General features: G+C 41.1%; 4 protein-coding genes and 1 long non-coding RNA gene across 9 annotated transcripts; 1 reads left to right on the forward strand and 4 right to left on the reverse strand.

The window, feature by feature from the left end:
* Positions 1-31418: 31418 nt before the first annotated feature.
* On the reverse strand, positions 31419-169587 carry SLC23A2 (solute carrier family 23 member 2). 2 transcript variants are annotated; one of them, XM_027976819.3, is made up of 16 exons: positions 169507-169587; positions 118605-118822; positions 103443-103541; positions 84934-85050; positions 81423-81580; positions 66461-66549; positions 65371-65441; positions 64208-64389; positions 52934-53054; positions 52107-52263; positions 48658-48805; positions 47618-47723; positions 41808-41937; positions 40597-40734; positions 37613-37708; positions 31419-35800 (listed from the first exon to the last, which is right to left on the reverse strand). In XM_027976819.3, the coding sequence occupies exons 2-16, from the start codon at positions 118710-118712 to the stop codon at positions 35568-35570; spliced, it is 1953 nt and encodes a 650-aa protein (XP_027832620.1). In that variant the 5' UTR covers positions 118713-118822; positions 169507-169587; the 3' UTR covers positions 31419-35567. The 2 variants fall into 2 exon arrangements, with proteins under 2 accessions (XP_027832620.1, XP_012044052.1); XM_012188662.5 differs by lacking the exon at positions 169507-169587 and adding an exon at positions 134112-147734.
* A 124-nt stretch (positions 169588-169711) lies between these two features.
* LOC105609938 (uncharacterized) lies at positions 169712-183564 on the forward strand. Its single transcript, XR_003591224.2, has 2 exons — positions 169712-169995; positions 183118-183564. It is a non-coding gene; the product is annotated as an uncharacterized LOC105609938 (long non-coding RNA).
* Positions 183565-212925: 29361 nt separating this feature from the next.
* On the reverse strand, positions 212926-226633 carry LOC121816174 (uncharacterized). 2 transcript variants are annotated; one of them, XM_060397606.1, is made up of 3 exons: positions 226153-226633; positions 220384-220459; positions 212926-218577 (listed from the first exon to the last, which is right to left on the reverse strand). In XM_060397606.1, the coding sequence occupies exon 3, from the start codon at positions 214712-214714 to the stop codon at positions 213389-213391; it is 1326 nt and encodes a 441-aa protein (XP_060253589.1). In that variant the 5' UTR covers positions 214715-218577; positions 220384-220459; positions 226153-226633; the 3' UTR covers positions 212926-213388. The 2 variants fall into 2 exon arrangements, 1 of the variants encoding a protein (XP_060253589.1); XR_009596090.1 differs by lacking the exon at positions 212926-218577 and adding an exon at positions 218584-218853 and having other exon boundaries at positions 226153-226559.
* A 28353-nt stretch (positions 226634-254986) lies between these two features.
* On the reverse strand, positions 254987-262813 carry TMEM230 (transmembrane protein 230). 3 transcript variants are annotated; one of them, XM_012188661.4, is made up of 4 exons: positions 262643-262813; positions 260691-260804; positions 259271-259393; positions 254987-256052 (listed from the first exon to the last, which is right to left on the reverse strand). In XM_012188661.4, the coding sequence occupies exons 2-4, from the start codon at positions 260787-260789 to the stop codon at positions 255912-255914; spliced, it is 363 nt and encodes a 120-aa protein (XP_012044051.1). In that variant the 5' UTR covers positions 260790-260804; positions 262643-262813; the 3' UTR covers positions 254987-255911. The 3 variants fall into 3 exon arrangements, with proteins under 3 accessions (XP_012044051.1, XP_004014388.1, XP_042085670.1); XM_004014339.6 differs by having other exon boundaries at positions 262687-262800; XM_042229736.2 differs by lacking the exon at positions 262643-262813 and adding an exon at positions 260267-260345 and having other exon boundaries at positions 260691-260806.
* Positions 262814-264268: 1455 nt separating this feature from the next.
* PCNA (proliferating cell nuclear antigen) lies at positions 264269-268786 on the reverse strand. Its single transcript, XM_004014340.5, has 6 exons — positions 268446-268786; positions 267261-267358; positions 267059-267126; positions 266136-266330; positions 264750-264873; positions 264269-264655 (listed from the first exon to the last, which is right to left on the reverse strand). Exons 1-6 carry the CDS (start codon positions 268664-268666, stop codon positions 264576-264578), a joined length of 786 nt encoding a protein of 261 aa, XP_004014389.1. The 5' UTR covers positions 268667-268786; the 3' UTR covers positions 264269-264575.
* Positions 268787-274144: the final 5358 nt, after the last annotated feature.

The raw sequence follows: 274144 nt of genomic DNA on the forward strand, positions 1-274144 counted from the left end.
CAAAGAGTGGCCGTCACTTCCATCACTGGGGCTTAACGCTCCTGTTGAAGAAAGCAGCCAGGTAGTTTTTCATGTTTTCTTGCAAACTTCTACCCCCAGGAGGCACATGACCTCAAAGAAGCAGCAGAAAAGTATTTCTAGAGCCATCCTCCAGTAGAAATACAATGCATGCCCACAGATGCAATTTAAAGCCTTCTAGTCACATTAAAAATAGTAAAAACAGAAAAAGTGAAATTAATTTTAATAATATATTTTATATAAACTAATATAACCAAAATGTTACTATTTCAATGTGTAGACAATATAAAGAAAGTTATCCATAAAATATTTTACATTCCATTTTTGTACTAAGGTTGAAATCAGGTGTGTATTTACACTTCAGTTCAGTTCAGTTCAGTCGCTCAGTCATATCCGACTCTTTGCGACCCCATGAACCGCAGCATGCCAGGCCTCCCTGTCCATCACCAACTCCCAGAGTCCACCCAAACCCATGTCCATTGAGTCGGTGATGCCATCCAACCATCTCATCCTCTGTCGTCCCCTTCTCCTCCTGCCCTCAATCTTTCCGAGCATCAGGGTCTTTTCAGAAACTCTCAATTTGAGCATTAAATTTTGAAATAAAAATTTTAAAATACTTGATCTGTATTAAGGTTTTATGAAACTTTCACTTGAAAAAAGTATATTCACATGTACCCAAGTTGTTCCACCATGCTTAAAATTTCCCAATAATTGAATTATCAGTTTTTAAATTTGTTTTAATAATTAAGCTTACATAAACTTAATATTCAGTTCCACTAGTCACATTTCAAGTGCATAATAGTGACATGTGGTTAGTAGCTACCATATTGGGACTGCACAATTTAAAGAGCAAGGAGGTCACTGAGGAGCTTGGAGTCTCAAAGCTGATTTCCCTTTTCTCTTTAGCGAAACAGCGACAGAAGTATCAAGCACGGTCAGAGAAAATGATTTTCAACATTGTTCTATGTTCCCCTGTAACATCTCAAGAGGCAGACTTTGTCTACCGAGATCAGAGTTCTACTTTGTGCCTGGGAAGAAAAGCAGGAGATGCAGAGATGTCGGGAGGCTCAAAGCCTACTCTTTAATTGCAGTGTTTTCTGGGGGAAGGGAAGAAGAAGTAGGGGATATAGACAATAGGAAATGCTACAACTTTTTTGTTTGTGATTTCAGCCAGAGTGAGAAGATATGTTGATGGACCAAAGGGAGTTCTGGGGATAAAATAGAGGAGATCACCTCACTGGCTGCCTCCCTCTTTCTCCAAGGTTCTCAGACACTGACCTGAGGGTGGAGGGGAGCCTCATTAAAGTCAACTCAGTGGATTGTTTATGTTATCCAAAGGGAGGGCCTGGGTTTAGCTTTCTGGGGTCACCCACACTTCCTGCATGGCATGGACCTGAGGTAGAGTTCTCACCTGCTCCCAAGGACCAGGGGCCTCAGAAGAAAGCTAAATGGTGAACCATGCCCTTCTGTAGCACCTAGGTTAGTTTGAGCTTCCTCAAGCAGAATGTGAGGAAAGAACTTGGGTGCAAGTCATGTACTTAGGAGTAGATCTCAGAAAGCAGTGATGTGAGACAAACAAGGAGAAAAAGTTAATACAGTATATACAACTGGTCCTCTATTCCTTTGGGGCCTCTAAGCAACTCTGTAAAATGCACCTCAGAATTGTTCTCTCTGAAGGTCAGGGAGCTGGAAATGTATCCACTGACTCTCATTCCACAAGATTATTGGATTATTGGATCTTGGATTATTCCCAAGACAGTTTACCTCTTCTTACTTCCTGGTTGGGTGAATATCTTTGACCTCAAGGAAACATCTGAGGTAGAAAAGCCGGAACCACTGCCGTTGACACTTGAGGTAGGACCAACTACTGTGTGTGGAGCTGCCCACCCCAGCTATGCTGGGAGTGAACAGTGGGCTGAGGGAAGGTGACACAAAACATCTGCTCTAAGACCCAACTTGGAGAGGGCAAGTTGACCCTGGAAGCTGATGGGGACTCAGAGGGACCATTGGTGAGGGCTGAGTTAAGGTTAGAGAAGACAGGGAGCACTGCAGAGCTCTGAAGGAGAATGGAGCTCCCAAACCATGAGGTATACAAGCTGCAGATATTAGCACTATCTGCCAACCAAACACTGATGAATGGGGACACCACCCCTCAGCATTCTGCTTTCGAAGGATGGTACAAAACAGTCCCTCTGCAGGGCAGTCAAGGGAGCTGAGGCATTAGCCTTGAGAAGGGAAGAGAATATCCCCTAAAGATCCATCTTGGAGAGAGCTGGAAAGAGAGGAATAACTCAGAATTTTTAACCTAAGGAGACCAACAGGACTGCTTATCACATGAGACTCCATTTTTTCCATCTGCTATGTAGGAGGTGAGAATCTGCAAAGAAAGATTCAGTGAGTTAATAGAGAAATAGGGAAGCCTAAGTGAGGTCTGCCCCTGGCACCTCAATACGTCAGGACATAGCATAGTGGGCTATCTAGATAGAAATCTGTTTGAGAGGTGAAAAAAAGGCCCTCTTGGGAGATAATTTTCATTCTAGAGAAAGAAGAAACCAAGTTTGGCCCAGTAACAAAACTTTAGTTGAAAGAAAGGAGGTGAGGTTGTCATTGAGCTTTGCCTCCAACCTGATTCCCTGGACAAATAGTAAGGGGAGGGGTTGAGAAGATTAAAGAGGCTCTAAGTCACAACTTAAAGGAAGAGATTGGTTCATAAACTTCAGGGACACTCTGGGGCTCAACCAGACATGCTTGGGGATCCTGCTGCTAAGTAATATTTAAGGGACCAACACTCTAACACTCAGCTTCTCAATTTCAAGGTCTTGGTATGTTGACAACATTACCCAGAAAGTGGTAGATGGGTTGCCAGAATGATAACAAGTATCCTCTTTCTGCATACACTTTGCAGCTCCTCTCACAAAGAGGTAGAGTCTCCTTATCCACTCTGAATCTGGGTTGACATTGCAGCTTGCTTTGGCCAATACATTAGAACGGGACAGAAGTCATACTGTACCTTTCCAGAACTTGGGCCTCAAGAAACCTTGCATCCTTCTGCTCTATTAGAACATTGTTTTGCCATGTGAATAAACCTGCATTAGCTGGCTGGAGAATGTCCCAGAGAAAAGACAGCCCAGCTAGTCATCCAAGGCCCCAGATATGTGGGAGAGTACAAACAAGATCAGTAAAGACCCTTACCCAACCCAGAACTGACCACTGATGGATGGGGGAGCCCAGCTGAGTCTAGTCCAAATAGCCAACCAATAAAAGCATAAGGTAAATAGATGGTTGTTATTCTAAGTCACTAAATTTGAGATAGTTTTGATCTTGGATGGCCTCAGCCTACAGCAACTCAAAGCAGAACTTTAGTTCCTGGCCAGGGATTGAGGTCAGGTCGCAGTGCTGAGAATGCTGAATCCTAGCCACTGGACCAGTGATCAGCCAAAAAAAAATTCCTACAAAAATGGAAAATAGTGAAACAAGGAGGAAAAAGAGTGCAGTATGTGTGAACAGACACACGGGCAGACTTGTGTCACTGAGTCACGCCCTAGTGGCAATTTGAATTACTTTTAGGGGGCGTTTCTTCCCATTTTCCTTTGGCCAGTCATTTTGATTTGCCTGGTTCTGAGGCCATAGTTGGTATGTTTCAAGAACCTCCCGTATGTGCATATTTATCTCTTAGTCAAGATAGATTCTAGCGAAGAGGCTTATGGGTGGTTGTCGTCACTTACAATGATGTGATGCTCCTTCCCTTTCTGACCTCCAAGGTGTCTTCCTGCACATGTGTTGTCAGGTCGCCTTAACTTGGAGAATGAAGAATCTTTCACTCTTATCTGAGCAGGGCCCAGCCTCCTCCATCATCCTGCTTTTCTGGAGCTTCTATACACAGGGTAGAAACTGTTCAGCCTGGGACCCATCTATCTCCTGCCTCAGTTTGTTACATGGCAGTAGCTAACTGTTAAAGACCTTAGCAGGATTTTTTTAAAAAAGTAACTGTGTGAGGTGATGGATTTGTTAACTAACTTTATTGGTGTAATTATTTTACAATAGATATGTACATCAAATCATCGCACTGTACCCCTTAAATCCGTGTGTCAATTATATCTCAATAAAGCTGGGGAAAAAGGAAACACAAAAAATGAAAGTCTTTAATACAAAGAAAAAAAAAAAAGAATAGGATAAAGTATCCATGGCTGAAATGACTGGGTTATTAGTGGACACAAGTCTGGAGTCCTCTGGATTATTTATGAGCCTGTGAGAGAGATGCACCTGGAGAACTCTCCTCCTACATACACCCCCTTCCAAAGCAATATAGAGGTATTTCCAGATGGCCAAAGCCTGAGTGAGCTGATAATATTTAGATTTATGACTATTAGTGTGATCCCATTTGTTCTCATAAATGGAGGAACTAAAGGACATTTTAATAACAAAGATTTTGTCACTGAACTCCACAAGTTTATCTTTCATGAGGAAGGATTATCTTAATTAAGAGTTTACTTTTTCCACTGATAAGAAGTTTTCGTAGCATCTAAAATACCTATATGCAGAGTACATCATGAGAAACGCTGGGCTGGAAGAAGCACAAGCTAGAATCAAGATTGCCGGGAGAAATATTAATAACCTCATATACACAGATAACACCACCCTTATGGCAGAAAGTGAAGAGGAACTAAAGAGCCTCTTGATGAAAGTGAAAGAGGAGAGTGAACAAGTTGGCTTAAAGCTCAACATTCAGAAAACGAAGATCATGGCATCTGGTCCCATCACTTCATGGGAAATAGATGGGGAAACAGTGGAAACAGTGTCAGACTTTATTTTGGGGGGCTCCAAAATCACTGCAGATGGTGACGGCAGCCATGAAATTAAAAGACACTTACTCCTTGGAAGAAAAGTTATGACCAACCTAGATAGCATATTCAAAAGCAGAGATATTACTTTGCCAACAAAGGTCCATCTAATCAAGGCTATGGTTTTTCCAGTGGTCATGTATGGATGTGAGAGTTGGACTATAAAGAAAGCTGAGTGCCGAAGAATTGATGCTTTTGCATTGTGGTGTTGGAGAAGACTCTTGAGAGTCCCTTGGACTGTGAGGAGATCCAACCAGTTCATTCTAAAGGAAATCAGTCCTGGGTGTTCATTGGAAGGACTGATGCTAAAGCTGAAACTCCAATACTTTGGCCACCTCATGCGAAGAGTTGACCCATTGGAAAAGACTCTGATGCTGGGAGGGATTGGGGGCAGGAGAAGAAGGGGACGACAGAGGATGAGATGGTTGGATGGCATCACCAACTCGATGGACAGGAGTTTGAGTGAACTCCGGGAGTTGGTGATGGACAGGGAGGCCTGGCATGCTGTGATTCATGGGGTCGCAAAGAGTCGGACACAATTGAGTGACTGAAATGAACTGAACTGAACTGAAAATACCTGTATGGATCTGGATTCATCCTCAGAGATAGGAGGGTGGATTAACATTTCTGTTTGCTTCGCATTTAAGTAAGCTTAGGAATATGCATCTCAAGCCCCAGACAGGAGCCATATCTTGTAAGATTTTCTCCCCTCCAGTGGAAGTGCAGACAGGGACTGGTAAGAGGGGAAAAGGATTCAAAGTACATGGACCTGGACTTCCCTGGTTAAGAGTCTGCTTTCTAACGCAGGGGATGCAGGTTCGATCTCTGACCAGGGAACTAAGATCCCACTTGCTGCTGGGTAACTACGCATGTGTGCACAACTGGAGAGCCTGTGCAGTGCAACCACTGAGCCTGCACCTGTGCTCCACAACAAGAGAAGCCACCACAATGAGAAGCCCATTCACAGCTTCTAGAGAAAGCCTGTGTACCACGATGAAGAACTTGTGTGTGGAAACAAAGACCCAGCACGGCCCAAAACAACAACAACAACAACAAAGGTACATGGACTTGACTAGTTTATTTCCAGGAGATGTGTCTCTTTTCACACAAAGTATTTAGTGAAGCACCCTAAGGCTAAACTCTCTGGGTAGGTATTCCTCTAAACAAAGTACTTATAAATAGACTTTGGTAATTGAACTATGTTTCAAATTAGATAGGAGATTACATATGATTTTTCCAGGAATCCATCTGAGTTTCCCTAACCCCAAGGTTACATTCCATCAAAGCTCCCTTCCCATTTTTGGTTGTATTGAAATACTAATTATTTGGTGTGAAAATGTTACCCTGTCATAAGACAAATTAAATACAGTTTCAAAATTATATTCATAGAAGAGATATTTGCTAGACATCAACTGTATGCAAGGTGCCATGCTAGGCATGGTAAGAAATAAGAATAATGGAGCCCAGAAAAATATTAGGCAGCATCTGCTTAAATAATGTTATTTGGCAAGCTCGGAAATTGAGACTTAGATAAATCAACTCACTACATCATTTGGTTACAAGAAAGAGAAGCTATTTGAACCAGCCTAGGAAAAGTGAGACTGATTTTTTTTATTAATTTATTTTAATTGGACACTAATTACAATATTGTAGTGATTTTTGCCATACATTGACATGAATCAGCCATGGGTGTACATGTGTTCCCCATCCTGAACCCCCGTCCCACCTCCTTCCCCATCCCATCCCTCAGGGTCATCTCAGTGCACCAGCCCTGAGTGCCCTGTCTCACGCATCGAACCTGGAGTTGTGATCCATTTCACATATGATAATATACATGTTTCGATGCTGTTCTCTCAAATCATCCCAGTCTCGCCTTCTTCCAGAGTCCAAAAGACTGTTCTTTACATCTGTGTCTCTTTTGCTGTCAGTGAGACTGATTTTAAAGAAACAAGAGTTTCTTCCAGAACTCATGGGAAGGAAGTGAGCCAGGCCCAGGATGAACTAGAATATGCCCTACAGGATTCAATCTGTGTGTGTGTGTGTGTGTGTGTGTGTGTGTGTGTGTGTGTTGCACGGGCGCCTGTCTCTCTGTCTCTGTGTCTTTCTACCTGCTCCTTCCCTCTCTTCCTCCTTGCTTCTTATATTGCCATCTCTCCACATCTGCCCAGATGAATATCTTCCAGTCTACAAGCACTTAGATCCTGCACCCAGCTTCAACACACTCAGTCTCTGTGGACAGCAGCAGGGTAGGGCCAGGACTTCTCAAAATGGGGACAGGTGCACAGAGGGCAAAAATATTTAGTCTCTACTGAGTAGTCACATCATCTGTTCATCTCACATCTGTTGGCCTTTACACCTCTGGCAGCCCAGGTTCATGTTTAGGTAGTGCCCCTCTCCATGAGGGCCCCACTTACCCCATGAATTCCTCAGTGTTCTCATAGCACTGTTTCAAAATGCATCTACAAGGACCACTTTCTTGGGTCAACCAGCCCAAGAACCAAGTTGGTGTCTTATTTATCAGTTCACCTCCTTCTCCATCTGCAGTGTACTTCCAGTACACTGTAAGTACTCAACACATATTTGACAAATGAGAAAATGAATCATATTTCCTTGTTTGCCAAGTTACAAGCATTAACTCATTTAATGCTCATACAACCTTAGGAGAAGGGGGTATTTTTATTTTCATTTTATAGATGAGGAAACGGAAGGACAGAGTGGCTAGGTACCTTTCTCACGACCACAGCCAGCAGGTGCTAGAACAGGAATATGAACCTGGGAAATGAATCTCAAGTCCCTCTCTGAACCCTTACGTTTTCTGTCTCCTCAGCCATGCACAGGGGAAATACCCACTAATCATCACTCAGACTGCTAGCCTTGATGGCGTCATAGCAGGTACAAGATTTTCTTCTCACTTTGAATGTTGCTGTGCTGAAGTTTGTAGCTAGCCTGATTTTAGGGGCAGCAAGGATAGGTTGACCTTTTTGCTAGGTAAGCAAGGAATCTTCATCTCTGAATTATAATGACATTAATAGGATGTTTGTATTAGCTGGTATATTTCTTTAGCAGTTAATTCAGTGAATGTTTATAGGCAGCTCCCAGGTACCACACATTATTTTAAACATTGGGGACATAGCAGTAAATAAAAAGGACAAAAATTCCTGTCTCTATACCTCATGGAATTTCCATTCTAGTGAAATACTTGTCAGGAGACCTGAGTTCTGCCCCCACAACATGTACCTCTTGATAAGGTTGCTTGAGAGCCCTCACAACACAGTGGCTAGCTTTTCCCAGAGAGAATGATCCAAGAAGAAGGTGGCAGTAGTTAAAGTCTTTCATGACCTAGCCTCAAAAACGCACATTGTCTTTGCTATTGCATTCTTTAGAAATAAGTTATAAAATTCACCCACACTCAAAGGAGAGAAATTAGGTCTACCTTTAAGGAAGGAGTGTTAAAGAATTCTGAAATCACTATACCCTGAGATAAGAATTTTGATGCAGTTGGATTCTTCGGGAGGTAATCCTAGAAAGCACCAGTGAGGGAGTGGATAAGTGGATCAAGGGGAAGAGTAAGGCCAATTAAAGTTGTGATAATAAGCAGGCTACCCCTGTGGGCAATGGGAGCTCAATTGTACAAGTTCTCTGAGAGACTGTGTGGAATGTGCCTTAGACTTACCTCATTGGAGGGTGGAACACTAGGGCATTTGCCAAGTGTACCAGTCCTTCATTGGTTGAGGTTAAACCCCTGAATTCACTTCTGTGTACAGCTACCATCAGTTGAGAAAATGCTCATGATTTCCAAGTTTTAAGCAGAGAAAAAGCAAGATACACAGATGCTTATGGTGGTAGGAAGCTATCAGTGTGCTGGAAACTATCTTCCTTTGCAGCTGTAGGTGAACTCAAGTGGGCTAGGGGACAGAGATGATATTGGGGCATCAACATTGTCTCTTAACAGCCTGAAAGGCTGCTCATTTATTAGTCCTTGCCCAAGGCTTCCCATGTGGCTCAATGGTAAAGAATCAGCCTGCCAATGCAGGAAGATGCAGGAGAAGCAAGTTCAATTTCTGGGTTGGGAAGATACCCTGGAGGAGGAAATAGGATCCTCTCCAATATTCTTGCTGGGAAGATCCCATGGACATTGGAGATTGGTAAGTTACAACCCATAGGGTTGCAAAGAGTCAGACAACAAAGGGATGGGCAAGAGAAACCAAGTAGACACAAATACCCCTTTTCTTCCTCCTACTGCTAATAAAGTGGTGATTTTTATATTGAACAACATGAAATTTAAAAGTCAAAGCACTAAGTAGAATAAAGGAGATTATCATGATAGAAGTCACACTTTCTAAAAAAGATATGTCTTCTTTAGAAAGCTATAAACATCTAAACACCAAATAACATGGAAACTAAAGATATAAAACAAAAATTACTAGAAATGTGAGGAGAATTCCACTTAAAATGAGTTTTAGAGGACTTCTGGTTCAAGATGATGGAGTAGAAAGACATGCACTCATCTCTTCCTATGAGAACAAAACCTACAACTAGCTATGGAACAACCATAAACAGGGGGATGCTGGAACCAACCAAAAAGAGATACCCCACATCTAAAGACAAACAAGAAGCCACAGAGAGATGGTATGGGGGGTGGGCAATCATGATAAAATCAAATCCCATACCCACTGGGGGGATGACCTACAAACTGGAAAACAATAACAGGAAAGAAGTTCTCCCACTGTTGTGAAGGTTCTGAGCCCCATGTCAGGCTTCCTAGCCTGGAGATCTAAGAAAGGGAGTGATAATCCCCAGGGAACCTGGCCTTGAAGGCCAGTGGGATTTGAATATAGGACTGCCACAGGACTGGGGAAAATGGAGACTCCCCCAGTCTTGGAGGGCACAAACAAAATCTTGCACACACCAAGACCCAGAAGAAAGGAGCAGTGACCCCACTGGCAACTGAACCAAAACTACCTGCTAGTACTGGAAAGTCTCCTGTGGAGTAATGTGTCAGCAGGGGCTTACCATAGGGATGGGAGGACTGGCAGCATCAGGTCAGGAAGACACCCCTTTGCAGAAACCCACATGGAGTTCACCATTAACCCTTCTAATAGAGACAGTTGACACCAGGGCCAGGTCACCTCAGGATAAATAATTGATTTATTACACTTTTCATACTTTTCACGGGGTTCTCAAGGCAAGAATACTCAAGTGCTTTGCCATTCCCTTCTCCAGTGGACCACGTTTTGTTAGAACTCTCCACCATGACCTGTCTGTCTTGGGTGGCCCTACACAGCATGGCTCATAGTTTCACTGAGTTAGACAAGGCTGTGGTCCATGTGATCAGATTGGTTAGTTTTCTGTGATTGTGGTTTTCAGTCTGTCTGCCTTCTGATGGAGAAGGATAAGAGGCTTATGGAAGCTTCCTGATGGGAGAGACTGACTGAGGGGGAAACTGGGTCTTGTTCTGATGGGTGGGGCCATGCTCAGTTCAGTTCAGTTCAGTTACTCAGTTGTGTCCGACTCTTTGCGAGCCCACGAATTGCAGCATGCCAGGCCTCCCTGTCCATCACCAACTCCCAGAGTTTACCCAAACTCATGTCCATCAAGTCGGTGATGTCATCCAGCTATCTCATCCTCTGTCATCCCCTTCTCCTCTGCCCCAAATCCTTCCCAGAATCAGAGTCTTTTCCAATGAGTTAACTCTTTGCATGAGGTGGCCAAAGTATTGGAGTTTCAGCTTCAGCATCAGTTCTTCCAATGAATATTCAGGACTGATTTCCTTTAGGATGGACTGGTTGGATCTCCTTGCAGTCCGAAGGACTCTCAAGAGTCTTCTCCAACACCACGGTTCAAAAGCATCAATTCTTTGGTGCTCAGCTTTAATCCAACTTTCTGTTGATGGGTGGGGCTGTGTTCCCTCCCTGTTGTTTGACCTGAGGCCAAACTTTGGTGGAGGTAATGAAGATAATGACGACATCCTTCAAAAGGTCCCATGCATGCACTGCTGCCCCCAACCTTGCAGCAGGCTACCACCAACCCACGCTTCTGCCGAAGACTTCTGGACACTCATGGGCAAGTCTGGGTCAGTCTCTCGTAGGGTCACTGCTTCTTTCTTCTGGGTCCTGGTGGGCACAAGGTTTTGTTTGTGCCCTCCAAGAGTCTGTTTCCCCAGTCCTGTGTAAGTTCTGGCAACTCTATGGTGGGGTTAATGGCGACCTCCTGCAAGACATGCTGTACCCAGGTCTACTGCACCCAGAGCCCCTGGCCCTGCAGCAGTCCACTGCTGATCCGCATCTCTGCAGGAGAAACCGAAACACAGTTCTACCTCAGTCTCTGTGGGGTCTCTGGGTGCTGGTGTGCACAAGGTTTCTTTGAGCCCTCTAAGCATCTCTGGTGGGTACAGGGTTTGATTCTAAATGCAGTTTCACCCCTGCTACCATCTTTCTGGGGCTTCTCCTTTGCCCTGGGATGTGGAGTATCTTTTTTTTGGCGGGATCCAACATTCTCCTGTTGACAGTTGTTCAGAAGTGAGTTGTCCAGATGTTTAAGTGAGTTTTGCATGGTATATTCTTTTCCTCTGATCAGGTACTCCTGTCCACTCTCAGCTGGTGTTCTGCATACACTTCTGTGTTGGGAGGTGTATTCCTGATGTATCCATGGAGAGAGATGTACTCTCCATCCACCTACTCTTCCACCATCTTATTTTCCCAATAGATAGGGAAACAAAGGAAACAGTGAGAGACTTTACTTTGGGGGGCTCCAAAATCACTGCAAATGGTGACTGCAGCTATGAAATTAAAAGATACTTGCTCGTTGGAAGAAAAGCTATGACCAACCTAGACAGCATATTAAAAAGCAGAGATATTACTTTATCAACAAAGGTCTGTCCAGACAAAGCTATGGTTTTTCCAGTAGTCATGTATCGATGTGAGAGTTGGACTATAAAGAAAGCTGAGCACCGAAGAATTGATGCTTCTGAACTGTGGTGTTGGAGAATACTCTTGAGAGTCCTTTGGACTGCAAGGAGATCCAACCAGTTCATCCTAAAGGAGATCAGTCCTGGGTGTTCATTGGAAGGACTGATGCTGGAAGCTGAAACTCCAATACTTTGGCCACCTAATGTGAAGAGCTGACTCATTTGAAAAGACCCTGAGACTAGGCAAGATTGAAGGCAGGAGGAAAAGGGGACAAAAAAGGATGAGATGGTTGGATGGTATCACTGACTCAATGGACATGAGTTTTAGCAAGCTCTGGGAGCTGGTGATGGACAGGGAGCCTGGAGCGCTGCAGTCTGTGGGGTCACAAAGACACAACTGAGAGACTGAACTGAACTGAACTGGAGTGCGACCCCACCCATCAAGAGATAATTAGATTAAAGTTTTACTGAGCAAGGCCCTGCCCAGAGAAAGACTGAGTTTTTTCCATCATCAGTCCCTCCCATCAAGAAGTTTATACAAGCCTCTTAGCCTCTCATCCAACAGAGAGCAGACAGAAGAAGCAAGAAGAAGCACAGTCCCACAGCTGTTAGTACAAAAACCATATTACAGAAAGTTAATCACAATGAAAAATCAGAAAGTTATGTCCCAGATGAAGGGACAAGACAAAAACCAAGAAAAACAACTAAATGAAGTAGAGATAGGCAAACTTCCAGAAAAATAATTCAGAATAATGATAGTAAAGATGATCCAGGCTCTAAGGAAAGGAATGGAGAAGATGCAAGAAATGTTTACCAAAGACCTACAAGAAGTCCAGCTGAGCTATTTCAAATCCTGATGATGCTGTTTAAGTGCTGCACTCAATATGCCAGCAAATTTGGAAAACTCAGAAGTGGCCATGGGACTGGACAAAATCAGTTTTCATTCCAATCACAAAGAAAGGCAATGAAAAGGACTGTTCAAACTATTACAATTGAGCTCTTTTCACATGCTAGCAAGGTAATGCTCAAAATCCTTCAAGCTAGGCTTCAATGGTACATGAACTGAGAATTTCCAGATGTACAGTTCAATTCAGTTCAGTCACTCAGTTGTGTCCAACTCTTTGTGACCTAATGGACTGTGGCACATCACGGTTCCCTGTCTGTCACCAACTCCTGGAGCTTGCTCACACTCATGAGCATCGAGTTGGTGATGCTATCCAATCATCTCAACCTCTGTCATCCCCTTCTTCTCCTGCCTTCAATCTTGCCCAGCCTCAGGATCTTTTTCAATGAGGCAGTACTTCCCATCAGGTGGCCAAAATATTGGAGTTTCAGCTTCAGCATCAGTTCTTCCAATGAATATTCAGGACTGATTTCCTTTAGGATGGACTGGTTGGATCTCCTTGCAGTCCAAAGGACTCTCAAGAGTATTCTCCAAATCACAGTTCAAAAGCATCAATTCTTTGGTGCTCAGCTTTCATCATGGTCCAGCTCTCACATCCATACCCGACTACTGGAAAAACCACAGCTTTGACTAGATGGACCTTTGCTGGCAAAGTAATGTCTCTGCCTTTTAATATGCTGTCTAAGTTGGTCGTAGCTTTCCTTCCAAGGAGCAAGTGTCTTTTAATTTCATGGCTGCAGTCACCATCTGCAGTGATTTTGGAGCCCCACAAAATAAAGTCTCTTACTATTTCTATTGTTTCCCCACCTATTTGCTACGAAGAGATGGGACCAGATGACATGATCTTAGTTTTTTGAATGTTAGTTTTAAGCCAGCTTTTTCACTCTCCTCCTTCACCTTCCTCAAGAAGCACTTTAACTTCTCTTTCTCTTTCTGCCATAAGGGTGGTATCATCTGAGGTTATTTACACTTCTCCAGGCAATCTTGACTTCAGCTTGTGCTTCATCCAGCCTGGCATTTTGCATGATGTACTCTGCACAGAAATTAAACAAGTAGGGTAAAAATATACAGCCTTGACATATATCTTTCCCAATTAGGAACCAGTCCATTGTTCCATGTCAGGTTCTAACTGTTGCTTCTTGTCCTGCATACAGATTTCTCAGGAGACAGATAAGATGGTACAGTATTCCCATCTCATTAAGAATTTCCCATAGTTTGTTGTGATCTACACAGTCAAGGCTTTAGCACAGTCAATGAAGCAAAAGTAGATGTTTTTCTGGAATTCTCTTACTTTTTCTACGATCCAATGGATGTTGGCAAATTGATCTCTGGTTCCTCTGCCTTTTCTAAATCCAGTTTGAATCTCAGTTCATGTACTGTTGAAGCCTAGCTTGGAGAATTTTCAGCATTACTTTGCTAGTGTGTGAGATGAGTGCAATTGTGTGATAGTTTGAACGTACTTTGGCATTGTTTTTCTTTGGGTTTGGAGTGAAAACTGACCTTTTCTAGTCCTGTGGCCACTGCTGAGTTTTCCAAATTTGCTGGCATATTGAGTGCAGCACTTTCACAGTATCGTCTTTTAGAATTTGAAATAGCTCAGCTGGAATTCTAGTACCTCCACTAGCTTTGTTCATGCTAGTGTTTCTTAAGGCCCACTTGACTTCGCACTCCAGGATGTCTGGCTCTAGGTGAATGATCACACCATCGTGGTCTATCTGTGTCATGAAGATCTTTTTTATATAGTTCTTTTGTGTATTCTTGCCTCCTCCTCTTAATATCTTCTCTTCTGGGTGCTAGGTCCATTCTGTTTCTATCCTTTATTTTGCCCATCTTTGCATGAAATGTTCCCTTGGTATCTCTAATTTTCTTGAAGAGATCTCTAGTCTTTTTCATTCTATTGTTTTCCTCTATTTCTTTGTATTGACCATGTGAGAAGGCTCTCTTATCTCTCCTTTGGAACTCTGCGTTCAGATGGATATATCTTTCATTTTCTCCATTGCCTTTCACTTCTCCTTTTCTCAGCTATTTGTAAGGCCTCCTCAGACAACCATTTTGGCTTTTTGAATTTCTTTTTCTTTGGGGATGGTTTTGCTCATAGCCTCCTGTACAATGTTACAAACTTCAGTCCATAGTTTTTCAGGCACTCTGTCTATCAGATCTAATCCTTTGAATCTATTTGTCACTTCCACTGCATAATTGTAAGGGATTTGATTTAGGTCATACCTGAATGGTCTAGTGGTTTTCCCTACTTTCTTCAATTTAAGTCTGAATTTGACAATAAGGAGTTCATGATCTGAGCCTGGTCTTGTTTATGCTGATTGTATAGAGGTTCTCCATCTTCAGTTGCAAAGAATATAATCAACCTGATTTCAGTATTGACTATCTGGTTGTGTCCATGTGTAGAGTTGTCTTTTGTGTTGTTGGAAGTGGGTGCTATACCAGTGCAATCTCTTGGCAAAACTCTGTTAGTCTTTGCCCTGCCTCATTTTGTACTCCAAGGCCAAATTTGCCTGTTACTCCAGATATCTCTTAGCTTCCTACTTTTCATTCCAGTCACTTATGATGAAAAGGACAACTTTTTTGGGTGCTAGTTCTTGAAGGTCTTGTAGGTCTTCTTAGAACCATTCAACTTCAGCTTCTTTGGCATTGGTGGTTGGGGCATAGACTTGGAGTATTGTGATACTGAATGGTTTGCCTTGGAAATGAACAGAGATCATTCTATCATTTTTGAGATTGCCCCCAAGTGCTGCATTTCAAACTCTTGTTGACTATGAGTGCTACACCATTTCTTCTAAGGGATTCTTGCCCTCAGTAGTAGATATAATGGTCATCTGAATTAAATTTGCCCATTCTGGTCCATTTTAGTTCACTGATTCCTAAAATGTCGATGTTCACTCTTGCCATCTCCTGTTTGATCACTTCCAATTTACCTTGATTCATGGACCTAACATTCCATGTTCCTATGCAATATTGTTCTTTACAGCATTGAACTTTACTTCTATCACCAGTCACATCCACAACTGGTGATTGTTTTTGCTTTGGCTCAGCCTCTTCATTCTTTCTGGAGCTATTTCTCCACTCTTGTCTAGTAGCATATTGGGCACCTACTGACCTGAAGAGTTCATCTTTCAGTGTCATATCTTTTGCCTTTTCATACTGTTCATGGGGTTCTAAAGGCAAGAACACTCAAGTGGTTTGCCATTCTCTTCTCCAGTGGGCCACATTTTGTCAGGACTCTCCACTGTGACCCATCTGTCTTGGGTGGCCCTAGGCGGCATGGCTCATAGTTAGAGGAACCAGAGATCAAAATGTAGAGGAACCAGAGATCAAATTGCCAACATCCGTTGAAACATAGAAAAAGCAAGGGAGTTCCTGAAAAAATCTACTTCTGCTTCATTAACTACACAAAAGCTTTTGACTGTGAATTACAACAGACTGTTGAAAATACTTCAAGAGATGGGAATATTAGACCACCTTACCCGCTTCCTGTGAAAACTGTATGTAGGTCAAGAAGCAACAGTTAGAACCGAATATAGAATGGACTAGTTCAAAATTGGGAAAGGACTACCATAAGGCTGTGTATTGTCACTCTGCGTATTTAACTTCAATGCAAAGTACATCATGAGAAATGCCAGGCTGGATAAAGCTCAAGCTGGAGTCAAGATTGCTAGGAGAAATATCAATAACCTCAGATATGCAGATGACATTATCCTAATGGCAGAAAGTGAAAAGGAACTAAAGAGCCTCCTGATAAAGGTTAAAGAGGAGAGTGAAAAATCTGGCTTAAAACTCAATATTCAAAAAACCAAGATCATGGCATCCCATCCTATCACTTCATGGCAAATAGATGGGGAAACAATAGAAACAGTGAGAGACTTTATTTTCTTGGGCTCCAAAATCACTGCAGATGGTGACCGCAGCCATGAAATGAAAGACACTTGATCCCTGGAAGAAAAGCCATGACAAACCTAGACAGCATGTGAAAAAGCAGACATCAGTTTACTGATAACGGTCCATATAGTCAAAGCAATTATTTTTCTAGTAGTCATGTATGGATGTGATGGTTGGAGCATAAGGAAGGCTGAGTGCCAAAGATTTGATGCTTTTGAATTGTGATTCTGGAGAAGACTCTTGAGACCCCCTTGGACCACAAGGAGATAAAACCAGTCAATCCTAAAGGAAATCAACCCTGAATTCTCATTGGAAGGATTGATGCTGAATCTCCAATACTTGGCCACCTGGTGTGAAGAACTGACACACTGGAAAAGACCCTAATGCTGGGAAAGAATGAGGGCAGAATGAGAAGGGGGTGACAGAGGATGAGACAGTTGGATGACATCATTGACTCAATGGACATGAGTTTGAGCAAACTTCAGGAGAGAGTGAAGGACAGGGAAGCCTGGCGTGCTGCAGTACATAGGGTCACAAAGAGTTGGACATGGCTGAGCCTCTGAACAACAACAAGTACTAAAGAACAGACAAACAGAGATGAATCATACTCTAAAAGGAATCAATAGCAGAAGAACGGATAAATGACCTGAAGCACAGAATGGTGGAAATCACTGCCACAGAACAGAACACAGAATAAAGAATGAAAAGAAATGAAGACAGCTGTAGATGGCTTAAGAGACCTCTGGGATGACACAACATTCACAACATAGGTGTCTCACAAGAAGAGAGAGAAAGGACCTCAGAAAATATTTGAAGAGATAATAGTTGAAAACTTCCCTTACATGGAAAGAAAACAGTCAACCCAAGTCCAGGAAGCACAGAGAGTCCCAGGCAGGATGAACCCAAGGAGGAACACACCAGTTTGATAATGGTAATCAAACTGAAAAAAATTAAAGACAAAGATAAAATATTAAAAGCAACAAGGGAAAAATCATAAATAACATACAAGGGAATTCCCATCAGTCTATCAGCTGATTTCTCAACAGAAACTCTACAAGTCAGAAGGGAATGGCACTATATATTTAAAGTGATGAAAGGGAAGAAGCTATAACCAAGAATACTCTACCCAGTAAGACTCTTATTCAGATATGATGGAGAAATCAAAAGCTTTCTAGACAAGCAAAAGTTAAGAGAATTCAGTACCACCCAAACAGCTTTACAAAAATGCTAAAACAACTTCTCTAGACAGGAAACACAAGAGAAGGAAAAGACCTAACAGAAAATAAACCTAAAACAAGAAAATGGTAGTAGGACCATACATAATTACCTTCAATGTAAATAAATTAAGTGCACCAACCAAAAGACATAGACTGAAAACTTGTGCATGTATGCACTTCCACTTACCACATCACTCTGCTTGACCCCCCAAATTGTATGCAGTTATTTTATATTGTTAAGTTAATCATGTTCCCATTATGGCTTGCAATTGTAATTATCTTTTATTTTTTGTCTGGCTATTGATTGTGAAAACTGATAAACATCTTTCACTATTGTGATTATGTAACTACTGCTCACTTAATACCGTTGTATCATGATTGGTTAACAAAAATAATAATAAAACTCTGTATCGCCAAAACTAGGATTTAATAGAAAAGCCTGTAATTACGTTTTAAAATCCAGTTGCATATCAGAATTATCTTGGAAATTTTTTTGAAAAATACAAATGCCCAGATATTGCTTTTCGTTTCTCCAGAGCTCCAGATATGTTTCTAATGAGCAATCATGTGTAAAAACAGCTGGACTATATGAGGTTCTTTTACTTTTATTTAGTTTGTTTCACTTTTTCTGTTTCATTATCAGTGCTTCTATTTCATTTAGTCTATGTTTTTCAATTTTCCATCTTTTCTTTAATGTTCTTTCTCAAGACTTTATCGAGCACAGTAGAAAAGCTTTTGCATACATATATATAAATAATATGTAAAATACATATATTTTAGAAAACGTATGAACTTTTGCCTAAAACTAAAAAATTTATGATATTTTGATTCTACTAGTTTGACTTAGTATGAATGGAATGCTAGGTTTCTAATTAAAATAAAATTGATATGCAACAAGCAACAAATGTTAACTGTATAGCACACGGAACTATAGTCAATATCTTGTAATAACCTGCAATGAAAATAATTTCAAAACTAATATATGTGTATAGGTAACTGAGTCACCTTGCGGTGTACCTGAAACACTGTGGGTGAACCTATTTCAGTAAAATATATATTAAGAAAAAAATAAAAGAGATTAGAGATTTAAATATAACTTTTTATTTTGACCTAACAAAAGTAAATTGAAGGTGACAGAGTAACTATGTAATACAATCAACATACCTAAATCTTTTGAATAAAGAATAGATTATATATTCATGGATCATTTGTAAAAACTGATCATGTATTTGACTACATTTTCTAATCATAATTCAATAAAACTGTAAATAATTAAGTAATCAAAATTTTACTACTTGGAAATTAAGGAATAGATTTTTAGATATCCAAGGATATTAACAGAGCAATTAGAAACTATCTAGAAATCAATAAAGAGGAGAATAATTCATATCAAAACCTATTAGTAGTAACAAACTATATCCAAAGGAAAATAGACTGTGTAGCCTTAAAATTTCATTAACTTAGAAAGATAAAGGAATATAGTGATCAGTTTTTAAAAATTAGAAAAGAGCAAAAAATTTGAAGCAAAAGAAAATAGGAAGAAGAAATTAGTAAAGAAAAGTTGATTAATGAAGGAAGGAGATACAGAAAAGTGTAAAATAAAAATTATCAAAGAATATTTACCCAATTCTACCTATTTGAAGTTAAGAGAAAACAGAATTTTCTAGCAAAATTGACCCCCAAAGAAGAAATTTGAAAAGACAAATTAATTATAATAAAAGACAAATTATTATAATAATTATAATTAGTAATTAAACCTCTACCACTTGGTGGGGGGGAAAGGCATCAGAACTAGATGGACTCACAGCCATGTTTATTTATATCTAAAGAAAGAAAATCTTTAATGTTATTTATTTTAGATTATGGACAAGTGATTTAAAGCTTCATAATTTCTTTTATTAGGAAGGGTATACTGTCACCCTGCTTATTTACCTCATATGCAGAGTACATCATGCAAAATGCCAGGCTGGATGAAGCACAAGCTGGAATCAAGATTGCCGGGAGAAATATATAACTTCAGATATGCAGACGATACCACCTTTGTGGTAGAAAATGAAGAACTAAAGAGCCTCTTGATGAAAGTGAAAGAGGAGAGTGAAAAAGTTGGCTTAAAACTCAACATTCAAAAAACTAAGATCATGGCATCTGATCCCATCACTTCATGGCAAATAGATGGGGAAAGAATGGAAACAGTGAGAGACTTTACATTTTGGGCTCCAAAATCACTGCAGATGGTGACTGAAGCCATAAAATTAAAAGATGCTTGCTCCTTGGAAGAAAAGCTATGACCAACCTAGTCAGCATATTAAAAAGCAGAGACATTACTTTGCCAACAAAGGTCTGTCTAGACAAAGCTATGGTTTTTCCAGTAGTCATGTATAGATGTGAGAGTTGGACTATAAAGAAAGCTGAGCACCAAAGAATTGATGCTTTTGAACTGTAGTGTTGGAGAAGGCTCTTCAGAGTCCCTTGGACTGCAAGGAGATCCAACCAGTCCATGCTAAAGGAAATCAGTCTTGAATATTCATTGGAAGGACTGATGCTGAAGCTGAAACTCTAATACTTTGGCCACTGATGTGAAGAGCTGACTCACTAGAAAAGACCCTAAGGCTGGGCAGGATTGAAGGCAGGAGGAGAAGGGGATGACAGAGGATGAGATGGTTAGATGGCATCTGGAATCAAGATTGCCTGGAGAAATATCAATGACATCAATAATAGAGGATGAGATGATTGGATGGCATCACTGACATGAGTGTGAGCAAGCTCCGGGAGTTGGTGATGGACAGGGAAGCATGGCGTGCTGTAGTCCATGGGGCCACAAAGAGTCGGATGTGACTGAGTGACTGAACTGAATCTCTTTTATGAAGCCACAATAACCTGAACATTTAATTCTGATATTTAAATACAAAAACTAAAAACTGTGATCAATTGCCCTTGTGAATATGGTAGTAAAAATCCTTAAAGACTGCTAGCAAATAGAACTCATCCATGTACCTGGAGTGTGACACTGTAACAATGTGTGATATATTTTAAGAATGCAAGGCCAGTTCAAAATCAGCAAATCTGGCAATTTAATTCATTACAATAAATTAAAGGACCAAGACCATATCATAAATAATTAAATGGTGAAAAGCCATTTGAAAAAAGTGAGCAGTCACTTAATTAAAATGCTAAATAAAATTATAAACTGTTTAAATATATAATAAAGACAATTTACCAAGATTCAGTGACAAATATTCTAAGGACAAACACTTAACCTAAGTCAGCAACTTCAGAGGATGCCCAACTTCATTACTCTTATGCAGTATCACCTTGGAACTCTAGTAATTGCAGTATGGTCAGAAAAAAAAGAAAATCTAACTGACTAATTAAAAAACACTAAAGTGATTAAGAAAAGAATTTAATCATATCTGACTAGATATAAGACAAACATATAAAAACAAGTATCAAATCTGTACAATACATGCAGAGAAATAGATATTGGACATATAGCCCATGTAAAATATCAAAAAAGACTATTAGAATGTTCTGGAAGACTTCATCCAACAAGCCATGTCATTTATTAGGTGATACCTTCCTACGCAGGACAAAAGGTGGTAAATATACATGCATTAGCTTTAGCACTTTCATTATTTTACTGAGATATATTTGACTAAGACTATTTTAATGCCACTGTTTCCACTGTTTCCCCCTCTATTTCCCATTAAGTGATGGGATCAGATGCCATGATCTTCATTTTCTGAATGTTGAGATTTAAACCTTTTTATGGGCTCCAAAATCACTGCAGATGGTGACTGCAGCCATAAAATTAAAAGACTCTTATTCCTTGGAAGAAAAGTTATGACCAACCTAGAAGTACAAGCTGGAATCAAGATTGCTGGGAGAGATATCAATAACCTCAGATATGCAGATGACACCACCCTTATGGCAGAAAGCAAAGAACTAAAGAGCCTCTTGATTAAAGTGAAAGAGGAGAGTGAAAAAGTTGGCTTAAAACTCAACATTGAGGAAACTAAGATCATGACATCTGGTCCCATCACTTCATGGCAAATAGATAGGGAAACAGTGGAAACAGTGTCAGACTTGAGGGCTCCAAAATCACTGCAGATGGTGATTGCAGCCATAAAATTAAGACTCTTATTCCTTGGAAGAAAAGTTATGACCAACCTAGACAGCATATTAAAAAGCAGAGACATTACTTTGCCAACAAAGGTCCGTCTAGTCAAACCTGTGGTTTTTCCAGTAGTCATGTATAGATGTGAGAGTTGGATTATAAAGAAAGCTGAGCACCAAAGAATTGATACTTTTGAACTGTGGTGTTGGATAATACTCTTGAGAGTCCCTTGGACTGCAAGGAACTCCAACCAGTCCATCCTAAAGGAAATCAGTCCTGAATGTTCACTGGAAGGACTGATGCTGAAGCTGAAACTCTAATACTTTGGCCACCTGATGCAACGAACTGACTCATTTGAAAAGACCCTGATGCTGGGTAAGATTGAAGGTGGAAAGAGAAGGGGACAACAGAGGATGAGATGGTTGGATGGTATCACTGACTCAATGGACATGAGTTTGAGTCAACTCTGGGAGTTGTTGATGGACAGGGAGGCCTAGCGTGCTGCAGTCCATGGGGTTGCAGAGTTGGACACGACTGAGCAACTGAACTGAACTGAACTGAATATTTTATATTAGCATTAGAGGAGTACAGGGACTTTCCAACTTCTTAAACTGAGATATTGCTGAATATAACTATATTTTTCACTGCTCATACATAAAAAAAAGAATGAAATTTTGCCATTTGGAACAACATGGATAGACTTGGAGAGTATTATCCTAAGCAAAATAAGTCAGACAGAAGGACAAATACTGTATAATTTATATGTGGAATCTGAAAACTACAACAAACTAGTGACTATAATAAAAAAAATATGATTCACAGAGAACAAACTAGCGGTTACTGGTAGACAGAGGGAAGGGGGGAGGGGCAAAATAGGAGTAAGGGGTTAAGAGGTACAAACTATTAGCTATAAACTAAGCTACAGGATATGTTGTATAAATCAGAGAATATAGGCAATATTTTATAATAACTATAAGTGGAGTATATCCTTTAAAAACTGTGATTCACTATATTGTATACCTGTAACATATAATATTGTACATGAATTATACTTCAGTAAGAAACAATGGTAAAACAATTTTCATCTCCTTTGGAAAAAGTATTTATATGAGTAATTAGTATTTCAAATAGAGAAAAATAAAAAGAAAACAAGTGAATAAATGTAACCTGTAATCCCATTTCCCAAAGATGATGATCAAAGGTTTTGGAGGACATTTTCATTACTTTAAGCACACATCTACATAAATATAAATGTATTTGTAACAAAACTTAATTGCGAGAATATCTAATGAGTATCTATTGCTGAATAAACAAGAATCTGGTAAATGGATGCAGGGGGAGCCAAACTTTGAAGAAAATCCAAGAAGAGGCCAATTCAAAACACATAAAGGATTTTAATTTCAACTTTAGGGGGGAAAGTAACCAAATCCTAAAGTAAATCCTATTGCTGAAAAAAACTCAAATTTCCTTTGAACAGTCAGAAAAAGAGAAAAACGAAAATCACCAAGTATACATGAAAAGATTCAATAGTCCAAAGAAGGGGTCTATTCTGAGGAACTGAAAGAAACATTTCACAATGAAACACTCATATGACATGGGAGAAAACTTTCATGCAAAGTCGCTAAGATACATTTTCAGGGGACTTCAGAGTTTACTGCATCTATGAAAAGACTGCATCTATGAAAAGACTGCATCATGGAAGACTGTGTTTTAATTTGAAATACAATTACAAAGCCAAACTTTAAAAGGCAATGCCCCTAATTAACTGCTGGATCTTGGAACTGAGATTTCCTGGCTATTAACATCAGGAAACAAGAGACCACATGTTACCTGATGGAAGCACACACAGTTACTTGTAAATTAGTCCTTCAGCTCAGTTCAGTCGCTCAGTTGTGTCTGACTCTTTGCAACCCCATGAACTGCAGCACACCAGGCCTCCCTGTCCATCACCAACTCCCGGAGTTCACTCAAACTCATGTCCATTGAGTCGGTGAAGCCATCTAGCCATCTCATCCACTGTCGTCCCCTTCTCTTCCTGCCCCCAATCCCTCCCAGCATCAGACTCTTTTCCAATGAGTTAACTCTTCACATGAGGTGGCCAAAGTATTGGAGTTTTAGCTTCAGCATCAGTCCTTCCAATGAACACCTAGGACTGATCTTCTTTGGATGGACTGGTTGGAGTTCCTTGCAGTCCAAGGGACTCTCAAGAGTCTTCCCCAACACCACAGTTCAAAAGCATCAGTTCTTCGGTGCTCAGCTTTCTTTATAGTTCAACTCTTACATCCATACATGACCACTGGAAAAACCATAATCTTGACTAGACAGACCTTTGTTGGCAAAGGAATATCTCTGCTTTTCAATATACTATCTAGGTTAGTCATAACTTGCCTTCCAAGGAGTAAGCGTCTTTTAATTTCATGGCTACAATCACCATCTGCAGTGATTTTGGAGCCCAAAAAAATAAAGTCTGACACTATTTCCACTGTTTCCCATCTATTTCCCATGAAGTGATGGGACCAGATGCCATGATCGTTTTCTGAATGTTGAGTTTTAAGCCAACTTTTTCACTCTCCTCTTTCACTTTCATCAAGAGGCTTTTAGTTCCTCTTCACTTTCTGCCATAAGGGTGGTGTCCCGGCAATCTTGATTCCAGCTTGTGCTTCATCCAGCCCAGCATTTCTCATGATGTACTCTGCATATAAGTTAAATAAGTAGGGTGACAATATGCAGCCTTGATGTAATCCTTTTCCTATTTGGAACCAGTCTGTTGTTCCATGTCCAGTTCTAACTGTTGCTTCCTGACCTGCATATAGGTTTCTTAAGGGACAGGTCAGGTGGTCTGGTATTCCGATCTCTTGAAGAATTTTCCACAGTTTATTGTGATCCACACAATCAAAGGCTTTGGCATAGTCAATAAAGCAGAAATAGATGTTTTTCTGGAACTCTCTTGCTTTTTCCATGATCCAACGGATGTTGGCAATTTGATCTCCAGTTTCGCTGCCTTTTCTAAAACCAGCTTGAACATCTGGAAGTTCACAGTTCACGTATTGCTGAAGCCTGGCTTGGAGAATTTTGAGCATTACTTTACTAGCGTGTGAGAAGAGTGCAATTGTGCAGCAGTTTGAGCATTCTTTGGCATTGGAATGAAAACTGACCTTTTCCAGTCCTGTGGCCACTGCTGAGTTTTCCAAATTTTGCTGGCATATTGAGTACAGCACTTTGACAGCATCATCTTTTAGGATTTGAAATAGCTCAACTGGAATTCCATCACCTCCACTAGCTTTGTTCATAGTGATGCTTTCTAAGGCCCACTTGACTTCACATTCCAGGATGTCTGGCTCTAGGTGAGTGATCACACCATTGTGATTATCTTGGTCGTGAAAATCTTTTTTTGTACAGTTCTTCTGTGTATTCTTGCCACCTCTTCTTAATATCTTCTGCTTCTGTTTGGTCCATACCATTTCTGTCCTTTACCAAGCCCATCTTTGCATGAAATGTTCCCTTGGTATCTCTTTCTTTTAGATATCTCTAGTCTTTCCCATTCTGTTGTTTTACTCTATTTCTTTGCATTGTTGGCTGAGGAAGGCTTTCTTATCTCTCCTTGCTATTCTTTGGAACTCTGCATTCAGATGCTTATATATTTCCTTTTCTCTTCTGCTTTTCACTTCTCTTTTCACAGCTATTTGTAAGGCTTCCTCAGACAGCCATTTTGTTTTTTTGCATTTCTTTTCCATGGGGATGGTCTTGATCCCTGTCTCCTACACAATGTCACGAACCTCCGTCCCTAGTTCATCAGGCACTCTATCTATCAGATCTAGTCCCTTAAATCTATTTCTCACTTCCAGTGTATAGTCATAAGGGATTTGATTTAGATCATATCTGAATGGTCTAGTGATTTTCCCCACTTTCCTCAATTTAAGTCTGAATTTGGTGATAAGGAGTTCATAATCTGAGCCACTGTCAGCTCCTGGTCTTGTTTTTGCTGAGTGTATAGAGCTTCTCCATCTTTGGCCGCAAAGAATATAATCAATCTGATTTCGGTGCTGACCATCTGGGCAAAGGAATATGCTTGAGGGGGATGCACTTAGCACCTCCTGTAGGAAACTACAGGACAAATAAATTGCTCAACAAGTAAACTTCAAGGAGGGACTTCTCTGATGATACAGTGGTTAAGAATCCATCTACCAAAGCAGGGGACATGGGTTCAATCTGCAGCTGAGGAAGATTCCATATGCTTTGGAACAACAAAGCCAGTGTCACAGTTACTGAGCGCATGCTCTAGAGTCCACATGCTGCAGCTAGTGAAGCCTCCGCTCCTACAGTCTGGGCTCTGAAACAAGGAAAGCCAGCACAATGAGAAGCCCATGCACTGCAACAAGGAGTAGCCCCCACTTGCCACAACTAGAGAAAGCCCACACAACCAAAACTTATGCAGTATAAATGCAACCAAAGACCCAGTGCAACAAAAAATAAATAAACATTTTTTTTTTAATAAAAAGAAAGAGAAAAAAAGTGAGAGAGCCTGAGAGGTGTATCAATCCACACCAGTGGCAATGTGTGGACATTCAGGACATGATGTGCGGCAGCCAGGACACGATGTGGCTCCTGTTTCTAATATTTATGAAAAAACTGGAAACTGGAACACTAAAAATGTATCCTATTAAACACTTAATTTTTAAGATAATTGTTTGTTTTTTAAAAAAATATCTTTTAGAGGTTAACTACTGAGTTGCTTATAGATCAAGTAAAACACCTAGGACTTGATCAAAACAATGGGGAACAGGAAATTGAGGGATGGACATAAAATTAGAGGGGCTAGCAGTTAATACCGTTACGCCAGATGATGGGCACATCAGGGGCTATTATGCAATTCTACTTTTGCGTATGTTTGAAAATTACTAAAAACAAATTGTTCCCAAATTGCACATGAGTAAGAGGTACGTTGAGTATTCCAGAAAATCCTGTCAGTGACTTAGATCATTGTTACAGGACATGGTCCCAGAACTTAGAGAAAATGGGAAAGGATAGTATAGTATGAATGAAACTATGAAACTTGAGAGAGACAAAGGAGATGCAGTGTGAGTACAACATCAGGATTCCAGAATGCAGGAAATAAGCTTCACTAAAGAACCTTTCCATTATTGGTTTCTTCTCTACCCACAAGTTATCAAGCAGTATTTTATACATCCAAATACATAGAAACTCTTAATTATTTTATTACTAACTTCTAATTGTGTATATAGTTAGGGAACATGTTTCCTATATTTATTTTTGAAAAAAAAAAAAATTGAGGCTTGCTTTAGGGCCTAGAACATAAACTGCTTTTAGAAACATCTCTGAGTGCTTGTGAGGAATGGCTACTCTCTGATTGTGTACTCTCTGAATCTAAACATGCTCTTTGATCACTTAACCTTGCTTAGTTTTTGTCTGCCTGACATATCAAAACAGAAGTACTGGACTCTCCCACTGGCTGGTAGACTTATCAATTTCTTCCTCTAGTTACATCCATTTATACTGCATAAATTTTGAGGTTATCTGGTTAGGTGAATATGTTTAAAATACTCCTCTGTCAACTGAACTTTCCTATCCTTTTTTTCGGTGGCACCACACAGCTTGTGGGATCTTATTTCTCCAACCAGGGATTGAACCCAGGCCCATGGCAGTGAAAGCTCTAGTCCTAACACTGGACCACCAAAGACCTCCCAGAACCTCCCTATCCTTAGCAACTTTTGTCTTAGGCTTTATTTTGTCTGCACATAATATAATAGATGGTTAGTATTTGCCCCATGAGATTCTTTCACCCATGCTTTTACTTTCAATTTTGTACACTCTTTTGTAAACCAGTCTGTAAATAGTACTTCTAGACACATCTGTGATGAAGGATAGTTTTTTTGCTTTTCCCAATCCATTATAGGTTATACCAAAAAATAAATTTCTAGAATTAAAGACATGCAAACTACAGGCCAGATACTTTAGTACTGGATTCAACACATATAAAAATGACTGTCAAATAGCTTTATCAACTTCTGGACATGAGTTGTTGCAGCCTTCAACAATCACAGCCACACTGATGAACTCAGTGTTGCGAACAGTATATGATCAGGATTTTATTCTGCTACCTGGTCTAACAATCTACATTTTAATTGACAAGTTTAGTCCATTTATTGTTATTGGTACACTGGGCTTGTTTTTCTCATCTATGTAAGTCTGTCTCCTTCCATCACCAAGTTGATATGGCCTGAAACTATAATTTGAGCATATTATTGGCATTTTTTTCTTTCCTTTGGTCTTTGCTACATTTTTTTTTTTTTTTTTTTTGGCCTTCACTACATTTTAACAACCAAGTGCTAAACTGCATCCACCCAAATTCATATATTGAAACCTAATCTCCAGTGTGTTGGTACTAAGAGGTAGGGCTTTTGAGGGGTAGTTAGGTCAGAAGGAGAGGGGATGACAGAGAATGATGGTTGGATGGCATTACCAACTCTATCGACATGAGTTTGAGTAAGCTCTGGGAGTTGGTGATGGACAGGGAAGCCTGGCGTGCTGCAGTCCACGGGGTCACAAGGGTCGGACACGACTGAGCGACTGAACTGATCCTAGGTCATGAGGCTGAAGGCCCCATGAATGGAAGCTGTGCCCTCATAAGAGCTCGATCTTTTGCCCTTTCCACCATGTAAAGACACAGTACGAAGATGGCTATTTCTGAACCAGGAAGCAGAAGATACCTCACCAGATACCAAATCTGCCATGCCATAATTTCTAGCCTCCAAAACTGTAAGAAATGTTTTTGTTTCTGAGCCACTCACTCTATGGTTTTCTCATAATCATAACGAACCAAGACACCGAGTTTACCCAGATCCTTACTGCTTACCTTTCTTTCAGTTATCTTCTACAGTATTTCCTAGATTTGTTTTCCCTTGTATTTAAGTACTTCACCCAAAGTATTTAAATGGGGGCTTTTGAGGGGCTAGACATAAAATTCCAAGTTCAGTGTTTTTTTATCTTCCAGTCCTTAAAAACGCAAGGAGATCACATTGCCAACATCCATTGGATCATCAAAAAAGCAAGAGTTCCAGAAAAACATACTTCTGCTTTACTGACTATGCCAAAGCCTTTGATTGTGTGAATCACAACAAATTGTGGAAAATTCTTAGAGATGGGAATATCAGACCACCTTTCCTGCCCTGAGAAATCTATATGTAGGTCAAGAAGCAACAGTTACAATCTGTTAGACATGGAACTACAGACTGGTTCCAAATTGGGAAAGGAGTATGTCAAGGCTGTATATTGTCACCCTGCTTATTTAACTTATATACAGAGTACATCATGCGAAATGCCAGGCTGGATGAAGCACAAGCTGGAACCAAGATTTCCAGGAGAAATATCAATAACCTCAGATACACAGATGACACCACCCTTATGGCAGAAAGAGAACTAAAGAGCCTCTTGATGAAAGTGAAAGAGGAGGGTGAAAAAGTTGGGTTAAAACTCAACATTTAAAAAACTAATATTATAGCATCCAGTCCCATCACTTCATGGCAAACAGATGGGGAAACAATGGAAAACAGTTAGGACTTTATCTTTTGGAGCTCCAAAATCACTGCAGATGGTGACTGCAGCCATTAAATTAAAAGACGCTTGCTCCTTGGAAGGAAAGCTATGACCAACTTAGACAGCATATTAAAAAGCAGAGACATTACTTGGCTGACAAAGTTCCATCTAGTCAAAGCTATGGTTTTTCCAGTAATCATGTATGGATGTGAGAGTTGAACTGTAAAGAAAGCTGAGTGCCGAAGAAGTAATGATTTTGAACTATGGTGTTAGCGAAGACTCTTTGAGATTCCCTTGGACTGCAAGGAAATGAAATCAGTTAATCCCAAAGGAAATCAGTCCTGAATACTCTTTGGAAGGACTGATGTTGAAGCTCAAACTCCAATACTTTTTACACCTGATGCAAAGAACTGACTCATTGGAAAAGACCCTGATGCTGGAAAGGATTGAAGGCAGAAGGGGATGACAGAGGATGAGATGGTTGGATGGCATCACTGACTTGATGGACATGAGTTTGAGCAAGCTCCGGGAGCTGGTGATGGACAGGGAAGCCTGGCAGGCTGCAGTCCATGGGGTTGCAGAGTAGGACATGACTGAGTGACTGAACTGAAAAATGTTAACTCCACTAACAGGGCTGATAGAAAATTTGGCATTCATGGGATGATCCTAGCTCTACAGGGCTTCATTTTTGCTCATTCTCTCTGGAAGCTTATGTACCAACCAACATGAAATAATCTCACAATAGTAAAATGTGATAGCACATACACCTTTTAAATGTCTGAAAACATGCAAAACTAAACAGTTAAGGGGCATAGAAATGTATATATAAGCAAAATTGTGAAGAAAAGCAAGGAAAGGGTAAACCCAAAATCCAGGGAGTGGGCCTCTCTTGGGGAGGAATGGGGGTGTACCAGGTGAGAGGTCCATGGGGTAGGGGGTGGGGCTTTAATACTGAAATGTGCTGTTGTCCCAACTGGGGGTGAGAACATGGGTATGAAATACCTCACATGTATTTTCCTCACGTATATAGTGGTGCAAGGTGCAACAGTTCATCTTGTAACTGGATGCTTATCCTGACTCATAGGTCAGGATACCGGACACTGGAAGCAGCAGGTTGAATTCCTATGGAAGTAGCTATGGTGTTCACTATGGCTCAAATGGCCAGACACAAACGAGGGATAAAGATGTGGATTTATTGTTGTTCAGTCACTGTGTCTGACTCTTTCAGAACCCATGGACTACAGAACACCAGGCCTCCCTGTCTTTCACTATCTCCTGGCATTTGCCCAAGTTTATGTCCACTGACCCAGTGATGCCATACAACCATCTCTTCCTCTGCCACCCTCTTCTCATTTTGCCTCATTGAAAAAGACCCCAATGCTAGGAAAGACTGAAGGCAGTTGGAGAAAAGATGGGGGTGGAGGAGCTCCAAGTCTGCTCTAAATTAACAAATACTCCCAAAAAGCACCTCTGGATTTGTCTTCATATTCCGCTGGGAACCATGCCTCTGACTGAATGAGCAGCTCTCAAGCTCGGCTTTGAGCTTTTTCTGGCACCCACACCTCAGCAATTCCTGTACCAGCCTCAACCCTAAAGGGGCCAAGATTACTCTGGGAACCTTAGATTTCACTGTGTAGACACGACAGTCTTTTTGGTCACCAATACCTAAAAGGTCTCCAGCCTCTAGATGCCACTAACTTACTAAGAGACTCATAATTTCACCCCAAAGCCCAGCATGAGTGCATCCTCCAACCAAGGTCTCCTTTTCCTGTTAGGCATTCTCCCAAGGAGACAAAGGTTCTCTAGCCATGGGGGCCAATGATACTTCAGCAACTGCTATCCTCCTTTGAGTTTTTAATGTATCGGAAACTGTTGAACCGAAATTTTTATTAGTTGATTTCCCTCCCCAGGTGATGACTTTTAATTAACGACAAGTTTCTTAAAGACCAGGCAAAGTACATGAACAGCAGAATCGAGTCCAGGAGAGCTTTTATTTGTACGCAACAGTTTTAAAAATACAGAATAAAATAGCTTTATCTCTACTATTATTCACAACATCTGGTCCAAATATTACATATTAAAATACTTAAACGTTTAATGAAGGTATGTTAGAAAAACAATATGAAAATTCTTTTTAAAAACGCCATAAAAGAATTAGACATAAAAAACAACCCCACCCCAAATACCCTCAATATGCAAAATAAAAATAAAAACCAAACAAAATCCCAGAAAGGTATATAGCCAAAGTCAGTCACAAAAACTTAAGGAAAATATAGGCATCCCTACTGTTTTAAGAACAGTCAGAAATTGGCTAACATCACAAAGGTTGCTATGAATGAACAAAAAGGGTTTTAACTTGACTGTCAGTAAGATGGCACCACTGGGGAGGGTGTCCTAAGTGCCAGGAAACACACAGAGCAATTCTAAGGAGGCTGGATGTCACCAGTGTAGGGCGAGGACAAGGAGGTCAAGAATAGCCTAAAAGGAAAGGAATGTGTGAGAGGCAGCTGAAAAGGGATCTTCAGCGTTAACATGCTTCAAGGGTCCAAGGGCAGAGGCTGAATGCTGGCAAAAATGGGCAACCATCTTGCACTACTCCACTTGTGACTACAGGAGGAATGGAGGGCAGAGGAGGTCCTATTCTCTGGGTCAAAACTGTAAGGGGACAGAGCACAACACAAGGAACATATGAGGCCCCAAGTGTTTCCCAAAGACCAAGTGGTGGCTCGCTGGAGAAGTGGGCCCTGTGAGAGCTCAGGCTGCCAGGGCATTCAGGGGGGCACAGCCGGGTGAGCAAACCAGGAGGCAGCAACAGCCATGCCAGGCATGCCGCCCGCAGCTGTGTGTCCACCCCAAGCTGTGGGGGTGAGTATGCAGGATGCTGCCTTTCTGTGCACCAGACAGGTTCTGGGATGAGGCTTCTGCCACAGTTCCTTATTCATCTCCTATCTGGCCTGACCATTCTTGTGGCATTGATTATTATGGAAGATTATAGTTGTCAACTTCAAGTCTAAGTTGCTAGTACTAATATTTCAGCAGGGACATGAATTAAAGAAATAACAACTTAGCTCATGGTCATAAAATATATGCGTGGGTAAATAAAGTATAAACACATACTAGAGATTCATCAATGGAGAAATTCTATCATCACATGACATTGTCATGAAAATTATCATTCCCTCCCTGGAAAACTGTGACTATTATCCTGGGTAGAAATATTATTTTACTATATGGAAATACTGCAATATTCATGCATAAACCAGGTTATCATCATGAAAGTCAGTATTCTACAGTATGAAGCAAATCCTGTGTATGAATTTGTTACCATGAAAACGGGAAACCATCAGGACCCTTGCCTTGATCAATCACAAGAAACTTACTACAGTCTAACACTGAAGCCCCCTTAAGAAAGATTCTGTATCAGTAAATCTATGTGAAATTCGCTAGTGAGAATAAGAATGACAATTGCCTACGAAGACTGGAGCCATTTCCCGTTTTTCTACGATCCATGTTAGATATTTTATCAAAACCAGTGTGGGTTCTCCCTTGCCCCCCCACCAGTGATACTGTAGTGTCTTTTGTCCTATTTGTAAGTTTCTACTTTTCACATCATGATCATCAATATAAATGTGAAAATGAGGGGGTAGGTGTACAAGTGGGAACTGGAGAATGAATGCTCTGTCCAAGGACATTCACATTCAAAACATCCTACAATGTCCAACTGGCCAAAGCACGGGGTGTATGTGGCCCCAGTAATGCACATAGCAGGTGCACAGGCACAGTATCCCCCAAAACCCCCTCTTCAGGTATGTGCTCAAACCAAGAAACAGATGAATATAGTTTTTTTTCAACTACAGACTCATTCTTCAGTGTATCTGCAAGCAAGAGGACACTTCCTAACCTCCTGTGCCTTCCCTGCCATGAACAGAGAATCTAAGTTGGTCCCAATGGAACGAGAAGGGGGAAAACCCTCTTTTTCCAATAGGAGGTATGGGCACAGGGCTTCTTTGCACATTTTGAAGACTTGCACACATCCTGAGTGTTACCCATTGGGAGAGAAGATGCCTGGGTCAAGTTAAGCTGAAGGGAACTTGTTCCTGAATTACCAATGGTTCAGAGGCTTTCATTTGGGTATTTGGTCATTCTGCTCATCTAGAGACCAAAAATGCTGTAAATCTCTGGGATGTTTAACAGTTTTCCCCACTATTCAGAGGAGAGAAACTGGAGATGCTAAGCAAAATATAAAGAATAAACTAGGCAATTAAGGTGACAACTAGGGCTGTCAGTCTTCAGGGCTTACCAAGTCAACAGGATGAAAATCATTAACCAGTGTGCTTCTAAATATGCTCCCCCCCCAAAAAAAAAACCCATACAAATTTAAATTTAGAGTCTTTCTTTACTTAATTTGCAATAAGGTTTTGGCAAAACAATGCAGTAGCTCTGGAGTGTTCTTGCCAGAATAGGCCTTAAAGCCCCAAACTTTACAGGAGTCAAGGAGGCCAGTTGTGGGGGCCAGAAATTCACCATGTGGATTCAAGGCTCCTAAGAGCCATGTGCCCACTGCCTGTAAACAATCAGGTAAATAAACACTTAAGAAGCACTATCTCATGAAACAAGGTCACTCAGACTTTTCCTTTGATTGAAAATTTCAAACCAAATTCAATAAGTCATTTTTGTCAGAAATAATGTTATTAATAAGAATTTAACAGAGGGGGACTGCTAGCTGCTTTTCTTATCCCTTCAACAAGAAAGGAAGCATTTGGTCAGGGGATCTAGTCTTCCCCTCTGGAAAATAAAAATCCAGCAGACATTCAACATGACAACCCACAGAAAGTCTCCTTAAGCCTTAACTGCCAGATGTGAATGGCAACTTAACTGCAGTGATTAATTTACCAGGATGCGGAACCATTCAGTACGGCAGCTGTTTTGTCACCTGCCCTGGCTTCCCTTCTTCACAAAACAAATCAATGTATAACTTAACTCATGGTTTCTGGGCTCTGGTCCAGCAGTCAGTTTGATGAACAGATTAAGCATTATGTATTTACACTTTCATGGTATCAAGCAATACAAAACACAACCACAATAATGGTTACTGGCCTTCTAGAGCCATGACAACAAACGTCCCTGTTGGTGTCCACAGCTTTCACAAATGCTGGTTCCTTTCTTAATGGGGGATAGGAGATAAGGGACAAGTAATAGGGATTTTAGGTAACAGGGTCACGTGGAAAAACACTGATTTTAAAAATCCATAATCAGTAACATTAAATAGGAATAGAATCTTGTAATTACAAATACACACAACAATAACTGACATCCACATGTCAGCAGAGCCAAGATCCTCATAAACATCTGCTTGGTGCCTTTGTGTGGCACTCTATACCCGTCACACCAGCCAGGAGTGATAAATACCAAATAGAGTGTCTCAGCTACTAGTAAAAAGGAGACCAATAAGAGATGGGTTGGCCTAGCTTGGGCCAGGATGGCACCAAGAAAGTGTAATTGAGAATCAGATACTGATTTCAAGGTACTTTCCCTTCCTGTCCAATCCCCCAATTTCCATTCTATCTGTACAGACTTTACCCATGCACAGATTTGGGCACAGTGTAAAGCATCTCATTGTTTTCAACTGGCCAGCAGCCACCTATACACAGCATCAGGCATCATAAAATCACACTTGACCAGTCAGTTGTGACAATGCAAGGATACTGGTACCCCCTGACCAGAGGAGGTCTCTGTAGGTGCAGGTCCTGGTGCTTTCAAGGACAGAAAGCCCCTGAACCCTGGAAGTGGCCTGTAAGTAAGCTAGCACAGGGTGTTAGAAGGGGACTGAAAACAAGAAGTCACTGCAGACTTCAAGCATCCGCTCCCACAGGAGAGCAGGAACTTCAAATTCAGTGACCATGACCATCAACAGATGTTCTCAAGGGCTTAAATAAAAAGATAGGTGAGACATCGTATCAGACATGATCACACCCACGAGAAAAAGCTACCTGTAATCTGTCTTAGCTCTGGGGTGGAGAATGTAAATGCAGATCTACAAACATATATGTTACTTCCTGTTACGCAGCAAGGAACTACAGGTTCATGCCTCACTGTGGCCAGGCCACAGGATGAGCTACGGCTATACTGTGGCCTGCGAGTCTTCATCTGAACTCCGGCTACTAGCGCTCTTCCCGAGGCCTTTCCATGTGTAGCCTGCAAAGGTTGGGCTGATGGGTAAGTAGCTGAAACATCTGTATTTTTTAATAATGTTCATGCCAAATGGTAAATCATAGGATTCCATGCCATCGAGAGACTTGCTCCCTTTGCCCACGCCCTTCTTCCATTTTCTGATTCCTCTTTCCTCTGGAGTACCTGTGGAACACACACAGCAAAACAAAAACAGAACAATGGAATATTTAGTTGAACAGTTCTACCAAGAATTGACATTCTCTGCTTCTGTTGTCCCGTAGATTGAATGGAATAGGATGATAGAAAAGAGCACTTGAGGAAGTAGTTGATGCTCAAGCCAGAAATCTAAGAATCACTAACCACTCAAAACAAATATTTCTAAAACACAGATCTGATCTTGCAAAATAGGTTCCGAATCCTTAGTATATCTCACAATGACTTCACTACTCGGTCACTGCACACCCACCACCCCCTCATCTAGACATCAGTTCAGTTCAGTTGCTCAGTCGTGTCCAACTCTTTGAAACCCCATGGACTGCAGCATGCCAGGCCTCCCTGTCCATCACCAACTCCTGGAGATGACTCAAACTCATGTCCATTGAGTCAGTGATGTCATCCAACCATCTTATCCTGTCATCCCCTTCTCCCACCTTCAATCTTTCCCAGCATCAGGGTCTTTACAAATGAGTCAGTTCTTCACATCAGGTGGCCAAAGTATTGGAGTTTCAGCTTCAGTATCAGTCCATCCAATGAACATTCAGGACTGATTCCCTTTAGGATGGACTGGTTGGATCTCCTTGATGTCCAAGGGACTCTCAAGAGTCTTCTCCAACACCACAGTTCAAAAGCATCAATTCTTTGGCGCTCAGCTTTCTTTATCTAGACATACCACTTTTTGTATTGCTTTGCTCCATTTTACTAGGGGGTGGGGTGCATTTGTCACAAATTACCCACTTGTGGTCCTATGAGGATGAACTTCCACTGGTGTAACACTCCTGGCAATTCTGCACCCTGAGAGATGAGTCAGCAAGAAAGACCTGGATTTTCATGGTTCAGCACTCCTGGATTCCTTTTCAAAAGTCTTTACAGTGCAGATAGCACTGGTACCTGCTTTTAGCTCCGTGGGAGCCCTAACAGTATATTTCTCTGCCTGAGCCTGGGTGATGAGGTCTATCCTATGGTGCAGGGCTTAAGAACTTCTCATTATTTTCACACGTATAAGCTATGCCCTCACATGGGCATTTCAGTAATGAAACTGACCATTTCCATCTGCCTGACTCCTTTGTCTCTCTCTCTATTAAGTGCTGAGTTAAGAAAGAAAGAGGATATTACTGACCTCCCACAAATCTAACACCTTCCACCTACTCATGTGTGTGATTCCTTCTGCCTGATGTGTTCATCTCTCATTTCCCCAGTGACCTCTTCTTGATTGAGGCTTTTGGAGGTAGATCAAGGGCAAAATCTCAACAGAACCTTTAAGCTCAAAAATTAACATCACCCTTCTTTGACAGGATGAATCCACCAGTCTGTCCATGGCGGCATTTTACAATATAAAGTAGCCTTCGCTAGGAAGCCACAAGGCAGGCCCTGCACTGCATCTTAAGTCTGTCACCCAGCACTTGGCATAGAAGGAGGAGGAGTGCTGTCCGCTGGTAGCAGCTGGCTCAGAAGTATGTGAACAGGTCAATGAAAGCCAAACTGCAGGGCTCCAGGCAAGGCTGAGCAGGAGGGCAGGTAGCTGGAGCATGCTTAAGGCATCCTGCTGCCATATCACCATATACAAAGAGTTCACCTGTTTTCTCTTAGAAATAATTCAGCAAGAAGGAAAAAAACTAAAGTGATTCATGAAAGGTGGCTCAAGGTATCATCTTAACCACTTTAGAAAAGTTTAATCAGTGATGGCTTTGAACTGATTCATGCTTCCTGCTTCCCATATTTATTTGGCAAAAAAGTTGGTCACATATGTAATAAGCATGTTTGATATATGCCACATACCTGGGATGGTGTTATCCAAAATAAAAGCCACACAGCCTCCTACAAACATAGCAGTTGTGAGAAGAACATTCAACACTTGATCGATTCCTGTTATCCCTAAAAACAACATAGCAACAGGTCACAGACAGAATAGACTTGTCCTTGACTTAGAAAGGAACACTGGGGTGGACCCTAATTGCCAGTCAATGCAGTGCATGAAAGTGTAAATTTCTATTGTGCGTGTATAAATTTTTGCCAGTAATGCCTTAAACTGCTATGACAATAATAGTAAATAAATTATTTAAACTACCTTCAACAATAATCAAGTTATCTCCATAAGGAAAATTTCTAACAATGATTCACAGAAAGTAAATCTAACAGAGGGGACTTCCTTGGTGGTCCAGTGGTTAAGAATTCCAATGCAGGGGACGAGGGTTCGGTCCGTGGTTAGGGAACCAAGACCCCACATGCTTCAAAGCAACTAAGCCTGTCTGCTCAATGAAAGAGCCTGTGCACCACAACCAAGACCCAGCACAGTCCCCACCCCAAATCTAACAGAGTGGAGTTTACTCTGTAATCAACTATGACGCCTTCAGGAGTGTGGGGGAGTGCTGCTTGCAGATTAAAAAAAAAATATCAATATAAAAGATGGCTACTGTAAGGCTGAAAAACTTACAAAGTGAATAACAAGATGACAAAAATATTCATGAGATCAGCAATCAAATGAAGGGCTTCAGAATTCTGGGTTACTAATTAGTGCTTAGCTGCTTTTAATTTAGAGCAAATTTATTTGCAAAGATGTCATTATATGAATGAGATACATTAAAATAGAAATTCACACACTTTTTATATTTAAAAATATAATGATCTCCAACAGAAAAATAACAAGTGTGGTGAGAATGTGGAGAAAGAGAAATCATTGTGTTCAACATACCTGATGGGAATGTTGTGAGCAATGTTCCATAGCTCACCTGCTATGGAAAACAGGTATTCCTCAAAAAGTTAAACAGAACAGCCCAACAATTCTATTCTTAGGCATATACCCCAAAGAATTAAAAACAGGTACTCAAATAGTCCTCATTACCAGGCAGATTCTGTTATTTGTGAATTGCCTACACACTAAAATTTATTTGTAAACCCAAAATGAATACTTGTGGTGCTTTTAGTCATTCATGGACATGTACAAAGCAGTGAAAATTTTGAGTCACCCGACACACGTGTTCCCAGCTGAGGTTAAACAAGGTAATGCTCTGTCTTCTGGTTTCAGCTCTCAGACTGTAAACAATATTCTTTTAGCAGTCTGTATAATAACACATTTTGGGGGGGCATTTTTGTGCTTCTTCATTGGTGATCTCGCTATTTAAAAAAGCCCCACTACAAGATGGTCATGATATGCCTAATAGAGAAAATATGGGAGATGAATGTCATTCAGGCATGAGATCTAGTGCTACTGACTGTGTTCTCCCAAGAGCAATGGTTCAGGGTTTGCTAACTCTATATTCATGGGGATTTTACAGAACATAACTACCATGAGAGAGAACTGCCTGTACTTGCACATCAATGTCCATAACAGTACTATTTACCCTAGTCAAAAAGTAGAAACAACTCAAATGTGCATCAGTGGAAAAATGGATAAACAGATTATGGTATCCACATACAATGGAATACTATCTAGCCATAAAAATAAATGAAATACTTATATATGGATAAATCTTGAAAACATTCTGACAAGTGAAAGAAGCCAGACATAAAAAGTCACATAATGTAGGATTCCATTTATGAAACATCCAGAATAGGTAAATTCATAGAAATAGAAAGCAGACTGGTGGTTGCCAGGCACTGAGAGGAAGGGAAATGATGGGGGTTAACTATTTAATGGATATGAAATTTTATTTTGGGCTGATGAGAATGTTTTGGAAGCCAGAGAGAGGTGATGATTAGATTATACAACATTGTAAATGTACTAAAATACCACTGAACTGTTCACTTTAACATGATTAATTTTATGTTATGTGAACATCAGCTAAAAAAAAAAATACATACACACATATATAAAATGATCCCCAATTCTGCATAAAATGTCAGCAGCAAAAGTTGTTTCTTAAGATGTTCTTCCTTCGCTCATTCTTTATGACATTTGGGTATTAACATAAAAAGGAATTAGGGACTTCCCTGGTGGTCCAGTGGTTAAGACTTTGTCTTCCAATGCAGGGGTTGCAGGTTGGTCAAGGAGCTAAGATCCGACATGCTTTGTGGCCAAAATGTCAAAACATAAAACAGAAGTAATGTTGTCACCAAGTTCAATAAAGACTTTAAAAATAGTCCACATCACGAAGAACTTTTTTAAAAAGGAATTAAACATACACACACTACTATATATAAAATAGGTAACTAATGAGCACCTACTGTATAGCACAAAGAATTCTATTCAGTGCTCTGTGGTGACCTAAATGGGAAGGAAATCCACAAAACAGGGGGGTATGTGTACTTGTATAATGATTCACTTTGCTGTACGATAAAAATGTATGCGATATTGTAAAGCAACTATATTCCAGTAAAAATTTTTTTAAGAAGGTTGATCTTGAACTCAAAATAGTTGTAATTCCAACAGAAAAACATGTATGCCAAAGTATATGAAGTTGAGTTTCAAGAAATTCTAAATTTTAATATAGCCTTAGTCTGAAAAATCAAAAGGTTTTACAGAAGCATTCTCCAAAAGGGTAGGGTGCTGATTTGTTTGGCTTAAAAAAAAAAAAAAAAAGAACAGATGGAAGCAGGGAAAGGAAAAAAGAAAAAAGGAAGAAGGGAGACTGTGCCATGCACATCAGTTATATGCATTTGCCAACTCAAGTGGGGAGTGCAAAGGGATTCAAGTTAAACTTCGGCCAAGTGGGACTACAATGAAATACACAGATGAACATTCATTAAAATGATTCCTTAAGTTTCATGAACTGGTGGTTGTGGTTCCAGTTTTGCCACAAGATTCAAGGCCTGTTTTCTCCTACCTGTGACAAGAGGGTTCTGTCTGAGGTAACTTGGAAGGACGAGCCCAAAGAAGATTGAAAATCCAAGCACAAAGAGGTTCCGGGAAGAATTTAAATCAATGAACTGCAAGTTAGAGAGTCCAACAGCTGTGATCATTCCTAGAGAGAAAACATCAGACCACAAGATCCATTATCTCACCTATGGCATGGATGACAAGTACGCTGTCCAGGGCAGACTCCCTACAATGGCCTTTCTCTGTCCCATCAGAAACAAGTTGGGAGACCTGTGTAGTGTCAGGATGGAACCAGAATGTGACCACTTGACCCAGGCACTATCTGGGTTTATTCAGGGGCATAAACATTACACTTTCTTTAGACCAGGCAGAAAACTAAAGACAATGGTTCCCCTTAAAAACTCAACTCAAACATTTTAATTACATTAGGATACGGGCTTGAATATCAGGTCCCTGATTACTAATGTGAATGGCACAGAGATAAAACTGACTCCCTTTATGTAAAAACTGACAGTTTTAAATGGCCCACAGGGAGAAGATATCTGAGCTTAAATCAATCAGAAATGGCAACTAGGGACTTCCTTGGTGGTCCAGTAGTTAAGACTGTGCTTACAATGCAGGGGGTGTGGGTTCGATTCCTGGTCAGAGAACTGGCAACTAAGATCCCACATGGTTGTCTATGGCCATACCATCCTGAACATTTCATCTGATCTCAGAAACTAAGTAGGGTTGGGCCTGGTTAGTACTCGCATGGGAGATCCCACATGCTGTACAGTACGGACAAACGAAAGAGAAAAGAAAAGAACATTGCTCCTGAAGGTCTTATCTGCAACTAAATCCGTAATGGAATCATTCAGATACAAGAAAAGAAACAGCTTCTATACCACATTAAAATATGTGATATCCAAAGATATCCGCAGAGGATATTCAAGGCAGCATGCTTTCAATAAAGCATGATAAGAACCTTAAAAAAATGGCAACTAGAGACTAAAATTTAATCTGATTTTTCTTAGCTCAGTTATTCTACCGTTAATATCAATTCAACTCAGAAAGTGATATGCATTTATATGTTTATATATGTTTATAAGGTATATCCTTTTGTATTTTAAAATAGAAATTTATCATTACCTTCAGTCTCACTGAAGGAATTCCTTAGCAATGTGAAGAAAGAAAAGGAGCTTGAGAAGAAAGCCAACTAACAAAGAAATGGAATTTTACCAAAGAGAGTACAGAAGAGGGCACCAAGCACAGGATCTGGAAGGGAGGCGAAGAGGGCACTGAACTTTCCGATCATGCCCAATGCGAGCATGAGGGCTGCGCCGTACTGTATCACCCGACGACTGCCAACCTGCAGGACACACAGAGGGCAGAGATAGGCATTCACCTTGAGGTCCTCCAAGAGCATGCAGAACTACTCAGGTCCCAGCAGGCAAATGTGACCAAAACCCACAGACAAAATCTACATTACTCTTAAAACTTTTAGTTAAGAGGGTCTAACTTTACAATGAGGATTGATATCAATACATAACTACTGAAAGCACATCGAGGGTAAAAAGATTCTCACCACCCTTCCTTCTTCCTATCCCATCTGGTTCCTGCTGGAAGCTGACTCCTCTGCTTCATTTGACTATGGGGACCCCAGGGCTTGACCTATGGGTCTCTGAGCCCTGGGCAATGTCACCCCACTCTGCACTCATTCCTGAGCTGTGGTCTTGGGTTTCTTAATGCCCACAGCCACCAGCCAGGATGATCTTGTAGTGTCTCAAATCCAAAATGCGAAAAGTACACCTGGCCCCTGCTTTTCTTCTGGGTTCTGGCAGATAAGACAAAACAGTTCTGGAACTTCTCCTTCTGGCACATTAACCATGAGAGGTGGCACAGCCTAGAGACCACAGCGTGCAGGATTCTAGAGCCGAGAGGCCTGACTCCTATGTCTGCTCCGTCTCTAACCACATGACGGCATTAGCCTCTCAGGGTGGCAGGATCCTCATCTCCGTAACAATGAACAGTGTGCTTCTGCTTTGAGGATTAAATAAGCTCCATGTAAAACAGTCTTAACAACACCTGGCAGGCATTAGGTTATTTGACAGCCTCCCACTTGAACTTGCTTCCTCTGGCCTTTCTTCTGCCCACCTGTCCTCTCCACTGTAATGGAGCAATCTCTTTAACATCATGATTTAGGAGATCAGGTCCCTGCCTAAGTCTTCTGGTGCTCATCCCCCTCCTGGCCAGTTCTCAGACACATATCAAAGTACTGATACTACCCTAAAGCTACCTGCTCTGCAAAGCCTTCTTTCATTCCAAGGCTCAACTCTCCCAACATTGGACTTCTGCAGCATCACACACAGCATTCCCATGTGGTCCCAGCTTTATTGGTTAAGTTTGATCTCTGCCTTCTTGAAGCTTCTATCTAGTCCACTGTCACCCAGGTAGCAAGAGACGGAGCTGGCACTGGGCTCAAGAATCCTGCACTATTGGTCTCTACTCTGTGCTGCTTCTCCCAAGAGAAGATCCTGAGGACATAAACTGAATAAAAGAGCTTCCAGAAATGGAATAGTGTCCACAATGCTTTATGTGTGAGTTACAATGAATAGGAATGGCTATTTAAATAATTAAAATGAAATGAAATGTAAAAACGGACTTAGTCGTACTAGCTACATTTCAAGTGTTCAGCAGGAATAAGCAGCTGGGGGGTCCCTCAGGGGATAGTGCAAGTACAGAACATTTCTACTACTGTGCCATTCTCCTGGATGATGCTGGGCTAGACCTTCCAAGAGCTTCTCAATGAGCCCAAGGGTCAAGTTCAGAGTAAGAAGCAAATCTTTTACTAAGATACCCAGCTAGAATCAGTCACAGCTGATGCTGGAGCCTAGCTTCCATTATTCCAATTTACAGCTCCATCCCATTATACCACCACTAAGTGCAGGGATGCAGCAAAAAGGGTCATGCAAACTGGCAATGGAGCAAAAATGACTTACGCTTGGCTGTATTACATGATAAGGAAGCCTTTCATTTACAAAAAGCAAGCATTTTCAGCAAACATTTTCAAGGACCAGCACTTCAGAGTGAGGGGGAGGTGATGGATACAAATATAAGTAAGTCATAAGCTTATGATCAAATAATGGTACTGCTGCAATTACTAGGTTGTGGGTTGTCCAGTGGGAAGAAAAAACTCTGAAAAGTTGGGGAGGATTCCCTAGAGACGGTCTTGAGGGATGAGTAAGACAAAGAGCAACCAGACAGAGGGATCCATCTCCCAGCAGAGTCAGTCCTGTTAGATGTGCAGTGGGGAGGACTGGGCTGGCCCTAAGGATGCCTGAAACGATAAATCTTGTATGAAAACCATGCATGGAGGGCTGATCTCCCTTAGACGCTGTCCAAAAAAAGCAGCAAGTTAGTCACTCTTTTGTTCAACAAACATTAACCAAGTGCCTGTTATACATTTCTATTCTAAATACCAGAGACACAGCCCTAAAATCCCTGCCCTCCTGGTGCTTATGTGAAGCCTTCACATCTTTCTCACTGCACACTCCCTGGAATTACTTCCTAGGCTCCCTTCTGATCTCCTTGAATTGCAGCTCTGTGTCCAGGGCCACTGAAAAATTGACACTGCATTTCTGACTTTCCAAAAGTGTTCAACAGGGTGGTATGCTGCAGAGAAGAAATGATCTCCTTTCGGATACCATCAAAAAAGATAGTATGGCCAAGAAGATGGTATTTATTCTTCCTAGAAATAAACTTAGGTCTAAATATTGTATAACAGTATCTCTAGTTTGCTTATCTAACCACATGCTAAATGCTTTACATGAAGTAATTCCAAAATTTTGCAAGCTATTGTTAATAGACAAGGGCATAGAAATTCAGAGAGGAGATGTAACTTGCCCATGGTCATGTTAGAAGAATATGATGGAGCCAGGGCTGAATCCAAAGCAACCGCCTCCCTACCATGTCACGCTGCCCTTTTCTGTGGAACAGACCGTGGAACACTCTCAACATAGCAGTCCTGCACATGGAACCCAACCCATCCAACCTGCAGAACTTCAGAACACACAGCAGGGTAGGCAGCCTCACCTCTAATCAAGTAGTCAGAATGTCCATGTCTGTACATGGAATGCCGTAACTGGATAAAGGATAGCAAATAGCAGAGTTGCCAGGAAATGAAGACAGATCCTCAGAAAGAGCCACAGATTGCCCTCTTTCTATATGTTCTGGAAGACGGATACAATGGTCCAGACTAAGGCTGTCTAAAAGAATTGCACACAATGATGGAAATGTTCTGTATCTGTGCTTTCCTTTGGCATCCACCAGCCACATGTGGCTACTGACTACCATACTGTACAACACAGATCTAGACCTAGAACTGCTAGATTTCACATATGAGTTCTTATCAGAAAAGCAACTGTTCCAAGCCCTTCAGCTGGATAAAAGGCAGGATACAGCCTTGAAACTTCTGCTTCCTTTTTCCTGAGCAGGGATCTTCCATTAGCCACATGGTTTAGGCCACAGAGAAGCTTCTGGTGCTAGTTCTACTTCCCAACCCCAAGGCATCCGTGTAGATGGCTCAATTATAGCCCCTTGTGAGTCAGGGTAACGTAGCTAACTCCAGGGCTGATAATGCCCCTCAAATCAATAAGGCCTCTGCTAGGGGAAGCAGCTCCAAAGGAATTCAGAGAGAAGATCAACTGGCTCAATTAAAAAATGCTGGCAGGGTGCCTTTTCAGAATAAGCCAGCACCATCTAAATTATAATAAAGGTAATTATTCCTCAAACCATCTCAGTAATGTTTTAGAAGGAACCCTGATGACAGCACTATTTACTCCCTATAGTGACTCGAGTTAAATGATCTGTGATGTATTTTAAAGAAGTGCAGAAAGAGAGCTGGCTTATTAAACTGTTTCCCCAAAGTCCCTCCATCTATAATAATTTTATCATTATGTTATTTTGGATTAGTTATAGGTCTACAGGTTCATGGCAGCAAACTTGCTAGAGAGTTAATGGCTTACACCCCATTTGGTGCCCATTTGACCCTCTCCTTAGCTCTGTGGTGCTCAGTATCTGCAGCAACAGGACCCAGGCATTCTGAAAGGAAATGCCCATCAGGCAGCCCTTACATGTCATGCCCTCACATGCGCAAGGAGAGACAGGCAGCAGGCGTGGCCACTGGCACACCTAAGGTTGAGCTCTGTGATGGCCTGGCCAATTTACAGAAAAACCAACCAGCAAGTCAGGCTGGTACGATGTATGCTCTACTCCCTCTCACCTGGATTTGCAGTTAAAATTAACCAAACTAAGTATATGGTTTCTTTTTCCTGGTTATAGAATCGTGCAAAGAGCTGGAGGAAGATTTCTAATTTTAAAGAGGTCAAACGATTCTAGAATGCTCCAGCTCACCCTCAAGTTAGTCCATCTTGGATGATGGTGAACCAGTTCTAACTGTGTCTAGCTGCTCAGCATACAATGGCCAGGGCCTGGCTGCATTCCTCAACACCCTGGGCAAACAGCAAGCATTGGCCCAAAGCAACTGGGATATAAAATTTATTTCCTAGTAAATCTGAAAGGCCGAGAAGCAGCCTCCTTGTTCCTGAAGCTAGACTGTGGTATGTATGCTTGGAGTGGGGTTAGGAGGAGAAATAAGCGGGGAGGACTTCAGACCAGGTACCACTTCAACCTGAGTGACTTGCTATGGCTTGTTCTGTTCACTAACTCCACAACAGATTTCATCTGAAAGAGAAGAATGATGCTGCTACACTTTGAAAACTGCATTAATTCTTTACTGTAAGAGTGATTATTTGTAATGAGTAAAGTAATTTCTGGGGCTTCCCTGGTAGCTCAGCTGGTAAAGAATCTGCCAGCAGTGCAGGAGACCCTGGTTCGATTCCTGGGTCGCGAAGTTCCCCTGGAGAAGGGACAGGCTACCCTCTCCAGTATTCTTGGGCTTCCCTGGTGGCTCAGACAGTAAAGAATCTGCCTGAAATCTGCCTGGGTTCGATCCCGAGGTTCAGAATATCCCCTGGAGGGGGATGGCATGGCAACCCACTCCAGTATTTTTGCCTAGAGTATTGCCATGGACAGAGGAGACTGGTGGGCTGCAGTCTAAGGGGTCGCAAAGAGTCAAACATGACTGAACAACTAAGCACACAGACAGAATGCAACTTCTAATCTAGAATTAGTGCCATCTCCTAACTGGTCTCCTGTTTCCACCCTCTTCCCAGACTCCAGTTGTCTACTTCCATCATAGCAGCCATAGTAATTCTTAAAAACAACAACAACAAAAAAAAAACTGGATGGACTCACACCCTGCAGGACTCTCTCCCTGACTACTTCCACTTGGACTTTGGCAGCCTTTAAAGCCTACATGACCTGGTCCTCAATTACCTCAAGAACCTCATCTGCTCTTACCCAACGACCCCCACTCCCATCTATGCTCCTGTTCCACTGGCCTCCTTGCTGACCTGCAGCATGCCAGGGTGGTTCTGTGATAGGGCTCTGCGCTGGCAGTGCCCCCTGCCTGAATGCCCCTTCCCTAGGTACCTGCACGGTTCTGTCCCTCAGCTCTGTCAGGCTTTGCTCAAGGTCACCTTCTCAAAGAGGCTTAGCCTGATCACCCTAAGCTATACCCCTGATCCCCCCATTTTGCCCCATATTTCTGTCATATTTATTATGCTTACTATTTATTGCTTGTCTTCCTCTGACAGAATGTAAACTCCATAAATGATGGAAATATTTTTCTTTTTCATTCACTGATGTATCCCAAGTGCCTAGAATAGTGGCCTGGCAAAGGGTCAGTGCTTAATAAAAAACTGTAGAATGCATGAAGGAATAGCACCTGAATGCCTGCCTACCCAGGCCAGTCAAGGGGAAAGAGACCTCTATCAGCATTCCAAAACTCCATCAATAAATCAAAATGAGATGGGGAAGACAATCTCAGCATTGGAGGCCATCCTTTTGGAACTCACAGTGGCCAGACCAATCAACAAAATGGATCAACATTTAGAGGCCCAACCATTTAATTATAAAAATATCTGTACCTTAGTAATTCCCAAAACTCCAATGTTGGGACTGGATGAAGTAGAGCCATTCCCAGTACCAAAAATGCCATCGAGAACACAGGAGAGACCCTCCACGAAAATCCCCCTAAAATGTAAAGGAATGGAGTAAAGAAAAACATTAATTCAATGGGAGAAACGCTCTGAAACAGTCTAAATGGTTATGACCCAAAGGCAGAGTCCACAGACCTGTAGCCTCTACGCTCCCCAGGAGGGGTTAGCAATGCAGAGTCTCAGGCCACACCCCAGATCTGAAGACGCACATTTTAACAGGGTTCTCCATGCTCATTCAACTTTCAGAAGCACATCTCTGAATCACACATTAGATACAAGTGTTATTTACTCATATGCAGTAGCTCCATTAGAGAAAAATGGAAAAACTAGGGCTCTAAACACCAACAGGAGCAATGCAAAAGATGCGGAGATATCAGCCCTTTCGTTCTCATGACACACAATTCCTTCTGGAAGGGTGGCAGCTGGCTGGGAAAGGCAGGATGATCGGGGCTACTTTATTTTCTTTACAGCTTCTATAGGGCCCAATTTAACCCCAGCATTGAGAAACTAAACACTATATCTACTGAGAATATAAGCTTCACAGCTCATAAACCTCTAGATTCTACAGACTTCATTTATTCCTGCTCTTGTCTCTCTCTATATGAATTGTAACTGTGAAATGAACAGTAGGGAAAACAAGAAATCAAAGAGGACAAAACATCCATGACCCCAAACCAAGCAAAGAACAATGGCAGTGTCTGGTACTTGTTTTGGTGAGTTTAAGGTCTGGAGAGATCTCACAGAGAATGTCTTATATGACTGTCACCATGGGAAAGAAGGGTGGGAATTCTGCTCTATATTATTTGGATGTGGAAAATGAGAGCAAAACGGGCAGTTACTTATTCGAAACAGCCAATAAAGAGCCCTGATGCTTGGCTACTTCATGTTGAAACTCTTGACTGTCCAAACCAAAGAGCAAAGTATGAGGCACTGGGCCCTGTGAAGAGTTCATTTTCTCAGGAACCCACCTGTTTATTGCATGGATGGGAGGTGACGGGGCACAAGACAACCTTGCACAGGCATAGTAGTCCCCAATAGACTCGATAATACTGGCAACAACCGCACTGAGCATGCCGATGACACCAGCTGCAGAGACGGTGGGCAGTCCCCACTGAACTAAGGAAGAAAAACAAGCATGAAAGCCTCATAAACTTTCTTAGAGGGGCAGGCAAAAGTTATCAGGATATTGAATCATTCAGTATGTCAGGACTGTACAAGAACCACTCAGATTTTTAAAGCTCATGGTAACTATTTTTACACATAAGTCATCAGTGCAAAATGCCTGGGAATAGTTCCCGAGTTGAATGAAAACAGTCATAATCAGGATTGGTCTGCTTTATTTAAAAGAAGAAATTGTTTGACTAGAAGAGGTGGGAGCTCCTCTTTCTTGCTTCAAAGCCACACTCAGTGTCTGCTAAATTAGAATTTAACACAGCCTGCTATGTTGGGATGGGTATTTGTATGCAGAGAATGCTTAGCCCTGCTGTGCAAAGCATGGTACGAAACAGTGCTCCTGTCCAGAGGGAGGCATCAAATGAAAAAGCAGTGAAAAGTCACCACGCAAATTTAAATTACAACAGTAGAGCATGGCACAAAGTGTAGCCAACCCTTTTCTAGTATAATACCAGCACTTTTTTTAAAAGTACACCATGTTACAGAAAATTTAAAAGTTCCCTTTAAGAAAGCAAAGCAAAGACCCCAGGTAGATTCATTTTGAGTATCCAGATTTAAAAGTATATCTATTTGGACACTGAAAACCATTGATCTTATTTAATAAAAACAGCATGAGGAACCTTCACTGTTAAACCGAATAGACTTCTTTATAAAGTACCTAGACTTTCTTTCCCTGAACTATTAGTTATTACAGAGCTACTAAGCAGAAAGTACATGAAGAGAAATGTATAAAATGTCTTGTGCAGGGGCCAACAATATACTGAGGGATCAGGACACTAAAAGATTTCGAACAGTGCAATGGCTGGATGCCGCAATCAGTACCAGTTAGGAAGTCAGGAAGTGCCACAGACCCTGTTGAAGAAGAGTCTGGAAAGCAGCACACTGAGTGGAGAAGGCATTCTGGATGGGCAATCAGTGGATGGACAGAGCAGGGGAGAAACAGGCTGCTGCTCACCAGAGGAGGCCTGGGGCAGGTAGGGTTGGAAGGCCTTGACCAACCCCTGGAGGGCCTTGGCCTCTGTCTACTGGGTCATGGGAGCAACCCCAAGTTTGGGAGGAGAAAGGTTAATACATAAAGTAAGGTATACAGAATATCCCTTGGGTGTGTGTATGGACAGAACTTTTCCTTCCTGGAGCTCACTTTACCCCATGGGAGCTGACCAGGGGATGTTGAGGCAGTCTGTATTCAGGGGTTCAAGGTGCAGAGCCACCAGCAACTAGTTTGGTCAACATCTTGTCCCTAGATTGGTTTGGAATAGATTCTTCGCATGCAGATGATTTCTTTACCAAGCAACATTTTGTGTTTTCTAAATAACCTTTGATACAGTTATCTTTACAGCAATATGGTTTCATTTATGTATCTAGATTTTGGGGTGGGAGTCTTATTTTATTTTGCCATTTATTATTTATCAGAAATTGCATTTTCTCAGACTTTTTACTTTAATTGCTTTCTTATCTCCCACACTTTGCCTGAAATCCTCAGCAAGATTTTTAAAATCTTTATCCCATTTACTTCAACATTTAAAATTTGTAATCTTAATTTTTGACTGCTTTTCCTTCAGATTATTTATTTAAAATGTAAACCTGTTGGCTTCCGGCCTTCTATTTAAGCCTGTTATTTCATCTTTCTTTTTATCTAGAACTTTTAGTTTGTTACTTGATAGCAGGGTTTCTCAGCCTGACACTTTTGACATTTTGGACAAGAAATCTATATTTTAACAACCAGTCCAGTAATTCCTAGCACACTAAAGACTAAGAACTACTGGTCTAGATATATAAAAACTTGTCTCTGGATTAAGATACATGAAAACTTATCTCTGGATTAGGAAGTATGTAAGACTACACCCTTCTGGCTCAGGGAACAGCTCCTTATCTAGGGAAGCTCTGGCAATAGAGGAGCTGGTAGCACTCAAGGGCTGTTGTGAAAAGAAACCAGACAGTACCCTCTGCAATCATAATGTTAAGGACCTGCCCACTTAGTTATGCCTCCCTGTGCACAGGCCCCATGGTCCCTGAGCAAAGTCTCATCTCTCAACACACGCACAGCTGCTTCTCCTGGACAGCCCGCTCTGTGTTTCTATTAATATTTCTGCTCATCTTGGGAGCCACATGTACAGGCAGAGAGGACCACCCATATGTGCTGTGGGGGCTTCCTCCTACCTCCCCTCCCATGCCTTCTCCTGACTCCCTCATCAACTGACTTTTAATCTCATTTTACCTCAGATTACATGTATGTTTACGAACCTTGTATGGAGGGGACAGGCATACATAAATACATACTTATACCATATAATCTGATGAGATTCAAAATGCTTTAGAAAGACTAAACTTTTTACAGTGTTTGTAAATGTGTTAAGACCAGGAGGAACAACTGCCAGAATCACTATCATTTAACATGCTTAGAACATTTATCCTTGACCCAAGCTTAATATTTTTGGCTTTTCCTCATTGTCAGACAATATGAAAATGTGACATCTGGACAGAGGTGTAAACTGGCACAATCTGACTAAGCTCAGGCTTTATTCTATTAAAAACCTTAAATGCTGGGAACAGAGTCTTCACATTACAACAAGCACGTAATAATCACTGGGTTCACACAAAACACTTCTGGGGCTGGGGTCCAGAAAATGCTACACATGAATCCAAGTGGTACCTCACAGCCGGGGCTCAAACACCCTTGCCACCTGGCCAAGAGTTACCCAACAATGAAATTATAACTTAAGATCAATTGTCTGTTTGTGAATATTAGTTCACCTGACAGCTGTGATGAAATTAAAAAAAAAAATGATTATGGCTACCTACTGAAAGATTATCAAATTCCACCAGGCTTGAGCAGTCTACTAATCTTCAGGCCCCTCCTACTCAAGTCTGTTCATTTTGGTAGTTTGGGTACTGTACAGCTCTATACTTGCCTTTCTAAGCTGCTGACCTCAAATCCTGGCCATTAGAGCTCAAATCTGGCAAGAGGCTCCTTGAGCCTGGGATTTTGTCCGAATGGAACCAAAACAATCAACTGGTACAACTGAGAAGAGAGCTGGTTAGTCTCTACAGTCTTCTGGAAACAGAGCCTCCTGCCTCCCTTCTCTGCTATCTGATCCTCTGAAGGCCAGAATGGTACGACTTTCAGGGCATGCTCTGCAACAAAGAAGGCCTTTGGTGTTGGCAGAGCTTTCTGCCAACTCCCAGCTCTTCTAGGTTGGACCCTTGTGGGCTCCTGACCACTCCTGGCCACCAGAATACTTACATGGGTATGGGACCTTAAACCACGGGGCTACCAGCAGCACACCCTGCCTGGCATCAGTTCGAGCATAGAAGCCATACTTCGTGCTGTCAGGAGGGAAGACATCTGTCACTGTGAAGATGAAGCAGAGTAGCCAGGACACAAGGATGGCCAGGATGATCTGAAGTGGTCAAAGGAAAAGGCTCTGTCAGGCCAACAGAAGTGGTGCTTGCTAGCAAAACATGCCTTCCTGCAGTAGGATTACTATATCTCAGAGCCCATCAGTACTTTGCATAAAAAAACAAATAAAGGATCTGCGTAGAACCTATTCCTTGAATGGAATCACATTTAGAGAGAGTAGTTTCATACAGTAAAGTTATTTAATTTGAAACTGGCCAGTAAAATGAGAACAATGGACAATGGGCCTGAAAGGGCCATGTGGAGTCTGACCTCCCTCAGTTCCAAGGAGAATCAATGTCCTCTCACGTACTGTTAAAAAGACTCCAAGGACTCTTGGGTGGCATCGCCAACTTGATGGACATGAGTCTGAGCAAACTCTGGGAGTTGGGAATGGACAGGGAAGCCTGGTGTGCTGCAGTCCATGGGGTTGCAAAGAGTCAGACACAACTCAGTGACTGAACTGAAAAGGGACTCTAGAACTGGAAACTTCTACCACTTCTAAAATTTAGGTCCATGATGATTTGGGTGGTCATTAGTACTCCGATATCATCACACAGACATGGTCCCTCAGGACCATCTGCTTAACCCCCTCTTCTCATTATAAACATTTTACATATGAACCAAATACAATACTGTCTCAAAAAAATTAAAAAAAAGAAGTAATTACTCACAGGGAACATTTTGAAAAGCTGTAACTTATATGCAGTCCATCCTTTCTTGGATTTGTAAATTGGGAGAGGAAATTTAACATTTCTGGCATATTGAGAAAACAGTAATACTAGGAAAATAGTCCTGAGGAGAAAAAGAAAATGAACTAGGTTAAAGGTTGTTACATCTATGTTAAAAATAATACTCAAAGTTTCAATGACAAAATTGACCACATGTGTTCAATTCATTTCTCTAGAGAGCTGCTAGTCCTCTATTATTTGGGAAATGTCTTTTGGAAATGCCATTTTTAGATCTTAACATTTCTAGATATGGAAATGAGATTGTCATGTAAATGCTTCAGCTAAATATTCTTTAACAGATGAAGAAAAAACAAAGCATGTACATACTGATAGGGAAAGTTCACGCTATGTGAAGAAAAGACAAGGTGCCAGATACAACGTACTGCATAGTAAAATTACAAGTACGAATTAACTAAAAAACAAGCAACTCCCACACAAGAGTGCATGTGTACACATATGCATGAATGCAAACAGGTAAGAAGGACATGATCCAAATGCTCACAAGGATTGGTTTATTCCTCATTTTTCTGTATGTTCTGATTTCCTTGGAAGGGACATGAATTACTTTTAAAAAGAAAAAACTAAACTTAAATATTTAAGAAAGCTATATATAATAGCATTCAATATTAATAATAATATTCCTGAGTTTCCCTAGCATGGCTCAGTGATAAAGACTCTGCCTGCCAATGCAGGAGATACGGGTTCGATCCCTGATCCAGGAAGACCCCACATGCAACAAAGCAACAAACCCATGTGCCACAATTATTGAGGCTGTGCTCTAGAACCCAGGAGCCTCAACTACTGAAGCCTGTGCTCTGCAACAAGAGAAACCACCTCAATAAGAAGCCCACACACTGCAACTGGAGCAGCCCCTGCTCACAGCAACGAGAGAAAAGCCCAAGCAGCAACAAAGACCTAGCCCGGCCACAGATAAATTTTTAAAAAGTATATATACACATATATGTTCACGTGTGCTCGGTCGCTCAGTTGTGTCTGACTCTTTGTGACCCCATGGACTGTAGTCTGCCATGTTCCTGTTCCTCCCTCCACAAGGATTCTCCAGGCACGAATACTGGAGTGGGTTGCCATGCCCTCCTCCAGGGGATCTTCCCAACCCAGGGATCGAACCCAGGTCTCCTGTAATGCAGGCAGATTCTTTACCATCTGAGCCACCGGGAAGCCCAAGAATACTGGAGTGGGTAGCTAGCTATCCCTTCTCCAGGTGAACTTCCTGACCCAGGAATTGAACTGGGGTCTCCTGCACTGCAGGTAGATTCTTTACCAGCTGAGCTACCCGGGAAGCCCATACAATACATTCATATATAAACAATATTCCTGAGAGATTCCTGTCTTGACATTATGTACTGGTCTTCCCGCCCATTAGCCTCCCCTTCCACAGTAGCTGCTATAATCACTCACTTTACAGAGAGAAAGCCAGCAGTCCAAGATCATGCAGCTAAGCTGGCCAGGGGTCTAGCTCTACAGCCTGGGCTCTGAACTATGCTGCCACATTGTGAGGGCAGGGATGTCTGGGCTAACTCAAAAGTTTCTCTGTAACAAGTCCTACACTCTTGATCCAGCTATGCTGAGTGCTGCAGGAAGCAGGTGGTCCGGTGACCTCCTGGAGCAGAACCCAACACATCCTCATGTGTCTGGTGCCCCATGTGTGGCAGGTGTGGGATAGCTTCCCATATTCAAGCAATGAAGGTATACCATAATATGTCTCATCATCTGTAGGGATTCATTCTTCCTCTTATAACCTAAGGTAGAGTTGACAGGAAGAGAGGATTCTCAAAGTTAAGCTTAATTGTTCCTGGGAACAGTTCTAATTGCTGAAAAGGAATTATCAGTTCCATTGACAGCCAGTCAAGTGCCGCTTCACAGCCACTCTCCAAATGAAGTGTGGACTGCAGCTGGCTGCCACTCTACCGTTTCCTCACCTATGCAGGCACTTCACTGACCTGGTGCCACCACAAAATCATCACATCAGTACCAGTTCAAGGTTGAAAACATACATGGTGCCCAAGTTATTCTAACTCCCCCGTGAATGGTGATGTTTAACAAAAACCAGTATGACAATGAAGGATACTAAAAGAGACCAAGAATGTCCATTTGCTAATGTGACCACCAAAGGCTTAATTTCCAAAATATACAAACAGCTCATATATCTCAACAACAACAAAACAACCCAATTGGAAAATGGGCCGAAGGCCTAAATAGACATTTCTCCAAAGAACATACACAGATGACCAACAGGCACATGAAAAGATACTCAACACCACTAGTTATTAGAGCAATGCAAATCAAAACTACAATGAGGTATTATCTCACACCGGTCAGAATGGCCATCATTAAGAAGTCCAGAAATAATATATCTGAAGATCAGACCAAAAAAGGTCTACAAATGCTGGAGAGGGTATGGAGAGCCCTCCACACTGTTGGTGAGAATGTAAACTGACACAGTCACTACGGAAAACAGTATACAGTATAGAGGTTCCCCAAAAAACTAAAAATAGAGTTGCTACATGATCCTGCAATCCCACTCACGAGCACACGTCTGGAGAAATTTAAAAAGATACATGTACCCCAATGTTCACTGCAGCACTATTTACAATAGCTAAGAAACGGAAACAACTTAAATGTCCATTAACAGGTGAATGGACAAAGAAGATGTGGTACAGAAACTAATCAGCTAGACTTCAATTACAACTAAAATCGAGTCAAAGTCGCTCAGTCGTGTTCGACTCTTTGCGACCCCATGGACTGTAGCCTGCCAGGCTCCTCTGTCCATGGGACTCTCCAGGCAATAATACTGGAGTGGTTTGCCATTTCCTTCTCCAGGGGATATTCCTGACCCAGGGATTGAACCCAAGTCTCCTGCATTGCAGGCAGACTCTTTACCAAGTAAGCTACACGGGAAGCCCAAAATTAAAATAACCTATACTAAGAAAAAAATGATGTGATACACACACACACACTGGAATACTACTCAGCCATAAAAAGAATGAAATGATGCCATTCACAGCAACGTGGATGGATCTAGAGATTATCATACTAAGTAAAATAAGTCAGGAGAAAGACAAATACCATTATCACTTACATCTGGAATCTAAAACATGACACAAATGAACTTATCTATAAAACAGCTTCACAGACATAGAGAATAGATTTGTAGTTGTCAAGGTGGTGTAAGGGTGGGATGGATTGGGATTTGGGGATTAGCAGATGCAAAATATTATATATAGAATGGATAAACAACAAGGTCCTGGGACTTCCTTAGCAGTCTAATGGTTAAGACTCCATGCTTCTACTGCAGGGGATATGTGTTCAATCCCTGGCTGGGGAACTAAGATCCCATACGCTGCGTGGCCTGGCCAGAAAAAACCAAAACCAAACGAGACAACAAGGTCCTACTGTATAGCACAGGAAACTATATTCAATATCCTGTGATAAATCATAATGAAAAAAATGTGTGTGTGTATATATACACACATATATATGTATAACTGAATCACTGCTATACATCAGAAATTAACACAAAACTGTAAATAAACTATACTTCTGTGAAATAAATTTTTTAAAATGTCCATTTCCTACTCACTGTAGCAGGGGGTTTTATACTTTTAAAAGTGAAAGTGAAAACTGCTCAGTCATGTCTGAATCTTTGCGACCCCATGGATTATACAGTCCATGGAATTCTCCAGGCCAGAATACTGAGTGGGTAGCCATTCCCTTCTCCAGGGGGTCTTCCCAACCCAGGAATCAAACCCAGGTCTCCTGCACTACAGGCAGATTCTTTACCACCTGAGCCACAGGGGAAGCCCAAGAATACTGGAGAGGGTAGCCTATCCCTTCTCCAGCGGATCTTCCCAACCCAGGAATCAAACTGGAGTCTCCTGCATTGCAGGTGGATTCTTTACCAACTTAGCTATCAGGGAAGGCCTTTATACTTGTAAATCCCTACCAATTTCATCAATTTAAAAACACTATCATTTATTTTAATATTCATTAACATGAAAATAGGTATTTCAGCATTGTCTGCAACAGAAAATATTTTAAATAACATGCTTGTGTATCAACTGGGAAATGGCTTGTGGGCGTGCGTGTGTGTGCGCGCGCTGTCATGTCTGACTCTTTGTGACCCCATGGACTACAGCCTGTCAGGTTCCTCTGTCCATGGGATTTCCCAGGCAGGAATACTGGAGTGGGTTGCCATTTCTTCCCCCAGGGGATCTTTCTGACCCAGGGCTCAGACCTGCATCTCCTACACTGGAGTGGATTCTTCACTGTTGCATCCCCTGGGAGTAGTTTAATAGACTTTTTGATGCTACTTACCATTGTGCAGTTGTACAAAGAATGAGATAGATTTAAACAGACTGTCTTGGGAAGGTGACCCCAACAAATTATTGAGGTGAAAAACTGTAAAATAATGATAAAGCTGTATATGTGCAATTTGTATTTCTGTACCAATAATGCAAAATATGGAAGGATAAACCCTATATTATTGTTAGTTATTCAAGAGAAGATTTTTTTGAGGGATGGGCTGTGTAGGAGGGTCTTATTTTACTTTAGATTTCTCTGTTTAATTATTATTAAACTCCAAATGCCAAGAATCTCAATGAATTTGGGGAAACAGGTAAAATGAGACTTTTCTGGAATGTTTGGTGATGGTACATGGCAATTTATTAAACTATTCATAAAGTTATCCCTAAGAAAAGTAAATGGAAAAATATTTTCAGGAAAAACACTGTTCCCACTCAGAATTTATGTACGGTTTTAGAAATGGCAGATACTAGTTCACCACACTGACTCTTCCTTTAGAGACAGTCTGTCTCTAAAGGCCACATCTATTGGTTGACTTAGGAGACCACAGTGACCCACCACCAATACTCCTACTGCTATAGAGCCCCCTTCCATGTGAATATGCATAACGACAACAAGTGAAGGTAGCCCTTTTTAAACACTGATCGGTTACTTGTATTATTATTTTTTTGTTAAGTGGTTGTTCATACTACATCCTTCATTCATTACTCTACCAGGACCCTCTCTCCTTTAAATTACCTGGTGACATTCTATCAATTGGGAACATTAGCCTTTCTTATGGAGTTTGCTGTATTTTCTCAGATACACTTAAAATTTAGTTTCAATGGTTTTTGATATGAGCTTTAAATTAATCAGTGGTAAAATCAGTCTTTCTCTTTTCCTATCTGCTTTATCTAACCTATTTAATATAGGTTTCCTTATAGCCCTTTCATGATTTTATTTTCTACATTTGAGTCTTTAATTCAACTGAAATGTAATTTGATATAAATCAGAAATCTAACTTTTTTCCAAACAATTATTTTCTACACAGTTCATTCTCCACTGATTTCAAACATCATATATTAAGTATTAATTGTTTTATTGGTCATGTTTCTATCCTTTCTGTTCTACTCTATTTGGAGAAGGAAATGGAAACCCACTCCAGTATTCTTGCCTGGAGAATCCCATGGATGGAGGAGCTTGGTGGGCTACAGTGCACGGGTTGCAAAGAGTTGGACACGACTGAGCGACTTCTCTTTCACTTTTCCATCCTTTCTGTTCTACTCTATCAATATCTACCCTGTCCCAGATCACAGTGTTAAGTCCTACAATGTGCTTTAATTATTGTTAAGGACAAGTCATCAAGCCCTTCTCCCTATTCCTGCATTGATCCATATTATTTTATTTTGTCTTCTTTATTGGCTAGCATATTCAGAACTTTAAATGATTCTGATAATAAACATTCTTATCTCAGTTTATGATTACAGCAGGCAGTCTAATTTAAGTCTTTCACCATTAATGTATGTTGTTGTTCAGTTACTAAGTCATGTCCAACTCTCTGCAAACCCATGGACTATATCACCCAAGGTTTCCCTGTCCTTCAGTATCTGCCAGAGTTTGCTCAAACTGATGTCCATTGAGTCGATGATGCCATCCAACCATCTCATCCTGTGTCACTCCCTCCTTCTCCTGCCCTCCATCTTTCCCAGCATGAGTCTTTTCCAATTTGTCAGTTCTTCGCATCAGGTGGCCAAAGTATTGGAGCTTTAGCTTCAACCCTTCCAATGAATAGTCAGGGTGGATTTCCTTTAGGATTGACTGGTTTGATCACCTTGCTGTTCAAGAGGCTCTGAAAAGTCTTCTCTAGCACCACAGTTCAAAAGCATCAATTCTTCAGCACTCAGCCTTCTTTATGGTCCAACTCTCACATCCATACATGAGCACTGGAAAACCATAGATTTGACTATACAGACCTCTATCAGCAAAGTGATGTCTCTGCTTTTTAATCCACCATCTAAGTTTGTTATAGCTTTTCTTCCAAGAAGCAAGCATCTTTTAATTTTATGGCAGCAGTCATCATCCACAGTAATATTGGAGTTCAAGAAAATAAAATCTGTCACTGCTTCCACTTTTCCCCCATCTATTTGCCATGAAGTGATGGCATCAGATGCCATGATCTTAATTTTTTTAATGTCGAGTTTTAAGTCTGCTTTTTCACTCTCATCAAGAGGCTCTTTAGTTTCTCTTCATTTTCTGCCAGTAGAGTGGTATCATCTGCATATCTGAGGTTGCTGATATTTCTGGTTCTCTGGAAATCTTGATTACAGCTTGTGAGTCATCCAGCCCAGCATTTTGAATGATGTACTCTGCATATAAGTTAAATAAGCAGAGCGACAATTTACAGGCTTGATGTATTTCCCAATTTTGAACCAATCCATTGTTCCATGTCCAGTTTTAAATGTTGCTTCTTGACCTCCATACAGGTTTCTCAGGAAGCAAGTAAGGTGTATGGGGCATTTAAAAATCATATTTATCACTGCTAACAGTCTGCAGTTGAAACATAGGTTCAATTTTTAAAAATCATCACCATGTTTTTTAAATAAAAAACATAGTGGATTTTCATAAAATTAAAATTTCTAATATTTAATCATCCTTGAGTTCCTGAAATGATAAATACACTGCCCTTTTACTGTATTATCTGTAGCAGCGTTTTCCCAAACCATGTTCCAAGGAACATTCTTTTCAGATGTTTATAGATATAGCACTTAAAAAATTAAGTATGTGCAGAGCTGTATAGTAAGGCCCTTTTAAGACACTGTATCAAGCCTTTTAAGACACTGAGTTTTAGAGGCTACTACCTGAACAGATTTCCTTAGGGTTTTATACAACCCTAGGAAGGAAAAACTTGGTCCAGGATCTCCCTTCTGCATTAGCTCTGTCACAATTTGCCATTAAGATAAAACTGTTAAGTTTCCCTTCTTTTTCAAAGCTCCAGTACAGATTAAACAGTAGAGGAATTCTCTCTTCCTTGGAGATGTAATATACTCAATGCCTAACCAGTAGAGCACATCCTTTAGGAATGAAAGTCCTTCCACAACATCCTTGACTTTTCTTCCCATGGTCAAGGGTGTGGTCACACCTCCCCCGCCTCCCCTAACTTATTCACAATGCTCTTACTGAATATCCCTGCTCTGGAACAGATAGTGAGCCAAGTACTAGCAGTGCCGTGGTGATTAATATAGAGCTGAGGTCCTGCCCTCACAGAGCTAACATCCAAGCACAAAAGAAGAGCTCTGGAAAATAAAAAACAGGACAGAAAAAAAAAAAAAAAAACCCTCAAGAGAAGGAGTCACAGATAAAGCTGAGGAAAAGTCCTAGGAACAGAGGGAAAAAACAAAGAGATGAAAAACAGATGAGGAAAGTAAGAGGACAACTTTGGGAGGACCAACATCCTAGAAGTTCCAGAAAAAGAGAGATAAGCAGGGATGGAAGTGGGGGGGCACCTGTGAAATAATTCAAGATTATTTCCCATGAACACCCAAGATTGCAAAGTAAAACAGCCCGGAGTGCCAAGCCTGAGATGTAAACAGACCACCAAAGAGTAGCAGGCAAGGTTTCAGACATCGTGATGACAGGAAGACCTAAAAGATTCTAGAATCCAGCAAGAACTGGGGACAGAAGAGAAAGTCTTGAAGAGATAATGATTAAGCATTTTATAGGACTGACAATGCACAGTAAGGGAGAAAAAAATAAACCGGAGACCAGCTTCGAAGTGATGGCTGAGTGCTGTGGCAATGATGACCAAGGATAGAATCAGGACTTTTTTCTGGAGGTAGGAGAGAGTGATGGGTTGTGCATGGTGAATGAGGAAGTGAAGAAAAAAGGATCACTGCAGGGCTCTGGCTTAGGCACCTGTGCTACCACTGCACCTGCGGCTGTGCTACTGCAAGGATGACCTCAGAAGGAAATGGTTTAAGGGGAAGGAGGGAGTCAGAAGCTGGAGTTTTCTTCCTTTACTTTAACGTCTGAGGTGTCTTGTGTAACAGCAAATGGACAGAAGTCAGGGGTTCGATCTGAAAGTCTTGAGTTTAGAGGTCCACGTTACAGGTTCATGTGGAGCCCACCAGCAAAATGCATGTCTGCTGATGCCATGAACTCGATGAGATACCCCAGAGGAAGAGAATGGAGATAGAAGGAGGCCCAGGACCAAGTTCTAAGGAGCCCCAACATCCAGAGGTCTGGGGGAGAAGGGGTCAGTTTTGATTATTTACCAAAAAAGCAGCTGGAAAACCACCTATTATATATATATATATATACACATATATATAATATATATACATACATATATAATACATATATATATAATACATATATATATATATAAAAACCTAGATCTAACTCATCCTCCCTAGAGCTAAGTCTTATCACTGCTTTGTGTGTGCATTCCCTTCTTACCTTAATTAGCCCTGCCCGAAGTCTGTCTATATGTTTGCCATTTTCCAAAAAACAAGCTTTGGCACGCATCACTTCTATTTGTTTCCTATTTTTTATTTTGTTGTTCAGTTGCTCAGTTGTGTCTGACTCTTTGCATCTCCATGGAATGCAGCATGCCATGCCTCCCTATCCCTCATCATCTCCCAGAGTTTGCTCAAACTCACGTCCACTGAGTCGATGATGCCATCCAACCAGCTCATCCTCTGTCGTCCCCTTCTCCTCCTGCCTTCAATCTTTCCCAGCATCAGGGCCTTTTCCAATGAGCCAGCTCTTCTTATCAGGTGACCAAAGTGTTGGACCTTCAGCTTCAGCGTCATTCTTCCAAATGATATTCAGGGTTGACTTCCTTTAGGATCTCCTACAGTCCAAGGGGCTCTCAAGCGTCTTCTCCAGCACCATAGTTCAAAAGCATCAGTTCTTCAGCATTCAGCCTTTTTTTTATGTCTAGCTCCCACATGTGTTCATGACTACTGGAAAAACCATAGTTTTGATTATACAGACCTTTGTAGGCAAAGTAACATCTCTGCTTTTTAAAAAGCAGGGTGATTTTAAATAAGCCTCGACGTACTGCTTTCCCAATTTTGAACCAGTCCATTTTTCCATGTCCAGTTCTAACTGTTGCTTCTTGATCTGCAAACAGGTTTTGCAGGAGGCAAGTAGCCGGTAAGGAGGTCTGGTATTTCCGTCTCTTTAAGAATTTTCCACAGTTTGTTGTGATCTACACGGTCAAGGACTTTAACATAGTCAATGAAGCAGGTATTTTCCGGAATTCTCTAACTTTTCCTATGACCCAGTGGATGCTGGCAATTTGATCTCTGGTTCCTCTGCCTTTTCTAAATCCAGCTTGTACATCTGGAAGCTCTCAGTTCACATACCATTAAAGACTAGGTTGAAGGATCTTAAGCATTACTTTGCTAGCATATTTTTTTATCTCTACCAATGTTTTCCCCTGCTTTAACTGTGCTCATTTTTCATCCTGTTTTTCTCATTTCTGAAGATAAGCTCTTCATTTTTATTTGACTCTTCTTGAGAACTGACTGTTCAATAAGTGTGAAACTAGTCCTGTTATCATCATTTTCTAAATTGTTGTCAATTGTAAAGTTTGGAGTTCTTTTCTGAGTTATTTATAATGGTATTCTCTTGCTTCTAAGTGGTTTGGGGGTTTTGTTATTGGTACCTAAAGTTTACAGCAAGACAGTAAACACAATTTCTCCTTTTTGGAACCTACTGCATTTCACTGAGTGAACATTCTCACGTGCCTTCAACACACCCATCCTGATATGGAAATATTGACAACCTTTGCTGCAATGAGAAAACTAAGAACAAAACTGGATATTTTCTTATACTTTAATTTATAATGATATATGGATTACAATTATGTAAGGATTCACTTTATTTGTGAACCACATTCTAACACAGAGAGTCAGAATTAAGTGTTACGGATTAAGTTCAAGTCAGACTATTTGGGTTTTGAAAAGCATCCTGGCTAACTGTGTGACCCTGAAAAACTAACACTGTACCTTTGTCCCTGGATTTCTTTACTTGTTAAATAGGGATAACACTGGTACCTACCTTAATTTATAATATATACAACCAGAGTTATGTAAAGCATGATATGTAGGCTCAATAAGTACTGTTTTTCATTGAATAATTACAGACGTTTTCACAAAACAAAAAAATTAGAAATCCTCTTGTGTTACTTAATTTTTCAAGAAATCTGACTGCTAAAATTCTAGAGTCTTAGAATCATTTCCTATGAGGTGGTCAACTCTTACATATGCTCTACAGAGATATGCAGAGACTGTGGGTTCTATCTGTGGTACGCAGAAAGCTGTGGCTCTTAACAATCAATCTTATAAAGTTCTGAATGTCTTTACTGACATTACAGAAAAAAGGGATAAGTGACATATTTAATTCACTTCAAGTACTGTGCGAAAGGACTGGCACCGACCAGCAGGACTTTGGCAGAAATGACAGCTTTGTGACAGGTATGCAGAGCTGTCTGACCTGAAAGCCACATCACCCTTGATGCCAACACTGCAGGTCACAGCTCTGTCTCCTGCCAGTCTGGAAGTATTTTTGAGTCTCATTTAAAGGATTCAGCTTCTTGGTATTTCAATTTCCATGTATGAGACTCCAAAAGTCAAGAGTTAATGGCACCACCATCTTACTCCTTTCTCAAAGTTTAAAACCTTACAACCCTCCCAATCTTTAGGATACCTCGACTGCATGGCACTTTAATAATTCCCTGGCATGAAACAAACTATCAGACTAATCTTACATATCTCCTAATGTCTGTATACATGTTCAAAACATTCAAAGAAGCTGTCCCTCAGTGCTGGGAAGGAAGGAGAAGCTGTCCCTCAGTGCTGGGAAGGAAGATTTTTTCTGCCCACTCCTAAGTGGTCTTGGAACACTTACAGCATGGCGATGCCCCAGTGCTTCCCTGCTCTCTCTCCTGCTGCCTGGAAACCAGAGAGGCCAATGAGGGCTACCGTGGGTGTGATGGTCAGGGGCCCGATGTATTTCAGCAGAGCCCCAGGCAGGCCTAGGAGGCCGATGACCACTTCTATCAATGAGGACATGATGATGGCTCCCTGGATCTGGAGCAAGAGAGGACACAGACGTAAGAGCAAGCTGCTTATAAATCACACACTCTAAATGTCACCTGCAACCACAACTGATAATTCTGTAAGGTATCAAGCTATTATAAAATAGGCATGACATAGCTGAGAAATTCCTGGGAAACCCTAAAGATACCAGTGGGTATGACTGGGACCTACCAAACCTAAGTATGACCCAACTGATGTAAGAGTATTACCAAAATGGGCACTGGACACAAAATCAGTTTGCCTATTCCACTGACCGAGACAGATGTAACTAACTGTCTTATCATTCCCATTTAAGACACGACATTCAAAACAAGCCTCAAAGGTACAATGCAGTACAAAGATTCTTGACTTTAAGAAGTAAGCTCCTGTAAGACATTTAAAAGGTAGTGTTACTGACAAAAATTCTAAAGGTGTATTTCTTTTGTACAGAATGGTCATATCTGTGTTAATTCTGAACTAATGGTGAATGGTTTTACACATTCTGGAAGATCTGGATAAAATGTCAGTCATTCTTTGTATCTAAGGACTCCCATACCCTATTCTATTCAAATGCACTGAAGCAGACAAATGGCTTTAATTCCTTCAACCAACACAGACAAACGCTGAGGCAAGAATAAATAGTTTTGCAACCTATCAACTCTGTGGCTCCCTCCAAAGGGAGTCTTGTCCCTCAGCTGGTTACGCTGGAGAGTGTAAGCAGACAGATCTGTGGTGGCATAGGAGAGGAGGAAGAGAAAGAAGGACAGAAAAGAGGGCAAGAAACAATACTGTCTGGTGTCACAAAGCATTTCTACATGCTTTATTTTATAGCAATGTCATCTAAATTGAATTTCACAGCACAAATGAACATATCAGTAGCTGGAAAAAAAAAAAAGAGCTTAGTGTAAGCAACTGCAATATACTGGGCATGACCAACACTGAAAATAAGAAGAAACACAAAGAAGCCGTAAGTAGACAATGCTCATCATTTACCTCGCGTATTCGGGGATACCAGATGTGTTCTGTGTGTAACAGCTCTGTTGTTCCATTGGCAATCGAAACATCTTGAAAACAAAAACAAAGACAAAATTTTTCTTGGAGTGACACTGATGTTTGACGGGACATATTCATTTTACTCTTGTAAAGAAGAATTTCCTCCCTGTTCTAAGTATATCTGCATAAATACCCAACCCTAAAATTCAAGTTACAACAGTACAGCATATCATACTGAAAGGTGGATTCCCTATCACTAATATAGCCAAATTTATTCACCAACAAGAGCTCCTGGTTTCTCAGAAGCTGACTGAACTGATGATACACACTGCTAGTTCCAGTCTCATACAAAGACCAACCTTTGCAAGCAGCTCATTGAAATGACCAACAGCAAGGTTGCCTGACTGAGGTTTTAAAAACCTAGATAAAACTGAGGCCCTTTTTCTGTTCCTAAATCAAATCTGTGGTCACAAAGTAACTCCTAGGAGCAAGGAAGGAAATAAGGGCTAGAAAATTCTGCTCCTAGAACCTAAAAATTTAACAGTATTTTGAGAGTACAATAGGTCTGTCTGCTTTCCTCAAATCCCCTATCTGATCTCTTCCTGACCTTAAGGGTTATTTAAGGATCTTTGCAATCACTATGAGAAGGACAGCAGGTGGAATGAAAGTTATTTGCAGAAAACCAAAGCAGCCAGATCCTTAAAAAGCAAAGATGTTTCAGAGAAAGGATGCTGATGCAGCAAAGAGAGTGACTACTGGTGGTTCATAAAATCCACTGAAAGAAAGAGGCAGAAAAACAGCACAAATATTTTTCTATTCTGTTTCCATATTTATCAATTTCATTAGCACAGAGGAATGAGGTCCTTTCCTGGTCCGTCCTTGCTCTAGGGGTAGGGATGAATGAGTGGATACAGAGAGAGACAGAAAAACGATCCACAGATTGGAGTATTCTAAGCTGTTTTGTTGGTTGTGTGTTCTGTGCCTGATTCCAGAAAGGATTTATCACTGCTGGGGGCAGCACATCCAGGCCTCCCTTCTATCACCTGCATTAAAGGACCCCAATGACATATGTGGAAATAACTGCAATTACCTGTGGTGTTACATTTCCATTTATCTAAAGACAGGATGGCTCGAGCAGGGGCCAGAAATGCAAAAGCACTGGCCTGAAACAGGGGTAACCTAAAAGAAACGAGACCAAAACCATGATCACGGCATCAGGAACTACCGAGGTAGTTCACTATTTGACAGCTTAACAGTCTTTTCCACAGACAAACAGCACATGAGTAAATGCAGGCACACCTGGAAAAAAAGCCCCAGTCTGCAAAGATATCCTCGGCCATGCAGCCAGGGATGCTGGCTTCTCCGTTCTCCCCTCCTAATGCTCTCTCCCCAGGGAGCCCCAGGGTAGGTTCTAGGGGAGCTCTGTAGTCAGGGCCAGCACCCCAACACCAGCCCCTGACATTACCACCTTTCCCCTTGGTGGGGGGAACGCAGGCATTTGGGTGTCTCTGTCCTGCTGAGCTTGCGAGCTCCTTATTAAACACCAATGTACCTCCTCTATTTTACCATCCTCCTCCCTTTCAAATTCTTATTGGTTATCATGGGAGAAAACCTATCTCCCCCTGTCGTTCCATTTTGTAAGTCAAAAACTGCCATGAATCACTGGGGATAAGCATTAAGATTACGTTAGTTGTCTATCTATTGAGAAAAAGGAAAACTGTAAGTTACAAACCAACAGTAGATAAAATATTCTGTTTAATCATAAAAAATACTCAAAAAAAGCGCTTGTACCCTTATTTCTAAAGGACCCAGAAAACTTGTAGATTCTTTTAAATATCCTGCCTACATTGTCAAACTAAATGCAGAGATCCTCAGATACCATCATTCAATTACGTTCTAGATAATTCATATTGATTTTATGAACACTGGTGCTACTCAAATTCAAAAGATTTTGTTCTTTATTATTAGAGTATAATAGAGTATTTTCCACTGGAGTTGTATTAAAGTGGTTCTAATGGGCTAACACAGGAACTCAATCATTATCTTTAACATTATTTTGAGGATAAAATATGAAACTAGCCCTTTGGTTTGCAGGGTTTGGAACTTTCAGATATCTAGATCATTCTTAAAATACTCCTAAGCAGCCTTGAATCAGTGTCCTGGCCAGTAGGATAGGAACCCAGCCAGGCTCTCCTCTGAGCTGACAGTTCGTCCTCGCCCTGAGTGACATAGTAACTGGATTGAGAAACAGTGCCTCTGGCTGAAGGACATAGAACCGCTTTACAAATACAGAGCTGGTACACACTATTCTGAGGTAGCTGAGGCTCTTCCCCCATTCAATCACCTAAACTTCAGATCCCTGGGATCTCCAAGCAGACGGGACTGTCTGCTCTTTTATTCTGTACTGATGACTGGAAATGAAACAAATTAAACTGTGCTTTTCTTTACACGAGGAGTTGGAAAACCACCTGTTTTTACGAGTAAAGTTTCACTGGGACACAGCCGCTACCCTTACTCATTCAGGAGCTGTCTGCGCCTACTTTTATGCTTCAATGGGTAGAGCTGAATAGTTACAACAGGGAACACAAAGCCTAAAATATTCACTGGTTAACACACTACAGAAAAAATAAAATTGCTAACCTTGACTACAGGGAAAGTATATCTTAAATATGTGAAGATACCCCAAAAATGTAGAATTTATTTTTTAGTAGACATTTTATAAGTTAACAAATAGTGTTAACTAGATGTCATTAAGCTGAGCGACTTCACTTTCACTTTTCACTTTCATGCATTGGAGAAGGAAATGGCAACCCACTCCAGTGTTCTTGCCTGGAGAATCCCAGGGACGGGGGAGCCTGGTGGGCTGCCGTCTATGGGGTCGCTCAGAGTTGGACACGACTGAAGTGACTCAGCAGCAGTAGCAGATGTCATTAAGAAAATCTGAGCAGATTTTGTAGCCCCAGGAGAGAAAAAGAACCTAACAAGCCCCACACAAGTTCTTACTTTGTTCAAAACTCTGCTGGAAGTGCCTCATTTCTTCTTGAGCATCCAGGTGACCTGAATCCATTTCCCAGTCTAGCCTCTCACCCATCATGTCACACACTTGCACTCCAGGCAAGTAGTCTATGTTCTTACCTCCGAGCCTTTGCTTATCTCTTCAGTTATCAATTCATTTCTAAAGCTCCATTTCTATTCAATATTTAAAGGACACAGAAAATACCATCTCCTCCAGGAACTATTCTTGGCTCTACTAAGGATCTATAATGCACTCCCCTACTTAGGACATTCTGGCCATGATTTCTACAAGTTACTCCCCAAGTTGCCGGGGAACTGCTTCATGATTCCCTGGGGTGGGGTGGGGGGCGGCGCTGGTTAAAAATGAACATTTCTTCATCTCACTCAGTCCAAGTTAATCAGAGTCTCAGGTGGAGTCTCTGAATCTGCATTTTGAATAATTACTTCTGGGTGAGGCTGATGCACTAGGCAACAAAGACAACCTATGCCAGATGAAGGGATTTATCATTTTGGTCTCTTGATAAACACTTCCTGGGTGTCTGCTTGACACAGGCACACCCCTGGGCCCTTTAGGGGTTTCTGTTGTGTGAAAGAGATTATCTATCATGGATATACATGAAGGGCAGTGAGGGAGACGGTGCAAGATGCCACGGGAGTCTATTATCTTATTAAAGGACAAGAAGTACTTCGGCCCATAAGCAAGAGGTTAATAATCCAGGCAGAGGAGAGCAGATGCAAATGAGAGCCACAAAGCAGACCCAGAAATCCTTAAAGAATTGCAGATACTTTACTGTGGGTGGGAACTGGTATGGTGAAGGTCAGAGGGGATCAAAGAGCAAATGCCTTGCAATCTTCTTGTAAACAAGAGGAAAACTAGTGAAGAACCTTGCTCTGAAAGGATCACTTCTGGGAGGAAAACGCAAAAGTTGACCTTAACTCCAAAACTATTCTCAAGGCATTCCAAGAGGCTGTGACATAGCTCTGGTTAGCGGTCCTTGTTTCACTGACTCCACCCATCCTGTGGTGGCCGTTCAGATGACCAGCCTGCTCATGTCAGGTTTCGGCCTCTACAGCTCCCTTCACAGCACTGAAGCCTCTGTGTTGAAGAGCTCCCTACTGCTAACCTGCTCATCTCCCCAAGGGGGTGGTATCGCCCTGACAGTAGGAACTGAGCCTGCTTACCCATCACTGGACCCCCAGACTAACTTTCGCTTAGTAATTAATGAATTAAAGGTGTTATTGACAAATGTCTTTCGAGAGGAATTTTATTAGACTAGAAATAAGAGGTTATGTCTTTCTGCCATGTTGATTTTAACTGCAAATTTGGGGGAGAAATTTGTTAAGATTAAAGGCACTGGGTAGAGAGAGTAGAGTGTTGAATGTGCATGGATTTTCAAGATAAAATCAGGTAACTCTCCCATGCCCCAGAGGCTGGCAGTCCTCCACGGTGCCATCAAGGAAAAGGTATCAAAAAGTTTAAAAGGAAACAGTCCCACAAGCAGCGCCAAGAAGGGATGAAATGCATCTGCCTAGAACTAAACCATTTAATGAAAATGAATAAAGCAAACACATAATTCAACAGCCCAGAGAATATACTCTGTGCCTGGCTTCCTCCATCTACCAAGAAAGTAATCAAGTTGGTAACAAAAACTTTCATCACCAAGTAAACATTTACTTGAATCTAAACTGCAGCACAACTGCAAGTTTGGCCTTAAGAAAAGCAAAATACAATGTCTCAGAGAACATTCTTTTCTTAATTGGAAATATTTCCGTACTGTTTACTACACCTACATGTATGTATGTATCTGCTGGACTGCTGAAAAGGAGCTTGTGGGCTTGCAGTCCTCTACCCAAACACTTCAGCAGGCATCTCTTAAGAATAAATAAATCCTCCCACATCATTGCCCCCTGCCCTGTAATCACACCCAAGAAAGGGGACATGAATTTTAATAACAAGGCCTAATAGTTAGGCCATACTTAAATTCCCCAAATTCTTTTAAGATTTTTTTTTAATGTGGACCATTTTTTAAGTCTTTACTGAATTTGTTGCAATACTGCTTCTGTTTTACATTTTTTGGATTTTTTTGGCCAAAGGCATGTGGGACCTTTGATCCAGTCAGGGATCAAACTTGCACCCCTTGCATCAGAAGGTGAAATCTGTCACTAGACCATCACAGAAGTCCTTAATTGTTTATAAAAGTGCTTATATCCAATCACAGTTTCTACACTGCAGCTGGTTATCGTGCATCATATTTAGAGTCAGGCTAAACATTTTTGGCAAAGACTGTTCAGGTGTCATATCTTCTCTGGTAGCTCAGCTGGTAAAGAATCGCCTGCAATGCAGGAGAGCCCGGTTCAATTCCTGGGTGGTGAAGATCACCTGGAGAAGGGATAGACTCCCAGTTTGATTCCTGGGTGGGGAAGATCCACTAGAGAAATGGATAGGCTACCCACTCCAGTATTCTTGGACTTCCTTGGTGGCTCAGCTGGTAAAGAATCTGCCTGCAATGCGCAAGACCTCGGTTTGATCCCTGGGTTGGGAAGACCCCCTGGAGAAGTATTGCAGCCTGGAGAATTCCATGGACTGTATAGTCCATGGGGTTACAAAGAGTCGGACATGACTGAGCGACCTTCACTTTCAAATACTTTTGGCAAAGACTGCTCAGGTGTCATACCTTTCTTATAGCATCACATCAGGAGGCCTGTCAGGCTGTCCCAGGAGGTAAGAAAACTTGGTCAGGGTAGTGACTACCGGAACTCTCCATTTTAAAAGTACCTCTTCCTTTTGTAATGAATAAATTATCTATAAGGTGATTCTTAAATTGTACAAATATTATATTCTCACTAGCTTATTAACATTCTTACAGTGTGGCTTAAAAAGTATAATTTTAATTTTATCATTCCATTGATATTAATTAGTGTCCTTTTGGTTTTTGTTTGATTGTTTTTAAATGCTTTTATTTATTTGGCTGTGCCAGGTCTTAGGTACAGCATGTGGGATCTAGTTCCCTGACCAGGGATTGGACCCAGACCCCCTGCATTAGGAGCTCGGAGCTTTAGCCACTGGACCACCAGGGAGGTCCCTTAGTGTCCTTTTGTAAAGAGCTTTTCTTTTTGTCCAAAAAGAAAATAACATCATAAACACATGGACTCATTTTTTATTCAGTTTAATAACACACTTCCATGACTATTCCTTTTAATATAAACTGTCCCAAATTTGCCCAAAGCACCACAGTTCCAGAATTATACCAATGTCACTACTAACAAGACTACTAAGTTTAAGGCTGAAGCTGAAACTCCAATACTTTGGCCACCTGATGCGAAGAGCTGATTCATTTGAAAAGACCTTGATGCTGGAAAAGATTGAAGGCAGGAGGAGAAGGGGACGACAGAGGATGAGATGGCTGGATGGCATCACCGACTAATGAACATGAGTTTGGGTAGACTCTGGGAGTTGGTGATGGACAGGGAGGCCTGGCGTGCTGCGGTTCATGGGGTCGCAAAGAGTCAGACAGGACTGAGCAACTGAACCAAAGTGAAAGTTTAAGGTTTCTCTTTTTTTTTTCCTTTAGAATATATTTCATTCAGAGTGTGCAAAGTACTATGTTCTAAAGTCTATGAATTAATTCTTTTCCCATGTGACCAGCAATTTGTCATAGGTTCACTTGTTTCTATTTGTATTCAATTTTAGAATTTGTCTTTCTTCATCTTTTTAGAGTTTATGTTTTGAACATGTTGAATATTTTATAGTTTTAAAATAAAACCATAAAATATATGGTCACTCCCATTCCTATCACCTCCACCCTCCAAATCTCACTTATTATTAACCATTTTTATTAATTTCTAACTTATCCTTATTTCTTCAAACATACACACTGTTTTACAACTTGCTTTTTCCAATATATCCTTACAACTTACTCTGTACCAGTTCAAGAAGATCTTCTTTATTCTTTCTCAGAGCTGCATTCACTGTGATGTATGATAGTCTCCTACATATGGACATTTAAGTTGTGTTAACTATTTTGTCATTACAAATTACACAGCAATAAAAAAAACTTTCTGCATTTATTTTGCATTTGTGGGAGCATATCTGCAGGGTAAATGTCTAGAAGTAGGACTGTTAGATTGAATGGTAAACGCATATGTGCACTCAATACTGTTAATGCCCTTCCTCATAGGCACTGAACTATTTTCATTCCTGACAGCAGCACGTAACAGTGGCTGTTCTCCTACAGTTTTTTCATCAGAGGGGCTTGTTAAAATTATTTTTGTTAATCTGACAAGACAAATTGTGTCTTAGGGTAGATTTAGTTTCTGAAAAAGTGAAAGTGTCAGTTAGTCATGTCCAGCTCTTTGAAACCCCATGGACTGTATGTAGCCCACCAGACTCCTCTGTTCATGGAATTCTCCAGGGAAGAATATTCGAGTGGGTAGCCATTCCCTTCTCCAAGGAATCTTCCCAACCCAGGGATCGAACTTAGGTCTCCTGTATTGCAGGCTGATTCTATACTGTCTGAGCCACACACTCCTGAGAGCAATGTATAACAATGCCCATTCTCTCAGTTTTGCCATCAGAGTGGCTTGTCAAAATTATTTTTTGTCAATTGACAAAGGAGACAAATGGTGTCTCAGAGTAGATTTAGTTCGTATGTTTATTATAAAGTCAATTTGATCCTTTCCTATGATGAAGGGCCATCATATAGCTTTTTTGAGAATTGTCTATTTGTGTCTTTTGCTTTTTCTATATATATATTTTTAACTTTGTTAAGAGTTCTTTGTATTAGACACATTAGTTCAATGTATTAGACACATTGTTGTTTAGTTGCTAAATTGTGTCCAACTCTTTTGTGACCCCATGGACTGTAGCCTGCCAGCCTCCTCTGTCCATGGGATTTACCAGGCAAGAATACTGGATTGGGTTGCCATTTCTTTCTCCACGGGGATCTTCTTGACCCAGGGATTGAACCTGGGTCTCCTGCATTGGCAGGCAGATTCTTTGCCACTGAGCCATCTGGGAAGCCCCAATTAGAGATATTAGAACTTACCTGTATTACAAATATTTCCCCCAGTTTGCCATTTTAAAATATTTTTTACAATGCAAAGCTTAAAATTTTTAAACAGTTAATGGCATTACATTTTCATTCTTTTATTGATTCTTGAGTTTGAGTCCTATTTTAAAACTCTTTCCCTACTCAAGTTATAAAGGAATTCACCCTGGTTTTATTCTAATAGTTATATGGTTTCACATTTCTTGCATTTGGATTTCTAATCCATTTTGAGTTGATTCAAAGAAAACTCTTAACTAAAGGCAAGTCTAACGTTTATCTTCATGTCCATGATATTCTGGTCTTATATGTAAATATCAAAAGTATGTGAATTAGCTCAGCTAACACTTTCAGTTAGACACACTCCTGGGGGACCTCAACAGAAACCAGTCAACTGGCTATTCTCCCAGCAGGAGGCTTTGTCCAGACAGAGCACAGGAATTTAGGGGGCCTGGCTGGGTCCAATTTTGATAGACTCTTTTTCAAGCATGATAGTATTAACTATTTTAAGTCAAAAGCTTATTACATAACTATCTAGTCAGTCACAGAGAAGCATGAGGGAATTCTTTGATGTGGACAATGCTGTGGTGGTAATTAAGTGACTGTACACATGAATAAAAATTCATCTATGCACAGGAAAAAAGGCAAATTTTACTCTATGTCAATTACCTTCAATAGATTGACTTAAAAAATTTTTTTTGTCTATACAGTGTCTTTCTTGGAGGAGAAATGGGGTGGATGATTCCTTAAAATACTAGTTATGTCAAATAGTTACAAAAAACACAAAATTAAAAAAGAAAAAGAAAAGAGCTTCACTCTGGGTATTTGACGAGAAGCTCTATCTGTGGCTCAGCTGCTCCTGGTGCAGCTTTTGTCAGGCAGTCCACCTGCCTGAAAAGGAAGGATAAATGGGAGAGTCAGTGGGCCATGAGGAAGAGGACGTGCATTTTAGAACACGTGGAAACATAAGGGGTAAGTGAGATGTGACAGTCAAAGAAAAAAAGATTATGGGGAATCTTTATTTATTTATTTTTAATTTTTATTTTTACTTTATATGGGGAATCTTTAACCCCACATATAAGAGGACTTAGTCTCCTAGTCATCTGAAGCATCAGAAATATTAGCAGAGAAACAACATGCTAACTGAAGGGGGAGCCCACTCAGAAAAGCTAGAGTTGAAGGAGTTCACCAGTGGTTGTGTGGCCAAGGAGCACACTCAACCCCTGCCGTGTCATCAAGCACTAGCTGCTCCATTGGAGTTCCAGACTTGGTGCCCCAAGGCAGGTGCACCCTTATCTGCCTCACCTGCACACCCTTCTGAGGGGCCACTAAAATAATAAGCACCAACAGGCAAGAGTGGACAGGTGCCAGATATTATCTTATTTGATGCTTACTAACAACTTTAATACTACTACCATTTTAGAGAGGAGAGAGGGGACTTTGAGACCAGTCAACTAGCCAAAGCCACACAGCTGAGGACTTCCCTGGTGATCCAGGGGTTAAGAATCCACCTTCCAATGCAGAGCATGTGGGTTTGAATCCTGGTTGGGTAACTAAGATCCCACATGCCACAGAGCAACTAAGCCCGCTTGCTGTAACTACAGAAGCGCACCCGCCACAACAAAATATCCTGTGTTCCGAAATGAAGAGCCTGTATGCCGCAACAAAGCCCCAAGGCAGTGAAACAAATAAATGTTTTTAAAAAGCTAGACAGCTGGTAAACAGTGGAATGGGAGTGATGTCACCTCTGAAGCCAAAGCCCCACTACATAGCTGGTGAGGGGAGCCACGCAAAGCTCCCCTCTTTCTCCAAGGTAGTGACCTCCAGTTTTTCACTGATGCCCATGTTTTTAATATACCACCTAAAATTTTTTGAGTTAAATAGTATATATGTATATATATATATATATATATATATTTTTTTTTTTTTACACATGGAGGCAGGAAAAACCTACAACTTGCTATTAAGAACCTACTTAACATGATACACTCACTATCATCTATACAGTAATGCTGGCAAAAATGTTCATTTGGAATCAACCGTGCCTTTGGCCCCATCTCCCAGTTTAGAATTGTGGAACAAATCAAATACCACCCCCAGGAACACAATTAGACATATTCAGACCATGGGATGTTCAACAAGACAACTGCCCTGGACTCTTTAAAAAGAGGACCATGTATTTTGATTTTTAAATTCTACCTATAAGTAGAAACATATAATATTTGTCTTCCTCTATCTGACTTATTTACTTAGTATAACATGCTCTAGGTTCATGCATGTTGTCACAAATAGTAAGGTTTCATTCTTTTTTATAGATGAGTAGTATTCCATTGTGTGTATATATATATAAACCACATCTTCATCCATTCATCTATCAATGAACACATAAAAATCAAAATAAATGAACAAACATAACAAAACAAAAATAGATTCATAGATACAGAAAAAACTGGTGATCATTAGAGGTAGAGGGTGGAGGGGATGAGTAAAGATGTGAAGGAGTTAAAGAAGTATAAACTTCCAGTTACAGAATAAATGTCACCTAGGATGCACTATACAGCAGGAGTCAATAAATAAAATAATCACAATTTTATAGTCAATAAAAACTGTAATAGTTTTGTATGGTGACAAATGGTAACTAGACTTATTGTGGCAATCATTTTTTAATGTATAGAAATATCAACTCTGAACTGACACAGTGTTATAGGTCAAACAGACTTCAATTTAAAACAAAAAGGTTGACATCTTCCACTATGATAGTGTATTTCTTTATTTCTTTTTATAGTTCTATTAGTTCTTGATTTCTATATCTTGAGCATTGTTGTTATGTTTATGTATGGTTAGAATTATTACGTATCTTCCTGCCAAATAAAACCTTTAATCATTACGTTAAAAAAAGTGGATCATGTGGAAGAAAAATGTATCAGACCACAGAAACACAACAAATGCACCATACAAACTTAACTGGATCCTGGTTCAGAGAGGTGGCCAGGATAGCCATAACAGATATTTTAGGGACAACTAGGGTAATTAGACATAGATTGAGTATTAGATGATATGACTCAAATTTATCAGGTGCGGTAAATAGTTACACGAGAGACCCTCATCTCTAGGAGAGTATTTAGGAGTGAGCCATCACCATGCTGCCTTCAACTCTCAATTAATTCAAAAAGTTGCATATATACCCCAGCAGAAATACATATACAGAGAAAGAATGTGAGGGAAATCCCAGTCTCCCATACCCCAATCTAAGCACTGCATCTCTCCATTCTTCTAAATATTAACAACAGTTAAGAGTTCAAAGCCTCTGACTTGAGATCTTGAAGTATCCTGGAGCCACCCCCTAGTTAGTGAGCACACAATATGTACCAGCATTGGAACCCAAGGAGGTGAAAAACAGGGGACCTCAGGACAGACAACTCTGTTAGAGGTCAGGCTGCTGTGCTAGCTACTGTCTCAGCCAAAACCCTACCTTTTCTCAGCCAAAGGAAAGTTCTGTGACTCTCCAGCAGGCCTGTTATAGCCAGGAGAGGTTCTCAAGGAGAGGGCCTCTCAGCCTGCAATATTGTCTTTTTCTGGAAAGCTGACAGAAAGGACTCCAAGAGGAACCTAGAACAAAAGACTGGATGTGGTCCCCAAACACAGCACCTGCACACCTTAGGGAAGGTCAGAAATGGTCAGCATGATGTGCAAAGGGCAGAGTCCATCCCAGAGGGCTCTCCTTCATCCCCAGCTATGCACTAACACCTGCAGTCAAGGGCAGGGACTCTGGGAAGCTCAGAGCTGCTAGCCAGGCTTGGTCTCTGATGGAAAAGACAATGGCAGCCAAAGTGATGCAATGACTGAGTCCTCCCCAAAGCCAGGGAGGCATGGCTGCTGCGGGCTGGTTAACACCTGGGTTGGGAGACTCTGACTCTTGCCCCCACTCATAGGATTTTAAAGGCTTTGCACTAATTCCTACAAAGACCTCAAGGGGGAAGGCGGATTGAAATCAACCAGAATGAGAACTGCTGAAACCTTACTCAAGGGCACTGAGCAATAAAGACCTTGTTAAAAGCCAAGTGCAGGGGACCAAAGTCAAAGGAAAGAAGGAAGAAGGAAAAGGCTGGATGGAAGGAAGGGGATGAAAGAAGCAGCTGTAACAGAAACATCCCATCCCCAACAGGCAGAGGCTCTGGGAAGCACTGAAGCCATAGAAGTCACACAACTGGGGCTGAGACACATGATCTCCATTCCAAAACAAGTCATGATCTCTGGAGGAAAGGAAACCATGTTCATGCCAGGGGAGACGTTCAGGGAAGGAAGGAGGGTCTGCAGCACGTGCTGCATCAGACACATTTTCTGTGGCCTTAGCCAGCCCAGCTCATGGAAAACAGACCTCCAAAGGAGTATTTTTGACATAGTATCATAGAGCTGGCACTGCAAGCTCATGGTTCAGGTTTGTAAAGGCACACCTCTGTTTCACTCTCACTTTTTCCGTATCACTGTTGGTTATTTTTATGCAATGAAACAACTTTCCAGAAACAGCAGGCCACTCTTCAGCACACCCATGTGAAATGTGGAGCAAGGATGACCTGGCCAGAGCCCAGAGAATGGAAATGGTTACACTTCCTTCCCCTGCTCTAGACCTGCAATTATGGTTTTGGCTTCCTCACAATAAAGGCCATCACTAGTCTCTAGGTCCCATATACCCATGACATTCAGTGCAGGGGGGTTCTGGGTACTACACGGGAGTCAGGCAAACACACAAAACAGACAGAACTCAGACACACACGGCAAACCACTCAGTTAGAAAAGTCTGAAAATCTGCCCTAGAAATGACAATAGCTGAACATGAAAACCTTTTTCTTCTGCAGCTCTCCACCTAAGGAAATGAGTGTGAACTGCTAACACCAACAAACATGCAGAGGCCACCTGCAATCCTTAAGGCTGTGATACTGGGAATAAATTCCACTCTTGGCCACGTCAGCCTTTCTTTTGCGCTGTCCCACCCTTGTATTTCCAACGCCCCAACTGCTTTATCTGTTTGTTTGATTCTCTTGTGATCAGAAAGTAAATGCACAAGTCTGTAAACATGACAATTTAAAATCGACGATGAGGGTCTATGTCAGTAAGCAGCAGAATTAGGTTTTCTATATTATTCATACTCTTGTCACTTTTCAAATGTATTTTAGAAAGAAGCATATAATATAATAATCTACAAACACACAATGACGGCAAATGTCATCCACAGGACACCTTAGGAAGAGCCTCCTATTATTTTTACAAAAGCAAACTGGGAGCTGGAGAGGTCTTCTGTCCAGAGTTATAACACTGCATAGGTCTCTCTAACTCCTCGTATGCACTCATTTTACTCCCCCATGTGCGAACAGCAAAGAAACCATCATTTGCCATGTGGCAAGAGCTAGCGCTTTATTGGGAACTGTAGATTCTGACTGTCCATGGGATTACAGTTTTATCATTACAATGGTCAACAACTTGATTTTAACCAACACTGGCAGTGCTGCTGCTCTGACTCTGCTGAATAGACATCCCTGGAATAGACTCAGGGATGCTTAACCCTGACCCGTTCTGAGTACAAGTACTGGGTGTCTGAGTACCAGGGGTGGGTCCCCACTCTACTGAGGTCTGAGTGTCAACCTTGGTCTGCTGAAAATACTAGGGGAGTGTGGTATGTGGCCATTCTTGAGATCTCTGCTCTTCTTTTACAAAAGCCACAGGAGACCTGGGGGCAAGAATCTGAGAGGTGATTCAGCTGGAAGGGGTAGCCCTGCCTCTTCAGGCACAGTGAAACAAGGGGAAGTTGGGAAAAGAGGAGTTAAGAGTTTTAACAGAAAAGGGTGAAGGACAGGGAGATGCAGGGGCGGGGGGGAGATGAGATACTGCAAACAAACAGGGGACATGGGATACAGCAAACAAACAACCTCAGAGGTGGTGACCAATTAAGTAGGGAGGGAAATGCCTCTCATACACCTCATCATCTGGGCTTGCCTTCACACAGCAGGCCCTCAAATATATGCTGGACAAAACTTAAAAGAATGTATCAACAACAGCTTGTGGCTTTGAGGAGTTGGAAACCAAGCTACTAAGTGCCTTCTCACTTTTTCCCTACTAGATGGGAACTTCGAGGCAAGGATCCCAGGCAAGAAAAAGGTGCTGCTGTGTTAGCACAAAGAGGGAAGTAGAGTCAGGTGTAGCCTTCCTGATATGAGACCAGGGCAGAGCTGTACCTGGTACCTGCCATACCACAGTAAACACGTCTTTCATTTCCTCTTCAAGTCAACCAACAATTCTCAACTAGAGACACTGCCTAAATTTATAGATGATTTGTGCTACAAGTTCTCTGATGAGCTAGCTGTTTAGAAAACAAGTATTTCCCCAGAGAACCAGTTCCCCATGTACAAGGTAAGGCCCTTGAGTCAGCCAATAAAAACTTTCTAAACCACCCTGGCTTTGAAACACAAAATCTTGAATGCTATAACAAAAGAATGAAAGATACTGTCAGCCAAGTTTAACTACCTGAGCACTAAAAAATTTAATCAAGTCCTCTCTGGAGTGTCCAAATACATCTCCTTCCCCTAACAGGTCAGTAACACGCTGCCTCTCCCTCAGGGGTCCCCTAAGATGACCCTCCTGTCTGAGGTAAGGGATCTGCTCAGCATGGTGGCTTCAGGCAGTCCTGCAGGAGCTGGGGATTTGAGAACCCCAGGAGCTGGCCAGCCCTTTCAGCCTTCCTTCCGTCATCAGACCTGCTATGGAGCTGTCATAGTCCTTATGAGGACATTGCTTAAGCTGCCAACCAGAATGCCCTAACACTGTCCTTCCCATATTCTCCTGTCCCCTGTAAGTGAAGGTTGTTCTGAGGATTCTGACTCACTGAATATAGTCCATGATTACCAGGCTGCCTTCATTGCCCTCTGAGTTTGCTCCCACTTCCCTAGCAGGGCCTCTGTGTTTGCTCCCACTTCCCTAGCAGGGAGAGACATAACTTATACATTTACTCTGCTGTCCTTGCCCTGAGGTTAGTCCTGTGGCCACAGGCTCCACCCCTTGGGCAACATCCTAGGGTAAAGGAAAAGGCTGAATGTGAAGAGGGTGGAAGAAGGGGACGGGAGGGGACAAAGCAAGACTGCAGGAGAAGGTAAAAGAAGACAGTTCTTTTCCTTCCTATGCCAGCTCCATATCCATGTAAGCTGGGGCCTGGGGATGCAAAGTGCACTTTGCACTTTGAGGAAACACAATTCAGCAAGAAAAGACACAAACAAAAAAGGACAAAGTGGAATAAGAGTCACACTAGAAGAACATACACAAGACGCATGTGTGGGAATTCAGAGAGAACAACGGAGGCACTGGGAAGTCAAGGGTGCTTCAGAGAGAAGAGGAACAAGCCAAGACTGGAAGGCTGCATGGGAGCACAAGCACAGGGAAGACAGCACAGTGGGCTTGAGGAGGAGCTCATTTCTTGGGGAGTGCACGGAAGGAGACTGCAGGGCGCAGGGACATACCTGGAAGGGCGGTGGGACAGAGAACAAGGAGACGCCCACAGGGTGGGCACATCCCAGTTTTTAAACAGGGAGTAGGGCTGTAGCCTCCTAGCACCCAGGAAGATGCAAACATTGAAAAAATGACACCAGGGTGGCACACAGAGCGGGGCAGAGAGTAGCCTTGGAGGCAGGGAAACCAACTGGAAACCTAGCAGAACACAGTCCAGGTCTGAACTTCAGGAATTGGGGGAAGTGACAGAGTACTAGAGGGAACACTTGCCCTGCCAGCTGGTGGGATGGAAGGAGCTGAGTTCCAGCCTGCACAACTGGTCAGGAAGTGGTGCCACCCACCTAGAGAAGAAACACAACAGAGCTGGGGAGAGGCAAGGCAAATGCCAGTAGGCCACGCTTCCCCATACTCCAGTCAGTCCTTCCAAACAGCCCTAGGTGAATGTGCACAACGCCTCACGGGCACGTCAGCATTCCCAATTTAGTGCCCCAATCTCACCTGCATCCAAAAGTAGTCTGCAGCAAAGTCGTGATTCCCACGCAGAAGAAAATGGTCCCAATGAGCTGGCTGGTGGCCCACTGGTCATATCCCACACACATGGCGTCGGCCAGCAGAAAGGGCACTGCAATGGTGCCGCTAAAACATGTCAGATAATGCTGCGGGGACAGTGAGACAGAGGGGAGAAGTTAATCTTTTTTTGTATTTTGTCTGATTTTACCCTAACTTTGCCCACTCCCCTATTGTTTTTAAAAAGTAGCACACATGAACTTGTTTTTTTAGGTACACACTCATCATATGCAAAATTGTTTTTTTCTCCCTAGCATTTCTCCTACTACATTTTCTTGTCTTCTAACTGACCGGTATTATTACTTATTACGTGAAGCAATCTGGGCCAGCACAAAGGAAACGCAATACAAATACCAGTAATGTTTTATATATAGAATTTTTACTGAGAATTTTTGTTTTTTTAACTGCTTTTCAGCACCAATTGCTAAAACCATAGATCTTTCCCCTCTAACCTGTTAACATGAATTGTGTGGCACTGAACCATTCTTGAAACAAACCCTAGTCAGTCATGTTAGATTTTGATTTGCCAATATTTTATGTAGAATTTTACAATTATGTTTTGAGATAATTCATCCTTTTTTAAAACTTCTTTTAGGTCTGGGGATTAGAGTTACAAGCTTCACTGCACAAGGGATTTTCCATCTTTTCCTGTGATCTGGCATTATTTAACAGTAATCAGGGAAGCACTAAGCTCAATCACCTCTGATACGTAGATGACACCACCCTTATGGCAGAAAGTGAAGAGGAGCTAAAAAGCCTCTTGATGAAAGAGGACAGTGAAAAAGTTGGCTTAAAGCTCAACATTCAGAAAAAAAGATCATGGCATCCGGTCCCATCACTTCATGGGAAACAGACAGGGAAACAGTGTCAGACTTTATTTTGGGGGGCTCCAAAATCACTGCAGATGGTGATTGCAGCCATGAAATTAAAAGATGCTTACTCCTTGGAAGGAAAGTTGTGACCAACCTAGATAGCATATTCAAAAGCAGAGACATTATTTTGCCAACAAAGGTCTGTCTAGTCAAGGCTATGATTTTTCCAGTGGTCATGAATGGATGTGAGAGTTGGACTGTGAAGAAGGCTGAGTGCTGAAGAATTGATGCTTTTGAACTGTGGTGTTGGAGAAGACTCTTGAGAGTCCCTTGGACTGCCAGGAGATCCAACCAGTCCATTCTGAAGGAGATCAGCCCTGAGATTTCCTTGGAGGGAATGATGCTGAAGCTGAAACTCCAATACTTTGGCCACCTCATGTGAAGAGTTGACTCACTGGAAAAGACTCTGATGCTGGGAGGGATTGGGGGCAGGAGGAGAAGGGCACGACAGTGGATGAGATGGCTGGATGGCATCACTGACTCAATGGACATGAGTCTGAGTGAACTCCGGGAGTTGGTGATGGACAGGGAGGCCTGGCGTGCTGTGATTCATGGGGTCGCAAAGAGTGGGACACGACTGAGCGACTGAACTGAACTGAGGCTCACACAGCAGCTGTGGGAATCATCCAGAAAGAGCCGATCCCACTCCTCCTTTAGGACCCCTCCCCCATTCCCTACAGCCGGGCAGGACATTTCAGCTCTCACTGCTCACATCCCTTCCTCCCAGAGGCCTGCCTGTTCAGTTCTTACTTCTGTTCTGCAAATTTCCTCTTTTCTTCCTAACAGTTCCCCATCCCTGCTCATTCTGCAAATTTCCTCTTTTCTTCCTTACAGTTCCCCATCTCTGCTCATTTTTGCCAAAATACGCTGCTTGCAGCCCAAAATGATCAACTGTGTAACACTAACAGGTGTTTCGTGAAGGGGACAGAACATTCCCATCAGGACTTCCCAGAGCTGCTCACAAGATTGCACTGTCAAGAAGGGAATGATGTATACAGGGTGTCCCAATCTTATCTGAAAGGGAAGACTACTACTAGACACATCTATAAACACTTCAAAAAATGAGCTTCCTGAACCTCATTTGAGACATTCAGCCCTAGGGAAATTATGTGCCCAACCAGTCAGGTCCTTTGGTTACGACTTCTTTATTAGAATGCCTTTCTGTCCAGGTTGGCAACTGTTTTAATACCTAAGATTGGGGAAGGGCCTGGAAATTGAACCAAAGTATCAGCTGTCAGCAGGTACAGTCCACCTCCAAGTGAATAAACTTGTCTGGGTAATGAGACTCATTTCCTTAGCATGAACTGATCATTCAAACTTGAGAAAGTAAGAATGCAAAGCAAGACCTCAAAACCAAGGCATACACAGACCAGAACTATGTGTCTGGGCAAGGAGCATTCCATATCATCCCCTTTCTCCTAAAGCCCCACTTTGATCATAAGTGGGAAAAGGGAGTGGTGGCTGGGGGGAGAGGGGGGAGCAGATATCAAAGATGCAGAAGTCCTGCACCAGCTTGGGTCACCTCTCGCCCCATCCCTCCTACCCATTCTTTGGCAGCCTCCTTGCTCTGCTCCCACTGGAAATTGCAAGCAGACATTACCAAGGGAAGCCTGCCTTCCTTTAAAAATAAGACTGAAGCCTCCACATTTATGTCCTGACCAACACAGCACTTCTTCTTTTTTTTTTTTAAATTTCCTTTTTTACTGAAGGATAATTGCTTGAAAGAATTCTGTTGTTTTCTGTCAAATCCCAACATGAAACAACCATAAGTATACATGTATCCCCTCCCTTTCGAACCTCCCTCCCATCTCCTGCCCCATCCCACCCCTCTAGATTTATACAGAGCCCCCATTTGAGTTTCCTGAGCCATACAGCAAATTCCCATTGGCTATCTATTTTACATACGGTAATGTAAGTTTCGACGTTACTCTTTCCATACATCTCACCCTCTCCTTCCCTCTCCCCATGTCCGTAAGTCTATTCTGTCTATTTCTTCATTGCTGCCCTGTAAATAAATTCTTCAGTACCATTCTTCTAGATTCCATATATATGTGTTAGAATACGATGTTTATCTTTCTCTTTCTGACTCACTTCACTCTATATAATAGGTTCTAGGTTCATCCACCTCCTCAGAACTGACTCAAATGCATTACTTTTTACGGCAACACAGCACTTCTTAATGTCACCCATATTTCATGGCAGTTGACAGTGACTATGGATTGGTTAACTAGGAATGAGAGACGAACACTAATCCTTCTTATTTCTATTCCTCTACATTCTCTTCCCTCTTCTCCCCCTTTCCATACATCTATGAACTTTTCCCCTTCCTTCCATGTCATTTCTCTTGCTTATTTCCTGAATATTTTCTTTTTTTCCTACCATGGTTAACGTACTCCTCCTGTTTTCTTCCTTTCACTGTTTTGGAATTCATATTAACAATTACCATTCATCATCCTTAAAAGAGTAATTTAAAGCTGTCAATAAGTAAAAAATAAAAATTGAATTTTAAATAATCTAGACAGACAATTTAAGCATCTGCTGGTGGTTACATTCCAAAGGAATCATCTTACCTGCAACCCCAGAAATATGCACAGGTACCAGGGTGGAACATCTTCTATGGTGTAAATCATATCTGATCTCTGGGGGTCTAGACTGCCAGTGCTATCCAAGGTCTCAGCAAGGGAGCTCTGTGAGCAAGGGAGAAAAGAAGTTGTTTAATAACAGCAAGGTCTAAAAATATATATAAATAAATAAAAGCAAGGTCTAAGGTTAACAGCACAGGCTGTTACTGAAAAACAATTTTATAAAGCATGTTAGAATGTCATTCAAAATGAGTCACATACACATCTGTCATACAGCGGTGGGTACTGTTACTCAGGAGTTTCAGGATTCAAATGGGCTCAGTATCCACATCTGCCATCAACCTGGCTATCCCCAAGAGTTCATGCCCACCAGCTATGCTCCAGAGGCTGTACTCCCCAAACAGTGGGGTACCTCTCCAGCATGCAGATAGAGATGACTCCCAAGGAGTGATGAGCACCACAAAAGTAATACCACGACATGAGTGAGGCCATCCTTGGGTGGTAACCTGAATTAAGAAATACTATAAAATGCTAACTACTTTCAATAGCACTAATCTGCCCCTCCTATCCCAACCCATCCCTGCAAGGAAAAAAATTTTTGTACCTAAACACTCTCTTTTATTTATTTGTAAATTTTACTTTTGGCTGTGCTGGGTCTTTGTTGCTATATGTGGGCTTTCTCTAGTTACAGCAAGTGGTGGCTACTCTCGAGTTGCATTGCACAGGCTTCTCATTGCAGTGGCTTCTCTTTTCACAGAGCACGGGGTCTAGAGCATGTGGGTTTCAGTAACTGCAGTGCATGGGCTCAGCAGTTGCAGCACATGGGCTTAGCTGCTCCACGGCATGTGGGATCTTCCTGGACCAGGGATCAAACCCATGTCCTCTTCACTGGCTGGCAGATTCTTAACCACTGGGCCACTAAGGAAGTCCCAGGAAACACCCTTCTTTTAAAACACTTCTGCTCAGACACAAATGTTTGTGAAAAGAGCAAAGGTATACAGATTCTATGATTCAAAGAAACCAACACAATTCTGCAAAACAATTATCCTTTAATTAAAAAATAAATTTTTAAAAAAGAAAAAAAATTTAAAGATGCTAAAAAAAAAGACTAGAAATGTATTTATAGTTGAGGATAACCCCACCAACCTCCATTACTGAAGATTTTTTAAGATGTTGTATTGTATGCTTTATAAACCAGAATCTTTACAGAGACCACAGGTTATACTCCAGACATGGCTGATCAGCTTCAGTGTCACTTCTGAACTCATCCAGTATCTGAGCCAAACTGAAAACTCGGGGGATTCCCCTATATACCCTTAACGTTACCCTGTTTCTAAAACCATACAAATAATTTATCGGAATCCAAGATGTGCTTTTTTTTTTTAAGTTTTTTAATAATAAAGCGCCTAAGAGGAAACAAAATTACAAGATGTGCCACAAAAAAGATAAAGATCAACCTTGGTCACATCTGGCTCAATCTATTCCACTTTCCAATGGATCTGATCCACAAAAAGATTCTGAGAAAGATGCTGACTCCTTGTTTATCACTCCATTTTTCATACACTGGAATTTGAACACACACTGGCCAAATACTCTTGAACAAAGAGTGTTGTATTAGTAACACAATTCACCATCACTTTCGAAAGCCTGAAGTGAAGTGAAGTTGCTCAGTCGTGTCCAACTCTTTGCGACCCCATGGACTGTAGCCTAACAGGCTTCTCTGTCCGTGGGATTTCCCAGGCAAGAATACTGGAGTGGGTCGCCATTTCCTTCTCCAGATCTTCCCGACCCAGGGATTGGACCCGGGTCTCCCGCATTGTAGGCAGACACTTTACCGTCTAAGTCACCAGGGAAGTCCTAAAGGTAAATATCAAAAGTAAACGGACATTTGATCTAATCCAAATGTGAATTGAGTATGACCTTTCTGAAAGAATTTTTGTTCCACTCAAACAATGGATATTGGCAGGTCTGCATTATTAAATGGGTTTAAACATATCATATGTGTCTTTCAAAACTTGTTCATAGGGGTGGCAGAGAAGGTACACATGGTGAGGAACTTGATACGCAGTTGTGTGTGTGCTTAGCTGCTCAGTCATGTCCGACTCTGACCCCATGGACTATAGCCCGCCAGGATCCTCTGTCCGTGGGGATTCGCCAGGCAAGAATACTGGAGTGGGTTGCCATTACCTTCTCCAGAGGATCTGCCCAACCCACGGCTTGAACCTGGGTCTCTTGCATTGCAGGCAGATTCTTTACTACTGAGCTACCAGGGAAGCCATGATATGCAGTGATGCGCAGTAAAGGATTAACTCAGCAGGTCTGGGCTGTCCAAACCCTGCACCTTTGAAAGAAAAGTTTGGTCCTTACCTGACACCTGGAAGATACTTTAATGTTTTTGGAATATCCTTCCTCTTAAGAGTGTATTTGTTTACCTGAATCCTTGAGCCGCCCTTCACAGATTATTCTAACAGTGCAATTGACGATGGGGGCCTTGGGCCACATGGTATCAATTTGACTCCAGAGGGTCTGGCAACACTTCTTGAGTGTCCTCACACATTGCTTTGGGGGAAGCTAAGCACTGCCCACATGACTCATTAGGAAGAGGACAACTGAAAGTTTGCTCAGTGTCTCCTATACCCTGCCCTACATGGTTTTTTAAATTGATTTTAATCTGAACGCTTTTTCTCAAATAAGCTATAACCAGAAGCTTTTCTGAATTCTATGAGTCGGTCTTGTTCAGTCACTAAGTCATGTCCAGCTCTTTTCGACCCCATGGACTTCAATATCTCCCTGAGTTTGCTCAAATTAATGTCCACTGAGTCAGTGTGAGTCATCCAAGCCAATCACTGAACCTGATTTGGGACTCCTAAACCAGTCTTGGACTTCCCTGATGGCTCAGACGGTAAAGCGTCTGTCTACAATGCAGGAGACCCGGGTTCGGGCCCTGGGTTGGGAAGATCCCCTGGAGAAGGAAATGGCAATCCCCTCCAGTTCTACTGCCTAAAAAATCCCATGGACAGAGGAGCCTGGTAGGCCTCAGTCTATGGGGTCGCAAAGAGTCGGACACGACTGAGCGACTTCACTTCACTTCACTTCAAATCAGTCTTGGATATCTCTGAACGAAGCTGACCATTTGCTGATACGATGTAACAATGGACACTGGACTCACTACACAAAGGACAACTCAACACTATCATAGGGCCTACAGGTGGGAGTGTTACTGCTCACCAAGTAACAAAAAGAAATGTCTGAAAACAGGACAGTAACACTACACTTACTAGATTAGTATAATCTGTTACAATAATACTTTAAGCATTATTACTCTAAAGATTCCCAAATGGCTAGTTTTACCTACAAAACACAAGAACAGAACTGAAAAGACTGAATCTGTCCTCTTTATAATCTGGAAGGCTAAGATTAAGATGTGTACACAAACATATATATATATACTGTATACACATGATTTTTCTTAGTAATGAGGGTGGTTCTACAACTCAGTAATGGAACTAATGTAAATGTCCACTGATGATATCAAGAAAAGGCAGGAAATTGTGTGGTCAAGGGGATCAGTGAACCCTGTCAGACAAATGCTACACTGCTCCTCCCAGAGACAGAAGGAGAATGGTCACTGAGGACCATGGTACCACATTCTGTTATCACAGCATGAACAATATGAGCCATTTTAAAACTGCAAAAACAAAAACCTCCAACAGAGAAGTTTCTTTGAAAGATGATTACATTAAGTCAGACAGAGTAGGAGAAATATTGGATGACATCCCTTCTATATGGAATCTAAAAAGAAATGAAAGAAATGAACTCACTAACAAAACAGAAAAGAGACTCAAGACTTATGGTGAGGGTGAGGGGGTGAGGATCGGGGCAAGATGGAAGGAGAGAAAGTTAGGGAGCTTGGGGTGGACATAAACAAACCCTATATTTAAAGTGGATAACCAATAAGGGCCTACTGTATTGCACACGGAACTCTGCTCAGTGTTATATGGCGGCCTGAATGGGAGGGGAGTTTGGGGGAGAATGGACACATGTATATGTATGGCTGAGTCCCTTCACTATTCACCCTATCGTTAACATTGTTAACTGACTATATCCCATTATTTTTGGAATATGTAGAGCATCTATATGAGCTGTGACCCATCTGGGAGAGGGAAAGGTATAAAGAAGTGAGCTGGCTGACCAACAAGAAGCTGAAAAATGTTCTATGCTTGAAGACAGAATAGGGATGGGAAAAAAATGGGATTTAACTCTGCAAACCAATCAGACACCCTGTTGCCTGCTAACTGCTATTCTCCCCCTTCAAGACACAAAAATGTATTATTTGAAGAATACAAATCAGAAATACCTCAGACTGAGGAATACTATGTGTGGTTTTAACCCACAAGCATGAACAGTGAGATCCTTATCTGTTTCCAGAATACCAGAAGCTATAGGAAGAGACTAGAGGACTCCTTTCCAGATGATTTGATCAGCCTCAGAGATAAAACACTACCATCTACAGACCCTACAGTAACAAGATAGCTTTCCCTATTCAGTGGAAAGGCTGAACAGAACATTTTACCCACACACAATGATTCTACAATCATATTTTTTATTGCCTCACATTCCTCCGAAAATAAGAGCCAAATAGAGGAAGCAGGTCCATGTAGTAGAAAGAAAACACATTGGCAGGGGAGAAACCTGTCTCTTCACAAAAGTATTTTGAACCTGGGAGGAAAGAAATGTCATTTTCAAATCTCTAATCAGTAAATTTAAAAAAAAAAAAAGAGTAAAACAGACCTTAGGAACTAAAAACAGGATAGGAAAAAAAATTCAACAAAAGGGTTGAGAGTCCCAAATAACAAAAAGACAAATGTAGATTAAGAACAATTTTTATGGAAGAAAACAGAACACAGGAATCAAAGAAATAAGAAAATTTCTAAGAACTAAAGGATATGCTTGCAAATTAGAAAAATACACCAAGTTCTCAATAAATTAATTAAAAAAAATTCAGCTGTCTTTGAAAACTCAACAAAAGAATCTAATATGTCAAGAAATTTAAGGACAAAGGGGAAATAAAATATGAGTTTTAAGAATTTGGACAGAAGGGGAAAAAAAAGAAAAATCAAAATGGTAGGAGCACAAGAGGGAAGACCACATGAAAAAAGTATAAGAGAAAAAAAGATTAGAGAGAAGTGATAGAGAGGGCAGATAAAGTAGGTCCAAAACAGACACAAATGGAGCCCCCAAGTAAGCAAACCAAAAGAAGAAACTAGAACAAAAAATAAAGATATAATTCAAGACAACATTGCTGAAGTAACAGGAGACTTGAAGCTAAACACTGAAAGTGCCAGGAAAAGCTGACACAGAAGGTCAGCTTCAAAACTTATGATTATTATTACATGATAAGTCAGTAAAGTTACTGAATATAAAAGATAAATAATCCACAGAAAAGGCAAAAAGATCAAGATATTGATTTACAAGGGGGAAAAAAAGACCAGCCTGAGTTCTTCAAAGCCATATTCAATACCAGAAAATGAGAAAAGAGCAAACAATAAGGTATGACTCAATTATTTCCTTAATTTTGTATTACATAATTTTTGAAAACTATAGTGTTAGAAGGAACTTGAAACGCCTGCTCTGTATCTACCCCCAGCTCCAGCTTCAAAATTTATTATCCCTAGATTCTTATTTAATCTATTCCCCATCTCATTCTAACTTTATTGGTGTAAAGGGATGGATTATTTTAAACCAAATCCTCAAAATACATACATTTGCTCAGAAACACATATATGTCTCTTCAGCAGATAAAGACCCTAAAAAGAATGGAAATACCATTACATACTAATCAAATTAACAATTTCTTCATATCAGCGAATACCCAATGCTTATTACAATTTTTTCATCCTATGTCAAAATTTTGTTACAGCTGATTTATTTGAGTCAGGATCTAAACAATGTCCTAAAGATTTTACATCCAGCCAAACTTTCCTTCAAGCCTAAATGCTATAGATAAATTCTCATCCAAAATTATTCCCATGATCCAGTTCTTCAGTGTTATTTCTATAATGTCAGTGAACATATCAAATCACATAGGAATCGTATGAAAATGCAAATTCTGATTCAGCAGGTTTTGGTTGGGAGAGAGACTCTACATTTCTAACAAGCTTGTAGGTAATGATGTCAACAAAGCTGATGCATGGACTACACTTTAATATCAAGAGCCTGGAGGATGAACTTCAGTCAACCAAGAAATTACTGGTGAGAATCAGCAGAAGGTTTGACTCAAATTAGCTGTAGGAATAAAACTAAAAGTAGGAAGTAGGTAGCCAGAATGTATAAAAGTCATGTGCACCAAAAAGATACAGACATTACCATTAACAAAATGTGAGAGGGAAATAGAAAAAGGCAAGCAGTAAATTGTAATCTAATATAGTTGGAAGATAAAGCATGATACTTAAAGCTGACAAATCAATTATAATAGAAAGTGTAAGTAGTATTTCTGATCAAAATCAGATAGTAGAAGAAAGAAAAGGGAAAGAAGAAAACTCACCAATTTTGTTACTGTTCATGGTAGATAAATGAAAATTATTCAGTTTTATTTTAAAATTAAAATTAATGAGATCTATTATCAATAATAGTTTTATCAATGTGAATATTCTAATGTCCTTGTTTTTAGAAATACACATTGAAATATTTAGGGAAAAAGGAGTATTATGTCTGTAACTTACTTTCAAACAGTTCAGAAATAATAGGTGTATATAGAGCAAATGATTTTTTAAATCATGAGATTATCTATTCAAAATATTAAAATTAATTTTTTAAAATAGAAAAATTCCACATACACTTAGTAGCCTAGTGAGGTATATACATGATGTAGGTGGGGTAGTGACTAGTAGCTCACTGTCTATAGTACAACACTCTCAGATATGTGTGCTCATGAGTGGAAAAGCATGTGGAATAAACACATCAGACTGCCAGTTGTCAACTATGCTCGGTAGACCAAGAATGGAGGCAGCACATTTTAAACATTTTAATACAATTTGGGGCTGTTTATATTAAGCAAGTATGCTCAAGAACAAATGGTACTAAAAGGTAAAGAGAGTCTGGAAGCGAGGGGGAGGAGCCTCCACAATGGCACCCACTGTCACCGGCTTCACAAGGTAGAAGGCACTCCCCAGCATGCACCGCAGCCACCTCCACCTCTCCAGGAGACTGTCCCAGACCAGCAGTAAATTCCCACTCATTTCACATATGAGCACCAAAATCGCAACTAGCTATTAACAACCATCGACAGAAGACACTGGAACCCACTAAAAAAGATACCCAGCATCCAAGGACAAAGGAGAAGCCAAAACGAAATGGTACGAGGGAAAAATTATGATAAAATCAAATCCTATACCTGCCAGGTCAGCGACTCAAAAATTGGAGAACAATTATACCAAAGAAGCTCCCCACTGTTGCGAAGGTTCTAGGCCCCACATCAGGCTCCCCAGCCTGGGGATCTGGCCAAGGGACTAGGAATCTCCAGGGAATCTGACTTTGAAGGCCAGTGGGATTTGATTACAGAGCTCCCACAGGACTGCGGAAACAAGAGATTCTTGGAGGGCACAAACAAAATCTTGTGCACACCAGGTCCCAAAGGAACGGAGGAGTGACTCCACAGAAGACTGAGTCAGACCTACCTGTGGGTGTTTGAGGGTCTCCTGTAGAGGCATGGGCTGGCAGTGGCCTGCTATGGAGACATGGACACTCTACGCCCTCTTGGAGGTCTCCCATAGTCCTATTACAGAAACCTATAGATTCCAGGACTGGGTCACCTCAGGCCAAACAACTAACTGGGAGGGGAGCATAGCCCCACCATCAGCAGACAATTGTATTCAAGTTTTACTGAGCACAGCCCTGCCCACCAGACCAAGACCCAGTTTCCCCCACAGTCTGTCCCTCCCATCAGGAAGCTTATCAGTTCAGTTCAGTTCAGTTGCTCAGCCGTGTCCGACTCTTTGCAACCCCATGAATCGCTGCACGCCAGGCCTCCGTGTCCATCACCAACTCCTGGAGTTCACTCAGATTCACGTCCATCGAGTCAGTGATGCCATCCAGCCATCTCATCCTCCGTTGTCCCCTTCTCCTCCTGCCCTCAATCCCTCCCAGCATCAGAGTCTTTTCCAATGAGTCAACTCTTCGCATGAGGTGGCCAAAGTACTGGAGTTTCAGCTTCAGCATCATTCCTTCCAAAGAAATCCCAGGGCTGATCTCCTTCAGAATGGACTGGTTATACAAGCCTCTTATTCTCATCCACCAGAAGGCAGACAGAAGAAATAAGAACTACAATCCCATCAGCCTCTAGAACTAATACCACAATCACAGAAAACTACCCCAGATGAAATAGGATTATGTACCAGATGAAGAAACAAGATAAATACCCAGAAACACAACTAAAATAAATGGAGATAGGCACCCCCCAGAAAAAGAATTTAGAATAACGACAGTGACGATGATTCAGGATCTCTGAAAAGGACTGGAGGCGAAGATTGAGGTGATGCAAGAAAAGCTTACCAAGGACCTAGAAGAACTAAAGAACAAGCAAACAGAGGTAAGCAATACACTAGACAGAATCAAGCACAGAATAACTGAAGCAGAAGAATGGGTAAGTGACCTGGAAAACAGAATGGTAGAAATCAATGCTGCAAAATGGAATATAGGAAAAAGAATGAAAAGAAATGAAGACAGCCTAACAGACCTCTGGGACAACATTAAACACACCAATATTCACATTATATGGGCCCCAGAAGGAGAAAAGAGAGAGAAAGGACCCAAGAAAATATCTGAAGTGCTAACAGGTGAAAGCATCCCCCACATGGGAAAGGAAATAGTCAGTCATGTCCAGGAAGCACAGAGTCCCAGGCAGGATAAACCCAAGGAGGAACAAACCAAAACACAGGGTAATCAAACTGACAAAAATTAAAGATAAATCATTAAAAGAAACAAGGGAAAAAAGACAAATAACATACAAGGGAAAACCTATAAGGTTATCAGCCAATTTCTCAACAGAAACTCTACAAGCCAGAAGGGAATGGCAAATATACTTCAAATGATAGAGAGGAAGAACCTACAACCAAGAATACCCTACCCAACTAGACTCTTTCAGATTTGATACTGAAATCAAAAGCTTTCCAGACAAGCAAAATTAAGAGAATTCAGCACCACTAAATCAGTTTTATAACAAATGCTAAAGGAACTTCTCTAGTCAGGAAACACGAGAGAAGGAACTGATCTATAAAAAATAAATCCCAAACAACAAAATAGGAGTAGGATCATACATATCAATAATTACCTTAAATGTAAATGAATTAAATGCACCAACCAAAACATAAACTGGCTGAGTGGACACAAAAACAAGACCCAAATACATACTGTCTATAAGAGACCCACTTCATACCTAGGGACACTTACAGACTGAAAATAAGGGGATGGGAGAAGGTATTTCATGCAAATAGAAATCATAAGAAAGCTGGAGTAGCAATACTCATATCAGACAAAATAAACTTTAAAACAAAGACTGTTTTAAGAGACAAAGAAGGACACTACATAATGATCAAGAGCTCAATCCAAGAAGAAGATATAGCAATTATAAATATATACGCACCCAACACAGAAGCACCTCAGTATGTAAGACAAATACAAACAAAAAGGGAGAAATCGACAGTAACAAAATTAATAGTGGAAGACTTTCATATCCCACTTCCAACGATGGACCGATCATTTGGGCAGAAAATCAGTAAGGAAATGCAGGCCTTTGTTGTTGTTGTTCAGTCACTCAGTCATGTCTGACTCTTTCAACCCCACGGACTGCAGCACATCAGACTTCCTTGTCCTTCACTATCTCCGGAGCTTGCACAAACTCACATCCACTGAGTCAATGAGGCCATACAACCATCTCATCCTCTGTCATCCCCTTCTTCTCCTGCCTTCAATCTTCCCCAGCATCAGGATTTTTTCTTATCAGTCAGCTCTTCGCATCAGGTGGCCAAAGCACTGGAGCTTCAGCTTCAGCATCAGTCCTTCCAATGAATATTCAGGACTGATTTCCTTTATGACTGACTGGTTTGATCTCCTTGCAGTCCAAGGGACTCTCAAGAGTATTGTCCAACACCACAGTTCAAAAACATCAACTTTTGGGGCTCAGCTTTCTTATTGATCCAGCTCTCACATCCATACATGACTGCTGGAAAAACCATAGCCTTGACTATACGGATCTTTGGTGGCAAAGTGATGTCTCTGCTTTCTAATATGCTGTCTAGCTCTGTAATGGCTTTCCTTCCAAGGAGCAAGCGTCTTTTCATTTCATGGCTGCAGTCACCATCAGCAGTGATTTTGGAGCCCAAGAAAATAAAATCTGTCACTGTTTCCATTGTTTCCCTATGTATTTGCCATGAAGTGATGGGACCAGATGCCACGATCTTCACTTTTTCAATGTTGAGTTTTAAGCCAGCTTTTTCACTCTCCTCTTTCATTTTCATTAAGAGGCCCTTTAGCTCCTCTTCACTTTCTGCCGTAAGGGTGGTGTCACCTGCATATCTGAGGTAATTGATATTTCTCCCTGCAATCTTGATTCCGGCTTGTGCTTCATCCAGCCCAGCATTTCACATGATGCACGCTGCATAGAAGTTAAATAAGTAAGGTGACAATACATGGCCTTGATATACTCCTTTCCCAATTTTGAACCAGTCCATTGTTCCATGTCTGGTTCTAACTGTTGCTTCCTGACCTGCATACAGGTTTCTCAGGAGACAGGTAAAGTGGTCTGGTATTCCCATCTCTTTAAGAATTTTTCACAGGTTGTTGTGATCCACACAGTCGAAGGCTTTAGTGTAGTCAATGAAGAAGAAGAAGATGTTCTGCTAGAATTCTCTTGCTTTTTCTATGACCCAACAGATGTTGGCAATTTGATCTCTGGTTCCTCTGCCTTTTCTAAAACCAGCTTGAACATCTTGAAGTTCTCGGTTCACATACTGTTTAAGTCAAGCTTGGAGAATTTTCAGCATTACTTTGCTAGCCTGTGAAATGAGTGAATTGTGTGGTAGCTTGAACATTCTTTGGCATTGCCCTTCATTGAGACTGGAATGAAAACTGACCTTTTCCAATCCTGTGGCTACTGCTGAGTTTTCCAAATTTGCTGACATATTGCATACAACACTTTCACAGCATCATCTTTTAGGATTTGAAATAGCTCAGCTGGAACTCCATCACCTCCACTAGCTTTCTTTATAGTGATGCTTCCTAAGGCCCACTTGACTTCGTACTCCAGGATGTCTGGCTCTAGGTGAGTGATCACACCATTGTGATTATCTGGGTCATTACGATTTTTTTTCCTATAGTTCTTCTGTGTATTCTTGCCACCTAGGATATTTTAGATGACTTAGACTTGATTGTTATTTATAAAGAATCTCATCCAAAAGCAGCAGACTTCACATTTTTCTCAAGTGCATACAGAACGTTCTCCAGGATGACCACATGCTGGGCCACAAAGCAAGCCTTGGCAAATGTAAAGAAATCGAAATCATATCAAGCTGCTTTTCTGATCACAGTGCTATGAGATGAGAAATAAACTACAAGGGAAAAACCTCTAGGAAACACAAACACATGGCAGCTAAACAATATGCTACTAAACAACCACTGGTTCACTGAAGAAATCAAAAGAAATTAAAAAAAAATACCTAGAGACAAACGAAAATGAAAGCACAACACCTCAAAACCTCCTGGATGCAGCAAAAGTAATTACAATATAATCTTACTTCAAGAAATAAGAAAAATCTCAGATAAACCACCTAACCTTACACCTAAAACAACTAGATAAAGAAAAACAAACAAAACTTAGAGTTAGCAGAAGGAAGGAAATCATAAAAGTCAGAGCAGAAATAAATGAAATAGAAACAAAGAAAACAATCACAAGGATCAATGAAACTAAAAGCTGGTTCTTTGAAAAGATAACAAGATTGATAAACCTTTAGCCAGATTCATCAAAAAAAAAAAAAAAACAAATGGAGAGAACTCAAATCAGTAAAATTAGAAATGAAAAGAGACTACTATGAACAACTGTATGCCAATAAAATGGACAACCTGGAAGAAATAGACAAATTATTGGAAAGGTACAGTTCCCCTAGACTGAAACAGGAAGAAACAGAAAATATGAACAGACCAGTCACAAGCACTGAAATTGAAACCATGATTAAAAACCTCCCAAAAAACATAAATCCAGGACCCAACAGCTTCACAAGCTAATTTTATCAAACATTTAAGAGAACAGTTAAAACATCTATCCTTCTGAAACTGTTCCAGAAAGCCACAGAGGAAGGAATACTTTCCAACTCATTTAAAAGCAGACAAAGATATGACAAAAAAAAAGAAAACTAGAGACCAGTATCACTGATGAACATAGATGCAAAACAAATACTAGCAATCCATATCCAACAACACATTAAAAAGATCATACACCATGATCAAGTGGGATTCATCCCAGGGATGCAAAGATTTTCAACACCTGTAAATCAATTAAATTGAATAAAAAACATATAATCATCTAAATAGATGCAGAAAAGGCTTTAGACAAAATCCAGTGCCCATTTATGATAAAAACTCTCCAGAAAGTGGGCATAGAGGGTACATACCTCAACATAATAAAGGTCATATATGACAAACCTACAGCTAACATCATACTTAATGGTGAAAAGCTGAAAGCATTCCCTCTAAGATCAGGAACAGACAAGGATGTCCACTCTCACCACTTTTAATCAATATAGTTTTGCAAGTCCTAGCTACAGCAATCAGAAAAGAAAAAGAAGTAAAGGGAATCCAAATTGGAAAATAAAACGTTAAACTGTCACTGTTTACAGATGATATATTATACACAGAAGACCCTAAAGATGCTACCAGAAAATTACTAGAACTCATCAACAACAGACTGGTTCCAAATAGGAAAAGGAGTACATCAAGGCTGTATTTGTCACCCTGCTTATTTAACTTATCTGCAGAGTACATCATGAGAAATGCTGGACTGAAAGAAACACAAGCTGGACTCAAGATTGCCGGGAGAATTATCAATAACCTCAGATATGCAGATGACACCATCCTTATGACAGAAAGTGAAGAGGAGCTAAAAAGCCTCTTGATGAAAGTGAAAGAGGAGAGTGAAAAAGTTGGCTTAAAGCTCAACATTCAGAAAACAAAGATCACGGCATCTGGTCCCATCACTTCATGGGAAATAGATGGGGAAACAGTAGAAACAGTGTCAGACTTTATTTCTTTGGGCTCCAAAATCACTGCAGATGGTGACTGCAGCCATGAAATTAAAAGACGCTTACTCCTTGGAAGAAAAGTTATGACCAACCTAGATAGCATATTCAAAAGCAGAGACATTACTTTGCCGACTAAGGTCTATCTAGTCAAGGCTATGGTTTTTCCTGTGGTCATGTATGGATGTGAGAGTTGGACTGTGAAGAAGGCCGAGCGCCGAAGAATTGATGTGTTTGAACTGTGGTGTTGGAGAAGACTCTTGAGAGTCCCTTGGACTGCAAGGAGATCCAACCAGTCCATTCTGAAGGAGATCAACCCTGGGATTTCTTTGGAAGGACTGACGCTAAAGCTGAAGCTCCAGTACTCTGGACACCTCATGCGAAGAGTTGATTCACTGGAAAAGACTCTGATGCTGGGAGAGACTAGGGGCAGGAGGAGAAGGGGACGACCGAGGATGAGATGGCTGGATGGCATCACGGACTCGATGGACGTGAGTCTGAGTGAACTCCAGGAGATGGTGATGGACAGGGAGGCCTGGCGTGCTACCATTCATGGGGTCGCAAAGAGTCAGACACGACTGAGCGACTGAACTGAACTGATCAATGAATTTGGGTAAATTTGCAGGTTACAAAATCAATACACAAAAGTCTGTTGCACTTCTATATACTGACAATGAAAGATTAGAAAGAGAATTACAAGAAGCAATTCAATTTACTGTTACATCAAAAAGAATAAAATACCAAAGAATTAACCTACCTAAGGGACAAAAGACCTGTACTCCCGAAACTGTAAGACACGGATGAAAGAAATCAGATGACAAACAGATGGAAAGATATACCATGTTCATGGATTGAAAGAACTAATATATTATATAGTATTGTCAAAATAACTATACTACCCAACAATCTATAGATTCAATGCAATCCCTATGAAATTACCAATGGCATTTTTCACAGTACTAGAACAAAAAATTTCAAGATTTGTATGGAGATACAAAAGAGCATGAATAGCTAAAGCAATCTTGAAAAAGAAAAACAGAGCTGGAGGAATCAGGCTCCCTGACTTTAGACTATATTAGAAAGCCACAATCAACCAGACAGTATGGTACTGGCACAAAAATAGGAATATAGATCAATAGAACAGGATAAAAAAAACAGAAATAAGCCCCTGAACCTATAGTCAATTAATCTATGACAAAAGAAGCAAGGCTACACAATGTGGGAATGACAGTCTCTTCAATAAATGATGCTAGTAAAAATGGAAAACCACATGTAAAAAGTATTAGATCATTCTTTGACCCCATACACAAAAATAAGCTTAAAGTAGATTAAGATCTAAATGTTAGGCTGGACACTATAAACTCTTGGAGGAAAACATAGGCAGAACACACTCTGACATAAATCACAGCAATGTCTTTTTTAACTCACCTCCCAGAATAATGGAAACAAAAACAAAAATAAACAAACTGGACCTACTTAAACTCAAAAGCTTTTACACAGTAAAGGAAACAATAAAACAAAAAGACAACCCACAGATTGGGAGAAAATATTTGCAAATAATGGGACTGATAAGGGATTAATTTCCAAAATTTTCAAACAGCTTATGATATTTAATGGCAACCCACTTCAGTATTCTTGCCTGGAAAATCCTACGGATGGAATAGCCTGGTAGGCTACAGTCCATGGGGTTGCAAAGAGTCAGACACAACTGAGCTACTTCACTTACTTTCTTTCTTTATGACATTTAATGGCATCAAAACAAACAACCCACTCAAAAATGGGCAGAAGACCTGGACAGACATTTCTCTAAGGATGACATACAGATGGCCAACAGGCACATGAGAAGATGTTCAAAACTGCCAGTTATTAGAGAATGCAAATCAAAACTACAATAAGATATCACCTCACACCAGCCAGAATGGCTATCATCAAAAAGTCTACAAACAACAAATGCTGGAGAGTGTGTGGAGAGAAGGGAATCCTTCTGTGCTGTTGGTGGGAATGTAAAATACAGCCACTACAGAGAACAGTATGGAGGTTCCTTAAAAAACTGAAACTATGAGCTACCATATGACCCTGCAGTTCCACTTCTGGGCATATAACCAGAGAAAAACACAGCCTGAAAAGACACATGCACGCCACTGTTCAGTACAGCACTGTTTACAATGGTCAAGACATGGAAGCAACCTAAATGTCAATTGACAGATGAGTGGATAAAGAAGATGCGGTACGTATATACAATGGACTATTACTCGGCCATTAAAAAGAATGAAATGAGGCCATTTCCAGCAACATGGATGCACCTAGAGAGTGTATACTGAGTGAAGTAGGTCACACAGAGAAGAAGAAATATCATATGACACCCCTTATGTATAGAATCTAAAATGATACAGATGAACTTACTCACAAAACAGAAGGAGACCCAGACTTAGCAAACAAACTCATGGTTGCCAGGGGGAAGGGATAGTTAAGGACTTTGGGAAGGTCATGTACACACTGCTATATCTAAAACAGATAACCAACAAAAACTTACTGTACAGCACATGGAACTCTGCTCAATCTTATGTGCCAGCCTGGACAGAAGGGGGATTTGGGGGAGAATGGATATATGTATACATATGGCTGAGTTCCTTCACTGTTCACCTGAAACTATCACAACATTGTTAATTGGCTATATCCCAATACAAATGTTTTTGGTGTTAAAGAGATAGAGAGAGAATCTGCATGGTTCATAAACCAAAAAATGTTAAAACTTTAAAAAGAAACACCCTCATTATGAAGTTCAAGTCCCTCAGCCTCCCAAATTGAAGAATCCTAATGATACTGAAGTCCATACTAAGAAAGTACTGGACATGAGTTCCAACATCATCCTATGGACTTAAGCTTGATGATCTGGGGCACTAACCTCCTGGTCTTTTCAGCAAAAAAATCCCTTTGAGCAAATTCCAAAATGAGTCTCTTGTAGCTAATATCAGATTAGCCAGAATTTACTACAAGAAATTCAAGAGTTTTAATGGACACCAGAAAAGCAAAGTTTTTAATAAAATAAGTAAGTACATTAAAATGAATAGCTAAGAAACCCTATGGATATGGAGAACACATAGGACAGAATCTCTTGCTTTCAGTTCTTTTCTTTCCTTGAATGGTTCATTCTTATTTCATAGTCAAGTGTTCGGAGAGCCTTTCAATGCCATCTGAAAAGCAAGATCCCAAAGAGTAAAATCCTCTGGTGTCAAGTTTTCTTTACACAAATTCAAGACAACAAAAGACCTAATATTTCATTTTCTTCACCTTTAAAACAAGGATAGTGATGGTACCTTTCTAACAGGGTTGCTAAGAGGACTAAATGTGACAGGCTGCTGAAGCTAAAGGTCTGGACCTTTGGCATTATTCAACATACAATAATTCTTACTATCCTTGCCATTTCATAGGAAAAGAAAAAGGACCAGTAAAATAGGAAGATATTCTATTTCACTAGTGTTCAAGGAAATACACACCTATTAAAGTTCAGATGATGAAAAAAATGTTCACCCGAACAATAAATGTCTAGCATAAATGTGCTAACATTATCATACTAGACATTTTTCCTGCCAGCAGAGCAGTAAAAGGTACACCTACAGATATTTTACACCCTGAAAAACTAATACTCTATCAATCATTTCAAAAGAGAGCCATCAATTCCTGGATAATGAACATCCGAAATCATGACAGCCTACAGCCTGGAAATTCTGGTGACTCTCTGATTAAGGATCAAATATCTGAGGTTTGGATGGAGTTCAACAAGTCTGTAAAAGACAGAAGCACTTTGCTACAAGATGTGTCTCTTGGATGTTGAAACTCAAGCCAGATAAGGAGTAAGCCCTGCCCAGATCCTGCCCTATGCAAAAAGTCTCTGCTGCAGACCAAAGCCTCAACAATGGCTGCTCCCATCTCTGTGCTCTGAGGAGCAACTTGGAAATCAGTACTATAGAAATTTCAACATCTAGGCATGAATCTATACTTCAGATTCACATAACTTATAATAGCTTGGCCAAATAACAGCAGTACTGGTCAAGATAGCCAAAAATGAAATTTCCATCTCCCAAACTAGAAAAGAAAGAAAAAGAGAGAAAGAGAAAAAGAAATCACAGATACAAAAATTTGATTATTTAAGAATTTCAACATAATTTATTTTGTTCTTTACCATTTTTGTGATTATACTGTATACTTAATACGCTAGTACCCGAGCTAGGAATTATATTTGTATATATCAACTTCCCAGGGGTCTGTTATTAGAATATATAGTATATACTGTCTATAGTACAACACAGTAGTTCTAGAATATAACACATCATTATATAAGTTGATGATAAAAAATAAAATCTGTCTTAAAAATCTGTCAAATGAAACTCAAATGAAATTGAGAAGTCTAAGGGCTGCAAAGCAGTCTGGAAATTCCATGTCGTTATACTTTTCATATATATCATATATAGCAGATACAAAGAGAAAAAGAAATTAAGGCATGTGGACCCTCTCTGGGCAGCTTTCTCCAGGCCCTTGTGAATATGGTCATACATTCTATGTATGACCATACAGACTGACCTGCCAAGCAGATGGGATGAGGGATCACCCACTTCAGTGTGTGATTCTCAAATATCTTTGTTCAAGGCATTTTCACAGTCTACATAACTTACCTACTGGTGTCTTTTATTTACTGTACACAGTATGTACTGTGTGCTGCAGTCCACGGGGTCGCAAAGAGTCGGACACAACTGAGCGACTGAACTGAACAGTATGTACCAGGCACAATGCTAATAACTTTATATATATTATTTCAATACCCACAACTTTAAGGCAGATGCTGATATTTTTATACCCATTTTAGAGGTGAGGAAACTAATGCCCAGAGAGCTTAAGTAATTCCCTCAGGATCGGAGTCATATTAGTACCCAGACCTCAAACTCCTAACCACTTCACTGTGGGATCCTGGCTGAGGTTTAAAAATATCTAGTTAAAGACCTCTACATGGTTCTCACTTAAATATTGCCATTAAAACAATAAAAATTTCTAAGTACTATTCCTTATCACTCCTTCTATTTTCATTATAAAGAACACAAACATATACACACTCAGAAAGGAAGAGACAAAAACTCCAGATGGATACCCACTTCCTTATACAGGATCTTCCTTGCATAGTGGTGGGTGAATGGATGGGGCTGACAAAAGAGGTACCTTTTCTGCGATGCCGTTTTCTGTTGTATATATTGCCATGAGCTCAGTATCTTCATTGTCCTGTTCACCACTGGACGTGGCCCCTCCATTGATCACCACCTGAAGAGAAACAATTCATTTAGAGGTTTGTTTCACCCTATACCACCCTGTTGTATAAAAATGTTTTCCCTCAAAGAAAATAACTGCATGAATTTCCCCTATCAGACTAGCCAAGTTTTAAGTTTCCTTAAATGAAACTCCTGACAAGCACATATGCACCAGTGACCACACATGTGCTTTTGATGGGGAAACATGTCATGTGTCCTATAGAATGAGGATGCATGAATGGGATTCAGCTAAAGGACACCAGAAATGGAACACTGTAAGGAACTATAAGGGGCAGGACCCCCAGCAGCCTCTAGGGACAAGGGAGGCTTGGCTGTGAGGACAATGCTACGATTTCTGAGTGGGTGAGAAGCATCCTGAGCTGCCTTGGTTAAAGCCCTTTCCCAACGCCAGATTAACAACTTCTATGTCCCTACAGGGAAGAAATGTGTGGCAGTTGGAACAATTCATGCACTGCTGTTACCCTAATTTATTAATTTATATTTCTCACAGCAATAAACTGGTCCACTGGTGTGTCCACTTCTTTGTGGCACTGAGGGGATGTGGATGGGTAGTGGCTGTCTATGACAACAAAATTCAGTTTCTAGACCCTCAAGATAAGGACTAGAAGGTATCCTGAGATTCAAAGAAAACTTGGGCACCTGGCAGGTCATGACCTCCTTCATGCCTACCCTTGGTGAGGTGTGACTTAGGTCCTGGCTGACTGCAGCAAATACCTGAAAATATTTTTAGTCTTTAGCTTAGTGATTCCATTTTTAAAAATTTATCTTGAAAAAAATAATATTGAAAATGACTTTATGTGTGAATAACAATACAACCACATTTTTTAATTACTGAGGAAAAAAAGAAAAACTACATTAAAAGTTTAAATTCTAGTGCTATAAAACACACTAAGGAGAAGTAAAAGATGAGTGATGGTGTAAGAGAAAACAGGGCAACATGTAACAAATGACTGGTACTAGTAATTCAAAAAGAATACCTACAAATAACCCAAAGGATAGGAATCTATCCATAGGAAAAAAAATTAAAATATCCAATGAAACAAACAAAAACCCGTTCAACCTTAGTTAAAGCTACAAAAGTGACAAAATATAATTCCATTTTTTTAACATAAATTAGGAGGAAATTTTAAAAGAGGAATCTGGTGTTGACCAGGGTGTAGAGAGATTATGTTCCTGGTAGAATGATCTTTCTGGAGAGTAACTTACCACTGGGATTTGAAATAGGCATTTTCTTGGAGCCAGCAATTTTACTTACAGAAACTGATCCTCCAGAAATATGTATGCAATATATATGTTCACAGTTGATGACTACAGCATTACTTAAAATGCTGAATACTCAGAAAACCAAAAATGTTTATCAAAAAGTCATTGTAAAATCATCGGGTATCTATTTCAAGAATAGCATTCAGCCATTAAAAAATTTTTTCTGGCTATGCTGCACGGCTTGCAGGATCTTAGTTCCCCAACCAGGGCTTGAATCTGGCCAAGAGCAGTGAAAGTGACAAGTCCAAGGCACTGGACAGCTAAGGAATTCTCAACATTCAGCCTTTTAAAGAATAAAGTGGACTTTCCTGGTGGTCCAGTGGTTAGGAATCTGCCTGTCAGTGCAGGGGACATGGGTTTGATCCCTGGTCTGAGAAGATCCCATGTGCTGCAGGGCAACTAAGCCTGTTGTGCTGCAACTACTGAGCCTGTGCACCCTAGAGCACTGCCACAGGAAAGCCGCTGCAATGAGAACCTGCGCACCGCAACTAGAGAACAGCCCCTACTCGACACAGAAGAGAAAGCCCACACAGTAACCAAGACCCAGCACAGTCAAAAATAAATAAATGGTAAAACAAAATAAAAAATAAAAGCATAAAACTGATGTACTGACAAGGAAACAAGCCCAAGAAATACTGTTGGTTTTTTTTTTAAAGTCACAAGTATAAGCCTACAATTATCCGGATTATGCTAAAAAAAAAAAAATACAATTTTAATACCCTCTCTATCTGTCCAAAATATGTGGGAAAGGATCCAGAAAAGTCAAAATCACTAATAGGCTGCCCTCAGGGCAAGGAGTAATGATAGGCACTTCTCATTCCCAACCCTTCTGGACTGGGATCCAGAAGGATCTGGATCCTTTTTCCCTTTGGCTGTGCTGGGTCTTTGCTGTAGCATGCAGGCTTCCTCTAGCTGTGGTGTACAGGCTTCTCACTGCAGTGGCTTCTCTGGTTGCAGAGCATGGGTTCCAGGGAGCATGGGCTCAGTGGTTGCAGTGCAGCAGGCTTAACTGCCCCAAGGCAGGTGAGATCTTCCCAGACTAGGGATCAAACCCGTCTCCTGCACTGGCAAACAGACTCCCAACCACTGGACCATCAGGGAAGTCCCAGACCTTCTATAATCAGTACACATGCAGGTGTTGTTTGTACATTGCTTTTTAAAAGGGCTAATATAAAAGGCATACACCAGTATACCAAAGTAGTAACAGTGATTGCCTTTAATCAATGGAGCCATTTTAACCCTCTTTTTCTCTTTACATATTTTGGTAATTTTCCACAATGGAGACAATTTATTTTTATAACAGGGAAGAATTTAAAAAGACTAAAGAGCTGAGCAGCATGGTTTGGCTAAGGCAGTCCAGAGAGATTTCAATCCACCTGTTTCTGCAGTTGAGGAAATAAGGCCACAGAAAATTTTCATTTCTTTTTTGAGGTCATACAGATTATATAACCCAAGTATAAGGCTAGTTTCAAAGTATTCCAAAAAAATCTCAATTCACTTGTATATAATTCTTACAGGATAAAATAGTCTTAATTCAAATAAAGAATTTCTTTTAAAACTATCTTTGAGTTATGTTATGGCTTTTTACACAAGACAACTGGGTTTGTGACATTTCTTTGCCTACACAACTATCTGCCAGCAGGATACATCTCCCAGCCAATCCACAACATGAAACTCTCACTACCGAAAGAACCACGCTCCAACCATGCTCCAAACTCTGTATTTTTCAGTGAATCAGCTCTTCGCATCAGGTGACCAAAGTATCAGAGCTTCAGTTTTAGCATCAGTCCTTTCAATAAATATTCAGGTTGATTTCCTTTAGGATTGACTGGTTTGATCTCCTTGCTGTCCAAGGGAAAAATCTTTCAAGCTAGGTTGCAGCAGTACATAAACCAAGAACTTCCAGATGTATAAGTTAGATTTAGAAAAGGCAGCAGAACCAGGGATCAAATTGCCAAAATCTGCTGGATCACAGAAAAAGCAAGGGAATTCCAAAAAACATCTACTTGTGCTTTATTGACTATGCCAAAGCCTTTAACTGTGTGGATCACAACAAACTCTGGAAAATTCTTAAACAGATGGGAATACCAGACCACCTTACCTGTCTCCTGAGAAACATGTACAGGACAAGAAGCAACACGCAGAACCAGACATGCAACAATGAACTGGTTCAAAATTGCAAAAAGGAGTACGCCAATGCTGCATATGGTCACCCTGCTTATTTAATTTACATGCAGAGTACATCATGCAAAATGCCTGGCTGCATGACTTATAAGCTGGAATCGGGATTGCCGGGAAAAATATCAATAACCCCAGATATGCAGATGATACCACTTTAATGGCAGAAAGTGAAGGGGAACTAAGAGCCTCTTGATGAAGGTCAGAGAGGAGAGTGAAAAAGCTGACTTAAAATTCAACATTCAAAAAAACTAAGATTATGGTATCTGGTCCTTCACTTCATGGCAAATAGAAGGGGGAAAAAATGGAAACAGTGACAGACTTTATTTTCTTAGGCTCTAAAATCATTGTAGATGGTGACTGCAGCCATGAAAAAGATGCTTGCTCCTTGGAAGAAAAACTATGACAAAGCTAGACAGTGGATTAAAAAGCAGAAACATCACTTTGCCAACATAAGTCTGTATAGTCAAAGCTACAGTTTTTCCAGTAGTCATGTACGAATGTGAGAATTGGACCATAAAGATGGATGAGTGCCGAAGAACTGATGCTTTCAAACTGTGGTACTGGAGAAGAGAGTCCCTGGAACAGCACAGAGATCAAACCAATCAATCCTAAAGGAAATCAATCCTGACTATTCACTGGAAGGACTGATGCTGAAGCTCCAATACTCTGGTCACCTGATGGGAAGAGCCAACTCATTGGAAAAAACCCTGATGCTGGGAAAGATTAAAGGCAAAAGGAGAAGGGGGCAACAGAGGATCAGATGGTTGGATGGTATCACTGACTCAATGCACATGAGTTTGATGAAACTCCAGAAGATAGTCAAGGACAGGGAAGCCTGGCACACTGCAGTTCAAGAGGTTGCAAGGAGTTGGACACAACTTAGTGACTGAACAACTAAAATTAACACATGACTTTTTGCTGTAATTAAAGTGACCAGATATCAACCAAACCAGGACTCTTGTGAGCATAAAGGGGAGATGTATCAACAAGTATGGCTTGTCTTCTAGCAGCCTGCTTCTGCACTAAACTCACGACTCCCTCTGCCTTGCACCATCTCAGTACTTGGCCGATTCATCTCCCAGATGCTCAGGGGGAAACCTGAAGCCATGCTTGGTTCCTCTCTCTTGTTCCTACTCTCTTCCAGTTCATCAGCATCCAGGTCAGCTCTCCTCCAATGCCCGACCACTTGTCACCACACCTACACTGCTGGCACCCTAGCTGGAGTCAGCCCACCTGCTCTGTGGGAATTACCTCCCGACTGATCTTCTGCTTGCTTCTTCAGCTGGCTTCCCACTCAGCAGTCAGAAGGAGTGCTTAAAATTAGGCAGAGCACATCACACCTCTGCTCAAAGCCCACTAACAGCTTTTTATCTAACTCGAAAGCCAAAATCCTCACCAGGGCCATGAGGCCTACACAGTCTACTGACATCACCCTACCCTCTGTCCAGCCACACCTCCTCCTCAGGGCTCCTCAGGTACACCAGGCACCTCTTGCCTCAGTGTCTCTGCACTTGCAGCTCACACACTGCCATGATGGTCTTCCATTTTCTAGTGCCACCTCTCCTGGCCACTTGAAAGTTTAACATATCAGCCTGAGCAGTTTCTATCCTTCTTCCTGGTTTTATTTTTTCCTTGGTACTTAGACATACATCTACATATGTGATCTATTTTTAGTGTACATTACCTGTCTCCCCTGCCAGAATGAAAGCTCTGTGAGGTCAGTGGGGATTGCTGTTTAATTCATTGCTGTTCCCTAGGGTTTCGAACCTGAGGGAAATAACTGAGAGCATTTTTTAAAGGATAAATTAATCAATAGTCTGCAGGTCCTGAATGACCACAATGTGACTTCACATTCTATCCCTTGCTATCTCCCTTCCTTGATTGATTTTCTTCACAGAACTTGTCACCAGCCACCACATGATGCTTCTGCTTATTTATCATCTGTCTTCTCTCACCACCTGGAGATCAATTTCACAGGGGTAGTAATCTGTGTTCCCAGAGCCTCACATGAAGCATCTGGGAAGGAAAGAATTCCTTTCCTTTCTGCTCTCCCAGATCAAGTCACAATCAGTCCCACCTGAACTGTTTTAAACCCTAACTCTCCTTATCTCCAGACCTCCTTGTGCCCACAGCAGGAACTCTCTACCCTAAAACCTGAGTGTAACTGATTCTGCTACAACTGTTCACGAGCACCCCTACTGCCCAACCCAACTCTACTGTATTGTTTACAATGAACCTGTGCCCAGAGGAGGACATGGTTGCACTGTTCCCTCAGCCAGAAGATCCTCGTTCTCCCTCCTCTGGACCTGCTACACCCAGACATTTCTCAGGACTCTGATGTCGTCTCCGCTGGGGTTGGGCAGGGGTTCCTCATGGGCACGCCCACAGCACCCTTACTGAATTCAAACCCTAACACTTATGTTTGTTTGCTGGCTTGCTGTATCTCCTGCTGTATTAGAAAAATCCAGTTTGGTCTACCTACTCTGTCGTTCCAGTGTCTCCTTTATTGCTCACACAGAATACTTCCCCTCTAACACTCCAGCCACCAAATGGGAGAGGATTTTTCTCCACAGCAAGCAAGATTTCTCTGTGAAATCGGCCAGAGGTTCTGCAATTAACTCAACTCTGACAGTCCACCTAGAGAGTGCTAAAGGGCTCAGCCCCACATGACTGCTCCCCCTGCTACTTTTGACGTCAATCCCAAGTAGTAATCCAAGTCTTTCCCACAACTTCTGCCCAATTTATCTACAAATTGGAGGTTCCCACAACCCCCTCTCCTCAGGTCTGATTAATTTGCTAAAGGTCACAGAACTCAGGGAAACACTTCATGTCTGCCAGTTTATTAAAGGATATAATAAAGGATACAGGAAAACAGCCAGATAAAGAGATATACATACTTTTTTTTTCTAATATCTCACACGTCAACTGGGCTGTAAGTAGCTTGTTACAAGGTTTGCGTGGTACCTACCAAGTTAGGGATCATGGGTTCTTAACATTATATGGCTCCACAGAAAATATACCAAGGAAATCTGAAATAACAGATTTGTATGAACACTGATGAATATTTTTCCTATTCTTTGATAAAACTGAACCTAATAAAGCTACTCTTCAGTCCATCCCCTTAATATCTCCAAACTGAATGATCTATTCTTGGCACCTGAGAGAGGAGACTCAAATATTCTCATAGAGCCTGTTAGAAGGAGAAAAAAAACAAAAACTTAAGGCTCAGTGGAAACATTAGACTGTATCACCACTCTATGCCAACAGTTAAGTTCCAACTATTTACTTAGTTTTCCTTGGATGTGCTTCCAGGTTCAGAAGATATAGGAGCTACCAACACAGGGGAACTGCAGAGTAAGCCTCTTCCTGGCGGTACTTCCTGGCCAGTGCCCTTAGGGTATGGCAGTTCTTTAAGGCTTCTTTTCTGTTTTCTTGTTCTGATTTCATGCTGGTCTGCATTCATTCCTTACACATTTCCTCAGTTGAGTTCAGTTCAGTCTCTCAGTCATGTCCGTCTCTTTGTGATTCCATGAACCGCAGCACTCCAGGCCTCCCTATCGATCACCAACTCCCGGAGTCCACCCAAACCCATTTCCATTGAGTCAGTAATGGTATCCAACCATCTCATCCTCTGTCATCCCCTTCTCCTCCTGCCCTCAATCTTTCCCAGCATCAGGGTCTTTTCCAAAGAGTCAGCTCTTCGCATCAGGTGGCCAAAGTATTGGAGTTTCAGCTTTAGGATCAGTCCTGCCAATGAACACCCAGGACTGATTTCCTTTAGGATGGACTGGTTGAATCTCCTTGCAGTCCAAGGGACTCTCAAGAGTCTTCTCCAATACCACAGTTCAAAAGCATCAATTCTTTGGCGCTCAGCCTTCTTCACAGTCCAACTCTCACATCCATACATGACCACTAAAAACCATAGCCTTCACTAGATGGATCTTTGTTGGCAAAGTAATATCTCTGCTTTTTAATTTGCTGTCTAGGTTGGTCATAACTTTCCTTCCAAGGAGCAATCGTCTTTTAATTTCATGGCTGCAGTCACCATCTGCAGTGATTTTGGAGCCCCCGAAAATAAAGTCTCTCACTATTTCCATTGTTTCCCCATCTATTTCCCATGAAGTGATGGGACCAGATGCCATGATCTTCGTTTTCTGAATGTTGAGCTTTAAGCCAACTTTTTCACTCTCCTCTTTCACTTTCATCAAGAGGCCTTTTAGTCCTTCTTCACTATCCCATAAGGATGGTGTCATCTGCATATCTAAGTTATTGATATTTCTCCCAGCAATCTTGATTCCAGCTTGTGCTTCTTCCAGCCTAGCGTTTCTCATGATGTACTCTGCATAGAAGTTAAAAGAAGCAGGGTGACAATATACAGCCTTGACATACTCCTTTTCCTATTTGGAACCAGTCTGTTGTTCCATGTCCTGTTCTAACTGTTGCTTCCTGACCTGCATACAGGTTTCTCAAGAGGCAGGTCAGGTGATCTGGTATTTCCAACTCTTTCAGAATTTTCCAGTTTCTTGTGATCCACACAGTCAAAGGCTTTGGCATAGTCAAGAAAGCAGAAATAGATGTTTTTCTGGAACTCTCTTGCTTTTTCCATGATCCAGCGGATGCTGGCAATTTGATCTCTTGTTCCTCTGCCTTTTCTAAAACCAGCCTGAACATCTGGAAGTTCACGGTTCACGTATTGCTGAAGCCTGGCTTAGAGAATTTTGAGCATTACTTTACTAGCGTGTGAGATGAGTGCAATTTTGCGGTAGTTTGAGCATTCTTTGGCATTGCCTTCCTTTGAGATTGGAATGAAAACTGACCTTTTCCAGTCCTGTGGCCACTACTGAGTTTTTCAAATTTACTGGCATATTGAGTGCAGCACCCTGCCTCTAAAAGCACACAAACTTGCCTAACAAGATTCCCCTGGGATATAGAGAAGCTCTTTTACTATCTTTCTCCTATTTAATACCAACTCTGAACATAGCAGAGATATTACTTTGCCAACGAAGGTCCATCTAGTGAAGGCTATGGTTTTTCCAGTGGTCATGTATGGATGTGAGAGCTGGATTGTGAAGAAAGCTGAGTGCTGAAGAACTGATGCTTATGAACTGTGGTGTTGGAGAAGACTCTTGAGCGTCCCTTGGACTGCAAGGAGATTTAACCAGTCCACCCTAAAGGAGACCAGTCCTGGGTATTCATTGGCAGGACTGATCCTAAAGCTGAAACTCTAATACTTTGGCCACCTGATGTGAAGAGTTGACTCACTGGAAAAGCCCCTGATGCTGGGAGGGATTGGGGCCAGGAGGAGAAGGGGACAACAGAGGATGAGATGGCTGGATGGCATCACTGACTCAATGGACATGAGTTTGAGTGAACTCTGGGAGTTGGTGATGGACAGGCCTGGCGTGCTGTGATTCATGGGGTCTCCAAGAGTCGGACACAACTGAGCGACTGAACTGAACATATGACCTAATGTCTATAAACCTTGGGGCTTTGCATGTCTCTTGATCTTTATGTGATTTATTCATTATTCTTCCTCTATGTATGGCTTATTCTCTCTCTCATTATTGTCATGAGTCTTTAACATTAAAATGAAATAAATTTTCACTTATTTCCTTCCATAGGAATTGTTTTTGAAAAAATCAGCACTTACAGCATTTGAGGAAACAATTATCTAACATAAGATGCCCCGAGATCTTTTACACCTATACCCCCAGCAACTCACTCCTAAGACCATCACCAAACCTGGTTCTGAGTAACAGCCAGCTTTGTTCCCACTGTCCCACCTCCCTGCACTCCAGCACACTGGCCTCTAGATGTCTTAGCCAGCCTGAGGCCCAACTTCTAACTCCAAAGCAAACAGGGAAATAAGAGCCTGAATTTTAGAGTCTAGGAAGGGCTAGATCAGCTAGCAAATTAAAAAAAAAAAAAAGCTGACTAGTCCATCTGAGAGACTGGACTTATATTTTATCTAATTTTAATTAATTTGCATTTAAATAGCCAGATACGGCTAGCAGCTACTATGCTAGCAGCACAAGAGCTAGAGAATCTGGAGGTGGCACAGATCTAGAGAAAAAAACAAATACAGAGCTGCCCTATTGGTTACTTTTCAATGTTTACATTTTGGAAAGCCAGGATAAGGTAAGGCCCTGAGAGGCAGTGATGTCCTTGTCTCAGTGCTCTAAGCCGCCCACAGGTAGGCATCTCCAACAGTGAGATTCTCAACTCTCCTTTCTTCCTATGCCAGCTCTCTTTGGATCCAGCCACCAGCCACCTTAGCCCCATGTCTTTAAAAGAATTGTTTATTATTATTACACTCCTGCTTCTCTGTGCTTCAAGTTCCACAGCCCCAGCGTCTCCAAGAATTTCATCAGCATCTCAAATCCACAGTTTCTCAAATGTAATCCATTATCTTCTATCTTCCCCCATCCTCCAAACCTATGATTTTCCCTGTACTTCTTTTCTGCAAAGGTACCATCACGCAACCACGTTCCTTTTATATAAATCTAAATGTCACCCTTAACTTTCTCCTCTCTCTCAGCTCTCAAAATCTCCTCAGCATCTCTTCTATCAGCCTCATCTCCATTCCTGCTGCATTTACCCACACTTGAGACTTTGGTATCTCCGAAGCCTCCCTGACCCTCCCTGTCCTAACCTGTACTCCCCTCAACCAGCTTTCCCCAAAAGAGTCCAGGGCTCTTCCAGTCGGCTCCAACTGTATGCTCCAGGAATTCCTACTGCAATGCTCACTCTACTGTGCTAGAACTATCCACTCACTGCTCCTGCTCACCCACTACTTGAAGCCAAAAGTAAACTGGAAGGTTTTATGCATAGATATGGGCCACCTCTAATACAGAATGTGTTCAATAAATACTTGCTAAATGAGAACTGCAACAGATATCTGTTATGGACTGAATGTTTCATCCCCCCAAAATTCATTATGTTGAAGCCTTAACTCCCAACATGATTAGAAGGTAGGGCCTTTGAAAGGTAACTCGATTTAGATAAGGTCTTAAGGGTAGAACCCCCATAACAGGCTTAGTATTCCTTTAAGAAGAGACACCAGAGCTGCTTCTCTCAGGCTTGTCAGGATCCTGTGAGAAGGCAGCTGTCTGCAAGCCAAGAAAAGTCCCCATCAAGAATCAAATCTGCTGGTACCTTGATCTTGTTCTTCCATGACTCCAATAAAACTGTAAGAAAGAAAGGTCTGTGGAAGTGTTAGTCACTCAGTTGTATCTGACTCTTTTAAGACCCCATGGACTGTAGCCTGCCAGGCTCCTCTCTGTCCATGGAATTCTTCAGGTAAGAATACTGGAGTGGGTAGCCATTTCCTTATCCAGAAGATCTTCCCAACCCAGGGATCGAACCCAGGCTTCCTGCATTGCAGGAGGATTCTTTACTGTCTGAGCCACCAGGAAAACCCTTAAGTCACCCAGTCTACGGTAAATTGTTACAGCAGCCAGAATTGACTCAAATGACACTTCTCTAATTGTGCCCAACTCCAGGGTGTTCTAAAGCACAACCTTTTAGGTTACTCCCCTGGTCAAAACTCTTGGAGAGCTTTTTACTGATAGACTACAAACTTCTAAACTTTTTAGCCAATCAATCATTCAGGAACTACCCGGAATCTCAGCTTCTAGCCTACTGTTCTAACACCATCCTCCACACCTTTACTCTTCCACCCCTGACTTGCCTCAGATTGCTCCCCTCCCCTGCACTATCCTGACATGTTCTGACCCTGCCTCCTTTCACTTCAGGGTCCATTTCAGCTGCCACTGCATCCAGAGACCAACATAGCCAAGGGTCCTCTCCCCACCTCAACACCTCCTGCCTCTACCCATACCTGTCTTTTTCTAATGCAATCACATTTTCCATGAGAGAATATAGTCAGAAGGAAAAGAAAATCACCTATATTTGAAACTGGCTTAGAGATTCTCTTAGGAGGACTAACCCTCTAATCCAAAACACCATTTCTCAAACCCACCGAGGGGCCACATTATAGGGAGAAGAAAACAAAACCACAACCAGAACCACAAAGTCAGTCAGATGCTAACACTGACAAGTAGCTGTAAGAAACAAAACTGAGTATTATTTTTCACCACTGCTCCCACTGGAGCATCAACTAGAGCAGTTAAATCACCACCACTCCCAACTCTTTATTTTGAAGACTATCCCCAGGAACATCAGTGAAACTCAGATGATCAATGCATGTGCAGCCCTTGTCTTGCTCACCTGGCTGTGAACTCCTTGGGGACAAGAGCCTGTGTGATCCAACTGATAAACTTAACACATCACGTTAGCTAGATGCTTTGGGCAAAGTCCTACATTTCACCTTTCCGCAGAACCACTACGAAAGTTCTAAAGCCACTTTCAATTCTAAGACTATCAGATTCTATGAAATTAGTGTGCAGACCCTGTGGTCCTTGAATGAGGAAGGAGATGGATGCATGTCCTAAGAGCAGAGAGGCAGTGACCAAAATAATCCTACCAACTGGGTATCAAAAAGGGACCAGCTCTAACCTAACCCCCTACCTCCGCCCTATCAACAAGAAGTCATTCAAAATGAGATTCAAAATCCCACTAGGATGCTCCACTGGCTAAGACTCCACATACTCAATGCAAGAGCCAGGCTTGATCCCCCTAGTCAGGCAACTAGAGCCCACGTGATACAACTAACGGTTTGCATGCTACAAAGGAAACTGAAGATCCCCCATGCACAACAGGGACCAGCACAGCCAAATAAATAAAAATAATAAATATTTTCAAACTGCCTTTTACCTTATTTTTTAAGTTTTCTTAGCGTAAGTAATTTAACTAGTGATTAAATAAGGGCGGCATACTGTTCCTATTTTTATTACAAAATATTTTCTGACAAAAACTTTCTACAACCTCAAATTCCAACACATGAATTATTTCTTCATGAACATTTTTGGATAAGCTTTTCATCTGTTTTCCTTCTTTTATTTCATCTTCTATTTTCTTATAAGCTCTGAGGGAGCCCATGTTAACACACTTCTTGGCATCCCTGTTCTAAGTCATCCTGGTAGCTCACGTGCTGATCTTTACAGCTTCTCTCCTTGATATGTCACATTCCTCCCAGTAGCTCAATCCCACTGATTTCAGTTCTATTACTCCTCTTTTTCTTCTCCCTTTTTAATGCTTAACTTTTATAGCCAAAGAATAAAGTAAAAATTCCATAACATCTCTAAATGAAACTGCTCAAGTGTTAAATTAACTTTATATTCACATTATTTTTATGTCTAACTACATAGTATATCCATATTCCCAGCTCCCATATACTTGTTGTACTCCTGGTGAACATGAATCTGGAAATTAAGGCTTTGAGGAATACTCCTTCCCAACTGCACGCCTAAAAAAACAATGGCATTTGGAAAACCTCCAAACAGGCAAGGCTAGAAACTGACAAGTCTTTTAGAATACAAGAAACATAAAACAATGAATGGGCGGACATTGGGACCCAAGAAGCTCTGGGCCCAGAAGACCTTAGTCAGGCAACTTCCATGGGGAAACAGGGGCTCAGGGGTCCCCGCATAGGGGGAGGGCCAGAACCAGGCAGTACACAAGGGCCAGCAGGTCTCCTCACTCCTTGGTCTGCACCACCGGGGGAAGACAGGAAGACCTCCCACTGTAAGACCAGGTTCTGGACTGGATCCAGGAAAGAAAAGGCAAAACTATAGAGAGAGAAGCAGGGAGTTGCAGGGAGAGAGAAGAAAATATCAAAAGTAACGAGAGGATTTCACACCAGATGAAAGTATAATAGAACAATGAGAAAAATAGTACATTAAGGTCATTTGTACATTTTAAAATTCACAAACATTTAAAAACACATACATATAAGAAATTAAGAACCAAAAACAGGCAGATATAAACTGAATAGTAACTTTAGAAAAAAGAAATACAATCATGGCAATGAAAGTTCAACGTAAACACACAACTGCACACAAAGAATTAATAAACTGGAAAATAACACTGGGGAATCCAGCCAGAAGGAAGCACTAGAGAAAGACTTACAAACCATAAGAAAGCAGTTAAAGAAAAATGGAGCTAGAACGGGAGGCTGTACTGTACAGTTAACAGAAATCCATTCAAGAGTTCAGAGCAAAATACAGTTATTTTCAGAAGTGCAAACACACACAGACAGTGACCATTCACAGACCCTTGGTATGGTTTAAAAGACAAGTGAACAAAGAGAAGAGGGACACAAAAAACAACAGTGAATATGAAAACTGATAACATATATGGGTGAATTTAACCGCTAATTGTGTACTATCACAATCTGAATGCTAAAATAAGCCTAAATCCCTAAACCATAATGACAAAGCAGACCCAACTGAACTAAAGTTTTTGTCTCTCAAGTAGAGTAGGGCAGGGTAAATGGTCTGCTGAGCAAATGGTGCAGGAGAGACAAGTCAAAACCCAGGCATGAACTTTCCTTTTCATTTTTCAAAGATGCTCCAGTTGAAATCTGAAAACCTGATTTCTCTCTTCCTCTAGATAAGCCTTCAGTATAACAGAAATTTCTACTTTGAAGAAAGAAAACAAGTAACACCACTTACAAAATCAGTGAAATATCTCCCTGATTTCACAGAGTAAAAATAAAAATATTACTGTAGATTTGGTCAACCAACGTACTCAAAGATGCTGTGTTCGTATTTTTCTTACTGGGTATTTGCAACAAGGCAAATTCCAGGACACTGTTTTAAAGAATCCTAGAATGGTATTCTTGACATTACCATTTCTAATATTAAGGGGGAAAAAACCTGAGGCAAGATCCCTCTAAAGAGGTTTTTCTTTTTTAAACTAACACTATAGGTATCTTTACACACATCAAATCATAATCCTATATCTGAAAAAAAAATTAGCACTGAATATAATGAATGTGTGTCATCAACCTTATCTGACTTATCTGATATCACTTATCCAGGCAAAATATCTCTATCTTGGATGCTATTACCATAATACAAGTCACGGACATTTGGGTTCCAAACAATGAATGCATTCATTCATCCTCCCACCTTGAAATACAAGTCTGAAGTTGGGTCACAGATTATTTCATAAAAACACATTTTGGGAGATAAAATTAAGCCTTCAACATCCTCTAGTACACAGTAAACACTGGGCCAGTTTTACAGTGTGCACAGCAACGCATGCTTCCTTCCTGGAGTTAATCCTATCAGGTGAGTCCAGGCAGTGAGTGAGTGAAGTCGCTCAGTCGAGTCCGACTCTTTGCGACCCCATGGACTCTAGACTACCAGGCTTCTCTGTCCATGGGATTCTCCAGGCAAGAATACTGGAGTGGGTTGCCATTTCCTTCTCCAGGGGATCTTCTCAACCCAGGGATCAAACCCAGGTCTCCCGCATTACAGGCAGACGCTTTACCCTCTGAGCCACCAGGAAAGCCCTGACTCTGGGCAGAAAGCAAGCCAACCATTGTCAGACAACAGGGTTCCCAAAGACTATCTTGTGTGAAAAGCATTTGCTCTTCAATCGCCTTAACTTTCACTGAGAACAGAAGTATTAATGTTAATCCTATTCAATGCAGAAACTACTTTACAGTGACTTAAGAAGAAAGGAAGACAGGGAATGCTGTTACCGGAAGAGTAAAGAAAGACGGGTGCTTCGCTTCATCTTCATATTTGCCTTCAGCTGAACTTCCAGCCTCCATGGATTTGGATGTAGTGTTCTTACCAATACCCATCATTAAGAGAAAAAGAGTAGCTTGGGGACTGCAGTGGTTGGAAGTTCAGAGACAGCTCTTCCAGTGCCGATTCTCAGGCAGAGATGAGCCCCACAAGTGCCATTTCTTAGCACCTAGAAAAAAAGAAAGCAGCCAAATCATGTCAAGCATACAAACAACACACAAGACACACAGACCTTGTGTTTCCTGCACAGGAAAGTCAGAGTACAATTATATCCAAACATTAAAAACACTCATTACTTTATCACTTTTCAAGTCCTCATCCACCTTCATTTATAGTCATTCAGATTCTGAACCACCCTCTGGAGAGGGGGACCACCAAAATTGACTATCAAAAATATCATAATATTAGGGAGGAAAAAAATAGAAGAGGCATTTCTTTGACATGCATTACAGTATCTATCTTTTAGTCCAGCACTATCCAACAGAACCTTTCTACAACGATGTTAATATCCTACATCTGTCTTGTCCAATACATTCGTCACTAGTCACAGGATACTAAGCACTTAAAATGTGACAAGCCCAAGTCTTCCCTGGGGGCTCAGTGGTAAAGAATGCAGCTGTTAATGCAGGAGACACGGGTGCGATCCCTGGTCGGGAAGATTCCACATGCCGCGAGGCAACTAGAGGCAACTAAGACTGTGTGCCACAATTACTGAGCCTGTGCTAGAGCCTGGGAGCTACAACTGCTGCAGCCTGTGCACCCTAGAGCCTGTGCTCCACAACTAGACAAGGCGCACGACGAGAAGCCCCCACTTGCGGTAACTAGAGAAAAGCCCACAGCAACAAAGATATAGCGCAACCATAAATAAATAAATAAAATTATTTTGAAAATGTAACTAGTGCAGATACAGAAACTGAACCTTTATTTGTATCAAATTTAAGTTTGGCTAGCGGTGATCATACTAGACAGCTCAGCCACAGCCCACTTACTAGGACTGTATGGATCTTAGCTCCCAAACCAGCGACTGAACCTGCACCTTCAGCAGTGAAAGTGTGGAGTCTAAGCCACAGGACCACCAGGGAATTCCCTAAGATAGATAAAAAATACCGCATGCAGGTAGAGGGGAAAAGGGACAGGAGACATCCACTGGCACTCAGGTTAGAACAATGTCAGATCTTAGCATCATATAATTTCCCACAGAGAATGAATAAGCCAGACAAGTTGTCCTGCAAATGAGAAGGCAGGCCTACAAGAAGTTTGGAAAGACAAGTAGAAAACCTTCTGTTCAGGGAATTTTCTTAAGACACCTCAATCAATAAATACTTTAGATAGGCTGGAGAAAAACAGAAATATAAACAATAAGAAAACAAAAAATTGGAGAATTCAACAGTTAAAGGGCAAAAAGGAAAAATAATAGAAATAGCTGCCAGAATGTCAAGTTGCCTCAGTAGGATAGAGCTAGGTACACAAACACAAAAATTTTTGAGGTGGCTCTTTCGGTCTAAATGTTCATCCACATTCTGCATTCTTGTTCACATCTCATCCATCATTCTTTAACGCAGTGGCTCTCAGTGAGGAGTGATTTTTTTTTTCTTCCAGGGGATATCTGGCAATGTCTGAAGATACTTTTGGTCATCACAACTGGGAGATAGCTGCTAGTATCTAATAAATGGAGGCCAGGTGTGCTGCTAAACATTCTGTAGAATGCATAGGACAGATAATACTTTTTTGTTATATTCGATGCAAATATCTTAGTCCAGTGTTTTGCTTGCTCACGAATTCTGTGAATGATCTTTTAGAATTGTTTTTATTTTTATGTAACCAAATCCATCAGTCGCCTACACTGTGATTTGGCCACTGCCATCCATCAGCTTTCCAAGATCTGAACAAAAAGAGTGTGACAACAAGCATACCTAAATATATTAATAAAATCTGCCAGGAGAGACCCTGACAGATTTTTACCATGGCCAAGACCTTATGTTTTCCAGAAGACAGGACAAGCAAAGTGGATGGTGGAAACTGTTGGGTCTTTATAAGACTACCTGCCAGTCACTTCCAGAGGGACCATAACCTCTTTGCTCTACATCCAGCCCCACTGCCATCTGCATGCCAGCAGAGCTTTCAAATCTATACTTACCCAAGTTAGGGGAAATGAAAGAACTTTAATGCAGAATACATTTATTCTACTTGCCGGGGAAGACTGAAGGCAGGAGGAGAAGGAGACGACAGAGGATGAGATGGTTAGATGGCATCACCAACTCGAGGGACATGAGTTTGAGCAAGCTCCATGAGTCGGTGATGGACAGGGAAGCCTGGCGTGCTGCAGTCCATGGGGTCACAGAGTTGAACATGACTGAACAACTGAACTGAACTAAACCCACGTTAACTTTAGCTAAAACGACAGGACTTAAATGCAGAATACGTTTATTTTACTAAGTTAATTTTATCTTCATGTTTGTTTCAGACGTATACGTCCATTGCAGGAGCCAACCCTCCCCATTGGCCCTCATCACCAGAAACAGAGAGGGATAAAATTCCATCTGGACGAGACCACTTTTCATCAAGTACTCTGTACTCCATTTCTCTACCCAATGTTTAACTGACCCTTACAAGCTTCCTGGAGTGTGCAGTCAAGTGGGTTTTAGTAAGCATTACTATAAACAAAGCTAGTGGAGGTTATGCATTTCCAGCTGAGCTATTTAAAATCATTTAAAGATGATGCTGTTGAAGTGCTGTACTCAGTATACCAGCAAATTTGTAAAACTCAGCAGTGGCCACAGGGCTCGAAAAGGTCAGTTTTCATTCCAATCCCAAAGAAGCACAAGGCCAAAGAATGTTATAACTACTGCATGATTGTACTTACCTCACATGCAAGGCAAGGTAATGCTCAAAATCTTCAAGCTAGACTTCAACAGTATGTGAATCAAAAACTTCCAGATGTACAAAAGTAAAGTTAGTCGCTCAGTCATGCCAGACTCTTTGTGACCCCATGGACTGTAGCCCACCAGCGTCCTCTGTCCATGGAATTCTCCAGGCAAGAATTCTGGAGTGGGTTGCCATTTCCTTCTCCAGGGGATCTTCCCAACCCTGGGATCAAAGCCAGGCCACCTGCAGTGCAACAGACCATTTACCAACTGAGCCACCAGGGAAGCCCTAAGTGTAGATGTACACGCTAGATTTACAACAGGTAGAGGAACCAGAGACAAAACCACCAACATCCACTTGATCACAGGAGAAACAAGGGAATCCCAGAAAAACATCCGTTTCTGCTTCACTGACTACACTAAAGCCTTTGACTGTGTGGATCACAAGAAACTCTGCAAAGAGATGGGGATACCAGACAGCCTTACCTGCCTCCTCAGAAACCTGTACACAGGTCAAGAAACAACAGTTAGAACTGGACATAGAACAGTAGGTTGGTTCAAAATTGGGAAAGGAGTACATCAAGGCTGTATATTGTCACCCTGCTTATTTAACATATTCAGAGTATATCATATGAAATGCTGGGCTGGATGAAGCACAAGCTGGAATCATGATTGCAGGGAAAAATATCAATAACCTCAGATATCCAGATGACACCACCCTAACAGCAGAAAGTGAAGAGGAACTAAAGAGCCTCTTGATGAAGGTGAAAGAGGAGAGTGAAAAACTGACTTAAAACTCAACTTACAAAAAATTAAGATCATGGCATCTGGCCCCATCACTTCACAGCAAATAGAGAGGGGAAAAATGCAAACAGTGACAGACTTTATTTTCTTGGGCTCCAAAATCACTGTGGACGGTGTCTGGAGCCATGAAATTTAAAGACACTTGCTCCATGGAAGAGAAGCTATGACAAACCTAGGCCGTGGATTAAAAAGTAGAGACATCACTTTGCTAACAAAGATTCATCTAGTCAGAGCTATGGTTTCTCCAGTAGTCATGTATGGTTGTGACAACTGGACCAATAAGAAGGCTGAGCCCCAAAGAACTGATGCTTTCAAACTGTGGTGTTGGCGAAGACTCTTGAGAATCCTTTGGACAGCAGGGATCAAACTAGTCAATGCTAAAGGCAAACAACCTTGAATATTCATGGGAAGGGCTGAAGCTGAAGCTGTAATCCTTTGGCCATCTGATACTAAGACTTACTGAAAAAGACCTTGAAGCTGGGAAAGACTGAGGGCAGGGGAGAAGGTGGCGACAGAGGATGAGATGCTTGTATGGATCATAAACTCAGTGGACACGAGTTTGAGACAGTGAGATAGTGAAGGACAAGGAAGCCTGGCATGCTGCACTCCATGGGGTTGCAAAGAGTGGGACCCGACTGGGTGATTGAACAACAACACAAGCTATACTGAGGGGACCCATCCACTCCCTTTTGCCTGTCTCTCACAGAACATCAGCCTTTGGAAAGTCCTAAAGACGTAGACCCAAGTGAGCCTAAAAGGTTCTGGGGCCAAAGAAAGTATAGGGCAGGAAGTTTGAGAAAGGTTTTGGGGCAGAGGGCTACAAAGTCCAGGAAGATGGACAAATGGAGGGAAGAAGAAAAGGAAGAAAAGGAGAAGACAGTGACCACTGAAAATGAAAATATATTTCTGAAAGTCCCAAAATGACAAAGCACTCAACAGCCAAGTACTCAAGACTTATGAAGACCGCCTCAAGGCCAGAAACCACGCACTAACCTGAGATGAGAGTCTTTTATGTGTAGAGTTGAACTTTCAAGCGGGGAAATGTCAAGGCCTAAAGGAAATGCAGCAAAAGATTTTAAACAGTGAAGTTTAGGGGCTATGTTAGAATTTGTGGTAAAACAGAAGGCAAAATCTGCCAAAAAACCTGAAATGGGAAAGTGTCCTCCCACAGTGCCTAACTGACTCTTCTTCCTACTCTGTGCAAAACACAGAGAACAAGCAACGCCCATGCTATCTGCATCCTGCATCACTCATTCAATGTACATGAATTTAAGCAAACTCCAGGAGACAGTTAAGGACGGGGAAGCCTGGTGTGCTTCAGTCCATGGGGTCACAAAGAGCCGGATACGACTGAGTGACTGAATAACAAGTGCTATCTTGCCCCTGAGCCCAAGACAAGGGGAAAGACGGGGCTGAGGGATAAAAGGTCTGATTCATCAATAATGAAAATGATAATAATGACAGTAGTTTTCCAGCTATGTGTCCATGTGTGCCAGAGACATCTCTTACCTCTCATTATATAAACAAAAATGACTACTTGATAGGCACACTAACTCTATGAAAGTGGAAACTGAGCTTCAGAGAAATTAATAATAACTTGCCAAAGGACACCCAGTTATAAGCAGTGCAACAACAGAACTCAAACTTTTAAATCAGTATTCCTGTCCTAACAATGTTTATACAAACAAGACATAAGTTTCAAGCTGGCAGAGCTCCTTCTCCAGAGCTTAAGCCTGCCCTCCTCAGACCAAGAACTCCCAAATATGTGCACTTCTACTGCATAAACCATCATCTCAACAGCACAAAAGCCTCCTGTGTTTCATCTTGATGGCTCTACCGCAGCAGGAACGGCCATGCTACAGAAACTACCATACCGTTTGATTGTGTCCTGATTAGCCCAAGAATGACATCCAAATTCCTTAACGAGGTTTCAGGTCCACTGTGAAGCCTACTATGTAACTTGACCCTGCTACGCTGTGGTTTCCATCTTTCAGTTAGTTCCCTGATGGCGTCAGATGTTAGCCTCTGGCCCTTGCACATGCTGTTCCTCCAAACACTTTCATCTCACCCATTTCCCTCAGGGTAACTCCATCAGTCTGGCCTCTGAGCATTGTATTTCATCATAGCATCTGGGAACCATAAAGATGGTTATGACACAGCACGATAATATCTACCTGCTTAGCCAGAGAAGTACAGAACATGAGGCACTATCCCCAGTGCTGAACTTAGCACCTATATTAAACATACCCCAAAATATGTAGAATGGTGCTTAAAAATTAATAATAAAGGTAAATCATATAACAGAAGACCTCGGTTCGATGCCTGGGTCAGGAAGATCCTCTGGAGAAGGGAATGCCTCCCACTCCAGTATTCTTGCCTGGAGAATTCCATGGACAGAGGAGCCTGGTGTGCTACAGTCCATGGGGTCACCAAGTGTCAGACACAACTGAGTGTCTTTCACTTTCATATAATGTAACAATCATTCTTGCTCAATACTTTTATTTAATCTTGGAAAAGGAAATTAACAGCCAATATCAAATTCATCTGTGATACAAGAGATTGTTGTTGCAATTTAATTGCCAAGTCATGCTTGACCCTTTTGCAGACTGTAGCCTTCCAAGCTCCTCTGTCCATGGGATTTTCCAGGCAAGAGTACTGGAGTGGGGTGCCACTGCCTTCTCCAGTACTCTTGCCTGGAAAATCCCATGGACAGAGGAGCCTGGTTGGCTCCAGTCCATGGGGTCGCTAAGAGTCGGACACAACTGAGCGACTTCACTTTCACTTTTCCCTACCGACCCAGGGATCAGTTGCGTCTCCTCCACTGGCAGGCAGATTCTTTCACACTGTGCCACCAAGGAAGCCCAAAACCATGGTATGATCCTACAAAGGAATGCCACTGTAGCCATTAAAAAGATAGCACAGAAATACTGACTGATGTGGGGAAATGTGTGCCCTACGTTATATACAAAAACTGGTATTAAAATAAAAACAGTATTATATTAATAGAAATAAGCTAGTCACAAAAGGACAAATACCACACAATTCCACTTGTATGAGGTATCTGAAACAGTCCATCATAGAAGCAGAGAGTAGACTGGTGGTTGCCAGCAACTGGTGCAGAGGGGAAAGTAGGACGTTGCTTTTCAGCAGATATAAAGTTTATTATGCAACATGAGTAAGTTATAGAGATCTGTTGTAGTTAACAGTAACGTATCGTTCACCTAAAAGTTCATTAAGAGGGTAGATCTCAGTAATGTATAACAATGCCAATTTTCTAAAATGATGCAATGAATGAAAAGGATTAGAAGCAATTTGAAAGATGAAAAGAGCAGTATGTACAGCAATAACTCACTGTGTATGTGTAAGTGTGCCACATGCGCAAACACACCAAAGTGTTAGCTGCATTGTTGATCGGTGGGACAGCAAAGGACTTATTTTCTTCCTCTTATTCCTCTGTATTTCCTCAAGTTATGTACTTAATGCAAGCTATGCTCACTTTCTCCCCCAGGAGCCACATCAGTACCCAGTTCTTCCCTACTGCTGCTGCTGCTGCTGCTAAGTCGCTTCAGTCGTGTCCGACTGTGTGACCCCATAGACGGCAGCCCACCAGGCTCCCCCGTCTCTGGGATTCTCCGGGCAAGAACACTGGAGTGGGTTGCCATTTCCTTCTCCAATGCATGAAAGTGAAAAGTGAAAGTGAAGTTGCTGAGTCATGTCCAACTCTTAGCGAGCCCATGAACTGCAGCCTACCAGGCTCCTCTATCCATGGATTTTCCAGGCGAGAATACTGGAGTGGGGTGCCATTGCCTTCTCTATCTTCCCTGCTATTAAGAATCAAATCCAGAGTAGTGATCATTTCTCCTTACCAAGGGGACACAAAGCAAAGTGATATAGAATACAGTTCTCATGTTTAAAGTTGTAAAGTAGTTTTTGTTGTCAGAAGAGCATGGAGAAAAGCCAAGGATTTGTAAATTATACTTAACAAGTGAAGGAGGAAACTCCCCATAAAAGAGGTATACCATGACTCTATGTCGAAACCACTTAAGAACTTTAAAAATACCTAGAGTCTAGCGAATAGGACTGCCCAGCCTGAGCATCTGGATTTTGTTTAACTCTCCTGCAGCCATAGTTAAAAATCACTACCTTAGAGCAAGTAACTTATCACTACAGACTCAAAAAAATAATAAATCAACCTCAATAAATATAAGGCTGACATGGTGGGAAAATAGCAATTTGGGAGATTCTGCTGTAAATAAAAAGTAAAATAATCAGATCTTCAACAAATCTTTCAGTTCCCTAAAGACTGAGCCACCAGCTCTGTAGCCGTGAGGGTGGGTGTGGGTGTCTAGCCATCAGGGTGTGTGTGTGTGTGTGTGTGTGTGTGTGTGTGTGCATGCTCTTTGTGACCTCGTGGACTATAGCCCCCCAGGCTCTTCTGTCCTTGGAATTTTCCAGGGAAGAATACTGGAGCAGGTTGCCATTTCCTACTCCAGGGGATCTTCCCAGCCCAGGAATCAAACCTGCATCTCTTGCATCTTCAGCATTGGCAGGTCACCAATAATTATGCACAAATGCAGAATAATTTCTTATAATTAAATGTATTTATTTTTAATTGAAGGATAATTGCTCTACAACATTGTGTTGGTTTCTGCCAAATATCAACACAAATCAGCCATAGATATATCTGTGGCCCCTCCCTCCCCATCCCACCCCTCTAGGTTGTTACAGAACCCTGGTTTGAGTTCCCCGAGTCACAGCAAATTCCCATTGGCTATCTATTTTACCTATCATAATGCATAGGTTTCCAAGCAGAATAACAATTTTTAATCTTTGTTTATTTCATGAGCTATTCATCAGCTATTCAGTCAGTGATCATTTCTTATGCACTGAATTTTTTTATCTGACCATTTCTCCCCTGTCAGTGTCAACTCTTTCAACTATGACTTACCATTTTACCCCTGTAAACATTGCATCTTTATATTCAAAAAGCTTTAGCAGATCTGATTGAAAAGCAACTGTCAGTCCAAGACCAGCCTTCCCTTTGGCCCAGGTCTCTTCAGAACTCTTAGTAACACACTACAACTGCCGAAGGTCCAGGCTCTAGACTCCTGCATCCTACTACACATACAAATGCCAACTCTTTCAATAGTACCTTTTCAACCTTGCCACAGAGGTTCCTTCAAATTTCAGCAGCACCAATTGGTTATAATTCATTCAGTTTTCCAGGTCGGGCAGCCTGCAATTCTTGGATGGCCTCGCCACACAATAGCATCAAGCACTTAAACCACACAGAAAACCCCACCTCAAATAGTAATTTCTTAGACTTGAATCTCCTGCCACAGCACAACATAGGTCTGAGAGGGATCCCTATAGCAGGGAAGTCCATGTATAGCCTTTGAGAATGTCTGAATAAGTCTGGCCTTCAGGTTGTTGGCTGGTGTGTGTGTGCTAAGTCTCTTCAGTCGTGTCCGACTCTTTGTGATCCTATAGACTGTAGCCCACCAGGCTCCCTTGTCCACGGGATTCTCCAGGCAAGAAAACTAGAGTGGGTTGCCATGCCCTCCTCCAGGGGATCGTCCCAACCCAGGATTGAACCCGAGTCTCCCACATCTCCTGAACTGGCAGGCAGGTTCTTTACCACTAGTGTCACCTGGGAAGCCCCCTGTTAGGTAGGTAGGGAGTTCTTAAAACAACACACAACAAATGGTGATGAGGTACACACTTACCCCAAAAAGGTGGCATTGAATAAATGCTACACTGAAACCATAACTGCACAGCAAATCCACTGTTTCATCTAGATACAAAACCTACAGTTCTCCAAAATGACACAGAATAAGAAAGAAAAGAATAGAGAGTAAGACTTAGTAGTTCATATCCCTAAAACTCAACTGGGAATCTTATTCAGTATACAGATTTCTTCTATACAAATGCTGGCGGAAAAATATTCAAAGCTATTATTATTATCAGAGCTTCCCTAGTAGCTCAGCTGGTAAGGAATCTGCCTGCAATGCAGGAGACCCTGGTTCAATTCCTGGGTCAGGAAGATCCCCTGGAGAAGGGATAGGCTACCCACTCCAGTATTCTTGGGCTTCCTCTGTAGCTCAGGTGGTAAAGAATCTGCCTGTAAGGTGGGAAACCTGGGTTTTTATTATAACATTCCCAAATTAAAGACACAGAAAAGTCTACCAACAGGCAAACAGATAAGCAAATCATGGTGGGTCCAAACAAAGGGATACTCAGCAATTAGAAGGAAGCTACTGTTGATGTACCTAACAAGAAGGAGAAATGGCAGATACTACTTTGAGTAGAAGAAGCCAGACACAAGATATGTTGCCTGATTCCCTATAGACAAAACTAATGTTTGGTGGCTGAAAGCAGAGAATGGTGGCCTACAGAGCAAAGGTGGGAAGAAGGGACTCCAAAGGCAGAGGAAGGAACCTATGGAGTGACAGAAATGTTCCAGATCTTAGTTATGATTCTGGTGGCTCCATTCATTGGCTTCCTGGTGGTTCAGATGGTAAAGAATCCACCTGCAATGCAGGACACCCGGGTTCGATCCTTGGGTTGGGAAGATACCCAAGAGAAGGGACTGGCTACCCACTCCACTATTCCTGCCTGGAGAATCTCATGAACAGAGGAGTCTGGAAGGCTACAGTCCATGGGATCGAAGAGTCGGACAGAACTGAGTGACTAACACTTCCACTTCTTCCATTTATTGTTTGTTAACTATGGCTCAATAAAATTGATTTTAGAAGAAAAGAAACTTAATTAACTCTCATCCCACCAACATTAAAAAATGTCCCTTCCCCTAAATTCTGATTCCATAGACCTGCATTGAAACCTGGGGCTGACATTTTTAACAAGTGCATAAATGTTCTGATGCTAGTGGTCAGATCAACACCTTTGGACTGGGCAACCTGGGATGGGATCAAGCTATGCTCTCTACGAGCAGAAACATATCTAGACAGGTGTGAGTAAATGACCAAGAAGGAAAACCCTGGAATAAGTAAATTCAAAACCTGAACTTGCCAAGTGGTAGTCTGGTCCTTCCAAAGATAAACAAGAACTCTCAGAGCCAGCCAAGTTCAATGATAAAGCACATTTTAAAAGTCAATCTCTGGCTCTCTGTTTAAATCCCATCATTAGAGGATTATAGTTGAACTATGGCTCTCCATTAAATTCTGTTAAATGCTAACATGTGACCTAAATACTTGTAATTCAAGCCAAAAGAAAGATTACTGGGAAAAATATCCTCAACTTGTACATGATCAAACTCCCTTTAAATATAATGACTTAAATGGTTGCCTAACATTGAGTCTTGCTTTAGGGTTTAACATTCAGTTTAAAATTCTGACCCTGGCTATCATTATTCCATTTAAGCAGTAATGAAATGAACCTGTAAGAAGTGGTTATTATTTGATCTTGTGATTACAGTTAGGCTCACAGGCTGTAACTAGCGGGGGTGGAAATCATTCTACAGTCATTTCCAAAACACTCTTAAGAACTCTTGCTCTTATTTTTCAAACTGCAAGTCACCATCCACTTAACGGGCCAAGAAATCAACTTGATCTCAACCAGAATTTGTAGAACAATGAAATTTAACAGAATAAAGAAAATTCAGAGCACACCTCACAAGATAAAGGTAACCCTTATAAAGGCAAAAACTGTGGGTCAGTCAAAAAGAGTCTAAAAGTCAGTGATGTAAACTAAAGCTCTGCCCAGTGACACAAAAGGCGTATTTCAAGCACTCAGTTTAATACATGTCATTTGCTAAACTTTAACATACTCACAAAAATAATTTGCCCAAGTGATACAAGATGACAACACTGATAACAAAACATAACGTCACCTTGCCTTAACAATAGAGAGTGTCCAGAATCATGGTTCAGAGTGGCCTTTCTTTAAAATCTCTCAGAGCCCTAAATCAAAACACCTCAGTAACTGCATTCAAGACAGTATCTGTTTACATTGCAATAAGTTGTGTAAGCTTCTGGCACTATCTTGGTTTGTCAATTTGTTCTCAAGAAGGAAATTTTTAAAAAGTCAAATAGAACCTGGTTTTCTGAAGGGGAATCAGGGTTGGCTGCCAGGTTTCATCTCAGAAACCACCTGCTAAGAACCTCCGGAGCCCCAGGACCTACGAGGAGCCTATGGTGCAAGCCTACAGGGAACTTGGAAGGGAAAGGCCCTGGGACGAGTGTTGCTCGACTACTTAGTGAGTGATGGTCACCCAGTCATGTCTGACTCTGTGACTCCGTGGACTGCAGCCCGCCAGGCTCCTCTGTCCATGCAATTCTCCAGGCAGGAATACTGGAGTGGGTTGCCATGTCCTTCTCCAGGGGCTTGACTACTTAGGAATCACCTAAAAATGGAGTCAGGGTCCTCAACAGAGGGGACACAAAGCCACTGAATAGACATGGCAAATATCCCTGGCACATCTATGGTGTGAGGTGAGTGAGGAAGACCATTCCCAATTCAAAGCAAATATTTTTGGAGCATAAGATGAAATGATAAAATGATAGATGTTAAAAAGTATTCTCTGAATGCAGAAGACCCCTTTGGTTCCTTCCAGAGACATGGCCTGGGAAGCCTTTGGTACAGAATAACCTCTAGTCCCAGACTAAACTCTAAACCCTAAAGAAGCTTAGATCCAGCCCAAGACAGGCTGTTTCGCTGATGTCAGTCTACATACAGCCTGAGTCATGAAAATTGCTGGTCATGCCATCTGGAGAAGACAATGACTCATCAGTTGCTCCATTAGGGGAAAACTGGAGTCAAGTTTTCAGTAAAAGGACAAAGCAACTGATGTTCTGTTAGTCTGATGGCTCTAAAACACAAAGTCATCATTGATCTCTGTTTTTGACTTAATGTAGGTGTCAGATGCTGTGGCTAGTATCATCCAATAGAAATCTTTTCCCCAAACTTTATTTAAAATTATAAGACCTTAAGATCCATCATCCTCACTGTGCCTCTCCTGACCCAAGTGGGTACTACCCACCCGAACCATGCTGACATGCAGAGTTCCCAGGTCTTAGCTCAACAAGCCTCCTCCTATAGGAAGTATTTCTGGGTTAGTTGTCCCTCCACATTCCTGTTTCCATAGTACAGTTTTTTGGTCCGGCTCCCCAACCAGGCAGGGACTGGACAGGGACACGGTGTTCATCACATAAAAGGGATTCAAATATATGGAGAAAACCTGAGCATTTTTCCAAGCACCAGTTAGCCATACAATCAAAACAAAACCTATTCCCTGCTCTCCAGGTTTGTGCAAGGAAAACATATGGCTGGGATAAGACAGAAGGTGAGGGCGAGGTAACAGAGGAGAAAGTATAGCCTGTGGGCCAGGATTAAACTATAAACAGATATTTGAGAAAACTCAAGCAGAATCAAGATGCATTTTATTGCATTTACTTCTGTGTGATTTAACACGTCACTTTTTGTACAAATTATATTTTTTATTGAAACACTATTTTTAATGTATTAATATTATTTTTAATGTACAGGGGCACTGAACAGTTAATTTTACATGCAGTTTTAATGACAAAATTGCAAAACTGCATAATTTCGCTTAACTTTATTCAAATTCTAGGAGGGGTTGTTATTATCCCCTCAGTTTAAAAAACTGAGGCACAGAGAAGTTGACATACCCTTGGACAAAAGCCAAGGGGAAGCAGCAGACACACAGATCACTGAGAGCACGGACACTGCTCCTGTTCCCCCATGGACTGACTGACAGAGCAAGGCTCGAAAGATGAACTGCCAGTAAAGGCCTGAGATGTTAGGTCTGATGGTCATTTTCGTGGAAGCTGAGCAAAGTCCCAGTTATCATCAGGGAATAAAAAGACACTCCTACACCTCCAAGTAACCTCTGTTATTTGATGTTCCCCCACCCCACCTTTCCAGTACAACAGCAACCCTGAGTGCTCAAGTAATCTCCAGGGGATGGCCCTGCCCTGCTAACTCTGTGCCCCCTCAGCTCCTGCTTCATCCTCCCTTTCCAGGACAGCTGATGACTTATTTGTCACCTCCAGCTACTGTTGCCACTGCTGCCCCCACTGCAGAAGAGAAGGCACCGTTCACGTGCTGGGAACAGCATCCTGATGCCTCAAGCTCAAACTGATTTACCAGCTCTCTCCTTGAATTACTCTTCAGACTAATCCATCCCTTTTTGGAATGCTCTCACCTTTCTTCTGCCCCAACTGCGAAAACAAAATTTCTTTCTTGCACCTGCAGAGAGAGGTCAAGCTCCACCTTTCCCTAATTTCCTGACTACCCATTATATCTGCTCTGTTTTGCTGGACTTTGGCCCACTTACTTCTCTCAACTACCTGCTCTCTTCCTATAATCTGGAAGAAATTCCATTTGCAAATCTCTTCTACAATAATTTTTTTCTCCTCACTCACCCCTGCTGCCCCCTATTCCAGTTTATTAAGAGTTCTGTCTCCTCACAGACTCTCCCAAGATGAGACAAGGGGCGCTCTGCAATTTCACCTACCTTGATGGACTACCTGATGGCTGAATAGTGGAATGTGCTTAGTCCCTCAGTTGTGTCCGACTCTTTGCGACCCCATGGACTGTATAGCCTGCCAGGCTACTCTGTCCATGGGGATTCTCCAGGCAAGAATATTGGAGTGGGTTGTCATGCCCTCCTCCAGACGATCTTTTCAACCCAGGTCTCCCGCACTCCCAGCAGATCCTTTATCATCTGAGCTACCAGGGAAGCTACACCAGGGTTTAACTACACTGCTCTGCAATACCTGGGGCTGGGACACTAATTTTTCTCCAGACTCACACCAAGTACACAGCAAGTGAAACAGCCTTCCCTTGACTTTCATTAAATGGGAGCCTTTTTCCTGACCTTTAATAAACATTCCATACCTTTCTTTTTTTTCCTTCAGAGGGGCATGTTCCTCCTAACCTATTTGAAAAAGAAGAAAAAGAAAGAAAAGAAAACGACATCCAGTTGATACAGAGACTGCAATTACTTAGAATCCTATGGCACAGATATATGGCTTTTGTTGGCGTCTGAACCTGACATTTTTACAGCCCCACAACCTTAAAAGAATTAAAAAATGGATGTATTCAGCTATAAAAGAGGCTCTAGCTCTCCGTGAGGTTTGTTTAATCTATGTTCCTCGCTGTCTGTGAACTTACTTTTCCTCAAACCCCTAAAATTCTGTATAAAAGAGCAGACAAGGCCTTGAAAGTCCCCGGACTGGACCTCACTCAGAGAATAGGGTAAATGAATACCTGAAAAACACTCAATCTAATTTTTTTGGGGCCAAGATACTTGGCACGCAAGAACTTACTTTCCTGACAGATCTAAGAATGGAATCTATGCCTCTTGCATTGGGAACTCAAGAATCTCAGCCACTGGACCACCAGGGAATTTCCTGAATTTAATTGCTGCAGATCAGATTTTTTATTGGCACTCTCACATATTTAATGAAGAGCACTGTCTTCCAAGAGTTGCATAAATGTTAATGTTATTAATATTCAAATAATGTCTGACAGCACCAAAAAAGACTTTGGAGATTTTCTAGTAACCCAGCTGGGGAAACTCAAGCTATAGGTGCCTTACCCACCTACGGAGCCATGTATTAGCCTTAAAAAAAAAAAAAAAAAAGTCCCCTCCCGCCCCAAACCAGCACACAGCCATAGACGGGCACACACAGTCACAGATGCATAGGCATGGAAACAGACACCCACGAACTCAGATGCACAGACAGACACATAGACGCAGATGCTAATTCCCCACAGTACAGCGTATGTACCAAGAAATGGTCTTACCTGAAGAATGAAATCTTACTGTAGTATCTCCCAAAAATACTTTGTATTCACTGCCCCCACCCACCAATTCTGTGCTGGGCTCTGCTCAAGGATGGGATCATTCGGATGCTCAGCATGAGACGCTTCAGGTGCTGAAGGAACTTCGGTTTTTATAACCCACAGAGGCTCACCAAAATTGTATAACCACCCCACCTAGCCAGAAATGCTTCTACTTTGTATTACACAACAGCCACCACCTGGTTACAAACTGTTACTGCATGCCTCCAGTATGGTCTGTTTACCATCAATCTGTAGCAGGTTTCTATGTGGCAGGCTGGATACCATTGTGAAAACCAAGCAACTGCTGGGATTACATTTCTCAAACTTACACAAATAAGGAAAATTAAAACCTATCTTTCCAATCCCTTCCACTCAGATGAACAAGTCCACCCACACTGCTTTATGCTCAGTGAAAAGGGAGATTAATTTTACTCCTTTTTTGGGGGGGGTCATTTTTCATTTCCCCAATCAGGGGCCCACAGACAACTGTTTCCAAAACTCAAAGACTTTCAGAGATTAAAAATATATCTGAAGGTATGATTTCTTCATTAAATGACAGGCAGAGCCAACAATAACTGTTACATTGAAAGCTAACTTCTGGGGCCCAGCTGGATGTGGCACCTGTTATATGCACTCCCAGCTGCAGAGGCCCCACCAGACAGTGGAAGTGCTCATGAAGACACAGAAAGGGGCAGATATACACTGAAAGGGAAGAAGCTGCACCTGCAATCAGACTTTGTCCTTTCCAGTCCTGACCTATGAAAGGACTGCCAAAACCTGGGCAATGGGTACCTCATCTCTGCTGTGAGAGGACAAATACTAGCCTTCATCTTGCCAACACCACTGTACTTCCCAAATTCAAACGGAACACCAAGAAACTCAGATGAGAAACAGCCAGACAGAAGATGCATCTTGGAAGACGAGATCCCTGAGATAAAAGCAGAAGAAGGAGCAGGACAACTTCTGGAGTGAAAAGCAGCATTAAGTGTTACTTATTCATGAGTAATCTTAAGGAAATCAGCAATGAACATAAGAGGAAGATGCCAGTGGACTAGGGGAGAAGCTATAGCAGAAGCCAGAGGGATGGCTGGAAGCCAAGTACTTCAACTGTTCAGGGGCAAGAGATCACAACTACAAGTGCCCAAAACACAGGTGACATGTGACACATTCAACCCACCAGGCAACATGCCCAGGTAGTCCCTTGCTCCAAGGTGAGCTCCAAGGGTCTAGCCTATGGAAAAAATACTCAAGTCTCAGTATCCTGAATACAAGAACTATAATCAGGATGTTCTGTGAAGAAAAGCTTCAGAAAGGTTCCAATGGAGGAACCAAAAGAAAATTTCAATTTGGAAAAAAGGAGCAAAGAAAGAAAAAAGACAGTTGAATATAAACACAGGAAACAGGATCAAACAATTACATAAAGAAAATGGTCTAAGACCAAGAAACAACAAGCTGGGGTGGGGAAGAATTATGAGGAAACAAAAAGCACAGAATTAGTTTAGAAGCAACAAAGAGAAGTGAAACTGCATAAAACAGCAGAAAAATGAAAGGTAAAGGACAAGCCTGAGAAACTCCTAGATGTGGAAAAAGCCAGAAAAGCAATAACAGTTCAGAGATGAGTACCATGGAGGGGGAAAAAGCAAAGAGCAAAGTCAAGACATGAATAATCCAGTGCTTCTTAAATGGACTTAAAAACAAAAAACAAAGAAGCCAGTCATGCTGTAGGATTCCATTTATATGAAATGTCCAGAACAGACAAATCTATAGAAACAGGAAGATTAGCGGTTGCCTGGGGCTGGGGTAGAAATAGGGGACAGGATGAGAGTGATTTAATGGGTTTGGGATTTATTTATAGGATGAAGAAAATTTCTAAACTTGATTGTCGTGATGGTTGCCCAAGGCTGATTCACCAGAAGCCACTGAACTGTACATTTTAAATGGGAGAACTTTACGGTTTCTGATTTATACCTCAATAAAAATTTTTTTTCTAAAGAACAATGAAGAGGACTTCCCTGGCAGTCCAGTGGTTAAGAATCTGCCTTCTAATACATGAGATGCAAGTTTGATCCCTGGTCAGGGAACTAAAATCCCACAGGCCATGGGGCAACTAAACCTTGGCATCACAATGAAAAGATCCTGCATGCTGCCCCCAGGCTCCAGAGCCCTTGTGTCACAACTAGAGAAGCCCCAAATGCCGCAAAGAAGACCCACATGCCACAACAAAGTTCCCTAGTGCTGCAACTAAGATCTGACGCAGCCAAATAAACAATGAAACAAAGATACAAAAGATACAGGAAAAAATCACAACTAATTCTGAGATTAAGAAAAATCTGAGTACAGAGATGGGCACACCAAGCTTCCCAGGTGGCTCAGTGGTAAAGAAACTGCCTGCCAACGCAGGACGAAAGAGATGTGTGTTCTCAATCCCCAGGTCGGGAAGATCCCCTGGAATAGGAAATGGCAACCCACTCCAGTATCCTTGACTGGAAAATTCCACGGACAGAGGAATCTGACGAGTCACAGAGTCAGACATGACTGAGTACATACATACACGGGCACACTAGAGTCACTAAAAAGTCAAGAGAAGAAATTAAACTTCAACATATCCTGGCAAAATAATTTAGCTATGGGATGAAACAGACACACTCGGAGTTGGAGAAAATGTTTGGTTTACTTAAATGGTAGCAATAATTAAGATTAGCCCCAGGATTTTCCAAGGCAGTAATAAACACCAGAAGTTGAAAGAAAATACAGATCTGTAAAAGCTGCAGAAAAAGGTTTCCCAAAGAATTTTATAATCAAACAAGTTGTCCTTTGTGTGTTAAAGCCAAAAACTTCAGAAATGCATGAAATAGAAAATCAAAGCCTGGGGCTATATTCTAGCCAGATAAGAAGCAAAATTCAGAGAGGTCTCTAGTAAACAAGACTACTAACAATGTATGGTAGCCAAAACCATCAAAATTAGAACATAAACCCAGGATATCAAATTATTCTCTAAGCATATACTGAAAGTGAAAGTATTAGTCACTCAGTCATATCTAACTCTGCAACCCTATGCACCACAGGTCTCCAGAATCCTCTGTCCATGGAATTCTCCAGGCAAGAATACTGGAGTGGGTAGCCCTTCCCTTCTCCAGGGGATCTTCCAACCTAGAGATCGAACCCAGGTCTCCAGCACTGCAAGCAGATTCTTTACCATCTGAGCCACTACATGAGTTAAAAATGTAATTAAAAACAAAGCAGAGTGAACAAGAGTACGTTATTAAAGACTAAACACAGAAAAATGATGAAGCCCTTCCAAACAGACAGGAATGGGAAAAATATCATTAGATTTCAGCTATGACAACTGAAGAAAGTTGTTTTCCATTTATTTTTTAATTTAAAAGAAACGATTATTAGAATTTGAAGACTAAAACTACACCTGTAAATCAAATTCATTTCATTAAAAATATTCCCTGTTTTCTCAAAAAATAAACGCCTAAGATAGACCTTAAAAATGAAACAAGGGGAATTCCCTGGCTATCCCATGGTTAAAAAATGAAACAAAAATAGACCCTGTGCTCTTTTTTAAAAGTTCAGGATTTATAAGGGCTCAAACTGAAGGGACTTCAAAGAAATTGTGCATCAATTTGGAAATCAGTGGCGTGGCTGCCCTGTCACATTCTAGGTCCCTTGATTAATGGCTCTGAGGGCAAAGGCTATAAGAGGTGGCAGAAGGACTTTCTCGGACGTTCAGTGGGTATAACTCCAAGCTTCCACAGGACACTTGGGTTCAAACCCTGGTTTACTTAAACAGTAGCAATAACTGAGATTAGCCCCTGGATCTTCTGATAAATGTCAGAAGTTGAAAGAAAACAGAGATCTGTAAAGAGCTGGAGAAGAGAGTTTCCCAAAGAATTTTATAATCAGTGGGAACTAAGAACATGTGGTCCTGGAGAAGTCTCTTGAGAGTCTCTTGGAAAGGAAGGAGATCAAACCAGTTGATCTTAAAAGGAAACCAACCCTGAATACTCTTTGGAAGGACTGATGCTGAAGCTGAAGCTCCAAAACTTTGGCCACCTGAAGCAACCAGTTGACTCACTGGAAAAGACCCTGATGCTGGGAAAGGTCGAAGGCAGGAGAAGAGGGCAACAGAGAATGAGATGGTTGGATGGCATCACCGATTCAATGGACATGAACTTGGGCAAACTCTGGGAGATGGTGAGGGACAGGGAAGCCTGGCGTGCTGTAGTCCATGTGGTCCAAAGAGTCAGACACCAACTTGGCAACTGAACAACAACAATAATTGTTATTTTTAAATGTCAGACACAATGGAATTCATGCCAGAAAGTATTAAAGGGGAGAAAAAGGATCATTTTACATTGCTAAATTATAAAATTAACAATAGAAGTATATTAATTTTTATGTTATGAACATTATTTCATTGAAATAAGGTCCATAATATTTATCAATACAGAAGAATGACTAACATTTTATAAACATACCTATTGGTCTCCAAGAAGATAGGAGGCAAGAGGGTCGAGGGGAAACGAGCACAGACTTGATCTCCATGTTAATTCTATTGTCCATCAATTAGAGAATCTGACCAATATAATGAATAAGGCTAATATAGTAAGTATCCAACTTTGCACACCACAGGAAGTAGAGCTTTATTTTCAAAGCTAAGAAGCATTAGTGAAAACTGACCACCATGACAGATGAAAATTTCAACCTCCACAAAAAGAACGCTTCTCATTGTTTGATCATAATGTTAAAAACAGATTTAAAAGAATTATCAACCAAGAAAACTTAAGAACTTCAAAATTTTCTGCCTTTCTCCCAAATATGTTAGTTCAAAGGTGAAACTAAGATTGTTAAAAAATATCCTTACAATTAAAAAAAGAATAAGCAACAAAATACTCTAAAGAAAGTTAAAAATAAAGAGAGGAAGAGAAAATAGCTAGGAAATAAGCAACAGAGTTGATAAGTTTGATAAACACATCCAAGAGGGCTCTTAAACAAGCCTTTTGGCACTTCCCAGATGGCGCAGTGATAAAGGATCTGCCTGCCAATGCAGGAGACACAAGAGACACAAGTTTGATCCCTGAATCTGGAAGATTTCCAGGAGTAAGAAATGGCAACCCACTCCAATATTCTTGCCTGGAAAACTCCATGGAAAGAGAGGCCTGGTGGGCTCAGCCCACAGGATTGCAAAGAGTCGGACATGGCTGAGCATGCACGCACAAGGCCAAGGCAGATAGAGACCCTCCATTCAAAAACACACTGGGCTCAGATGCATATGCTACAGAGACCCCAGTCCTGGTGCATCATCCCTCTGCAACTGGGAAACCCAAGGCATTTCCCAGGCAAATGCCTTCCAGTATAAGGAAGTTTCTTTCTATGCTACTCTGTGCCAAAGCACTGGTAAAGGATGACAAGCCTGTCAATCATTTTAGAATCTAAGCATAAGCCTGACTCCACATTTGACAAAGCACAAGAGAAGGAAAAAAGCTAGTATTACATTTCATATCAACAGGCAAAAGGGAGAAAACCATTAAGATCCAAAAAGAAAATCAGAAACCAAAAAGGTATTTAATAAAGCTCAAAATCAATTTTCAAATGAAATCTGTCATGCATTCCAATATAGAAGAAAAATGTTTTCTTCTTGATTTTGATTCCTCAAAAAGAATCCTTATCTCATGCCAAAACCAACGAGATACTTTCTCTGAAAAATCCAGCAAGGTCATATTAAAGCCAAAAACAGAAGGGAGTGTGATGTCTCCATTAGAAAAGACTGTTCTGGAAGTTCTAATTCAGTATGAAAGGATTTTAAAGTTCAAACAGCAGAAAAGAAGGGGACTTCCACGTTAAGTCCACTAGTTAAGACTTCACTGCCAATGCAGAGGGTGCTGGTTCAATCCCTGGTTGGGAAGCTAAGATTCCACGTGCCTCACTGGCAAAAAAACCAAACGAACAAACAAAAAAACCCCGAACATAAAACAGAAGCAATGTTGCAACAAATTCAACAGAGACTTTTAAAATGGTCCACATCAAAAAAAATCTTTAAAAATAAAAATAAAAAAAGGAAGACAAAAGAATTATTCACAGATCTGTCTACAGAGAAAATGAGTTACAGGGGTGAGGGGGAGCACTGGAACCTGATGCTTCAAAAAAGCAGCCATTTACAAATGAACAAAGGGAAACCTCACCCGATGGACTGGCGTCACCTCAAAGGATAACGCTCTCTTAAAGTACTGCATACACACACATGCAAGCAGGCTAAGAAAGCAAAAGATGACACCAAGTTCTTTACAGTGGTTATCTCTGTAAAGTGTGATTATAATTGTTTTTACTTTGTGGAAAAAGTTTTAATTTAAGCTTTAGTTTTGTCCCTCCCAATGCATTAGAAGGCAAAATTAGTAGTAGCTCAATACTTAGCACCTATATATGGTTAGTAAATCTAGGACCAAAATTAGGCAAAACAACCAAAAGGCTTTAAACATGGCCAAATACTGGAAGAAAAAAAAAAGTGTAATTCTTCAGAAATAATTATGTATTTGAAAATATCTAATTTGATTAAAGTAATCGCTGATTTATATTTTTCCTTTAAGGACAAATGTAAATTCTTTTTTTAAACCTTACGCATTTGGTAATTATCTATTTCTGCCTTTCCAGATAAATGTTACATATTGACATTTCAGCGTCCCTGTTTTTGTAAAACTGAGTAAAACAACAAAGAAGGTTTATAATTATCAACTGGACAAAACTACTGTGATCCTGGTAATAAGATTAACTGAGGCAGAGGGGGCAGTAAGTACGTAAGTGTTTGTACTCAGTCATGTTCAGACTCTTTGCAACCCTTTGGACTGCAGCCCGCCAGGCTCCTCTGTTCATGAGATTTTTCAGGCAAGGATACTGAAGTGGGTTGCCATTTCCGAGAATTCTCCAGGGCATCTTCCTAACCCAGGGATCAAACCTGTGTCTCCTGCAACTCCTGCACTGCAGGCAGATTCTTTATCCTGAGCCATCCAGGGAGAGGGGGAGGGAATTCCGTAAACACTAAAAGGAAATACATTAACAGCACCCTCCAGTGTTGCAAGCGCTTCCCTGGTGGCTCAGATGGTAAAAAGTCTGCCTGCAGGGCAGGAGACGGGGGTTTGATCCCTGTGTCAGAAGATCCCCTGGAGAAGGAAATGGCTATCCACTCCAGAATTCTTGCCTGGAGAATCCCATGGACAGAGGAGCCTGGCAGGCTACAGTCTATGGGGCTGCAAAGAGTCGGACACGACTAAGCAACTTCATTTTCTAGTGTTATAAGACAAACTAAAAAATATGAAAATTATTTTATTAATATTCTAGAAAACTTCACATAAAAAGTAGACAAAACTAAACTACATTTTAACTTCATATCCAATTTATTTCTGACTATGTATTGTTTTGATTCACATGGCAACTTCTTTACTTCATTAGAAGTGTCAAGAGACTACCAGGTGTTTGTGAGTCTGCTGCCATTCAATTAATAATTAAACTAATAAAAAGCCTTGATTTTAAGTTGAACACACAACCAACTAAATTCAGGCAACACTTCCCAGCCTCCCTTGCAGCTAGAGGTGGCCATGTGATTATGTTTGGCTAATGGGATGGGAGTTGAAATAAACATGTGCTCCTTTCCCTTTTCCCACTGACTGAAGCAAACATCCTGAGCCATGTGAATGAATCAGTACTCTAGAAATGGTGAAACTATAAGAAAAAAAGGAGTCAGATTATGTGAAAAGCTATTTCATATTTGTGTATATTCAAACAGCCAAAACTATACCCCATCTCCAAAAAACAACAAAACATGCGTAAAAGAAAATCTGATAAGACAACATATTTAGAGTAAGCCCAGCTACTAAATTTTCAGTAGGAAATAAACCAGTACATATTTCAAACCTGACTGAATGCTACTCTCCAGAGATGGATCACAATAAAGAATACACATTTGCATGAGGTGAATAAATTCACTGTTTCCCTTGACTACCAAAGGCTTCACTGGCAGACACTTAAACGCTGGCCTTTCATACATAATCTCAGAGCACAACTCGGAAGAATTCAGCAATAAAGGTAAAAATAAACTTTTTCCACTCTGAAAGTAAATCCATAGTGAAGACCACATCCTTCAAACTGAAGATTCACATCACGGTGTGTTGTCGTCAGAACGTTGGCATGGAATACAAGGGGTGGGAAGACAGAACTCACTGAGCATCCAGAAGCCCATGCCATACAACATGCACAATTGTTCAGACCATGAATGATGGTGTAAGTGGAGGAAAACCATTATCCCGTGGGCCTCAGCTGTCTTCCTCTGTAAAATAAGGATGTTGGTCTAAATCTGTGGTTTCTGCACTTTTTCTGTTAGTAATGAAATAAGCATCCTCAAATTCAAAGCTAGGAGGGGGAGTGGTTTACATAAGTAGGTAGATGATGTTATTAAAATGAGGACTTGATACTCTTTACTGTAAAGTTTTAGTGCACACTTTCCAGAATACCAAAAAAAATGTCCACCAGTATATCAAAGATTCCATAACTATACGAACTTTGCTGAGAGCAGCAAGAAAAGTACATTTACAAGCTTTCTAGCAGCAGCAGCCTGCAAATGTTATGCTGCACTACACCATCATTATTTAGTTACCCTAACACAATGTTGATTTTGAATTAAGGGGGGACTTCCTCGGCAGTACAGTTATTAACACTCTGCCTTCCAATGTGGAGGCATGGGTTCAATCCTTGGTCAGGGAATTGAGATCCCACATGCCTGCTCAGTACGGGCAAGTAAATAAATAAGTAGAACAAAGAACCATTTAAAAATTTTATTTTAAAAAATGGGGGGGAGGCAGTGGGGAGAACATGCAAGACCAAGGAAAGCAAAAATATCAACTACTTTAATCTAAAAATATAATCCGTTTTTAAATTTAATTCTTTGGGTTAAAAAAACATGACATTCCTATTACAATGGCTAAAACAAAAAGAAACTGCTAACACCAAATGCTAATAAGGACACAGAGTAACTGGAACTCTCATACAATTCTGATGGGTTTGTTAAAATGGCACAGTCTCTAAAATCCAGCAATATACTCCTGGGTATCTTATTAGCAATATACTCCAGAGAAATGACAACTTATGCTCAAACAAAGTCTGTAACATAAATGTTTATAGTGGTTTATAATAGCCCACACCGGGAAACAACATTCACCTTTGACTAGTGAATGAATAAAACCATGGCACATGCCAATTAAAATGCGATATCATTTCACACCTATCAGATAATGCAGGAATAAAAGAGTTTAATAATAACAAGTGTTAGCGATGCTGCTGATAAACAGGAATTTTCCCACCATTGCCAGAAATGTATATTAGTTGAAATACTTAGGAGAATAATTTGGTAACATCTAGCAGGTTGAACTGGAGAAGGCAATGGCACCCCACTCCAGTACTCTTGCCTGGAAAATCCCATGGGCGGAGGAGCCTGGTGGGCTGCAGTCTAGGGGTTGCTAAGACTTGGACATGACTGAGCAACTTCACTTTCACTCACTGGAGAAGGAAATGGCAACCCACTCCAGTGTTCTTGCCTGGAGAATCCCAGGGACGGAGGAGCCTGGTGGGCTGCCGTCCATGGGGTTGCACAGAGTCGGACACGACTGAAGCGACTTAGCAGCAGCAGCAACAGCAGTAGGTTGAAGATGTGTGTGCCCTATGATCCAGCAATGACACTTCTCCCCCATTTTACCAGTATGCAACCAACACATCAATAGGACAATATAAAAATAAGTGCTGGTGTGTTTAAACAGCAGAATAAAACAGAGCAGTTAAAACAAGTGAACTCTAACTACTTGGATCAACATGGCTTGAAAACACACTTGAATGAGTGAGTAGGCTGCAGAAAATGTATCACACGAAATCTTTTATTATGATTATAGGTTTTTAATCAGTCAATATTATATGTGGGCTTATGGATATAGAAACATGTGATATAAAAGTAAAAATGTGGACTGCAAAGTTACCTATAGGAGAGAAAGAGGGAGAGAGATTAGGATATAAAAAGGGTATTTAAAATGTCTTATATTCTTATTAAAAAAAAACCCTAAAGCAAAGATAACATTTATTTATTAGATTGAGGTATGTGACATATGAGGGTTCATTCTTTCAATTTCTTTCTATTTGAAATGTCCCAATTAAAAACTAATTTTTAACAAATAATCTCTAGAAGTATACACAAAACACAGACAAAAAAGCTGGGATCAGACAGGAGTCTTTCCCTGTCTGTCTTCATGTACTTTCTGAATTTTGTTCCATGTATATCCACTATTTTTAATTACAAATAAATTTGATGTACTCTTCACCTCCAAGGGGGAAAAAGAAAACTAAAGTATTTTCATTTTGGATAAAGAAATGCCACGAATGGAGATTCTAGCCCAGACTTGCCATGAATGAGCTCTGTCATCTTGGGAGGTGATTTAATCCACCCTTCTCCAAGTGCTGTGCCACTTCTAAAATCCTACTTTCTGTGAAAACACCTCTCCATAAATGGGAGATCAGAAGTTCTAAGTATACCAGCAAGGAGCAATAAGCAGTTTTCCTGCAACCCTGGGTGGAAAACTTTTAGAATCTGTTATAACAGGTCCACAAAGACCATCTGCAGTGATTGCCTCATGTCCTCTGTGGAAAACCGTGGGTAGAGATGTACACAGATATTCACTGTTACTCAACACTCAATGAGGCAGGAAGTTGAGGGAGCACTTATCTGATGACTTATTTTCTTATTGAACTAAAAAGTGGAGGTCACGGTGAAAAGTAAGAAGGCCAAGGATGAAATCTGGGAAAGGGATGAGTAAAATGACTGACAAAGGAAAAAAAAGTCAAGGATCTGAGTCCAAAACTTAGAAATATGTAAAGAAAGTCATCATGCTAGCCAATTTCTCTCTAGCAGAGTGCAACTAACAACAAAAAAAAGACAGAAAAGTTACATAAGTAGGACTGCACCACGGACAAAAGCTGGCAAGTTATACAGCCAGTTCAGAGAATGAGAAAACCAAGGTGTTGTTGAGATGAGAGTCACATGACTCCCTGGAGTCCACAGCAGGTAAGACAGATTGGGAAGCCTAGAGGAAGCCAGAGAGCACCCAAGTACCCAACGATCAAGGACCACTGGAGGAGAAGGAATGAGCACGAAGGACAGGATGTTTGTAGAAGGGAGATTCTCCAAACTCAAGGTTCCAAAGTATCATCTGGGAGATAACAAGGCCCAAGAAAGCTTAAGTGAACTGGATGTAAAACTCCCTGGAAAAGATAGTGTGAAGGAACACAAGGTTGGAAGACTGGATGAGCCAACAACTTAGAGATGATGCACAGTGCAAAGAAACAGAGCAAGGCAGGAGCCAACATCCAAGGCCACATAATGGCCAAGAAGTTTATAGATGATGGCAAAAAAGTAAAGGGAGAATGGTATCAATGACTGGTATGAACTTCAGACAGACAAGCATTATGGCTAGAGAATACAGCCAGCTATTCTCACTACCTGGAACACTGCATCTAGAGAATTCCTACTCATACTTCAGATCTCTGTTTAAATGATCAATTTCTCAGCAATTCCTCTGCAGTATCCTCAAAAGCCAAATTAAACTGTTCATCTCCCTTCACTGTTCCCTTCAAGGCAATGACACAACTCATACCAATTCTTTACACAAATTGATGCTATTCCTGAGTTCATACAGCAAGGAATCCACATTTTCCTGAATCTATTTGGTTCCTAAGTTTGGACTAGCAAAATAAAAGATTTCAGAAAGGGAAGGGTATACCCAAGAATCTATCCAGAACTGCCAGGTCAGGAAGGCAGGTTCTCTAACAAACTGGTTTTAGGACACCTTAGCCATACACACTCAAAAGTAGTTCACTTGGTAAGAATTTCTAACATATTAAGATTCCTTTTTTATTTTAATGTGATTCTCACTATACTGCTGATGGGAATATAATTCTGTGCAATTTTTCTTATGATAATATGAGAAACCCAAAAGTGTATAAATAAAATTTACTCAACAAACCATATAACTACTAAATATTTTTTTTCTTTTTTAAGATACTTATTAATTTATTTGGCTGCATTGGGTCTTAGTTGCAGTGTGCAGGCTCTCTAGTTGCATGCTTGCCACAACTAGAGAAACCCCACATGTAGCAAGAAATAGTGAAATAAATAAATTTTTTTTAATAATTTTTTTTCTACTTCTCAGGCTAGGGAATATATGGATTAACATCTAGAAATACTGCCTATAAACTGATCTAATTTTGGTGGCTCAGTAACATTTTTGGACAATGGGAAAACTCTACCCTTGACAGGAAAAAAATGAGAAAGGGGAAGCTGATAGAAACATCCTAAACTGTGAGTACATTTACTCAGTCCTTCAGTGGAAGTGGCCTCCATTATGAAATACTCAAAAATCCAAAAGCTTAGAACCTGACAACTCAGTAGTAGATAAAGTAATGTGGTCTTGAGCTGTGCCACCCAATGCCACCAGCCCCATGTGACTATTGAGACCTGAGACCTGGTCAGCCCAACTGAGAATAATAATGAAGTGATAATGATAATTACTAATAATAATCAATTTTATAACATTTTATAAAATATGTTACTAAAATAAATTTTACCTGTTTTTAACTTTATTCACCATAGCTACCAGAAAATTATGTATGTGACTTCCATTATAATTGTATCAGACAGCACCAGTCTAACAAAGTGGGTATTACTAATAATAAAATATGACCAAGGTTAAAAAAAGCAGGTATCATGCAAAAAAGTAAATGCTATTACATAGTACATAACCAGTACATAGTACATAACCAGTATGTAATCAGATTCATTCAAAGAGTATGTTCTGACACCTTTCTATAAATACACATGTACACAACATGGGAGTCTTAATCCAAATATCAAAGCAAATCCTATATCATGTCCTATATAATCAACTTTGCAGCCTGCACTGTGATAGATGGGAACAAGTCCTTCACCTCATTTCTCACTCAGCACTGAGAGGGGGAAGGGGAAGACCAAAGCTGAAATCCATGTGGTAACAAGCACAAGCTGAAAGGCCAAAAGAGGAGTCAGGAGCTCTTCTTAAGAGGCTCAGAACCAGAATAAATCTAAATAAAAACACAGGGTCCATCCAAGGGTAAACTCTACTCAAACCTAGAGGGGTTTTTTTTTTTTTGCGGGAGCTGTGCTGGGTCTTCCCTGCTCGAGCCTGGCTTTTCTCTAGTGGTGGTGAGCGGGGCTCCTCTCTAGTTGCAGGGCTCGAGTTTCTCATTGTGGTGGCTTCTCCTGTTGCAGAGAAGGGGCTCTAGGATGCACAGGCTTTAGCGGCCATGATGCATGGGCTCAGCAGTTGTCCTCAGGCTCTAGAGCACAGGCTCAACAGTTGTGGTGCAGGGGCTTAGCTGTTCCTCGGCTTGTGGGATCTGGAATCGAACCCGCGTCTCTGGCACTGGCAGGCAGATTTTTTTTTTTTTTACCACTGAGCCACCAAGGAGACCCCAAAGGGGCTTTATAATTAATAAATTGTAGGTTCAGGTTCTACTTGGCTAACCTAAAACAAAATACTTGTATTTAAAAGGAATTAACATCGGAGGGAATGGGACAAATTTACGGTCAATACCAAACAAGAAGTCAGCAAACAACTTAAGCAATTTATATGTCTTAATCCAACACTAACATGTTGATTTTAAAATATATCCAACTGAAAAGACCACAGCTGTTCTAATATGCTTGGAATGTCTTTCGTATAACCATTACATAACTCTTTCATCTTCCTTCTTTCCCTTTCTCATGCAAGCTCTGGAATCATCATCAGTGTTTATATAGTTTTTTGAAACTACTCAACTTCTCTCATAAATATTTAATTCTCTTGTTGCCACTGACTGAACTATTAATATAAACAACACAGCATTTCTATATGACGTTTTTAGTCATGAGATAATAGGACACTGATGTCAACAGCATGAAGAGTTTGTAAACCAAAAATACCAGAACTACCAGACACAGTGAGGTCTCTCAGAAATCAGCCTCCAATAAAACAGAAATTTCCCTTCCCTGCTCAGTTTTTCATTCGGTATATTTATCCGAGACCCTCCAGATCTGTGGTAGTCAAATCAATTCCTAAAATGCACATAAATCAGCATCCAGTCTGCAGGCTCCAGGGACCGGGCAGAGCTGTTGTTCTCAGCCATGAACACCCAGGCAGCGAACTGTCACCTGTATGCTCTTGATAACAATAATGAAAAGTACTATTAAGCCTTTGCTTTTTCTTAGCTTAGTGAGAGCTCCATATTTTAGCATCTGTACTGATAATCTCAAAAAGAATGGAATAAACCAACTGTTCAGCTAGCTTCCTGAACCACAACTATCTTAGCACTGAGATGGAAATTAAGAGTACACGTGAAGCAACATACCACCCAACTGGACAGACTGGGACAACTACTGAATTAAAAAAACACAGCATAATTATCGAACAGTGCATGAAAGCTCAGAAAAGTAGCAACTCAACAGGGCTTGAAACTGTTAGAAATGACTTTTGGAAAGTGGAACTTGGCACCAGCCTTGAAGGATGGAGAGGCTTGAACAGGAGGTCATCATGGAGTCCAAAGGTAGGCATGAAAACAGGTTAAAGAGGGCACACAGTGGGCGATGGAGGAAGACGACCCCTCACATGGTCACTGGAGTCTCTGAAGTCCATGTGACTGCAATACAGCTTTATGACACATGAGCTTCTGGGTGTGTGAGGAGAGTAGGAAGAGCCCACCGCTGGATAACCAAGATAGGCGATCAAGAAGCTACTGCGTTAATCCAAGTATACGGATCCTGGAAAGTGGGATGACAGAAGCAACAAGGATAAAAAGGGATGGCTAGAGGGAGCAGTTCCAAAAATAACACTAACACTTGGTGTCAAAGATGACCTCTGGGAAAACAAGACTGTCTCTGCTTCACAAATATGTAAGGAACAGATTTGACTGGCAAGTAGTGAATGAAGTTTAAACATGGTGAATTTGAGCTGGTGGTGGCATGTACATTTGACAAGGGGCCACCAAAGACCACCAGAAATTGAGAGAAGCTCTCTGAAAGGCTTCCCTCGTAGCTCAGTCAGTAAAGAATCTGCCTGCAGTGCAGGAGACCTGGGTTCGATTCCTCGGTCAGGAAGATCCCCTGGAGAAGGAAATGGCAATCCACTCCAGCATCCTCGCCTGGAAAACCCCATGGACAGAGGAGCCTGGTGGCCTGCAGTCCTTGGGGTGGCAGAGTCCAGCACGACTGAGCAACTAACACTTCACTTCACTTCTGTGAAAGAACATAGCAGAGAAAGATCTGTCAACTGAAATATGAAAACAGTAACTGAAACTCTGGGAGTTAGGAGACCATTTATTTTGCAGATATCCACAGGCAGAACTGCCTTTCCCTCACCTCCCTCTTCATTAGTAATCATCACTTTAAGAACGCAAAACATACAATTTAATGATGATGTCTTATGTGAAAAAAACTACATACAGAAAATGAAAAGAATGAAAGAAATACACAAAAATATTCACAGTGCTGTTGTTAAAAAGAGGATTGAGGATATTTTCTTCTTCCTAATTTCTGTTATTTCCCAAGTTTTATTTAATTTTTAAATAGACTTCTATTAGAAAACTGGGTGGTTAGTCACCCAGAGCCAGACCTTCTGGAGTGCAAAGCCAAGTGGGCCTTAAGAAGCACTGCTATTAGCAAAGATAGTGGATGTGATGAAATTCCAGCAGAACTATTCAAATCCCTAAAGAATGATGCCATAAGGTTTTGCATTCATTGTGTCAGCAAATCTGGAAGACCCAGCAGTGGCCACAGGACTGGAAAAGGTCAATCCTCATCCCAGTTCCCAAGAAGGGCAGTACTAAAGAACGTGATAACCATCGGACGACTGCACTCATCTCCCATGCTAATAAGGTCATGCTTAAAATCCTGCATGATAGGCTTCAGCATTAGGCGAACCAAGGACTTCCAGATGCCCAGACTAGGTTTAGAAAAGGAAGAGGACCTAGAGATCAAACTGCCAACATTTGCTGGATTACAGAGAAAGCTAGGGAATTTCAGAAAAACGTCTATCTCTATTTCATCGACTACGCTAAAGCTTTTGACTGCGTGGATCATGACAAACTATGGAAAGCTCTTAGAGAGACGGAAAACCAGACCACCTTACTTGTCTCCTGAGAAACTCGTATGTGAGTCAAGAAGCAACAGTTAGAACCCTGTATGGAACAACGGCGTGGTTCAAGATTGAGAAAGGAGTACAGAAGGGCAGTCTGCTGTCACCCTGTTCGTTTAACCTATACACTAAGCACATCATGAGAATCGCTGGGCTGAGTTACAGGCTGGAATCAAGACAGGTGGGAGAAACATCAACAACCTCTAATGTGGATGATACCACTCTGATGGCAGAAAGTGAACCGGAACGAAAGAGCCTCTAGATAAGGGTGAGGGAGGAGTGTGAAAGAGCCAGCTTAAGACTAAATAATAAAAAAAAACAGGACCATGGCATCCGGCCCCATGCTCCATGGCAAAGAGAAAGGGAAACGATGGAAGTAGTGACAGATTTCCTCTTCTTGAGCTCCAAAATCACTGCAGATGGTGACTGCAGCCATGAAATCAGAAGACGATTGCTTCTTGGCAAGAAAGCTATCACAAATCTAGACAGTGTGTTGAAAAGCAGAGGTATTACTCGCTGACAAACATCCGTATAGTCAAGGCTATGGTCTTTCCAGTGGTTACATATGGCTGTGAGAGCTGGATTATAAAGAAGGCAGAACGCCAAAGAATTGATGCCTTCCAACTGGTGGTGCTGGAGACGACTCCTGAAAGTTCCTTGGACAGCAAGGAAATCAAACCAGTCAATCTTAAGGCAGATCAACCCTGAATATTCACTGGAAGGACTGATGCTGAAGCGCCAGTATTACAGTCATCTGATGCGAACAGATGACTCATTAGAAAAGTCCCTAATGCTGGGAAAGATTGAGGGTGTCAGAGGATGACATGGCTGGACAGCATCACCGATGCGATGAACGTGAACTTGGGCAAACTCCGGGAGATGGTGAGGGGTAGGGAGGCCTGGCGTGCTGCCGCCCATGGGGTTGCAAGGAGTCAGACACAACTGGGCGAATGAACAACAAAAACATTTTAGAAAATTAAAGATGCTTTAAAAAGGAATGATTTCCTCTAAGTATTTTTTAAATTTTATTTTCCTCTGGCTGTGCTGGGTCTTTTGTTGCTTCAAGCAGGCTTTCTGTAGCTGCGGTGGGTGAGGGCTACTCTCCAGTTGCAGGGCTCAGGCTTCTCGTAGTGGTGGCTTCTCTTGTTGCAGAGCACAGGCTCTAAGGCGCACAGGCTTTGGCAGCTGTGTGCACAGGCTCAGTAGTTGCCGCTCACAGGCGCTACAGAGCGGGCTCAGCAGTTGCCGCTCACAGGCGCTACAGAGCCGGCTCAGCAGTTGCCGCTCACAGGCGCTACAGAGCAGGCTCAGCAGTTGCAGCTCACAGGCACTACAGAGCAGGCTCAGTAGCTGTGATGCATGGGCTTAACTGCCCCACACCATGTGGAATCCTCCCTGATCAGGGACTGAACCTGTGTCCTGTGCACTGGCAGGAGGGTTCTTTATCACAGGGCCACCAGGGAAGTCTCCCTCTGAGCATTTTTGAAAGTTCTTGTAAGTTTTCACCTAGTGAATTAATTTTACTGTATATAAACTAAAATTAAACAAAAATATCATTGATATAATATTTTACATTCACCATGCTGAATAAATTTAGTTGTAACAAGGCAAAGCAGGAGTATAAATTCCTGCAGTGTCTCAATTCTCAGTGTGCCAATCTATCAAAACTAACTGGAAAATCTTATCACTGTGCCCAACAATTTTACTCCCAGAAATTTAAATTTCTCCTCAAAGTACATACAAGAAAAGTCTCTTCAAAGTACATACAAGAAATTTCACTTCAGTGTTATTTATAACAGTAAAAAATTTTAAATGACCAAAATGGCCATCAAGCTTAGGGTTGAGGGAAATGGTAGGAGGAAAGAAGAGAAAAAAATGTTTCTTAGTAAGGTATTTGTGCATAGTCTCACTACTTACGTTGGTGAGTACCTAAATCAAAGCAAGGCGATAGGTCTTCAATTTTTTTACCCCCAGGCTTCACATCTGTGACGCTGACCAAGAACTCCGACAGCAATAGACGTTTAAATGTTTGTGGATTAAAAAAAAGTCAAAAGCCCACGTAAATGAAAATGAAAATATTTACCTCCTACCTTGTAATTAGCGTAAGTGGCAAGACTGTGCCTGTTTGTTTTCTAGTTTAATCTACTTATGCGGAATTTGGCCTCAAAGAAGTCCATTACCTTATCATTAGCAGCAACCTAATCATTATTCCCAGGACTGCATTTAGATCTTTGCTGACCTGTACAAAGAGCAAAGTCAAGCACAAAGGGACCATCAGCACAACTCTGTCACAAAATGTAGAACAAGAAAGACTGTGTTTTGGATGCACCTCAATGCAGGCATGTCCATGTGCTTTCCATTACAAGCTGCCGAGCTATATTTCCCTGTGCTGCCAAAGTCCAAGCTCAAAGCAGCATGTGGAGTCCCGGTTATGAAGTCAAGACCTAGCTAGAGAAAAACAAATGGTAAATCAAACTAAAAAGTAATAATCAACCTGGCAGGAGGCACTAGGCATGAATGCAGTCTACTTTTCACCGGGCTATGCTCAATCCTAGAACTCGCTCTCTTACTTCTTTCCTCCAAAGGGAAATATCCAAGGCCCTAAACCATCGCTGGGCAGGATTACAAACTGTACCTTCAGTCCCTCAAAAAGTAACTCCCCGTTTGCACAAAATATTTTGGAAGACAGTATTTTAGAGCACCAGGAGAAAGCAATTTTGTACCCAATGGGCTTTCTTGATAACTCCATATGCCTTAACATAACGCCTCGATTTTTTAAAACTTGTTAAAGATTTTAGTTCTCACTATGTGCCAGGCACTGTACTATACATCATGTGTAATATTTCATCTTCAAACAACCCTTGATAACTGGGCCCACACTTTACGAATAAGAAAACCCAGAAGGGGTGAGGCCTCCTGGTCAAGGTCCTGGAGACGTGACAGTACACAGAATAGAGCCCCAAGAGGACTGAGACAGCAGAACCTTCACCTTTCATTACGACTCTACACTGCCTTCAAGGCTACCCCTAGAATAAACTGAGGGTAATATATTTTGAGAGGAAAACCGAAGACTTAATTACTCAAAAATCACTTTCTTAAAGTTTATTAAATAAACTTCTTAATGTTTATTAAATGAACATCTTAATGTTTATTAAATGAACCCATTTCATGTACTCTTGTATCTATGCATGAATTTCACAATAAAAACCCAGGCGGCATCTCTGGAACAGCCAGTGCAATTAGGAGCCTGGCTCTCCATTATAAAGAGAAATGCATGAGACAACTACAGTTCAGCCAGATACCAACAAGTTCTTCACTGGGAAATATTTAGGCTGTGAATCTTTCAACATCACTGATTATTCTAGGCCAACTTAGCATCACCACTCACAGATGACTCTAGGTAAATAAGTACATAAATGCCAACAGAGCCGTACCAGTGCAGCCTTCAAGAAGCCTCCAGTGATCCTGTATATTTAACTTCAGAAACTAAACATTGATCTTTTGCTGTTTGGAACTAAAGACACTACTCATTTTAAATGATATAGAATATGAATAGAGAAACTATGGTTTTCTCCATCTAAAACATACTTTGTATAGAAGGGGAAAAAAAAGCATAAGTTACTTCCCAAAATTAAATCTTCATAAACATAAATCTACTTTAAGCTACGTTTATTAAAAATTTAGAGTCAGAAGGGAGGCAACAATCAATGAAGATTAGCCAAGAAGAAGAATACTGGAAAGAACATGAAAAAAAGTAACAAGAAAGGCTTTAAAAGAACATCTTATTTTTAGTGAAATAAATTATACATTTTGTATATTGAAAAATGCAAGTTGTATAATATGCATAGCATCACTTGACTTTTATTATAATTACACAGACTATATTTGTGGATACAGGAATGAGCTGGAAAGGATAAACATCAAACTGCCTTGAGTGTAGGGGGTATAAGAATCTATATGACTTTCAAATTTTACTTTACCCAATTCTGATTATTTAGAATTAGTTAGAATTCTCATTATTTAGAGTTAGAATTAGTTATTTTCCAACATGCATATGCTTGTTTTATAAATATAAGATATATAAGAATCTATATGACTTTCAAAATTTACATTATCCAATTCTGATTATTTAGAATTAGTTAGAATTCTGATTAGAGTGAGAATTAGTTATTCTCCAACATGCATATGCTTCTTTTATAAATCCTTTAAAAAGTTAGAAAAAAATTGTATAAAAAAAGGTTCCATGATAGCAAAGCTGCAATTTAACAAAATATCATTTAGACATATCATAGAAAAATTCTGAAGGTGAAAGAACTATGACTCTGAATACTTATTTTTGGAAAATATTTTGTAAAGCTGATTGCAACTGAACAACTATCAGAAAACAAAACATAGAACTGGGTCAGAGGTTCTAATATTGGGGAAATACAAACATTTTAAAGAAAAGAACCTGGAGAAAGAAATTAAGCAGGAGAAGCCACTCAACAAAAACAAGACTGAGTTATCAAGTGAGCATCCACAGTGCCACTCGAACACCCCTCCCTTCGTACTCTGAAAACCTGTCCTTTGCACACAAGGCTACACAGCTGACATCACAGCCTAGGCCCAAGTACTACATGCAGTGATTTCCAACTCTGATTTTCTAGAGAAAAAAAATCATCCAAAAAAAAAAAAAATAGGAGGGACGTCCCTTGTGGCCCACTGGCTAAGACTCCACACTTCCAATTCAAGGGACTGAGGTTCAATCCCTGAGCAAGGAACTAGATCCCACAAGCAGCAACTAAGAATCTGCATACCACAACTCAAACATCCTGCATGCACGAGCAAGACTGAAGACCCTGTGTGCCATAACTAAGATCCGGTGCCGTCAAATAAATAAAAACATCTTTTTTAGTGTAGTGAGAATAATACAGAACTGTCATTTTTGCATTCACCGTTTCTTTAAAAAGGAACATTAACACTTCAAAAGCAGGACAAATCTAACCCCAGAGCTAATGCCATTCACAGGCCAGAAACTCTAAGAAGCAAAATTATTACATCAATTCAGGAGATGTCAATAGGCTGTCCAAACACCTATTCTGATGTTTATTATTATTACTGGCTGCACCATGCAGCATGCAGAACGTCCCAGGCCCATGCCCCCTGCACTGTAAGTGTGGTATCTCAACCACTGGACCGCCAGAGAAGTCCCATCTACTTTGGACTCAAAAAACAAAAACAAAACCTCTCCAATTAAAATTAAAATGATACTTGCTGAATATGGCAAAGAATATCTTCTAAAAACAAGGGCAAACACAAAATACACTTTTCATGCTTTTACATTTGTATTTTTTAAAGGATTTACGAAAGCACTTGTATGTACCTGAAAATCTAGATTAATGAGCACATTTTTAGTAAAACTATTTTTTGAGATCCTGAATAAGTAATAACTACAGAAAAATAGAAAAGCAAAAGAATTATCCTCAAGAAAGTGTCAGACTCAGACAAATTCACAGGCCAGTTATTTCCTAAACTTCCTGGAAAGAAATGGGAAATTGGTAACCTTCCCAATTTCTTCTGGAAAAACTGTCAAGCTAACAAAGCACAAAAGAAAACTGTATGTTAACCTCACTTGCCACTCCTAGATTTTTTTTAACTTTTGCAAATTTGACATGCAAAAAATGACACCTGGTTTTAATCTTGATTTCTTTGATCCATGTGTATATACTTGAACAGTAAATGAACAGTAAATGTTCTCCTATGAACAGTAAATGCCTTTTTTTTTTAAAGAAATTTCTAGATTTTTAAAATTAATTAATTTTATTTTTGGCTGCTCTGGATCTTTGTTGCTGCATGCGGGCATCTGCAATTGCAGTGCACAGGCTTCTCACTGCATGGCTTCTCCTATGGTGGAGCATGGGCTCTGGGCATTTGGGTTTCAGTAGCTGCAGCCTCTGGATCCTTAGGGCAGGCAGGCTTTAGTAGCCTAAAGTATATGGGCTTCCCTGGTGGCTCATACAGTAACAAGTCTGCCTGCAATGTGGAAGACTCAGGTTCGACCCCTGAGTCGGGAAGATCCCCCGGATGAGGGCATAACAACCCACGCCAGTATTTGCCAGGAGAATCCCATGGACAGAGGAGCCTGGAGGGCTATGGTCCACAGGGTGGCAGAGTCAGAGATGACTGAAGTGACTTAGAACACGTGCATGCAAGGCTATTACCAAAGTACGACACAAAAGTCTCAGATTTTACTTTTTAATAGTACTGGAGCAAAAGTAAGGAATTAAGGCACAAAAGCTCCATCAACCAGAAAGAGACATCATATGTGCCCTATGCACTAAAGTGAAAGTGAAGTCACTTGGTCGCGTCCGACTCTTTGCGACCCTGTGGACTGTAGCCTACCAGGCTTCTCCATCCATGGGATTCTCCAGGCAAGAATACTGGAGTGGGTCACCATTTCCTTCTCCAGAGGATCTTCCCAACCCAGGGATCGAAGCCAGGTCTCTTGGAGGCATACGCTTTAATCTCTGAGCCACCAGGGAAGCCTATGCTCTAAGACGAGCACTAAGCACCAAAAGTACCCAGGTTTAAAACTTGAGTGGAGAGCTTACCAATGACACCCAGTCTCCCATTCTGGCTGCTTAGAGTAAGGGCACCCAACTTCCAGACCATCACAGTTTAAGTTCCCATTTATTGGAACCAAGATGTTGACAACTTTTAAAGTTCAAATTTTACTTTTTAATTCAGGTGATTAACCCAAGCATATTTTAAAAGAGAAGCAAATTTGAAATCTGAAAAAATTTTAAACAAAATCACGTTCTGATAGATTATTCATCCATAAGAAAAATATTTCCTTGGAAAAATGAGATTTTTATTTTGAAAACTAAATTCCAAGAAAAACGATCCACAAATCAAAAGCTTATGTCTTAAGTACATCATAAAACTATAAGAAAAAATGGGCAGGCAAGATTATTAAAGTGTTAATATCTAGGATATAAAAAGAACTGCTATAAATCACCAGGAAAAAGATGAACACAGGATTAGAAAAACTAGTGAAAGAAATAAGTTAGTCAAACAAAAAAAACGCATTAAAAAGTATTCAAATTCACTAGTTATCAAAACAAAAGAAACATGGTTCTTCTTGGTTAAAAAAAAATTTTTTAGGTTTAAATAATAAGATTGAAAAAAATTCAAAAATAAATAAATAAATAATAAGATTGATTCCCTAACCTGGATGCAGAAATATCTGGCATATATGTTACATATGTATCAAAGCCTTAAAAATGCAAACGATATCCCTTCTTCTAAAAATGTAGCCTGAAGAAAAAAATCAGAAAAAAGCATATAGATTTCCATACAAGGCTATTCACCACTGTATTCTGTTCACTACAGTGGGGAAAGAAATAGCTCATAAACCAAATACCCAACAGTAGAAAGATCTGTCTAATAAAACATGATTCATTCAGCACAAATGAGCTGTTAAAAAACATGGAACTATTTAATGATTTAGTTATAAGCCTAAGACACATTGCTAAGCTTAAAAATGGGATTTAAAAGGCCCCTGTCTGTATGGGAATTCCCTGGCAGTCCAGTGGTTGGGACTCAGTGCTTTCACTGCAGCGGCCCAGATTCAATCCTGGAAGGGGGAACTAAGATCCCATGAGCTGTGTGGCAAGGACAAAAATAAAAGGCCCCATGAGGTCTGTTTTGAAACACATACAAATAAACATATATGCATATGTGAAAGACAGTATACTTTCAAACAAATCAGAAAAAAAGAGGGATCATCAATGAGTAAACTAAGCTTTTTTGTGTGTAAGTTTTCACCACAATTCCCAAATTCCTTAACATCTCTAAGATGGGACACTGGTCCCACTTTCAGATCTTTTTTCCAGGAATTCTTATCTTAATCCTGACCAATGCCTTCATATACTTCAGTAGCAATTCTAACCAACAGCTTCCATGTTCCCCATATCATAGTTAATTACTGTCAATTTCCTGCATATTCTTCTCAAATCAGCCCATTTCCTATAGCAAAAAGAAAAAGAACACAAAAATTCCTGAGAAATAACAGACACTCTCCAGGGAGTGTGCACTATCTTCGCTCTCTGTACAGACCAGGTACAACTATACACACCTAGGAGGAAGTCTAAAGCAAAACCATTCCTTGAGAGAATGACATCAGTGATAATATTAAGAGGAAATGCACAGACTTCTCTAATTTGAATACAATCTTCACCAAAGTGACTGAAAGCTTCACACATGAGGCTCTCACTACTACAAAAACTTTTATAGCAATGGTTCTCAACTCTAGATGCAAACTGTAATCACCTGGGAGATTTTTTTTTTTTTTTAACCCCTACACTTATATGCTATATACACTCTGATCAACTGCACCCTAGCTGATTCCAATTTGCTGTTAAGGAAATTAAGGCTGTTAATTTGCCGTTAAGGCTGCTGACTTGAAGCATTTTTTCCAAACATCATACCAGAGTGAGTAGAGAAATCAATTCAGTAGACTGGGGCCAGCAATTTTTTTTAAGTAAAAAATCAATCAAAAAAAAAAAAAAAAAGAATGGGACTTCCCTGGTGGGCCAGTGGTTAAGAATACAATGCAGGGGACTCAGTTTCCATCCCTGTCGGGGAACTGGGATCCCACATGCCCCTGAGCAACCAAGACCGCACACTGCAACTACTGAGCCTGTGAGACACAATAAGCTAGTCCCATGCACCGCAAGGAAAGGTCCTGCATGATTCAACCAAGATCCCATGTACTGCAACCAAGACTCTACTCAGTCAAATAAATAAATATTAAAAAAAAAGAATGGAATGAAAATATCAGAAAATATCAGAATGTATTACTGTTAGCACAGATACATATTTCCTCATGAAATTTTTTGTTTATAATATGTAATTCTTGACAATACTACCCAGATTGACCTAAGATTGAATATAATCACTATCAAAAATCTCAGCTGTTTTTTGGAAAAAATTGACAAATTGATCCTAAAATTCACATGGAAATGTAAAGGACATAGAATAGTCAAAACAATTCTGAAAAAGAACAAAACTGGAGCACTCATGCTTTCCAATTTCAAAACTTAATAAAAAGTTGTGATAATTAAGACAACATAGTCCTGGTATAAACTGTTAGTCACTCAGTCATGTCCGATTCTTTTGTGACCCTATGGACTATAACCCACCAGGTTCCTCTATCCAAGGAATTTTCCAGGCAAGAATACTGGAGTGGGTAGCCACTCCCTTCTCCCAGGGGATCTTCCTGACCTGCACTGCATATAGATAGACATACAAATCAACAGAATAAAATTGAGAATTCAGAAATAAATCTTAACATTTGTCAGGTAAATCTGGACAAGGATGCCAGGACAATTCAATGGGGGGGAAAGAATAGCCTTTTTAAAAAATGCTGCTGGAAATCCATAAACAAAGACTTGAAGTTGGAGCCCCCCTACCTCATGCCATATACAAAAAATGATCAAATACCCAAATCTATGTGATAAGACTATAAAACTCTTAGAATAAAACAAAGGGGTAAATCCTCTTAGAAATTACAACAAAAGTACAAGCAACAAAAAAGATAAATAGTACTTTACATTTTTAATTAAAACTTCAGAAAGTTTAGCTTAATTTAAAACTTGGAAAGTTTCAAAGGACATCAGCAAAGAAATAAAGACAACACATAAAATGGAAAAAGTTATTTGTAAAATTATGTATCAGGTAAGGGACATGTCACATATATTAAGAAGATTTATAACTCAACAATAAAAAGACAATCCAACTTATAAAAAATGAGCAAAAGACTTAAGGCATTTCTCCAAAGACCACATAAAACTGGTGAACAAGCACATGAAAAACTGCCCCACTTCATTAGGAAAATGTAAATAAAAACCACAGTGAGACACCACTTCACACCTACTGGGATGGGTATACTCAAAGACAGACAATAACACATGTGGAGAATTAGAACCGTCGAAAATTGCTGATGCCTCCACTTTGAAAAAATCTGGCAGTTCTTCAAAATGTTAAACAAAGAATTACCATATGATCCAGTAATTCCACTCCCCAATATTTACCAAAGAAAAATTAAAAACATGATCACACCAATGTTCAGAGCACCATTCTTAACAGTAGCTAAAATCTAGAAACAACCCAGTGACCATCAACTCATTAGTAGATAAAATGTGGCACTGATTCTTGCAACAATGCAGACGTCTTAAAAACACTACGCTAAGTAAAAAGCCAATCACAAAAGACCACGTGTTGTACGATTCCATTTATATGAAATACCCAGATAAGGCAAATTCACAGAAACAGTGCAGGTTAGTGTTGCCAAGGCCTGCTGGGGAGGGGAAAAAGGGGGATGACTGTTAATAGGTATGTGGTTTCTCAAATTAAGACAGTGGTGATGGTTACACAACTCTAAAAACAACTGAAACATACCTTTCAAAGTGAAGATTTTATGGTCTGTGAATCCTATCTCAATAAAGCTTTTCTTTTAAGGTTATTTTGTCAAGAGCCCCTTCCCTGTCATTCCCACAGAACCTCATGTGGTTCCTTTACCGTAAGACAGAAAGGTTATTTATTCATATTAACCCAAAGGCCTTACTTCAGAGTCTTGTATTTCACAACCAAATCAAAAAATTACTTTGGATGTCACAACTAATTTTTTCAGTAGAAAAAGTAAATATCAGAATATACATCAAATAATATTTTTGTGAAACTTGTTTTTGAGATATACACAGAGACATATATATGTCGGTGAAAAGTGAGTCAGTCAAAACAAAGTCTGGAAAATATATTTTAGGAGTTGACGGACACCTACTCAAGGAACAAAACAATAAGTACAAGATCTCAGAGTTGAAAAAAAAATGCAAGAAAGCTGAAAGCACTTTGGAGCATTACCCTAGGCACTGAACTAAACACTAGAAGTGAACTGGACTCTTATGTCTGTTTTTACTAGTCACGTGAATAAAAGATTCCCTACCCTGTTAACTTCCCAGGACTTCTGAGAGGGTTCAGAGGAGCCTCCTGCTCCCAAGAAGTTCAGGATCACTGCTGGAAATACAGGACCCCAACTTACACTGGGTGTCAAAAAGCATGTACAAATAGGAGAACTTCAACAGAAAAGGAAAAATCGATACTGCTAGTATATTCAGTTTATCTCCACAGGTAAGAAAAAAGAAAGAAAGAAAGAAAACAAGAACCCACAAAACTACTCTGAGGGAAGGAACATTTTCTAAGACTGAGGGTCAGAATCCCTGATACAAAAACTATGAACAGCACAGAACAGCTGAACCTGAAGCAAAGGTATAAATTGTGTAGTTCCTTCCAGCTAAAAATCTGAGCTCATCCTTAAAACAGCACAAAAAATGAATTTGTAGAATTACAAAAACAGGGACAGATTCTACCAAAAATTTGTTTTGCGGTATACAAAAATCCCAGGGTTAATCTCAAGATAAGAAATTTTTTGTTCATTCAAACACTAAGTATGATATTTTAATTAAGTGAAAAAGACACTGAAAATAGGACCCTTTAAAATCATTAAAGATTACATACATTAATACACACCAGTAAATACTGAAAATAAAAAGGACCACTATCACATTTAGACCTGTTCTGTAAGTACTCTGCAGTTTATATTAGGAAAAAGAAGTATTTAAGAAGAAAAAAAACCAAGACCTTTTGCAGCTAGTATGACTGTTGACCCAAGAAACTCAAGAGAATCAACTGAAAAGTAAAACTTAACAGATTGTGGTCAGGTAGTGTGCCAGACACAGTGCTATTTCATTTCCCTTATGGACACACAAATGACTCCCCTTGCATCTAGGATATGGACTATGGGAGAAAATATTACTAATTCCAAGCTCGGCCCATAAGAAAACTTTTCCATGCACAAAATCTGACAAAATCTCGCAAAATCAGAGGCCAGATTTTGAAGTTAATTGTGATGTAAGATGGAAGGAGCCTAAATTCCCAACTCACCTGTTAGGGGAGAATCAGCTAGAAAAATGTGAGCAAGAAATAAGTTTTTGTTTTGTTAGTGCTAGACTTTGGCTAGCATTAATTAAGCTGAATAATAGGTGGTCAGGTATAAAATATATGGACTGCATATACACTTTCTTTACACTTGCTTTATAAAATTAGGAAATAGGGTACATGGAAGGGAGGAGGAAGAAAATCATCTCACTCTAAATAGCAAACATTTTAAAATAAAGAGCAATAAATAAGTGATCTGTAGACCATACATTAGTGAGAACTTTAAAAATGAGAGCTATTAAATCTAAATGAATCATTTGTTGATAGAACAATTCAATATTATAGGATGAAGTCTCCCCAAATTAACATATATTTAATCAAACAGCCCATTAAAAGTTATTTTGAAACCCTAATTTTGTTCCTTTTTATGGATGAGTACTATTCTATTATATATATTATATATACCACATCTTCTTTATCCATTCATTTCTCAATGGACATTTAGGCTGCTTCCATGTCTTGGCCATTGTGAATAGTGTGGCTATGAACATAGGGTGCCTGTATATTTTTGAATTATAGTTTTGTCAAGATATACGCCCAGGAGTGGTACTGCTGGATCATACAGTAATTCTATTTTCAGTGTTCTGAGGAATCTCCATACTGTCTTCCATAGTGGCTGTACCAACTTACATTCCCACCAACAGTGCAGAAGAGTTCCCTTTCTCCACACCCTCTCCAGCATTTGTTTAAAAAATGCAAATCTTAACAGCATATTTCTCAAACAGAGGGAAACCAGAATCAAATATAACTTGTCTAACAGCATCAACTTTACTCAAAGATTAAAGAGGAAAAGTGTTTAATGTTAAGCCAAGTACTGATGTTTCTGGAATAGAATATAAAATTCACATTAATTTTAGATAAAAAGATTTAAAAGTGTCAGAGTTTTCATACTCCCAGCACTTCAAAATATGCAAATATTCCCCTATACCACACTTTTGTAGAGTAATTTGTGAAGCGGTGTCTTAATATAGAAAGAGCTCTTGACAATAAAATGTGAACTCAAACTTTTCAGTAAATATTAATTATTACTATGAAGCAGGAATAAGCAAACTTTCTACAAAGAGCCGGATAGCAAATATTTTAGGCTTGCTGGTCATACAGTGTCCTGAATGGTCACAACTATGTTTAAATAAAACTTGTTTTACAAAAACAGATGCTGGTGGTTCCCCAATCAGCAACATTCTCATCATTTGGGAACTGGTTAGAAATTCAGATTACCAGGCCTCACCCCAGAACTTCTGAATGAAAAACTCTTTAGTTTAAGATCTACCATGTCAGACAAAAAAAGAGGCTGTACCCTCAACCAGGTGATGTGCCTTCTGGAGACAGCAAAGGATTTAAGCCAGCACTGCAGAGGGGACAAGAGTCTCCAAATTGGATACTGAAATAACCACAGAATAAACAGCATTTCAAGTAGTGCTTTTCATCAGAAGCAGGAGAAGACCACCCACAGTTATTATACCAACAACTTTGTAATGAAGTCTTGGTCCAGAATGGCAAAGTTCATGCAAGTTTAACACGGGCATGTATGTCGTTACTTGAACAAAGGGTTAGAGGGAAGCCACCTCAAAGGAAGACTATAAAAGGAAGGTGAATATGTTGGGGTTGAGGGCTTGTGGGAGGTTCCTCCAGGAACAAATGAGGGAACAGAAGGAATAAAGGACTCCAAGTTCGGGTGCAGACCAGACTTGGGTCAAATTCTGACTCAGCTACCATGATCTTGGGCAAGGAGTGAACCACCACCAACTTAAGCATTCTCAGAAGTAAACTAAGAATAATACCTGCTGTTAGTGAATACAAGAAGTGCCAGGCTAAGCACCTGGTGACCAACTGATACTAGTTTCTCTGCTCTCTTCTATGCCAACAGGAGCTAAGAAACACAGACCTTCAAGAAAGACTTCTATCACTAAGGGACCCAAGCTTTATTGGAGCATTAAGAGCAGAATTCAAGACCCAAGAGTTAACTTAGAAAAGTTAACCAAGCTCCAGTTTCTTCATTGATAAGATGCAGACTAGAACCACGTTGGCTGCCAGCTGTTGGAATCAACAATAACGACCTCAAGTGCTCAATCCATAGCCAGTGCCCATCAGCACTGTCTGGTCTTTCCTGGGTCCCCTCTATTGCTTAGACAGGTTCCTGGAGAGAAGAACAATTTTTAAACTTCTTTTGAGTTCAACTTAGAAGATGGGAAGATTCAACTCTGTAAGATTCACATGCACATAAATGAGAACGGTAGCCACCCAAATAGGTAGGCCTACACCAGGCGCTCACCGAGACACCACAGGGCAACTGACACAACGAGACTGAGGATCAGCCGCTTTCAGAAAAGCCTGTGGAAAGAGCCCATTACTAAAGAAGGCTTTCTGGACCACAGAACAGAAAAAGCCGTGGTTTATAATCCAATGCAACCTTGACCTCCTCATACGAAAAGAAGAAAGTGAAAAACTCATCAATGCTACAGAAAAACGATGATGAAGGAAGACCCAGAGTCAAGACCATAGCCAACAGAAAGAGGCTGTGAGCTGCACTCTCAAGTTGCTGAAAAGTTCATGGGCAGTGAGACTAATTGGTTGAAATCTTAAGTATGATCCTCCATAAGATTATGCACTGCCCACTACTGTACCCATTACACTTCAATACTTAGATATTTCTATATATAGTATAACATACTATATATATATTGCATGATATACAAATCATGTCTATGAGACATCCTAATGGAGGGAACAGGCCATTTTTGATGAATCCAGATTTTTGCTTTTTGTGCTACCTTTAGATTCTAAGCCTGGCAAAGAAAAATAAGAAGTAATGCAAGAGACAGTTCTGGAAAAAAAAAAAAAAGTAGATGGAATTTTCCTTTATGAGAAATTTTCAAGGAAGGTTTTAGAGGCCACCCAGACCTGAGGTCAGGGGTTTGCCTGTCTGAGGTCAGAGGACAGAATTAAGACAAAGGACAATGAGAAGTTCCCAAGAAGATTTACATTTCCATGCAAGAAGAACTGTTACAAGAAAGAACAAAATCTGACTCCATATTGGACCTGTTTCTGCTACTTTAACCTTTGCTTCCAGTTGCTTTTGTTCACTAAAAGGTTACTGTCCATACATAATGGTCTGCCAAGGGGAACCCTGTCCCTCTGCTTGAATCTTCGTTCAGAACCCCGTCTACCTGCGGATGGCTACAGGGAAGAAGAAATTAACATATCTGGCCTCCCCCATAAGGCTGGCCATTCCAGGAGATATTTGCAAGATTAATGGCCTTTTTACTTTACTTCCTCACCTCCCACCCCTCTATAAAAGAACCTAGCATCCAGACTCCAATAAGATGGCTATTTTGAGACATTAGTATGCCATCTTCTCAGTCTGAAAGCTTTCCAAACGAAGTCCTTATTCCTTCCTTCAACACCTGGTTTCTGATTTATTGGCCTGTCCTACTGCAAGCAGGCTTCCCTGGTAGCTCAGAGGTAAAGAATCCACCTGCCGATGGAGGAGAATAGGGTTTAACCCCTACATCAGGAAGATGCTCTGGAGAAGGAAAAGGCCTCTCCAATATTCTTGCCTGGGAAGTCCCATGGACAGAGGAGCCTAGTAGGCTCGCAAAAGAGTCAGACATGACTTAGCAACTAAAACAACCACCACCTGTGGCAAGCAGAGTAAGCTTCAACTCAGTAACTGAATCCCCCACCAAACACTCACCCCTCCCCCTCTACTACTGCATCTGGTCACACCAGGTTGGCATGGCAACTTAACATGCCATGGAATGTGTGGTTCCTGAGGCAGCCACTTTCCTTCTAGGTGCTTGGGCCAGAACTCTGCTCTTGCCCTCAACTCCCTCTCTCATTCCCCACATATGATCCATCAGCAATCTCCTCATTCCAACCTCACAATATGACTACTTCTCACCACCCACCCCCTCTACTCAATCACCATCTTCAGCCCTGTACTAGCTAGCTCCCCTGCAGACCTACCCTGCTCACCCAGACTTGAGTCTATTCTCAGACATCAACAATCAGCATGTCTCTATCCCCTCTCTGTTCACAACTCTCCAACGGCTCCCACCACCAACCCCGCTTTCAAAGTAAAATCTACAGGCCTTCCTCCTAGGTGCCTGTGGCCTACCGTCACTCAACTCCCATAGTCTTTCTGACCTCAAAATCATTATCTCTTCCTCCTGCCTCAGGGCCTTTGAATCTGCAGTTTTCTCCACTGGGAATGCTCTTACCCCAGACATCCACATGACTCGCTTCCTACCATCTCCACTCAAAGGTGACTCAGCTTCCTGTTCTACCTTTCCTAAAATTTCAGCTCCCACCCAACACTTACTACCCGAAATCCTGCCAGATTCTTCTTCAGAGCACAAAGTCTCATTGTCTGCCTCCACACTAGTGTGTGAACTATGTGTGTGGAGGAAATCTCCACACAGCATCTGGAGCACCAAAAGCATTACCTGGCACACCGTCTGCAGTTAATACATGCACTAAATGTGGGGAGGACTGTGAAAAGCCTAAGCTGCAAGCAGATCTCAAATCTTGGAGGGCCAACAATCTAGAACTGGTTACAAAACAACAGGCCAGAAACAGCAAAGTCAAGGAGAAAATAAAGAGAGTGCCATAAGGAGCACAAAAGACCAGTAAACCCCATGGTGGTAGCTCATAGCCTAATCTGAAGCAGGAATTCTCCCCCAGCAAAAGAATGAAAGAAAGTCCAGAGTCAGGCCCTCTGAGGGAAGAATAACTTTTAGAAAAGCAGGGAGTGAAAATGAATAAATAAGGTTACCTAGCATCGGGAACAGGCTAGTGTGTTGGGAGTTCTTTAGGCAAGACCTGGAAACAGGTCAGGGAAGGATTGCAAAATGTTTAAATTAAAATAACCTAAGAGTATTAAATAAAAATAAATCAGCTTTTTAAAAGCTTCCATTTACAAGTACAAGCTCTATATAACTGCAAATTATGACTGCTTACTTCTAATTCCCTTAATCATAATGGGAAAATTCCTTAAAGCCATCAGTAATATAAGAAACGAGTCCCCAAACGGATCCCAGGTTTTTCTATGGAGACACTGAAGAGGGTGGCAATAATCAACTCAGAATTTCTAATATACCAGGTTTCAGTCAATAATGTTTAGATTAACAGCATCAGTCACCAAATTAGCTGAGGTACACCTAACTCATTCCTGCAATGCTATGAGCCTTTGCTACACAAAAGAGATAGGCAGTGTGGTCTGAAACCTAGCCAATATTCTAGACAGGTACTTTCATAAGCATTTTTGAAATATCCGAACAGACATTAACATTCAACTTAATTAGAACTTCCCTGATGGTCCATTGGCTAAGACTCCAAGCTCCCAATGCAGGGGGCAGTGGGGCTAGGGTTCCACCCTGGGGCAGAAAACTATGTCCCTGTGCAGAACCTAAGTCCCAGAAGAGCCAAATAAAGAAATAATTTTTTAAAAACAAAGATTAAAAAAAAACTCAACTTAAGTGACTTGCCACAGTCAGAAAATACAACTGCACACGACCATTTGAGGCATGGGGGTGGAGAACTAATACAACAAGGTATTAAAATACCAAGTTTCTTAAAAAAAAAAAAATTTACTCCCTACTCCAAGCAAAGAAGTGAAATGCCCTGGGATTCAAAGAAAGAATCTGGTCACCATTTCAGCAAAGGAAATAGTCTAGAAAGCAGATAGCTCATGTTCAGGCTGTCAGGTAAAACAAGCAGTCAGCTGGACACACCTACTGACCCCCTTTTAACTAAAACGTGTGCCATGAGGGCTTACTCTGTGCACACTCACTGCTGGGCTTTCAAAAGACAAGTGCCCAGAAAGCTATTAAATTCAGGATGAGTGCAAAGAATTCAGAATTCTGAGCTGAAAGACTCTTTTTATAAATCTCATAAGACTCACCTTCAGGGGCTAAATGCGCAAAGTCATATGTAAAGGTGAAAAGGCAGGTACAGACAACTGGAAGAGCGATGTCTCAGTACAACAGCATCCAAATGCAAAACATATAAAAATTAAAATGTTCCAACCACCACTGCCTCTAGCCTCTGGCTTCAAAGAGGAAGAAACTGGGTAAGGAAGGTCACACGGCAATTAATGACAGCTCATAATGACTGTCTCAGGACTCCCAGCCATGTCCTCACCCTGTCCAGCCTTCTCTGAACATAGGCGTCCAAATATTAGAAGGGTTAGCATCTTCCATCTCCTCTGTTACAGCACTGCAAGACTAAAAGTAGCAGCGACTCCTAATGCCTCAGATCCAGAAATCCCATACGGGTGACTTGCTTCCACCTGCAGCTGCCCTCATTTACCCTCTGCACTGACAATCAAGAATTTAAAGTCATGCTTAAAACCCCCAGCCTGCAGGCCGAATTCCTGTCAGCTACCCATCAAAGGGACATCTAGAGTCAAAAGGAGAAAATTCTGCGCCCATAAACTAGTCACACTCGAAAATGTCAATTTCTTTTTCCAAGAAGGTGGCAACAGGGGGACCCCAACCCCCGCGAGTCTTGTCAGAGAGGAAGGCCCTGGGGACCGGGCAGGAGCTGCTAAAATTACTTGGCGCAGCCACTGTAGGAGAGAAAGAAAGCAAAAATATAAAGGGCAACCCCCCCCCCCCCATCCTCTGCCGTCCCTCTTGATGGCCCTGCATTCCTGGGGGCACAGAGATGCCCGGGCGCACCGCCTGCGGAGGGCCGACCGGAGAGCGATCGCAGGCTGCGCGGGCCGAGGGCCGGGGAGGAGGCGGCAAGGACTGGGTCCCGGGGAGACCCCACTAGCCTGCCCGCCGCGCGGCCTGAGGGCCCGAGCGCCCCGCGGCTCCGGCCACGAGCAGGGGCGAGCGCTCAGGGGCTCGGCGGGGGCTGGGGGTCGCCAGGCATCCCTGGGTCCCGCAGCCAGGATGACCTGCCGGTGCGGGGACCCGGCAGACGGGCCAGGGTGTGGGGGCGCAGGCCGCGCCGCGGGGCCGCTGACAGCGCGCGGGGGCCGTGCCTGGTTGGCCTCGTGGGCGCCGCAGGCCCCTCGCTGCCGGGCCTGGCAGCTGCGGCCCGCGGCCAGGTAGGGGGCGCGGCGGCCGGGCTCTCACCTGGCTGCAGCTCGCCGGGCTCCCGTCCTGCCGGCTGCGCCTCCGCTGCGCCTCAGCTCCGCAGTACCAGCCGTTGCCTCTGGCTCCCGCGACTGCCGCCTGCAAAATGGCGCCGCGGAGGGGCGGGCCGGGGGCGGGGAGCCGTGGAGCCGCCCGCCCCCGCGCGGACCTGGACCCACCTCTCTCTCCGCGCCCGACCCCCGCCCTCTTGTCTCCCCCGAGGGAGGGGCTCCCCGCCCGTCCGCGAAGCTAAGGCAGCCGTCAGGCCCCCCATGTGCCCTCCCCTCGTCGTCCTCTCTGCCCCGCCACTCTCCATTTATTTCCCACCGCCCCTCGCGTGGGAAGCGCGCCCCTTCTCGTGCCTTCCAGTCTCACCGCTCTTGCGGACCCACTTGGACTGTAGAGCGCTTGCCTGAAGAGTGTCGTCCTCCTCGTATCCCCTCTTTAACCAGCCTGACACCGAGCGAGCTCTGTCGTCTCTCAGTGAAGGTAATAAAGCAATCTGCGGCGCCTTGGGCTCAGTGGATTGGATGTCTTAAGGCACTTTCACTGTTTCTCCAGTTAGGCTGTCAGGGTTTTTGTTTTGTTTTGTTTTTAACTTACTGGGGAAGAGGTCCTCATTATATTGTGCAGACCGAGGCTTCTCAAACTCCCCTGAGGGTCGTATTTAGTTGCAGATTCTGATTCAGTGCGTTGGGATGCAGCCCCAGAGTCTACATTTCTAAAAAAAAAAAAACCCAGGAGATGTCACTGGATAAGGGTGGCTTAGCGGAAAGGCCGCAAATAAATCCGTAGCCGTCCGTCTTTAGCGCACCGCAGCCTCACCTTGACCATCTCAAGATGGCTGGGTCCCACCCCTAGGGCTTCTCAGACCAGAGGTGTGGCTTGAGGCTCCAGGTTTTGCGTTTCTGACAAGCTACTGGTGATGATCATGCTGTTCTCTGGGGTTCACACTTCGCGAGCCACTGCTGAAGACTATCTGAACTCAAGCCCAAACAAACAAAAACCTAATAATTAATACTCTCATAGCACCTTCCATCTTGAAGTTTGTCTAGTTGTTGTTACAACTGAGTAATAACTGACTAGTGCCCCCAAACAACTCTAGAGAGCTAAAGAACAGTGGACGGTGTCTGACCTTACATTAGGAGAAGATTTTATCATCGAATTTCTGCCTGTTTTACACAGTTTGGGGGCCTCGGTGTTATGGATATCACAAATGTCAATGATGGAGAGTAGTGACCAGCAACTGTGGGAATTTCATAAAATAGATGTGGTCTGCGCCTTTGAGAATCAATATGTCATCCTATTTACTTCTCTAATAACTTGTGTTTTTAAAATAAAAGAGTTGGCTTGTAAAATTCAGTACACCCTGGAAGGCCAGGTGTTTTGATCCACACTGAAGATGGAGAAAATAAGAGACAAAAATTCTGTGACCAGTACCTGAAGAAAAGTTCACACTGCCTGTCCGTTTTAACATCTACACCATCCTCCTATACCAGAGAGAGCCTTTTCCAGCCAACCTGTTTTGGGGGACTGTGGAATGTGGACAGGAGGTACTACTGTTTTGTTCAGCCAGGGATGAGAGATCTCTAATAGAAGGGGAGCTAACTATTGCATCATCAGTATCTTCCTCTCCTTCCCTAGACATTTACAGGCTTTTTCTATTGTGAAAAACTTCCGCTATCCTGGCCTCTCCCACCCTCCTACCTTTCTTCCTTCCCTGTCCTTCTCACTCCTCAGGTCCTGTCACTCTTTGCTTTCTCTAATGACAAAGTTACCAGTGTCCTTCTAGTTGCCAAATCCAACTGCCTGTGTACGGACCTTTTCTTCCTTGATGCCTCTGTAACAATCCATTGATTTCTCCCTCCTCCTCAAAACTCTTTTCTAGCAGTAATACCACTGGGTCTTATATATCATTCTACATTCATTCCCTCTCAGTGAATTATTCATGCTCACCTCTAGAAATGTTAGTTTTCCTTAATATCTCCTTTCTCTCCATCTTTTCCCCTGCCCTGTCCTCTGAAAGTCAGCCATCTCCTTATGATTCCCAAATCTCTCTCCAGACCAGACAGACGTCTTCCTGAACTTCAAGGCACACATTTCTAATTGTCTTCCAGATAACCTCTCCTGGATACTATCTAGGAATTTTAAATATGGCATCGCCACAAAATTTTTATTGATGAAATTCAAAATATAGTAATCATTAATATAATATTTTTGTAATGCAGGGCACTAATGAGAATAGAATTGGCAGTGGAGGGGGAGATTTTGCTTAATTGGGATCCAATTAATTAGTTGGAGTCCTATCATTAAATTGATTGCAAATGTTCATCTGTAAAATCATTCTTAGCTGAAACCAGAACAGCCCATGCATTGTAGTTTGCTGAGCCCTGAGAAAGTACTTGGAGAAGAGGGCAGAAGCTTCTTCCCTACATCTCTTGGTGTCAGGGGAACTGACGCTTACTAAATCAGTCCCATACTGAGACATACCTAGGCATGGCACAGCATGGGAGGACCCAAGACCTACCTGAAACGGTATCTTTTTTTTTTTTTTTTTGCATATTCAGTGATGTACATTGCACCATTTTTTAAAATGAAAGAAAGAATAAAAGGGAAAGAAAGACCCAATGTCCATTAACTGGGGAGTGGCTGAATAAACTGTGGTATAGCATTGTATGGAGTATCATGTAGCCCTCTCCCCAGTCCCACCCCCTTACTTTCCTTTTTTTTAATTGAGATATAATTCACATACTATAATATTCACCTTTTTAAAGTATATAATTCAGTAGTTTTAATTTGTTCACAAAGCTGTACAACCATCACCACTATCTAATTTTAGAACATTTCCATCATCCCCAAAATGAAACATCATACCTATTAGCAGTCATTCACCCTTCCTTGCCTCCCACCAGCCCCTGGCAACCACTAATCTACACTTTATGTATTTGCCTAATCTGGATATTTAATATAAATAGAATGATATGACATGTTATCTTTTGTGACTGGCATCTTTCACTTAACAGAATGTTTTCAGGATTAAAATATATTGTAGCATGTCAGTATTTCATTCCTTTTTTTATTGTGGTAGAATATACACAACATAAAATTTACCATTTTAGTCATTTTTAAATGTACAATTCAGTAGCATTAAGTGCACTTATGCTATTTTGTAACCATCACCACTATCCATCTCCAGAACTTTTTTATCATCCCGTACTGAAATTGTGTACCCATTAAACAATACCTTCCCATGCCCCTAGGTAACTACTATTCTATTTACTGTCTCTGAATTTTCCTGTTCTAAGTACATCATCTAAGAGGACTCATACAATATTTGTCCTTTTGTATCTGACTTCTTTCACTTAGCCTAAGTGAACAATAATCCCGGTTGTAGCACATATCAGAATTCCATTCTTTTTAAAAAAAATACTTATTTATTTGGCTGGACTGGGTTAAAGTTCAGCAACCAAACTCTTACTTGCAGCATGCGGAATCTAGTTCCCTAACTAGGCATCAGACCCAGGCCTTCTGCATTGGGAGCACAGAATCTTAGCCCCTGGACCACTAGGGAAGTTCTCATTCTTTTTTAAGGTCAGAATATATTCTATGTATAGATATACCATAGATGACATCTTCACCACCAGGCTGACACCAAGAGAGACAGCTATGGGTAGCAGTGTCCTCAAGGTACAAGCCGGGACTGGAAGTACCGGTAAGAAATCTGCCAGAGAAGTCAATGTACAAAGGTTAGAAGCTGAGGTTTCTTCAGCAGGAGGGCTGGGCTTGGCAGAGATGTCCAGGTGGTGAGTGAGCAAGAAAAAGCTGGCCTGAGGCTTGGAGAGACTTGTGCTTTGTATTTGATCACTGTAGAAAATGACTCAGTCCCTCTCTAAAAGCTGGGACCTCTATTCCCCAAAAAGGGACAAAAATTTAGACATCATCGTATCGTTTTCCAGCTATCAGATTGGCAAAGATTAATAACAAGGTTGGTTATGGCAAAGGGAATCTGTGGGAGGAAGTCTAAATTGGTCTACCCTTTCCGGAATAGAATTTAGTATTATCTGTCTTTTTTGTTTTTTTATCTGTCTGTTTAAATGCACATATATCTTAAAATATCTGTTTAAATGTATGTGCTCTTAACCCAGAAGACAAGTTCTGGGAATGACACAAACATACACTGGTGGGCACAAGGATTTATGGACACGGATGCTCAAGAAGACACGTCCTCTTCCCCTTCAACCTCCTCCATGTCCCCCTTTGCTCAACAGCCCCTCTTGGCCTCAGGCCGCTCCCATTCCCAACCCCAGTAACATCAAATTCCCTATCTGTTCATACCCACTACTACTTGTTTCCTACTTCCAAAAGATCTTTTCCCCATGAGCTGTGCATTCCCTCGGCCCTGCTTCTGTTTATCCACAATCCCACCTACCCTTGGGAGGCCCTTCCGCCAGCCTCTGGCCTAAAGAGCCCTCTGAGACCTCCCTTCCTCAGGTGTTCTCCTTCGCTGCATTTCAGTATTGCCCCCTCCTTTCTAAAAACCCACTTCCTCCCCAGCTGGTGCACCTCTCTCCCCCTTCTCAGCTCAGCTTCTGGAGAGAGCCACTTCCAGTCCCTGTCTCCTCATTCTGACATCTCTCCTCTCATCACCCTCTGGAATCAGGTTCTATCCCTATTTTCCTCTGAAACCACCCAAGTAAATTACCCATTTCCTCCAAACTGCACAATCCAGGAGATCTTTTCTACATACATCTTACTAGAACTTTCTGGAGATATTTGGCATAGCTGGTGCTACGTTCCCCCAGGAAAAGCTCTTGTTCCTTGGCTTTGTGGCTGCATTTCAGACTTGTTCTTATACATCTCTGATCATCTTTTTTTTTCCTGCTTCTTCTCAGACTCATTTTCCTCCTGCCTGCTTCAAACACTGGGGTTAGAGATAGAGTGTGGTTGTGTCTGTTTTCCCCTCAGAAGCCCTTCAGGGGCTTTGCTGTTCCTTCTGCTTGGACTCTTTCCTCTGGATCATTCTTGTTCATCCTTTAAGTCTCATCTTGGCCTCTTGTAGAAACCTTTCTTGAGCCCCTCAGCTGGTATACGTGTACCCTGGAGTAATTCCTAGTATTTAGAATGGAATTATATTGAAATGATTTGTTTTTCTGTCTCACTCCACTGCCTCACTAACTGTCAGCTCCTCTAGGACAGAGATCTTAATCTATGTAACCCTGCACATGGCTAAAATAGTGCCTGGACAACAGTGGGTGCTCAGCAAGCACATAGTGATCTCAGCTGCTGGACTGAACCAATGGGGCCTGATCACTGATGGAGGGGAAGGTGTGAAGAGAGAGGCATACTCAGGATTAACTCCTAGGTTCCTGGAGAATTGGAAGCTAAGAGAGAAACAAAAATTAGAGGCAAAACACAAAAAGCCTCAAATGTTAGGTAATAAGAAATTATAGAATTTTATTCTGTAAAGGAGTCATTTGAACCTAGACCCTCAGAGAGACATTTAGTCTTTGGGGGAAAAAATGGAAAAAGAATAAAAATCCATCAGTAATTATCTAAAGTAGAAAAAAAGCAAAACTAATTCTAGCATTGGAATTTAGGATGCTGTCACCCTGTGGGGGGATAGTGATTAAGGAGAAGCCCATGGGGTCTTCTGAAGAGCTGGTCATGTTCTTTGCTTTGATGTGGGTGCTAGGCATGCAAGCGTATTCACTTTGTGAGATTTCATTAAGCTACACACTTGTGACATGTGCATTTGGTGGCGCTAGTGGTAAAGAACCCGCCTGCCAGTGCCGGAGACTTAAGAGATGCTGGTTCGATCCCTACTTGGGGAAGATCTCCTAGAGAAAGAAAGGCAACCCACTCCAGTATGCTTACCTGGGGAATCCCATGGACAGAGCAGCCTGGCAGGCTACAGTCCATAGGGTCGCAAAGAGTCAGACACAACTGAAGCAACTTAGCACACACACAGCATACTATGAAACATCTTTAGTAAGTAAATGCAACACCTAGGCTTAGAAAAAAGTCCATTTATTGGATTTATATCCAATAAATCAGGTATTCCCCATTTTAAATAACATGGTCCATCTCCAGAAGAAAGTGGCAATGAAGCCCCAATCTAGAATGGGTTCTGGGGCAGAAGTTCAGGCCAAGGAAAATGAACTGATCCAAGTTGTGGTTTCCAGGAATGGATACTTTAGGAAACAGTGATGTGCATATATATACTACAGGATGTGAAGGTTTAATTTTGAATATATACTTTAGTCTTCAGATAATTGTGACATGAAATTCTTGTAGCCTTAGAGAAAAGGCACAGGGTACCTGCCCCATCTCTGCCTTGCTGGATGACCTTGGGGAAACCATTTAACCAGGCTACGTGTAGGTGTCCCATTATGCAAACTTAAGATAATTCTGTCTACTCTATCTACCACCTAGTGAGTATATGGATTAATTATATAATTACTGTGAATGTATTTTCTACAAATGTTTTTCATAGCCCTTTACAAATAAAAATTACATAGTAGTATAAGAGGCCTAATCTAGCTGTAAAACTGAGCCCACAGTTGGTTTTGAGCCATAAAAATGAGCCATACCACACACTCATTCTTTCCCTAGACTATGTTTACATTCTATCTATAATGAATTTCATTCTCTTTGTTTTTGATAAGACCTCCAGTTATATAAGGTCACTTGGAATTTAGGTCTTTTGTGCCCAGATTGTTGACTGCTCCACTTACTCATCTAAGTTAGTATAACCATGTCATTGGTCACATGTTACCTGCCAGGCACTGGGCATCATTGACAAAGCTCACTTCACCTGCCGCAGTGAGCCTACATACTGGTAAGTATGGGAGGTCAGGAGAGAAGTAATTGTATACCCAGTGTCTAGCTGGGCTCCTGGTACCCAGTGGACTTGTGTTCTAAGTCATGAAATGGTAACCAGTAAGTAAGTAAAATTTGTGTCTGTGATAAATGCTAAAAAGGGACAATAAAAGGGGCTGACTATAATCCAGGTTGGGGCGCCATCTTCGGTAAAGTGGTAAAGAAGGCCTAAAGGGACATTATTGCTGTGACTCAAAGTCAATTATACTCAGTTGGGAAAGACGATTCCAGAAAGAGGAATAGCAAGTATAAATGTCCTGAGGCAGGAAAAAGCATGTCATGTTTGATAAATTGAAAAGCAACTGATGTGATTGGGACACAGAAGGTAGGACAGAGAATGTGATGAAATGAGATTGGGGAAGAGGTCAAGAGAGGCCCAGATGGAACAGGGTTTCTAAGTATGATAAGAAGTCATTAGAGGGTATGAGCAGGGAAATAATATGATCTCGTTTCTGTTTTAAGATGATCACTCTGTTGCTCTGTGGTTTGGGATGCATTAAAAGTAAAACAAACAGAACAGGGAGGAATTATAGTAGCTCAGATGGAAGAAGGTGGCTTGACCTGAAGTGAGAGCAGTAGAAATGAACATAAGGAGGCAAATTCAAAATATCCTTGGAAGATAAAATGACGGGGATTGCTACCAGGCTGTATATGGAGTGCAAAGGAAAGGGAGGTATCAAGGAAGGCTTTTGGGTTTGGAGCTTAGGCAGTCAGAAAGGTGAGGAACTACTTCATAGACAGGATGAATGGAGGAGCTTTGGAAAAGTCTTCTATCTGTGACATCTCAAGAGGGAACAAAGGATAGCTACATCCAGATTCACTCTTATGGGCTCAGGGAGGATGGTTAGGCTGGAGTTACACACCTGGGAGTCATCAGCTCTGTGTAATATTTAAAACCAATGAATCCAATAGGATCATGTAGGAGAGTATACAGATGGAGAGGAGTGAAGTCCCAGAGATGAGCCCAAAGAGTCTTCACCAGCACAGGAGACTGTGTAATACCCAATGTTGGTGAAGACATGAGGAAATTAAAACCCTCCCACACTCGACAGAAGTTAAATCAGTACAACCTTTCTGGAAACCTTGACAAAGTATATTTTAAATCTTAAAAAAATGCTTACACTTTAATCTTACAAGTCTATAGAAGTTTCAGTTCAGTTCAGTTCAGTCGCTCAGTCGTGTCCGACTCTTTGCTACCCCGTAAACCACAGCATGCCAGCCCTCATGTCCATCACCAACTCCTGGACTTTACCAAAACTCATGTCCATTGAGTCAGTGATGCCATCCAACCATCTCATCCTCTGTCATCCCCTTCTCCTGCCTTTAATCTTTCCCAGCATCAAGGTCTTTTCCAATGAGTCAGCTCTTCGCATCAGGTGGCCAAAGTATTGGGAGTTTCAACTTCAACATCAGTCCTTCCAATGAACACCCAGGACTGATCTCCTTTAGGATGGACTAGTTGGATCTCTTTGCAGTCCAAGGGACTCTCAAGAGTCTTCTCCAACACCACAGTTCAAAAGCATCAATTCTTTGGCACTCAGCTTTCTTTATAGTCCAACTCTCACATCTATACCTGACTACTGGGAAAACCATAGGCTTGATTAGACAGACCTTTGTTGGCAAAGTAATGTTTCTGTTTTTTAATATGCTGTCTGGGTTGGTCATAACTTTCCTTCCAAGGAATAAGTGTCTTTTAATTTCATGGCTGCAGTCACCATCTGCAGTGATTTTGGAGCCTCCAAAAATAAAGTCAGCCACTGTTTTGCCATCTATTTGCCATGAAGTGATAGGACCGGATGCCATGATCTTAGTTTTCTGAATGTTGAGCTTTAGGCCAACTTTTTCACTCTCCACTTTCACTTTCATCAAGAGGCTCTTTAAGTTCCTTTCTGCTTTCTGCCATAAGGGTGGTGTCATCTGCATATCTGAGGTTATTGATATTTCTCCTGGCAATCTTGATTCCACCTTGTGCTTTTTCCCAGCCCAGCATTTCTCATGATGTACTCTGCATAGAAGTTAAATAAGCAGGGTGACAACATACAGCCTTGAAGTACTCCTTTTCCTATTTGGAACCAGTCTGTTGTTCCATGTCTAGTTCTAACTGTTGCTTCCTGACCTGCATACAGATTTCTGAAGAGGCAGGTTAGGTGGTGTGGCATTCCCATCTCTTTCAGAATTTTCCACAGTTTATTGTGATCCACACAGTCAAAGGCTTTTGGCATAGTCAATAAAGGAGAAATAGATGTTTTTCTGGAACTCTCTTGCTTTTTCTATGACACAACAGATGTTGCCAATTTGATTTCTGGTTCCTCTGCCCTTTCTAAAACCAGCTTGAACATCTGAAAGGTCACGGTTCACGTATTGCTGAAGCCTGGCTTGGAGAATTTTGAGCATTACTTTACTAGCATGTGAGATGAATGCAGTTGTGCGGTAGTTTGAGCATTCTTTGACATTGCCTTTCTTTGGCATTGGAATGAAAACTGACACTTTCTAGTCCTGTGGCCACTGCTGAGTTTTCCAAATTTGCTGACATATTGAGTGCAGCACTTTCAAGCATCATCTTTTAGGATTTGAAATAGCTTGACTGGAATTCCATCACCTCCACTAGTTTTGTTGGTAGTGATGCTTCCTAAGGCCCACTTGACTTCACATTCCAGGATGTCTGGCTCTAGTTGAGTGATCACACCATCATGATTATCTAGGTCATGAAGATCTGTGATCATACCATCATGATTATCTGGGTCATGAAGATCTTTTTTGTACAGTTCTTCTGTGTATTCTTGCCACCTCTTCTTAATATCTTCTGCTTCTGTTAGGTCCCTACCATTTCTGTCCTTTATTGAGCCCATCTTTGCATGAAATGCTCCCTTGGTATCTCTAATTTTCTTGACGAGATCTCTAGTCTCTCCCATTCCATTGTTTCCCTCTACATCTTTGCATTCCAGGCATAGGAACCTGGAATGTAGGTCCATGAATCAAGGAAAATTGGAAGTGGTCAAACAGGAGATGGCAAGAGTGAACGTCGACATTCTAGGAATCAGCAAACCAAAATGGACTAGAATGGGTGAATTTAACTCAGATGATCATTATATCTACTACTGTGGGCAAGAATCCCACAGAAGAAATGGAGTAGTCATCATAGTCAACAAAAGATTCCGAAATGCAGTACTTGGATGCAATCTGAAAAACGACAAAGTGATCTCTCTTCGTTTCCAAGGCAAACCATTCAATATCACAGTAATCCAAGTCTATGCCCCTACCAGTAATGCTGAAGAAGCTGAAGCTGAACAGTTCTATGAAGACCTACAAGACCTTTTAGAACTAACACCCAAAAAAGATGTCCTTTTCATTATAGGGCACTGGAATGCAAAAGTAGGAAGTCAAGAAACACCTGGAGTAACAGGCAAATTGGGCCTTGGAATGCGGAATGAAGCAGGGCAAAGACTAATAGAGTTTTGCCAAGAAAACGCACTGGTCATAGCAAACATCCTCTCCCAACAACACAAGAGAAGACTCTACACATGGACATCACCAGATGGTCAACACCGAAATCAGATTCATTATATTCTTTGCAGCCAAAGATGGATAAGCTGTATACAGTCAGCAAAAACAAGACTGGGAGCTGACTGTGGCTCAGATCATGAACTCCTTATTGCCAAATTCAGACTTAAATTGAAGAAAGTGGGGAAAACCACTAGACCATTCAGCTATGACCTATTGAAGTTTATCCTATGGAAATAATTATGAATGTATGCAAAGGTTTATGGACATGGATGTCTATTGTAGTATAATTTGTAATAATAAAAAATGGAAAATCTAAACATCTCATAAGAGAGATTTTTAAGTTTTTTCTTTTTCTTTTTGGCCTGAGCTGCACAGCATGCGGGATCTTAGTTCTCTGTCCAAGGATCAAACCCAAGGCCCCTGCAGTGGAGTGGTGGAGTCCTAACCACTGGGCCACCGTGGAATTCCCAAGAGGAATTACTAAATACATTTCAACACACGTGTTATGCAACTATTTTGTTTGATGATGTAGAAAAATATCAAATGATTGGAAACAGTGTTCATGAAACATAAAAGCAGTTTGAAGTGCATATAAATTAAATTACCTTTGGCTGGAAATAACAAAGAATGCTGAATAAGTTTATGCATAAGGAATAAAGAATGTAAGGGCATAAGGAAAATGTATTTTCTCTTCTAACAAAAGCCCAGAGGTAAGGGTGGATTTAGGGTTGATTAATAGTTTCATAATGTCTTTGAGAACCCAAATTCTTTCCAGGATGTGGGGCAGGGTGTGAAAAAGGTTAGGAAACAGTGACTTAGACCAGTGGTTCTCAAAGGGTAATAGTTAAACCACCAGTTTCAATTGGGAATTAAAAAAAAAAACAAAAAAACAAATCCTTGGGTTCCATCCCAGACTTTCTAACTCATAAACTCTGGAGGTAGGGCCCAGTAATCTATGTTTTAACAAACTCTCCAGGTAATTATAATGTTTGAAAATCATTGACTTAGACTATTCAGGATTTACTGTTGAATTGGGAATACCTGAAAAATGTGACTGTGGCATATGACTAGGGAGAGGTTGATGGATAGTCATGGTTAATACTGGGATTGGTTTTCTAGCATATTTTCCTGGACAAAGAAGGCTAGAAGCTAAAACTCCCACCCATCAGAACTTCCACCCCCTCAAAATGCTCCTGTGAACCTGTTAAAGAAAGCTGAGAGGCAGGACTCAGAAAAGACTGACGTGCTGGTGTGAATATGGCACGTGCATGTGTGCTCAGTTGCTCAGACGTGTCCAAGTCTGCAGTCCTGTAGACTGTAGCCCACCAGGCTCCTCTGTCCACGGGATTCTCCAGGCAAGAATACTGGAGTGGGTTGCCATTTCTTCCTCCAGGGGTTTTTCCTAACCCAGGCACCAAAACCTGCCTCTCCTGCATCTCCTGCATTGGCAGGCAGATTCTTTATCACTGAGCCACTTGGGAATGGTGCACAGGGGTTTGGATTCTGGAGGTGGCAGCAGTTTCCTCATCTGCAATATCCTGACTGTGGCATGGGCATTAGGGTCATTGGCATCCCAGTTCTCAGCGCGGTTTGAGGAGTCATTCTGTGACTCCTTTTTTTTTTATTGTGGAATAAAAGAATCATCTTAACCATTTTTTAAGTTCAGCCATGTTGAGTATATTTACATTGTTGTACAACAAATCACTAGGACCTTTTCCTCTTGCAAAACTGAAAGTACCCATTAAACATGAATTTCTCCCATCCCCTACCCCTTGGCAACCAACTTTTGACCTTGTTGCTATGCTTTTTACTACTTTAGAAACTTCATGTTAGTGATCTCATATAGTATTTGTCCTTTTGAAGCTGGCTTATTTCACTTAACATAATGACGTCAAGGTTCATTGCTGTTATAGCATGTGACAGGTTTTCCTCCTTTTTTAGGCTGTGTGATATTCCATTGTATGTATGTGTGGTGGTGTGCTAGTTGTTCAGTCGTGTCTGACTCTTTTCAATTCCATGGACTGTAGCCTACCAGGCTCCTCTAACCATGTGATTTCCCAGGCAAGAATACTGCAGTGGGTTACCATTTCCTTCTCCAGGAGATCTTCCTGACCTAGGGATCAAAGCCCGGTCTCCTATATTGCAGGAAGATTCTTTCTCTCTGAGTCATAAACACAAACAAACAGTATATATCACATTATCTTGTTTGTTTGTGTTTTTTTGACCATGCCATGTGGTATGTGGGATCTTAGCTCCCTCACCAGGAATTGAACTCATGCCTCTTGCATTGGAAGCACCAAGTCTTAACCACTGGACCACTAGGTAAATCTCATTTTCTTGATCCATTTCTCTGTCAATGACATTAAGATTATTTCCATCTCTTGGCTATTTTAAGTAGTACTGCAATAAACATGAGTATGTAAACATCTCTTTAAGATCCTGCCTTGAATTCTTTTGAACATATACACCCACAAGTGGTATTGCTGGATCATATGGTAATTCTATTTTTAATTTTTCTGAAGAACTTCCATACTATAATGGATTCACCATTCTGACTTTTTCTTAAAGGGCCAAGTGGTAAACATTTTAAGCTTTGTGGATTATATATGGTCTCTGTCACAACTACTTAACTCTGCATTGTAGTGTGAAAGCAACTATAGACAATATGTAAACAAAAGAGTGTTACTATGTTTTAATAAAACTCTATTTATAAAAATTGGCAGTAAGTCTGCTGGCCATAGTTTACCTACCTCTAACATAGATCATGTTTGTTCAGCCCTGCCAATGATTCTGTGAACAACATACTTTCTGCTAGAGAAGATTATGTTGTCTGCTGCTAAGAATCCCCAAAAATAAAACATTAATGAGTTGGTGCTCTGTTAACAATAAAGAAAAAGGAAATGGCAGTTGAGTGAGCAACCAGTATAATTTCCTATGAAAGATAGTGTGTACAGTTAAAAGAGAGAGAGAAATACAAAATGAAAGAAGTGGAAGGGGATCATGATAACCGACCTCCCAAATGGCCCCCAATGATCCTTTCCTTCTATTATTCAAACACTTGTGAATGGTTTTTGGGTAGGTGAATGGTTTACAGGGTAGTGCCCTCCCATAATGAACAAAGCTGACCTGTGTAATCAAAGAAGGTTGGAGAAAGAACAATGTGTGACTTATAAGGCTGTGAAAACCTTGTGTCTTTTATCTTGTTTTCTCTTGGATCCCTTGCTATAGGGGAAGCTAGCAGCCATTCCATGAGGATACTCAAGCAGCTCTTGGGAGAGGTTCATGTGACAAGAAACTGAGGCCCCCTGCCAAAGGCCCTGTGAGCATATCATCTTGGAAGAGGATTTTTCAGTCCCAGTTAGACCTTCAGCTGACTGCAGACCCAGCTAATGTCTTAAAACTGCAACCTCCCAAGACCCTAAGCCTGAACCCCAGCTAGGCTGTTCCTGAATTCCTGACCACAGAAGTTATATAATAAATGTTTAGTTTTGTTTTAGGCCTCTACATCTGGGGATAATTTATTGTACAACAATAGGTAACTAACAGGAATACAATAAGATATCAGTTATCGTATAATTATCCTTGGGTTGGTCGGATTACAAGTGACTCAATTTCTTTGTTGTACTTGAAGTTCTGAAGTTTCTGCAATAAACATATACTAGAATCTTCGTATTACCTTTCTGTCTCTAGTCGATTCTTCCCACCTGCTTTTCCACAGTACTCAGGTTAGTCTCCTGTACTATGCCATGAGTCTCTTGGCTGGCCAAGAAACCATGATGTCTCACCTAATCGTCAAATTCTTTCTTCTCTAGGTGATCCACAAGGCTAATACTATATAGTTCATTCATAGAGGTCAAGTGCTACAAAACTAAAGACAGAAACCAGGAGAAATTCCTGAGACCCTTGTAATAGCCAGTGTCTTCTATCAGATTTCCCAGAAGCAGACTTCAGATAAAGGTTTGTTTGCAGGTGATTTATGAAGGAAAGGCTGCCAGGAGAAATTGCTAAAACAGTGGGGAAAGCAGAATGAGGAAAGCAGAAGCTAAGAGAGAAGTAATTTTAGGTAAGGTCTCAGCCTCCTCCTGATCCATAGGGGAGTTCTGGAGAAGAAGCTAATTCTCAATAAGGGAGCTGGGTGCTCATACCCAGTACTTGTCAGTCAAGACATAAGCTCCTGTCCTCTCTGTGCTTTTAGGCAGAACAATTCCAGTAGCCCAGTACAGATGTAGGATAGTCCTCTAAATAGATGTAGGCCATTGGAAGCAAAAGCACAGAGAAGCCAGGTGAGTGACGAACGGCTGTTGTCAGTGGAACCCAGGGTGGGTTGAGCATTTGGGTGGAGCACTGAGAACATATACTAAGCACCCCTTATAGGCATTTGAGATGTTTCTTGTGTGGAGGATGGAGCACTGGTCAAAGAGATGGATGCAGAGAAGACTACTTAGAAGGTGATGAAAGTCTACATGAGAAGTGATTAATTAATGCTATGGCAAAAGGGATAGATATGAAGAGTCAGAGTGGAAAAACTCAATTAGCTGAGCTTGAAAGAGTTACTTAACCTATCTGGTCATCACCTGTGAAATGGGTCAGTTTTAATAATAGTGAAAAAATAAAATTAGTGGCAATAATGTTTGTTAAGCACTTTACTACAATCAAGATACTGATTGTTCCAAATACTTCACAATTGTTATTCTTAGTGTAACCCTCACAACCACCCCATGAAGTACACAGTTCTTGTCCCCGTATGACAAAGATACTGAGGCTCAGAGAGATTAAGGGCCCATGACTAGCACCTTTCTCAAAATATTGTTGAAACAATAAAATAACAGCCATAAACAATAATTATCATCATTATTTTTATTATTATTGCTGATATTAGGAGTGACAAGATTTAAAAGAAGATTTGGAGAGAAAGGCTAAAGATGAAAATCATCTAAGAGTCCAATTTGGTGGATGGATAGATGTTGACTTCACAGATGACATGGCATTATTGGGAACATGGGCGTGTAAGTGGAGGGTAGAGAGGCTGGAGACCAGAGGGTGAAAAGGACTTTGTGTCTGACTCTTGTTAAGGTTTGTATGTTTGTGGGATGCCAGACTAGGAATGCCTGATGATATTTAGAAACACGAGTCAGGAGCTTGGGAGACAGCTTAGGGCTGGAGATAAAGACTTGGCCATCATCTCCATAAATCTACCCAGAGGATATTAGGGGGCCACAGAGCAGCAGGGATACCTCATCCTGGAGAGACAGAAGAAGGGAGAGTCAGCCAAGACCTGACGGTCTTGTGGGCCTCAAAATTTTCTGATTTTTGTTTCTGTTAAAAGGAAACTATTATCCATTAAAAAATTTTTTTTGGTCACACCCTCCAGCATATGGGATCTTAGTTCCCCAGTTCCCCAATCAGGGATCAAACCCATACCCTCTGCATTAGAAGACCATATCACTGGGCCCCCAGGGAAGTCCTCCCCTGAGTTTCAATATCTCCCATCAGCCCTCATTTCCATCATCACCAATCAGTTTCCAATTTCACTGACATTTTTTCTCATTCTCACCAACCTTGGAGTTCCCCATCATTTGCCACCCCTCAGCTTCCTCCAGGCTGTTTGTCAAAATCACCCATTTCTTCCTTGATTCAACAAAGGTGATATCAATAATAGCTCTAGCTTGATAATAGCTACTATTTACTGATGCCATAAATATCTGTCGAAGACTTACTGTGGGTAGGGTACTGCACTAAGGCCCAAGTTATTGCAGCACACAGGGTAGACATGGTCTTCGATCTTTTGGAGTATACAATTAAGATGGAATCAAGGACAAGTCAACAGATACAAGGGGACCACTCCAGATCGTGACTTATGATTCAAATAGAGCAAGATGAGAGTGAGTAAAGATGGGTCCATGTTGATACAGCATCCAGGACAGTCTCTCTGAAGAGGCTTCTTGGCCCTGGGACCAAAAAGAGGATTTGTTCAGTCGCTAAGTTGTGTCTGACTCTGTGACTCCATGGACTGCAGCATGCCAGGCTTCCCTGTCCTTCATTATCTCCCAGAGTTTGCTCAAACTCATGTCCATTGAGTCAGTGATGCCATCCAACCATCTCATCCTCTGTCGCCCCCTTCTCCTCTTGCCCTCAATATTTCTCAGCATCAGGGTCTTTTCCAGTGAGTTGGCTTTTTGAATCAGGTGGCCAAAGTATTGGAGCTTCAGCCTCAAATCCTTCATTCATTGGAAGGACTGATGAATCTTGAAATGGATGGTGCTTATATGGATGTATATAAGGGTAGATAGTCGTTCAGATGTCAACTTAAGATCTTCACATTTTCTCCATGTAAATTATACCACAGGTAAAAATATTAAAGGTTGTTCCTTGACTTTGGCTGGCAGGCAACTTATTCTTATTTGGTTAAACACCCCAGCACCCTCTATCCTGCCCCCTTCACCTTGTGCTGTACCTTTCCTTGTAGTAATACTAAAAGAAGATGGGTATTCTGCCTTTTGAGCAGAGGTAGTCCTTCCAATGGATATTCAGTCCTTCTAATGAGGAAAATTCTGAAAGAGATGGGAATACCAGACCACCTGACCTGTCTCTTGAGAAATCTGTATGCAGCTCAGGAAGCAGCAGTTAGAACTGGACATGGAACAACAGTCTGGTTCCAAATAGGAAAAGGAGTACGTCAAGGCTGTATATTGTCACCCTGCTTATTTAACTTCTATGCAGAGTACATCATGAGAAACGCTGGACTGGGAGAAACACAAGCTGGAATCAAGATTGCCGGGAGAAATATCAATAACCTCAGGTATGCAGATGACACCACCCTTATGGCAGAAAGTGAAGAGGAACTAAAAAGCCTCTTGATGAAAGTGAAAGTGGAGAGTGAAAAAGTTGGCCTAAAGCTCAACATTCAGAAAACGAAGATCGTGGCATCTAGTCCCACCACTTCATGGGAAATAGACGGGAAACAGTGGAAACAGTGTCAGACTTTACTTTTTGGGGCTCCAAAATCACTGCAGATGGTGACTGCAGCCATGAAATTAAAAGACGCTTACTCCTTGGAAGGAAAGTTATGACCAACCTAGATAGCATATTCAAAAGCAGAGACATTACTTTGCCAACTAAAGTCCGTCTAGTCAAGGCTATGGTTTCTCCAGTGGTCATGTATGGATGTTAAGAGTTGGACTGTGAAGAAGGCTGAGCGCTGAAGAATTGATGCTTTTGAACTGTTGTGTTAGAGAAGACTCTTGAGAGTCCCTTGGACTGCAAGGAGATCCAACCAGTCCATTCTGAAGGAGATCAGTTCAGTTCAGTTCAGTTCAGTCGCTCAGTCGTGTCCAACTCTTTGCTACCCCATGAATCGCAGCACTCCAGGCCTCCCTGTCCATCAACAACTCCCGGAGTTCACTGAGACTCATGTCCATCGAGTCCGTGATGCCATCCAGCCATCTCATCCTCTGTCGTCCCCTTCTCCTCCTGCCCCCAATCCCTCCCAGCATCAGAGTCTTTTCCAATGAGTCAACTCTTCGCATGAGGTGGCCAAAGTACTGGAGTTTCAGCTAGAGCATCATTCCCTGCAAAGAAATCCCAGGGTTGATCTCCTTCAGAATGGACTGGGTGGATCTCCTTGCAGTCCAAGGGACTCTCAAGAGTCTTCTCCAATACCACAGTTCAAAAGCATCAATTCTTCAGCGCTCAGCCTTCTTCACAGTCCAACTCTCACATCCATACATGACCACAGGAAAAACCATAGCCTTGACAAGACAGACCTTAGTTGGCAAAGTAATGTCTCTGCTTTTGAATATGCTATCTAGGTTGGTCATAACTTTTCTTCCAAGGAGTAAGCGTCTTTTAATTTCATGGCTGCAGTCACCATCTGCGGTGATTTTGCAGCCCCCAAAAATAAAGTCTGACACTGTTTCCACTGTTTCCCTATCTATTTCCCATGAAGTGATGGGACCAGATGCCATAATCTTCGTTTTCTGAATGTTGAGCTTTAGGCCAACTATTTCACTCTCCTCTTTCACTTTCATCAAGAGGCTTTTAGCTCCTCTTCACTTTCTGCCATAAGGGTGGTGTCATCTGCATATCTGAGGTTATTGATATTTCTCCCGGCAATCTTGATTCCACTTTGTGTTTCCTCCAGTCCAGCATTTCTCATCATGTACTCTGCATAGAAGTTAAATAAGCATGGTGACAATATACAGCCTTAACGTACACCTTTTCCTATTTGGAACCAGTCTGTTGTTCCATGTCCAGTTCTAACTGTTGCTTCCTGACCTGCCTACAGATTTCTCAAGAGGCAGGTTAGGTGGTTTAGTACTCCCATCTCTTTCAGAATTTTCCACAGTTGATTGTGATCCACACAGTCAAAGGCTTTGGCATAGTCAAGAAAGCAGATAATAGGTGTTTTTCTGGAACTGTCTAGCTTTTTCCATGATCCAGCAGATGTTGGCAATTTGATCTCTGGTTCCTCTGCCCTTTCTAAAACCAGCTTGAACATCAGGGAGTTCACGGTTCACATATTGCTGAAGCCTGGCTTGGAGAATTTTGAGCATTACTTTACTAGCATGTGAGATGAGTGCAATTGTGCAGTAGTTTGAGCATTCTTTTGCATTGCCTTTCTTTGGAATTGGAATGACAACAGACCTTTTCCAGTCCTGTGGCCACTGCTGAGTTTTCCAAATTTTGCTGGCATATTGAGTGCAGCACTTTCACAGCATCATCTTTCAGGATTTGAAATAGCTCAACTGGAATTCCATCACCTCCACTAGCTTTGTTCGTAGTGATGCTTTCTAAGGCCCACTTGACTTCACATTCCAGGATGTCTGGCTCTAGATGAGTGATCACATCATCATGATTATCTGGGTCGGAAGATCTTTTTTGTACAGTTCTTCCGTGTATTCTTGCCACCTCTTCTTAATATCTTCTGCTTCTGTTAGGTCCATACCATTTCTGTCCTTTATCGAGCCCATCTTTGCATGAAATGTTCCCTTCGTACCTCTAATTTTCTTGAAGAGATCTCTAGTCTTTCCCATTCTGTTGTTTTCCTCTATTTCTTTGCATTGATCGCTGAAGAAGGCTTTCTTATCTCTTCTTGCTATTCTTTGGAACTCTGCATTCAGATGGTTATATCTTTCCTTTTCTCCTTTGCTTTTTGCCTCTCTCCTTTTCGCAGCTATTTGTAAGGCCTCCCCAGACAGCCATTTTGCTTTTTTGCATTTCTTTTCCATGGGGATGGTCTTGATCCCTGTCTCCTGTACAATGTCACGAACCTCATTCCATAGTTCATCAGGCACTCTATCTATCATATCTAGACCCTTAAATCTATTTCTTTTTTTTTTTTTCCTTAAATCTATTTCTCACTTCCACTGTATAATCATAAGGGATTTGATATAGGTCATACCTGAATGGTCTAGCGGTTTTCCCTACTTTCTTCAATTTAAGTCTGAATTTGGCAATAAGGAGTTCATGATCTGAGCCACAGTCAGCTCCTGGTCTTGTGTTTGTTGACTGTATACAGCTTCTCCATCTCTGGCTGCAAAGAATATAATCAATCTGATTTCGGTGTTGACCATCTGGTGAAGTCCATGTGTAGAGTCTTCTCTTGTGTTGTTGGGAGAGGATGTTTGCTATGACCAGTGCGTTTTCTTGGCAAAACTCTATTAGTCTTTGCCCTGCTTCATTCCGCATTCCAAGGCCCAATTTGCCTGTTACTCCAGGTGTTTCTTGACTTCCTACTTTTGCATTCCAGTGCCCTATAATGAAAAGGACATCTTTTTTGGGTGTTAGTTCTAAAAGGTCTTGTAGGTCTTCATAAAACCGTTCAACTTCAGTTTCTTCAGCGTTACTGGTTGGGGCATAGACTTGGATAACTGTGATATTGAATGGTTTGCCTTGGAGATGAACAGAGATCATTCTGTCTTTTTTTAGATTGCATCCAAGTATTGCATTTTGGACTCTTTTGTTGACCATGATGGCTACTCCATTTCTTCTGAGAGATTCCTGCCCGCAGTAGTAGATATAATGGTCATCTGAGTTAAATTCACCTATTCCGGTCCATTTTAGTTTGCTGATTCCTAGAATGTCGACGTTCACCCTTGCCATCTCTTGTTTGACCACTTGCAATTTGCCTTGATTCCCTGAGATTTCTTTGGAAGGAATGATGCTAAAGCTGAAACTCCAGTACTTTGGCCACCTCATGTAAAGAGTTGACTCATTGGAAAAGACTCTGATGCTGGGAGGGATTGGGGGCAGGAGGAGAAGGGGACGACAGAGGATGAGATGGTTGGATGGGCATCACCGACTCAATGGATGTGAGTCTGAGTGAACTCCGGGAGATGGTGATGGACAGGGAGGCCTGGCATGCTGCGATTCATGGGGTTGCAAAGAGTCAGACACAACTGAGCGACTGAACTGAACTGAATGAATATTCAAGGTTGATTTCCTTTAGGATTGACTGGTTTGATCTCCTTGCAGTCCAAGGGACTCTCAAGAGTCTTCTCCAGCGCCACAATTCAAAAGCATCAATTCTTCGGCACTCGGCCTTCTTTATGGTCCAAATCTCACATCCAGACGTGACTACTGGAAAAACCATTACTTTGACTATACAGACCTTTGTCAGGAAAGGAGAAGGTGGAAACAGTGACAGATTTTATTTTCTTGGGCTCCAAAATCACTGTGGACCGTGACTTCAGCCTGAAATTAAAAGATATTTGCTCCTTGGAAGGAAAGCTATAACAAACCTAGAGAGCGTATTAAAAAGCAGAGATATCACTTTGCCGACAAAACTCTGTATGGTCAAAAAGAGGAGGCAGGTTTGCAAAGACCTCAAAAACAAGCAGAAGTAAGCTTGAGGCCATACAACAAGATTCCTAGCCCAGTGCCAGGTGCTTTACACACAACTTTTTGTTCTAGCAAGTCCCTTCCTTTCTGAGTCAAAACTCCCTTTAAATCTTGACTCATCTCTTTTCCCTCCTGGTAGGGCACTGCTGAGTAGCTGCCCTGAGCCCCAGCCCCCTCCCCAGGTCAGAGCCAGCCCTAATCCTGCTCAAAAGGCAGAATGCTCATCTTCTTTTAGTATTACTACAACTAATGGTACAGCACAGGATGAAGGGGGTAGAACGGGGGGTGCTGCTGGGGTGCTTAACCAAACAAGAAGTTGCCTGCCAGCCAAAGTCAAGGAATAACCTTTAATATTTTTACCTGTGGTATAATTTACATGGAGAAAATGTGACGATCTTAAGTAGACATCTGGATGACTATCCATCCTTATATACACCCACATAACCACCACCCATTTCAAGATTCAGAATGTGTCCATCACTCTAGGAATTCCTCCATGTCATTTCCCAGTTAGTAACCTTCCAAGAGGTAACCATTTTCTGACTTTTTTCATCATCAATTAGTTTTGCCACATAAATGAAATAACAGAGTGTACATATAATTTTTGTGTCTGGCTTCTTTCACTCAGCATAATGTTTTAGAGGTTTACCTGTGTTGTTGTAAGCAGCAATCATTCATTCCTTTTTATTGCTGATAGATGGCCCATACTGTTAATGGATATTTGAAATTATTTACGTAATTTTTTGGATTTTATGACTAAGACTACTATGAACACTCATGTACAAGTGTTTGTTTTTTTGATTGTTTCTACAGATAAATGTTTCCCGTTCACGTGGATAAATACCAAGAGTGGAATTACTGGTTATGGGGTTAGAGAGCAATCAGATTTCTAAAGTGATTGCACCATTTTTACACTCCCACCATCAGTGTATGAGGTTTTTAGTTGCTTCACACACCCTCAATCCTAGATATTGTTAATTTAAAAAAATTTTAACCATCTAGTATGCGTAAAAAGATATCTTGAGGTAATTTTAACTTATATTTTCTTTTTTAAGATATATTTTTATTTATTTATTTAGACCACACCATCAACCATGTGGGATCTTAGTTCCCCAGTCAGGGACTGAACCCATGCCCATGCTTTGAAGTGCAGAGTCTTAACCACTAAACCACCAGGGAAATCCCTAACTTATATTTTCTCAATTACAGTGAAGATTAATATATTGTCATGTGTTTAGTGGTCATTGTAATATGTTCTTTTGTGAAATGTTCAAGAGTTTTGCCCATTTTAAAAAATTATTTGCCTCTTGTTACTAATTTCTGAGTTCTTCCACAATATCAATGAACCTTGTAAACATGCTTAGTGAAAGAAGCAAGTCACAATAGACCGCACTGTATGATTCCATTTATACAAAATGTCCAAAAGAGAAAAATTTGCAAACACAGAAAGTAGGTCAGTGGTTGCCTAAGGCTGGAGGAACTGGAAGGAAATGGAGAATGGCTGCTAATAGGAGTGATGAAAAGGATCAAAACTTGATTGTGATCATGATTGCACACACTCTGTAAAATACACTCAATTTTAATTTGCACATTCAATAAAGCTATTTTTTGAATATAAAAAGGCCAACAGGTAACTTAAAATATGGAAATTTGTGCTATGTGTCTATAGAAAATTAGTAATTGGTTTTATGGTAATAAACAGCATTTCATCATGGTTTAAAAAGAGTTCTTTATATATTCTGGATATTCTGGATACTGAGACGTTCTCAGATACATGTACAAGTACTACAAGAACTGGCCTCAGGCAAAATTGTGAAACTGAAGGTCATGTTATCATTTTTTTTTTCCTTCCAACAAAAGGTCTTACATATTTGCTACCAAGCCAAAGCACTAGTGCAGAAACACTGACACAAAGAGAAAAATCATTTCCCCAAAGGAACACATCCAGTTGTTCAAGTAGTGATGTTCTCAGAGTGATATGAGAAGATGCACATGACCTTGACACAACATATATGTGTTTGCCTCATGTGTGGGGCTCCTTACAGACCCAGCTTGGTTCTGCTCCAATGTCTTCTCTTGGGGTTGTACCTGTTCTATTGCCAGTTTTCATTTTAATTTGTTGGGGGAATAGGAAAATCTTGCTTTGGTTTTTTGCCAGGAATCACTTGACCCTGAAAGTCTTGTGAGATGAAGCAGCAAGGAGCAAATTCAACTGAACACAGGATGGTGGAGAAGAGACGAGAATGCCGCATGAACATTTGTATGTGTCTTCCAGGTGCCAGGTGCTCCTTGCACCATATTTTTTTCCTTCCTTTTGCAGGGAGGCATTATTTCCTCCATTTTCACTCCAAGATTACAGAGCCTGAGAGGTTCAGTAACTGCTCAATGTTGCACAAGTTTTAAGGTGATGAGCTAGAATTTAAAGAAAGCTGTCTGAATAGTGTCCCTTGAAGAAAGCACACTTAAATCGATAACTCACTTCTCTCTCTTCACTTTTTTTTCTCATTCTCTTCATTGTTAACACCCTCATCTCCCACAAACCTCAGCTAGTTTATCCTTCTCCCCAACTTGTCAGTTACTTTCCTCTGGGGAGCCTATTTCACTGCCCCCTTTTCACTGTTCCCTCACCAGCTCACATTAAGGGGCCTTTCCAAATCACTTATCACACCATTTCGTCATCTTTCCTCAAGACTGGCTCAGAGTTTATAGTGAGATTATAGCAATGTCTGTCTTGTTAGGCACTGTGATAGGGATGGCAGAGATGTTTTTGAGTAGGGGAGACTGGCCAAACATCAGGACTGCAAATCATACACATATACATCATGAAAGACAAAAAAAAAAAAAGCAAAGAAACTCCTGCAGATTAAAATATTAAAGAGGCATGACAGCTAAATGTCAACATACAACATGTGAACCTTAATTGGATTTAAGATCTAAAAGAAAAGTATATATAAAGGACTATTATTAGGACAAATAAGGAAATTTTAATATAGACTGATACTAGAGATCAATACCATAACAATTTTTATTTTGAAAACTTCAAACCCTCAGGAAAAGTTGTAAGAAAGATATAATAAATACTCATAAACACCTCACCTAGATTTTCCAATTGTACCTCCTCTCTCTCATTCTCCCTTTTTTCACCTGGCTGAACCATTTGGGAGTTACTGCAGACATCATGACATTTCACCTTCAAACACTTCACCGTAAGTCTCCTATGAACAAAAACATTCTATACAACCACAATATCACTTTCAGGAAATTTAACACTGTCAAGGTTAAAAAGTCAGAAGATTAAACATTGGAATCAGGATTTCATGCTTCCTGTGAAAAACCAGAAGTCCTGTTGATCCCTCTGCTGTGGTATGACCACCACCTTCGGGACTGGATCTGAGGGTCCTTCCCTACTGTGGGTAAGGGGTGGCGTCTCTCTGCCATTCATCAGTCCCACATAGTGGGGCTCATCATTCATTTATTGGACCTTCCTGGTCCCAGCAGTTCACTAAATCTGAAGTTCCTGGTTTGGGTCCTCATTAACAAAGCCTTGAAGTATTTCTAAATCATCTAAAGTCAATGTAGATTCTGATTCAGCAGTTCTGAGTCAGGGCTCAAGATCCTGCCTTTCTTACATGCTTCCAGGTGATGCTGATATTCCTGGCCCACAGACCATTCCTTGAGAACCAAGGTTCTAGTTTCTCCCCTCTCTAATCCATTTTGCACATCATTGTGCATTAATTTTTCTAGAATGCTGTGTTTCATTGTTTTAAAAATCCCAGTGGCTGTTGAATACCCATGGCAGTTGCTCTTTTTGGGGGGTGGTGGTGGTGGTGGTATTTATTTATTTTAATTGGAGGCTAATTAAAATGTTGTGGTGGTTTTTGCCATACATTGACATGAATCAGCTGTGGCAGTTACTCTTTACTATTTTAATTTTTCCTATTGCATTTTGGCTTCCCAAACAATGCTATTGCTCAGGTCCCTGCTGCACAAATGAGACAGAATATGGGTGCTACTGAGGTTGAAGATGCGACCTTGGGAAATACACCCCTGGAGTTTCCACCCACCTGCATTGATCCTCAGATACTTGCGACCTAGCCACAGAAATTTCAAACTGCATGGAACTCAGTTGAAAGTCAGAGACCTTATTCTGGTATTCCAAGGCTTTGGGAGTTACATAACTTGCCCGAGGTCACACAGCTGCAAAGCACTTGATTTCCCGAACCCCTCGTGCGTTCTTTTCCCAAGGCTCCATTCACACCCTTTCCTCCCAACACCCAGGTCAAATTCTCCCACTTGACTGCAGACTTTTGTCACTCTGGTCACACCACATACTTAGTTACTCTAAGGGGACTGCCTCTATTGATCCAGCCTCTTCTTCATCTCTCTTTATCCTTATCACCCCTTCACCCCAAGTTATGTTAAAACAAAGCTTTAAAGTACTAAGAAAAAGTCTGTGTCTTTCACCATTCTACTATTCTCTCCAAAATGGTGCATTTCGGCAAAAGGTGGGAAACCAAGTAACTATGGAATGAAGTTCTACCTCCTTGACTTGGCCTCGGTCTCCATCATATGGCTGTGGCCTTTGTGCCAAATAAGCATCCTGCCTTACTTATCTCTCACCTTCACCTGAAGTCACCTTTAGTGCCTCTGCCTAGCCCATGGGTCCTTGTTTACCCTGTCCCCTACACACTTAGAATGTGGTATTTAATGTTTTCTTTTTAAATTGCAATTAAATATTTAAAATTGTTAATGAATATAACTAGGAGTACCTGAGAAATTCACAGCTCCTCCCCCATGTCTTTTGGAGGCTTATCTCAGAACAGAACAAAAGCATCTCTTTCTTTGTCACCTTTCTATGTTTACCCAACCCTGCAAGGGAGGAGAGATGAGCAGCTCTCCTAAAACTCTGAACTCAGTAATTTTTTTTTTAACATTTTAAAAATTAACTTTTCAATTGAAGGATAGTTGCTTTACAGAATGTTGTTGTTTTCTGTCAAACCTCAACATGAATATGGATACCTATGTATACCTATGGCTGATTCATGTTTAGGTATAGGCTTTTATCTATTATTTTGTGCTCTACAAAGACCTCTTTTCAATTTTCATCTTTGTTTAAACTGGGCAAATTTATTTTCCTTATTTTATCCTATATTTCATCACCTATATTTTAAAACATACGATTCTAGTATTTTTATTTTTATTTTTTGATGGATTTTATATATTTCATTTATTTATTTTTAGATGATTCTCTATTATATTTTTTAATATAAATTTATTTATTTTAATTGGGGGCTAATTACTTTATAATATTGTATTGGTTTGAACTCAGTATTTTAAACTAAACATTTGAAAAATGAGATAAGGTAGACAATTACTAGTAAAAATATCACTTACCAAAAAATTATTCAAGAAATAGAAAGCTTGAATAGATTTATACATTAAAGAAATTGAATCCAAATAAAAAATTCTAGGCACAAAAATACTTCACCAAACCTAGATGTCCTTGTAGGCACCTATATCACCTTCAAAAAACAGAAAAACTCTTGTCTTACCCAAACTCAGAAACAAGATTCACCAATTTGTGTGAGGCTAGTCACTAACCATCCCTTAAAGAGATGGGAATACCAGACCACCTTACCTGCGTCCTGAGAAACCTCTATGCAGGTCAAGAAGCAACAGTTACAACCAGGTATGGAACAACAGGTTGGTTCAAAATTGGAAAAAGTGTACATCAAGGCTGTAAATAGTCACCTTGCTTATTTAACTTCTATGCAGAGTACATCATGCAAAATACTGGGCTGGATGAATCACAGGCTGGAATCAAGATTTCCAGGGAAAATATCAACACCCTCAGATATGCAGATGATACCACTCTAATGGCAGAAAGTAGAGAGAAACTAAAGAGCCTCCTGATGAAGGTAAAAGAGGAGAGTGAAGAAGCTGGCTTAAAACTCAGCATTCAAAAAACAAAGATCTTGGCATCCAATCCCAACACTTCATGGCAAATCGAAGGGGAAAAGTGGAATCAATGACAGATTTTAGTTTCTTGGGCTCTAAAATCACTGCAGACAGTGACTGCAGCCATGATTTTAAAAGACACTTGCTCCTTGGAAGGAAAGCTATGACAAACCTAGATAATATATTATAAAGCGGAGATATCACTTTGCCAAAAAAGGTTTATATAGTGAAAACTATGGTTTTTCCAGTAGTCATGTATGGATGTGAGATAGACCACGAAGAAGGTTGATTGCTGAAGAATTGATGGTTTCAAACTGTGTTGCTGGAGAAGACTTGAGAATCACTTGGACAGCAAGGAAATCAAACCAGTCAATCCTAAAGGAAATCAATCCTGATTTGGAAGGACTAATACTGAAGCTGAAGCTCCAATACTTTGGCCATCAGGTACAAAGAGCCAACTCACTGGAAAAGACCCTGATGCTGGGAAAGATTGAGGGCAAGAAGAGAAGGGGGCAACAGAGGATGAGATGGTTGAGTAGCATCACTGACTCAGTGCACATGAGTTCGAACAAACTCTGGAAGATAGTGAAGGATGGGGAAGCCTGACCCACTGCAGTCCACTGGGTCTCAAAGAGTCAGAGATAACTTAGTGACCAAACAACAACAGGTCACTAATCACTGCTAGTGTATCATTCACAGCAAATCAGAAAGGACAGTGAAAGAAGGAAACTGAGAGTTCAGTTTCACTTTACAGATGTAACAAGTATAAATAGACCACTAGCTAACCAATGGGGCTTCCCAGGTGGCACAAAAGGGAAGAGTCCGCCTGCCAACGCAGAAGATGCAGATTCGACCCCTGGGTCAGGAAGATCCCCTGGAGTAGGAAATGGCAACCCACTCCAATATTCTAGCCTGGAAAAATCCCATGGACAGAGGAGGACCTTGGTGGGCTACAGTCTGTGGGGTCACAAAGAGTTGGACATGACTAAGTGATTGAGCATGTATGCACAGCTAACTAAATGCAGCAACTGTAGAAAACAAATGTTCCCAAGGAGTGTTTATCCCAAGAAGAAAGGATGCCATTTAGCCACTAGAAAATAGCAATATTGATTTACCCAGCTACAGACTGAAAAGCAAAAAATCATCTCAACAGATTTAGAAAAAAGATGCAAATAATAAATTTAACAACCATTTTATGAAAACAGTCTGCAGACCCTCACAATCATCCCATCAGAGGGATGAGGGAACAAGCGGATTTATAGTCCAGTTCCTAAGAGAAAGTCATTGCTTGAGTACTGATGCTGGACCTGTGATTCCCCAGAAAGTCCAGCCTTCTCTTCGCTGGGGCAGAGCAGCCTTCCTAAGTTTTGGGGGGATCAGGGGAGGCCTCAAACCAAAAGAGGCTGATTCTGGTATTTGAATGTGGGCCTAGGCATCCTGAAGCTGTAAGAAGGGGCTGCACTTAGCACACTAGAAACAGAAGAGAATCACGTAATCACTTTAACCTGTCTTTCATTGTTAAGAATGCTACCATAAAGAAAACAAACAGGTGAAAAAACCCAAACCAAAAGAAAAACACCTCATTCTCAGTGGTGAAAAAGTTAAAAGTTTAACCTTTAAAGATACAAATAAGAATAGCCTCTGTCAGCACATTGTTCACAGTAAAGAAAGATCAAAAAAGAAAAAGAAGAAAAGTGAAAGCATTGGAAAGAAAACAAACAAAAAACTCTGTCATTATCTCCAGGTATTATAATTGTCTTTAGGGAAAATCCTGAAGAATTTCACATACATGTAATTGGTATGTGTATCAGTTTCGTTGTCACTTAGTCATTGCGACAACTCTTCGCGACCCCATGGACTGCAGCACACCTGCCCTCCCTGTCCATCACCAACTCCCAGAGTTTACTCAAACTCATGTCCATCGAGTCAGTGATGCTATCAAACCACCTCATCCTCTGTCATCCCCGTCTCCTCCCGCCTTCAATCTTGCCTAGCATCAGGATCTTCTCTAACGAGTTGTCTCTTCACATCAGGTGGCCAAAGTCCTGGAGCTTCAGCTTCAGCATCAGTCCTTCCAATGAATATTCAGAACTGATTTCCTTTAGGATTGACTGGTTGGATCTCCTTGCAGTCCAAGGGACTCTCAAGAGTATTCTCCAACATCACAGTCCAAAAGCATCAATTCTTCTGCGCTCAGCCTTCTTTATGGTCCAATTCGCACATCCATGTATCACTACTGGAAAAACAAAGTAATGTCTCTGCTTTTTAATATGCTGCCTAGGTTGGTCATAGCTTTTCTTCCAAGGAGCAATTTCATGGCTGCATCTCAGTGATTTTGGAACCCAAGAAAATAGTCTGTCACTGTTTCCATTGTTTTCCCATCTATTTGTCATGAAGTGATGGAACTCGATACCATGATCTTAGTTTTCTGAATGTTGAGTTTTAAACCAACTTTTTCACTCTCCTTTTTCACTTTCATCAAGATGCTCTTTAGTTCTTCTTCACTTTCTGCCATAAAGGTGGTGTCATCTGCGTATCTGAGGTTATTGATCTTTCTCCCAGGAATCTTGATTCCAGCTTGTGCTTCATCTAGCCCGGCATTTTGCATGACGTACTCTGCATATAAGTTAAATAAGCAGGATGACAATATACAGTCTTGACGTACTCCTTTCCCAATTTGGAACCAGTCCGTTGTTCCAAGTCCAGTTCTAACCGCTGCTTCTTGAGCCATATACAGGTTTCTTAGGAGGCAGATAAGGTGGTCTGGTATTCCCATCTCTTTTCTACAGTTTGTTGTGAGCCACACAGTCAAAGGCTTTAGCATAGTCAATGAAACAGAAGTAGATGTTTCTCTGGAATTTTCTTGCTTTTTTCTATGATCCAACAGATGTCAGCAATTTGATGGAATACTACTCAGTCATAAAAAAGGGAATGAAATTTTGCCATTTGCAGCAACATGAATGGATTTGGAGGGTATTATACTAAGTGACACAAGTCAGACAGTGAAAGACAAATACTGTATAATAGTACTTATGTGTAGACTCTAAAAAATAAAATAGTGAGTATAACAGAAAAGAAACAGATTTACAGATATAGAGAACAAAGCAGTGATTACCAGTGGGGAAAAGGAAGAAGGTAGGGGCAAGGGAGGATAGAGGATTAAGAGGCACAAAGTACTGTGGGTAAAGTAAATAAGCTATGAGGATACAATACAGGGAACACAACTGCTATTTTATATTAACTCCAAATGGAATTTAACCTTCAAAAATTGTGACTCAGTATATTGTACACTGACACTTACATAATATTGTCATCAATCAATTTTGCTGCCATTAAAAATTAAAGATAACTTAAATAATAAAAAATAAATAAAAATAAAATATGTTTTGGGAATAAAAAACTTTCTTTAATCTATTATCTTCTGTTAGAATTAGGAACAACATTATTTTTCTTAAATAAAATTTATAATATAATCCAAGCTTTTGATCAACATGATTATTACTGAATTATTATATATATTCTTTCAATTTTTTGGCATTGTTGTTTGGTATTACAATCAGCTCTACTATAAATATGAGGACATTTGTTTTGTCCTCTATGTTAGGGGTCCCAAGCCCTGGGCCATGGACCAAAACCAATATAGTCTGTGGCCTGTTAGGAACTGGGCTGCCCAGCAGGAGGTGAGTGGCTGGTGAGTGAGCAAAGCTTCATCTGTATTTACAGCCACTCCCCACTGCTTGCATTACCACCTGAGCTTCACCTTCTGTCGGATCAGTGGTGGCATTGGATTCTCATAGTAGCATGAACCCTACTGTGAACTGTATATGTGAGGGATCTAGGTATGTGATAGCTGGTGCTGGAGCAGCAATATTCTGACCATGAGGGAAAAGACCAAGAGAATCAAGGCTTTAGGTTCTTTACAACACCGGACCAAGACTAGTAACTGCCTATCATTGGCCATGTCATGATGTAAGCAAAATAAATTCCTATTTTATTTAAGCCATTAGTAATTCAAATTTTCTGAAACATGAACTCAAAATCCCTGATGGCTGTGCTAGCATGACTATAATTAGTTTCTTAGAAGGAGAACAGAACAAATGGATTAGACCTAGTAACTGAAACTATATGAGAATAAAATTATCCTGAGATGAGGAAATGTGCAGATAAAAGAGCTTACCATGTCCTGAATAAAATCAACAAAAATATCTGAGAAAATAGATGGGGTCCAGGTAGAAAAGACAAGGATATCAACAAAGAAACAAATATCAGCCTAGTCTTAATAGTAGCATCTACAGGGTGTTATATTTTGGCCAGGATTAGCTTGTGGGCTTGCCAAAACTGTGACTGAGACAAGTGTGCCCTGCAGGAAAGAGCAACAGATAGAAGTGGTAAATAAAATAATGGGCAGGTCACACATACTCTAAAATAGGTTTCAGATTCTGACTTAAAGCCTGCTGGCAGATGCAGCTGTAGAACTGGAATACACTAAACTCGCCACTATAAAGTCTGCCACCAGATGCAGCTAAATTGTCACTTGCCCCTCACTGTTAAGGTTTTAATATGAGTCTGAAAGCAGTTAATTTACTATGGTCTCTGTGCAGTCAAACCTCTCTGCTAATGATAATCTGTATTTCCAGCTACTCCCCAATCCTAACATCACTGCCTCAGCTCCACCTCAGATCATTAAGCATTAAATTCTCATAAGGAGCATGCAACCCATAATTCAACAAGAGAAAAAGAAGAAGCTAGAGGGAAGAAGAGATGGCACCTAAATCAGGAAAACAAAACTGGCCCAGTAATTCCCAGAAGTCTTCAGCTTATATCTCACTGGACAGAAGTATGTCGTAAAAATAAATGTCATCTGGGGGCAAGTTCAGTTCAGTCGCTCAGTTGTGTCTGACTCTTTGCGACCTCATGGACTGCAGCACAGCAGAGTTCCCTGTCCATCACCAGATCCAGGAGCTAGCTCTGTTGAGTCGGTGATGCCCATCCAACCATCTCATCCTCTGTCATTCCCTGCTCCTCCTGCCTTCAATCTTTCCCAGCATTAGGGTCTTTTCCAGTGAGTTGGCTCTTCACATCAGGTGGCCAAAGTATTGGAGCTTTAGCTTCAGCATCAGTCCTTCCAACGAATATTCAGGATTGAGTTCCTTTAGGATTGACTGGTTGTGTCTCCTTTCAGTCCAAGGGACTCTCAAGAGTCTTCGTCCAACATCACAGTTCAAAAGAGTTAATTCTTCGGCACTCAGCTTTCTTTAAGGGAGATGGTAAAATGTATTTAATGTGAACTCCAACAAAACTAGAGGTCCGCTTCTAAAGGTCATTCTCCAAATGGATTTTAATTCTGTTCTTAAATTTTAGTTTTTCTGCAATATTTTCTGATCTCATCCATCTTTCCTCTTCTAACTTATCCTACTATCTTTGGTCTCAGCCATTTCCTTCTGTGTGACTTTTGCTTACTTTTTGAAGAAATGTGAGTTTGTCTACTGAATATGTTAGAGTAGACATCATTTTTTTGGAATGCATGCTCAGCCCATCGCCCACCCCTCTTCTCTAAGGGCTCCCTGGCCTTGGGAGAAGATTTAAATACTATGTGACCAGCATCGTCAGTTCAGCTGACTAAACTAAAGGCAACCAATTGACTCATACTGAAAGATTACCTGACATGGAAATATGAAATTGGAATTTAAAGGCAGTATTTTAATCTGGTTGGAAATTTGAGGAGTGTAAGGTGGCCATCCAGGACTTCCCTGGTGGTACAATTGTTAAGGATCTGATTGCCAGTGCAAGGGACATGGGTTTGATTCCTGATCCAGAAAGATTCCACATGCCACAGAGCAACCAAGCCCGTGGGCCACAGCTACTGAACCCATGCTCTAGAACCCGAGAGGGGCAACTACTGGGCCCAAGTGCTGCAACTACCGAAGCCCATGCACCTAGAGCCTGTGCTCTGCAATAAGAGAAGCCACTGCAACGAGAAGCCCCCACACGCAACTAGAGAAAGCTCGAGCGCAGCCATGAAGATCCAGCACCAGCAAAACAATAAAAATAAAAAGGTGACCATCAAGTGGTATGTTGGTAGATGTTTACTAGCCTTCATGAAAAATAAATGCCTATAATGTATTAATACATAAATTTATTACAAACCCTTCTGACATAAAGATGCGTGGCAAAAAATTTATAGATAATAAAATATACAATATTGTTTATTGCAAATTCCACTTGGCCAATTGATTCTAACAGAAAACTTTCACTGATTTTTGCTGAACTCTTGTATTTGTAGCAAAACTATAGTTGCAATTAAAAATGAGTATGGCTCCAATTAATTGATGCTTTTGAATTGTGGTGCTGAAGACTCTTGAGAGTACCTTGGACTGCCAGAAGATCAAACCAGTCAATCCTAAGGGAAATCAGTCTTGATTCATTGGAAGGACTGATGATGAAGCTGAAGCTCCAATACTTTGACCACCTGATGCGAAGAATTGACTCCTTAGAAAAGACCCTGATGCGGGGAAAAATTCAAGCCAGGAGAAGGGGATGACAGAGGATGAGATGGCTGGATGATATCACTGACTTGATGGACATGAGTTTGAGCAAGCTCCAGGAGTTGGTGATGGACAAGGAAGCCTGTGCTGCAGTCCATGGGGTCAAAAAGAGTCAGACACTACTGAGTGACTGAACTGAACTGATAGCTCCAATATGAATGTTATGAATATGAATTTTCATTTATGTAACCAAGGAGGACAAAAGTAAGACAACGAAAACATATTTTAGAACTTTACAAAAAAAAAAAAAAAAAACCTGCCAGGTACTTTTCTGAATGAGATTAGCACACTTCTTAATGCCATACACAAAGATAAACTCAAAATGGATGCAAGACCAGAAACTATAAAACTCTTAGAGGAAAGCATAGGCAGAACACCCGATGACATAAATCAAAGCAAAATCTTCTATGACCCACCTTCTAGAGTAATGGAAATAAAAGCAAAAATGCATGAGACAGGTGCTCAGGTGCACTGAGATGACCCAAAGGGATGGGATGGGGAGGGAGGTGGGAGGCGGGTTCAGGATGGGGAACACATGTACACCTGTGGCAGATTCATATCAATGTATGGCAAAACCACTACAGTAGTATAAAGTAATTAGTCTCCAATTAAAATAAATAAGTTTACATTTTAATAAAATAAATTTTTTTAAATTAAAAAAATAAAAAGTATTTCAGAGTGAAGTAGTTCAATGTTTGTTTACAAATTTTTGATGTAAAATATATGTACAACAAACTGCACAAGATTAAGTGTTCATTTGCTGAATTTTTGCAAATGGATTGTATATTTATATAAATTCAACCCCATTAAAATAGACATTGCCATCAATCCTGAAAAATGAGTAAATAAAAGTTTTGTGACTTTCAAAAAAATAAATAAAAAATAAAAGCAAAAATAAACAAGTGGGATCTAATTAAATGTAAAAGCCTTTGTGCAGCAAAGGAAACTACAAACAAGGTGAAAAAGACAACCCTCAGAATGCGAGAAATAATGGCAAATGAAACAACTTGCAAAGAATTAATTTCCATAATATACAAGCTGTTCAACTTCAGAAAAACAAACAACCCAATCCAAAAGTAGGATAAAGACCTAAACAGATTTCTCCAAAGAAGACATAAAGATGACTAACTAACACATGAAAAGATGCTCAACATCACTCATTATTAGAAACGCAAATCAAAACTGCAATGAGATGTCACCTCACACCAGTCAGAATGGCCATCATCAAAAAGTCTACAAATAATAAATGCAGGAAAGGATGTGGAGAAAAGGGAACCCTCTTGTATTGCTGGTGTGAATGTAAATTGATATAGCCACTGTGGAAGACAGTATGGAGATTCCTTAAAAAACTAGGAGTAAAACCATCATATGACCCAGCAATTCCATTACTAGGCATATACCCTGAGGAAACCAAAACTGAAAAAGACACATGTACCCCAGTGTTCACTGCAGCAATATTTACAATAGCTAGAAGATGGAAGCAACCTAGGTGTCCATCGACAGATGAATGGATATGGAAGCTGTGGTGCATGAATACGATGGAATACTACTCAGCCATAAAAAGGAATGCATTTGAGTCAGTTCTAATGAGGTGGATGAACCTAGAGCCTATTATACAGAGTGAAGTAAGTCAGAAAGAGAAATATAAATATCGTACACTGATGCATATGTATGGAATCTAGAAAGATGGTATTGATGAATTTGTTTTCAGGGCTGCAATGGAGAAACAGACATAGAAAAACAGACCTAAGGACCCTGGGGGAGGGGAGGAAGGAGAGGGTGAGATGTATGGAGAGAGTAACATGGAAATTTATAATACCATATGTAAAATAGATAGCCAATGGGAATTTGCTGTATGACTCAGGAAACTCAAACAGGGGCTCTGTGACAATCTAGAAGGGTGAGATGGGGAGGGAGATGGGAGGGAGGTTGGGGAGGGAGGGGACATAGGTGTACCTATGGCTGATTCTTGTTGATGTATGACAGAAAACCACAAAATTCTGTAAAGCACATATCCTTCAATTAAAAATATAAAGTGGCAAAAAAAACACAAAAAACTTCTTTGCTAAAAAAGGCAATGGTTTTTGAACACTGGAAAAATATTTCCTTAAATTTTTGTGCTATTCTCAGTGCAAGGTTACATATACACAATATGTTAATTGTATACTATTTTTGCAGTTCATAACATACTATTTTGGAACTTTCATGGTGGTTCAGTGGCTAAGAATCCGAGCTCCCTATGCAGGAGGCCCAGGTTTGATCCCTGGAAAGGGAATTAGATATGCAGATGACACCACCCTTATGGCAGAAAGTGAAGAGGAGCTAAAAAGCCTCTTGATGAAAGTGAAAGAGGAGAGTGAAAAAGTTGGCTTAAAGCTCAACATTCAGAAAACGAAGATCATGGCATCCGGTCCCATCACTTCATGGGAAATAGGTGGGGAAACAGGGGAAACAGTAGAAACAGTGTCGGACTTCATTTTTTGGGGCTCCAAAATTACTGCAGATGGTGACTGCAGCCATGAAATTAAAAGACACTTACTCCTTGGAAGAGAAGTTATGACCAACCTAGATAGTATATTCAAAAGCAGAGACATTACTTTGCCGACTAAGGTCCATCTAGTCAAGGCAATGGTTTTTCCAGTGGTCATGTATGGATGTGAGAGTTGGACTGTGAAGAAGGCTGAGCGCCGAAGAATTGATGCTTTTGAGCTGTGGTGTTGGAGAAGACTCTTGAGAGTCCCTTGGACTGCAAGGAGATCCAACGAGTTCATTCTGAAGGAGATCAGCCCTGGGATTTCTTTGGAAGGAATGATGCTGACGCTGAAGCTCCAGTACTTTGGCCACCTCATGCGAAGATTTGACTCATTGGAAAAGATTCTGATGCTGAGAGGGATTTGGGTAAGGAGGAGAAGGGGACAACCGAGGATGAGATGGCTGGATGGCATCACGGACTTGATGGACGTGAGTCTGAGTGAACTCCGGGAGTTGGTGATGGACAGGGAGGCCTGGCGTGCTGCTAAGAGTCGGACACGACTGAGCGACTGAACTGCACTGAAGGGAACTAGATCCCCCATGAGCAACTAAAAGTTCACATGCTACAACAAAGATTCCCCCTCGCTTCAACCAAAAGATGCCACGTGCCGCAGGGAAGATAGAGGATCCTGAGTGCCACAGTGAAACCTGGAACAGCCAAATAATTTTTTAAAAAATACTCTTGTAAGCTTAATTTTTGAATGGGTAATCCTTTCACATGGTCTTCTCTGCATTATTAGCATTTTATCATTAATTTCTTAAGTTTTGACAGTCAACAAGACAATGAATCAATTATATTTTTTGCCAATTTCTGTGGTGTAAAAATTCCTATCATAGCTGATTTCAGCCTATAGACATGAAGGTAACCAAATGCAGAGTTGGAAAGAGATGCACAATGCTATACCATTATATTGTATTTTCAACATACAAATAAAACAGATACAAATAGCCTCCAGAGCATAGGCAATAGAAAATGTAGTAAAATACATAATTAAGAGTTGATGACTTTCAAGTATTTATTACTTTTATATTTAATAAAATATGTCTATCTTTAATTTATATAACATTTTTTAATAAGCGTGTTTAAGCAGTAGCCTACAAAATTCCTGAAAATAGCAATTAGCTTTCAAGAATCTATAAAGATGCTAACTGTAACATACCACTGCACCTGCAAGGCCCAAGAAGCAGAGAAAGCCAATCTGCAGGGACAGAGAAAAAGAAGTAGGAGGGGGAGGAGGCAGGGGAGGAAGGGAGAGAGGACAAAGTGAAAGAGAAGGAGAAGAAGGCTATAATGCAAAGAAAGGCCAAGATGAAAGACGGACTATAGCCTGGATTCCTGACTTGTCTGTCTTTCTGGTTCCAATTCCTTTCTGCAGCCTAGTGCATTTCTGCATTATAAAAACTTACCTTATATCCTTATAATAAATATTTCCTTAAAATTTTTTTTTCACTTTGCTACTTAATAGTAACAATTTGCTGAACCTGATATTAAACCAAATTAATATTAATAAATTATAAATATTAATTAACTAAATTAATATTTGGTGTTCATGAGCTCAATTGTATATCAGTTTTTATTATAATGCAATGACAAATATTATACATTTATATCAATATTAATGATCTAGCTACCCAAAGTATAAATGTTCCTAAATGTATTTGACCCAAAACACTATACAGTATATGAAGTGCTTGTTTATAACAGCAAAGCTTACTGTTCATATGTCTTATTGATATTAATTTTTGAATTCAGCATTTGAATAACTTTTTCTTTTATTCTTTTTAACTTCAGCTAAAGTACAGAGGTGCATGGTGCCTTTTCATAAAACTGTTAGGAATAAAACTTTAGTCCAGCTTAAAACTGTTTAATACCCATCACTCAGCTTGCTCCTAATACCATCCTTCATCACTTAGCTTTCTTTGCTTACTGGAGACAGTCCATATTCCTTTGCAAGGCCTTCAAGGCCCTTCCTAGACTGGCTCTACCTCAACCTTCCCCCAGACTCATCACAGGGTGTTAACTCATGTTGCCTGCCCTCTCTACCTAGAATGAATGCTTATTTCATGCCCTTGCATTCTATTTCACCTGGGAAGATATTGCTTTCCCCCAAAGCCTCACCATCTGTGTGCTCCATTCTTGCCTGAGGCCCCCAACCTCATTATCACAGAATGCTAGGAATCGCTCTTTCACTACCCACTTACTAGTTGTATATGAGGCTGCCTTTCCAGCTCAAATGTGGGCTCTTGGAGGAAAAGCAGTTTGTTTTGTCCTTGAAACCCCAGAATCTCATGCAGGACCTGCCACATAGCAATTGCTCACTAAATTTCTCATGAATTGAACTGAACATGTTTTAGGGGCAGAAAGAACCTGACTTCCCCCCTGGGAACAGCTGGGAGAATTTTTTTTTTGGTAAGGCTGGTAAGCAGGGCTTGTCCCTAACTTACCTTTCTATCTTTCTGCTGCACTATTCCCTTCAAAATCTTCATCTTTTATGATATTGATTAATGTCATGAGCTCAAGGACTTGTATACTAGTTACTATTGCTGTGTGAAAAATATTCTAAATTTAATGGCATCTCCCATGGTTTCTGCCATATAGAGATTTGGGAGTTGCTTCATCGGGTGTTTCTGGCTCAGGATCTCTTCTGAGGTCACAGTCAGCCAGGACTGCAGTGACCTGGAAGGTTAGCCAAGGCTCTCTCATGGTTGGCAAGCTGGTTTCTCTCCATATGGGTTTCTCTGTGAAATCGCTGAATGGCCTCATGACATGGAGGCTGGCTTCTCCCAGAGAAAGCAAAGTAAGAGACCCAGGCAGAAGCAGTATTGCCTGTTCTTATCTGGCCTTGGAAGACATCCACCATTACCATTACTTCTGCATATTCTATTGATCACACAGGCCAGGCTTGCTTCAGGTTGGGAGGAGATTACACAAGGGCATGAATACCATGAGGTGATTATCATGAAGACACTCTTCAAGGCTCATGACTACAACTAGACTGAGAGATACGATGTATCTTTTTATATAACTACAGGATAAGAGAAACAAAAGAACACAACCAAATGATTAGTAGACCTTATGTGTTGCCTTCCAAAGGTCGTTCCTATAATCCTGAGGGCTGGAAATAATTGTATTCATGCCCAGAAGGAGGAGAGAATTTCAGACTCAGGAACAGCATTGTGTGTGTGTGTGTGTTAGCCACTCAGTCATGTCCAACTCTATGGGACCCCATGGATAGTAACCCACCAGGTTTCTCTGTCCATGGGATTCTCCAGGCATGAATACTTGAGTGGATTTCCATGCCCTCCTCCAGAGGATCTTTCCAAACCAGGGATCAAAACCTAGGTCTCCTGCATTGCAGGCAGACTCTTTACCATCTGAGTCACAAAGGAAGCTTAATCAATAATATTATCATTTACTAAACAATATTTCAATATACTCATGGATCTCAAAGATAGAAGTCCATAGTCTTACATAGTATCCTCTCATGTGAGCCAAATCCCAACATTTCCTGATAATAAGCTATCTGAATTTGAGATACCCTTGTGAACATAATCAAGGAATTGTGTGGATCTTTTATTAATGGAGAAGGAAATGGCAACCCACTCCAGTACTCTTCCTAGAAAATTCCATGGACTGAGGAGCCTGGTGTCCATGGGGTCGCAAAGAGTCAGAAACGACTGAGCGACTTCACTTTCACTTTCCTTATTAATGGAGGCTTACTTTCATACTCTTTAAATGGAAGCCTGTACAGTCCATGCCTGTTTAATGTATTAATCAGTGATTTGAAATGAAAAATGGAAGAAATGTTCATCAAATTGTAAATGACTCAAAGGTTGAAGGAACAGTTAGTACATCAGATAATAACACGAGCGTGCTAAGTCACTTCAGTCGTGTCTGACTCTTTTTAACCCTATGGACTGCAGCCTGCCAGGCTGCTCTGTCCTTGGGGATTCTCCAGGCAAGAATACTGGAGTGGATTGCTATGCCCTCCTCCAGGGGATCTTCTCTACCCAGGATCCAACCTGAGCCTCTTATGTCTCCTGCATTGGCAGGTGGGTTCTTTACTACTAGTGCCAACTGGGAAGCCCAAGGCTCCCCTCGACCCCTGGCCCAGCTCTGAAAACACAGGGTTTTAGGGCAGTTCCCATGGGCTAGGCCTATATTCAGATCCACTAAGTCTTCTAAGTCTTCAACTCACATGTTCCTTGCATTAGAAAGCATGCATAAGGCTTAGTGGTAAGGAGTCTGTCTGCCAATGCAGGAGACACAGATTCACGCCCTGATCTGGGAAGATGCCACACGCCACGAAGCAGCTAAGCCAGTGTGCCACAACTACCGAGCGTGTGCTCTAGAGCCTGGGAGCCACAACTAATGAGCCCACACGCCCCAACTACTGAAGTCCACGCATCCTGGGGCCTGTGCTCTGCAACAAGAGAAGCCGCTGTGAGGAGAAGCCTGTGCGTGGCAGCTAGACAGTAGCCCTTACTCGCCACAACTAGAGAAAAGCCTCTGCAGCAACAAAGACCTGGTACAGCCAGACATTAATAAATTAAATAGATACATAAAATTATTTAAAAAGGAAAGCATGCATGGCTCAGTCACTGTTGGTAAATGTTCCCTCTTCCCTGTTTCTGATAGTCCTTTCTGAAATGTAGACCCTTCTCCAGGTCCTGCATCTTCTCTCCAGGGCCAGACTAGGAGGGTCTTTAGGGATATGGAGAAAGAGATGCAGAGGAACTAAGTAAGAAAAATCCTTTCATCACTGAGTAGGCCTCATCAGCATCCTTTTTCCCTCTTTTAACCTTCATTCTCTTCCTCCCCACAGGGAACCATACTATCCCTCATCTAAAAGTCCACCTAAGTGGAAATGTATAAGACAGTCCTTTGCATCATGACCATCCATTTGGATTTTTCTTTAAACTTCAGAGGATCTTATTTCAATCTTTTGAACACCTGAAAAACCACCATGATCACTATATTCATTAATCTTTACCTAGCGGGAATAGGTTAAAAGATATAAGTGTTTGTATAAAGGACAGAAATGATATGGCTCTAACAGAAGCAGAAGACATTAAGAAGAGGTGGCAAGAATACACAGAAGAACTATACAAAAAAGATCATGACCCAGAGAACCACAATTATGTGATCACTCACCTAAAGCCAAACATCCTGGAATGCGAAGTCAAGTGGGCCTTAGGAAGCATCACTATGAACAAAGCTAGTGGAGGTGATGGAATTCCAGTTGAGCTATTGCAAATCCTGAAAGATGATGCTGTGAAAGTGCTGCACTCAATATGCCAACAAATTTGGAAAACTCAGCACTGGCCACAGGACTGGAAAAGGTCAGTTTTCATTCCAATCCCAAAGAAAGGCCAAAGAATGTTCAAACTACCACACAATTGCACTCATTTCACATGCTAGTAAAGTTATACTCAAAATCCTTCAAGCTAGGTTTCATCAATACACGATCTGAGAGCTTCTAGAAGTACAAACTGAGTTTAGAAAAGGCGGAGGAACCAGAGATCAAGTTTCCAATATCTGTTGGATGATCGAAAAAGCAAGAGTTTCAGAAAACATCTACTTCTGCTTTATAGACTACATCAAAGCCTTTGTGTGGATCACAACAAACTGTGGAAAATTCTTATAGAGATTCAAAAATCAAAAAGTCATGGACATTTCAAAATTTCAAAAAGTCATGGAAAATTGAAAAAGTCATGTTTGGTTCTTTGCAAATCCATGGACTGCAGCACACCATGCAGAGATAGGTTCTCCTGTCTCTCACTATTTCTCAAGTTTGCTCAGATTTATGTCCTTTGAGTCGGTGATGCTATCTAACCGTCTTATGCCCTGCTGCCCCCTTCTCCTTTTGCCTTCAATCTTTCCCAGCATCAGGATTTTTACTAATGAGTCAGCTCTTCACATCTGGTGGCCAAAATATTGGAATTTCAGTTTTAGCATCAGTCCTTCCAATAAATATTCAGGACTGATTTCCTTTAGGACTGACTGGTTTGATCTCTTTGTAGTCCAAGGGACTCTCAAGAATCTTCTCCAGCACCACAGTTTGAAAGTTATCAGTTCTTCAGTGCTCAGCCTTCTTTATGGTCTAACTCTCACATCCATACATGACTCCTGGAAAACCCATAGCATTGACAGTATGGACCTTTGTTGGTAAAGTAATGTCTCTGCTTTTTAATATACTATCTAGATTGTCATAGCTTTTCTTCCAAGGAGCAAGTGTCTTTCAATTTTGTGGCTGCAGTCACCATTTGCAGTGATTTTGGAGCCCCCAAAATAAAGTCTGTCACTGATTCAATTGATTCCCCATCTATTTGCCATGAAGTGTTGGGACTGGATGCCATGATTTTCAGTTCAGTTCAGTTCAGTCGCTCAGTTGTGCCCGACTGCTTGCGACCTCATGAATGGCAGCACGCCAGGCCTCCCTGTCCATCACCATCTCTCGGAGTTCACTCAGACTCACTTCCATCGAGTCCGTAATGCCATCCAGCCATCTCATCCTTGTTCGTCTCTTCTCCTCCTGCCCACAATCCCTCCCAGCATCAGAGTCTTTTCCAATGAGTCAACTCTTCGCATGAGGTGGCCAAAGTACTGGAGCTTCAGCTTTAGCATCATTCCTTCCAAAGAAATCTCAGGGCTGATCTCCTTCAGAATGGGCTGGTTGGATCTCCGTGCAGTCCAAGGGATTCTCAAGAGTCTTCTCCAACACCACAGTTCAAAAGCATCAATTCTTCGGTGCTCAGCCTTCTTCACAGTCCAACTCTCACATCCATACATGACCACAGGAAAAACCATTGCCTTGACTAGATGGACCTTAGTTAGCAAAGTAATGTCTCTGCTTTTGAATATACTATCTAGGTTGGTCATAACTTTTCTTCCAAGGAGTAAGTTTCTTTTAATTTCATGGCTGCAGTCACCATCTGCAGTGATTTTGGAGCCCCAAAAAATTAGGTCTGACACTGTTTCTACTGTTTCCCCACCTATTTCCCATGAAGTGATGGGACCGGATGCCATGATCTTCGTTTTCTGAATGTTGAGCTTTAAGCCAACTTTTTCACTCTCCTCTTTCACTTTCATCAAGAGGCTTTTTAGTTCCTCTTCACTCTCTGCCATGAGGGTGGTGTCATCTACATATCTGAGGTTATTGATATTTCTCCCGGCAATCTTGATTCCAGCTTGTGTTCCTTCCAGTCCAGCGTTTCTCATGATGTGCTCTGCATAGAAGTTAAATATGCAGGGTGACGATATAGAGCCTTGACGTACTCCTTTTCCTATTTGGAACCAGTGTGTTGTTCCATGTCCAGTTCTAACTGTTGCTTCCTGACCTGCATACAGATTTCTCAAGAGGCAGGTTAGGTGGTGTGGTATTCCCATCTCTTTCAGAATTTTCCACAGTTGATTGTGATCCACACAGTCAAAGGCTTTGGCATAGTCAAGAAAGCAGAAATAGATGTTTTTCTGGAACTCTCTTGCTTTTTCCATGATCCAGCAGATGTTGGCAATTTGATCTCTAGTTCCTCTGCCTTTTCTAAAACCAGCTTGAACATCAGGGAGTTCACGGTTCACGTATTGCTGAAGCCTGGCTTGGAGAATTTTGAGCATTACTTTACTAGCATGTGAGATGAGTGCAATTGTGCGGTAGTTTGAGCATTCTTTGGCATTGCCTTTCTTTGGAATTGGAATGAAAACTGACCTTTTCCAGTCCTGTGGCCACTGCTGAGTTTTCCAAATTTTGCTGGCATATTGAGTGCAGCACTTTCACAGCATCATCTTTCAGGATTTGAAACAGCTCAACTGGAATGCCATCACCTCCACTAGCTTTGTTCATAGTGATGCTTTCTAAGGCCCACTTGACTTCACTTTCCAAGATGTCTGGCTCTAGATTAGTGATCACTTCATCATGATTATCTGGGTCATGATGATCTTTTTTGTACAGTTCTTCTGTGTATTCTTGCCACCTCTTCTTAATATCTTCTGCTTCTGTTAGGTCCAGACAATTGCTGTCCTTTATCGAGCCTATCTTTGCATGAAATGTACCCTTGGTATCTCTAATTTTCTTGAAGAGATCTCTAGTCTTTCCCATTCTGTTGTTTTCCTCTATTTCTTTGCATTGATCGCTGAAGAAGGCTTTCTTATCTCTTCTTGCTATTCTTTGGAACTCTGCATTCAGATGCTTATATCTTTCCCTTTCTCCTTTGCTTTTTGCCTCTCTTCTTTTCACAGCTATTTGTAAGGCCTCCCCAGACAACCATTTTTCTTTTTTGCATTTCTTTCCCATGGGGATGGTCTTGATCCCTGTCTCCCGTAGAATGTCACGAACCTCATTCCATAGTTCATCAGGCACTCTATCTATCAGATCTAGGCCCTTAAATCTATTTCTCACTTCCACTGTATAATCATAAGGGATTTGATTTAGGTCATACCTGAATGGTCTAGCGGTATTCCCTATTTCCTTCAATTTGAGTCTGAATTTGGTAGTAAGGAGTTCATGATCTGAGCCACAGTCAGCTCCTGATCTTGTTTTTGTTGACTGTATAGAGCTTCTCCATCTTTGGCTGCAAAGAATATAATCAATCTGATTTCGGTGTTGACCATCTGGTGATGTCCATGTGTAGAGTCTTCTCTTGTGTTGTTGGAAGAGGGTGTTTGCTATGACCAGTGCATTTTCTTGGCAAAACTCTATTCGTCTTTGCCCTGCTTCATTCTGCATTCCAAGGCCAAATTTGCCAGGCGCAGAAGGGCCTAGAGGAGCTATCCCACGTTGACAGTCAGGAATGGTGGCGGTAAGGAGATACCCCTCCTCCAAGGTAAGGAGCAGCAGCTGTGCTTTGCTGGAGCAGCCATGAAGAGATACCCCACGCCCAAGGTAAGAGAAACCCAAGTAAGATGGTAGGTGTTGCAAGAGGGCATCAGAGGGCAGACACACTGAAACCATAATCACAGAAAACTAGTCAATCTAATCACACTAGGACCACAGCCTCTTCTAACTCAATGAAACCAAGCCATGCCTGCGGGGCAACCCAAGACCGGCGGGTCATGGTGGAGAGGTCTGACAGAATGTGGTCCACTGGAGAAGGGAATGGCAAGCCACTTCAGTATTCTTGACTTGAGAACCCCATGAACAGTATGAAAAGGCAAAATGATAGGATACCAAAAGAGGAACTCCCCAGGTCATTAGGTGCCCAATATGCTACTAGAGATCAGTGGAGAAATAACTCCAGGAAGAATGAAGGGATAGAGCCAAAGCAAAAACAATACCCAGTTGTGGATGTGACTGGTGATAGAAGCAAGATCCGATGCTGTAAAGAGCAATATTGCATAGGAACCTGGAATGTCATGTCCATGAATCAAGGCAAATTGGAAGTGCTCAAACAAGAGATGGCAAGAGTGAACGTCGACATTCTAGGAATCAGTGAACTAAAATGGACTGGAATGGGTGAATTTAACTCAGATGACCATTATATCTACTACTGCGGGCAAGAATCCCTCAGAAGAAATGGAGTAGCCATCATGGTCAACAAATGAGTCTGAAATGCAGTACTTGGATGCAATCTCAAAAACGACAGAATGATCTCTGTTCGTCTCCAAGGCAAACCATTCAATATCACAGTTATCCAAGTCTATGCCCCAACCAGCAACGCTGAAGAAACTGAAGTTGAACGGTTTTATGAAGACCTACACGACCTTTTAGAAATAACACCCAAAAAGATGCCTTGATCTTAGTTTTCTGAATGTTGAGTTTTAAGTCAGCTTTTGCACTCTCCTCTTTCACCTTCATCAAAAGGCTTTTTAGTTCCGCTTTGCTTTCTGCCATAAGGGTGGTGTCAACTGCATATCTGACGTTATTGATATTTCTCCCAGAAATCTTGATGCCAGCTTATGCTTCATCCAGCATCAGTCCTTCCAATAAATATTCAGTTGATTTCCTTTAGGATTGACAAGTTTGATCTCCTTGCTGGCCGAGGGACTCTCAAGAGTCTTCTCCAGCACCACAATTTGAAAGTGCCCTTTCTTTGGTGCTCAGCCTTCTTTATGGTCCAACTCCTCACATCCATACATGACTATTGATAAAACCACAGCTTTGACTATATGGACCTTTATTGGCAAATTGATGCCTCTGCTTTTTAATATGCTGTCTAGCTTTGTCATAGCTTTCCTTCTGCGGAGCAAGCATCTTTTAATTTCATGGCTGCAGTCATTGTCCGCAGTGATTTTGGAGGCCAAGAAAATAAAATCTGTCCCTGATGCCACTTCTTCTCTTTCTATTTGTCATGAAGTGATGGGACCAGATGCCATGATCTCAGTTTTTTAAATGTTGAGTCTTAAGCCAACTCTTCACTCTCCTCTTTCACCTTCATCAAGAGGCTCTTTAGTTCCTCTTCACTTTCTGCCATTAAAGTGATACCATCTGCATATCTGAGGTTGTTGATATTTCTCCTGACAGTCTTGATTCCTGCAGCTAGGCATTTCACATGATGTACTCTGCATATAAGTTAAATCAACAGGGTAACAACATACAGCCTTGACATACTCCTTTCCCAATTTTGAACCAGTCAGTTGTTCCAAGTTCAATTCTAACTGTTGCTTCTTGAGCCATATACTGGTTTCTCAGGCGACAGGTAAGGTGATCAGTACTCCTATCTCTTTAAGAATTTTACAGTTTATTGTGATCCACACAGTCGCAGACTTTAGTGTAGTCAATGAAGCAGAAGTAGATGTTTTTCTGGACTTCCCTTGCTTCCTCTATGATCCAGTGAATGTTGGCAACTTGGTGTCTGTTTCCTTTGCCTTTTCTAAACCCAGCTTGTACATCTGAAAGTTCTCAGTTCACATACTGCTGAAGCCTAGCTTTAAGGATTTTGAGCACAAATACCTTCAACTTTAATAATACTGTCAGACAGTTCTCCAAAGTGTTTGTAACTGTTTATATTCTCACCAGCAGTGTAAGAAATTTCCATAGCTTTATTAGTTCTTGGTATTGTCAGAATATATTATTATTTTACAGAAATAGGAATGTCATAGAAAGTTCATTCCCCAATCTTGCCCCTTTTAGTGTAATATAACAACGTCATTTTATTTTTAATTATTTAATTGGATATCAACAATTGATAAAAATCCCTATGATAGGGGACTTCCCTGGTGGACCAGTGGTTAAGAATCCACTTTGCAATGCAAGGGACATGAGTTTCATCTGTGGTTGATAACTAAGATACTGTATGCCTGGGAGAAATAAGCCCAGGCAATGCAACTAGAGAATCTATGTTCAGTTCAGTTCGGTCACTCAGTCGTGTCCAACTCTTTGCGACACCATGGACTGCAGCATGCCAGGCCACCTTGTCCATCACCATCTCCCGGAGTTTATGCAAACTCATGTCCATTGAGTCAGTGATGCCATCCAATCATCTCATCCTCTGTCGTCCCCTTCTCCTCCAGCCTTCAATCTTTCCCAGCATCAGGGTCTTTTCCAATGAGTCAGTTCTTTGCATGGGGTGGTCAAAGTATTGGAGTTTCAGCTTCAACATCAGTCCTTCCGATGAATATTCAGGGCTGATTTCCTTTAGGATGGACTGGTTGGATCTCCTTGCTGTCCAAGAGACTCTCAAGAGTCTTGAGAGTCTTTTGAACACTACAGTTCAAAAACATCAATTTTTTGGCGCTCAGCTTTCTTTAGAGTCCAACTCTCACATCATACATGACTATTGGAAAAACCATAGTTTTGACTAGACAGACCTTTGTTGGCAAACTAATCTTTCTGTTTTTTAATATGCTGTCTAGGTTGGTCATAACTTTTCTTCCAAGGAGCAAGCGTATTTTAATTTCATGGCTGAAATCACCATCTGCAGTGATTTTGGAGCCCCCAAAGTAAAGTCTGCACTATTTTCACTGTTTCCCCATCTATTTGCCGTGAAGTGATGGGATCAGATGCCATGATCTTAGTTTTCTGAATGCTGAGTTTTAAGCCAACTTTTTCACTCTCCTCCTTCACTTTCACCAAGAGGCTCTTTAGTTCTTCACTTCTGTATATCTGAGGTTATTGGTATTTCTCCTGGAAATCTTGATTCCAGTTTGTTCTTCATCTAGTCCAGCATTTCTCATGATGTACTCTACATATAAGTTAAAAAAACAGGGTGACAATATATGGCCTTTATGTACTCCTTTCCTGATTTGGGACAAGTCTGTTGTTCCATGTCCAGTTCTAATGTTGCTTTTTGACCTGCATACAGATTTCTCAGGAGGCAGGTCAGGTGGTCTGGTACTCCCATCTCTTTATGAATTTTCCACAGTTTGTGGTAATCCACGCAGTCAAAGGCTTTGGCACAGTCAATAAAGCAGAAGTAGATATTTTCCTGGAACTCTTGCTTTTTCGATGATCCAATGGATGCTGACCATTTGATCTCTGGTTCCCCTGCCTTTTCTAAATCCAGTTTGAAAATCTGGAATTTCATGATTCATGTATTACTGAAGCCTGGCTTGGAGAATTTTGAGCATTAATTTGCTTGTGTGTGAGATGAATGCAATTGTGTGGTAGTTTGAACATTCTTTGGCATTGCCTTTCTTTGGGATTGGAATGAAAACTGACCTTTTCCAGTCCTGTGGCCACTGCTGAGTTTTCCAAATTTGCTGGTGTACTGAGTGCAGCACTTTCACAGCATCATCTTTCAGGATTTGCAATAGCTCAACTGGAATTCCATCATCTCCACTAGCTTTGTTCATAGTGATGCTTCCTAAGGCCCACTTGACTTCACATCCCAGGATGTTATGACTTTTCTTTCTCTACTCTCTTGAATAATGCATCATCTTCAAAACAGAGATAGAGTTATAGGACAAAGATGACATGTATTATCAACTCATTCCTCTGTGCATGGCAAGCATTACTAACTGATCATGGTATTCTTTCTCACTGAGTACAAATGTAGCCTTAGAATCCACCTCAACTCAGTGCTCTTACTACTCAAAATGTAGTCTTGGGGCATGCAGGGTTAGCATCTCCTGGGAGCTTGTTGGAAATGCAGAATACCAGACTCTTGTCCAATCTTCCAGATTCTGCATTTAACAGTATTCCCAGATGATCACCTGCACAAGTAAGTATGAGAAGTGATGGCTTGCTGCTGCTGCTGCTGCTAAGTCGCTTCAGTCGTGTCCGACTCTGTGCGACCCCATAGACGGCAGCCCACCAGGCTCCCCCGTCCCTGGGATTCTCCAGGCAAGAACACTGGAGTGGGTTGCCATTTCCTTCTCCAATGCATAAGGTGAAAAGTGAAAGTGAAGTCGCTCAGTCGTGTTCAACTCCCAGCGACCCCATGGACTGCAGCCTACCAGGCTCCTCTGTCCACGGGATTTTCCAGGCAAGAGTACTGGAGTGGGTTGCCATTGCCTTTTCCATGGCATTGTCTAAAAAATATCAATGAAACGTATGTGTCCTCCCTATTCCAGAAACACACTGTGAGGCTCTGTCCTTGGTCCTGTCCTTCCCAAGTGCTTATCTGTGCACTGCACGAGAACATAGATGGCAAGCTGATCTGATATACCCACAGTAAGAATTCGAGAGGGGTAGCAAAAACACTGGATTTCAGAATCAAGATACAAGCACATTCAGAGTGTGGAGTGAAGGAATGGCTCTAACCATTGGGCTAAATAAAATTTGACCAAGACTAAAGACTTTGTAGGAGCATATTTGAAAATAGTAGTGGCATATAAATGTATGTGTGGACTTCCTGGTGGCTCAGACGGTAAAGTGTCTGTCTACAATGCAGGAGACCCAGGTTCGAGCCCTGGGTTAGGAAGACCCCCTGGAGAAGGAAATGGCAATCCACTCCAGTAGTACTATTGCCTGGAAAATCCCATGGACAGAGGAGCCTGGCAGGCTGCATTCTATGGGGTCACAGAGTCGGACACGACTGAGCGACTTCACTTCACTTCACTTCATAAATATATCTATGCATAATTGAGTCATTTTGCTGTACATTTAAAACTGACACATTGTAAATTAACTGCACTTAAATTTAAAAAAAAAAACGTTAAACAACAATAAAAAAGAAAATAGCAGTGGCATACAGTGTCTGCTGTGAAACATTACCCTTGTTGTCCCACAGAAAGGCTGCATTCCGGATTAGTTTGGGACACACACTCATGCTCTCCTCTTTTATTATGTCAATTAATGCACTAAAAAATATAGAGGCTCTGAAGTGGTCATTTCCTCTTTGTTTAATTCAACAGTGCCCAAACAGAACCCTTTCTGTACATCACCTATTAATATTTACAGGACTGATATTATGGAACACAGTGTGGGAAACACTGGCTTGGTGTTTTAGTTTATGGTCTGGGCCGTGAAAAAGAGTAAGCTGCTTTTGGAACACATTAAGAGAAGTATAGTTTTCAGGGCAAAGAGAGGAGGCACCAGTTTCCTGAAAACTAATGAATGCCATCTTGATTTCCTAGGTTTATTGAGGAGAGATTGAAACATCTCCAGAGATGCACCCCAGGTCAGTAGAGGCAAACCACACAGGTCCTACTGTGGATGTCTAAGAGCAGATTTTCCTCTCCTGGGTCAACAATGACAGTGATGGGGTGGAGAGCAGAAAAGTGGGCAGTTGAAGAGCTTACCATGAAGAAGTTTCCAGGGGAGAACCACACCCCTCTCCCTCCAGATGAACTGCTGGCACATGTTCACTGGGGCATTCTGTGAAAAAGAAATTAAAGTTTCTTTGAAAGGATCAAAGAACATATTTGAGGTGGGTGAGAGTTATAGAAAAGTGAAAATTCACATGGGCCATATTCTCTGGCCACCATGCAACAAAATTACAAAATAAGAAAAATTTATTTCCAAAATTTTTGGAAAAGCTTTCTAAATGATTCTTTTTGTTTGCAAAATGAATTTTTAATAAACTATTCAGAAATAAACAATAATTATAAACCTACATGTCAGCATCTTGGCATGTAGTCAAAGTAGTAGTCAGGAAAATGTATACCCACAGATGCTTTGAGGACAAAACAAGAAAGACAGGCATTAGATGAATTAAGTTTTCAACCTAAGAAGTTAGCAAGTGAATAACAAAATAAATCCAAAGGAAGAATAAGCAGAAATCACTAAAAGTAAAAGCATAAATGAATAAAATGAAAACAAATAAAATCCCCAAAGAAAACTAAAAATTAACTGGAGGAAAAACAATAAAATAGACAAGTTTGAAAAGTATTATTAATATCAAAGCAAAAAGGAGAAAACAAAAATAACATTTAACAATGTTAATAAGAAAAAATTATTGGGACTTCCCCGTTGTTTAGAGGGTTCGATTCCTGGTCAGGGAACAAAGATCCCTCATGATGGATGAGAGAGAATAAACTATAGATATATGAATAGATTTTAAAAATTGGCACAACTTTATAGCCCTTGTTTGAAACTTCTAGGTGCACCCAGTGACCTCCAACTAGTCTTAGTGTGAATCCCAACAAAGGTAGGATCTAGGTATGAGTAGTTTGGAAGTGATTGCAGGAAGAAGTGGGGAAGTGATACATGGAAAGAAGGAAATCTAAAGAGGAGAACCTTGAAGAAGTTGTTCTGATTACCAGGAATCTCACTGGTGAGAAAGCACAGCCCAACACCTGCTCTGCCATACCCCTTTTCCAGGTGCAGTAAGAGCTGTGGCAGGGAACAGGTGGTACTCTTCCACCACACTGGTTATACTCATTCAAGTGGAAGTGAAAAGCGGTCATTATTGAGTGGGAGAAGACTTTAAAATTATTTGCATAGGATTTTGTCCCTCTTGGGCAAATAATCTGGCAAGCTTTGTTTGTTGTTATTGTTGTTGGGACCAAGTATGGCAGAGGAAAAGAAATACACTTCTCAGAAGATGTGTGGAATTTTTGTTGTTGTTGTTCCTTCTTATTGGTTAGGAGCTGACAAAGTCCTGTTTCCAGGTGAATGGCAATGGAGTGGTTGTCAGTTGTTGTTCAATCCCTAAGTCATACCCGACTCTGAGACCCCATGTACTGCAGCATGCCAGGCTCCCCTCTCCTTCATGAGCTCCCAGAGTTTGCTCAGAGTCACATCCTTTGAGTTGGTGAGGCTATTTAACCATCTCATTCATTCCCACTCCTTTCTCCTTTTTCCTCCTTTCCCAGCATCAGAATCTTTTCCAATAAATTGGCTTTTCCCATCAGGTGGCCAAGTATTAGAGCTTCAGCTTCAGCATCAGTCCTTCCAATGAATATTGAGGGTTAATTTTTTAGAAATGACTGGTTTGATCTCCTTGCAGTCCAAAGGACTCTCAAGAGTCTTCTCCAACACCAAATTTGAAAGCATCAATTCTTTGGCCCTCAACCTTCTTTATGGTCCAACTTTCACATCCATCCATGATTACTGGAAAAACCATAGCTTTGACTATGCAGACCCTTGGCAGCAAAGTGATGTCTTTGCTTTTTAATATGTAGTCTAGGTTTGTCATTGTCTCCTTCTAAGGAGCAAGTGTCTTTTAATTTCATGGCTGCAGTCACTGTCTGCAGTGATCTTGGAGGCCAAGAAAATAAAATCTTTCACTATTTCCACTTTTTCCCCTTCTTTTTGCCATGAAGTGTTGGGACCAGATACCATGATCTTAGTTTTTTGAATATTGAGTTTTAGGTCAGCTTTTAAACTCCTTTTTCATCCTCATCAAGAGGCTCTTCAGTTTTTCTTCACTTTCTACCATTAGAGTGGTATCATCTGAACGTCTGAGAGAGACAGTTGTTCAATCATGTCCAACTTTTTGGGACCCCATGGACTGTATCCCACCAGGCTCCTCTGTCCATGGGATTCTCCAGGCAGGAATACTGGCCATTCCTTTCTCCAGGGGATCTTCCCAACCCAGGGATCCACACAATCAGAGGCTTTAGCATAGTCAATGAAGCAGAAGTAGATGTTTTTCTGGAATTCCTTTGCTTTCTCTATGATCCAATGGATGTTGGTAATTTGATTTCTGGTTCCTCTGCCTTTTCTAAACTCAGTTTGTATTTCTAGAAGCTCTCAGTGCATGTATTGATGAAACCTAGCTTGAAGGATTTTGAGTATAACCTTACTAGCATGTGAAATGAGTGCAATTATATGGTACTTGGAACATTCTTTGGCATTGGCCATCTTTGGGATTGGAATGAACACTGAACTTTTCTAGTCCTGTGGCCACTGCTGAGTTTTCCAAATTTGCTTACATATTGAGTGCAGCACTTTAACAGCATTATCTTAGAATTGGCAATAGCTCAACTGGAATTTCATCACCTTCACTAGCTTTGTTTGTAGTAATGCTTCCTAAGGCCCACTTGACTTCACATTCCAGGATGTCTGGCTCTAGGTGACTGACCACACCATCTTGCTTATCCCAGTCATCAAAGCCTTTTTTGTTTAGTTCTTCTACATATTCTTGCCACCTCTTAATATCTTCTGCTTCTGTAAGATCCTTACTATTTCTGTCCTTTATCGTGCCCATGCTTGCATGAAATGTCCCCTTGATATCTCCAGTTTTCTTGAAGAAATCTCTAATCTTTCCCATTCTATTGTTTTCCTTTATTTCTTTCCACTGTTCATTTAAGAAAGCCTTGTTGTCTCTCCTTGCTATTCTCTGGAACTCTGCATTCAAATGGGTATATCTTTCCCTCTCTCATTTTCCTTTCACTTCTCTTCTTTCCCCAGCTATTTGTAAAGCCTCCTCAGACAACCAATTTGCCTTGCATTTCTTTTTCTTGGGGATGATTTTGGTCACCACTTCCTGTACAATGTTGTGAAATTCTGTCCATAGTTCCTCAGGCACTCTGTCTACCAGATCTAATTCCCTGAGTAATAGACTCATCACTTCCACTGTATAATCATAAGGGATTTGATTTATGTTGTACCTGAATGGCCTAGTAGTCTTCTCTACTTTCTTCAATTTAAGTCTGAATTTGGCAGTAAGGAGCTCACGATCTGAGGCACAGTCAGCTCCAAGTCTTGTTTTTGCTGCCCGTATAGAACTTCTCCATCTTTGGCTGCAAAGAATATAATCAATCTGATTTCGATATTGACCATTGATGATGTCCACGCATACAGTCATCTCGTGTTGTTGGAAAAGGGTGTGTGCTATGACCAGTGTGTTCTCTTGACAAAACTCTGTTAGGCTTTGCCCTGTTTCATTCTGTACTCCAAGGTCAAACTTGCCTGTTACTCCAGGTGTCTTCCTACTTTTGCATTCCAATCTTCTATGAAAAGGACATCGTTTTTCTTGGGTGTTAGTTCTAGAAGGTCTTGTAGATCTTCAGTGAAGTAGATCATGAGAGAAGTAGGTCATGTAGTAGGTCAACTTCAGCTTCTTTGGCACTAGTGGTTGCGGCATAGACTTGGATTACTGTGATGTTGAACGGTTTGCTTTGGAAACCAACCAAGGTCATTCTGTCATTTTTGAGATTGCACCCAAATACTGCATTTTGGACTCTTTTGTTGACTATGAAGACTGCTTCATTTCTTCTAAGGAATTCTTGCCCACAATGGTAGATATAATGGACATCTGAATTAAATTTTCCCATTCCCATCCATTTTAGTTCACTGATTCCTAGGATGTCAATGTTCACTCTTGTCATCTCCTGCTTGACCATGTCCAATTTACCTTGGTTCATGGACCTAACATTCTAGAATAGTGTTCTTTACAGCTTCAGACTTTACTTTCACCACCAAACACATCCACAACTGAGCATCATTTCTCCTTTGGCCCAGTCACTTCATTCTTTCTGGAGCTATTAGTAACTGCCCTCCACTCTTCTCCAGGATCATATTGGACACCTTCTGATCTGGGGGGCTCATCTTCTGATGTCACATCTTTTTTGCCTCTTCACTGTTCTTGGGGTTCCAAGTAAAGAATACTAGAGTGGTTTGCCATTTCCTCCTCCATTTTGTGGACCACATTTTCTAAGAACTCTTCACTGTGATCCATCTGTCTTGGGTGGCCCTGCATGGCATGGCTTATAGCTTTACTGAGTTATACAAGCCCTTTGATCATGACAAGGCTGTGATCCACAAAGGGGTGGTTGTCAGGATGTACTCAAAAATCAGATGTTCATATCCTTAGATGCCCTGTAAAACCTGGATGGTAAAACTGGGAGTGGCAATATATTTGACTCCAGCCATTAGGGAATGTCTCGGCTCAGAAAGTATGGATCACTAAACTATGTGTGGCTTAATCCAGGGAAGGAGCAAGTCAAGAACACACGGTTATCTGGACAGATAAAGAAACAGGTGTGGAGATGGGGAGCTGGAGAAAGACTAGGACATGAATATACTTACAAGGATGTATAGATTTATCATTATAGCAATATGTATAGAGGTGAATATAGATACCAATAAGTGCACGTAGAGAGAGAGGTATAAACAGAAAAGTGTAAAGAAGTGTTATACATGAGAGTTCATTTCCCTATGTATGATGATAGTGCAAGTAGGAGTTTTTCCCTTTTGCTCATCAAACACATTGTAGTTTTCCTAAAATGAACTTGTGTATCATTTGTGCAAAAGAAAACCTTTTTTTTTTAAAAAAAGAAAAGACAAGACTAAAGATACAGAAAAAGTGTAAAGCATTTTGTAGGAAATGCTTCAGACTAACAGACACATTCAGTTATCTCACATCTAGTTAGGGTATCGAGGCAAGTAGAGGGCTTCCATCATCAGGAAAAAGAGGAAATCTTTAAAGCTATGTGCATGGTCCCAATTAGTTAATAATATAACTGACTATATTTTATTTCTGTGAAATAGTTACTATCGACAAATGACCATCTTTGATAAATATCCAATTTTAAACCAAGCTGTTCCAGGACAGAGTAGTGCTTCTTTGTGGGTATTTCTGATCCAGAAAGGCTTTTTAACATGCACATTACTTTCAGAACCTGCAGCACATTCTTTTATTAATGATAATATACAAATAGGTCCGTGATAAAATGGATTCATCTCATTGTAAATGATTCTTATCCTCTGAGGAAGGATTTGTTATATGAAGCATCAAAAGTTATTATTAACCAGCGTTTCCTGCTGGTCCAGTGGTTAAGAATCTGCCTTACAATGGAAGGGACACTGGTTTGATCCCTGGTCTGGAAAGAGCCCACAAGCCATGGAACAACTAAACCTGTGCACCACAATTACTAAGCCAGTGCTCTAGAGCCCGTGCTCTGCAGCGAGAGAATCCGGAGCACCACAGCGGAGAGCAGCTCTGCACGTGGCAACTCGAGAAAAGCCCCCATGCAGCAACGAAGACCCACCACAGCCAAAAAATTAAATAAAGTAAAAAATAAATCTAAAAGAAAAAGTTATTACTAACCATGTGGGAGAACTAAGACAGTGAAGCATTGTATTAGTTGCCTGTTTCTGTGTAAAAATCACCATAAACTTACCAGCTTGAAACACACCTCTTTATTATCTTACACTTCTCTATAGTTCAGGTATCTGGGCAGGTTTGGCTTGTTTTTCTGCTCAGGGTCTCACCAGGTTGAAAATTGAGGTGGGAGTAGGCTACATTCTTCTCCGGAGTTTCTACTGTGGTTCTTTCAAACTCCTTCTGATGTGGGCAGAATTCAGTTCCTTGAAGTTTAGAGAACTGAGGGCTCTTTCTTCACTGGCTGATGACTAGGGACTTCTCGCTCAGTTCCTTAATGCCAGTCACATTCCTTTTCATGTGATCCCTGCAGTCTTCAGGAATGACATGTAAAGTCATTCTTATTCTGTGAATCATTTTTTACTTCTGCCTTCCACTTCTTTTTAAAAGGCTCCACATAAGTTGATCAGGACTACCCAGATAACCTCTGTATTTTAAAGTTCCTCTGGACTGGGAACTTTAATTAGTAATTGCAACATCACCTTCCAGCAGTACCTAGGCTAGTGTTTGTTGGATATCCAGGGGATGAGAATCTGAGGTGGAGGGAATCCATCTTTAGAATTCTGCCAGGCATGAAATATTCAGCTTGAGATGAACCAAATGCCCTACTTGAAAAAATAGCTCAAAGTGCTATTTTCAGCACATACAGAAATTATTAAAATAGTGTTAAGTAATATTAAAGTTCTAAATAATTAAAATAATTTTAAGTAATGTGTTTGCTATTAGTTCAGCAGATAAATTTCTTTAAAAAGAAAAAAAAGAACTTAAGAAAGAGCTGAATATGGATAAATGAGTGAGTGTAAGTCACTCAGTTGTATCAAACTCTTTGCTCATGGACTATAGCGTCCGTGGAATCTCCAGGCCAGAATACTGGAGTGGGTAGCCTTTCCCTTCTCCAGGGTATCTTCCCAACCCAGGGATCAAGCCTAGGTTTCCCACATTGCAGATGTATTCTTTACCAGCTGAGCTACAAGGAAACCCATGGATAAACAAAATGTGTTACACACATACAGTGGATATTATTCAGCCTTAAAAAGAAAGGAAATTCTGACACATGCTACAACTGATAAACCTTGAAGACATTATACTAAGTGAAATAAGCCATTCACAAAAGGACAAATGTATGATTCCACTTGCACGAGGTACCTAGGGTAGCCAGATTAAAAGAAACAGAAATTAGAATGGTGGTTGGCAGTGCTGGCGAGAGGGAAAATGAGGAGTTAGTGCACCCACTAAAGGTGCAGAATTTTCTTGCAAAAAGAAAAGAATTCTTGAGATGGATGGTGCTGATGGTTGCACAAGAATGTGAATGTACTTAGTGCTGCTAAGTAAAGTCACTCAGTCATGTCCGACTCTTTGTGACACTATGTGCCAGGCTCTTCCATCCATGGAATTCTCCAGGCAAGAGTACCGGAGTGGGTTGCCATGCCCTCCTCCAGGGGATCTTCTTGACCCAGGGACTGAACCTGTGACTCTTACGTCTACCTGCACTGGTAGGCATGTTCTTTACCACTAGTGCCACCAGGGAAGCCCCCAAATGGTTAAGATGGCAAAGTTTATGTTATGTGAACTTTACGACTGTTTTTTGAAAGAAGAGTTGTATAAAATAAATGATGATGAACAATGAAACGAATAAAACATTGAACTAAGTCTAAGTAATTCTTGTTTATGTTACTATTAAAAACATTACTGATATAAAAATAGTTATTAAAAGAATTAAAAAAATTTTCACTATGAATAATAAAAGTTTAAATGATCTAAATAGAAACTAGGAGGCAAGAGAAGAGGAAAGAAGAAAAATTGTGTTTAAATTACCTTACCAAATGAAAGCAATAGATTCTGTTTCATTGATGACATCTGACTAAAAAATATAAGTTCAGATGTCTTTAAATTTCAAAGGTAATCACATAAAATAAAGATGAGATATATAGCTTCCAAATCATTTGATGGAAAAAAAAATAAATCAAGAGTAGGACAGCAGGATTTGAAGTGCTTAGCTTCAAATCCTAACTCCACCACTTCTAAATAGTAATTCTGAAAGCTGCAGTAACAGAAATTAGTTACAATACAATTTCAATGGGAAACTAACAAGTATTTCATAACTGCAACTCTACAGAAATATGTGTGTATAGTAAAACCAAAGAAAAGGAAATCAGATGTCTTGAAAACTTACCATGACCAAAAATGTGCCAGATAGTTCATGTACATTCTCTTATTTATTTTTCACTACAACCATAGTGAAAGTCATATAGTCGTGTCCGACTCTTTGCGACCCCATGGACTATACAGTCCATGGAATTCTCCAGGCCAGAATACTGGAGTGGGTAGGCTTTCCCTTCTCTAGGGGATCTTTCCAACTCAGGGATCAAACCCAGGTCTCCTGCATTTCAGGTGGATTCTTTACCAGCTGAGCCACAAGGGAAGTCCAAGAATATGGGAGTGGGTAGCCTATTCCTTCTCCAGTGGATCTTCCTGACCCAGGAATCAAACCAGAGTCTCTTGCATTGCAGGCGATTCTTTACCAGCTGAGCTCTCATAACTTTATGTCAACTTTACATCTGATGTCAAGTAATTTCTGTAGCCTTACACAAAGTATTAAGTGGCAGACCCAGAATTTGAGCCCCAAATTAACTGACTCTAGAAAATAAATTCTTGAGATAAGACTGGGATAGAAAGTTAAGAGGGCTGGTAATACTAAGAGTATTTCTAATTTTGATTTTTTTTGCTACTATTAGGTTATCTTATCTTTAAAAACTATGGTTATATTTTCAAACAACCTAGGAATTAATCAACAGCAAGTTTTAGAATTGGTGCACAATAGCATGTGTGCTATGAATACAATTACACACAAAAATATCTTCAAATGAAAAAAACTGGAACCAAACATGAAATAAGTGGGATTGTGTTAAGGGAGAGGGCTGAGGGTGAAAAAAAAATTTTTTTTGGCCACACCACAAGGCTTGTGGAATATTAGTTCCCTGACCAGGGATCGAACTCAGGTCATCGTCAGTGAAAGTTCTGAGTCCTAACCACTGGACAACCAGGGAATTCCCTGAGGGTAATTATTTTTACGTACAATTTTCTTTGTCTCTTTTCACAGCCTTTGTTTTAAAGTCTATTTTATCGGATATGAGTATTGCCACTCCTGCTTTCTTTTGGTCTCTATTTGCGTGGTATATCTTTTCCAGCCCTTCACTTTCAGTCTGTATGTGTCCCTTGTTTTGAGGTGGGTCTCTGTAAGCAGCATATAGAGGGTCTTGTTTTTGTATCCATTCGGCCAGTCTTTGTCTTTTGGTTGGGGCGTTCAACCCATTTACGTTTAAGGTAATTATTGATAAGTATGATCCCGTTGCCATTTACTTTATTGTTTTGGGTTCGGGTTTATACACCCTTTCGTGTTTCCTGTCTAGAGGATATCCTTTAGAATTTGTTGGAGAGCTGGTTTGGTGGTGCTGAATTCTCTCAGCTTTTGCTTGTCTGTAAAGCTTTTGATTTCTCCTTCGTATTTGAATGAGATCCTTGCTGGGTACAGTAATCTGGGCTGTAGGTTATTGTCTTTCATCACTTTGAGTATGTCTTGCCATTCCTCCTGGCCTGAAGAGTTTCTATTGACAGATCAGCTGTTATCCTTATGCGATCTTTGTTAATTTGATTAATATGTGTCTTGGGGTGTTTCGCCTTGGGTTTATCCTATTTGGGACTCTCTGTGTTTCTTGGACTTGGGTGATTATTTCCTTCCCCATTTTAGGAAGTTTTCAACTATTATCTCCTCAAGGATTTTCTCATGATCTTTCTTTCTGTCTTCTGGGACTCCTATAATTCGAATGTTGGAGCGTTTCATATTGTCCTGGAGGTCTCTGAGATTGTCCTCGTTTTTCGTGTTCATTTATTTCTACCATTCTATCTTCTATTTCACTAATCCTATCTTCTGCCTCTGTTATTCTGCTATTTGTTGCCTCCAGAGTGTTTCTGATCTCATTTATTGTGTTATTCATTATATTTTGACTCTTTTTTATTTCTTCTAGGTCCTTGTTAAACCTTTCTTGCATCTTCTCAATCCTTGTCTCTAGGCTATTTATCTGTGTTTCCATTTTGATTTCAAGATTTTGGATCATTTTCACTATCAATATTCGGAATTCCTTCTCCGGTAGATTCCTACTTCTTCCTCTTTTGGTTGATTTGGTGGGCAACTCTCCTGTTCCTTTACCTGCTGAGTATTCCTCTGTCTCTTCATCTTGGTTATATTGCTGCGTTTGGGGTGGCCTTTTTATATTCTGATAATTTGTGGAGTTCTCTTTTTTATGGAGCTTCCTCACTTTGGGTGGGGTTCTATCAGTGGCTTGTCAAGGTTTCCTGGTTAGGGAGGCTTGTGTTGGAGTTCTGGAGTGCAGTGGAGTGACCCGTAATGGGTTATGAGACATCAAAGGTATTGGGATAATTTTGAGCTGCCTGTATATTGAGGCTCAGGAGTGTTCCTGTGTTGCTGGAGAATTTGCGTGGTATGTCTTGTTTTGGAACTTGTTGGTCCTTGGGTGGAGCTTGGTTTCAGTGTAGGTATGAAGGCTTTGATGAGCTCCTATTGCTTAATGTTCCCTGAATTCAAGAGTTCTCTAATGTTTTCAGGCTTTGGGTTTAAGCTTCCTGCTTCTGGTTTTCAGTTTTATTTTCACAGTAGCCTCTAGACTTCTCCATCTATACAGCACCGATGATAAAACATCTAGGTTAAAGATGAAAAGTTTCTCCACCTTGAGGGACACTCAGAGAGGTTCACTGAGTTACAAGGAGAAGAGAAGATGGAGGGGTAGTTAGAGGTAACTGGAATGAGATGTGGTGAGAGCAAGCTAGCCAGTAGTCACTTCCTTATGTGAACTCTATAGTCTGGACCACTCAGAGGTATTTACAGAGTTATACGGGAAGAGGAGAGGGAGGAAGTAGACAGAGGTGACCAGGAGGATAAGAGAGGAATGAGTAGGAGAGACAAATCCTGCCAGTAACCAGTTCCTTAGGTGTTCTCTACCGTCTGGAACACACAGAGATTCACAGAGTTGGATAGAGAAGAGATGGGGAGAAAAGAGACAGAGGCCACCTGGTGGAGAAAAAGGAGAGGCCAGAGGAGGAGAGAGTGGACAAGCCAGTAATCTTGCTCTCAGGTAAACTTGGGTAGTGAAGTTTGGGTTTTTAAATGTACAAAATTGACAACAAAGATTAAAAATCTGATTTTGAAGACAATGGTCTGCTTTTCTGGTTGCCTGATGTCCTCTGCCAGCCTACAGAAGTTGTTTTGCGGAGTTTGCTCGGCGTTGAAATGTTCTTTTGAGGAATTTGTGAGGGAGAACGTGATCTTCCCGTCCTATTCCTCCGCCATCTTTCCCTCCCCAGCCTACGTACAATTTTAAAATGTTGCATTATTTTCAATAACAACAGTTAAAAAGTAAAGGAGAAAAAGGAGAGAGGAAGTTAAACACTGAAATTTAAAATTCTGGCTCACCCAAGTAGGAGGAGCGGTCTGCTTTGATGTGTCTCAAGACCCAGAATTCACTTAGTTTGGCCTCTAAGTTCACTGGAGCAACTTCAGCATGGTGATGGGCAGATGGTGGCCACATTGAGGTTTTCTGAGTCCTTCTGTAGCAAACCAGGTCAAAAAATAAGCACAGCAATGCATTGACTCATTTCTACTCTTGTTCCCTCATTTTAGGGGGCTTGACAAGTAAATATTTGGGCTGCACAAAGTCAACAGACTTTGGCCCTCTGTGGTCTGTATTAGTGAAGTCGCTCAGTCGTGTCCAACTCTTTGTGACCCCATGAACTGTAGCCTACCAGGCTCCTCTGTCCATGGGATTTTCCAGGCAATAGTACTGGAGTCAATTGCCACCTCCTTCTCCAAGATGGTCTGTATTGGGACCATCTATACGCCCAGAATAGCCTTTGGACAACAGAAACTCGTGGACTTTTGTGATACTCTTGAGGGCAACTTAACCTCTCCCAAGGTCCAGGAATCAGGGCGAGGGATATTAATAATCTAGGGATATCCACAGAGACAAAGCTCTGAATGGAGCCGAGGCTAAAAAACAGTGGAAGAACAAGTACCAAGATGGGTCAAACTGCAGACCTGGGGTCCACCTTAATTCCAGAAAATAGAAGCTTATTGTCTGAGGACATTCCTAAACGGCTGCGGCTCTGCCTGCTGAGTTGCACTGCCCTGTCTTCAAAGTCCCTCCTAATCTGCCAAAACTGGGAGATGGAACAGAGAAACGTTTGCGCCTGGTACCACATGAACTTGCATAGTTCCAAAAATGACTTTCATTGGCTTTGTATGTCCTCTTCTCATCCCCAGCTTGTCACACCTACTTGTCGTTGTCCAGTCACGAAGTCATGTCCAGCTCTTTGCAAACCCATGGGCTGCAGTATGCCAGGCCTCCCCATCCCTTACTGTATCCTGGAGTTTGCCCAAGTTCATGTTCATTGAATCGGTAATGCCATCCAAGAAATAATCCTGCTAAAATACAAATTTGAGTGTATTGCTTCCCTCATAAACGAAAACCTTCAAGGACCCCTCAGTGCCTGCCTCCTCAGTGCCTGCTATTTTCCTAGTCTGTCATCATCTGACATTAACCAACTCTGCAGATACGTGAAAGAAAGTGAAAGTGTTAGTCACTCAGTCATGTCCAACTCTTTAAGACCCCATGGACTGTAGCCCTCCAGGCTCCTCTGTCCATGGGATTCTCCAGGCAAGAATGCTGGAGTGGGTTTCCATTCCCTTCTCCAGGGGATCTTCCTGACCCAGGGATTGAACCCAGGTCTTCTGCATTGCAGGTAGATTCTTCATTGGCTGAGCCCCTACAGGTACTTGACTTCGGTCAAATCAACCTAGTCAGCATCCCATTGAGATACTTGCTTGTTCCTCCCTACCTTTGGGACTGTGTGTGCACAGGTCTCTCCACCTCTCCAAAACTGAACCAGCTTGGGGCATATAACAAAGTTTCAGTAGAAATGAACTGAAAAATGACCATGTGTATGGTAGTTATCTTTGTGAATGTAGGAGTTACAATGGAAAAATGCCAATGAGAGAGTTGGAGGAGAAGATGACCCTTTTTGAAGAAAATATTTTCCAAACAGTTTCCTAAAAACACTCCTCCTGGAGATATCAGTACATGTCACTGCAATCTGTGTCCTCCTGGGAGTGTCATAGTGTCCATAAGGGCATGACGGAAGTCATGTGATTAAAGAAAAAAAAACCCTAGCATTTAGCCCAGAATTTCCCAAATGTATTTGATTATGGAACTCTGATTTACTGTCACACCTATTAGAATCCCTTAGAAGAAGCATTTTATAGGATATGACTGAGAAATATTACTTTAAGTTGGTCCTTTTTCACTGGGATTTTTGAATCCCAGTAGTCTTTTCCCTCAGCTTCCCTGGTGGCTTAGAGGTTAAAGCGTCTGCCTCCAATATGGGAGACCCGGGTTCGATCCCTGGGTCAGGAAGATCCCCTGGAGAAGGAAATGGCAATCCACTCCAGTATTCTTGCCTGGAGAATCCCATGGATGGAGAAGCCTAGTAGGTTACAGTCCACGGGGTCGCAAAGAGTCGGACATGACTAAGCGACTTCACCTCACCTTAGTCTTTTCCGTAAATGCCCATGAATATAAACATTTGGAAAGAGTCTTGAGAGACCAGTTGTCTCCCAATATTTCTTCTCCTGTTTTTCCAGAACAACAAATTTTAGTTGGGCACATGGCTTCCAAGAATAAAGTCAAGATGCTATACCACCTTGGACATTTTTGTGAGAGAAAAAACTATTTCTATCTGTTTGTGCTCAGTTGCTCAGTCATGTCCAACTTTTAGCAGCCCCATGAAATTTAGCCTTCCAGGCTTCTTTGTCCATGGAATTTTTCAGTCAAGAATGCTGATGTGGAATGTCATTTCCTACTCCAGGAGATCTTCCTGACCCAGGGACTGAAACTGTGTCTCTTGCATTTTCTGCATTGACAAGTGGATTCCTTACCACCAGGGCAATTGAAAAGCCCATTTCTATCTTCTTCAGGTGGTATTATTTTCTATCTCTGTCACTTGCAGCAAGCCTATATTCTCACAAATGCGGTTACCATTTATTCCTCTGTCTAACCAGAACAGTGTCCCTATCACTTAGGGAATGCTTTCCTACTTTCTAACAATGCAGTTCTTGGGGAGTCTGCAGAGTCCCATTTTCCTGTCCATTGTAAGGGTTGTAGGAATGGACACAGGATCCACTCTGGCCAAACGGAACGCTTTCTGGGATTTTTCTACCTGAAGCTGGCTCCTTACCAGTTATGAGGCTAATCAGAGCATGAACTGAAGATTCCTAAGGATCTCGTTCTGAAATAGGAGGGAAGGGGACAGGGCACAAACTTTAAAAGAATGCCATAGCCACAGGTCATGACATAAATGGTTAAAAACAACTAGGTCCAAGATGGAAGACAAGACTTCCACTAGACTTTGAGCCTCAGCATACACTAATTGTAACACATCAGTATGCTAAATGACACACCCATAGGCACCGTGACAGTTCCAAGGCCAACCATAAAAGGTCAAAAGTGGGTCATAGCCTGATTCTTGGAACTCCCCACCCCTTCCCCTAAATAGCTGAAATACTCCCACTTATTAGCCTGTGCAGTTAGCCACCCCTATAAAAACTGACAACCCTGTACTCTAGTGCCACTCTCACCTTCTGAGGTGGCTTACACTCTGTGGACTGTGTTCCTCTCTAAATAAATCCACTTCTTACCCAACACTTTGTCTCTCACTGAATTCTTTCTGCAGTGAGACATTAAGAACCTGAGTTTCATAGAGTCCTGAGACCACGTGTGTGATCTCAATTAAAAGATCATGAGTTCAAGTCCCAATCCAAGTTGTACAGTTTCAGTTCCAGCCTTCTTATGGAGACTGATGGCCCAAGTAATTGGAGCCAACCAGCATAGTAACTTAGGTCTTATTCCCTGGAAACAGACTTTGAAAAGAGTTATGTGCAACAGATTCCTGAGGAAGGGCTTCTTAGGGGAAATGAGATGGGAGAAGACGGGGAAGAAAACCTGATTTAGGGCAGCACTTCAGGTGCAGTCCAGCCTCACCTGAGCTCTTGAGTTACCTTGCCCTCAGGCAAGAGAACTGGACTTTTCCTTCTCCTATGCTATCACTCATTGATTAAGGGCTGTCCCAGGAAATGCAGGTGACACTAGGGATAAAGAACCTGCCTGCCAATGCAAGAGACATAAGAGACATGGGTTTGATCCTTAAGTCAGGAAGATCCATTGGAGGAGGGCATGGCAACCCACTCCAGTATTCTTGCCTGGAGAATCTCATGGACAGAGGAGCCTGGTTGGCAATAGTCCATAGAGTCACAAAGATTCAGACACAACTGAGATGCCTTAGCATGCAGGGAATGTAGAATCCTAGAGCTTATAGGAGAGCTCTAAGAACTCCAAAACCATCCTCCCATGAAAGTCACAGACCTGAAAAAGAACAGAAACCCCAGGGCTGGGCACACATAACCAGTGAAAGGACTGCCAGAGGATCTGGATGCCACACTGATAGTAACTGCTGCACAGCCAAAGTCACTATCTGGAAAGTTAACTGCTGGAGCGAGCTTGGAGGTCTAGGGTGTTGTCAGGGCACTGCTGGAGGGATAGAGCTGAAGATTCAGACTGAGGCCTTGCACCAGTGACACCACCGGGAGAGCATCTCTGGAGCCCAGGTGAAGAGCAGTTTGCCAAGCCCAAACAAGCTCTGGGATGGGTGAGCCCAAGGCCAATCTAAGGTTTGGGTTGGTGAGTGTTGATGGTGCAAGGTGAGAAAATAGGAAAAGAGCTATCTTGTCCTTCTCACATTTTTTTTTTTTATGTTGTTAAGAAGTAGGAAAATTTGTTTGAAAGATTTATTTGCTTAATTTATTTATTTATAGTTATCTATTTGGCTCAGCTGGGTCTTCGTTGCTGAATGTGGGCTTTCTCTAGCTGCAGTGAGTGGAGGCTACTCTTCATTGTGGTGTATGGACTTCTCATTGATGGGGTTTCTCTTCTTGCCCATGGACAGAGGAGCCTGGCAGGCTACAGCCCACGGGGTTGCAAAGAGTCGGACACAACTGAGCGACTAACACTTTCACTTTTCACTTTTTTCTTCTCTTACTGTGGCTCCTAGGCTCTAAAGCACAGGCACAGTAGTTGTGGCACACAGGCTTATTTGCTTCAAGGCATGTGGAATCTTGTGCAAGCTTCCTGATGGGAGGGACTGGCCATGAGGAAAACTGCGTCTTGTTCTGGTGGGCAAGGCCATGCTCACTAAGTCTTTAATCCAATTTTCTGCTAATGGGTGGGGCTGTGTTCCCTCCCTATAGTTTGACCTGAGGCAATGGTAGGGGCAATGGTGACCTCCTTCAAAGGGACTTACGCCAGCATGCTGGGCCTCTCAGGATTGTTGTAGTCAGTACCCCTGACCCTGTGGTAGGCCGAGTTGACCCACACCTCCACCAGACTCCCAAGCACGCATAGCCAAGTCTGGCTCAGTCTTTTGTGAGGTTACTGCTACTTTCTTCTGGGTCCTGGTGTGCACAAGGTTTTGCTTGTATCCTCCAAGAGTCTCTGTTTCCCCAGTCTTGTAGAACTTCTGTAATTAAATCCTGCTGACCTTCAAAGTTGGACTCTCAGATGTAAGAGCTGGAAAATAAAAAATGGCTGAGCATTGAAGAACTGATGCTTTTGAACTGTGGTGCTGGAAAAGATGCTTGAGAGTCCCTTGGACAGCAAGGAGATCAAACCTGTCAATCCTAAAGGAAGTCAACCCTGAATATTCATTGGAAGGGCTAATGCTGAAGATAAAGCTCCAATACTTTGGCCATCTGATGCAAAGAGGTGACTCACTGGAAAAGACCCTGAGGCTGGGAAAGATTGAAGGCGGGAGGAGAAGGGGGTGACAGAGGATGAGATGGTTGGATGATATTACTGACTCAGTGTATATGAATTTGAGCAAACTCTGGGAGATGGTAAAGGACAGGGGAGCCTAGCATGCTGCAGTTCATGGGGCTGCAAAGAATCACACGCAACTGAGTGACTGAACAACAACGAATGTGGAATCTTACCAGACCTGGGATCAAAACTGTGCCCCTTGCATTGGCAGGTGGGTTCTTAACCGTTAGACCACTAGCGAAGCCCCCCACCCACTTGACTGTCCCTCTTGACACCTGCATTTCACTCTTCTCTGTTCCACAACTACATTCTTCTAGGCCCATGGTGGCTGTTCCCAGTGCCATCCTTGCACCTTGCTCCTTTGTGTGGCACTTTTGGTAACAACTCCTCTCAAGGTAGAATGCTTGACCTCTGCCCTGATGTTGGGCCCCTGAGCCTGCTCATCTGGCAGCAGCTTTCACAGAAGATCATGGTCACATCTGTTCTGCAGTGGTTTCTGTTGAAAGCGCACTTTTGACCAGCTCTGTGCATCTATCTCTGGTCAGTTTCATTGTGAATGGCTACCACTAGAAACCTTCAGAAGAGTGCCCCTGGGTATAGATGCTTCCGTGATTACTTGGAGGGCTGGAAGTACCAGGAATGTCCCCCCTTCTCCATGGCCAGTAGACAAACATTGGTGTGGGAGTACAATAGCCCAGTTCCTTTGCCTGGGTGTGTAATTTACTCTCAGCTCTGGAATGATCAGGCCAGGCCTGACATTCTTGCTAGGCTTCCTCGCCTCCCCTGTCCTGCTTCCCCCGCCTCACCACCTTACAGGTTTCTCCTGGAAACACTTCTTTCATAAACCCTAAATGAAAATTCAGGTACAACCTGATCCACAACTCCAAAGTTCATCGAGGTGCTCGTTTTGTAACTGGAACTCACTGAATACTAAGTAATTGACTGATAAAGTACATAGCAATGATGGCATTCTGATGTTGCCCCAGCAGGCAGTCCCCCTTATCACCTGCACTCAATTTTCTTAATTAAAATCATCACTCTCATATTCTCAGCCAGTCAGTGCATGGAAGGTAGACTCCTACCCAAGCTCCCACATGGATCCTAATTGGTTTAAGACGATCAATAGACTCCATTCCTCTGCCCACAGAGATTAGTTCCATCTTGGGCAGGAAACCAGACTGATCTAATGGGAAGTCATCTTACCATTAGACTGAGGAGTTGTCTGTTTGGATTGCCGGGAAGGAAGAGCCTCCTCACAAGGCCCAGGAAGAAAGGGTTGGCTGGTGCTGCTCCCACCACCCTGGGAAGGGAAACAACATCTAGAGACAGAACTGAAATGCAAGAGAAGCTAGTCCTGGTCCCATCATTTGAGCCCCAGATAGAAGACTATTATTTGCAGGAGCCTCTAAATTCCTTTTTATTAATTTATTAGTTGATTTGAGTTGGATAGTTTTTCTTTTATTTGTACACTTAAGAGTACTAAATGATTCCTTGACTCTTTCTGGAAGTAGTCTGATTTTGAGATTACTTTAAGGAGTTCTTTATGTATTCTGAATGCTTCATTATAAGGATGAATTAAAATGAAACTTTTCCCCTGGGGAGGAGGAATTCATGTTCAGTGGGTATACAGTTTCAATTTTGCAGGATAAAAAGATTTAGAGACTCTTTGTTGTACAACAATGAGGATATACTAAACATTACTGAAATGTACATTTAAATAGTTATTATGGTAAACTTAATTTTGTGTGTTTTTACCAAATAAAACAACATAGAATGTAAGTATATACATATATCTAAGTGCATCAAGCATACCATTCAAATGAGTGCATTTTATGGTAAATTACAACCTAGTAAAATTATTTTTTTTAAAAAGATGCTTTCCCTATAGCAGCAGTCCCTAACCTTTTTCGCACCAGGAACCAATTTCATGGAAGGTGATTTTTTTCCACGGACTGGGGATAAGGGCAGGGGTGGGGGTTGGTTTCAGGATGATTCTCATGAGGAGCACACAATGTATATCCCTGGAATGTGCAGTTCACAGTAGGGTTTGTGCTTTTAAGAGAATCTAATGCTGCTGCTGATCTGACAGGAGGCAGAGCTCAGATGGTGATAGGAAGCAGCTGTAAATACAGATGAAGCTTTGCTTGTTTGCCACTGCTCACCTCCTTCTGTGCAGCCCAATTCCTAACAGGCGTGGGTGGCAGGGACCCTCTGTTCTATAGAGTCCCAACCTCATGATATCCTGTGTCATGAGCAATTTCACAATTACTGTCAAGATTTCCAGCAATGGGCCAAGGACCCAATTTTCTTATTGGACAGGGAATGCTGTGGTGCAATTTTTACGCTATTCAGAGGGGATAACGTGATTCTGTGACTTGAAACAAAATCATTAACTATTGTTGAGCAGGTGGACCAATAATGTGTGGATGCCTGTTAGATATTCTTATTGATATTCTTTAAATTAATTTATTCACTCTTTCAATAGATATTTACTGAGTAATCACTATATGATAGGCACTGTCTTAGGTGTTGAAGATATGATAATGACCAAAACAGACAAAAATATGTGCCCTCATGGATTACATTCTAGTAGGGGAGAAACACATAAATAAGATAAATGTATAAATGTATACCATGATGGATAGTGAAAAGTATTACAGGAGAAACATAAATAAGGAATATGGAGGACAGAGGTTAGCCTAAATGAGAAGGCAACATTGGAGTAAAGATTTCATGAATGAAAGACGAACATCAACCTCACTGCCTTGTGGAAGTATAATCTGAGGCAGCATAGTGAGGAAATTGTGCCAGGAGAAAAGGGAGGATGCAGCCACATCAGTTGTACACAGCCAGGGCCAGCTTCACAGATGTGTAGCCTATGAAATTTTACAGGGACCCACTCTGAGAAGCACCCAATGCATAGTTTATGCTCTGTGGTCACCATCTTGAAATTATATAAATTTTAAAACAAGGGACCCTGCATTTTCATTTTGTGCTTTATTATGTAGCTGGCCCTGCATATAGCACTTTATTTTGGGGGTTCAGCAATGCCTTTGAAGCTGAAACTCCAATAATTTGGCCACCTGATGCAAAGAACTGACTCATTAGAAAAGACCCGGATGCTGGGAAAGATGGAAGGCAGGAGGAGAAGGGGACGACAGAGGATGAGATGGCTGGATGGCATCACTGGCTCAATGGGCATGAGTTTGAGTAAACTCCGGGAGTTGGTGATGGATAGGGAGGCCTGGCGTGCTGAAGTCCATGGGGTCACAAAGAGTCAGACATGACTGAGCGACTGAACTGAACTGAACTGAATTGAATGCCTTCTCCCTAACACTCCCCTCAAAACCACAAGTACTACAAAACATTAATACTCTGGATATCAATGATTTGCATCTATAAAATATTGGTGTGAATTGTTTTTCTTCTAACTGATCTTGGGTGGCCTGCAATAGCTTGGAGCATGGCTTGGATTCCCAACCAGCAATTAAGGCTAGGTTGCAGTGGTGAAAACACCAGATCCTAGCCATTAGACCAGTGGTCAGTGACAAGGGCCCTGGCTCTTTGACTTTGCAGAAAAGAATTTCCACAAAGTCGGAAAGTAGTGAAGCAAGTAAAGTATTTAGTAGGAGAGAAAAGAGTATAGTACGTGTGGACAGACACACAGGCAGAGGGAGAGTGCCTGAGTTGCACCCACATAACATTTAAAATCACTTATATGAGGCATTTCTTCTGGTTTTCTTTGGCCAGTCATTATGATTCACCTGGTTCACTTTCCATATTTGGTATATCTCAGGATCCTTCCTTGTGTGTGCACACATCTCTTAGCTAAGATGGATCCTACTGAAAAGTCAGCTGGGTAGAATACCCCTTGACATGACTCCCCTTTGGCCTCCTAGGAGCCTTTTCTGTGTTTGTACGGTCCGGGAGATCTCCTGACTTTGGGAATGAGAAATATGTGGTCTGTGCAGGATCTAGCCTCCTCCCTTAATTGTCCTGCTATTCTTGTTTTGGAATTTCCATCAATAGAGAATGAATCCCATCAATAGAGAATGAATCTCCATCAATAGAGAATGAATCTCCAGTTGCTTTACTCTGGGGGGACTCATTTGCCTCCTGCCTCATGACAAGTTTGAAGTGTGAGATAGAAACTATATCAGTCAGGGTAGGCTGGGTTATGATGCATAACAGAAACTCTAAATTCTAGTGGCTTTAAACAAAGGTTTATTTCCCTCTCACACTACACATTTACTATGAGTCACTTAGGAGCTCTTCTGTGCATCATCCTTACTCAGGACTCACTAGAGGAAGTGGAAACAAGGGCTACTGTGCACCGGCTCTTACAGCTTATCAGAAGTGACAAGCATGACTCAAACTCACATTTCATTGGCCAATCACAAGTCACATGAGGACACCCAGCCTGAAGGAACAAGGAAGTACAAAGAGGAGTCCAGGAATGGGCACATTTGTTAACCAATTGTTCTAACACCATTTTTAAAACAACTCATCCTTCCTCTCATGATTTTAATTGTGCATTTGTCATATACTAAATTTTTTTATTGATATTTAGGCCTCTTTTTGAATAATCTTTCTGTTCCACTTACTTCTCTTTTCATGTGTGTGCAGAATTATTCTGTTTTAATTTCTGTAGCTTTACAATGTCATACAATATCAAAAAGGATAATAAGTACCCCCTCAAGTTTCTCTCTTGAAATCTTTTTCTGGTTAGTATCATCCCTTTAATTTTTAGATAGATTTAAGAATCACTTTGTCAAGTCCTCCTTACCCCTTCTACATGATTTTGATTACAATGGAATTATATTTGTAGAAAAATGTATAACTCTTTACAATATAAACTTACTAATTTGGACATGACCTTGGGCAAACTCTGAGAGATGGTGAAAGACAGGGAGGCCTGGCGTGCTGTAGTCCATGGGGTTGCGAAGAGTTGGACACAACTTGGCGACTAAACTAATCTCTCAAGTATCTCAGCAAGCTTTTATTATTTTCTTCAAATATATTCAGTGACTTCCTATTAATTTGATTTCTAGGTATTTTGTTTCATAGTTGGTGTGAGTGGAACCCTTATTATGGTTTCTAATCATTAGTCTAGTATAGTAGAAGGGTTCTTGATTTTACTAGTTTGTAATAATCCATCCTACTGAACTATTTTAAAAAAACCTTTTTTTTCTGTAGATTGTCGTTTATTTACAAATTATGATTAGTCTCGTTCTCTTCCTTTTTTAAAAGCCAAATTTTATACTTCTCATTTCTGCATCAAGACTGAAACTTGGAGAGTTAACTGATGCAGTTTTATTTCCACTGTTTTCTGTGACCTAGTTGCTACTTCTTCTACCATTTCTCTCTAGCAGTTAATGTGTTCTGCACTTATGGGCCTAGGGAATGGGATGACACAGCAGAATACATAGGGAAAGGAGGTCAAATTCTTGGAGCTTGCAATTTGAAATGTTTACCAGATTTAGAAGAACAAACGTGGAAGTGATGAAGCCTTTGTAGTGAGTAATCAAGATGGCCTCTGGACCACAGCTGATCCATGAGTTGTTTGTCACTGGTCCATGGTGGTAGAAAACTACAGGCCAATATCACTGATGAACATAGATGCAAAAATCCTCAACAAAATTTTAGCAAACAGAATTCAACAACACATCAAAAAGCTCATACACCATGATCAAGTTGGGTTTATTTGAGGGATAGAAGGATTCTTCAATATACAGAAATCAGTCAATGTGATACACTATATTAACAAATTGAAAGATTAAAACCATATGATCATCTCAATAGATGCAAAAAAAGCCTTTGACAAAATTCAGCACCTATTTATTATTAAAACTCTTCAAAATATGGGCATAGAAGGAACCTACTTCAACATAGTAAAGGCCATATATGATAAGCCTACAGCAAATATTATTCTCAATGGTGAAAAACTGAAAGCATCCCCCCTAAGATCAGGAACAAGACAAGGGTGTCCACTTTCACCACTATTATTCACTATAGTTCTGGAAGTCCTAGCGACAGCAATCAGAGAAGAAAAAGAAATAAAAGGAAAGGAAGAAGTAAAGCTCTCACTGTTTGCAGATGACATGATACTGTACATAGAAAACCCTAAAGATAGTATCAGAAAATTACTAGAGCTAATCAGTGAATTTAGCAAAGTTGTAGGATGCAAATCAATACACAGAAATCACTTGCATTTCAATATACTAACAATAAAAAATCAGAAAGAGCAATTAAGGAACCAATCCTATTCACCACTTCAACAAAAAGAATTAAATATCTAGGAATAAACTTACCTAAGGAGACAAAAGAATTGTACATAGAAAATTATAAGACACTAATGAAAGAAATCAAGGATGACATAAACAGATGGAAAGATAGTCCATGTTCCTGAGTAGGAAGAATCAATATTGTGAAAATGACTATACTACCAAAAGCAATCTACAGATTTAATGCAATCCCTATCAAATTACCAATGGTATTTTTCACAGAACTAGAACAAAAATTTCACAATTCATATGGAAACAAAAAAGACCCTGAATAGCCAAAGCAGTTTTGAGAAAGAAGAATGGAACTGGAGGAATCAAGCTTCCTGACTTCAGATTACACTACAAAGCTACAGTCATCAAGACAGTATGATATTGGCACAAAAACAGAAATTTAGACCAATGGAACAAGATAGAGAGCCCAGAAATAGACCCATGCACCTATGGGTACCTTATTTTTCACAAAGGAGGAAAGAATATACAATGGGCAAAGACAGCATCTTCAATAAACAGTGCTGGGAAACTGGACATCTACATGTAAAAGAATGAAATTAGAACACTTCCTAACACCATACAAAGACAAACTCAAAATGGATTAAAGACCTAAATGTAACACCAGAGACTATAAAACTCTTAGAGGAAAACATAGGCAGAACAAACTCAAAATGGATTAAAGACCTAAATGTAACACCAGAGACTATAAAACTCTTAGAGGAAAACATAGGCAGAAAACATAGGCAGAACATAGGCAGATTTAAATCAAAGCAAGATCCTCTATGACCCACCTCCTAGAGTAATGGAAATAAAAACAAAAATAAACAAGTAGGACCTGATTGAACTTAAAAGCTTTTGCACAGCAAAGGGAAGTATAAGCAAGGTGAAAAGACAACCCTCAGAATGAGAGAAAATAATATCAAATGAAACAACTGACAAAGGATTAATTTCCAAAATATAAAAGCAGCACATACAACTCAATGCCAGAAAAACAAACAACCCAATCAAAAAGTGGGGAAAAGACCTAAACAGACATTTCTCCAAAGAAGACATAGAGAAGGCTAACACACACATGAAAAGATGCTCAACATCTCTCATTAATAGAGCAATGCAAATCAAAACTACAATAAGATATCACCTCACACCAGTCAGAATGGCCCTCATGAAAAAGTCTACAGCCAATAAATGCTGGAAAGGGTATGGAGAAAAGGGAACACTCTTGCTCTGTTGGTGGGCATGTAAATTGATATAGCCACTATGGAAGATGGTATGGAGATTCATTAAAAAACTAGGAATAAAACCACTATATGACCCAACAATCCCACTCCTATACATATATCCTGAGGAAACCAAAATTGAAAGAGACATATGGATCACATTGTTCACTGCAGCACTATTTACAACAGCTGGAACATGGAAGCAACCTAGATATCCATTGACAGATGAATGGATAAAGAAGTGTGGTATATATACACAATGGAATATTACCCAGCCATTAAAAGGAACGCATTTGAGTCAGTTTTGATGAGGTGGATGAACTTAGAACCTATTATACAGAGTGAAGTGAATCAAAAGAGAAAGATAAATATCATATTCTAACACATATATATGGAATCTAGAAAAATGGTACTGAAGAATTTATTTAGAGGGCAGCAATGGAGAAACAGACATAGAGAATAGACTTATGGACATGGGGAGAGGGGAGGAGAGGGTGAAATATATGAAAGAGCAACATGGAAATTTATATTACCATATGTAAAATAGATAGCCAATGGGAATTTGCTGTATGGCTCAAGAAATTCAAACAGGGGCTCTGTACCAACCTAGAGGGATGGGATGGGGAGGGAGATGGGAGGGAGTTTCAAAAGGGAGGGGATATATGTATAGCTATGGCTGATTCATGTTGAAGTTTGACAGAAAACAGCAAAATTCTATAAAGCAATTATCCTCCAATAAAAAGATAAATTAATTAAAAAAAGAAGAAGAAGTAAGAGTTAGAACTGGACACGGAACAACAGACTGGTTCCAAATTGGGAAAGGAGTACGTCAAGGCTGTATATTGTCACCCTGCTTATTTAATTTATATGCAGAGTAAATCATGACAAAAGCTGGGTTGGATGAAGCAGAAGCTGGAATCAAGACTGCAGGGAGAAATATCAATAACCTCAGATATGCAGATGACACCACTGTTATGTCAGAAAGTGAAGAAAAACTAAAGAGCCTCTTGATGAGGTGAAAGAGAAGAGCTCAACATTCAGAAGACTAAGATTATGGCATCTGGTTCCATCACTTCATGGCAAATAGATGGAGAAACAATGGAAACAGTGAGAGACTTTATTTTGGGGGCCTCCAAAATCACTGCAGATGGTGACTTCAGCCATGAAATTAAAAGATGCTTGCTCCTTGGAAGAAAAGTTATGACTAACCTAGAGTACATATTCAAAGGCAGAGACATTACTCTGCCAACAAAGGTCCATCTAGTCAAAGTTATGGTTTTTCCAGTTAGAGTTGGACTATAAAGAAAGCTGAGCACCCAAGAATTGATGTTTTTGAACTGTGGTGTTGAAGACTCTTGAGAGTCCCTTGGACTGCAAGGAACTCCAACCAGTCCATCCTAAAGGAAATCAGTCCTGAACATTCATTGGAAGAACTGATTCTCAAGCTGAAACTCCGATACTTTGGCCACTTGATGCAAAGAGCTGACTCACTGGGAAAGACCCTGATGCTGGGCAAGATTGAAGGCAGGAGGAGAAGGGGACGACAGAGGATGTGATGGTTGGATGACATCACCATGGATATCACGATGGACATGAGTTTGAGTAAGCTCCGGGTGTTGGTGATGGACAGGGGAGCCTGGAGGACTGCAGTCCATGGGGTTGCAAAGAGTTGGACATGATTGAGTGGCTGAACTGAACCTAACTGATATGGAAAATTATGCAAACAAACAAAACAAGATTGTTAATTCCAGGAAAAACTCAAGTTGTTTCTTTTTAAGGCAAAGTCATAAATATCTGTCCTGGTTTATCTGTAAAATAGGGCTTATATATTCTTGGTAATGTCAACATTTAATATTGATCCAATCACAGTGACACAATTTTAAGGAGAAAATGGAGGGCCTGGAAGTATGTATCACAGGGGATGATGAGGGAACAGAGTAAAATCTCCATCTTACACTGGAGAAAATCAATTGACTTGGCCTAATACTGAAACACTGTTAAATGGTAATATAAATATTTCATGCGGTGATATCGAAGTCAGTACAAAAGGTTTCAGCTGAAAGAATTGAAGGTGAGTATTTCTAGGGGAGCAAGGGAAAAGGGCTTCTCTTCCCTCGCAGAAGTCTACTGATTTTCATGACCAGCCTGATGGGACACATGACTTGGTCAGATATATGCACTGGTCATTTTGAGAAAAAGAAAACAAAATTTAAAAAGAAAATTATCAAAGTTCCTCATTCCTTAGCTGGTCACAACCTAGTTCTGTGTCACTCTGGCAACGTAATCCCCAGCTCTTCCAATGCCCATTCTGGGCACCCAGACCATAGTACCCATCATCAGTTTGGGACCATCCTAAATTTCCCTTCCTTGAACCTTGTCTCAGCCAGATGTTCTTCAGAGACTGTTAAGCCTCCTTTCTTCTCCGATCTACTTAGAAGAGCAAAAATTTTCTAAATTACTCATTAGTAGTACTTACTGCATTTAGCCAGTTCAAGTATGGATCTCTTTCTCTCTCAGTAAGCTGAAAAGTTCTGGCGGAAGTGGACATACCTATTTGATGTCTAGACAAATGTTAATAATAGATGTCCCCAAATATTTCATGGATAAACTTAAAATTAAAATTCATGGTGAATTAATAAGCAAATTTAAATCAAAGTCTGGAGATAAACTGAAGGTTCAGTTCAGTTCAGTTGCTCAGTCGTGTCCGACTCTTTGCAACACCATGAATCGCAGCATGCCAGGCCTCCTTGTCTATCACCATCTCCCGGAGTTCACTCAGACTCACATACATCAAGTCAGTGATGCCATCCAGCCATCTCATCCTCGGTCATCCCCTTCTCCTCCTGCCCCCAATTCCTCTCAGCATCAGAGTCTTTTCCAATGAGTCAAGTCTTCGCATGAGGTGGCCAAAGTACTGGAGCTTCAGCTTCAGCATCATTCCTTCCAAAGAAATCCCAGGGCTGATCTGCTTCAGAATGGACTGGTTGGATCTCCTTGCAGTCCAAGGGACTCTCAAGAGTCTTCTCCAACACCACAGTTCAAAAGCATCAATTCTTCAGCACTCAGCCTTCTTCACAGTCCAACTCTCACATCCATACACAGGAAAAACCATAGCCTTGACTAGATGGACCTTAGTCAGCAAAGTAATGACTCTGCTTTTGAATATACTATCTAGGTTGGTCATAACTTTTCTTCCAAGGAGTAAGCATCTTTTAATTTCATGGCTGCAGTCACCATCTGCAGTGATTTTGGAGCCCAGACACTGTTTCTACTGTTTCCCCATCTATTTCCCATGAAGTGATGGGACCAGATGCCTCTTCATTGATGTCTGGCTCTAGATTAGTGATCACATCATCATGATTATCTGGGTCGTGAAGATCTTTTTTGTACAGTTCCTCTGTGTATTCTTGCCACCTCTTCTTAATATCTTCTGCTTCTGTTAGGTCCATACCATTTCTGTCCTTTATCGAGCCCATCTTTGCATGAAATGTTCCCTTGGTATCTCTAATTTTCTTGAAGAGATCTCTAGTCTTTCCCATTCTGTTGTTTTCCTCTATTTCTTTGCATTGATCGCTGAAGAAGGCTTTATCTCTTCTTTCTAGTCTTTGGAATTCTGCATTCAGATGCTTATATCTTTCCTTTTCTCCTTTGCTTTTGCCTCTCTCCTTTTCACAGCTATTTGTAAGGCCTCCCCAGACAGCCATTTTGCTTTTTTGCATTTCTTTTCCATGGGGATGGTCTTGATCCCTGTCTCCTGTACAATGTCACGAACCTCATTCCATAGTTCATCAGGCACTCTATCTATCAGATCTAGGCCCTTAAATCTATTTCTCACTTCCACTGTATAATCATAAGGGATTTGATTTTGGTCATACCTGAATGGTCTAGCGGTATTCCCTATTTCCTTCAATTTGAGTCTGAATTTGGTAATAAGGAGTTCATCATCTGAGCCACAGTCAACTCCTGGTCTTGTTTTTGTTGACTGTATAGAGCTTCTCCATCTTTGGCTGCAAAGAATATAATCAATCTGATTTAGGTGTTGACCATCTGGTGATGTCCATGTGTAGAGTCTTCTCTTGTGTTGTTGGAAGAGGGTGTTTGCTATGACCAGTGCATTTTCTTGGCAAAACTCTTATTAGTCTTTGCCCTGCTTCATTCCGCATTCCAAGGCCCAATTTGCCTGTTACTCCAGGTGTTTCTTGACTTCCTACTTTTGCATTCCAGTCTCCTATAATGAAAAGGACATCTTTTTTGTGTGTTAGTTCTAAAAGGTCTTGTAGGTCTTCATAAAACCATTCAACTTCAGTTTCTTCAGAGTTACTGGTTGGGGCATAGACTTGGATAACTGTGATACTGAATGATTTGCCTTGGAGACGAACAGAGATCATTCTGTCGTTTTTGAGATTGCATCCAAGTACTGCATTTCAGACTTTTTTGTTGACCATGATGGCTATCCCATTTCTTCTGTGGGATTCTTGCCCGCAGTAGTAGATATAATGGTCATCTGAGTTAAATTCACCCATTCCAGTCCATTTTAGTTTGCTGATTCCTATAATGTCGATGCTCACTCTTGCCATCTCTTGTTTGACCACTTCCAATTTGCCTTGATTCATGGACCTGACATTCCAGGTTCCTATGCAATATTGCTCTTTACAGCATCGGATCTTGCTTCTATCACCAGTCACATCCACAACTGGGTATTGTTTTTGCTTTGGCTCCATCCCTTCATTCTTCCTGGAGGTATTTCTCCACTGATCTCCAGTAGCATATTGGGCACCTAATGACCTGGGGAGTTCCTCTTTGGTATCCTATCATTTTGCCTTTTCCTACTGTTCATGGGGTTCTCAAGGCAAGAATACTGAAGTGGCTTGCCATTCCCTTCTCCAGTGGACAACGTTGTGTCAGATCTCTCCACCATGACCCACCCGTCTTGAGTTGCCCTGCAGGCATGGCTTGATTTCATTGAGTTAGACAAGGCTGTGGTCCTAGTGTGATTAGATTGACTAGTTTTCTGTGAGTATGGTTTCAGTGTGTCTGTCCTCTGATGCCCTCTTGCAACACCTACCATCTTACTTGGGTAAGACCAATAAGACTCATGGAAGACTTAATTGTATCAAGATGGACTTGCGTATTCCCTGGAGGTCCAGTGGTTAAGACTCAGTGCTTTCACTTCCATGGCCCAGGTTCAGTCTCTGGTTGGGGAGCTAAGATCCTGTAAGTTGCATGGTGCAGCCAAGAAAAAAAAAGGATAGATTTGTTTTCAAAGCTTGTGGTCTACTTTTCTGGCTAATGTTCAAGTTGTTTTATTAATGACATATTTTGCCTCCAAAGTACTCTTAGGTTTCAAGTTTTGGTGACCTGAGCCTTACTTAGTAAATGTGGTTTCACTCTGCCAACATTGTATGTGACTTTCACAGACCTTGTGCCTGCCTTGTTTTTCTAGATTGCAAAATCTGTATCTCTGTATTTTGAGGAGTTAACTTCCTTATTGCCAATTAATGAGATGAGACTTGAGGAGAGAGGAGACTCCCTGGCTCCTTGTTGGAGGCAGGATGCAAACATCTGGGAGAGCAACACAATGGAATACCACTTTGAGTCAGTATTCAGAATGAGCTTGACCTAGGGCCAGCATCATTCCAGGGCTCTTTTGGTCTCACCGTGGTTTCACTCTCCATTACGTAGGGAAAATACTTGTCATTTTCTGACATCCCTAACAAGCAGAAACTTGGAGCTCTCAGCTAAAATGTTCAGATCATGGTCCAGGGGCAGGAGCAGGGAACTATGTCTAGAGAGATCTAACTAACCACCAGCTCCACAAGGTCATCCCTCCCAGCCAGGATGAGTTATCGTCTCAACTCGGCCAGGCCATAAACCCTCCTAGGCTGATGGTGAGTTTGCTGCTGCCATCTTTTCAGTTGTTTGGGGATAGTGGTCCTGGGTGGTGATCTTAGAGCAAACTCAGTGGACATCAATCTGAGAGAAAACCCTTCTGAAGGATTAGCATCTTGGCCAAGAACTTTTATCTCCCAGACTGGAGCATTTTCTAGTTGGCTCTTTCCAAGTTAGTGACAGCAATGAACGACTGGAGGCATCAGAGACCCATTGAGACAGGGAGGAAAGTCAGCAACTCAGTAAGCTCAGAGTAAATTTCTTAACCACCAGGTTGGTTTCCCCCAGAGATCAACACAAAACATCCTGTCTCTAATTAGATCATAAAGTATATGTTGTCCCTTCTCCTGGCCTTCAGAGCACCAAAGTGTGCTTCCACTCCTGCCATGGACCCTCCCCATCTGTGGGAATTTTCCCGTTTCGATTTCTCACTGCTCACAAAAACGAATCTTCACAAAGCTTTCCTGCACTGTTTCTGTGCCACTTGTGTGAAGCTTTCCCAAGACCCAGGGGGTTACTATTTAGCTAGAGAATAATGGTGGATGGAGGAGGGGCTACCCTTTGGGTACCCTCTATCCCTAACTATTGGCACTACCAGAGGAAGTCCAGTCCTAAAGGCAGGGGATGGACTGAGGCATGGGACACCCCAGATCAGTGCTCTTCAGGTACTGACAAGGCAATGACTCCCAGGAGGTCTTGTTGGAATGCAGGTTCTGATTTAGAAGTCTGAGGCAGGCCCAAGATCCTTCATACCCAACAAGCTCTAGGACACTGCTGATGCTGGTGGTCCACAGAGCACACTTTGAATAACAAGGGGGCAAGACTGAGAAGTGAAAGTGCAGGAAGAAAAGAGGTCCAACAGGGACCATGGGAGGAAGAGGCCACAGGCTCTAGGGAGAGGTGGCTCGATGGCACTCTCCAGCTGCATCACCTCATGTGCACAGCCTTCTTTGCAGGGCCTCTGGCGGTCCGTGTATTGGTTACAGTGGGATGCCATGGTCCTTTCCTTCCCCTTGTGTTCAACCAGAGCAGGACCAGAGCAACTATATGCTGGAGAAGGGTGGGGGCTGGAGACCTCCTCACCCCCTCCCACAGGGAGCTGTCAGGGAAGGGGGCAGGACTGCCACGCTGGCTCTGCCACCTGGCTCTGGGTTCACTCCACCATGAAAGAGTTTTCCCAGGTTCGCCTCAGGGATAAGATAGGCTCTCCCCTCTCCGTTTCATTCCCAGCACTACTCCCTGTAGCCAAAGGAGTGAATGTCTTCACTCTCAAACAGCAGCTTCCACTTACTGGGTGCCAGGCTCTATGTGAAACACCCTCCCACATTGTTTTATTTAATCCTCACAATTACCCGGGGCTTCTCTGGTGGTTCAGTGACAAAGAATCCACCTGCCAATGCAGGAGACATGGGTTTAATCCCTGGGTTGGGAAGATCCCATGGAGTAGGAAATCGCAACCCACTCCAGTATGGGTTTGTTTGGGAAATCCCATGGACAGAAGAGCCTGGCAGGCTACTGTACATGGGGTCACAAAAGAGGTGGACAGGACTGAGCAACTCAACAGCAACACAGTTACCCTATGGGGTAGGAACCCTATAGAGCTGGTTTATCCCTACGGTATAAGGAACTGGTTTATGGGGAACTGGTTTATAGAGCTGGTTTATCCCCACGTGATAAGGAACTGGTTTATGGGGAACTGGTTTATCCCTACGTTATAAGGAAACAGAGTCCAGAAGAAATTTGGGCAATACCTTGTGGCAAATGAGACACAGTCTATACCCATCCCATGCTGGCATTAAACCATAATGCCACTGTGAGGCTAGGAGCCTGTGGGACTGAATCTAGGAAAGAAGCCTTAGGATAGGAATTTAGATGACAGAGCAAAGCAAATAAGGTGAACTGACTTGGTTAATGGCCCTGTGAAGGTCAGCAGAGTCAAAGCTATTCTTGTCCCTTTAACTGCCTCCCTCACTGTACACAGTAATGGAGGCTCCTCTGGGCACAACCTGGAAGAGGGGACTTGGAGGTGGTTGTGAACTGGGCTCACTGGCCTGAGCAGAGGGTGCCAAGCAGACTTGACTCACCAAGTAGTATCAAATCTGTCTACAGAGTAGCCGGCCTCCCTGGCAGCTGAAGAGAGTCATTTAGGAAACTGAATGAAACAATACCAGCCCATCTGTTTGTACCTCAAAACACTGCATCCTGGCGCAGAAATGCGGTGGTTCGTCATTCAATAAACCTAAATGCCCACAAGCACTGTATTAGACTTTGTGGAACTGTAGGATACACTCTTTGCCCTTAATGAAGAAAACTAACAGGTTTGATACAAAAGAAACCAAGCAATGGTGGGGACTGCAGTGAATTGGACAATTCTGCTCAAAGCTGCTTCACTTACTATTTTGCTCCCATTGGTTGCCTCTGGGCAAGAAAAATCTATTTTTTTTTTCCCAAGAAAAGCCCCAAATCAAGTTCAGCTGAACTTTTCCATTTTTAAAACAATTCTGGCCAACCTCTGCTCCTCACTGACCAAGCCTTATCTTTTCCTATAATACTCAGCACCTAAAAATTCTTGGCAGAAAGGAAGAACCAATATGCTTTTGGCACACTGACCAGGTAAAGCTTATCCAGAGAGAATGGGCCTAAAACTGCCATCATATGTATTAATAGAACAGCTGATACAACTGGGGAGGATTTTTAGCCTTGGAAATGACTAATGAGAGGCATAACTGCTGTTGCAAATAAGAAAATCCTTATAAATCTAGGGCACACTTTGCTTAAATGTGAGTCCCAAATATCAACTTTTTATCTACAATCTTTCTCAATTCAGGGTTTTCCTAAATATTAAAGTAAAATAGAAACATGTAATGAAATTGCCTGGCACAACATTTGGCAAAGCGGTCAAGAAACACTGACCATTATTATGGAGGTTTATACATTTTCTATAAAGCACAAGAATATACCGTTACTGTCAGTGCATAGTTACATAAAGTCTGAGTTTGGTTTAATAAAAAGTACTTCTGTAACAATTCCAACTACAGCATGAGATTATGAACCTGAATGTTCACATACAATAGCAAAGACCACTCCTCAGGGCATTGAAGATATGACTACCACTCCAGGAATCTGACTTTTATGGTCTCTGTTCTTAGCACCCTACAACTACATGCACAACTTGGAAAACTATACATATGATGTGCATTAGAAAGAAATGTGGCTCATCTCTGGGATATAGAAAGAACACAAAACTGAGTATGTAGGGAAAAAAATTATAGAACTATAGAATGGGAGTCAGTTTTTTTTGAAAAAACAGATACAGATAGTGCTTAGAACATTTCTAGAAAGGCATACAAGAAACTTACCTAGACAACCTTGGGAATTGGCTGTTTACTCCCCCCACCATTCCATTTTAATTCCCCCCCCCGCCCCTTATTAGCACCATCATTACCCTTAAAAAATGGCCAAATAATTTAGTTTGGCCAAAACCTTCTGGTTCTTGGCTTTGCAAACATTACCAAAGATACTAAGCTTTATATATCTCCTCATATTTTCACTGTCACAGACCCAGAATTTTAGACTACTGTGCTCCCCAGCCTACTCTCCCATTACCAAATGCACCTAACCTTGGTGGCTGCTTCAGGTCACCCTCTCATTGTCTCTCATTTCCTGAGTCTTAAACTAGATTTTTCCCCCCATTTGTGCCCACTGTGAGGGTGTAACAGCTCTTAGATACCACCCCAACACTGACTCCCAAATTTTAACTATAGTTTTGACTCCCTTCCCAAACTCCAAACTGCATATTACAATTACCTACTCAGTATTTCCACCTGGATGTCAAGTAGACATCTAAATTTAATACATCTGAAGCTGAACTCATCTTCCCCAATAACACTTTACCTACAGCCCTTCAAATCTCAGCCAATGGCACTTCTAGCCTTATAATCATCCAAATCCATTCATTCAGTTCAGTCGTGTCCAACTCTCTGCGACCCCATGGACTGTAGCTTGCCAGGCCACCTTGTCCATCACCAACTCCTGGAGCCTACTCAAACTCCATTGCATCAGTTACGCCATCCAACCAACTCATCCTCTGTCATCCCCTTCTCCTCCCACCTTCAATCTTTCCCAGCATCAGGGTCTTTTCCAATGAGTCAACTCTTCGCATCAGGTGGCCAAAGCATTGGAGTTTCAGCTTCAGCATCAGTCCCTCCAATGAATATTCAGGACTGATTTCCTTTAAGATTGACTGGTTGGATCTCCTTGCAGTCCAAGGGATTCTCAAGAGTCTTCTTCCACACCACAGCTCAAAAGCATCCATTCTTCGGCACTCAGCTTTCTTTATAGTTCAACTCTCATATGCATACATGACTACTGGAAAAACTACAGCTCTGATTTCAAAATAAAACAATGACTAGAAAGCAGTATAAGCACAATGCTAGTTAACTAAAACTGAAGGTTTTCCTGGGGATTGGGATCAAAGCCATATAATCATTAAACTGTTTTCTAAAATAGGTTAAAATTAATTTTTAAGTCTAGGATTTAGATTTTGACATTTTAATTTCTTTTGAATACAAGTCACTTTTTGCAGGCTAGGAGGCAGATCAAGCCAGTCCAGTCCTCTAGAGATCCAGGCCAATTCTTAAAATCTTCAGCAGAATGACATTAATACAACGTGCTAACAATAGGATTATAAACTCTAAATAATAACCATTAGTCTACATTTTTTTCCTTAGGAAGCAGCCAAAAGTCTAGTCCATAAAGGTATGATATAAGAACATTTTGATCTACATAGGACAGAATGATCCAAATTATATGCTGGCCAACCTATCAGTGAGCCAGATCAGAGCTGGCCAAGGATTGGTATACAGAGAAAAGTGTTTACATTTTGAAAATTTGCTAATTCCTAGTTGTTGTTAATAAGAAAGCAAGTAAAAAATATTATAGATGCACCACACTGATATTTGATTGTGCCAAGGTCTTCCCCTGGAACACAGAGTTAAAGAGTATGGGGAGAAGACACTTATTTTCAAAATAAATTACTTAGTAATAAGAAATCTGACATATCGCATTCTTCCATTTTCCATAAGAACATTCTGACCATGAGGACTAGTTAAAAGAATGCTCAGCTCTAAAAAGGGTGTGGCAGAACACTTTCCACTATAGAATAACCTCCCACTTTCCCATACAATTAATTGCTATTCTCCCATGATGCATATTCATTCGGAACTTTGTCAGGAGCTTTTTGCCAGGGCCAGAAAATGAAAAATAAGAGAATGCCCGAATGACAGTTACTTGTGAGCTTGGTTAACATCTTTCAGGATGGACCTATAAAATCTGGCCACTGTTTTGTTAAACATCTGCAAACTGCAGAACTCCTTAGCCCTTAGTCATAGTTTCTGCTCAATGTCTTAAAGCTGGGCTCAGTTCCATCTGTGACTCTTTTCTTCAGGGCTGGGGTGGGTGCTAGTCATCAAAGTCTGGAATGTCATCATAGGAGTATCCCCGGTAGCCTTTGGATGCATAGTAGGCGATGCGCAGGTGGTAAAATCCTGGCAGGAACACCAGGATGCCAATGATCAGGACAGGAACGGCCCGGTCTGCCCCCTGGTGGCAGAAGGAAGCAAACATTACTACCACTCAAGTTATTAAATTGTAAAATAAAGTCATGGGTCCAATTCATAAATCAGTTATCATATACTTTTCAGAGCTTTGGGAAGTACACTACCAAGAGAAAAGGTTTACATCTCTTTGTCTCTTTAACAATTGCAGAAAAATTGCAAAGTACTAAAATTATAAAGAAATTATTCATGTTCATCCACAGATATTTTGGCTTTTACTCCTTTAAAGTTTTTAGTTGTGAATATACCAAACTCTGAGCCTTGTTTTTCATCCCTTATTATAACACAATCTCGGTTTTCCTCGTAGCTCAGTTGATAAAGAATCTGACTGCAATGCAGGAGACCTGGGTTTGATTCCTGGGTTGGGAAGATCCACTGGAGAAGGAAATGGCAACCCACTCCAGTATTCTTGCCTGGAGAATCCCATGGATTCTGGCAGGCTACTGCCATGGGGTCACAACAGTTGGACACGACTGAGCGACTAAACCACCACAACACAATCTGTAAAGATCTGCTTTTAACAGATACTGACAGGCTGCTTCATTCAAAACTGAAATAGATTTATTTACCTCATATGGTTATGGTGGAAATTAAATGAGGGGATTGATACATGTGAAGGAAGTAGCCCCAGCCGGCACACAATGACGATAAATGCAAGCTTAAAATCAAAGGGAGAAAACTTCTGAAGGGGATTATTTGAACATCAAAATTGGTGGTCTACAACTTTCACAATTGACATAGTTGGTGCTACTTCTATTATCTTATTTTACATTTTCTACTTTTCTGTTTATTTTTTTTCAGGATTTCGACTGTACATCCCTAAGGAGATATATCCTAAGGATTAAAAGAGTTGCTAAGAAAACTCACAGTGCGTTCAGCCTTCTTTTACTTAGCATTAATACTACTGTTACTTTTAAACTGTTGCTGCTGCTGCTGCTGAGTCGCATCAGTCGTGTCCGACTCTGCGCGACCCCATAGACGGCAGCCCACCAGGGTCCTCTGTCCCTGGGATTCTCCAGGCAAGAATACTGGAGTGGGTTGCCATTTCCTTCTCCAATTACTTTTAAACTATTTAATGTCAAATAAGGCATGAAGAAATTATTTCAATATCATTGGGATAGACACACATACACCTAAAAGCAAAGAAATTAAGTTCAAACTGTAATCTTAAACTTGCCTGGGAAATATCTAATACTACAGCTATTATGACGTATTGGATTGGCCAAAAAGTTCATTTAGGTTTTTTGGTAAGATGTTTTGGAAAAACCCACAAGAACTTTTTGGTCAGGTCAATGTCTATACACTATTTCCCTGTTTTCTAAAGGATACTTATTTCCTAATTCTGTCTCTGAAAAAGCCTAGAAAAAATGAAAACCAATAGTAATGGCATCATTAATGCCCAGTTTGTGAGCTCTAAATCTACTTCCCATAAAGAAACCAGAGCTCCTTAGTGAAATGGCTGTTTAAAAGTTGGGGGACAGGGAATATACAGATGGGCCTGGGATAACATGATGAGCCAGAAAGCAAGAAAACTATTAAAGGCTTTGAGAACCCATGTGTAATAGGAAACACACAGCATCCCTATGAAATATTCTTTCTAAAAGAAAACTAAAGTATATCTAAATTTAAGCAAGTTCCTAAATCTATCAGTACACAAGAAAAAGGGGAATAGAAAAACAAGGTAAATTGTACTAAGACAATACCCCTAGATCTATGTAAAAACAGTTAGAGAGGCATACTGAAGACGCACACTTAATAATAATTTACCAGCAACTGTAAATCTGGTATTTGCTTTAGTATATATAGGAAAAAAAGTTGTGGGTATAGATGAAACAAAAGGTCACTAACTGTTGATGTTCAGCTGTGGATATATACTGGGGGTTCATTATGTTATTTCATCTACTTCTGTTTTGTTTGAAATGTCTGCAATAAGAAGTGAAAAAACCCCAAACCAAACCAAAAACCAAAACAATCTAATAAGTGATTTTCTTAGTTAACACCTTTATCCTTACTTATAAAATAGTCTTTTATAAATTACACAAAGTGAAGTGTTATTTGTGATCTCACCTCCACTCCCAATTTTTACATCATTAATAAAGTTAACTGAAGGCACAGTCCTGAAGTTCAATGTTCAGATTTAGACAGCACTAAGCCAGCCTCTGGTAGCCACATGATACTTTAAAAATAGCTAAAGACAAATTGCTACACAGCTAAAGCAAATTTACATATATCTCAAAAGCCATGTGCAGCCATTTTATTGGGACAGTCTACTATTCCTAATTCCCAAGGATAATGCCCAGTTTTAGCTCTTTGCTGTGTTCCCTATACAAAGCAATGTGACCATCAGCCCCTGGTCTGGTGTGTGTTGAAGATCAGATGTGAACTATGGTCAATATTAGCTTAGATGCTGTGTATAAGCATCTGTATTGGGCTTCCCTGGTGGTTCAGATGGTAGAGAATCTGCCTACAATGAAGGAGACCCCAGTTCAATCTCTGGGTTGGCAAAGTCACCTGGAGAAGAATATCCTCCAGTATTCTTGCCTGGAGAAATCCACAGACAGAACAGCCTGGTGGGCTACGGTCCATGGGTTCACAAAGAGTTGGACATGACTGAGAGGCTAACAGAGAGACTGAGAGACTAACTGCCACTACTTTACAATCCAAGAGAAAGAACCACCGAAAACCACTTTACGTTTCTAAGGTATCATACTGAAGCTCAATAGGAACTTCAACCAAATCCATTTTAAGAACCAAATCTGGTCCATGAGCCAAAAGTCTTGGCTTGGTCAGTGGTCCCAGACCTATACAAGCCTCACTGCTTTTGCCCAAACACTAACTACAGTTGTATGTCTGTGGCATTGCAAAGTTACAATAATAGCATCCCACTCCAGTTATAAACTTTATCACTCAGGAATCCTCAGTGCTAGACTCAACTGTGCTGTTCCAAACTATGATGGTAGGAAAACTGCCCACATCTCAGACGGAAAATTTGCCCACCTGCCATACCCACCTCATAGGAACTGTGAGAGAAGTTTGTTGAGGCTCAAAGGAAGAAACACCTTATTGTCTGAGAACAAAATCTTAAAAAAAAAACCCAAACCACCTTTTCTTCTTTCTGCTGAAATATGCTGTACTAGATATAAGACAACAGAGTGGCTGGCATTTTAAACATCTTCTGGAAATCCCACAAGCCCCTCAGCTTACCCCTTTGCTGATATAGCCTGCCAGCAGGAGGGAGCCTATGATAATGAGAAAGGCGCCAATCAGAAACAGCACTGTAGCAAGCGCAATGGCCTTATATGGGATCTTAGGAGGGCTTTTCTTAAACTGGAAGAGAAACAAACAAAAAAAGACAAAGAAGAGCATTATGAATATACAGGACTCAGATACTTTAAAGCAGGGAGGATAAGAAAAATCAATCTTAGTGTGTCTTGAAGTAAGTCCTACCACCCACTGCATATCTGGGAGAGAAAGGAAAAGGACTGCAGGAGAGGAAGCTCCAGTTACTGCTCTAACAATAACTCGAGTAAGGAAATCTCAGCAGAATGTTATTTTTTCTAGTTCTAGTCTCATTCCACAGACCACTCATTATACTGTTAAAAAAATCATTTTCTTACAAAAACAAGACACTTCATGTTACACGTTTTTAATAAACATGCCTTTGCACATGGAAGAATGTACTAATCTATAGGGATTAAGAGTGAACATCAAGCTCTGGAAAAGTAAGAAAGAGAAAAATGATTTCTGGCATTCAAAGTTAAGTTGGCATCTGGTCAAAGGTTTTAAAAACAACTTTTTCTGAAGCATTAGTTGCCTAATCCACCGAGCAAGTAACCTGCCTTATTAACAAGTTCAAGTCAAGGTTAAAACACTCAAAGACAAACTTCTAAGGTTTGGCTCATGTTTGTGTGTGACCACACTGACTGGAAGCTTTTCCACCCTGCTTTAAAAAAAAAAAACTCTCCTTCAAGTGTGGGTCCCAAAAGTACAAAGAATAATTGATTTCTTTATACTGATACTTATTTAAAAGGACGGGGTTCCTGCTACTTCTTTGATCCTAGTTCCACCTAAAATAGTCTAGTCTAAAGGGAAGTGGGCAAAAGGAGATGCTACACCCTTAAGTACTTTATAAACAATGATCAGGAAGGACACACATTTTAAAAATATTCTGTTTTACTTACTGTTTGCCACAAAGAATACCTTTAATAAATTGGATCTCATGACATCAGGAAAGAAGGAAGATTCCCACAATCTGCTGGCTTTAGCAGTGAGTTTCTCCCTTAAAAAATGAACTGGTTTTGACTGAACTGTAAACAAACTGGTAACACAGTCTTTAAAAAATTCTGCTTAACAAGATAGTCTGATTATTTCCAGATAAACTAAATAAAATTTGCAACTATTAGACTCTGGCATCACAACTAAAATTTCTCAGAAATGGACAATATTTATATTGGTTTGAAACTGCCAAGGTCCCTCTTTCTGCAGGCTATGGCTGAAAGAGACTCAGCAGTTTCTTTTCTGCTCCCTCTAATCCCTAGGAACAATCAGCAAAACCTGGAAGGTCTCCCTGCTAACTCAGCATCAACAGAGCCAGCTAATCTCATCAGGTCCTTTCTGCATTTACCTGAAGGTCAATGTAGCCATCATCTGTACTAGAGAGTCTTGAGTATTTCACTTTGCTACTGGGAATTCCAGTAGCCAGGTTGGTACGAGACGGCATCATAACACGCTGACACAGCTACAGTATGAAAACAAAGAAAAGTATTATTGTCTGCAGGCTACTATAATGTGTTTGTTATACATACTGGAGTTCTGGGCTGCCGTGTTATACTAGCATTTGGCGATTTAAGCTCCATTGCTCTTAGAGCCTGATATTCCTTTGACATGAAAACATTCTCATTATGCCTCTACCCTAGTTTCTCCTGGTAGAATAAGAATCAAGACATTTGCCAAGAACCAGACTTCATATTTATTTTGCCATTAATGTTTCTCTGCCTCCTCATTTTTTCAAAGTCACAAGAGAGTAGGTGAAACAGTGGTTACTTAAATCCATCTGACATTTCAACCATTCTGCTACAGTACTGCCTGTCCCCCATCCCTGCTTTCAGAAAAAGGGGAGCATATACACAAGTGATTCTCTTATTTGACTAGGACAGAGGAGAGAGGGTGAGAAATGAAATACATCCACATCAGCATTTTGCCTATTTCCCTCTGATGGATATCATCCGTTTAATGCAAAAGATCTGTAAAAGTTCTTGTAAATTTGGATAAGCTATTGGCTACCAGTATTATACCAGTGTCCTCTGATTTGCCTGTCTCTCTGCTCCACCCCAGAGGGCTTCCTCCTTGGCTCAGGGGTAGAGTCCAAAGGAGGAGACCCAAGCTCAGTCCCGGGGTTGGTAAGGTTCCCCTGGAAGAGGGCACGGCAACCCACTCCAGTATTCTTGCCTAGAGAATCTCATGGACAGAGGAGCCTGGCGGGCTACAGTCCCTGGGGTCGCAGAGAGTCCAACACAACTGGAGTGACTGAGCATGCACGCACTGCTTCAGTCCAAGCACTGAAAGCAGCAATTTCACTTTCCAGGTCCTTCTTCAGCTACATCAAAAACAAAACAAAAAAACTCTGAATAAATGCTTGGTTTTTGTTCAAACTAGTCAAAGTTGACTCCTATAATGAAATCGTGGCTATTACGTCACCAGCTTAAAAGACAGTAGATAAGATTAAACTGAAAAACATTTGTAATTCGTGTACTTTTCCTCCATAAAATCACAAAGTTATGTGAATGAAACAAGTAAACCTATTTTGATCAAGTTACTTGATTTCTAAAAGTGAAACATATCTATGCGCTTTGCTGCTGCTACGTCGCTTCAGTCGTGTCCGACTCTGTGCGACCCCATAGACGGCAGCCAACCAGGTTCCCCCGTCCCTGGGATTCTCCAGGCAAGAACACTGGAGTGGGTTGTATATACTTAATTCTGAATATTAATAAGCTGTTTTAAGTGGCCTGCAGACAACCTAATTAGCATTATAAAGGAACTGGTGCTAACCGCTCCCGTTCCTTTTTAGTAATTTTGTAATGATACAGAAATCAAGTACTGAAAAAATAAGTTTGCTTTCTTATATGCTTTTCAAAAATGGTTAGATCAAATTATGTGAAAAATTGTTTTTAAGTGTTGTGATCCTGATTACACGATAATCTAAATTTAATTCTATAAAACTTTTAAGTTTAGACTACCAATAAATGGGGGGTCTTGAGAGCATTTAATCACCTGTGATTTGTATCAGTCTTTAAAAGTTTACATACTGTCATTAACTATTCATACACTGCATCAAAACATAAAAATAGGCATGGCGTGAGGAACACCAGACGACTGCTTATTGGTAGCAGAGTAACAATTCGAAAAGAGGGAAAAGGAAAAATGTAAAGCAATGTTTACTGAGTACCTGCCCAACAGGCTTTTTTACCAGCCTCACCGGAATCCCCAAATTTCTTCAGCACTTGAATGCTGCAAGAATTTTTTAAGCATAGCACTTAGCACACAGCTTCGCACTACGCGCCTCTCCACAATACTTCCCTGTCCGCTTCCAGACCCAGCGAGCAAGAGAAATAAGAACTGACGTGAATTTAGATGGAAAAATCTGCTTTCAGGAAAGCGGCCAGCCGTCCCCCGGGAGGGTGAATGCTCCACACCGAGGACTCCAGCCTTCACCGGCGGAGAACGCAGTCTGGGCCGCGCCGAAAGCCTGAGGCGAGCGCTTCCGCTTCCGCTTCCGCTCCCGCCCAGGGAGCACACACGCCTTATCCGGGGCCCGAGCACGGACAGCTTGCTCACGGTTGGCAGCTGGAGCGCCCGAGACCTCCCCCAACTGCCACCCCGCCTCGGACCGGCTACACGCCGGAAATGGCGTGTGTTTTGGAGGCTGCGGGCCGGAAGTGGCGTCAACGGGGGCGACGCCTTCTCATTCTAGTTTCTTCGGTTTCAAGCCCGCTTTCTTTCCAGCGGCCCGCAGAAGTCGTCGGGTCTTACTGCTGCTCAAGCGGAGCGGCCCCGTGGGGTTTTCTAAGGCTCTGCAGTCCTGGCTGGCTGTCCACCATTCCCGCCGGGGCCGGTGGGTTCCTAGGCAGCGGCGCCGCCTGGATCACAGTCAGGCCCAGGGCTACCCGGCCACGTGTTTCTTTCCGGTCCCCCGGGCAGTGTAGGGAGCTCAGTGGCGCTGCGAAACGCACAAGCTGAGCTGACAAAGCTCCAGAAAGCTGGAGGTCTCCGTATGACCAAGGAAGGCTGCCTTTCCCGGGGTCTGCGCAGCGGTCTCTGCCACCGTCTACCTCACTCACTACTCTGGAGTAGCACCCTACATTCCCGTGCTTGTTTCCTGCACATCTTCAGGCCAGGCCCTATTAAGAGGGCTGCACACAAGGTACATTTTGCAATACATAAAGCTCTTTAAAATGTCAAGCTTTATTAAAGTATAATTTACATATACTGAAGTACAATTGGGTTAGTTTTTTTGACAAATGCAGTGGAGACATCACCACAGTGTAGATAAAACTTTTTATCACTCCAAAATCTTCCAGCAGGCCCCTCTGCTGTCAAGTCTCCTTCCCCAACACACTCGGAAGGTAATTTATCTACTGGATACAGTGAGTTCTACCATCGGATAACTAGAATTTAATACGTGACTTTGCAGCACAATTATTGCTGGGCCTTTTTCACTTTCTTGGTTGACGCCTGACACCCATGGAAACCATTTTCATCCTTTAAGGGAATAAGTCCCCCCTGCCCCTCCCAAAAGTACTTACACTAGAAAAACTATTTTTGCACATACTTCTTGGGACCTATCACAGACCTACTAACATTTTCAAGACTCCTGTACAAGGCTCCCTAGGCTAAAAAAACACTGCCCTACAACAATCCTGTAAGTGACCTTATAAAGGCCATTGAACTTTGCAAACATTAAGCTTCTGTAAAGTGTTAGTTTCTGCTAATACAAAATATTATATGTGTTCTACTCTTTTCATTTCTTGAGCTCAAGTCAGAATACCAAAGTTTGGCAAACGAATCACCCCAAAATACTCACTGTATTTGGAATACTTTAGACTGAAAAAATAGAGCAGTTACATGAAAGAGCTGGTTGAATTACAACTTGTTTAGGATACTTGCAATCACTGTAGTCCAAATGAAGGCACTGTCCTACTATGCTTAAATTCAAATGACTTTTATTTAAATTGAAAACGATACTTAAAACACATTTAGAGTCAAAACTCTTTTGTTTATAAAAACTATAAGGATTATTCCTAGGTAAGGCAGAAGTATTACTCAGTTAACAAGACCAGATTTGAATTTGCACTTTTCTTTAAACAAGTTGTAAAGAATGGAGAAAAAATAGTTATTTACAGAAAACAGTATCTACATATGTACTCAGAGGTACAAAGACTTAAGTGTGTGCTGGCATCTCAGAAGCAGTTCTCAAAGAGCTTAGTTTTATTTCTTTGAATTTTAAGAATGTCTAAGATCCTTCTTCATCCTCGATCTTGGGAGCCAAATAGTACTTTAAATGTCCCATATCAGCAATTTTATACTCTACAACTGAAAGAAAACAGGAGAACATACATAGTTAATTATTGAGAAGTACCACATACACTACCTACAAAACCAACATTCAACAAGTTTATTATCTTACCAAGGGGTACATCTGCAGACATACTGAGTGTTACTGTAGGAGACAGTGGAGTGGCTTTTGTAAAGAAGTTCAGGTACCTCAATGCAAAAGTTAGCTGAACTGGTTCATTCATCTCTATGGTAACCTTAGGGAGAAAACAAGAGTCATTATACTGAACAACATTAAGAAAACTGCAATCCATTCATTGATAGTATACATTAAAAAACAGTCAGCTACTAAATAAAGGAATAAAATGTTATTAATATATTACAATTCTGCAAACCCTAAGGACTTAATGATTATAGACAAACTTTATTATGGCTTATAAAAAATCACAAAGATACCCAAATACCTCATGTCTCCTACAGAGGGACACACCATTATCTATAAAATATTCTCCTCCCATCTCCAAACAAAACACCTTGAAAATCATCAAGCCCCTAGAGCTGTATCTATCAGAAAATGGATTTGAAGAACATATTAACTGACATAAGGACCTCAGTGGGCAAAATCCAGACTTTGGGAAATTTGATAACAAATGACTTAGTTTCTTCAACCAATGAAATTGTAATGGAGAGAAGGAAACTGAAACCAGAGAAACAATGGACTGAAAGAAACCTAAGAAGCACATCCCAATGAACTGTAATATATGGACCTTATTAAAAATCTTGATTCAAATAAACTGAAATAACAAGGGAAGCAGAACACTGAAAAATTCCTTAACATAAATTTTCTTAGATGTCATAAAATGTTTATGCTATAATAACAGTAAGATATTCATGTGTGAACTTTTAAAACTTCTGGCTGTGCCTCACAGCTTGCAAGATCTTAGTTCCCAGACCAGGGATTGAACACATACCCTCATCACTGAAAGCATGGAGTCCTAACTACTGAACTACTGAGAGAAAAACAAAACTCAAGATTGACAAGGAAATGAGATGTAATTTAGAATAAAAGAAATTAGCTCCTGGAGTTTTGTTACTAATATATATTTATTACATATATTTAGACTCTTTATTTAAAAGTTAATATATAAGGATTACATAAGAGCTAGATTTCCCCCCCAACCAGATCCTTTTATTGAGTTGCTTAATTATTCGGTAAAAACATAGTAAATACCTCCAGAAATTTCCAAAATGATGGTATTGGAGGGGACTTTGGGAGGTGCTTACGTTAGGAAGGCAGACTCCTCATGAATGGGATTAGTGCCTTTTAGAGACCCCAGAGAACTCTCCTACCCCTTTCACCAGGTTAAAGAGGCTGCTGTCTTCTTAAATGAAGAAGCAGGCCCTCGTCAGACACCAAATCTGACCCAGTCTATGGTACTTTGAAACAGTAGCCTTACCAAACTAGGACATAACATAGTGTAATTCTTCAAAGTATTTTGTTTACTTGAAAACTACTTACAGCTTCCTCCTCTTTATCAACATTACTCGTCTGTGACAATTTAATATTTCCATTTCCAAGTTCTCCACTTGCAGAAAATTTCACTCCATCTTTAGCACAGGAAATTACAACAGCATCTCCAATATGACTGAGATCTCGGCATATACGTGCAAATTCACCAGAAGGCATCTTTACTACACAGCTATACTCTTGTTCCTATAAAACAAAGAAATGTAAAGGTCATGGAAATGAAAGATTTGGCACCCTCACTTCCTGAAGATTCAACATCTAAACAAGAACTCACAATTCAAGATTTTCTGATTACTCTGAAATATCACTCATTGTGCAATTTCTTAACATTCTACTAAAAAAAATGCAGATATAAAAAAGAATAATCATCATCATACTAAGAAACCAATTAGAACTTAAACTTTTAAAAGTAAATGCACTATCCAGGGAACAAGAGCCTCCAGCTAATCACTCTATAGGAGGTCTAAATCAAGAAGACATTAGTATATGGCATACAAATGGTAACAGCACAAATAGGTTTGCTTTCCAAAACAAGAGCGTGTTAGGCATTGTAAACATCTGAACACATCTTCTTTTGATGTTGATAAAACCTAACCATAATGAATTTCTGCTAAAATAGCTTTAAAATCTCAATAAAAATCAAGCACTCTAGGAATAATAATTTTTTTAAAAGATGCAGAGGTTAATGCAAATATGTCCTTGGCAGCAATGAATTCAAACCATAGCACTGTAGAACACCATAATTTAATAAAATGACAAATATATCAGTCTAAATACCCTACTCTGGAATATACATGAGCAGATATACAGAAAAGTTCTATTAGGAAGTAGGCTTTAAATTATTATATAAATATATGTTATGTAACTATCATAACTGTGTACAGCATGCTCAATCAGAAACTTTTGATACTCACTGGAATTCCAAGCTGTTCAACATCTAAATCCATTAACTTCATTTCATAGTCTGAAACCTTTTCCTGATCTACCAAAAGAAAGCAAATTTGAAGAAAAACACGTAAATTTACAACTAAGAGGTATATTTTACAATCATCAGACTTGGGAAATACACTGCATTTTAGTTTCCTCTGCCATAACTCAGTAGAAGGGTGGACTTACTTGGAGCTTCAAATACTAGTGCCAAGGTGTCCGCATTATCTTCAGCCCTTAAGGTAATGATGTCTTCATTGCCAGCACATTTTAGTATTTTGGACATGCTAGAACAGAGAAGACAAAGGGTTTTTAAACACCATCTTCTCAAGATCGTTAGTTTTCTAATGGAATTAAAATCAGGAGTTACCACTTTTAACCATTAGTTGCAGTTGTTTAGAGCGTAAGTGGTGTCTCCTGGACTGCAGCCTATCAGGGTCCTCTCTCTGTCCATGAGATTTCCCAGGCAAGAATACTGGAGTGGGTTGCCATTTCTTTCCCCAGGGGATCTTTTCCACCCAGGGATCGAACCCTCATCTTCTGCATTGGCAAAGTGATGCTTTACCAGTGAGCCACCAGGGAAACCCTTAACCAGTATGCCATCTGTCAGATTGGTGAGTTAGGAAAACGTACTGCACGGGGGATATGCAAGCCGGTCCAGACACTTTGGAATGCAATCTGGCAGTATAAACCCAAAAGGCCCACAACATACCAAAAGCAATTTCACTTCTGGATATAAATAAAAGAACAACATTTTATGAATTTCGAGTGGGTGAAGTAAATTATCGGGCCAACTATCTTTAAAAATGATCTAATAAACCTATTAAAGTACACGGCATGTACTATGGGTATTTATCATAAGCTTTAAGATTTAAACATGTGTAGTTCAAAAATTGAACGCCATTGCCCTGGAGAAAATTTTCAAGTCCAGGATCTTAGGGTGCTCACCGCAACTTTGCAGTAATAAAAGAAATACTCTGGTCCCTAGATAGTGTGACAGAACTAGGATACACTATAAAGCACTTTAAGTCAACCAGGACCAAGGTTTCTCATCCAAGTTGCTTGCACTTAACGACCAAAGCGTTCTGCAACAGTCTTTTCCTGAAACCGCAAAGTCCATCATTTTCCCGCCACCACACGCTTTGTGACTTTGGCGCGGAAAACAGCCGGTTCGCTGTTCGCGCTGCAGCCAGCGCGGGCTTTGCAAACCGCGCGCTCTGCTGGGTCCCGCCACCCGCCCAACTCCGCAGCAGGCCAATGAGAAGACGCAGATGGCCCACGCCAGCCAATGAGGGCCCGGCTCGTAGGAGCTCGCGCCAAGAGCCAGAGGTAGGAGCGGACCATGGCCCGGATGTCCGAGGCTTTGGAGCTCACCTGGTGAGGTTCACGCCCATGGCCAAGTTACGGTCGCAGCGGTAAGTGTCGAAGCCCTCGGAGCGAAGGGTTAGCTGCACCAAGGAGACATGAGACGAGTCCATGCTCTGTAGGTTCACGCCACTTGAGCTGATGTCCCAGCAGGCCTCATTGATGAGATCCTTAAGCGCCTCCAGCACTTTCTTCAAGATGGAGCCCTGGACCAGGCGCGCCTCGAACATGGTGGCGGAGTCGCAATGACACGGCTACAGGTACAAGGAGTGAGGAATGTGTAACCGGCTTAGGCTTCAGAGGATGAGAGCGAGAGGCAAAACACGATTACGAACGCCTGAGACGCCTCTAACAGCTAGCCGCGCCTGCAGCCGTTTAATACTGCCGCGTCTGCTAGCGCGCGCTACGTCTCCGTGCCCCTTGTTGATACGTCATCACGCTGCCCTCCCGCTGCCTGGGCGGAGAGACTGTAAAGCCAATCCTGTCCCTGCACTGCACGAAAGCCGCCCCACCCCGAGCATCCATTGGAGGATGCAGGTATGGGGGCGGGGCAGGAGCGCAGCGCTTCAGGGGCCCAGCAGATAGGCGTGCGCTGGAGTCTTGGCCGTTTTGTCATGTTCCGGCACCCGTAAGAGGAGTCCTTGTGAGTGTGAAAATCAGTCCTAGGCTGGGCGGGAATGGTCGATGAGCTGCGACGCTGTGCTGCCTCATCAGCCTCCCGCGTGAGGGGTAGAAAATTTACAGCCCTGAGTGAAACGTAAATCCAGGCTCTGTGCTCAGTCGCATCGGTTTGTCTGACTCTTTAGGAAGAAAAGCCACCTTTTCTTTAGCTGTTTGAAGGGAGGTACAGTTATGATTTAAAAAAAACAAGAAAAGTTATCTCCCTACTACCAGCTCTTAAAGCTCCTCCGCCACCTACACACAAATTGATATCATTTATTCTATGTAACTTTCTAAGTTTTTTTTCCTCTACAAGTATATATCTTTTAAAAAACAAAAATGAGTTCATGCCATAAAGAATTCAGCAAAGTGCTTACTAAAGTATGTTTAATTTTATGCCAGGTTCATGTTTTGTTTATCAGCACCTCTTAAAAAGATGGCATCATATCCTACAAATGTAACCTAACCTAACTGCCAATCTCTTGTAATTCGGGCAACTCCTTGAAGTAGTATTGTTGGATAGAGGAGCATACGCATTAAATTTTTGATAAATGTTAACTAAGTTGACTTCTAAAAGATTGTAATTTACATTCCAGCCAAGACTATGAGCATGCTCCTTGCCTCTAATTTTTCTGTTACTGGCAATCTAATTTTTAAATCTGTGCTCGTTTGTGTGGAAATTTCAATTTGCATATTAAAAGACTGGTGCAAATTGGATATCTTTCATACAGTTCTTGACCATTGCATGTTTATATTTTTTCTATTAAACTTTTTTCTGATTGATTAAAAGCATTTCATATATTAACCATCTCCCTATTATGAATATTCTCCCTTTGTTTCTTTTTTCCTTTGTTTACAGCATTTCTTTTTAGTTACTTCTAGTGTTTTACCTTGGTCTGTAGAATTCTTTAGTCTTTCTATCATGTATAGTGTGGATGTGGTTTTATTTATCCTGTTCATGGAATTTTTGTATTCCTCGGCCGAAAGATTGATGCATTTCATCAAATCTAGAATATTGTCAACCATTATGGTTTCAAAAATTCCCTTTCCCTACTCAATGCTCTCCCTCTAGTATTTCTATTAGATGTGTCTTTAATTTACTTTAAAATACCTTCAATTGTAAGATACTCCATTATTTTATTAGCACAAGAAAATAAAATATGCACCTATCCTATAATAAATATGTAAAAGCACACACATATATAAAAGCACTCGTAATATGTCTTAACATTCAGTTTCTCAGTCAGTTGCTGATAACTGCTGTTTTTTCCATATATCACCGCTGTCAAGGCTGTGAATGGTGCAGCATTCTTAAGAGTGATACTGGGCTTCCCTGGTGGCTCAGTGATGCAGAGTCACCTACTGGTGTAGGACCTCGGGGTTTGATCCTAATCCTGGAAGATCCCACATGCCTTGGAACAGGGTCTATGCACTACAACTATGGAGCCTGTGCTCTAGAGCCAGGGAACCGCAACTACTGAAGCCTGACTGCCCTATAGCCCATGGCCCAAAACAAGAGAAGCTATCACAATGAGAAGCCAGTGCACTTAAATTGAAACCAAGAGTAGCCCCTACTAGCTGCACCTAGATAAAGTTTGCACAAAGTAACAAAGGTCTGGCACAGCCAAAAATAAATAAAATTATTTTTAAAAGAGTGCTACTCTGTTGTTTCTGGAATTTATTCCAAGACTCAGCCATGCATTTGTAAATTTTGATGCTAGCACTAACTTCAATTATGTATGATCAACTACCCTTTTGCATGTATTTTTATATCAAAACACAACAGTTTCATCTTTTGTGGGTATTTTCCTTCTAGGTCATTTTGGTGTCTGAGTTCCTTTGCAAAATGTGGAATGCATTTATTCTTCCAGTGAGAAATATTTGCTTCACTAATAACATGTATACTCTGTTACTCTGTTTCTGTGCTTTTTGCTTACATAATAGCATTTTGGCATTTTAATGCCAAATCAAAGTGTTATTAATTTGAAGGTATTTTAAATGGCAATTAAACTCCACTCATGATTTAAGAATGGCTATGAACTGTGGTCAGATATGGCCTTTCTGAGTAGTTAGCATTTTACCAGAGAAACTAGCTGTTTGGAGAGTCGGAGAAAGAGTATTCTTGGCTGAAAAAATAACATTTAAAAGGACAGCATGCTTAGAAGGTGTTCAGATAGTAGTTTGTTTTAAAATTCAAAGCTTTTTGGACTTCCTAGTGGCACAGTGGATAAGAATTCGCCTGCCAATGCAGGGGACTAGGGTTTGATCTGTGGTTCAGGAAGGAAGATCATGTGCCATGAGCAACTAAGCCCATATGCCACAACTACTGGGCCCACACTCTAGAGGCCCATGAGCTGCAGCCACTGTGCCTAGAGCCTGCGCTGGGCAATAAGGGAAGCCACCGCATTGAGAAGCCTGTACACTGCAAGAGAAGCCACCACAATGAAAGCCTATGCCCTGCAATGGACAGTGGCCCTGCTCGCTGCAACTAGAGAAAGCCCAAGAAAAGCAACGAAGACCCAGTGCAGCCAAAAATAAGTAAGTCAATCTGAAAAATTCAAAGCTTTTTAATAAATATTTTCCTCCAGTTTTATTGAGATGTAATTGACATATAGGCTTCCCTAGTGGCTCAGTGGTAAAGAATCAGCCTGCCAGTGCAGGAGATAGGAGTTTGATCCCTGGTCTGGGAAGATACCCTGGAGAAGGAAATGGCACGCACTCCAGTATTCTCACCAGGAAAAATCTCATAGAAAAATATCTGTGTAAAAGCCCACAGAGGATCCTGCTGGACTGTGGTTCATGGGGTTGCAAAGGTTTGGACACAATTTAGGGACTGAACAACAACAATTGACATAATAGAACTCAAAGACTGATATGTCTGGAACACACTGAACAAAGGGGAGAGAAGTTGCAAAGAGAGGCAGGGCTGAGATCTTACAGCACTTTGGAAGCCTTCTATAAGTGAAAAAGAAAGTTATCAAAGGAAGCTTTGACATGAGACTTCTATTTTAAGAGGATTACTTAAACATCTAGTAAAGGTGCTATTCCAAACAGAAAAATGAATTAAATTATGATAAAAAATTCATTAAACTTCTAGGATGCTGGGAGGGATTGGGGGCTTGAGAAGGGGACGACAGAGGATGAGATGGCTGGATGGCCTCACTGACTTGATGGACATGAGTCTGAGTGGACTCTGGGAGTTGGTGATGGACAGGGAGGCCTAGTGTGCTGCGATTCATGGGGTTGCAAAGAGCCAGACACAACTGAGCGATTGAACTGAACTGAGGGAAGAATAAAGCTATAGACTCTTCCTAATTGTTTACTGAAATAAATTCGACAGATTAATTAAAATTCAAATACGTGTAAACTCAAGAAATGGAAAAATATATTGGTAAATATTTAAGAGATCTTGCTGTGGACTTCTAAACATAAAAGGAAAAAACACCCCATAAAACATAAGGAATGACTAGGTAAGTTTTAAAACTTCCATATGCCTAAAAACTTGTATCTGTTAATATATTTGAAGTTTCCACAATAGAGAAATCCAATTCAATGTATCTAAACAAAAACCAAAGGTCTCTGGCTTTCAGTGTCTAAGGTCCAGTCTTAGTAAATGTATGAAAAAATGGTTTGCATTCTGAAGCTGTGTGCACTGGTTCTCCAGTTAGGCTGGGTTTCAAAGTAAACAGCCGAGCTTCCGGGAGGACTGATGTAATGCTTACTTGGATGTGACCTTTCACATGTTCCCCAAAGGTGAGAATCTACTTACTAACACTTCCACTTGTCTTAAGGATGAACTTGTGGCTCTCTCTGTTGACATCCTTTTACATCCTATAGCTAATAAACCTTGTATAACTTATCCAAGTGTCTTAGTCTTCAGTTCAAGAGGTGATCACTAACAGCCAAAATAGTGGTCACACAGTCCCCAACAGATTAAAAGAGTTTAAAAATTACAATCAGCATGTTATTTACTTTCATAAATAAGGTTAAGACAAAACACAAAAGCAAGGCTTTCTCTAAATAAATAATGGCCTGAATGGAGTGGTCTGTTTCTCTCAAAAAACAAAGTCAAGTATTTGTGCAATGTTGTTAATAGAGAACAAAGTATACCCTGAAATCATTGATCCTCCACACCGATTTTGGGCTTTCCTGGTGGCTCATCGGTAAAGAATCTGCCTGAAATGCAGGAGGGAGACGTGGGTTCTATGCCTGGGTCAGGAAGATCCCCTGGAGGAGGGCATGGCAACCCACTCCAGTGTTCTTGTTTGGAGAATCCCGTGGACAGAGGAGCCTGGCGGGCTACAGTCCATTGGGTCACAAAGAGTTGCATATGACTGAAGCGACTTAACACGGATCTCACGTTTACTTTACTGTGGACTGCAAGCAGTGTTACAGGCATTTTGGGATCTAGTTTCACAGAAATCAAGAAAATAAAACATCCGGTTCAGAATTCTATTTTCCCCAAACCTCACAGTTCAGGTCAAAATTGCTAACACAAAATTGCATCTCCTATGCGTGCAAATTTCTCTCCTTGTTAAATTACAAGATGCTAAGGGAAGGGGCCCCACTTTATACTTGTTTTACATCACTTACAAGGCAGTGAACAGGAACTGCTGAAAGCAATGCTGAGTAACACAGATATTAACAATAAATTTAAGAAGGCCGGGAGTATGTTAGAGCGGGCGTTGGTGGCAAACAGATTTATGTTCTAATTCTTAGTGGGCACTTTTTAGCCGTGAGACCTTGGCTAAATCATTTTCTTTTAGGAGAAACCTCATTCATTAGGGACTTGGGATGTGTCAGGTACAGAGGGGATCCGGCTGTGAACAAAGTAGGCAACATTCCTCCCCACCTAAAAGGTCTTTCAGTAGTTCAGAAGGCAGAAAAGAAATCTGAATAACCGTGGAAAACCCTATCCACTTCCAAGTGTTGTGCAGTTTAAATGAGATAGATTACATAGTTCAGTGCCCAGCACATAAAATAAAGCAGACGATACAGACTGAAGTTTGAATTTCACTTCCTTATCAGTAATCTCCTTTTACACAGGT

Source organism: Ovis aries, chromosome 13, assembly GCF_016772045.2.
Source record: "Ovis aries strain OAR_USU_Benz2616 breed Rambouillet chromosome 13, ARS-UI_Ramb_v3.0, whole genome shotgun sequence".
In the NCBI taxonomy this organism is placed as follows: Eukaryota; Metazoa; Chordata; class Mammalia; order Artiodactyla; family Bovidae; genus Ovis; species Ovis aries.

What these genes read in the sequence shown, in the direction of transcription:
- SLC23A2 (XM_027976819.3), bottom strand. Translation starts at nt 118,712, where the DNA reads ATGATGGGTATTGGTAAGAACACTACATCCAAATCCATGGAGGCTGGA. An exon ending in GTTTAAGGTCCCATACCCAT is followed by an intron (nt 48,806 to 52,106) that starts GTAAGTATTCTG and finishes TTTCTTCCTTAG; the next exon opens with TTCAGTGGGGACTGCCCACC. An exon ending in CCTCTTCTGTACTCTCTTTG is followed by an intron (nt 40,735 to 41,807) that starts GTAAAATTCCAT and finishes TTTTCTCTCTAG; the next exon opens with GAATGATCACAGCTGTTGGA.
- LOC121816174 (XM_060397606.1), bottom strand. Translation starts at nt 214,714, where the DNA reads ATGGTTTCAGTGTGTCTGCCCTCTGATGCCCTCTTGCAACACCTACCA.
- TMEM230 (XM_042229736.2), bottom strand. Translation starts at nt 260,713, where the DNA reads ATGATGGCTACATTGACCTTCAG. An exon ending in TGAGATCCAATTTATTAAAG is followed by an intron (nt 259,394 to 260,266) that starts GTATTCTTTGTG and finishes TTTCTCTTCCAG; the next exon opens with TTTAAGAAAAGCCCTCCTAA. An exon ending in CAGGCTATATCAGCAAAGGG is followed by an intron (nt 256,053 to 259,270) that starts GTAAGCTGAGGG and finishes TTCTGCCACCAG; the next exon opens with GGGGCAGACCGGGCCGTTCC.
- PCNA (XM_004014340.5), bottom strand. Translation starts at nt 268,666, where the DNA reads ATGTTCGAGGCGCGCCTGGTCCAGGGCTCCATCTTGAAGAAAGTGCTG. An exon ending in ATGGGCGTGAACCTCACCAG is followed by an intron (nt 267,359 to 268,445) that starts GTGAGCTCCAAA and finishes TCTCTGTTCTAG; the next exon opens with CATGTCCAAAATACTAAAAT. An exon ending in ACTAGTATTTGAAGCTCCAA is followed by an intron (nt 267,127 to 267,260) that starts GTAAGTCCACCC and finishes TTCTTTTGGTAG; the next exon opens with ATCAGGAAAAGGTTTCAGAC.